Raw genomic sequence first — 284350 nt, 5'->3', positions numbered from 1 at the left:
TAAAATTATTCTTCCTTTTGTTCAATAAATAATAATAATTATCAGACTACAATGACAGTAACTGTGTGCTTTAGAGGATTTAGAGATAAATAAGTTTCATCTTTTGAGTGTGTTCTTTCTAACATACATTCTATGTTTTTTGACGTATACAACGTTAAGTGCAAAGAAAATGCACAACATTTAATAAACTGGCCTATATTTTAGTATTGTGAGTACCCACATTTTTTGACATTTTGTATTTAAAAAAAGAATTATGTTATCCCCAAATTCAATATTATTCATGACTAAAATTAATTTGGCAACAAATATGAAAATATAGTTTTTTTGAACAAAAACAAAGTTTTGAAAATAAATTTCAACAAACTTAAATGCCAAACACATGTTTTTACTTGGCCTCTGGTTCGGCATCTATCCCTCTAGGCAGTGGCGGATTTACTAGCAGTTTTTGATATTTGCCTGGGGCGGTAAATTGTCTCGGGCCGGCCCTGTACTTGCATTTCTTAATAAAAAGTCTAACAACTTTCTACCAAGTCTTAAGGCCAACATGACATTGGGCGTTTTCTAGTTATTTTGATTTATTCGTTTTGAAAAATGTTGATTAACCATATAATGGCATTATATAATATAACCATTATACCATAGTTTAATTACTGACAACACTCGCAACTTAAGCTTATCTTGAGGTTGATATGTAGATATGATAGTACTGACTTCCTCCGGGGCCAACAAACATGTGTACCAAGTTTCATCAAGTACTCAAAGTATCGCTTACACGGACGGACGGACAGACTGTCAGTCGGTATTCGACTTCTCTCGTCCTCTTGATCACTTATACAAGTATATACATGTATATAAGTTAATCTCTAACTCAGAAAACTTTAGGTATTACAAACAACCGTTAGGTGAACAAAACTATTACACTTTGTAGCAACCTGCTGCAAGAATACAAAAATACGAACGCAAGTATAATTTATTTCATGTTAATATTGTATATAGTACATTTCGAAAATTTCAACTTAATATATGTATAATAAAAAGGACAGTCTTTAAAAGACAATGAATGACTAGATACAAATAAATGGATTCAAACAGTATATTTGGTAAGTTAATATGATTGCATGGAGCTTTTATCTGTCTAAAACCGAGTTATTTTACTGCTCTCTGGTGAACCGGGCAAGGAAGAGCACTCTGAACGTGTAGGGCTGCCCCTCTGTGGTCGAGGTGGTTGCCGTTGTGGATTGATATTGGCATTGGCCTGACGTAAGTTTGCGAAAAATTGTTGTCTGCGTGGTCCACCGCCGCGTAATGGAAGTGTTGGAATTTCACTTGGCGACTGAGCTATATCAACTTGTGAACAACTTCGCATAGCTGGATTGACACACTCGTAAACGCTCTATGAAATAAGTACATTATGTAATTGTTTAGTCACTAATACAACGAAATAATCAATTACCTGTTCTGAAGAGTACTGATTATTTTGCGCAAAAGCTAGTGAAGTAAGCGAAGGCAATGCTTGGGCAATATCCGAACGTTCAATGCCACGTACTATAAGAAATGTCCGCGGTATAAGCACACCTATCAAAATAGCCCAACCTGTGGCTTGTAGGCCTAAAGATATTGCTGCATCTCGCATCTCATCGCCTAAGAGTGACATTCCAATCCAAACGATCCAAATTGCGAAAGTTAGCACAGCGCCAATAACAATGAGAATACCTTCGCGATAATTTCGTTGCGAGCGATATATAAATGGAACCAAGCCTACAATGCCCATAAGTAACATGAAATCGTATCCAATCAAAACCCATAACCAATGGCCATAGTACATATTTTCACATGATATACTCTCCGTTGCGACATGCATAAGGACTAATAATTGAACTGACATACCCAACTGTACGAGTACACTAAACAAACAGATAACAGCCTGAATATAGCCATTAACATGTGACAAAAAACCCCCCTCGGAACCTATCGATGCGAGCATAACAGCCCGACAAAGTAATAGTGAAAAAGTCAAGCAATAGGCGAATGTCATAATAAAAACGCGTACAGCGCAAAGCGTGTTTAGTGTGGCGGCATCTTCGAAAGTCACATGGGAATTTTTATGTTCACCGATATACTCCAAAGCGAAAGGTACAAAAGAAGTGAATAACAAAATCATAGAGAGCAGCAATAAGATCGATGTGACGGGATTGCCTTCGAATACGTCACCCAAAGATATGCGCACAACAATAAATACTAATATGGCCAAGGTAATTATTAGGCCAAGAATAGCGGCAGTCATTCCCGTGGCTACCCATGCATCCGGTTTAATTCTCCAAAACATCACCGACTCTCCATCAAATAGAAATGGATATCGCCGATTCTCTCCCGCGCTGTACTGACAGTTGAAAATCTGACCAAATTTAGGTTTTAACTCTATGCTACTGCTATTAGCTTGATTGTAATGATAGAACGTAGTTATGTTAGTAATAAAGTTTTGTGATGCGATCTCTTGAAGTTCGGTGTTATCTTGACTAGACGTTGTTCTATCATTAGGGTTTTTGTTGTGTTTTTGAAACATTTTAAAGTTCATAAACGAAGTAAATCGTTGCATGTGTAATAACTCCAAAATTTTACCCGGTTCGTAATATTGACGATATTCCGGTGTTTGCCAATCACCAATAAAATTTAGAAAGTTTAAGCATGACTCAAGTACAAAAATGTTTTGCTCTCGCTTGCAGTTACGCATTAATGAACCCTTTAGCCAACGAACGATTTCCAGCATGGGCCGGGCAAAAGCTAAAACCCTCGACGGTTGAATCAAATTACCCCTCAAAGTCTCCTCCATTGCAGGCGTTGTGGAATTTTCCTCAATTTTATCAGGATCTACACGGCTTTCCATAAGTATATACGACTTATGCGGGAGATCTTAAATTGAATTGTAATACATGTATTCATAAATGTTTAGGTGTGTTTTTTGTTTTTACTACACATACCTGTTAGAAAAGTACGATCTGTGTGATCAGTGGTTATTGCAAAAATAGTGCTATTATCTTCAAAATGCCTCGTCAACTTGTTTCCAAAGAGAATGTAAATGTTACTGTCGCTCTTAAAATGCATAAGACACATATGTTCATGACGCACAGCCTCAATAAACTCATTATATGTGTCTAAATTTTCAGTGACAATTTCCACAGATGCTATACTTCCCGCCCAAGGCATTTGATGTAACAGATGCGCTACTTTTGGCAGTATATACATACGGGATGGAAGTATTGGCCAAATGTTGTACTCTAGATCTTTAATAAATTGCTCGGAATTTTTGTATAAATCATAATCGACAAAGATACCAATGGCATGAGCGATGCACTGCTGTAGATATTGTACCTCTTGCATAAGTAAGTTTTCAGCAACAGATTCATCTTCAATCAATATAGCGCGAACTCCTGTAAAGTTAAATGAATAACGTAAACATTTTATACATATATTTATCTAGCTATATATTGTAGATAAAGGCAATTATTCATTTTACTTTCCAATTTCAAAGTCTGCATCCAAGAGGTTTGCTCTGTTTATTCGGTCGATTACAAAAAGGGTTGAAGCAACATCTGTCGTCAATATGCTGAGCATAGCATCACCTTCAAGGACTTGCACGAAATCTCGTTCGTATTGTATATTCTGGGTTTCAAGCTTGTCGGTTAAGTCAATTTTTACACCATGTATGCAAATCTCAGGTATTACAGTTGCCACTGCGCTTGCCTCTGTAGTAGATGAAACAGTCGTTTGTAAATTACTTGGTGCTATTGTTCTTACTGATGAATCTTTTGAAATAACTCTCGGCGTTGGTTTTGTAATTTTGAGCAAATCAGTAGCACCTTGCGCGGAAACACATACTGAATAAAAAATGTATATATTGGCCAAAGGTAGGGTTAACATTAAAACTGAAAATAAAATGTATAAATTACAACAGACGTTAATTAGCGATAAGCATTTGATGACACTTACCGCTTATTCTGCAAAGCATATCTTTTTATTTCGCCAATTTCAGTTCATTTATTTCACTTCTTTATTCAAATGCCGTCTACTAGTAATATAAGATAGTAGTAAGAAAATACTGAACAAATTAATTTTACTAACAGTAATGTGTAAAATTTTATGTAGGCCACTACTAACTAAATTATACAAATACTTCTGACTGTTTTACATTTTTACTACCATCTTTTCTTTCGCCATATTGTTTTTCTTATGGTAAATCTGACTGAATACTCTTTATGAATTCATACATACATTTTTAGAAACATACATACATACATATGTGCATATATATATAAGGCGTTCTGTAGGTTATTTATTTCCTATTCTATTTTGCAAATTTACTTTTCACTATAATCGCATTAGACTTGCAGCAATTGAAGACCAGTACCTACAGGAAATGTACATCGCAACATATCGACCTAATTTCCGCGAAGTATTGTACAATTGAAAACTCTGCTCAAAGACCTACTCTTCTTTGTCATGCATACTTACATAAATGTAAAACAAGTATACATAGTTAGACTGATTTTTGAAAATATGTTTGCTCAGCTAGTATTTAAAAGCAGTCTTATATTTCCTACGGGGTACATAGTTGGTATATTTGTGCTAGTTTTTAAAGTAAATGAAAATTAGTTTTGAATGACATTATTTAAGGTGCATGTGTAAAAATTATACATTATCGATGTTCTTATATAAGTTTGTTTTTTCATATAATACTGTATCTGCCTAGCATAATTCTGTATCTGCCTTTAGCATTTTAACAACATGTAATATTCCCTTTTTGTGGTTCAGAGCAATTGTAAATAGCACCAGTTTTGGGGTATTTCGTTTTGTATCCACAAAAAGTTTATAAGCAATGCCAGTAACTGATGGTAACAGCAATTAAATTTATGTCCCTGTATATATGTTTATCATTTTTATTTTTTTTCATTTTTCCTTAGCTTAAAAATTTAATAACCAATTCTTTCTGTTAACGACATAGCTATTTTACATAATCCTTGTTTGTCACTAATTTTAATATGTTTTAAGGATAAGACACCTATCACCTATTTTTGCACATGATCAATGTCTTTTTTTATACAGTTTTTACTGCAACCAAACCACCGTGTAAAAATAGAATTAGGTGTATACGTGTGAACATACATACATTCGTATACAGTGAAAGTGAGACTTTTTTTGTAATTTTGTCTTATGTATTATTGTGGGATAAGGCTTCTTGTAATTTTTTCTTATTGCAGAATCTCTTATATATTTTGGATTTCCAGAAGTTTTTTCAACTAATTGCTGATTGCAGCAAAACTACAATTTTTCTGAATTCCGCCCAATATAATAGTAAGAAACCATAATTTACTTTTATATACATATGTATGCATGATATTAGCAACGTAAAAATTAAAAAAATTCATAAACATTTTGACAAAGTCGTTTATGACCTACAGTACTTTTTTTTGCACTCATCAATTTGCATATGGTATTGAATAACCAACCATCAGAACCAACATTTACCGTTTATAGTTCAAATTAGTCCTTTTAACATTATTTAACCACCCGAAATAATTAGTTGTTATAACCAAAAGTAATGTAAATGCTCATTTCCGTAAATTTGTAAAGAGATATTTATGTATGTATATACATACGTTAAGTGTGCGCACTTAGACCTGTTCAATCATGCACAGAATTGATATTACCTTCTAAGGGTAGATTTCTGATCACTTAACTGCAAGTTTTAAAAATACGTATATTTACAGGTACATATACTTATGTATGTATATATTATACACGCTTCTGAGCTGCAAATTTACATAACTGTATGGCAGAACTTTTGTTTTTTATTCATATTTGTAATATTTCGGCTTACACCTGCTATATCATTGCTTAGCGAACATATTAAGAGAGCAATACTTTGTTGTTGTAAATGCACATTTAGTAACAAGTTTGCGCGTATGCACATATATTAGTAGTAAAAAACCAAATATGAAATAATGCACCCGCCGAGGAAATGTGAAAATCTCTTTATATTTTTTACAAATCTCGTTTAAAAATGTTTATATACTACTTGTTCATACAAATATCACAGCACATTTGTAGTTATTTGATCAATTTTGAGAATAAATTTTTGTTACTTTTAATTAACATTGTAAATAATTTGTATGCCTTATTAAGCCTTGCAGATGCACGTACATATTATAAGTGTAACCAAAATGTGTGTGTATGCGAAACTAAAATGGTTTACGTACAAACCCACTATTTTTCATTCAAATCATTTTTCTTTTATGCATATATGTATTTACATATGTATGTATTTGATTTATTTTAGGCCACACATCTATGCTTCTATTTAAAAATCAATAGGTAATACTTGTCTTAATAAGTTTACTGAATGTTGGTGTTGGTGGCTCACTACAAATATTTAGATTAATGCAAATCAGTAAATTTACTAGATCTATATTTGCATTTGTGAAGAATATTAACATTTATATGTATATAATTTGACCGGTCAATGTAAACACCAGCAATTACCTTCACTATTTTCGCGACAAGCAAACGGTTCCGCTTTTTGGTACCTTTTAACCGGGAGTGGAATTTTAACTGTTGTACGGCTTGTTTTCATTGTTACATTGCCCTGCGTTCACCAGTTAATTTGTAGTATTTGAGTGAGACAGACTTAACGCTTCAACAAATTTAAGCTCAACTAAAAAGAGTGAATATGGCAAACAGCGCATGCTCCCTTATCGTTAAGGTCGGTTTTAATTGTTTTACAAAACCAATAAATACTTGTAGCAATAATAGTTATATGCGCACAGTTAGATTATTGCATAAGCAGTAAGCCTATTGAGACAAAATTTGTCGTTATGATTTTGTGATTATATGTATTACCACCATACATATGGTACATACATATGTCTTCAAAATTACATTTCTGTATTCACTATGTTGAAGTGCAACATAGCAATGTTTGGCATCGCTTTATGTTGTCACGGTGATATCGCTTAGATTGTAAATACATACATATGTACATAGTTACATTGTCTATAGCACAAAAGTGCACTGGCCTCTGTACTATAAAAGTGTTGGCTACTATATGTACGATATTGTGGTAAGGGTGGAATTTCTATGTAAATAATACAATGACTTAGTATAAAAGATTTTAAAAAATGATATGGCTACTTTCAAAGCGAGTATTTCTTTACTTTACACTTTGTAGAAAAATAACAAGAATAAAAATTATTAATAAGTAAGGTTCAACTAATTTTTGTTAATGCTGCAACTAATTTGATCATTACTCTATTTGCCAAAGGTAAGCTGCATTGTTGTCATGCAATGCGTTTGAAGTTTGCTTTCATAGCTTATTGCTTTTTTGCAAGTTTTAGTTTTTAGGTAATGTTTCTGTTTTGCGTTAGTGTTATCTCGTTTGCATTGCAGTATCGAAAAGCTGAAAATACAAAGCAAGGTTATGATCAGCTTGTGCTTAACCTTAACAGATGAGTAGTATAAACGTACGTATGTAGGTATATGTCCTTATGCGATGAACTGATAGATTCAAGGCTTCGGCAAGCAGCATCATAAGCAAAACACACTGCAAAGCCTTAAGAAAATGAAACTGTTGTAATCCATATCATTTTTAATCAACTTAGAAAGTTTCGTGAAAAACTGAAATGTATTTATTTTGGTATTTATGCCACATAATACTAGCAAAAAGTTAATCTACAATATAGGACATTGTTAACCATTGAATTGTTTTAATATTATTGTATAAAAGATGTTTAAAGAATCGCTATTTTCGTTGACTATAATTATCATCATTGATTTTTATACTCTTGCAACATGTAGCTACAGAGTATAAAAGACGTGTTCACCTAACGGTTTAACGGGACGAGTTGAAATCCGCTTGACTGTCGGTCCGTCAATATCGGACAATTGCCACACTCACAAAACGCCTATATATTGCCATAACTAAGCGGCAAATTTAAATATAAAAGTGTAATTTGGTACTACGAATTAAAAAGTGGAACCCGTGGTTTGAAAAACATCCAAAAGCGATCGTGTCCCCGCCTACTAATAAGTTTAATGTATATATCTCCCAAACCATTCAAGCTATATCACCAAAATTGGCACAGAACAAATCTCTTCAACACCTCTTACGACATTGTGAAAATAGTTGCAATCGAATGATAACCCCACCCACTCTCAATATAACGGTTTCAATGAAAATTACTAAAAGTACAATAACTCATTAACTAAACATGTCAGAGACGTTAAATTTTATACATAAGATATCACAATTAAGTGTTTTAGGCGCCTTATAAAAATGAGACAATGGGTGTGGCACCGTCCACCTTTAAGTCTCAACCAAATTAAGTAAGTAATATTATCCTGATATGCCAGTGTTACAGTGCGAAAATCGGACTATAACAACGCTTACTTTCCGTATAACACAAATTCCTATTCCATCTGATTATTTCACTGTCGAATATATCAATAAAGCACCAATGAACATATCGGTATGAAACTTTGCACAAATAGTGACCTTAAGGTATGCCAACTCAAGTCGAAGTGTGACGTCTTGTCAAAATCGGACCATAACTATTCAAACCCCCTGATACCGAGTATGTAGATCTCAGTGCCTATAGTTGAATGTGAAATATGTAAGATTTGTTTATACTTTATATAATTATTTTAATTTTTCTTACAAACCTTATATCGCATATCATTCAGTGTGTGAGTTATTTATTTATAAAATTGCTTGAAAATACCATATGTTGTTGCATATAACTGTGCAATGTCAAAGGTAAATGCAAAAAGCCCAGCTCTTTCACTGCCCCCCATATACTTGTGTAGTGATTTTCGACTTTCCAGCTGACTTGAAACCATTTAGGTTGGTCAAAATGTGTGAAATTTTAATGAAATTAAGTGAATAGGTTTTCTTAAAAAGTATGAAATTATATTAATGGTTTAGTGATGAATATGAATGGAGTTAGTCTAAACCTTTAACTAAACCTCATATGCCTAATATTAGATGTAGTAAAAAAGAAATCCATTATTTTTCCAATAGATGACGTTATTTATGAAAGATGACATTTCGTACTAAAAAGCTTCTCTGACAGTTTTGTGATTGATTGATTCAGTTTTGTTTGATCGTCAAAGATGGACATTAGCAAATAGAAAATCGTCCAGGACCTAAACACTGCACAAAAAGAAGTTTTAAACCATTTGACTAAGGCTAGATACGGAAAGTAATAATTAAAGCATTCAATTTTATGCAAAAATAATGGATGTCCTTTTACTACACCTAATAAGTATAATGAATTTCGATCTTTTGGTTGACGTTTTCCACATCAACTCGATATATTAAATTTAGCTTCTTCGGTTGAGTTTATATCAAGTTGGTTTTAATATATTATAATTTGGCTTACGCGAAATAAAATAAAGCAGTAAAACTAAGTGAGTATATAACTTACCATATAATACGTACATATAACTTAATAAAATACCAAATTTGATTGTAATCCATTCATGATTTCATCGAATAATGAATGTTGAATGCTTTAGCAACTTTTTTTTTATATAAAGTTTTGCCAACACCTAAAGTTATTTCTCCGCTTGATCCTAAAAAATTGCGAGAGTAAAAAAGTTTCAGTTACACCCTATTTTAGCCCTTCCTTACTTGTTAACATATAGTTTTATAAATGTGCTTTATATATCTACTTATAAAGACTTACCTAGCGCTATCTGGTGTATACTTTGTATTCTCTACTTCAGTTTATTTTTTACATTTAAAGGAAACGCAAATTGATATTTTCGTCAAAAAAAAAAAAAACTTTTGTCAAAAAGTCTCAGAGAAATAATTTGCCACTAACATTTATCTCCTTCTTTGTTACACACCATATCCTTGTAATAAGTAATCAGGTAAGCTACTAAATCATCTTGGCATCGTACAATTCTATGGTCTTTCCCTAGCTGAACAATTTATTCGAACTCCTTCAATAAAATGGTACGACAACGGCCACGAAAATCTGTCGAAGAACTGTATGCGTCAAAATTTGAAACAAACCCAATTAAATCTCAAGCAAACAATAACATGACAAAGAATGCACGCGAACGCGATCGCGGAGAGTATGGTGGATACATTATCACATCCAATACACCATACAATACCAGCTGTCAAGCAACATCTGGCAACTCGGCAAGCGTTAATGGTAACGGCAATACAATGGGAGTTAGCTGTATGACCACAGGTCGTCGCAAAAGTGCACGTCCGGTAACTAATAGCATTAAACAAGACAAGTATTTTGGTAAGGATGAGAAAGTTCTGAATCTGGATGATGGTAAAAAAGACCATAGTAGCAGTGTCAAAGCTAAGACTGCCCGTACAGAAAAAAACAGTTATGGTCCACCAGCGGCGCTATATAATGCGCCTAATATATACGATAATAAAAACTACACAAGCTTTGCAGATAATACGGCACAAAAAGATCTACGCGTTCAGGAGCATACTAATCACCATCGTCATCATCACGCCAACCATGATGATGATAAGGATGACGATACCGAAGAGTTTTTTGAACTCATACGTCAAACTGTTGAAAACGCTATTGGAGTAAGTTTTGACAAAGTCAAACGCCGCACAAATTTTTTCTCACAATTCGCTTCTTTTTTCATAGAAATCCATCTCTGATTTACTCAACCGTAATTTTCGTGAATTATCAGCAAAAGTTGATCGATTTTCAGCCGAACTTAAGTCCACAAACTCAATGTTAAATAAACTTCAGGCTGATTTGAATAACAGTAAGTTTGTGTCAAAATAATTTCGAAAAAATATGTATTATATTATTAACTCGATAGAGGTTGTGCACTATGGAGAGGAGAATTCACGCCATTTTCGCTACCTCTGCATGAAATCAGAGTATGACAAAATGTTTTACCAACACCATACGATGTTGGCATCTACTTCAAACACCCAGTCAACTGCTGCACCAACTCCACCATCGAATCATGCCGAGAAGCGAGGTAGCGGGTCAAAACAAAGTACATCGGTCAATGAATGTGAAAAGGGGCAAAACTCATGTTCATGCCGTAGCACAATTAAAACGCCACCTTCCGAACCACACAAAACCTCTTCAGAGGAGCGTAGCATGAGTCAAAAATCCTCCGATATGGGTATGCGTGAGGTTTTAGAGCATATTCAACGCTTTTGTACCCAAATTCAAATGAGTGAACTAAAATGTGACGATCAACCGTTGCCCAAAAGTAACAGTTATCGTTTGGAAGACGCTATGAAAATTAGCAAGCCCGTTTTCGAAGAGGATGATGATGATTTTCAAATGAGCTCCGATGGCATGACACCTCGCAGCGACGAACACTTGCACCACAATAAATATGGTGGTACAACGATGCGTAGTTGCAGCACAACGCGTGGCGGAAACGGAGGTGGAGATGCTTAATAAAAGATTATAAGAATGGGTATTTATATGCTGTTCCTTAGTATATAACAATAAGAACAGCGAAGGAAAACGCAAAGCAGAGAAAGAAGGAAATTATAATGAAATCAAACAATTAATATACATAAAATTGTATGTGAATAGTGAACGCTGTGGCATAGGTGATCGTTAAAAATCCCTAAATACTGGAATTTCAAATGTATGTTATTCTTATTCTAAATTGTGCTCGTTCTCGATTATTTATTTCATAAAGAATTTAAAATTTGTATCATACATACATATATATATACACATATATTTATATAAGTATATATATTTCATATTACAATCTTGATACCTCCCGTTCTACTTGGAATAAACTAAAATTGTAGCATTATTTCGACTAAAAAGTTTTGAACTTATATGGTATACTAATGACATAGCCATAATTATCACTGGCTAATTAATCTTACTTGATAAAATGAACCAGCTATTTATTATTAAAGCGGAAAACCAATTACAATTAATAACTGTGATAAGATGAAGTTTCCCAAACTGTTACAAATATTTGAGAGCAGATTAAAGAATTGTAAATTTGAGCTTAACACTGGGTGTAAGTGACTCCACTGTACTCGAAATATATAACCGCATAATTTTTCATCATATTATCACTATTATATCAATGGAGTGGTATACGTACATACATATACGCATAGTGAATTCAACGCTTATCTCCGGCTGTAGATTAGTGGTCTTTACAAAGCTGGAACAGCGAAAAGTTTGACTATAATTATGTAATATATTGTAATATTGGTTATTTAATTAGAATTTAGTGTAAAATTCAAAATACAGTCAATAATATCCAATCAAATATTTATTGATTAATGGAATGTAACATCTGACATAGTGCATTAGGGGATTATATACAGTTAGAAGACCGAAAAAAATTTTCCAGAAGTTTTTCTGAGAAAACTTGAATTGAGAAAAAAAATCTTCAATGAATTACTAAAAAATATATTTAAGAAGCTGGTGTTAAAATTTGAGACTAATCGGTTCAGCCGTTTTCGAGTAATGTTGGGCACCGACTTTGAAAACACCATTCTAAGAAAAACGCGTTTAAAGTTTGGAATACACTTTACATGGGTGTAACTTCGAAAATATTCACCGCAACGATATGAAATTTTCTGTGTGTATTCTTAAATATATGTACATTAAGAAAAATAAGTTTAAAAAAAACCGATATTTTGAAAATTCTACTGTATGTAACCCCTTAGATTAGACTCTAATCTGCATTCAAATTTATGACAGTTTACTTTATTCATGTGACTCTCAACTCTTGGCACTAAATCTTGCTATTGTAGTTACTTGAAATAAAGGAGTAAAGCGCTTACAAAGCTAGCTAATGTTTGTTACTTAAAGGAAAACCATTTGCCAGGTATAAAAGCTAAATGCGCATCACATTTAACGAGAAGTTGGATCAACTGTTTTAGCCTATTCGATGTCAATAAATGTCCTTTAACAGAAAAACACATATACATAATAGTCTGATTAGCAATCGCGTTTAAGAAGAAGCTTTCTGTTAATGTTAAAACTGAAGTTGGCAGATATATAAAATAAAATATAAAAAGCTTTCATTTTCTGTTTAAATCGTTATATTAATGCATACATATGTTTAAATTTACATAGTAGAACATGTATATTAACTGACGCCTGCTACTTCGTACTAGTTTACATCTTATTTCTATGTGTAAGTATGTATGTATGCATAAGCATTTAGTAATAATCAGAAATGGTGTTAGCTTTAACCAATGAAATTTGTGCTTTTAGATACCAAAATTAAAGATGACGCTTGTGTGGACCATTCGTCTTCCACAAAGGCCATTTGTGGATTTCTCACATGAATTTCGTGCTGCTGATATGTATATTTATGTTGCTATTTTAACAAAGCTTTCTCTTTGAAAGGACAGCAGCATGGTACAAAAAGCAAAGTCAAAAAAGTTGTCTGCTACATTGGCAGTAGCATCAGATGCGACCAATTGATTTGTTAGTATGTCGTCGCCTTCCGTAAGAGCAACACGTTCGATTGTTAGTGTTAAGTGATGTAAGCAAAAAAAAACGTATGGACGAAATATAAGCACATATAGACTTACGTTTGTCGTGGCAATTGGCTTTTCGTGTCCCGTGAAGTGTTTTCTATATATGAGATTAGATATGTATATACTGTCTATAGTGCAAGCAAGCTTAACCAACTAAACTCATATATTGGAAATGTATACATATGCATAAATACATAACTATGTATGACTTTATATCTACATATGTACTTATGTACATATATGAAATGCGTATTCAAAAGCGTGCACCAAAATTGCATTGAAGAATCGGTAAATCATAACTTCCCTTATTATAGTCTAAAAGGTATTGGTTAAAATTAATTGTTTGGTGATAAATAACAGTTAGTTTTTTAAAGCAGAATGTTTGTAGTAATGACATTTACAGCGTGTTGAACTATTGTACATACATATGTATATTTACAAACAAGTTTTGTAGCGAAACTAAATTTAAAAGTTTTACGCCGCATCATAATGAGTACATGTCTATCTGTACTTATGCACTTATTTACATGTGTGTATGTGTAACTAGCGATATCTGCGACAATAAATGGAAACCAGCATTTTAAGATTTTAAAACGGGGTATACCAGTTTACATAGGACCAGTGATAAGGAAAGTGGTGATAATATTATATGTATATATAGATACATATGATATCTACTAATATGGCACTTCATTTCAGAGATTTTTGCTTTGCTTTATCATTTGCAAAATTACCTGCAATTATAGGAGATCCATTGATATATATGTATATACATATATAATATGAATTTAACTAGATATATTTACAACCAAGTGTCTTCGGGTGTGTTTAATATTAATATATTTTTAAATTGAAAAATATTTTAACACTTTTGAAAACTTAAAAAAGTGCTTTGTCAGCGCACTCGTTTCATCTTCGATAATTTTTAAAAGCAATATGGTAACGTGTACAAGCAATGTATATATGTATGAATGTGTGAAAAATTATCTGTTGCACGAACAGATAAATAAGATTGCGAAACACTAAATATATCTACTATATAATATGTATCTACATGCATACATACATATATGTATATTTAGTGTTTCGCAATCTTATTTATCTGTTCGTGCAACAGATAATTATATATAATATATATTTTATTGTTTATACATACATATCAACGATACAAATATATTAATCCCAAGGATGACATGCTGTGAAGCCCTTTGTTTCATGTGAGTGCGGTGAAGCTCCACATATGTATTTATAATATTTACCTAGCATTCTACTATTAAAAAAATCAGATTAGGCATTTTAAAAATAGATTTTAAATATTTTGTAATTTCAACATTTCGGTTTCCCAGTGGCCCCACATCACTCATATACAACCTTTAATACATATTTATGTACATAATTTCAATAAGTACTAAATAAGTACATAGATAATACGTCAACATTTTCAGAATTTTTGAAACAAAATGTAATATACTATGTATATATGGTGGGTCAAAAAAACAAATGTTTTTTTCGCTTGGTACTCAAACAAATTGGTTGATAGGTACCTCTAAGAAAGTCTCTTCAAATATGAGCTCTTAATTGTACCGGAAAGGTCCTCCGCCTTACGATTTTCTCTTTTTTTCTTATTATCAAATAGAAAAATTCATATATCGGTTCCAACTACTTGAAAAATATATATCGTTTCATATCTTTTGTAGGCAAATCAATGCTCTACAAAAAAGATATCTACGATTTTTTCGTAAACCTAACCGTTTAAAATTTAAATTTTATAACTCATTGAAAAAAAAAAAATTATTTAAAATTGTAAAGCTCATCGTTTTGTAGGAAAATTACTGCTCTACAAAAATGATATGAATCATTTTTCGTTTAAAATAACCGCTTACGAGATATTCATCGTCAAAGATCAATGGAAAATAAAAAAAAGATACCATATTTGTGCAAAGTTTTACCCAGATACATTGATTGCTTCTTGTTTTGTGTACTAGAAAGTGAAAGAATCAGATGTAATTTAAAATAGTGTTATATGGGAAGTAGGAGTGGTTTTTGTGTGATTTCGCAAATCATCCAAATTTTTAACAACGGCTCCTCTAAAGCCCTTTCGAGACATCTCTCCCCCCCATTTTGTGCTGCATTTCGTCGAATGCTTTGGTTCTAACAGACCGCTTTCGTTCAATTTTCTTTTTATTTCAAAACTATAGTTATATAAAAGAAGCTTTTCCCAATATTGAGCGGTTTAATCTTTTTAATAATTTCAGACATTTTTTAATTTTTTAAATACAAATTTACCACTAGCTCTCGTTTAGCTTCCATCGCTATTTGAATTTTTGGAATTTCATTTGAAAAATCATGGCATACTTAGAAAATTTCTAAATTCAAATTTGCAAGGCATTACAATACATTTTTGTACTATCTAATATATATACGTTTCACCTAAGCATAAACTCTTTTAAGTAGAAGATATAATATTATATATGTAGGTAGTTGAATTTGTGGATATACCAGAACCAAAGAATAACCAAAGAATAACGAAAATATTTATGTATTTTAATCACAAACTGAATTATGACTTTACAGAAATATGAAAAATGGAATTACGGAAAAACAGGACCTAAGAAGACGAACTGTTCGCTAGTTCCTGTGAAATAGCCATCATGTTTGCTCCGCCACGCTATGCTTGCTGCCTGCCACAAAAAAGCAGAATAAAATAAATACATATTTCTATTATTAAGGGAATGTATAGACCTATTTTCGCCATCACGCAAAGCTGTGCAAAATATATCACCTAACTTTGCTTAGGTGCTGCTTGTACATATGACCAATATTTACGGTATGAAGTCATCAGAAAATCAATACTAAAAAAAAATATTGACCTATTTCTTCCATTTCTTAAATAAAGATTGATATAGTAATCAGATGCATGCAAGTAATGGTGTGTTCAAAGGAAATTGATATTTTTCTTATACTTTATTTTCAAACCATCAAAAGCAAATAAAATCGTATTCCCGATAAGAGATATTATAACATATGCTCATCTTTGACTTAATTTTATTTTTGGTTAATTTACCTTTAAATATTATGATTAAATAATTACAAAAAATATTTTTTATATACTTACATATATAATATATCTGGAAAAAGCGTTGAGTTTTATGGTTGAATTTCATGCATAGTATCTTTATATGTATACCATACAATATACTTGATAAAGGGCAGCTAATTAAAAACGAAGGTACTTAGACCGTCGCTATATCAGAAGTGGATGTAGCAATGAATTAAGAGCTGAATATATTTCGAATAAAAACTGGCGGATAATTTGAATTTGTTACGTACAAGACGTAGTAAAATTAAATTATTTTGATTTTATGCAGTAATCTATAAAATTTATACTACGTAGTTGTTGGCAGGCTTACATTATTTATTTATCGAATGTTTGTACAATATAAACAAATTATATATAAAAAAAAGAAAAACTTTTTTTACTACTTACAGGTTTCCTAATTATGTACCAATCTGGAACGTCAACATTGTCTTCAATCCCGCACATCCCATGAAAAATTAAAACAGATGTGTATGAATCAAAAAAAAAATTTAGTGATAAGTTCAAATTTAGAATATTAACTAAATTTGCAGTGGGGACTGCTAGTACTTTAATTTTATTCGCAGAAAAACATTGAATTAAACTCGCAGTTCTTCAAAGAATTCGCAAGTCAAATACACAATGGCGATATAACAATGATTACTACTAATACATGTATTAGGTTATGTGATGGATGGTATTAATGTTCGTTTGTATAAAGTGGAGCCTCCAGTTGTGCTGGCCTACGAGCATATTCCCCCGCCTTTCATTCCTAATAATTCAGCAACGACAAATTCGAATGTAAGTGCCGCTGTTATTGCTGCGATTGACAGCCCAAATAGCACTGCTAATGACTTCATTTACGTAAAAGTAAGCAATAGCAGCACTCCTACAACAAGCACTTTGGTTTCACTAAGCAACTCTACCTACTCTTACTTCATTTCGGCTGTATCTCATGCTGTCCTTACGCCGACACCACCAACAACGACTTTATCAATGGCATCATTCGATCTTCATCCAGTTTTGATTGAGCAAGACATTTCTTCACCATTTAACGGTGGCAATAAACTGTCGGAGGATGTATTGGGAAATATTTTGGGACCATCAACAGAGACGACAGAGGGTGTAGGAAATGATAAACTAAATTCGTTCTATTTTTACGAGGTGAGTAACGCACATACATATTTACCATTATACCAATTTGCAACAGTTACGCGTTCCCAAGTATTTATGTGCATTAATAAAATTACAGCTATATTATATGTAACAAATAATGTTTTTCGAACAATTAATATTATATATGCACTTAAATGCGGTAAAAGCAAATTGCAATTTTTAATTTTTTTATTGTTGCATTATTAACAAAATTACAAAAAAGTATTAATCAAAAATAAAAAAAGAGGTAATAATCATAATTTGAATTTTTTGCACAACCCTCAATTTTTTATGAACTCGTTGGAACATTTTCATTTCTATCAAATTCACTTAGCTACACGACTGGATATACGGATCCGTTATTACGAATGATCCCTAAAATTGTCAAATATTTGAATGTATCTATAGCCATATCCAACAGTGTTTGAAAATAATTGTATTAGGCATATGTGCGTTAAATAATATTGTCTTTTGACACTAACTTATTACATCATTACATCGTGCTCACACAGCCACCAATTCACAAACAACGACAATGCTTTCCACTTCTTCTACTATAGATGTCAATTCCTTTCAAACTAAGTGTCTGGAGTATGAATGGCATACATTTACGAATACGTACATTTAACATACTAAGAATCATAGAATGGCACTGACGTCATAGCTGAAACACCACGAGCAGGATTTTATATTTTACAATATATAAAATTAATACGAGACATACATATGGTGTACATACAGACAAGTATATATATATATATATACAAATATATCCGGCCACGCGCATTCGGCATAAGATTTGTTAGAATAACGAAAATCATTATATGTAGTATAATACAATAGTATAATATATAATATAAATATAATTTCACACATCATCCCCTTGTTGTTATCGTATATGCCATATTTTTACAAAATTGAGTTTTTGGTGCAAAGTTGTTCTAAATTTAGACTTCTTTTAATTATACTATTTGTATTACGTTTATGAATTTGGATACAGTGAAATGTGGGGATTATCTGAAATAAGTAGAAAAGCATGGCTATTGTCGTGCATTAAACCGAAGCCAATAGGTCGTAGAAATACTCCTAGCTACTAGCTTAGTACATGAAGAAACCACTTTTAAAGTGTGCAAAATTTTATATTTTTGCAAATGTTGATTAGATATGCGCTTGAACAGCAAACTTTGGTTAATCGAAAGAAAATTCCTCATAATAAAGTAGATGCTAAGAAAACTGGACTGCTTCAAGCTCAAATACATGCATACATATGTTATGTAGAAATTCTGCCAGCATATATACCATTATTGTAGAGCCGAAAGCAACGAAGTTTACACATTTACCTATACAAATGTTGTGTTAAGTACATGACAGATAAAAATCTTCGCGACTCTATTATGTTAAATTCTGTTTTAGGAAAACTTTGAAAGAAGTATTAAATATCGGTTTTCATTCACCTAATAAAGATAAGTGCACAACGTGGGAGTATATACAAGACAACTTAGATGAAAATGAAATTGAAGAATTTAAGTCAACGGAAAAGTTTCAACTGCATATCAGAAATAAAAAAACAGAGCAAAGCTTTTTTCATTAAGGGGGTATGCTAGTGTAGAATTTCAAAAAAAAAAAATCAGTTTTTTTTTCTTATTTTCAAAGTTGAACTATTTAAAAATATGTATACGAGAGGATTTTTGAAAGTTTTCAATTATTTTCGGGGATATAGACATTTTACTGACGCGGTCTCCAAACTGGTTCGGCTGAGTCTAATCGAACAAAAGACTTTACGCGAAACTTTAAATGCGTTTTTCTCAGACCGGACTTTTTCAATACGATACCCACGATTTCTCGAGTTCTACTAGACCGATTTACTTTAAATTTTCAAAGAATCTTCTTTATAGACCACTCTCGAGTATAAACTAGCCTCATCTCTGAATTAAAAAAATGGTAAAAAATCGTTTTTTTTTCAAACAGTCGCCATTTTGTCCAATTTTTCTTTTACTTATCGCTAGTTCATACAATTGCGACATCATTGCAGATTGATAATCTTTTTTTATATTTCAGATGATAATCAATATTAGGGTTGATATCATGAGTATGCTCATGTGCCAATTTTTTGAAACCCCCACTTCATCAGCCGCCAGTTTTTTAATTTTTTAAGTTTCTTCTGTACTCTTGTAACATTAATAAATAGCTGATAAAAAAATCTATAATACAAATATTTATTGGCTTTTTTACGAAACTTTAAAAATTACCTAAAATTCATGTCTCTAGACTTAAATTTAACATTAGCACTACTAATTAATTTTATTATTTAAAAAAATTATTATTGCTATCTTATAAATATCTTTTTTTTATTAGTCAAAATCAATCTTATTCGCATTTTATCTGGTTTTGTAAGTGCCAGAGTTAATCACTACATGTTCAAAACTTGAACAATTATAGTCCAATTTTGACAATTTTTTTACTTTATATGGCATGTCTTAAAGGCACTATTTGTGCAAAGTCTTATACGGATACATTCATTGTTGCTTTATTTGTTACTGGAAAATGAAAGAATCGGTTGGAATATAATTTTGTGTGATATGGGAGGTAGGCGTTGTTGTTGTCTGATTTTTCCCATTTCCGCACTGTAACATATTTCCTTCTCCGATAGCACTCATCTACAATACCAAACAGCCTATGTTGTCGAGGAACCTGTGTATCATTTTAACTCGTATTGTCATTCTGATCATTTATAAATATATTCATTTCTCTATATCTATCTCAGATTAGTTTTAGATGTTACAAACAACCGTTAGGTGAATAAAACTATTATATCCTGTAGCAACATGTTGCTAGCATATAAAAATGTGAATAAACCTTTGGCAAAATCATTCTTGGAAAACTCTCCCTGGTGTGCCCATCGTTTGTACTTCAGAAATCTTTATTTAATCAGTGGCTACTGTTCTATGATTTTTTTCAACAACATGCGAAATGTCTCAATGAATTATGTAGAATAAAAAATTAATTAATTGTGTTAATGACATAATTGTCATTCGATTTCTATTTTGTCATTCCTTCTCATATTCGCAGGGTATTGAGTTTTAAATCGCAAGCATTTCTTAACAGAATATGATTGCGTAAATTCAGAAACAAACGTATATACATACAATATATAAGTATTTATACATACAAGTGAAAGTAAATTCTACCCCATACGAATTATTTTTTTATTCTCTTTATTTTCTCTTTAGGGACTCTTTGCTTTAGGATAGACAGACAGATTTCACTTTACTTTTGCTTTATTTTTTAGGCTGACAAAGTAGCAGACTTGAGTAGACTTGAGAAGATGTCACTACGCCTTAGTTGCCATGACTAAAATTATTCAAATCGTGCGTATATATGTGCGACTCAGTATTTAAATACATGTGTATTTGTGCACGTAACTGCTGTCGAGACATATTTACATCTTTAAACTTAACGGCTAGCTTTGCCTTTCATATTGTATCCAAATAAAGCTTTTTGCAGCGCATTACTTATTAAATCTCTAAAAATGGGCCTGCGGGACGTTAAACAATATAATGATTTTTAACCATTTATTATGCGCTAATTTTATTAAAGATACTTAAAGTATTATAGAAAATTCAGTAATTATAAATATTATATGTTGGCATTTGTTGCTTAATCCCATTCGTACATTCTCATTCTATACACAAGATAATTTTGAAGGTTAACAACCACATTGGGAAATATTTGCCCCATTTCGTTGCGATTTCAATCTACTTGTGGAGCATAATGTTTTAAATTTGCTGGGCTTTATAATATGTATATATATAGTCGTGCAAATATAAAAGCGATTACTGGAATTATGTTTCTACTATAGATCAATAAATTAATTCATTTTATATAATAGTTTACAAATATATACTTACATACCTATAAAAGAAATAAGCACATCCACGCTTGATAATATATTTGCTCCTTTCTTCCTAGTGGGTACAGCGACAGTATTTATACATTTTAAACGTTAATAAAAGTCAAAAAAAAATTCCATACCTTATAAACTACTTTGCCGATTGGAGAAGTTTCGGTTCATTCAGGCATTTCTCTGCATTCGGACCACAATTACGCCTATTTAAAATATGATGACATTTTACGCGCCGCCGTCGCATTTAATGAACAAATTTTATTTCGATTACATACACATGTATATATATACTGTAATTGCCGAAATACGAGAACAACGCTGTTTGGATAGTACAGTAAAACACATGAATTCGATTCTTTCAATTTTAAAGACCAGTTACCATACAAGTCATCCTTTCAAGTTTAAGCGAATTTTCTGCAAAAATGTTATCAAACTTCGATGATGTTTGGATAGCTCCAATTGAAAATTTCTGTAGGTTATGCACATTATTTTTCAGTTATACAGTACTGTCTGCTAAAACGTAGATAAAAAATGGCTGAACCGACATTCATTTCGCATTTCGTAAACCCCTCTCATCTAACCATGGCAGATTGATGAGACTACATATTAAACAAAGACATTTCTGAAAAGTTCGCTATGCATTTACCTCTTTTAGAATGTTTTTCTTTGTTTTATTAATAATATTCAAATTATATTTTCTACATACTTATCATCTTTCAGATGGAACAGTTTGCAGTACTGTGGATACTCTTCACTGTTATAGTGCTCGGTAACTCTGCGGTGCTTTTTGTGCTGTTTGTAAATAAAAATCGAAAATCAAGAATGAATTACTTTATTAAGCAGCTGGCACTCGCAGGTAAGAGTCTAGATATTCTACCAAATAAACATGGGTTTTCAACTATAAACATTATCTTTATTAAATTTATATATATAATTTGCAATAAGATCTTTCTGTCGGCTTACTTCATGTGCTTACTGACATAATATGGCGAATAACAATTTCATGGAGAGCCGGTAATATTGCTTGTAAGCTCATACGCTTTTCCCAAGTTTGCGTAACATATTCATCTACATATGTGCTAGTAGCTATGAGTATCGATCGCTATGACGCCATAACACACCCCATGAACTTCTCGAAATCATGTGAGTCTTAACTACTTGTAAACAATTGATAAATTTATTTGTACAGTAGATGCGCTTTGATTTACATTGACTTCTCGTAAAGGGCGCAGGGCAAAACATCTTGTTACAGCAGCATGGATGGTTTCAGTACTTTTCTCGTTACCCATTTTGTTTCTTTACGAAGAAAAGCTAATCCAGGGCCAGCTGCAATGCTGGATAGAACTTGGTTCGCCGGAAGCATGGCAAACATATATGTGCCTAGTGGCGACAACACTATTCATTGTGCCCGCGCTGATCATCTCAGCTTGTTATGCGATTATCGTCAAAACTATTTGGGCGAAGGGCTCCATATTTATATCCGCAGGTAAAGTATGCATATACTTATATAATTCATGAATTTACATTTTCGACCGCAGAACGTTGTAATAATAATGTAGCTACTAGAAGAGCCAGCTCTCGCGGTATAATACCACGAGCCAAAGTAAAAACTGTCAAAATGACATTTGTCATTGTCATCGTATTCATACTGTGTTGGTCTCCATACATTATCTTCGATTTACTGCAAGTATTTGGACGTATTCCGAAAACTCAAACCAATATTGCTATAGCAACGTTTATACAGAGTTTAGCACCACTAAATTCAGCAGCGAATCCACTCATTTATTGTGTATTTTCATCGCAAGTATTTCGCACACTCAGGTTAGTAACACATTTGTGAAATAAAAATTATAACGCTCGTAACGGTGTTTTAGACTTATTAACACACACATTTTTGGTTTTTGTTACTTTCCCAGCCGTTTTCCCCCTTTCAAATGGTTCAAATGCTGTTGCCGTTCTTATTTAAACAATTCAACACAAAGTCGTTGCAGCAGCGTGAGCCGTCGACTTCACTACAGCTGCGATTCAGTACGAACATTGACCACTTCGCTCGCCGTATCACGACGCTCTAATAAAGCGTCAGCACATGTGGTCATATGTGAAAAAGAAAAAGAGCCATTAGCCGTTTCGGAAGTATGATGTCGTGCACTATTTACATATATCGCGTCTAAGCCCACAATCCTAATAACTTAGGTTCTTTTTAAATTAAAATTAAATTGCTTATGGTACAACAATTATAAATTCGTGAATTATTGGCACCAAAAGAAGCAAAAAACACAAATGCTATAGTATATCCTAATCCTTATAGCTGATTTGGGTAAACCTTTGCTCGCTTTTGCTTTGCTAAGTAAACATAAAAGGCCATGCCATAATGAACGCTTTGCTTTCCATGTTTCTCGCAGATAACTATTTTATAATTTCCTGTATTTATTTTCAACTTAACAGATTTGAAAAAACTAGAGTTGCATATGTACACATGTATGTATTGTATTTATTTCGAAGCATAAAAAGTTTGATTGTCAACATTTTGCTTCGCTTTGCTTTACTTCGCCGCGATTTTAACGAACTCATACAAAAGCATACATCGAACTTATCTGACAAAGCAATAATCCGAAGCAAACATTGTATGTGAATCGGTCATTAAAGAGCTCTTTTCAGTCATTAACATTTATGCTAACATGTCGTATAGATGCTGATATACTTAAATCATGGATATGTAAGGAGATACATGCAGAACATTTAATTATTGTAATATGGCCAATATGTATTTTTTATTTATTTATATACATATATATATATGTATGTATGTAGAGAATGTTAAACTAAAACAGAATGCATAGACGATAAGAATAAGGTCAGTCAATATCTTAAAAAATTACAAATGAGTTTTTTTTTAAATAAAAGAAAATTTATATACATTCAAACAAACCTCTGATTTTTATTGCGTGGCTGCTTCATCCGCTCTACCCTTCCCGCGAAAATAACGTAAGTGGCATATTGTCGATTTTTGGTTTTTTTTTTGCAATTATATTGACATCTAAACCAAAAGCCAAATCAATACAAAAACTAAAATATCGGAAGTAAAATTATAACGCAAGAGACGAGCAAGCTTCTTCCAGCCTGCGAAAATAACGTAAACGATATGAAATGATATAACTGGAAGTATGAAATATAAATAAATCAATATAGTAAAAATAAACAACTAAAGAACACGCCTTTAAAGCACTTCAAACTAAAAAGTGAAAAATAATTCTTAATCAATAATAAAATAAATAAACTGACAGTAATATTGAACGAAAAAGACTTGTATTATTGTGAGAAGAGTGTGGTATTTTCGATATACGAAAAATATGGCACAAATCATCCCACGCGCAAAAAAAAAGGCAATTCTAAATTCAATTAAATAAAAAATTATTTGACAAACATAAATATAAATATGACATTCATTCAATATAAGCGACAGCATTTGTAGAATATATGTCCTTGCGACTATCCGCGAAAATAACGTAATCGCCAAAAAGAAGAGTTTATGCCCAAAGTAAGCCTTAAGACGGATATATATATTACGTATATAGCATTTCAAGTATACGCTATGTTGGGTTTCATTGAAATCCGCCAATCAACATTGATTCATTATTCTATAAAACTATAAACATATAAAACTAAATTATAAAATATATATAAAACTTTTGTAAAATTTGATTTTTGATATTAAGTTATTTTGCTGGAAGTCATAAAAATCAGAAGTTTATTATTTATTTTTTTTATGAAAGAGTGAGGAGAGCATTGTTTTGAGTTCATTACCAATACCATGGGAAATATATCGATTTTTGGCAGTTTAATATATCTTTAAAGACTAGGAGGACAACCTGCACTACAAGTTTTCTAAATAAAAACTTGTGAATTGCAACTTTTCGGAATGTACTTTTCCATTAATACAGAACCATATTCCATCATATGAATATGGATCATTGAACTCTTGTGAAAATTTAGATTTTTTAAACAAGGGATAATTTATGTTTATGGAAAACATCTTTAAAAATAGTCAATATTGATTTTGTCAACCTTTTTTTTTGTGAAAATTTGTATAATTTATATTAGCCAAATTAGGTTAGGATAAACAATCATTGTTGAATATTTTGTTGAAATTCTAATATATATATTATATATGTATACAAAAATATATTTTTAAACTGTGTTTATGACACACCATTACAACCGCTATTGTAGACAATACTTACCAAAATGATTCAAGAAATGTATTATTTATATTTTTTTTCTATTTTTTAGGTGGAAATTGCATTTAAGATTATTAACGCATGAATGAATAGACATGTTTAGACCTTAGAAAAGTTGGTATATGATTCAAATATTTATAACCAGATATATCGACGTTTGTTATACCAGTAAACAATTGTGCATGCGTTGTTGTAAAACACTTTGGTTCATTGCGATTTGGCTTTGTATACTTTACCAAGAAAATAAATATTTTTTATTTCGGGCTCGATATTTGAATAAAATATATTAGAGGATTTAAACTTTCGTTAAATTTGGAAAAATCAAAATTATGATAAGTTAAAAAGCCAAAACTTCTGCTCCAACAAGTAAATCGATATCCAAATTGGAGGAGAAGTCTGTGCCTTTTACACTGCGACAACAGCTGGAGAATGATTTAAATATACTCGTCTGTATATGTACATACTCGTACAAAGCTCATCGAAATAGTCAAGTTAGCCACTTTTAATGCACAGTTAAATATTATTGATCACGAAACACGGCAAAAGATAGATTAGCTGCCATTACAGTTTTACTTCCGACATGTTTGTTATACTTGGCCCTGTTTTCACACTAACATATTTGCCACCTTCTATTCGATTCTCATATTGTTCCATTGTAAAATTGTCATCGACCCTGGGCAGCTCAGGTACTCTGCGATTATTAGATATCTCAAAGTGGCCAGATTCACTCAATCGCCTAATATTTCGCCGAATCGCCTCATTACCCAGGCTGCTGATATTACTTGGTGGCTTTTCAAGTAGTTTAGGTTTAGATTGTGATAAATTTATACAGCTCGTCAGAGAGGGGTTAGGTTTTACCTCGTTGTCGGAATCACGATAGCTTCTTGTATTTAACTCACTCTTATACGCATTGAAGTTAATGTTACTATTGCCACTTCCAGATAGGCGGCGTCCTTTCGATAAAGCCCTTTCCTTAGCCAGCGATATAAAAGATTCTTCCGTTGCTGTACAATTAGGACAATTGCATTTCTGATTCTGTGTACGATCCTCGCTAACTTCTCTCTGAGTCTCGGCAATGAATTGACACAAACATTTAAACTGTCGTAGACTTTTCTCGCTTTGCTGTGATATTTCTGCAATAAACAAATGTTAAGAGCATTAACTTCACAGTTCAAAGTTCAAGTTCAAGCCTCACTATCTAAAATATCCAAGTACATTTTGCTTAGTAAACATTCGTTCCTCATCATCTGCGAACACAGCGTGTCGACCTTTTCCATTGTATGGACAAAATAATTTCGCATCATACATTCAACCGAACTCTAATAAAAAACATTAATTATGTTTATTTCATACATTTGAAAGGTTAAGTATAGTCGTATAATTCGTATACATAACATTATACTGACCTGCACCGTTTCCAATACCGTGTCATGTACAATACTGAGAAAGTCGGCACATGAATTCTGAATATTTTTGCTACTGAATGGTTCTTCATCGGAATCTTGTTCCGCTTCCTCACTAATTACCTCCATACGCTTTTTGAGGTCCTGGTATTGAAAGTTTTGCTTGTTCTTGGTCTGCTTAGGATTTTTAGATTCCATACTGGGTTCACTCTCGGCAGGTACACTTAAACGTTTACCGTTTTTAGTTTGTGATGTACGTTTACTATTATTATTTTTAGTCATGGACGGCTTATTTGAAGAATATCTCGACTTAGTTTTTTTGGGAGGAACTTGTACATCAGGAACCATTCGCGTTGGAAAACAATCAAGACAGGACCGATTTCGACGGATATTGCAGCAATCACCCATATAATTGCAACAGGGCGAACAAGACGAACAGCAGCAACATTCCGATTGACGCGGGCAGCAACTCATTACGTGTTCAATTTTCAACACTTATTTTATTTCGTTTAGACGGTATGCAATTTTGGTAGATAGCGGAGAAATAGATTCACTTACTGAGTGGGAGTCGAAAACAAAGCAACGAAATGTTTGATATATTTTCACAAGTTTAAATATTCCAAATCTAATTTAGACATTTTGTTTTGGCAGCAAGATTCGAAGATTGTATGTATTACATATGTATGTATGTATAACAATTTTTATTTAAAAAAATACTGACAAAAATATCTAATGGGAAAAGATCGATTTAAGCGTAAGCAAAATTACAGCAAAAGCAGGTAAATAGCATGACGCTTAAGCATAGGAAAATGTGTATCTTTCATTGAAGTTATAAAGATGGCAAATTAACATCTCACTAAATATGTCAAACCAGATCAAAATTAAATATTTTAATCAAACTTTTTATTATTCCAAAGATACATATTTGATAAAGATTTTGTGAAATTTTCAAAAAAAAAATATTCAAAACTCGGTCATTACAACACGGAAATGACAGTACCACGGAAAAGAGTTGCTTTCGCGTTGAGAGCAGATTTTCTGACAGGATCATCAAAAGTAAAAAGAAAAAAATACGCGCTTCAACTAAAATCATAAACTAGGTATTGAATGAAGGAAAAACAAAATAAGTGAAAATTATATTTTTGGCAGACGTTTTTACAAAGAAACTGCAAATTTTGTGAAAATTTCTCGACCGTTTTCTGTTTTTTAAATAGTTTTAATTGAACAAAAAAATAATCCTTCATTGAAGACGTTATAAATTATATTTCGAAGATCTGTGTAAAATTTCATTAATATCGGTTGAGTAGTTCGTGAGAAATCTTGCCAACCGACTTTGAAAACAATTTTTCGGGAAAAACGCATTTAAAGTTTTAAGTTACTATATAGCTGCCCTCGAGTGAGCAACTTTTTAAAACTGTACTTCCAAAACTATTACTGAGATCTACTTGAGGATTTAGGACAATATTCTAAAGATGTTATAGAATTAAATAAGACAATACATTTCTTTTGTTTTTGTTTTTTTTATTTCCATGTCTCAAAATTTTCTTATTAAATATCTGCACTTTGAACATCTGCACTTATTAACATTATAGTTTTAGTAGCAATTTTTTAACAAACAAACCTTAATGACCCTGCACAGGTACCTAGATTATAATTTTATAGAGTTGTACTACTTTATACGATGTAAGCATGTGGATAGAACACTTCCGATTTTGGGTTGTAATGATGGCAATATTCTATTCATGAAATACGTACACATACATATACACTTCGTATATATCTTTATTTGAGAAATGTAAAGCATTTTTAGTAAAAAAAACAAAAAAAAACACTTCAAAAAAGAATAGACACACATTGAGGCATTTATAATTATCACCATTAATTTACGTTAGCACGTCATTGAAGACCCTCATTCGGAGATTTAGTGTTAGAAAATTCCTCTAAACTAACACTAAAGTACGTTTTGCGTTGTTTTAATGGTAAGAAGCGCCGTACAAAGGGCGAAAGTAATGCTGGATCTAATTTTTCTAAATTCGTTGTACCAAATATTCCAGTTGACAGGCATGCGACGACAATCGAAATAATTGCACCAAAAGCGGAATACCACAAAAACGAAAGATGGTATAAATTGCGCTGCTCGAAAGTTGTTGGCCTACAAAATATACTTAGTTAAGCAGAGTTTTAATTGGTTCATAAAAAAACTCACTTGTAGTTGTAGATGGTATCCCAAGCTGTCGCATTATCAAATACATATTCACAGCCATTAATGGATACTGGCATTTTTGGATAAGCAATTTCCCCCTTCATTTGAGCGATTTGTGCATTAGCACATATCCAACTCAAAACTAAAAAACCTGTCACACAACCCATAAGTGCACTCTTGCCATTGATCCATGGCATTGTAACGCCCATTGTATAAACAGCTAAGAGTGGACCCATTGTGACTGCCCCTGTCATTGTGGCTAATTGTAAAACCATACCAAGTTTCTCGACGACATAAACCAAACCGATGCAGGCTATACCAAAAACAAAAACGATTAAACGCAATAAAATAGCTGTATGTCGTTCCTTTAGCGGTGACTTCAAGAAAGATGCAATAATATCTTGAGATATAACACAAGCCAAGGAATTCAACCCAGTAGATAATGAGCTCAACGCTGCGCTGAATACACCAGCAACAAATAGGCCTGCCAAACCAGGTATATCACCGACCGTCTTCATTACGAATAAAGTTGGCAACTGATCACTAGCCGCAGCAAGCTGCAAATAAACGATATTACCCTATATTATTATATTATATATATATATTAACTTTGTACCTACCTTTGTGCTAATTGGATCGCAGTCGTAGTAACTGGCATATGCTAATAATCCCATATAACAACAACACAACAACAGAAAGATTAACAGAATATTAAATAAAACGACTGTCTGTTTGGCTTTTTGGAAAGAAGGCAATGAAAGGTAACGTTGGATGCAAATTTGATTGACAGCAGACGATTGTATCTTATGAAGGGATCCTCCCACAAATACAGCTAACATAGACAAACGTACAGTAGGATCCCAAGTCCATCTATAGCAAAAAAGCGAACATTAAATTTTTACGCCTATATAAAACCAGTTAGTAGTTTTCGCTTACTCTGGTGTGTTCAAACGACCACTTTCACTATTTCGTTGCAGAACCACCTCTAAACCCCCCACATCAAGAGTTCCTTTAATGCAAATAGTCACTATTGTTCCATACATAATGATGCTCTGCACAACATCTGTCCAAATCACTGCCTTTATGCCGCCCTATTTATAATAATAATGAAATGCGATAGAAAATTCCTTCAGTATCATACTTATATAAGCTTACCACGCAAGTATAGAAGGTGCAAATCAGACACACTATTGGAGTTACAATATGCGTATCGATGCCAGATACTGAAAGAGTAAAGAAAGATGTGTGTTCAAAATGTTTAGCTATCGTAGTGCTAACCAACCGCCAATTTGCTCTCACCTTGGTTAAAGGTCAAAGCTGGTACATATACTGCAACGGGCAGCCAAAGAATCTTTATTTGGCAAAATAATTTCAAAAATATTATAATTATAAATTAAAATAATTGTAGTTAAACTGCATAGCTCACCATGCCCACGATAAATAAAACGGATCCAAAATAGCGTACTTCACGACCAAATCGCATTTCAAAGTACTAATCAGGGAATAAAATGAAATCATAAAAAATATATATGTTGTATTTTATTAAGTTATTCTATAAGTCATGTAACCAACTAGGTCAATCTGTACACTTTTTTATATACAAAACGTTTACTTAAAATAAACCTACTTCACAGAAATCGCTTTATTCGTCAGATTCATATATACCTACATCTTAAATACACCGTTACACATAATAACATAATGCTTATCGGATATATTGGATATACTAGTAAAAGCAGAATGAATGAACAGCTTTATCTATTTTTTGGCATCAAACCACTTTATACTAATTGTAAATATGCTCATCTAATTTCAATACTTCCATGACTAACCTATTAATATTTCCACTAGAGCAATGAAAACTATTATATTGCGTATCTGACGGTTAGAGCAACTTATCAGCCAATAAAAACCAATTTTTAACTAGAACAGATAATGACTAATTGAGATTGTTGGAAGGAAAATAACATATTTAATAATATTAAGCTAACTCACAAATTGACGAATATACCTGCATATATATATGGTATAAAGTCACTGGAAAGCATTCAAATGTATCAGTTATTATTTAGAATTATTGGTCCCATTAATAGATCCGATGGTATTCAGATTGCGCTCATTTTCAAAATATGTTATACAGTAGTATTGCAAATGTTATAATCTTCTTTTGCATTTTCCTTTATATTGCGATCCATTGAACTAAATTTAAGTTCGGTTCTGCCCATCCGTAATACATACCCAACATTTCAGTGTGCCAAGAAACATGTGGTAAATTTCAATATCTCATTGTTTACTCAAATTGTCGTCTGCGCAGGCAAACGGACACACATACAACCGGAAATACACATCTCTTGTCACTCGTTCATTTAAATACATGGCATACTACTGTGATCAAAAAGTAAGGTTCCGGGCATCAGAAATGTACGTAATTTTTCTCTATGTTGGTGAGAATGTCTGTAACATTTGCCAAGCAACGTCAAAAGATTTAATTATCTCCGAGTTACACGTATTTTTGTAAGCAACCAAAAATGAGTTTTTCGATTTTTACAATTGTTGATTTTGTTGACACCCAAGGGAAGTGATATTGCAGATGGGCATAATCGGACCACTGCCACGCCCACAAAACGCCATTAAAAACTAACATGTAAAGTGCTATAACTAAACACTTAATTAATATACCGAACTGTAATTTTGTACAGGGGATCGTGGCAACAAGGGACACCCTTAGGATGAAATTTTTATGGAGGTTACCCAGCCTTACACACCACACACTGTAAAAATGGGCGCAATCGTACAACGACTATTAAACTATGCCGCCAAAAGCATGAACTATCCATCATGCAAAAAAAATGCCCCTAAAACTATGCAGCTAAAAACATCAACTATCCATGGTGTCATTTGTATAAAAGAAAGTGAAAATATCATGTGTGGCTAAATAACAAGTATAGTTTAAAATAAAAAACACGCCTTTAAATTTTGACAGAAATATTAACCGAAAAATACTTGTATCATTGTACATATCAAAACGTGTGATGGTTTTTGCCATATTTTTCGTATATCGAGCACATCACACTTTTCTCACAATAATACAAGTATTATTAATTTATTCAACTGACTAAAGACTGATATAAGAATAAAGCGAGATCTGTACCTAAAATATATTCATCCTTTAAATAAATTCTGACTTACCTCATATGTTGAAGTTAACTGAAGATTGCAAAAAACAGGAAGAAAAACATACCACGATATTATTCCAGATATAACTAACGTAATGAGAATGAAAACATATTGCGTACCGTAAACATAAATTTCGGTAGATGTACCAAGTAGAGATATTCCCGAAACAAAACTAAAAGTGGGAAAGGCATATTGATTAAATAACATATATTGACTAAAAATCTGTTGTCATACTGTTTGATTTAAATGAAATGATAAAGCAATTTTTAACACTGAAACAAAAACCAAAACCATGACCTTGAAAAAACAAGGTGTATAATCCAAAAGGAAAATAAATCCCAAATATTCAATGTACCCCTGCTCACTTGGCACAATCGACATTAACGTTAAACGTACTATGCTATTCGATATTTTTGAAATATTCGAGTTGGAAATTAATATTGTAAAAACGTGAGCACGCACATTTACTCCGCTAAATAAATTACGGTCTTCTGCCACTCCTTCTTCTTCTAATTTACACAACAGAAACCACCGAATTGACACGACGTGTTATGAATCAGTGATTTCAATTGTCCACAATTGTCATCAATTATATTTTATGTTACACAATTTTACGAAATAAAATAAAGTTCACAACAATCGTGATTAATCATGAATTTAAGCAGAATTAGCAATTTGACTACTACCACTATTTATTATTCATATGTAGAAGGAATGAATTAGACTGATTTGCGCCAGTCATGAATTTAGAACAATACCTGGCGACTAAAGACAAAGCCACAGGAAACACTTTCATTTTTCTTCCGCCCACCAAGTATTCTAATGCTGCTGAACCACGACGCTGCTCATTGTCACTTTGCTTTTTCCACTTCTCAATGAATCCAAAATATAAACCAATTATTGCACACACCGACAGCATGAGCACAAAAACGAAATAGTCAAGAGCACCGAAATGTTGTAGAGAAGAGCTAAATTCAGTCACATTCATTGCTTTTATTGTTTTTGTAGCGACAATGGTTGTTACAGTAGAGCCCGTCGGATTCATATTTTCAATTAGGGTGTTATATTTGCTGAATATGTTTGGTATGTGCTCGTACTTGAAACTAGCACAGTATTTGAATCTTGCTTTTCAAACTTTCCGGCTGGACTGGATTAAATGACGCGTTGCGTTACTCGTTTAGATGCACCCATGCCAATTGAATTCAACGGTCGAACTAAATCACAAACAGCGTTGCAATTTGCGAAGAAGTTACTGTATGTATATTTTATTACTGATTAAATATACGATAGCATACGTAGATCATAAGACCCATGTAAATCAATTAAGAATAAGTAAACTACAAAAGCTTATACGCATTTGATCGCGATAAGCCGTTATGTCGCTTACATTGGAGTTAAACGTTTGCGTAAAATTACACCCACATACTAATATTATATCTCGAAACATATTATACTCAGTGGACTTTTTCATCATCTTTGTAAAAATTATCACATATTTGTTTAGAACATTGCCATGAAGGTCTAATTAAGGACTCGGTTCTTCTTCGAGCTTAAGAAAATTAAAGGTTAAATTTCCAAACAATTAGCCAATCTATAGTTGATACCAAAGTTTAGCTAGGCGTTACATCGTTTGCCATATTATTGTTTGTTTATATTTTGCAGCTTTTTCATCGAATACTTTTTTGAAGCATTCCATACTCCAAAGTATGAGTTGCATGGAAACTGTGCGTCAATGAGTGATAAGGACCTCCTCCCACTTGTAAATAACTAAGAATAGTAAAAAAAAAATATATTATCCCTAAAGTTGGTACCCGAGCTAATGTGGCATAGCAGATAGCACAGTCCAACAAAAATTTAAATATTTAGTTTGATTTGAAAACAAATTGGGAAAATACCATTGTAAAACCAAATGCACATTTTGGAAAATAAATATTTGATATATGTTTTTATTAAATGTCAACTATAGTCATTCTGCTTCAAAGGGTTCTTTGTATTAAATTTATTTCATAGAGCGAAATATTGTAAATATTTAAATTAATTTTAGTCTGAGATGATGTGCTAAAGAATTATATTTAGTTAAAAAATTTTTATTTCTATTTTAATCTGAGCAAATCAGTTGATGCTTTTATTTATAAAGGAATTTTTTAATTCCCTGTTTAGTGGCATTTCTCTTCCATCAATTTTGATGCAATGATTAAGACAAACAAAATATTTAACATATTTCTACTTCTGTATAGATATTATCTATATCATTACTGTATCATAGTCAAGACCAGAATATGTCATTCGTTTATGGTTTGCTTAGTGCGGACTAAGTTTTCTTTACGATTTCTTCAACTTGGTGACATATGGTAATAGTTTTGCATACGAAAATGCTTAAGTTGCTTATTTAAATAGAAACTCCTTTTAGGCTGCAGGAAATATATCCATTTAAGAAATATAATATCTGCCAAATATGTTTAACATTTCCGTATGAATTATATGAATTTAGAACACTCATTATTATTTTTAAAATTTTGTATTTAACACGCAAATATATATCCCTTAAACCAGTTAAGATGGGTTTAAAAACCAGACCCTCAGACACAGGCTAAAAAGCCCTTTTCTGAGGAATTAGTAGCCAAAATTATGTCAGTGTATATAAATAAAATTGTGCTTATGCCACTACAGTACACTAGTAAAACTTACCTTTGTAGCAAGTGAAAATATGTAAGCAGAGAATGTTAACGAAAGTTGCGCCAGAGAATGTTAATAAATTTTCTAGTTGCGCATACCGCTCTCTGTTATACCAGAGAATGTTAATAAGCTTTCTCGCTGTTACCTTTATATATAACTACCTATAAAAAGCTTTTTGTGTGCATATATGTATGTATGTATGTGATGCAAATTCACCCTTTAAAAGAAAACTTTCACTGAACTCCTGTCTGCAAATGCATTACGTAAATTACATAGAACTTTGTTAGAAAAAAAAGGTGCTAACCTGTGAAATCACCAAATTTGTCCATCAAACCAATTATATACGAGAGTCTGTTCTATAATATTTTCATCAAAAATCGTTAAAATTATATACATGTCGTTATTACTATCTGCTTAGAATATCGAAAGTTTATTTTTTGCGACTTTATGTACAGCCAATAAATTAGAAACGATAGAAAATGCAATTGTAGCATATAGGTAAACAACCGTTGTTTAACCATTATTCTTTCCACTTATGTTTGATAATAACTTCCACTGATTAGTGTTTTTTTTTGTGTTTTTTTTTGTTTAGCTCGCACCAAACACTCAATAATTATGGATAATCATAATATAATATAATAATATTCTCGATTTCTTTGATGTTATCGACTGCAACAGTCTCTTTTGCACGGGCCCTGTTAATTCACGTAACGCATAGTCCGAAAGACACTATTTAAGCCACGTTTCGGTATTACTCGAACTTTTTAAACCCAAAACAAGAAAAAATGTTAACTTCGGTTGCACCGAAGCTATAATACCCTTCACAAATAAAAAGGTTCCTTACAAGAACTTGATTCCGACCTAAATTCGTGAAGATACCTCGTCAAGTGAAAGAGTTTTCCATACAAGCACTTGATTCCGATCGTTCAGTTGTATGGCAGCTATATGCTATAGTGGTCCGATATCGGCCGTTCCGACAAATGAGCTGCTTAAGAACTGAGGGACTAGTTCGCGTATATACAGACAGACTGACAGGATATAATTATATTTTCTTAACACAAAAAGTTATTATTATTTTTTCTTTTTTATGTTAGACTAGCTGCGTTGTCCCCGTGGAATTTAACAAAAATGTTTTAATTCAGTTCGCTAAGTTTACGATAATTTATTAATTATGTATTTCGTGTATAAAAATAAATATGCTAATTTTAATGAAATTCTACTATTTTGAAAGTTAATCATTGGTCTTTCACTATTTAATATACAAATTTTGTTTTATTTTTGCATTTTTTATTTAATTATTATTTACTTTCAGTTTATCATCTTAGCTTTATTGAAAAATTTCTTTATACGCAACATTTGATGTACGCTGCTTTTCACGGACTAAAAAAAAACAACAATATTGGAATCCCACGCTCGTGAACATGCTAAATATAGTTTTCCATGGGTAAAGCAACCCTTAATTAAATCTATACCAGCTTTGCTTAACGTTTACCCTTGTAACTTTTTGATTGTCATCACAAAACTGGCATTGGTAGGAGATTGCAATCTTTTGAAATCAAGTGGAAAATTTTACGGTATTATAGGAATCCATGGCGAAAAATTAAAAATTGTTTTTATTTTATTTTAATATCGCTATGACATCTACTATCGGCCACTGAAAGTCCCATAAAAATCAGTCCAACCGTTTCAGAGATTACACGGGACAAACAAACAGACAGGCAGATTTACCAGTAAAGATCAGAAACTATGGCAATCGGCGGTGAAATTTATACACTTTGTAATCATAAAAAATGTTGCAAGGTACCCTTTATATATGAGAAATTTATGCGTTTAGATGAAAAGTTGTGACGAGGTTCCCAACATTAAAATAATGAAGAAGTTTAGAAGCACGTCTATATACATCCAGAATAGTCAACATATACATGTATATGTATATGTATGTATATGGTATATGTATACCAGCGAAGCAGGATGATTATTGGTTACAAATAGGTTACGATCGCATATTAAAGTATGCGTATATGTAAAAATTTTAAAGCTGATCTCTATAACGACATTGTCGTATTAGTCAATTGATATTTTCGAATAGATCGGTACAATCGTATTAGTCAATTGATATTTTCGAATAGATCGGTACAAAATTTCGTTAATCATCATATAAAATAATATGTTAATTATTAAACGTAAAATATTTTTTTATTGCCGCGACCGCTTTTATATTGGGATTAGTTGTTTTGGTTTTTGGCTGTAAAGCAATGTATCCCTACTTACACAGTTCTCTGAGCGGCTATGTTGCATGTCAACGGCAGCGTTTATATACATATATACGCACGTACAAGAGTGCATAGAGTTATCATACACTATGTTGTAATTAACTGAATCAATCAGCATGAAAACTATGTCGATGCCACCGTGATCATTTAACGCTACTAGATATTTCTGTTGAATCAGTTATTTGACGGCATTTTGTTACTCTGGTTGTTGATATATTGAAAATTGACGGAAAAATTATATTTTTGTGTCACAATAACATTCGCGAAATGAAATATACAATTTGCCTACTTTTGCAAGCATTTATTTTATTCGCAGCTTTTATTAGAATCAATGTGGTTTGGTGCAGCCAAACAATAGACGGCCGAGCACTCACTAAAGCGAATGAGCCGCCATCCAAAAAGCAGCTTACCGATGTGGTAAAAGTTGTGTCTGGTACTAACGTTAAACGCTTAGAGCGAATGACTGTTCCTTTAAGTGGACAATTCACGCAATATCCGATATATTTGGGTTATAATTATATCGGAGTGAGTACAAGTAGCTTTCTTTCGTAAAATAAAATACAAAAGTAATTTTAATTTTCTTGCAGGCCGTACCTCATTGGCAAGCATTCGCAAGTATTGTAGGAGAAGGAGAGTCTGCCATTAACGGAGTCGTTACCTTTCAGCAATTGCCCTACAATGGTGACATTAGAGTGACCATTAATATAACTGGACTACCAACAGGAAAACACGCTATCCATATACACACATACGGAGATTTACGCGACGGTTGCAAATCCACTGGTGGGCAATTCCCTAACAATTTCGTAAGTATACTGAAATGTATTAGAATTTATTGTTCAACCGTTTGAAGGTAGTTATGTATGCATATCATATATGTTATTTGTCTAAGGTTCAGTGTTAACGTTGTAAAAACATTTATTTATAAATATTATCAAAAGACATTGTAATAGTATATTTAATTTGAACAGATAGGCAATGTAGACACCAAAGAAGATGGAAGTATCTCATCAGCCTTTCGCAGTTCGTATCTAAATTTGTTTGGCTTCAATGGAATTGTGGGGCGTTCAATCGTTATTCATGAAAAACCCATCGATGTAAATATAGCTCTCAATGCTGAAGTCTTTTCTAGCTCACTTCAATCAATGTCCGATGCGCTGGCCTATCAAAATGAAGAAAACTCTGTGGGACCCGCTATTGCTTGTGGGATTATCAGTATAACAAGCACAACGCCGGTCACTATTCCAACATAGAAATAAAAATATATGTATATACGTACATACGTACATACATATGTAAGTAAATCTATTTCAGTATATACTTCATCATAGTATTATAGTATACAGTATTCAAAGGTTAAAAATATGACTTGTTAAAATATATGAGCATTTATGCTAAGCGCTGGAAAAGTACTTTAAGAAGCATCGTTGTATCGAGCAACAAATTTATTTTCATTCTTTATTTCATAACTTAATAAATTTTTTTTTTTCATATGCACATTATGTATTTTCATGAAATGCATATGTAGTATGCTACTTTCTATTCTACGTCCAAATTACAAGTAATAAATACATATATTACATGAACAAATGTGTGTTATTGATTTAAAATATGTTGTTGTAAAATATCGTTACATGATTATTTTACCTACATTTTTACATGTATAGTATAGATACATGCATACTTACCACATACTTGTACATATGTACTCTGTGGTCAAAGAACATTGTTGAAAACAATGTACGAATCTTCTGCCTAGTTGAACTTCAGACAGAATTTTTTATTAGTTGTTGTACATTTACTGACTAGTTTGAATTTTTTGAGCAATTTACAGTCAGTCAGTGAAAGTGAGTAATTATTTAAACAATATTTGGAATATAAAGAGAAAAATATTCACTCTTTTATGTCTATACAATCTTCAGTTATTTGACTTCACTTCTGATTTTAAAAGGTAGAACCCAAGCGACAATAAGCCAATTTGTTATTATATTGCGATATTTTTCTGTATTAACAATCTTTAGGCGCCTATTTTATTATACTCTGAACAGGGTTTATTACGTTTGCCACAAAGTTTGTAACGCCCAAACGGAACGTCGGCGACCCTTTGAAATACTATATAAATAAATGATCAGCGTTACGACATGAGTTGATGCATATCTGTCGGTTTATATATACAGGAACTAGTCCTTAAGTTTTTGTGATATCATTCTGAAGACACCTTTTTCTCCCCAGGAAGTTGCTCATAAGTCGGAACCGCCGATATCAGACCACTACAGCATATATGTAGCTGTCATACAAACCGACCGATCAAAATCAACCACCAAAGCTATATCAACCAAACTTGCTCAGGACAGATCTTTTCGGCACCTCCTCATACAGTAAGAAAATAATTCAAAACGAATGATAACTCCGCCCACGTCCCGTTAGAAATATAAAATTTCACATCCTGCATGTCACAGAAAAGTCTCTTAGAAGCCGTTGCCAAAATTGAATGATGGGCGTGGAACGGATTGAAATATCTAATAGACTAGACTGCTAAGATACCAATTATATGTGCTCGTGAACCGTTTATATCGATTATTAGGTATGTTTGTTATTTTAACGCGGAGGATGAGTAGATTTCTACTTTTTTCTACAAATGTATTTTTTGGAAAAACAATATTTCATATTTTAAGACTTAAATAATTGTTGCAGAAGATTTATTTTCCAATTCAATAATTAAATATGAGCAATGAAATTTACATAGTGCATATGCTAACAATTATCATTAAAATATTAACCACACATATACATATGTACAAACATAAGTATGTATTTAATTACTATTTTTTTGATTACTTTGCTAAATTGCAGTTTACGCAACAAAACATAAAATATCGGCATTTCAGCTGTGCTGGCATAATGCGACCGCAGCTATGCATGTATATATATATATATGTGTGTGCAAATGAAAACAGCGCTGACAAACCACCAAAATGACAGTTCATTGCTAGCAATGATGGCATGAAATATATTTAGACAACAATTGCTAAACATTAGCAATTCTCCATTGGCAATATTGCTAGCAATACAGATTTTTAGCAATCTTGAATTTCCAGTTGAGATGCCCCGTAATAAAATTGAGCGGATAAGTTTACATAACTATAACGTGGTTAGACGTTGAATATGAATAAAATCGCTCCATATTAAATGAAATTTCTTTGGTTGAGTTTATATCACACATACCTCATTTAAATATAGCAAAATATAGTAATTAAATTTTGTATAAAAGCTACATACATATATAAGTTAATAAAATACCAAATCCGATTGTATGGATTACGATTTTGTCGGATAAAGCATTTTAAATTTTTACGCAACACTTTTTATTATTATTAATTAAGGTTTAATTAAATCCTTAAAGTACCTCCCCCAGCTTTGTTTCTTACGTTTTTGCGAGAGACGGTACAAAAGCCTACCATAATTTATCTACAACAAAAAGTGAGTGACCCTATCAACCTACGACTATCTACATGTATATAAAAATTAAATTGGGAATCTGAATTTAAAACATTATTGGCATCGTAACATGTGGATTCAAAGTTTGAACTGTAAAATCAGTAAATATATTAGCGGCTCAATAGAAAAAAGCTCAGGCATTCATTGCAAAATGTTTAGAGACGGAATACCGGAGCAAAGCTCTTAAACTTGACATAACTAGGAAGAGTTAACTTAACTAGAATCTTTCAAAAATACCTATTATTATGCATATAAGAGCGCTTTTCTTTTGTTTTTGGAGTTTGTGAATCTATTACCATTTAATTGGTGGAAGTGTTAACTCTATATCAAAGAAAACAATTTTACCGAGTTTTAACTTTCCATCTTAATCATATAAACGACAAACTTTTAGGTCAATCGGCCTCACCATGTGGCTGATGCATTTTCGTAGAGAAATAACGAGAGCATTTGAGAGCGTTAAATTTGTTTTACGACTGCGCAGATTGTTACGCATTGTAAACTTTCAATATCTACATTTGTAAGTAGTATTCTGCATATAGGACACACGAGAGTAAAATAAACAAGTCATATCGAACACTGTACAAGAGACGTCTCTTCGAATGACAATGATTCCAGCATTGGAATATGTGATACACAACTCACATTCCTTTATTACGAAGCAGTAGGTCTTGTTTTCTGGAAAGCTCAAGCTCTGCGTTTCCTCAAGCACAGCCCAACTGAACTTGCGTGCTTTTAACATACTAGTATTTCAAATTTTGAGAATCAATTGCAATTGCAAAACAATGTTCGAACTCATTGGACTGTCTGCAAGCAGCTCATTAACGTTCATGTTAACCAAACTGCAAATAGTTTCTCATTAAGAAATAAATATATAAACAATATTTAAAGTTAAAAAAAATATATATATATTTTTAAATATTATTTTTTAATTTTAAAACTACACATAAAATAAAGCATTATTAAGCTTTAAGTTACAAAAACAATTGTAGCACTCTGACGACATAAACATTACATAATATGTAAGTGAAATATGGAATTGTTATAGCAAACAGTTCTTTCACATGCCATACTCGTATTATCGAGTGCTAAATCGTTCCATTTAATCTGTGGAGCTGAAAACTAATACCGTGTTTTTGAATAAAATTTAAAAAATGTTTGTTGAAAACGGCCATGTATGAGTATACACACATAAATTGATTCCTCATATTACGGAGTTCACCCATTCTTAAAACACTATGGCAATTCGCAAAGCGAATCTAACAATTACGTTTGCTTCATTGGGCTGATAGGTATGATGTATATTATTTACATATAAGGGATATTATTTGACCAAGTTTTGTTATTATAATGTTCAAACCTAATATTACGTCGTTACATAATTTATTGGAAAATTCTGTTGGCCCATTTACACACATCTGTATGTAAACATGGTTGGCATTTTGCCTTAAAACAATAATTGCTTTTTCATACACGCCACTTAAACATTTTGACCTTGGAAAGTGCTGATAGGGTATTAAGGCGATGGTATCAGTCATCAATGGTCCTCGTGGTTTCATAACTTTCAAAACACTTAGGAGAGCACTAACGACATACAGAAGTACATACATATACACACATACAGTATGTGTGCACACACTAAGCCGATTACATATAACCAACCAAATTGTATAACTTTTTTGCCATTTCTGCAAATATTATGGTTCTGGTTTTCTTCGATCCTAATTTAGCTGATCTCAAGTATAAAACATAAGTTTTATAAAAATTACCGAAATTACCAAAACTAAATGTAGTACATTGAAACAACATACCTAAACTTTCTTACTACATTACTTCATACAATATGTGAATGTATTAATACTAAAGTACATACTAGCAAATATTGATTTTGAAGCTAACGTGAAGTAATGTGTGCATGTGTGGTTATGTAATTAAAATAGATCTCAAATACAAAAGTGACTCCTTTTCCTACCCCTTTATACATACAAATGTACACATACTTACCATATACAAATTGACTAAAAATGGTAAATCATCACGAAATATTATATAAAACTGAATAAATGTACATACATACCCATACCCATACCCATAGTACGTACCGCTGACTACGATCACATATCCCCTTCACTTCATAACTGTTAAAATGTTAAATCGAAAAGGGAATCCTTTACACTTATATACACCCAAAGAGGGTTGGTATTGCAAATGGGCGGAATGGGGCCATTGCCATGCCCACAAAATTCCATTAGTCGAAATCCACTAAATTGCCATAACTAAGCTCCTCAATAAGATACAAAGCTGTTATTTTCAACGATATGCAGTAGGTAAGTGCATCTATGATTGAAATAAGTTTAATTTTAAAGTGGACGTGGCCCCACCTCTTAATAAGTTTAATGTAATCTCCTAAACTCCATTCGAGCTATATTAACCAAATTTACTCTGGACGACTTAGACTTAAATCTTTTTGCCATCCCTATTCGAATTATAGCAACGCCCACTGCCCATATAACTACTAAAAGTGCGTTAAACCTATAACTAAATAGGGATGGAATGTGAGGATTTCATAGGACCGCTATCAAATTTAGACGAAATGCGAACACCGCCCATATTTAAGTGAAAACCAATATCTCGAGACCTACTCTACCGATTTTAACCGAATTCGGTACGTAATATTATTCAAACATTTCTACATTGCAGTTCTTTTGAGATGTGCCACGTTATGAATTTTTCAAGCTCCCAGATACCGAATATGTGCAGCCCAGTTCTTATAGCGACCTTTTTATTGAAAATATCGGTCAGTCTGTGAGATATGTTATAGAAATGCGGAAAGAATACTTTTTTGATAATAATAAGTCTGTACGTCAAAAATAGGTTGAATCGAATCAGTAATTCCCTTAGCCCCCATATATCTAATAGAGAGATTTCCGAACTTCCGGCTGACTTCATACCGCCATATAGAAATTGAAATTGCGTATTTTTCTAATAAGAATGTATCGTTGTGCATAAGGTGTTTCCCCACCTTTGATTGTGGTAAGTTGCAAGAGTATAAAATGTTCGGTTGCACCCGAACTTGGCCCTCCCTTAATTGGTATCAGTAAATTTAATATTTAAACAGAATTATGGGCATATGGCAATCGCAACAGCGTTTTATTAAAGCCTTACAGGTGACCTATGTGGTCAATTGACAGGCCGCTTCTTTCATTCGTTTCTGTCACTAAAAGCTCGTTCCCATAAAGTATTGCCTTAACGAGTTACGATAATTTCCATTCACATAGAAGTCGTTCTTTGTTCTAATTGTAAATAAAGTACATACCTATTTCCTCTAATTGTTAAGTTGTGATTTTCACCGTCATAGTACCAAAGATACTTCGGAATAATAAAATTACACCAGATACAATATTATTCGAACCCGTGTTTACTTTACTATGTAACCATTTCTTTACCAACATGTGTGGTAAAAATAATGCAGATATATTTTTTTTATCTGGTATTACCTCGAAGGACTTTAACTTTTGTACGTAGATTTATACTCCGATATATCAAATGTCTCTAAGGTGATTAACTTAGCTATTTTCTATTAAAACTTTAATAAAATCTTAAAATTAAATGTATTGCGAAAAACTCTGTAAACTCACTTAACTCTTACTTGTCCTAGGATTTGGCAATGCTTAATGAACCACAATTATTTATATACTTATGTATGTAAAAATTACGTGTTACGATGTTTGTGCGGGGTAAGCTCTTAAGCTACTGAACCGACTTAAGTAAAATTTAGCACACTGTGTCCACTTTGATCCAACTTAACAGATAGCATAATTTATATCTCAATTATACTATAAGTCAACACAATGCATATACAAAAAATATTTTTCGAAACAGATGCCTAGGTTCAAAATTCAAAAAAGCTTAAATTATTATTATTAGCTTGACTAAAATGCCGAGAAAAAATGTTCAAACCTTAACAATCAACGTAGCAGAGATGCACAAACGCAAACGTCATAGAAGAGATTAACAAAGGAAGAACAAATAAAATGCGGCAGACTAATGGACAAACAAGAGCGCCGCGTGAACAACACATCTGATGATTTACGACAGACCTTGCCGCTCATTTTTCGCTCTACTTTCGTCGATAAGATAAATGTCTGTTTAAAACTGTAATTCTTATGGCGAAGTGTGAAAGACTTTCAAAATTAGGTATTTTTTGAAAAACACACCATTTTACAGATTCATAAGCATATGTACATATGTATACTACTGTATCTTTATATGTATTTGTTAATTTAAATTCATTTAAATGTGATTATATGTGGATAAATTGTAGTGTGAATATGGTGGTCATCATATGTTAAATGCCACAGATCCAGATAAAAACTTTTGCCATTAGCAAACCAGCGTTATTAATGCCAATGCTGTATACTTGCAAATTTACATAAATACATTTTGTATATAAACATACATACACACATGTAGATTTAGACATTCTGAAGAAACGGAAAACCAACTAAATGTGTATTAAATTACTAAAATAACTTAGTTACGCATTTAATTTAGTACTATGTAAATATGTATGTTTGTAGATGTAAATATTTATTTACGTATATTTGAAGTAAATGATTCCTTAGAAACTATGAAGTATTTCAGTTCTGATGCAGTATCTAATTTACTATTTATAAACCAATTTGAGAGCATAATTAAATGGAAACCTAAAATAACGTTCACAATTAGTTTCGAAACTATTTTTACGTACTCTTTTTCGCTGCCAGCATTATGATAATGCAAAGCACAGAAAATAAAAAGTGGTATAATAATCCTTCCGTTCTACAAATTTTTACCTTTTCAAACCGTGCTAATAGAGAGCAATGTGAAAAATTCATTGTCGGTTCCTGATCCATTTGGAATTCGCATTTGGATCTACCCACCCAAGTCTTGCTTTATTTATTTAAAGTTATTCTTGGCTGAAATGACTTCCCACCGCACAGTATTCAGAATAGTTCTATAATCGATAGCCACGTAGTAGCTGGTAATAGCATGGGAAACATCAATGTTTGGAATTGGTTTTAATTTATTAATTTTATGAATAATATAACAAGTACGGCATATTAATTAAAATTAAATTGTTGAGAAATAAATTTGCAGACACTTTTTAATAATAAATATACAAATATTTAATAATAAATTAGAGATTTTGTAAAGTACAAATTCTGATACCTTATATTTAATTTTGTTTCTAAACCTCTTTATTGATAATTGAACTTGAATTAAAACGCAAGAAAAAGTTGCAATCCGCTTTGTTATTTTTTATTACATAAACTCACAAGTCTACAATATACATACATACATGTATAAACTCATTTGTGCAGCCCACTGTATTACGCGGTGAGTTGGAATCAGATATGCAAACACACAATAGAGAAAAACAAAGAAAAATAGTTCGCCCAAAGCAAATTTGTCAACATCTTGAAGTGTATTTGCTAAGTCTGTTAACTATTTTTGAGTTTTAATTAGAGGAATTAATTCTACATAACTATACTTGCAATGACTTGCTTGTACAGCACAGCCTACAGCCTAGAGTTAATTAAAAGTTATTAGACTAATAATAAATTATTCTGTATTACGAAATGCGGTTTGCCCAGCAAAACCCGAAGATAATAGTTAAAATGAGATATGACAAATGAATAATAATATGTGCCGTTCATAACAAAAGGATCAGATTGTTTTAAACTTTATGTCCATATTTCAGCAGCTTTTCTACTGTACATTTTTTATATCCTCTTTATGGTAAAGTAGAATTTATGAAAAATTTGCGCAGCTATTAATATTAATAATTTCTATTGTCGTTTCAGAAGGAAATCCCACGAATCGAAACAAAACAAAAAGTTTTGTAAGAGCACTTAGCTAAATGTAGACGGGTTTTGAGAGACATATGAACTCTACTAAATGAAAGCATAACTAGACCAAAAGATAAAAAACTAAGCGAGTAAATGTTATGTGCATACTAACAAAAATGAATAATTAATGCCATGCTCTGAACCCTAAATAATGGAAATTGCACGTAGATGTAGATATTTTGGCAAAGGTATCATAAAACTTAATTATATAAATTGTATAATTTCGTGTCCAGAATGCCTCTTTAACAGTAATAAAAATAATTAAAATGGCCATTTGAGCCAATTTCGTAGGTACAAGTTTTTAAGGGTTCAGATGGGTTTCGTTGAGCAAAAAACGCCCTATTTTCAATAATTTTTTTTTCATATAAAAAATTAAATATTTTATTCAAACTTTCTATTACACCGGAGATACATATTTGATTAAGATGTTGTGAAATTATCAATGGAAAATATTCAAAACTCGGTCATTACGACGTCATTTCCGGCAGTCGCTCGGAAAAAAGGTGCTTCCGCGTTAACAGCAGAACTTCTGACAAGGTTATCAAAAGTAAAATGAAAAAAATATGTGTTTGAACTGAGAGCATTAACAAGGTATTGAGATGAAAAAAAACAAATTGTATTTTTGGCAAACGTTTAAAAAAACTGTAACTGAATTCAATACCTTGTAAAGCATATCTTAAAGACCTGTGTAAATTTCATTAAGATCGGTTCGGTTCGAGAGAAATCTTGACAAGCGAATTTGAAAACACAGTTACGAGAAAAACACGTTTAAAGTTTTAAGTGATTATATAGCTAACCTCGAGCACGCAACTTTTCACAACTGTACCTCCAAAACTATTTTTGGGATCAACTTGAGAATTCTGGACAATATTCTAGAGATGTTATAGAATTAAATAAGATAATAAAACAATTTTTTGTTTTTTTAAGCCGTGAAACCCATGTAACCCCTTAAAAGAACAAAGGATGTCATACAACTATAAATACCTTATGCTTACATAAATGAACTTTATGGCACTGATCGTAGATATTACTTGAAGATTTTCGCAGAACTCTTCACCCTTGGAAGGATCGGGACTTACAACTTCCGAAGATTGTTGAGATAGAATTTTGTCGAGACCTAAAAAATTACACCGTCTTTCTTACTTGTATATTTCTACATTCTGTATAATATTATACTACATATATATGTATATGTTCTTGAAGGAATGAGTCTCCATTTCTAAGCGCCAAGAAATGCTACTGCGATTAATGCCTTAGATGAGGCGACAGCGTTTTCCATTGCTTATGTTTACACATGTGAATTTAACCCTTCTGCTTTAAATTATAGCACACAAAAACATAACAATACGGACCGTGGCTTTAGATGGTATAATCTAAACGTGCAAACACAGGTGTGAAAGTATTAGAAACAAATTATTACCTTGCCTTTGGGAGTTCCGGGAACCGTCACTTTTTTGTCATACATAAGTCGCCCTCATTATAAACATTTTTGCACATGCATACAAGACACCGATGTTACAGAGTTTTAATTACCGCTTTGTGTTTTTTTTTTTATAAATAGGAATGGTACTTGCAATTCACTTGTAGCCCGACGGCAAGATTCAATAGGAACACACTGACAATGGCCAACATATACAATACCATACACTAAAACATAAAATATATGTAAATTCACTGACTGCATGACATCTGTGCGTACACAGACTGCAATTAAATTGTATGAAAGGTTCAACCATATCTTGATAAATAGGTATTTGCATATACAAGTATACTTATATGTATGTTCGAATAATAATCAAGCTTCAAGGTGCATTTTTTATAGCAACTATACATATGTATAACCAAATCTGAAAACGTAACGGATCAACGGTTTGCATTCAATGGAAAACGGTTTGTTTTTTCTTTCTAGCGGCGTTGTTTGATTTCAAGAACCTGCAAGTCAAAATACGGCTATTTAGTGATGAAAAAACGATTTTTTATAAGGATCTTGATTTTGATCGGTCTCTTTGAAAGGCAGCAGACACTGAAGCATATGACCCGATCTTAACAAATTGTTCGGAGATTGCAGCATTGGCTTGGACTGTAATAATGTATGCCAAACTTCGTCGAGGTATCTTCTCAAATAAAAACGTTTAATAATTTTCGCTGTACACCAGAGAAATTCAAAATCGTCTCTTATCAAGCGTTTTTCAACCACAAAAGCTTCTTTCTTGAAAGAAAAACCTAGAACGATAAAATGTTAGCTGAAGAGCATGGACAGGTATTTAAATATCCGAATACGCGGGGATGTTTCGGAAATGCAGGAGAAAAAATTGAATAAATCAGTTGCAAACATTGAATTGTACAAACTTGTGGTTTGAGTCGAAAATAACCAAGCCACAATGCTGTAACGCGATAGAAAGAAAGAAAATGTCTGAAGTTAACATGCACAATATTGCTAGGAAATACCTACTACTAAGATATAGTCCACGTTAGAAGTTGCTTAACACAAGATAAGTTATAAATTACATCATTTAAGCAATTTTCACATTTGACATGATAGCGTCATGAATGTAAGTGTTGCATTTGCATATTTATGTAGTACATATGTAGGTAGATATAAATACGTTGAATATACCATAATGTAATCATGTTTACACGCAAGTAGAAGATTTTTGTTAATTTAAGCTCACTTACGAATTACAAGTCAACAAAGTTGGTTGAATTGCAACATTATTTTCCATGTATGTTGTTGACACTGTGCGTACTTATTCTGCACTTAGAAACCAAGCTCACGGCTTGATGAAGCTATTACCAAAATGTGCAGTAGGCCGTAATTATATCGAATATTTTCTGTAGTACTAGTCACTCCTCGTCCTACTACATTCAGTTGTTGTGGTTCACTCACCAGCGATGCCAAATACATGAACAATACTCTACACTTCATTTCGCTTTCGCCACTGTTTATTCTTACAGTATATGTAAGTAGGCACATAGCAATAGCACATCAGTAAACCGACCCACTCAGTATGAAACACCAATTAAGGAACTCTTGTCTACTGGTGACGTCGCTTTTCGTATACAGCGACTTGTTTCCACTTTTTGCATATTATACTCATGTGTTGGAAGTACCACTTATGTACTCCGGGTATCACTCTTATTATACTCATTCATAAGGGCTTCAAACTATGACATCATATTTACACTTAAGGTAACACATAACGTAAAATGTCAATGTGTACACAGAAACCCATATAACATTTTATAACTATTTGTGGCTGTTTATGTCTTTTAAAAGTAGTTCTATATTATTGCAATATATATGTCGCACTCCAAATACGAGACGTACGAAAAGTAGGTACTGCTTCATTGTTACAAAATTTTGTTTTAAACAACGAGTTTTAGTATTATGTATGACTCATATTACAACGCAAAGTCTAACTTTATCAATTATGTGAACTTAAGACTTGAATTAAAATATAATTGTATATAGAAGACTCTCTATCTTAAATCAATTGTATGGCGCAGAAAGAACAATTTTTCAACCAAAAGAAGTAGCGCAGCAATCATCTAATTATCAGAAGTTAGCAGTTTGTTGCACTTTTTAAGTATATTATTACATTTCCACTTTACTCAACTTACAAATTTTACATTGGAAAAAATTTAAAAGAAACATTTCCAAGTAAATTATAGTAATATGCAGCAGGTTTTATACATCAGCAGACGTTCTTCGACTCGCGTTTATAATAAGTCAAGCCGTTTTTCTAACTGGGATATATTGAAGTTGTATTCCAACTACTATATAACATACATGTATGTACATATACACATACACACTCCGCAGTTGGTTTTAGATTATGTTACTTCACGTTTCTAAATATAAGCTTCAGTGTCGATGTTACGTCTCCTTCAGTTGGCTTATGCTATGAAACATTGTAGACAGTTGAAACTCGTAAAACGTAAGACAGTTTTAATAAATAAATAAATATAAGACAACTGTAGATTTTAAAATTTATCTACTACGCGCTTTCTTAAATGGCTTATATTGAACACATATTTTGCTATTTATCCGAATGATGAATTTCTAACACAATTTCCCGATAACTCTTATATTTTTATAATAGCCATCCTAATAGTAATCAAAGTTCGCAGCACGATCTTATTGTATTCGTTCATTTGTGATGTAATGAGCAACGGTATCATGCGGGCATATCTAACATAGACAGTTTAGCAAAGTTGCTATACCATTTTCTATATGAAAAAATACCTGCAAATCGTTTCAATAATATTTCTTAAAATTTTATTGTTAAAAAACCGTTTCATTGATTTTCACTATATTTCGCATCTATTTTAAGCTATGACACCTGCAATGATCACGATAAAAATTAATATTATTAATATTAAGGTTACTAAGTTTACAAATATGTTTTTCGCTTAATTTATTTAAAATAAGATACACATAATATTGTATTATTAGCGCCGCATTACATTCAAACCTGCAATGGGTCTCAGGACACAGTGATATCCCTGGCAACTGTGTAGCAGATGAACTAGCCAGAACAAGCACCACCCTACAACTAGATTTCGGTAAACAGGTGGACATAGGCTCTGGCTACTTAAAGATATTTAATCGAAAAACATGTCATAAAAATAGCAGAGTCTCAGTGGAATCAGTCCTTACTTGCTCAACAAGCAGGCAAACGTAAGAACCCTAGTAGGAGAACTAACAGGCCAATGTCTAACAGGCAGATATGCAAATAGACTTGAAACGCCTTATAACGACTATTGTAGAAGCTGTCAGGAGGTTGATGGGCCTCCTAAAGGCCTAGGTGTGTCGAAAGACAGCCACTCTACTTATATACATTCAAATGTCTGCATTTCCAACTGAACTAATCGAAGCTAATTAAATATATATTATAAAGTTAAGTAAACATAACTTCGTATTAAGAAACTTTTTAAAAGGGAATCAACCATACTAAAATTTAACGGTACGGATGTTCTGAATGCAACTAACCACTTAATCCAATAAGCGTCTCTAGCTTATTGTTAATCTTGCATGCACAATAAACAAACGTCACCCGCATCTTTGGAAATTTTTGGAGTAAATTTTTCGAAGTTTTCCGTGCCGTGTTGTAATTATTCTTTTTAAAGTTTTGTTTTAATTTTAAGAAAATAAAATTAGTAACATTATTAAAAGTATTCATTAAAATACGATATATTGTATAATAAGCTATAATTTTTTTGGTATGCACACCAAATACTTTTATGGTTAACATACAAGTCCTCGACTTATTAACGCTTCCAACGCCACATTTAACTGCTTTAAATATATATATTTACACACTTGTACATACATATTTACATATATAAGGCTTTACCCAATTGCAGCCTGACAGTGTGTAGTAACAGTCTGTTCAACTATAAACACATACCTTCTCGCATCTAGCCATGCATATATACTAGGTATTTATAACAGCAAAATGTGGAAAGAACGTTTTAATTATGTATACCTTTCGCGAATTTTCACTTTGTTTTTACTTAATTCAACTCGCAGTTGCACTTGACACAATTAAGCGAAACGTACTAGATATGTATGTATGTACATGAGAAGCGCTCTGATGTGATTTGATGCAAGATATGCTTTTTATTATACACGGCACATCCATTATACCACCAATTCATGACGAGCTGTGATACTGAATACCACTGCTTCAAACCAACCAAAGCCTAAAGAACCACGGACTCGTATGAATATACATATATATGTATGTACATATGTACTATATTCACGGAACGAAGATATATGTATGTATATATGAAGAACTAACACTCCGCCTTTATATAATGGTAGAGCTGTGAAGTTAGTAACAAACAAACTCATATTGCCTCTAACTTGAATTGATGCGAAGCTAGTTGGAGGACGGGTGCTAAACATATATGGTATATACTACCTCCCAAATTAAAGTACTGATCACCGCAGGATGCTGAAGTGGTCAATTGGTAATTATGGTCATTCAATTGAACCAGGACAAATAGAGCCTACTATGTCAATAAAACTGGTGACTACCATATTTTAAGAATCGAAATATTAAAGAATTAATCCTTAAGAATATACACATCCAATTATAGCAAATCATAATATTGTACTACAAGCTATAGCCTATGCATATGTACATATTTATGTACGTAAATGCGTTAGATAATTCACATCTCTACATCATTCTTAGGAGAAATCGATGACATGGCTGGTATACCATAAACAAACCCTTATTTGGCTCTCAGTTTGATTATATTTTGTTTGTACTCAGCTTAACATCTACTTATCCTGTAGGACTCCCTTTCACACTAAAAATAATCATTAAAAGCTAGAATGATGATTATGTGGCAACATATTATCGACATCTATTTGTTTTAGTGGTCAGAAAAGGAAATGACAAGGCTAAACCCTACAAAAAAAAACAATGAAATAATGAAGTTTTTTTTGATTTGCCTTTAGGAACCATAAATCGCCACAGCTCTTACATATAATTAACTTAATGAAACAAACGTTCAATTTGGGAAATATGCACTTAATTGCTTTAGTTTCATGAAAAAACAAGAAAAAAAAGTTAACTTCGCTTACACCGAAGCTATAATACCCTTCACAAATACAAAAGGTTTCTTAGAAGAACTTGATTCCGATTTTTCAGTTTGTATGGCAGCTATATGCTATAGTGGTCCGATATCGAACATTCCGACAAATGAGCAACTTCTTGATGAGAAACGATCATATACTAAATTTAAGATCGATATCTCAAAAACTGTGAGACTAGTTCTCATAAATTCAGATGGACAGTTGGACAGAGAGACGGACATGGCTAAATCAGCTCAGCTCATCATGATGATCATTAACGTATATTTTTTATAAGGTCTCCGACGTTTCCTTCTGGCTGTTCTTCTTCGTGGCAAACTTAATATACCCTGTTCAGGGTATAAATATATTTTTAGCGAAGCTTATTCGTAAGCTGAGTACGTGAAAAGTAATGGTATATATATATTTTTTTTTAAATTGCAAATTTAATAAAAGATTATTAAGCGTGTTGATTTTTAGAATTGCATTATTATTAAAAGCAACTGTTCAATATTAATAAATGTTCACTTCGAACTGTCTTTGCTTTATTATTAAGGCTATGCCTAGAGGATTATACAATAGAAATTTGTTGTGAAGATGATGGGTATCATTATACGTAAAAGTGTACGCTTGGAATTAGTTAAAAAACACTCACGAACTATATTTATTTAATTTGTGTGTACGTATATGTATATTGAAATATTCTTAGATTTTTTCCAGCTGAAAGTAATTTATTTGGAGTTTTAAAATTTTCATTTCTGTGTCCGTAAAAGAAGTGAAAAATATTCGTATTGCTTCCTCTAAATCAACAATCAATGATTTGACAATAAACCCTTTCTAACTTCGTCCCATTCCAAAACTTTTACATTTACAGCGCTTATGTTTATAACAAATGTTTACCAATATATTTCGACATTTGTTCGTTTAGCCTGTAGGCCAAAGCGTTGGGTAGCGTGTGCGTGTGCCATTTTATTCTTGAACCGCTTAAATGAAAGCGCTATTTTAGAAGTGCCAATTGACGAATAGCTTCAAACGACCCTAAATCATACGATGTTCACAATTATGTTAACATTTCGGACGAAAGATATAATAAACAGGTAAGAAAGTGCTAAATTCGGGTGTAACCAAACATTTTATACTCTCGGTATTTCAGACTTCAATGTCTGGGAAATGCTTTCAGATGTTGGCCAAACTATACCAATATTGCGTAAGAATTGAACATGTTTTATTACTCAAAAAAAACCGAATGGATTATCATATTTGGTACCTAATTTCATTATATTATTGGTCATAGACGCACTTAGTTTCATTTCTACATTTTGCTTGTCCAAAATATTAATACTAAAGTCAAGCTAATACTCTAATGTGATATACTTGTATATGAAATACACTCAATCAAAGGGGATAAATTCAATATATGGGGTATATAAGGATTCCAGATCGTCGGAAATAAGTATATTAGGGATACAAGGTTTACGTTAAAGTGCTAATTTACACACTGACCAATATATTAAGTATAGAGCAAGCTGGAATAACAAAAATTATTATATGTAGTACATGGAAGCTAGAGTAATTCTTGGACTGATTTCAAACATTTTCGACTTTAAATTATAGTAAATCCAATATTATACGACCCGATTTTATCAAGTTGTTGCGATTTCATGTGCTAAGTACAAAAACTTTTTATACTCACGCCACATGTTGCACAGTAATAATTGTGGTTTGTAACACATAAGACTAATAAAGATTAATATGAAGTGGTTGTGACTATTATCACATAAGTATACATGAACGCTCAAATTATGGTGTTATTTCTTTATTTATTTAATTTTTGATTTATTCCACAGATTAAAAATAATTTTTTGCAACGTTTTCAGTACATTTCACTTTTTTTCATCTCCAAGTATAATGTTTTAGTTTACACTAATACATACTTCCCAAATCACACACTCAAAACCAGGACTTTTATAAACCATCAGGACTGGTCGAGTAATGTTACCATATATAAGGTTGTCAAATATCCGCTTTTTTGTCTTTTGAATTTTTCGAGTTAGACCGGCATATGGCATCTCGTGACATCGCCCAGGAGATGGGAGTTAGTCACCAAACCATTTTGAACCATCTGCAGAAGGCTGGATACAAAAAAAAGTTTGATGTTTGGGTGCCGCATAATTTGACGCAAAAAAACCTTCTGGACCGAATCAACGCCTGCGATATGCTGCTGAAACGGAACAAACTCGTCCCATTCTTGAAGCGGATGGTGACTGGCGACGAAAAATGGATCACATACGACAATATCAAGCGAAAACGGTCGTGGTCGAAGGCCGGTGAATCGTCCCAAACAGTGGCCAAGCCGGGATTGACTGCCAGGAAGGTTTTGCTGTGTGTTTGGTGGGATTGGAAGGGAATCATCCACTATGAGCTGCTCCCATATGGCCAGACGCTTAATTCTACCATCTACTGCGAACAACTGGACCGCTTGAAGCAGGCGATCGACCAGAATCGTCCAGAATTGGCCAACAGAAAGGGTGTAGTGTTCCACCAGGACAACGCCAGACCACACACTTCGTTGATGACTCGTCAGAAGCTACGGGAGCTCGCATGCGAGGTTTTAACGCATCCACCATATAGCCCGGACGTAGCGCCAAGTGATTACCACCTGTTCCTGTCCATAGCGAATGCCCTTGGTGGTGTGAAGTTGAACTCAAAAGAGGCTTGTGAAAAGTGGCTGTCCGAATTCTTCGCAAATAAGGAGGGGGGTTTCTACGAGGAAGGTATACAAGCTTATATAAGCTCTTAGCTCTGTGTTTTGTTCGTCAATATACTTTTTCTAAAAGTTGCATGTACATTGTTAAAAAATTTACGGCTTAAAATAAAAGTCAAATACCGAGGATGCCTTTTTATTATAATTTTTGTTTCATGGAGAATTCTTACATATTAACCGATAGTTGCGGTATAAAGTCAGCTGGACTTAGGAAAGCGATTACAGCGATTTTCGAGAATATATCAATGATGTCATCCCATAGTTAAATCTAAAGATATGCATAAGTACCAAACGATCCCATAGCACTATTATGATGAACATAGTGTTTTCTTAGTTGGGCTGAATTTAAGCCAAAACAAGAAAGGATGGGCGAAGTTCGCGACTTTTTTACTCTCGAAATTTACGAGAATCAAAGCGGAACTACTTGTGTAAAGTTTAAAATTTATGATCAGATAAAAACTTAGAACTTCTTTACTTATGTACAATAATTAAGTATGTGTATAGTATGTTCTCAACACCTGAAAATATTTCTCTACCTTTAATACTAGCCAATTGCGTAAGTTTAAGTTGCTATAAAAACTTAAGAGACTTTTTCTTACGTCGCGGACTTGGAGAAACTTGGAAAAACTAGGAGATGAAATGTTATTATTTCGAAAAGAATTCTCAATAAAATTTACTACTGGGGGTTTCAAATTTAGGTCACCATGTCGTATTAAAATTTTTTTTAGCGAGCATTGCTGATATAGATAGTTAGTACTTCAGTTATATAAACCACTCAGATGTGAATAATTATTATCATTATAACAATTGGGTAATTTTAAATATAGATCCATTCACATTCTTAGTTATAATTTATAAATAAACAGTGTTGCAATCTGGCTTTGTCAAATCGTAAACGATCTATGAATTTACACCGAACTCATTATGATTTCTTCTGCCGGAAATGCACAATGTTAAAAACCCATTTATTTCTGTTAGCAATTATATCGAAGCACCTAATACACAGAGCCGTTAGCATTTAATGCATCACAATGTCTAAGAATTGTATTCAATATTCTTATATTTCTTATTAGTATATACCTCGTTTAATGCAATAATCGAATTCTCTCCGTAGCTCAATATTTCTATGATGTGAACCTTAAACTATACTAACATTTGTTGTAATTAGTAAAGTTTTGACCAATGCACTTGAACAAAGTTTCAGTTTCATCTTCAACAGCTTTAGCAGTCAATTATATTTTTATTGATAAAGTTTGCCCTTGTTAAACCAGCTTGACTATAGATGAGAAAAAAGAATTGTCTGTCTTTCCTGCCGTTTATGTATAAGATAAATATGTGTAACGATCACACACATATGTATGTATCATTGAAATCAGAAAGCCACATAATACTTTTAACATGTACCACGAAAACTTAGCTATCACGAAAATGATAAGCAGAAATTACTGTTGAGAAATTAGAATACAAAAAGCTAGAAAATTAAAAATATAGAGTTTGTAATGATTAAATACTTGGACAGATGTATGTATGTATAATATAGTTCAACAAGTTAAATTGGCTACAAACATAACACCTAACAGAGGCAGTGTCCAGGCTGATTTCATTTCTTTTGTTGTCCCTCTCTGCTAAGATAGGATATTAACGTAATACTTAATACTTAAATTCTTACTCAGCGTGTTTCCCAACTCAAAGTTTTAGTAAGTCAATTAATTTTTTTATAGAAACATCTTAAAAACAAGAAAAATCGTTAACTTCGGTTGCACCGAAGCTATAATACCCTTCACCAATACAAGGCTACTTACAAGAACTTGATTGCGATCGTTCAAATTGTATAGCAGCTATATGATATAGTGATCTGATCTGAACAGAGCGAAGAATACATTGTTGCGTTAAACAACAACTCGTGTCAAATTTCGTAAAGATATTATGTCCAATAAAAAAGTTTCCTATACAACCACTTGATTCCGATTATACAATTTGTATGGCAGCTATATGCTCTAGTGGTCCAATATCGGCCGTTCCGACAAATGAGCAGGTTCTTGGTGAGAAAAAGTTAGATGCAGAATTTCATGGCTAAATCAACTCAGCTCATCACGCTGAACATTTATGTATATATTTTATAGGGTCTCCGACGTTTCCTTCTGGGTGTTACAAACTTCGTTGCAAACTTAATACACCCTGTTCAGGGTATAATAAGCTCTTGGCAAATGCAGCTGTTACGCGAGTCGCTCATATCTCTTTAAGATATATATGAACTGAGATTGTCATTACCTCATTTGATTTGTGTCAAAACGAAAAAAATATACGCAATAATTTCTTTTTTAGATAATAATTAAATAGTTTAGCTTTTATTTAACATTTTTAAATTAGTACATAATAATTATGCATTTATTTCAATTAAATTAATACATAAATTCACACTCATATGCATATTTTAATACTTGTATTAAATTTGTTGGACATTCAATATAAAATACTGCGCTAAATTTTAATTTCGAAAAAAAAATCAAAAACCAGACAATACAAGAGGCACAAAAGATATCAGGAAAATACTGTTTCCATATAATATATATATCACAAAATATTATATATTAAAGATTCATTTAATGTTTCTTTTAACTAAGTTAGTTTTGCGAAAACATAAAATACGAGAATTCATAAAATTTATTTAATTAAACATTTTGCAGCTTTTTTACTGTATTTTCTTATGAAACTGATGAGTTCTAATCATAGCGTTCATTTAACTTCCCATTGTTTACCATATATGACTACGAGTTTCGGTTTTATCTCACTTTAACTAATGGTAGTTTTTTATTTGTTTCAAGAATTTATGTGATTTGTTTATATAACTTTATTTTTATTAATAGCTTTTTTAATTTTAACATTCAACTTTGTTTTTTGTAACGCGCCATTTTCTTTTTATTTTCAGCTCATTCAGTATATTACTTGTAGATTTATTTATTATATTACCTATGGTATATGGTATATCTTTCTGATGGGCGAATGCTTAAATTTCAAAAATAAAAGGAATAACAGTGATTAATTTATTTTATGTGTCTTTGGTTTATTTTTATTTTTTCTCTTTGTAATGCAGTCCACGCGATAAATTTGAACAAACAACTTCATACATAATATACATATATATATATATATATACATATATATGTATAACAGCATGTGCGAGATAAATTAACTTAAGCTTACTCCTTCTCTCGGTAGGCTACACTCACAAATGTACCTTGAGAACACTTTGCTTTAATCTAATTGGTTTTATTATATTTAACTTATGGGTGTGAATGACTGGTAGTTTAATGACTGTAACATTATTTAATACATATTTATTTACATATACCTACATTAATTTTTTAAGGTACCTTATTCCAAATGTACAAAGAGCTGAAATTAGTACTTTATTCAACTATGTATGTACTTATATGTCTATATGTACATATTTACATGTACATATGTATATAAGTAATTCATAGTTAAAATAATATAACGTTACGCACTTTGCGAAACCAATGAACCGCTCGCGGAACTGTTTTTCAGACGTTGCACTGACAATTAGTTCTACAGGCATTTGCTGTTTCCCATTATCCGTAAATAGTGTATAGCCAAAAATAACCGAACTCTTTTAATATAGAAAAAAAATGCACCTTATATTATCTTTGAAATAGGTTACACTAGACTTAGGTGACCACATTTGTCTCGGCTAAATCCATTTTCCATATTATAATTCACTGAAAATCGCGACTTATAATAGGTGAGAGAGCAACACAATTTTATTCAACTCATTCTTCAATTTCAAAGCCCGTTTGGCCGGTACGAATGGTCAGCTAACATATGCATATAATAATACAACGTTTCGACCGATCAACCAGCGCATGCGCATGAATTTTTTACGTAAATTTTAGAAATATTGTTCAGCACCTTAGTTACGGCTGCTTGAATGGCAGGTGCATCATTATAAAATGCTCCTTACATATTGATTTTCAGTTTTGGAAAGGGAAATAGTCTCATAGTGATAGATCAGGCGAACCCGGAGGATGGTTGATGAGAGCAATCCGTTTTTCCATCAAAAACTTGACACCCAAAAGTCTTCATTTAATGCATGTGAAAGAAAACGTGCAGAGAGCTTTCTTATATCCAAATGTTCAGTTAAAATTCTCCAAATAGTTCTCCAAAACAATTTCACGCACTTTTTCACGAATTTAGCACAATTAGCAGAACAATCTTGCCTTTGGTCGTCATTTAAATCCTCACAACCATTTTGAATTCATGTAAACCACGTAAAAACTTGAGTACCAGTCATACAATCAACTTTTTCCATCAATTCGTATGTCTAGACAATTTTTTTTTTTTTAAGTTTAACACAAAACTTTATATTTGCTCTTTGTAAAAATTGAACAATTGCACCCTTCTTTTATTAAAATGGCTGTAACTTAAACATCTGTCATCCGATTTAGAAATTAGGTGCGTTTGATGGATGGGTGTATATTTGTAATGCTGCAAATTAAATATAAAGTTCGGTTACTTTCGGACACAACTTGTATTTGCAGACTTTTTGTGTGTATGTTTTTCATCACTATGAAATTGATTGTACATAATTAACTTAAAATTTAAGGGTTTTCAAATTCATTGGCGAAATTTATGTAAAACAAGAACAAACTTAACATGAAATATGTGAAATTATATTTGGACCTACATATATTATACATATGTTTGCATATAACCGAAAGCTAATTAAAAAAATGCGTAAATAGTTAAAAGCTTAGAGTGATTTTTAATTCTATGATATTGTATGAGTTTTAATATAATATAATAATATTACATATTTTAACTCTGAAGCATACATATGTACATGTGAATGTATAGCTATTAATGTATGTATATTTATCTTTATATCGAACAATAACCGCCGATATTGCGACAAATGGATGGTATTTTTTACGATTCGATGGCACCGTTTTTCGAAACTCCACAATAATTGAAACCCCTTACCCATTTTTCATAAAAGCATAAATATATGTGCCTAAGACATTTTATGTGATTTATTAAGGTGAGCGTTTAGTTATAAATGAATAATTCTGAGTGAATTACGTTGAAATCCAAATGAATGACAATGAAGATTTAGTCGTTGCTGAATCTGGGAGAGAAAACTTGACGCAAATGTCACAAAATAAATATCTGAATACTTTTTGCAACTCAAATTAAGGCCGATAATACGGTTCTCAACCCATCTGCGTTTTGGTTGAAGTTTTCAAATTCGGTATTGTCGATATCGATTGTCAAAAAAAAATTTCGGTTGAAGTGTTGTCAAACTGCAACTTTTTTATGATACTACGGTTTTCAATTCTGTGTCAGTAGTTAAATATGGGTAAAAAAACAAACTATTTTATTCAGAATTTTAATTTTTGAACTCATGGAGTGAAATTCCGAAGCTGGATGCAGCAAGCTACAATTTAGAAACAGTAAAAATCAAATGAAGGGACCGTGGGAAGCGTTTCGAACATAAATAGTCGTTACAATCTTCTACTCCTAGGAATATACTTTTTTGAGTAAAATTCATTTTTTTAAGTGTCTTATTCCTCTTTAGTCATTTATGTGCCACTACGCACAAATGTGGTTTTCATAATATTTAAAAGCAGATTTTGTAACAACCATAAATATCGCAGATTGTTTCAGACCTAAGTTAAAATCATTTAAAAATGCATTCTTAATAACTAACGGCAGCAAGAAAACAGAGTTTGTGGTAATCTTCCTTCATTTTACTTAGTAAAAAACAAAATTAATCCTCATTTTAACGAAAAAAACTTATGAATCTGCAACAGACTTTATTTTAAAGCTTTGGCTTACTTAGTGTTAGGAAGTTCCAATGGATTTGGGTCATCACGAAGGTTTTTTCTTATGCGCAGCACATCATTGCAATATAAGTCAAAATGTCCACTTTAATAATTATTAACCTTTTCATGTGCAATAACTAAAATAAATTGTTTTAATTTTTCGTTTAAAAATTTTAAATTGTTTAATTCTTAGTCAAATCTTCTATATGTATATTTCTATATTTTTATGTTGCAAACACCAATGAAACTTCGACTGAAAACAGTTGTATTGTAGTTCGTAGTACTAATAACACAGTTGAGTTGCTCTGAAGTTGAACTGCTTCATTTTTAATTCAACTGGGTGGAGTTCAAAACCGTAATGGGGTATAATTCTAACATATTTCATTCAATTTCATTAAACACAAAATTTCCTGAAAAATTTTAATTGTTTGCCTAAATCAGTTTGGCGGTTATGGCTCGATATGTATATAAATCTTTAACTGCTTTAATTTTTGATAAAACTTTTATAGGTTCTGGCAATCAGTCATATTTTTTTCTCTTTTTAATAATGTTAATTCATTTTCTTTTTATTTTTTAAACGTTTTCAGAGCAGTACTCTGCAGACAAAAGAAATAATGCAAATAGAAGCACTAATCCAGATGGATGTACTCTGAACTTGTCTTGACTACAATATAGAACTTACAGTGAAATATCAAACTAGACGGGTATTATTTAAAATATTTAAACAAAAATCAACAGTGGTTAATTTATTATAAATTCTAGTGATTTTCGACTAATATTGATGTTATATACATACAAGTATGTGAAATTAGACATTTCTATGAAATAAATTGCGTTAGGGAAAAATAGCGAAGAACCATTAAAATCCCGTAATATATGTATATATATACAGATACATAGTTTAAGAAAAATATAAAAGTTAAACATATAATATCAAAATATTCAAATATAAGTGATTTTATAATCTCGAAATTAGACAATTCTCACACGCAAATTTATATATAATTTAATTATAAAACGATTTTTTAATGACAAAAGAACACTCGTGTAATTATTTGTGTTTGTGGTTCATACTAATTACAAAGTAATTACACACATGTTATTCAACTGTCGTCGAAAAGCGTTTCTTTGTTGTTACTAACTGCATGGATTTTATACATATACATATGTACTTATGTTTTAAGCCAAGCTAGGAAATACTCTCAATCCGGTGAAAACTAATTTTATCTGCAAAAACTGTTAATTGTTGAAACAATTCTTTAAAGTTGCCTATATCATGAAATAACTTCTTGTTAGTATTTTTAAAATACACTTGGAGGTACAAGGGCTTCGATAATTCGACGAAAATTGTCACGCAAATATTTCTGAATCCCAGTATAATATATGAAGAATGAAAATATACAATTCGATTTAACTATTATAATATATCATATGCCAGTAAAAATATAATAAAATTAAATGTAATGTTGAATAATGTCGTTACAACAGCGATTATAAATTTATAATTTAAGAATAAAAAAGTACTGTCATATTGGTAATTGCATTGCGCGTTAGGTACATTTGGAATGAGAATACGTACTGTATGATCTGTTGCCGTATAGAAAAACCTTCGGTGAAGCAACCGGTTTTATTCGGTCTAACAAGTTAATTTACCAAGACGGTAAATTATTTTATATCTCATACACTTCTACGCTATTATATAACTATGGAACATGCTTAAACAAATAGAGAGCATATGTGTAATTTTGTTTCAATTATCTATTCCAGAGATTGATTAACTGTAGAATGTACCGTTTATAAAATCAATTTTTTGATTAGAATTTAAAAATATAATAGAAAAAATAAGCATCTACCGATTATAAAAACGGTAAACGGACTTTAAAAATTGTTAATAATAACTAAAAATAAAAAAAATAAAAAAATATTTTAAAGCAAATTAGTATGTTACTTAGGCAAATATATATTTGGTGTACCAAGCAAATTTGAGCTTTCTCTTAACGATAATTGTATATGTTTACTTAGCATACAATAATTATGTTTACTTTTTTAGTTTATAATTTTTTCTAACTTTATTAGTTCATAGTTTTTAGCAATTTAGAATTTTTTTCTTTCATAATCTATCTTGAAACAATATCTGTTCGCTTAATTTTTTTATCCGTTTTTTTTTCTTTTTGGATTTCATTATTGTTTATTGTATTATATAATTTTTATTTACAATATTTCTTATAAGTAACTTTACAAATACCCAAATTCACCTAATACTTTTGTTCGATTACAAAAAAGTCCAGTTTCGCTTTTAGTTCGAAACCCAACAGAAGTAAATACTCAAAATATACAATACACATAATACAAAAAAATGCGATGGATATTATTATCATTATAAAACTCACGTTAGTTAAGTTTAGTACGGATTGTTTGAGCTTGCTTTGCCCTCTCGCTCGTTAACATGGCTAGGACCAGTAAAAGGCATTAAATCGAAACGCACTCACCTGATGTCTGGTTCGAATATAGGTCTGTTAAACAATATACAGTTATGTACATCGTTAAAGTGTTTCATCGACTTAAAAATAGTAGTATTATAAAATAAATTTCGTAAGTTGACCTCTCCATTACGGCTATGGTTTTCTGTTTTCGACTTTTGTAGCTGTAAATTGTTTTTAAGTTGTATATCGTTGAAGTAGCAGCCGCAGGTATTAAACATTCCAAATTTTCTTCGTTTAACTTGCTTTCCAAGCATCTCGGTTGCCAGCAACACGAGTATGTTTAGAAGCCACGCAACCAGATGCTTCAAATGCTTGCTATCTTGATCCCAACTGCTGCCAATGTTTGCATATACCACTTGACATATGCTAAGGTGCATAAGTACATTGACAGGTACACTAGGAGATAACGACTTTGGGACATTCGAAGATATACTGGTCCCGCGCGCTGCATTGCTGCTGGGAACTCCCCTGGAAACGGAATGAGAAACACCTATTTAATTTACATCTTTTTTCTGTCCTTTAACACCATCACAAAATGAAATAATGACAAGTAAATATATGTACATATATGTATATGATTAGCTCCCAAAATATGTTAACATTATTATTATCTTTAAATAAATAATAATCGCTGAAATAGCCATTTAAAATATTGAAGGAATTAGAGCTGCCTACGCTGCCATATAAAGTGCTGTTATAAACTCTGCGAACTAATACTTCTTGAAAGTATGTTGAACGCAACGACGTCCTAAAGCATAAAGATACATTCCACTAAACTTAACTTACTAAAATAAATAACTTTTGAAGTACTTGGTAACTTACAACCAATTCATGTGTGCTCATGAAAAAGGGAGAAATCTTATCTAATATTTTATGACTTGTTGTGAATATGTTTATGCTACACGCTTACATGTTTATTTGAGATTTTTTTAATTTTCAATTCATTAATATTATTAAAGTACGTTGCCATATATGCACATCAATATTTATACTTACCATTCAGCACATGAACCGTTACGCTTTTAGGTTTTGCATTTGATGGATTGCACTGATAGTGTCCGGAATCTGAAGGCCGAGCAGATTTTATAAGCAGAAAAGAAGTAGTAGTTTCTCCTTTATTTGTTACTACCGAGACACCACCACGAGGAGAGTCGTAGTTGATAATCTGGAATTAATAATTGTAATATTGCATTTAAGTGCGTATTCAAGTTCTTCAGCCAGACGCCATAAATAAATAACTACTATAATACCTATTTATAAGAGAAAAGGCTTTGGAGTACCCCTAGTGGATTGCAAAAAACGGCAACGGTGCGAAATGTCACAATCAGTATTTTTATTACTCTGTAAATGGAAACCTTGAAATGCTCGAAGGGGAAGGGCAAAGAACTCAAAAATCTTCTTTTAAAAATAGTGGAATGTACCGCTAATATTAGCTGCCTTCGATTCGCCAAGCGTTACTCTACAGCGAATCGAACAAACAAAACCAGCAGCACTTGTGGTGCAACCCTGCGCTAACATGTCTTCTAACGCATGTATAATAGTGCTATGATACTGCGTTAGCAAAGTGTTAATTTATTTATTTATATATCAGCAGTTTATTTTATACAAGGACATGTCATTTATATACATAGTGATGTATATAGTATACATTTACTTACAGCGTTGTTATGATTCCAAAATATGTACGCAGGAGGTTCAGGAGAATTCAATATTACACAAGTCAGATTTATTGTAGAACCGCTCTCTATATAAAGATCCGGCGCGCCAATGATTTCCGTAGAAGGTTCTGAAAATGCAAATTTAAAAAAGCATTGCACATAAAAAGTGAAACATTATTTTAAAACTGGATTTAGCTTATAAATCAAATAACAAATTCTGAATGTTTCCATAGCTACAATACTTTTAAAAATATTTTTATACATTTCGATATGTACGATTATATTATATTTGCATATGTATTAGTCTTTTACTCACCAACAACATTCAAGTGAATATAATGGCTCATATGTGGCGTGGTCGATACTTGGCACTCATATATACCGGAATCTCGATGTTGAGGATACTTAATTTGCAAAATCCAGTCTTCGGTTTGTGGCTGATGAATAGCACGAAAGCGCTGATCCGATGTGTATGTATACCGTCCAACAGTTAGTAGATGGATGTCTCGATGCCGCACCCAAGAAACTTGCAAGAGCATCTGAAATAAGATTTTTGTTTGAAGTCGCAGACTAAATAAAAGTATCCACTAATTACTTATTAAATTAAATTTTTTTTTTTAATTTACTACTCCGATGCATTTCGGTTAAAATTTTAAAAATCGTTATTATCGATAACCACTCAATCCGTAAACAAAATCCGTAACAAAGACTTAGCAGAGGTGTAACCACTCCCACTCCCCATATAACTATTAAAGGTGCGATAACTCATTAAGTAAATATGACAATTAATTTCATATTCCAGATGGGACGAAACTGCTTCATATGAGCCGGAATCAAAATGAGACAATAGGCGCAGCGCCAACCTTTAGGTGAAATCGCATATATGAAAGTGTTTACCTTACAGTATACAAATCAAATATCAATGAAATTATCGGAATAAAACATTGCACATATAGAGCACTTAAGATATGACATCTCGAAATCGGACCATAACTAAAATCGGAGCAGATACCGAACATGTGGACTATGCTGACTGACTGGACTTATGATGACATTTTACCGAAAATTGCGGTCACTCTGCAAGATATAACAATGAAACTTAGAGTATGTCTTTTCCTGGTGCTAAAATCGGATCAATGCTTTCCATAGCTCCCATATACTTAATATAAAATATCAGATTGACCTTATACCATATACCATATGTGTACCGGTCAATATGTGATTTACCTAAATGAAACTCATAGAGCATCTTTTTTTAAGAATAAATATACAGACTTTCCGCAAATGGTTCAAAAATGGTAGAATGCACTCTCACTTTCCATTTGTGGTAAGAAGTAGACGTTGGACTGAATAAATATTTTAATGCAATCACTGATCAGATCAATGAAACTCACCGTTTTATTTCCTAGATTTTTCACACGACAATTTAAATATGCCGTTTTTCCGAGGAGTGCTGTTATATTTTTCGATGCAGCTTTGTCAAAGTATGGGCCATTACGATTATCTTCTGTTACTTCAATCACATTACGATTGCCGATGGATGTCCCCGAATAATGTGCGGTACTGTTCTTCTGCACACCGCCATAATATACCGAATTGCTCACTGTACTAAATACTCCTACAGTTACGAAAGCGGTACTTGAAGTGACGATCGGTGACAGTGTGACATAATTGGACTTATTACGTATATCAGCCGCTGCTAGTGAAACATTGACAACAGGGCTACCGTTGCTCGCATTGTTCCTAGATCTAATGGTGTTGTCATCGCTAATGCTATCAAAGTTACCATTGGCATCGATCCCGCTTGCCGTAGGCATGTTACTATTCAGGTTGTTGGAATTTTTTTGTTTAACTGAGTCCCGTTGTGATGCTAAAACTACAGATTAATTTAGTACAAAATATTATAATATATGTTTCGATGTTTTTTTTAAATTACTAAGATCTAACTAACTTTTTAAATAAAATAAAATTACTTATATAATCACTTATCACTTACATATTATATATATTTTAAATAATTTATTAAACTAAGATCAGAACTTTATTAAATTTGAAAAAGTATATTGGAACTTACCAGTGCTTTCCGATATTACAACAGCCATCATAACAGCAAACAATAACATTATCGTATGTATTGAATCTGTCATTATGCTGTAATTAACGCCCAATCTCCAGAAAGTCAGTCTATGTTTCGGTGTTAGCCCCTTCGCTTCACCAAGACTGCTAACAGTCATATTTGCCGATTTCCTGGTAACACAATTCCACTTTTGTAGCCTCCGGCAATACTTGTAAATAGTACATGTTCCCAATCTTTCATTCAAGGTCAACTGCATTCGATTTTGCCTGCTATACCCTTTATCATTTAACAATTTACCGAATACACGCCGTTGAAATTGTTGAATATGTTGAGAACGTTGTATCTTTGGGACAGTTGGAGAAGTTGTAGAGCTCATGGTTTATTTATATGTATATGGTATATGTTACTCTTCTGGGTGTTAGATTTGAATACAGATCTATTTACTTTTTAAGTTTATTTAGTCGCTTTGGGGGGGAGTGGCCAGTGTGGCTTTTTTGAGTCGAACAGCTGTTAAAACAGCTCCTTAACATTACAAAGTGCATATCTATTTTGAGTGGAACAAGTAAGCATGCGAAGGGAAAATCTTTTGATTTTTTGGATCACTTAAAATTTCCGTTTGGTAATGTGTTTATTTCGCTCACTGTAAAGTAGGATTATTGACCATAAAATAATCTGCAAGTACTCGTGATATTTGGTATTCTACCATTTTGTGTCATTATTATTCGTAGTAAATGCTTGATTGTCATTTAAATCTGTAACTGAGGTAAAAAAAATTGTGTATAAGTTACAATAATAATAAAATCTCGTTATTCCCATTTTTCAAGCCCATAGGACTATTTTAATATATTATATTTGCTTTAAATTTGATTATACTTGTAATCTTGAACTGGAAGTACCATTGCGCCATAATTCTAACACGGACGTTACACGATCAAGAAATTGCTATCAAGCTGAATGCACTCAGACTTTTCGAACGTGAACGTTGTCTCAATATCAATATTTCCTATTCAAGGTTTGAGGCAACCTGACGATCAAGTTATAAGAGCTGATCACATCGTTTTGCAAACAAATGCCAAGGAAATTGTCGGGAATATGAATATTTCGTTTTATTAATGGATTGATATCAATATATAAATATTATATTATATATCAATCGTTCAAATATATCGATGAAATTAAAATGTCTGTGTTTCTCGAGTAGCTTATAGGGCAAAGCAAGTAAAGTTGAAAAAAACTAGATTTTGAATATTTCGTTATATTAATGGATTGATATCAAAATATAAATATATCAATCAATTTTCGCTGAAATTAAAATTTCTGTGTTTCTCGAATAGCGTATAGTGCAAAACAAGTAATGTTAATAACTAAGGTAAGGGCTAAATTCGGGTATAATCAAACATTTCAAGCATCAAAGCCGGGAAAATTCTTTCATGTATTGGCAAAACTTTATATCAAACTAAAGAAAGTATTGCCGTGATTTCATCCATTTAAGGAAAGAGGATACACTGGTATAAGAAAGAGATTTCATTAAGATTTCTTACATATTAACCGATAGATGCAGTATAAAATGAACCGGAGGTTCAAAAATATTTATGTTAGGTATATGGAGGCTAAGAGAAGTGTTGATTTGCTTTTACCCATTTTCGGCACAAATTATGGTTCGATTTCGACAACCCACACCCACTTTTAAAATATTTTTAGCCCACAGGTACAGTTTTTTGTTTAATTTGCGGTTTATTTATGGCGCTTTAAGGGTTTTCGTTTAATGGCGTTTTATGGGCATGACAATGGACCGATTCCGTCCATCTGCAATATCAACCTCCCTTGGGTGGCAAGAAAGATTTGCACCAAGTTTTATCAGGATATCTCAATATTTACTCAAGTTATCGCTTGCACGGGTAGACTGTCTCTAGGAATTCAACACTTCGCATCATCCTGATCATTTATATATATATATAAGTCCATATCTATCTTGATTAGTTTTAGGTAATACAAGCAACCGTTTGGTGAACAAAACTATTATACTCTGTAGAGACATGTTGCAAGAGTATAAAAAAAGCAACAAAATCTGGATTTTGAATATATCCTAAATACCACGAGATTGCTTTTTTTGACTCATCTCTTCCTTCCTATTCCTTCTTTCTATTATATTATTAGTTTCATGCAAAACTTTCAAGAATTTTAAGCGTTTTTCATGACGACAGTATCTTGAAACTAGTATTGATTATCAACTTCCTCGCAGCCTACGTCACGGCTGTCAATTTAAATCAATTTTGACAATTAGTTTGTGTGATTAACTTGAAAGTAAGTTCTCGAACGTGTAACTGTAGCGGAAGGTGCAGATGATAAACTACATTAAAAAAAGGAAATATTCAACAAAATATCCCACCCTTACGATTTGGATGGAGAAGGAAGGCAATCTTTGTCTCTTAGTAAATAGCTCGTATTTCAATTAATATTGTAATATAAATATAAATATGTTTGTACCACGCTTTAAAAAAATAAGACAAGCTGATTAACTGATTGCTTTTGAAAAATTAGCCCAACTAGTATTTAGTCATTAACAACTTGTGTTAATTGAAAAAATTCAAAATAACTCTCTTTTCGATAACCAAAAAAAAACTTGTACAATTTGCATAAATTGACATTTTAACACTCTTGAGTGAACATTAATACAGTATTATAATCCCAAAATTCGTTATCACGATGGATCGATAAGCGTAGCTTGTTTCGAACAGTTTGAGGGTGGACTTTTGCAATTTTAGCTTCCTCCAACTCCTTGACGTTAGCGACAGCGCATATTTTGAGGTGTTCCTTGACACTTTACTTTCAGCCTGGGACGTAGAAATGTTTTTGAGCGTTCCACTAGCTTCAAGTCTTCCAAGTACCAGTCTTTTTAAATTCAATAATAATGTATGCAATAGTATGTGGTTTTTTGAAAATATTGCCTATTTCGCGAGTAATTTTGTTCTCCTGCCAATATTTAACTACCTGAGCTTTTATTAATTCACCATTTTTTCTGCAAAAACTACAACCGCACAGAATTAATTACTTACCGAAAAATAAATTTTAACCATACTCAAAAACATTTAAAAGATTGCCAATATATGGTAAGTATACAAGTTTTTTTTTGGCTGCTCAAAAGTGAGATATTTTAATGATGTTAAATGAAATGAAATGAAAATGATTTAATGTAAATTTTTTTATAAAAATACATAAGATTCTCGTATTGTTACGCTTGGTTGCAGTTTAAAAGTTGAAATAGTATAAGAGAAAAGTCCCTTCAAAGTCAAAGCATCGTCCTTTTTTTTTTTGATCCTTTAAAATTGCGAAGATAAATCAACTTGAGAACTTTGCACTTTCTCCTCTATTGTTCGGCTTTTACCAGACTCGGAAATATTTCGATAGACACACCTTCGGCGAACCTACCGTAGTGGCCGGGTTTGATGGTTAATAACTCCTTAACAAATTTATGGTAAGCTCAAAACGCTTAGTCGATCTATGAGGATCAGGTGTTCCAATTTTAGGAGCTTTTGGGTATTCAAGTCTACTAAACATAGTGATTTTTATACAATTACTTTTAAAGGTGCTACAAACCACTGTTACTACCGAAAAACTAAAATTTGACGAATTCTAACCAGTAGAGAGCATCAGACCAACCAAAAACTATTGCAAGAATATCGTCATTACTTGTTTAAAATGTATTTGATTTTAATATGCATGTAAGACATGTAAAGGCACTTAAGAGCTTACAAGTTATGGTCAATAATGAGTACTTAAACCTAATTGTGAATCTATTCCGACAATTTTTTTAATAATCATGACTACTTCTCTTTTGTCTGTGTTATATAAAAGCTTAAGACTTCATGCGATAGTTCTAAGTTTTCAAATTGTTGCCATTTAAATAAAAATGCTGCAAAATCGCAACGAATGCTTGCCGAGGCATATGGTGAAAGATCGTTGCAACGGCTCAAAATATAATGATAATGATGTGAAAAATGAATAACGTGGAAGAACACCAAAAAAGTTTGTAGACGCCGAGCTGCAAGCAATATTGGATGAAGATGATACTTTGAGTCAAAAGCAAATGGCAGCCACGTTAAATGTTGCACAACAAACTATTTCAGAGCATTTGGAAGCTATGGGAAAGATGCAAAAGTGTAGAAAATGGGTGCCACATGTATTGAATGAAAAACAAATGGAAAACCGAAAAAACACTTCTTTCAAAGACAGGAAAGAAAATCAGTTTTGCATCGAATGGTCACTGGCGATGAAAAATGGAAAACGGAAAAAATCATGGGTTAATCCGGGACAATTATAAACATCGACTGCAAAAACAGATCGATTCGGTAAGAAGGAAATGCTCTGTATTTGGTGGGATCAGAAGGGTGTGGTATATCATGCGTTGCTAAAACCTGGTGAAACTGTTAATACTAAACGCTACAGACAACAAATTTTCAATTTGAACCATGCATTGCTCGGAAAACGACCAAAATGTGCCAGAAGACACGGCAAAGTAATTTTGTTACACGACAATGCACTTGCACACAAAGCAAAATCGATTCAGGATACAAACAAAGTATTTGGCTGGGAGCTGCTACGCCACCCGCCGTATTCACCGTAGACATGGTCCGTTTACTATTTGTTTTCAGCGGTGGAACACGCGTTCGCTGAGCAGCACTCGATTCCTACGCAGAAGTCGAAAATTAAGTGTCTGATTGGTTTGTTTCAAAAGACGAACATTTCTATCTCTGGTCCTCTGGCAAAAAGCTGGTCAAAATGTGTAAAAAGCAATGGTGTATAATTTTAATAATTTTTTTTTACTTAGTTATTTAGAAAATGTTGCCAATATATCTCTTCTCTTGCGAAGGAGTAGACTTTAAATCACTACAAGAATTAACAGAGTTTTAATATTTATAAAACTTTCTTCGCGCTAGTGCATTCACATTAAGCATGTACATACATACATATACATATGTGTACATACTAGAAAGCACAGACAATTAAGTAAAAAAAAAAAGCCAGCTAAACTTCTATTTGCACTTAATATACTTTGTACGCATACATCCATAGGTACTTTAATCTACCAATACATTACATACATGTTTATTTACCGTACAAATATTCATTTACATACAAGTATGTTTGCCTACATGTACGCATTAAGTTAATTAAGCGAACGCTGCGCACATATGATGCGCCTTAAAAAAGTTGTAATACATAAAGACTACAAAGTTTTGATGTTTGGTATAAATTAAAACATATCCACACCTTAAGTTCATATTTTGAAATGAAAATTAATTTGTTGAAATGTTTGCACAACGGATGCTACTATGTGTCAATTTGAATGTATGCGGGATAATCGTTGAAGTTAAATCGATTACTTCGCATTCAGAAAATTAGTGTGAAGAGTGAAATTTTACGAGTGCGTTGGAAACTAAAAGATTGTTTTTAACTAATTTAAAAATAATACTTAAGTAACTTAGATATATGTCAGCACATACGCATACATATACATATGCTTTGAAAACAGTTAAATGAAAAAAATCGTACATATCGTCAACTAAAATTTAAAAAAAAAACGTATAATCAAAAAAGCGAAATTTATTTTTATTTTTAATTACCATTCACAATAACATATTATAATGCATACGTATAAGTAAAAAGTTTTAAACTTATGAGATAAAACTAAGTTATAAGCAACATTCAAAATAATATATCTTTAATTGCATGGTTTTCCATTGTTCATTTTTTATTTCTCCTGTAAACACGTGAAAAGTGATGTTACCTTATTTTATATTTTTATATTTTATATTTTAGGTGACGATATACATATCTATACATTTTCATGCTACATACATACATATATATGTACATACATATATAAATTTTATATGATTTGCCGACGGTTTAAATTGATCACAATAAACACATTTTTTACGTTAATATGAGTACTAAGTTATTAATTAATGACTCGCTTAAATTATCGTTTAGTTTTTGTCTTTCGTTTCAAACTTTAACCAAATGCGTAAATTGAAAAAATTAGAGTGATTATCGCATTGATTTCACTTTTTTTCTCTTTCAGATAGAATGAGAAACCATTATAACATAGACATCATTATATTAGAATTTAGTTCAACGGAAATTCGACTATCTTTCACCCACAGTAATTTTTAAATATTATATTTGTGATGCGTATATTTATTTTGGTATCCTAAGTATGTTTTTTTTCGATTTTTTTATTTTATGTATTGTATGTATGTACGAACAAGTAAAATTTTCTTCTGTACTCGCTGAATCACTGAGGACGGAGAGAAAGAAATACGAAAACGAATGAACCGTCCTTGACTCATGTAAATATCTCGGCACTTGGCACAACCACTTCACAATTTTATTCTCCTTCGCATGTGGAGGAGAGGACTGGATACGGGGTGTGGCGGAAGCTTTAACTAGTACCAACTGAAAATGGAGGCATAAAGCACAATTTCACATATTCTTTCTGAATTATTTATTAACATTCTTACTTATACAGTTTTTGTAATAAGTCGCACTTTTTCATTTCCTTAAAAAATATTCAAAATTTTTCGCTGTACATCCACTCTTGCAAAAGTAATTTATTATTATTCCTAACCGATCACGGAGTCTCTCCTGTTATTTTCAAATATATGTATAAGCACATATAGGGAATCTAGGCGTTTGCAATGTACAAATATATTTTAGTGGGAATATTTTTAGTACCGATAGTAATTTTCATTTAGTGCAAAATAAAGTGAATAAAGTAACCAACACAGACACAAACACTTACACTAAACATTATGGCAGCAATTATAATATTACTCCATAAATTTTAATTCCGAAACCGCCGTTTTGGTCGTTTTCCTCGATAGAACGTCTTTACAACTCGATTGCACAGAGAGCACTGCCGAAAGGGATGAAAAAAGTGCCGACTTTGTGGCTCACAAACGTGAATTTGCTAAAGCCGATGCGTTCACATGTATTATCGTACAGTTTCGTGTTGTAGAAAATTGAGAATTGAGAGAGCATAACCCTCATAAATATGTACATTCCAGTTAAAACTCAAAAAATTCCAACAGAGATTACGTGGGTCTTGTAATCCTTGAGAGATATCCTTAGTAGAACTGCAAATATCTTCTGCAATGAGTGCTTAATAAAAGCTTTTACACTTCGTAATAGTCTCAGCTACCCATTCGCTGTTACTTACGTTTGCATTTATTGCTCCTCGCGTATTTTTCACTGAAAGCTACTGGTTTTACATATGGAAAATATCAACCCACTTTCTCTGTACCATTGTACCTACTTAGAATAACGTCAAATGTGTGCAGTTGTTATATACACAGAGCTTTTATGAAGTAAAATACAATTTTTTTTTTAATATTATAAATAAATTCGACATTAAATTGCTGCAGGCAAATGTACTATAAGTATATGTACTATATTGTTACAGCAGGTACTTATATGCGAAACTCATGGCGTATACGGTGACCGACAATGGTTTATATACGACTCACCAATAACTAATTATTCAGGTTGTTACAACTTTCTTTTAATTTTGGAAAAACTGAAGTCTAAACGAACAACAAAATGCTGCTGGAAGCTTTCTTAAGGGTTGTCGCGCTAGTTACCCCATCGGTCCTCTCGCTCTAAAAGCTCCCAGGTGTACTCAATAATATTCAAATTCGGACTTGGCAGTAAAGTGTTTAATTCCGCGCTGCACTTTAGAGCAAAAACCATTACAATGTGAGCCGTGTGTTTAGGGTCGTTGTCCTCTTGTAAAATGCAGCTTTCATCAATTGTAACTTTCCGAACACTATTTTTAAATTATTCCCAAATGTATTCATATAGCCATTAATAAAATATATAAAACCAAATTGCTATTACTAGATAACTAACTTGCTATTTCAGACGCAGCTAAAGATTTCCAAAATAATGACGTTTCCTTCATTCTTTTTATTAGAAAAGTGTTTCAAATCAAGCGCAGTTTTTGTGGCCTGATCACTTCAATATATAATATTAAACATCGAATCAGTGGTAAACAAGTCGTTCTTCCATAAATCAAAGCTCTTGTATTTATGCTTATAAGGAAATTCTAATATATTTTCATACGATAACTTCACTTATGTACAATTCAATACTTTAAATGATAATTGTGCATAAAATAGCTTAAAGTCTTAATATCTATAACTCTCAAATAAAATTATAATTGTATATTCTCGCAACATCTTACAATTGAGTGTAATACTGGTACCTAATACCTAGAGGTCAGAATAGCGAGACGAGTAGAATTCCAATATGTAAGATGCAATTAACTAAACAACAAATCAGTACGCGAATTACCCCAGTTGCTATTTATTACATATAATAATTTTCGTTATTTGGGAAAATTTATGTCTACTATAACGAACAGTGTGTGACTTCGTCATAGAATTACGTGGAAACATGTTTTCGGGTATATTTGATTATTACAAAAAGTTAAAACAATTGGACCAAACCTTGCCGTGGCCTCAATATACCCAATATAGTAATATCCGACTTTCGACCGGACGTTAAATGTTTATGTTTGTGTTGGTAAAAATTTAGGATATTTTATTGAAATTAAGTAGGTCTTAATAAAAATAGTGTTGTTCAGCGCTGAATATGAATGAAATGTGTCTAAGCCTCATATCCCATGCTTTATATTTTCGATTCTCTGATGGCTGTGTCTTCATATACCATATTACATATGTATAAGTATTTCATTTAATTTAATTAGGTTGATTTTAATTTAAAACAAGAAATAACGTTAACTTCGGTTGCACCGAAGCTATAAATACAAAAGATTCCTTACACGAACTTGATTTCGATCGGTCAGTTTGTTTGGCAGCTATATGCTTTAGCGCTTTATTTCACCACAGCCTTAGACAATGATCCATGTTAAATTTCAAGACGATATCTCGTCAAATTATAAAGTTTTCGGTACAAGATTCCGTTCCTTCGATCGATCTTATCGATCTGAAATTTTGCTATATGCTATAGTGATCCGATCTAAAAAATTTCCTTGGAGATTGCACTATTGCCTTAGGCAATAACCCGAGCAAAATTTCGTGAAGATATCTCGTCAAATGAAAAAATTTCCCTACAAGCACTTGATTCCGTTCGTTCCCTTAGTTTTTGTGCTATCGATCTGAAATTTCTTTCGATCTTAAGTTCTTGCGCACCCAATGTATACTACCGCTTTTGTTCATCTAACGGTTGTTTGTAAGAGTTAAAACTAATCGAAATAGATATAGTTTATATATATGAAAATGTTCAGAGCAACGAGACGAGTTGAATACCGGGTGACTGTCTGTCCGTTCGTCCATGCATTTGTGCAAGCGAAAACTTAAGAAATAATTAAGATCACAATATAAATCTTGGTAAACCTTGGCAGGTTGAGATTAGCCAAAACAAAAAAACATTTTTTTTAACATCTAGAGGCCCACTCACTTTTAAAGTAAATTTCGAGTTAAAATTTTTTTTGGTTTAAACTCTTCACATTTATATAAAAACTACCGAATTTGACGGTTTTTGACTCAAAATTTATTTTAACGCTTAAGGAAAGTATGTTGGCGTTTAAGACTTTTTTTAAAAACTCCAATAATGACCACACAATTTTTTTTAAGTTGACAACTTTTAATTGGCCAGAAAGAGGACTCTCCACAGCTTCTAGAACACTTATGCAAAATTTTTTTTGAGAAATAAAAATTTTAACTCGAAATTTTATAATCACAAATTTTACCCTCAGGCTAAGCAAAAAAAAATTTTTTTTGCTCCATACATATCCAATAAGGCAAAAAGTATAAAATTTTTTTATTTATTTTTAATTTTGTCAAATATGATTAGATTTCTGTTATTTACCTATCCTCTAATGTCAGTAGTGAGTGAGAAAACATTTAGCAGAAACAGTATTGATTACTGTGTAAGGAATTATAAGAATATTACTGTAATGGAAAGGTTCTATTGTCATGAAACACATATTAAAAGTTGAAAATTAGAAAAATTAGAGTTAATAAAAATCAAAGTTACGAAGAATATAGGTATTATAAATAAAACCTTTACATTTTATTTAATATTGTAGATTCATACAAATATTATTTGCGTCAAAACGTTATCGCATAACTGAACGGTGTATAATATTTTTTTTATTTACATACATATGCATTTATGTCAATATGTATATTTATATATGACAAACTTACAAGATTCTAAAAAGCCAAGAAAATTACGCTTTTGTGCATTACCAAAAAGGTATTTTCTTGCTGCTCAAAAACTAAAACTTTTATTCATGTATGCTTATAGCAGGAACAAAAAACGCTAATATTTACTTTTCAATTCAATTCATAATTTAACAAATGCGTCATTTTCTTATTTTAATGGTTTACATTTGTACATGATATTAATTTTTTTCAAATCTCCTTCCGATGGACCAACTATCTGCCCCATTTTACGATCTGTTACCGAATTGCCACTTCTTGCGCGCATTGATGGTTTCGTAGGATCCTTTGAGAAAGCAAACTCCGAATAATGCATCAGACTTTCATAGTCGTACAATACATTGTAGGTATTGGTGTATATTTCGGGGTAGGCGATAAACTGCGACCAATACTTTTGAGGAATATTGGAATACTCAATTTTTACATATTTATTGCGATCTGAACGACTCTGTTCGTGGTAGAGACCAAGAGCATGCAAAGTTTCATGTTGTATAACACCACGTTCACTTAAACAGTAGGGATTTAGGATCACATCGTGAGGTCCTGTTGGTGTTAAAGGGTTAAAACCAACTCTTGTACCACACAAGTCCGAAGATTTTTTATAGTTAATGTACTTTAACATTCCATCTTGCCGTACATCATACTCTCTAAATTTCAGGCATGTACTTTCATTAAATACCAATAATGCCGCGTGAACATTATCAACTTCATCCTTGCTGTAATCAGTGGAGATTGTGTAGTATAGCAAGTTGCTTGGCCAGCGTTGTAACGGCGAATTCACAGCGTTACGCGTCTTATCTTCAGCCGCTTCGTCATCAACATGGATTTCATTTAAGTAATTTTCAAAATCTTCAATGTTGAATTTTCCAGCAGTGTTTGGTTTCGCAGAAGTTAATTGCACAACTAGTAACATAATATGGCAGCTAACCAAAACATAAACACTATTTCGATTCATGATAGTGAATTGGATATAGTACTGAACACACTTTACAATTAGATTTTCTTTTATATACCTACATTGTCAACATATACGTGCAATATGTGCAATTTATTTACATATCGCAAAGCCTATTTAATATGCTAATAGCCAAAGATAGATCGCTACGTTACCTGCAGTTTTGTAAAAGACGACACCATTGCAAATTATGCAAAAGAAATTGCTGCATACAATTTGTGTTTGTATTACTGTTTTTGGTTTATATGAGATTATGATTTCCTTTACTGTAGGTTAATGTATTCGAATAAGTTCAGAGATAAACTCATATAAATTGACGATGCAACTATACATTGAAAATAGCGGTTTGCAAATTATGAAGTTTATTTTGTTATACTTATTTGCCTAGTCGTTTGATTTCTCTTCTTTCTATGAATATATTTATATGAATGTAGTATATACTTAATCCTAGACACAAAATTGATTAAGTAATCCATAAGAGTTTTACAATTTTGCCTTTTCGACATTATTTTTGGTCAAACACTTTCGTATAAAACTTAATATGTTTATCAATGCCCTTAGTTTGTCACTTGCACAGACTTTTTCTGTTTGTCATTAAATGATCCTACAATATTTTATTCCGTGGCAATGATTTAAAAACAATTTAACATTGAACCCGCTCAAGTCTATTGTATTTTGTTACATTATATTTATCAGTGCAAATATTAAAGAAAACGAAAATAAACATGAACGTTAGTATAATTAACTTAAATGTTTCCTTATATGTGACTCGATAAGCAATATACACGTAAAATATTATTGAATCAAATATGAAAAAAACGATCACAAATTATTCATAACCGCGATCATTTGTCACATGGTTAATAGTCATCCACACTGTAAGCGTTCTATGTACCATTATTCATCGCGGTTTTGACGCACTACAGCAATTAATGAATTTCAATAAATGTGTAAAGCGATGGAGGCACAATGTTTGTATATTTAATTCGATGTTTCTGTATCGTTCGTGCGGCCAAACAAGCTAGTGTGGTATATTTCAATGGATTAACGACTTCATGTATTTTTCGGGGTTTCAACAATGATTCGAAGGTTTCACCGGCATCATTTTTGGCATCCTATATTAAACAATATTATTAGCACACTTCAAAAATAAATAGTTTAAACTTACCAAATGTGCACCATGTTTTAAAAGAACTTTTGAAAGCGAACGTGGACATTGTTGCGCTGTTGCAGCTAAATGCAAAGGAGAGTTGCCTGCATCATCCCTAGCATTTGGATCAGCTCCAACTTCAAGTAGAGCTTTAGCTAATGCTGGCGAAGGAAACTGACAAGCTGGATAACGACCGACAAGTGTACCTTCTCGGTAACAAGCGTAGTGTAAAGCTGTTCGGCCTGATCGAACAGACACTTTAAGCCGATTCAACTTGTACAAAGAATATAAAATTTGTTTGCGCATATTTGGACAGAAACTTTCATCTTCTTCAAGTGAAGCCAATAAACAACCAATATGTAAAGCGCTTACTAAGGCGCGGCTCAACGCGTTCGGATCGTGATTACAATCATGTATTGATGGTACTGCAATAGGAGTTTTTTCCTGTTCTATAGTCCATTTAAGGCCTACAAAGGCAAAACTAACTGTGTTTCACCCAAAACATGACGAATGTATTAAACTTGCTTATATTACCTCGCTCCACTTCTAGAACAGCCTTATTAAATATCAGCAACATGTCTCTGGCTTCAATTGGAGGAACAATTCGACCGCGTGGCAACAAACGACCTGCTTCAACAAGCATAAAACTAAACAGTTCCGCAAATGATAACAAAGATGATTGGGTCATTGGGCTGAGAGGTTGTAAAATTTTCTGCTGCATCGTCAAAGCATACGTCCATAACTCAATACAACGATCGAAACGTCCAGCATCTGCATAATGCGCTCCTCTAAAAAAAAAAAAAAAAAAAAGAAATGAATAATCTGCTTTTAAGTGGTCGTTTGTAGTTACCTGAAACGTATGTAGTAGCTTGTATCAGGATGCGTAGGGCCTAAAATACGCTGTCGTATAACTAAAGCTTGCATTCGCATTTCATCGGGATCTAGCACTAACTCTTCGAGTCCTTCTATTGTTTTCACTTCCGATACATATTCGTATGCAGCAATTGGCTCGCTAATAGTTTTTGGTATTTTAGGTTCTTGATTTCGATCCTCCATTGCCCTTCGCCACAAGGACAAAGCGCTGATCATATCACGTTTTTTGTCTACATAAGTAGCACCCAATAGTTCTAAAGCATCGATGCGACTTTTTCTACTAACGCAGGCCAAGGTAATAAGATGTTCTACAATTGGTAAATGCCCCGTCACGCTCGCAGCCAAAAGCGGCGTCATACCGTAATAATCGACATCCATTGTTGCGCCATGCTTTAACAACAATTGCAAAATCTCCAATGAACCAGATTCTGCACAATCATGCAAAGCTGTATTTCCTTTTATACTACACCGATTCACATCTGCGTTTAATGTTAATAGATACTGAGCGATCTTATAATGACCTTTGTAGCATGCGATCATTAAGCATGTATGTCCATGACGATTTGCCACTTCAAAATCTAAAACAAATATTTGGAACAACTTTAAATAATTTGTATTAAGCATTTAAGCATTGACATATAGCACACCTGCACCATTGGTCACCAGAAACTTGACAATATCAAAATGTCCATCAAAACAAGCAGCGCGGAGTGGTGTAGAGTTAGTGCGGGTTGTACTATTTACGTTTGCCCCATGATGAACAAGAAGCTTCACAATACCATAATGACCAGCTGCTGCGGCGCACCATAACGGTGGCGCATCCTCAATGGGTTCACCATCAAAACTCACAGAACCTACTTGCTCAACATTGGCGTGTCGTTTTAGCAAATACTCCACAATGTTATAGTGACCATTTCGGCAGGCAATTACTAATGGTGTAGCTCCGTTAACTCTCGCTGATATAAGCATTTTTGTTTCTGACTCTGATCTGTTGGAGAGGGTATGCTGTAAATAGATTATTTCAATTATTGACAATTTTTATTTTATATATACATACATACATGAAAAATACGATCAATATTAATATAGTGAACAATTTAAATTAAATGTAAAATTAAACATTTCTTCTACAAAAATATTACATAAAATGCGCGCAAACATGTAAGTAAATTTAAGTGCTAAAATTATGTGGAAAAAATATTTAAAATAGTATATTTTGATAATATATGTAAGTTAATTATTAAAGGGGAAAACATAAGAAGCAGTGTGTTTTTTTCGACATGTTGTTTTCAAAATGAAATAAAACGTATATAATTTAATGTTATAGCCAAGAATTCCGCTTTATTATTTAGATAAAGGTTTTCCATTATGTTTTAAAAATGATTTCGTGCAAGTGACCGCCGCGGCTGGCTTGAATAAATTCAAGCCGAGAGGTCCAATTTTCGAACACTTTTTGCAGCGATTCGGGTGATGATCATTCGTTTTCTTTTCTTGCACGAATTGCATTTTTTAAGTACGCAAACCAAGATCATTGTGCAAAATCGACCATTAAGTGAATGGGCAGAGCTCCAATTGTTGCGCGCGGATGGCGGATGCACTCATTCGGGTCTTCTTAGACACTCTACTCCACAGTACCAATAGCGTTTTCGGTGCGCACTGTGCGGCGTCTCTGAGGATGCATATTCTCCACTAGAGTAAACGAAGTGACAAACCGTTCAAGGGTTGCTTCAATTACCGACCGACTCTGCTGGACGCTTATGTCGACCGAATGTTCGACGTCGCGCGAACCGAACCATTATTTTGGTAACAAATTTGAACGATTTTCAAACGTTGTTTCTGAGTAAATTTGTTGTTCATTATAAAATAGCAAACCAAACTAAGTATAAATCAAGTAACAGCTGTTAAAAAGATCAATTCTGAAAACAGTATTGAATCATTGAAAAATACAAGTCTAAAACAACGCCCGTTACATGGTCCAACAAAAAAATATATTTCTATATAAACCCTTTAATAGAAAAAAAAGTTAAACATATTAACAGCTTGAATAACATATTGAGCTTATGAAAAAAATGACAAAAATGGACGAGGCTAGACGACATTTCCAAGCAATAATAATAAAACTAAGTGATCGTGTGGTAAGTGAATTATTCAAATGCAATACACTTCCGTCGTCGTTGTATAAAAAAAAGGAATGAATGTTTATTCAATCTGCGGGAATAAAACAGAAATTGTATTGGTTTAATTTTTCATATCAAATTTATCATTATTTTAATTATCTGCTAAAGTGTCATTGCTTTGGTTGGGGACATTATTAAAAATTCGTCTGAAATTAGTTATCTTTCGTCGTGTTAAAGAGATAAGTTTTTTTTTTACGTTGAGTTGCTTTAATTGCAATTCAACTGAGTCGAGTTGTAAGCCGTATGCGTGGTATACATTTCTCCATATTACACATACATCCATAGATCGAGTGCTTAGACTTCAGCTGTCACCAATTACAAGCTTATTATTGATTCAAATTTTGTTAAAGCAAATTTGTTAATAAACTTTTGACGTTGACTGTGTTTATCTCGTCATGTACTCGAATCAATGATGCATACATGCAAACTATTTATTAATGACGACTTCGTTTTAGCGCACTAAGTGCACATATACATATGCATATTATATGTATGTATGTATATGCATAAATTTATATTTATATGCATTCGATTAACAAAGCTACTTGAGGAACTGGTGTTTATTTTGTGTTGATATCGAATTCGTAATGCATTGACATTGCGAATTCAATGTCAAAACAAAAATAGCTTACTCATAGAAACCAAAGAAAGTTCCCACATTATGCACACGGAAGTGATCATGAATTAAGGTACACTGTCAGAGATTTTGTAAATACGAAATTTCAGTCGCGTTCACGATGTGATGTATTTGACATCATATTTTGTATACAAGAGATTTTTCATATTTTTTTGTAAAACTACGAAACTTAATTATTTGAGATAAAATAATCTAGGGATAAGCAAAACATATTGTACTGTTGCGTAATATTTGTTTTGCACCATCACCGCACATTTCTAATCTATCTTTCTCATTATTGAAAATTAAAAATTGTCACTATAATCGCTCACAATTTAGAGCGTTTGTAAGAAAAATTTATCACAATACAATGTACATACATATGTATACTAGGTGGGAGAAGATATGGACAGATTTCATCAATTCTTATCACCAAAACATATTATGTCCAAAGCAACTTGTACAGGTATAAGGTCAAGCCGAAGTTATAAAATCATTATAGTAATATTAGGTATACGGGAGCTAGGGAAAGCACGGCTTTTCCATGGACTAGTTTATTTTCTCCATATAAGTATGAGAATAAAAATAGATAAATAGAACAAAATTAGAATGTTTTCCATATTATTAAATAGTATCATCAAGCATTTCCTATCAACTAGTCAGTCGATTACAAATCGTATACTGATTTCGATCGTTCAAACGTGAATAACGAGCTGGTGTAGACATAAGGTGATGAATTATTTCGGACCAATATAGGATATAACTGTTAAACATATTGATCGATCAAAACCAAATTCTTGTATGGAAAACTTTTTATATGAAAAGATATTTTGGTTTTTGATACAATCTCCGAACATATTGTTCAGATCGTACTACTACAGCATATACAGTTGTCCACAAAAAAAAAAAGAGTTCACATCATTAACAAAACGAATCTTTCAATTTTTAATTTAAAAAAAAAAACATGTTTTAAGAGGTTAGGGGTAGTCAGATTTTTTTTGCATTTTCGTTAAGTGTAATATCTAAAAAGTATTCTCGGAAAATTTCAAGTTGATCCGATAATTACTTTTTTAGTTATTCGACAAATAACAAAGCGCGCTCGGGCACTTCATAGCGCTCGGGAACAGGTAGGTGAAACTTTAAATGCGTTTTTCTCAAAACTATGTTTTTTGAACTGGTGACAACTGTAACTCGAAAACCGCTTAGTAGATTTTAATGAAATTTATATAGGTTTTAGAATACATAATAAACTCGGGCCTGATCGAAGGATTTTTTTTATCAAATATTTCGACTTTTTAAGACCAAATTGATTTTTTACCAAAAATGTAGAAAAAAAATTTCCTAAGGCCATTGTAAATTAAAAAAAAAAACCACAAAAAAGCTTCGATCAAGCCCAGGATTATCTATTTATAAAACAAATTTTTTTATCCGATTGATTTTAGATGAATCTCCAAGGACTTATGATTGTCACCGCAAGGACCTTTTTTTGGAACTGGGTTATTGTTGTTGTTGTTGTAACGGTTATCTTGGAAATGGGTCAACACAGACAGCTATAACTTTGGAAACTAAAATTTTTGTTTTTGAAATTTTCTTGACTTCAAGTCAAAACATTGTATAAAAAAGCCATATTACTACTTTTGTAAAATAACATGATTTAATAGCAAAAAAAAATGCTGAAAATTCTCATTTTTTCGTGCCTCTGACTACCCCTAACCCCTTAAGTCTCAAACCTTTTACGCATGACATTCACTGATGATATATTAATATTTCCATAGTTCATATGTTTCAATTAAACGAAAGAAAATTTGATATCACAATTTATGTTAAATAAATTAAAAATTGGTTCCACAAAAAATAGAAGTATTCTATGTGGTATTTTTAAAGTTTTAAATTAAAATGATTTCAAACCTTTTATTACAATAATTCATATTTCTTTGAATGGCTTTGGTTTTTTAATAGACTTCCTGGAAATAGAATCCGGGCTACAAAAGCGCCTTCTTCCCATATAACACAATATTAAATTCCATCAAATTCTTTCACTGTATATAATTTATGCTATAAAGATATTGGAAAAACTTTGAAAAATGGTCGAAAACGGATTTTTTCTGAAAACAGTAGTGCTCTTTCTAAAATTTTAATTTTTGAAGAGACTTAAAACATAACCATAAATCAGCATTTGGTTACACATCTGCTGCAGAACTGACTTTGCTTATTGTTTCCAAATAATTTGCTCTCAATTTCGCGTTACTTAGATGCTTGTGTCATTGTCCGTTTGCTTTTCGAAAATATGTTCTATGTGTGATATAATTAAAAAGAAGGTTTTCTTCGGGGTCTTGCAAACTTTGTGGCAAAATTAATATACATTGTTATTACACCGAAACTCCATAAAAGTTAATATAACTAAAATCTAATTACTATTATATTTATTCATTTCCATATTTATATGAATACAAAGCCCGAATTTTGAGTACTAATGCACGTCATGATGAAATTGAGTCTCAACAAAATGCCGACACCGTTTCAATGTATTAGCTCTTATGGATCATATGCATTTGAGCCATTGCTTCTTTATTTTGATTTACTTGCGTATACTGAGAACGAGAAAAGAACACGCAAATTTGACAGCCAGGGCATAAGGCAGAATATATAATACATTTTTGTGAGAAAAGAAAACGCTATTAGTAAAGAGCGTGGTATAATAAAAAGTAAAGAGTGACAACTATGTTGAACAATGAAGAATTTACCCCGACCGCGAAACAATTGCTTAAACGAAATATCTTTATACCCTGAACAGCGTATATTAAGTTTGCAACGATGTTTGTAACACCCAGAAGGAAATGTCAGAAATCCTACATGGGCACATACAAACTTTCTGATTAAAATCAAGTTCTTCTAAGGAATATTTTGTATTTGTGAAGGGTATTAAAGCTTCAGTTCAACCGAAGTTAACGTGTCTTTTTATACCCTGAACAGGGTATATTAAGTTTGCCACGAAGTTTGTAACACCCAGAAGGAAACGGTGGAGACCATATAAATTATCACCGTGACGAGCTGAGTTGATTTAGCCATGTCCGTCCGTCCGTCTGTATATACGCGAACTAGTCCCTCAGTTTTTTAAATAACGATCTGAAATTTTGAACAAGTCTTTTTCTTACCAAGAAACTGCTCATTTGTCGGAACAGCCGATATCGGTCCACCATAGCATATAGCTGCCATACAAACTGAACAATCGAAATCAAGTGTTTGTATGGAAAACTCTTTCATTTGACGAGGTATCTTCACGAAATTTGGCATGTATTATTATTTAAAGCATTAATCTAATCTCCAAAGAAATTGTATAGATCGGATGACTATAGCATATAGCTGCCATATTAACTGAACGATCGGAGTAAAGTGCTTGCATGGAATTTTTTTTTTTTTTGACGAGGTATCTTCACGAATTTAAGGCAACAAATTATTCTCCACAGAAATTGGTCAGATCAGATCACTATATCATATAGCTGCCATACAAATTGAACGTTCGGAATCAAGTTCTTGTAAGGGGCATTTGTATTTGTGAAGGGTATTATAGCTTCGGCGCAACCGAAGTTAACGCTTTTCTTGTTTTTTTGTTTTATTTACATTTTGAGGGTCACAAAGTGGTCCGTAAATATTATTAAAATAATATGAAACGATGACGAAATGAAAGAGAGACGAAACGAAACACAAAATTTTAACATCTAAAGTTATTGACCATGAGTTCATTGCTTTCAATAGTAGATTCGTTCAATATTCAAACTGACAGTAGTTGTTGTTTTTTTAACAGTTACTTGTCCTTCCTCATTCACGTACTTCACAAAAACTCACATTTATTCATGTATGCATCTACATATATTCATGAAGAATTGGAGTCAAAGTAAACTAGATACGAAAACACATGCTGACCTTTTGCAAATGGAAACACATACAGAATCTCTTAAAAAATATCAGTTACGGAAAAACTAACGAAGAAGAAAAATATTGTTATATACTAATAAAGATGTTTTATAACCTATCAGATGCTGCTAAACGGTCAGATTTACTATTTTGCTTCACATTGTTTACATAAGTTCCAGTAATCGCTAGTTTCCTTGTCCTTCTAAGAACTGGTTTCACCAATAAAAAAATTATAATAATATAATCGAAGTTAGTTTCATATAAAAAAAAAACATATGTACACTTGCTCAGCTTTGTTCAAAATAACGAAAGTGCAAACGAGAAGGCAAATAGCTAAATTTTGTAATAAAGATCTGAATTTATTCAGAATAATAAGTCGATACATTAGTTGCCTTTTAAGATTTTGTTTAGCAAACAAAAATAAAAAATATATTAAACAACAAAATTATACAGTTAACATTTTAATTGCTTTTTGACCGGTGCATGGTCTTGATGAGATAAAACATTTTTGATGGTACACCACATACTTTCAAAAGAGCCTGTAACGCTATATAATGGGCCCGGCTCATCTGGATGACCATAGATTGGGCTCTAGAGTAAAATGATGCATCTATGTTTCATAAAGAGCCTCATATCGATACAAAAATTAGGGGTTATTACTATTGAATAGCTTCAAGCACTTGTCACACAGAAATTCATGTACCCGCTTTGCAAAGAGCTTTGCTTGAATATTTTTAGGGTGTCGGCTATATAAATCAAAATCATTTTTTAAACTTTTTCTTTTTTCGTTCGTAGCAGTCTCTTCTACCTCTTCATCGTTTTCTATGCGGAATATAGCAAACCAAATACAAGTGGTTTGCTTCGCCGGGCATATAGCACAGATAACATTAACTAACCACGCTACTTAGTTAGATTTATGATGCTTCGAGTACCGAGGATCCGTTATATGAATAAATTTGGAGGTTTCAAATTAATACGTTTATCACACCATACAAATGAAAAAGTAATTTATTATGAAATGTATAAATCGATAAACCATTAAATTATTCAATTACATATATAAGGTAAGTGACATAAGCAAAATGTAACAAAATAAGGGATTTGATACCCTATCCTAAATATAAGACAGATGAAACCATATCAAACATTGTTATATCGCCGAAAAAAATTGCCTCTAAAACCATACATTAACATTATTGATCGTTTAGTAGATTAAACTCCTTCTTATCCAGACTTCATCATGGCATGGCATTTCCTACATACAAAGTATCCCCGCACGACTCTACCCACATCTTTACTCACTCAAGACTGCAAGGCGTGTTCTAACAGATTGCTTGCAACCGCGTAGAAACTACGATTTCATCTTCTAATTTAGAGTTTTAGGGACTGTGCCCTTTAGATGTTTTGCAGCCAAGAGGTGCATTCAGCTGAATTCATATTGATGATGAAACTGAGTGAGAGTATCAACTAAACATCATCATGCTGACAGCAGTTTACTATGACTATGTAAAAAAACGAGGAACTTAAAAGAAGAATGAAGGTTTGTTTTCGGTACCTAGTTTGTGACACAAGTTTTGATGATTTATTTATAAATAATATCTTGCATTGACTTACCTTCAACTGCGATAAGTTGTTGTCTCGAGCCGCATTATAAACAACAAATTTACAATCCATAGCCAAGGCAGAACTTCGACATAAAATTATTTTTTCTTGCAAATCAATATCACAATTTTTATTTTATTTTATTTTATTGTTGTTGTTTTTGCGACAGCCAAACAGAAAAACAACCCGTAGGCCACACAAACAGGAAGACAGTTCTTTCTTTAGCACTTCTTGTGTTTGCCTTATTCACCGATTTTTACTTCTATTATTTCTTGTTATATTATTTTGGCACTTTTACGCGTTAAAATTTACTTCTTTGTTCTCGAATGAAAAACTTAGCCAGAAATAGAATAAGTGACACTAAAAATTCGGTTGATACATTTGGTTCTCTTCAGCATGCTTTAACGAATGAATACCAAAGCAAAATGCGTAAAAAAAATTCCACGGATGAGCCAGAGAACATACAAGAATTTTTTGTTTAAGATTCTCTGGATGAACTAGGCTTAAACATCGAACATCAACAACAAACAATCTTATTGGATACCAAAATTTTAAGCAATAATTAATAAAAAACGCGTGTCCAAAAAAACTCGATGAAACTGGGTCCAATATCAAATAAAATATTTATTATTGTTGTTGTACTGGGCATCCACAAGCCAAAAAATAGTTCGATATATATTTTCTCTGCTTTTTTTAACTCAACATCAACAATACTAAAAAACACGTTCGAACTCGACGTACAGCAAAATTCGACTATATTTTGCTTCCGGACAGGGCTGCCGTTTCAATAGCTTAATCTAATTTATATTTCGTATAATATGGCAGCACCAGATACCACCATGCCATTTTCGAAGATTAAAACAAGGCATCCCTAAGTTACCTTGCCATATTGGATGCTTAGGAACATTCAAAAGCATACTAAAATAGATCAACTTATCCTGCTAACTGCCGTCCCTAAATAAAAGAGGCATCAGCAAATTATGTTGGAAAACGTAGATCGAATCAGCTGATACGGTCTATCTATGAGAGCGCAATGTAAATAAGCACCCACCACCAGGGTTATTGTCTCGATTTTTTGTAGTAATTAAAAAATAAATTTGAATATATTAAAATATTCTTAAACTAACTCAAAATCGCAGTTAATACATTTATTTATAAAGAAATAAACTTTTTATTAACAGTTCGATTTTAGTTTAGAGCTTATACATTATGAAAAATTAAAACTAAAAAACAAAATGGGTGAAAAATCGTGTATACAAATTGAACAATGGCAACATTAGTCAAATGAAAACAAAAGAGAACACCTGATTTCTACGTTGCCACTACGGGCATAACTTTTGGAATATTTGTATTGATACGGTCAGAAAGTACGAAAGAGCGGAATGTCGGAGACAGTTTCCAGCACTTGGTGGAGGGCAGTGTAACGAACATGAATGATATACAAAATCGAACGGACGATAAATTCGCAGAATCAACTAGACAGCGAATTCGTAGTTGCCAGAAAGTTCTCGTGGCGAAGTTTTGTAAAATCTACTATATAAGGGCTGCTGGATTTTGCAGCAGGGATAGGTCTAAGTAGGAAATTGTGAATTCGAATAATGAGTAGTAAAGCGTTAAACTGTTTGAATTAGAAGTAAAAATATGATAAATTGGGTCTTTTATTTAACAATCCAGTGTTCGAACTCAAGAGTGAGAAACGAGATAGACGATTTATCAAGAAATCCGCTACAATACTTTATGATTGGATTGAAAATGTGATTCTATAATATAAACAAGGATATAAGATTATGTCGTTAGCACAAAAAAAAAAAAACAATTTTAAATTAATGCTTATACCCCAAATATGTATTATTCTTAAAGTAATCTAATATCATTCTCGGACGTTATTACATATTTTATGTTGAATCTCGTTTACAAAAAGCGGCAAAGGGCACCTATTGTCTAAAAATTTTGAAAAAAATGGGAGTAGAGCCACGCCTACTTCCCTACCTTCTACTAACACAATTTTAAATTATCAAAAATGGTTTGAAATGAGTCTATACTTCCCTAAGCCCTCAACTTCCAGTTGACTTCATACCACCAATGTGCTAGTTGATTTAATGAAATTTATAAAGCTTATTTTTCTAATAACAGTTATCTTTGTGCCTAAAATTAATAAAATCAAGCGAAAATTTGTCTTAGCCCCCATAAAACTCTTATTCTGAACTTGGAAACATCCGGCAGACTTTACCTCATATATATGTTTATATTTACATACACACCATATTTATAAAATTGCTTGAAAATATGTTGTCAAGTATACCTGAACAATGTCAAAAATCAATGCAATCAGCCCTTCTTTTCTCTGCCACCAATATACCTTTAAACCATTTAGGTTGGTCAAAAAGTGATAAATGAAATTTAGTGTACACGTTTTCTTAAAAGTTATAAAATTATATTAATGATTTGGCGCTCAACACAAATGAAATTGGTCTTGGTCTAAACCTCATATCCCTAATAAATATCCCGAACGTAACCCTTCCTTACTTGTTTAATTTAAAATTAATTTTCTGTTATTAAGAGATATACACTAAATACCTGATTTTCTTTATCAACTGTGAATGTGTGTTTCTTCTGCCCATTTTACTTTTGAATGCTGAGCTGTGTTATATTATATTACATATATTTACATTCATATGTACATCATACGCATACAATTTATGTAGATTTGAAGTTTAAAATGTAGCCCAAGAAAGAGAGAAAACATAATTATTTAATATATTAAACACTTTGTTTACAAGAATTAAATTAAAATAATTAATAGAATGGGGAAGAGGATACTTAAAAGTTTTATTATAAAACACCACTAGCTAGCAAAGTTTCTTAACCCAAAAATCTAACAGAAACTGGCAGAAGAGAGTGTAAAAAGCCGAGAGAGCTGCTAGTTTCTGCTAATGAAATAAACTAGCGGGATTTGACAAATTTGCTTTGATTTTGTTTATTTTCATGGTTTCGAATTGTGAAAATAAAAATTCTATTGATTAGTTTCCAAGTGTGGATATGATGTAATTATTATAAACATTTTAATATTTTCTTGTTAAGTTCTGGTAGTTTTCCGTTTCTTTACTTTTACGTTATTTCGCTCTTTGTGAGAGTATCTTCTTAATTCGCTCAGTGTTGTTCGTCCTGACTAGCAGCAATTGCAATTAAGAAACAAAATAAATGGGTAATTAACCAGATTTAAAGATAATCCCTGATTCTCGCGTATTTATACAGACTGCGGGTTGTCATGCGAGTATGAAAGGCATGCTTATATATGTACATAGTATAGTATAACATTTTGAAAAACTTAATGCTTATATTATGAATGAAAATTAATAATATCATTGAGACAAAAGTACGTTTTACATATGTATGTATGTATATTTGAAAGTAATTTTCACAATTCCTTGTAACATAATATTTTTACTTACCCGTTAATATAAATTTCTTGATTTCCGATAGTTGTAACGTGTATAAATTTTTATTGTTTTTAAAGTCTTCTAACCACATGTGAATTGATGTATGTTCTTGAAGAACATAACGGTAATATCTTTTGAGTTTATGTGTTTTAGATCTCCTGCTGTATGTATGTGCATTCATATGACAATAAATATGTATGCGTTTTTATTACAATTGTTTAGTTTATTATTATATATAGTAAATACAACACCATATTACATGTTGGTGTGTAAAGTTATTTATGTGAATTGCGTTTAACGCCAACTCATTCCCACAATATCGTTAATAAGCTCGCATGAAATAGTTTAATCATAATAGGGAGTACAATAATAGATTTATTAATAATCCATATGTATATATAATATTTTTAATAGTTTAATTATGCAGTAATAATTTCTTATTAAAAACTAATCTTTTTAGGTATTATCTAAAACGAATCAACAAACTTATATTAAAAAAAAACTAGCTTATTTTATATGTTTTCGTTTACATATATAATATATTTGTATGTCACATACATATGTATGTATGTAAATACGTTTGTAGGTATGCATGTACTTAATATGGTCTTACTTAAGGATAAATCCAATCGTACGCTGCTCAAAGAATTTCTTTAAACCGTTTAAACTCTTAATTATCATGAATTTAAATCACAAATTCTAATAAATTCACAAAAATTAAATATCACAAGTTATTTTTTTGATTATTGTTTGGTCATGAATATTCAAGCTAGAAGCTACTACATTAAATCTTAATGCAATTGAAATATGCATATAATCACTTATTATGTTATTATACACATATATGTAAAACTACAGATAAAGTACATGGATGTAGATACGTATGTATATGTTTACAATATAAACAAATACACGTACATATGAATTCTGCAGCATTTGTTTTTAATTTTGGTGGAATGTGCGCTTAATATATAAACCCATTGAAGTTTGTACTACTGATTGACCGAAGCATTAAAAATCTTTCATAAAATTCTTTGGTATACTAAGAATTGAAAAAAAAACATATTTTTTAAGTTTTGGAAAATAAAAATGTATATTCGCAAAATTCGAAACGGTATATTGATATGTAATAGCACACACATGGTACATATACATTGATCTACAAGTATACTGATGGTGAATTTTGATGGCAATAATATATGGAAGTCATAACAACAAATCAACTTTTTGGTGTTGTGTTAGTTTATATTAACTTTATGGAAGACATTTCTAAAATTCAAAGATTTTCGCAAATATTTTATGTAAATTAATTTAAAACAATTCAGTATTCGAGAATCATGGGACTACAAATTTTTGACCGAATATAAATCTCCCAAAAACTTAAACCAATACAAATTTCCCATTAATAAAGGCATTTAACGATATTAATATACGAAGTTATTATTTTAATATGTATTCAACAGGAAACGTTGTTGTAAGTAGGTACGTATTGCTCAATTGAAGTCGTTTGTTTAAAATTTTGAGCATAACTGTTTTAGTCCTTATCAGACGACACGAGAATATCAATTTAGTAAGTTTAGGGGTAATGGCGTATTGTACACGCATAATGCATTTCAAAAAGATTTATATTTTGTAAAAAAGAAAATATAAAGGTATATACATATATACATACATGTATACATTTAAATATAGTAGACATGTATGCAGATATCGTTTGGATTTAATAAATCTGGTCATATAAATATTTAGATATGTATAAGTTATACGAATTTTTTAATACTTGCAAATTTTTTAAATTGATACATGCATATATACCGTATGTATTATTATATTTATGAAAATTATTTCATTAGACCGCGCTGTATTACTTATTTCTGAAAGACATTGCTTATGAAATAATTTTTGACTCTCTTGGCAAATTTATTGTATTTACCAGTATATATCTTTGACATACATAATATTATATAATTATCATACATATGTATGTATGTAAATACGTTTGTAGGTATTCATTTATATAATATTATAATATTTGGTTACATTGAGTTTAAAAGTTTAATATACGCATAAATTATTTCACAAAAAAGTAACATATTTACACAAGATACTCATTCTCGATATATGTATGCATATGTTCATGGCGAGAATACCCGTAAACTTCGGAGTAAAGTTGCTAACACATTGGCTAAACATTCAGCTTGTAACGCAAGTTGTCCAGCGCCTAATGGACCGATTTGCACCCCTACTAATTCCCTGAAACTGGATCCCACATCATGAACTTTAAGCACAATGTTTCGAGTTTGTAATGGTGACGAGGTATGGAGCGTCATATCTTGTGTGAGCTCAGTAATACGACGAATCGCTGTGAGACAGGAAGTGAGATGTTCTGGCAGAGTCGATAAAGTCATATCCGACATTGCTACTACTAAAAATTTAGACGCAGTCACTAGCATCAATGTTTGTTCAGTTAGCTCATTCCGGGCTCGCTGAAATTTATCCTCGTCAATATTGGAGCCCCCGCCTGCGAGTTGCGCTGCTGAACACTTGGCGGCTACCTGATCAAGTTTCACCAAGAGTCCTGCCATTGCTATGTCGGTTTTGGTCAACAATGCTTCGCTGTCAATAACATGCCCATTCTTTATAATATATTTTTCCCCAAATTTTTGTGATAAAACAGATTTTAGTGGTATGGACACTGAACCAGGACTTTCAATCTTTTGTGACATTTGGGGAGAACTGAATGAAGAGAGAGGAGGAAGTTTATCGATTGGTGAATTCTTAATATAAGTCTGGGGGTAATAATTTTTCAATAGATGATTCTCATTCGATGTAAGAGTAATAGGGTGATTTTCATGTTGTATGTTGCAGGCATAATTAGAGCTGGGGTTAGGATGAGATACCGGGAAAACGCATGAAGGCATCATTGGTGAAACAGGTGAAAAGCTTTTACTGCTTAAATTTTTCACATTTACTGATATATTTCGCTGAGTGGAACGGTTGGTTATTGGCGGCAAAGGTGGTTTTAGTGGAGCTTCACTCACCGATGGAGTGGAAGTATTTTCCTCGGAAAGGTTGAAATTTTTAATTCTTGGTGGTAATAATGGTGGTCGCTCATCGTGGGCTTCTTGTTCTTGTTTTTTACCCTTTTCATTGTGATTTTTTAAGCCAGTAGCTGTGCCTTGTGGTTTTTTTGGAGAATAACGTTGAATCAATTCTACACTTTTAGGCGGTCGCTCTGGAGGAGTTGGTTTGTCAATGGATTGTAAACGTGGTGGCACCTGAAGACCGATTTTGATTGATTCTGAAATATTTTCAGCATTACCTTTTAAAGATTTTGGACAACAAGAAAACTTTCCCTTGCGTTCGACTGTGGAGTACTCGATCACATGTTCCCCTTCACGTCTACTTAACTTGTTGAATTGGTTTCGGTTTGGAGGCGATTTTCCAGAAATCGAATCGTCAGATTTATTAAAGTACTCTCGTGTTTCTGCAATGGAATTGCTGTATAGATTTTCTGTTTGTTCCTTTGAATTATTTTTATTCTCTTCTGGATCAGGTGGTGGAGGAATAATAAATGACATTATTTCCTCTGGCGTTAGTTCTTTTGCTGGAGTTGTCCTTTGTGTCGGCGGTGCCACAATTATGTTTGCTAGGAATGTATCCAGATCACTTTCAGCATTAGTATTTGAAATATTCTTCGACCCATCACCAAAACCCTGTGGAGCAGCATTCAGTAGGGATATTGCGTCTAGTTCATCAGGAGTGCGTGGAGGTGGTATTGAACGCAAATCAATTAAATCAGTATCAGTTGCAATAAATGTGTCACCATGAATTTCAAAACCATAAATTTCAGAAAGTTTTCTTGCAGCTACATCGGTATCCTGACTTCCATCATGCACATTGCTTATTTCTTTAAGTTGTTTTAAGTATTCTTTTAAATTATAGTCCCGATTATCTGAACCAAAATTATTGCCATCGGGACTATGAAGTCCAAAACTGCTACGATAAGCCAAATTCTGTTTATGGTTATTGTCATTAGAACATAGAATTAGTGGTCGGCGAGCTACGGGAGAGCTCGTTGGAGAATTAACTGATTCAGAATCGCTTTCACTTTGAGAAAAATCTGCGCTCGTTTGCAGATTGGACAGTATTTGTCCAATGTTGTTAAATTTTCTATCTGGCTGCGGACTACACGTCGTACTAATATTAGAAATGGTTATCGACAAATCTGACGGTTTCCTCCCGATAGAATTCAAACTCTGTGTTATGCCATTTAAATCTTGGTTTATGGCTTCTGCTAAAAGAACTAAGGAATCACTATGCTTAAGCGCTCCTAGATGAGGGGCATCCTCCGTTGAGGATATCTTGCTGCTGTTCAGACTTTCGCAGTCACTATCGAACTCCAGCGAATTGCCTATTTTATTTAGATTTTGTTCCTTATTTATAGATTCATTCTGCCATGTATTTAAATTACTATTAAATTTGATATTAGTATCATACGAAAGCTCATCAGACTCAGGAACCATCTCCCCCTGCTCATTTAAATATTGTTCGGAGTTTTCCACCATTTTTTGCATTTCGTGAACACGCCGTAGGACTTCAACATTTTTAGCCTCTATAAAAGCGTTTGTTTCCATAGTGATTGACCGGTCACATTTATTGCTACCACCACCGATACTGTCGCTTATACCGGAATCCTTTGCTTCTTCCAATAATTCCGTGGCCATAACACTGTGAATATCTAGACTTGTAGAACCGTTGTTAAAAAGTGGTATATTCTTAGGGTTGTGGTTACTATCCGCCTTATTTGAAGAATTCAAGTCCGTATAATTCTTTTCGGATCCACTTAAAATATAATTTCTTTCATTTTTGCTTTCAATTGATACAGTTTTGTCTTTTTTTGGATGATAGGGGGGCAACAATAGGAATGTTATGCCGTGAGTTCGATCGTGAAAAGGCAATAAATAACTCCACACAGCCGGTATGACGGTGTGTTGGGTTAAATAAGATGGTGCATTGTCATCATGGTGTTGATCTCGTTCCCGTTCAACAGCGAGTGTTTTTCCTAATACATATATATATATTTTATAAAATAAATTGGCAATTAAGAAAAGCATACCTGTTAATAAGCAATGATAACCGGCTAAAACTAGTGAAAATTCACATGCATCACGATCCTCCATCGAAAATTTGACTGCTTTGCCTCCTTGCATATAAATGGTGACACTGCAAGACACGTCATCTTCACGGTTGACAGTGACATGACTAAAGTCTTCAATAGCTGATATAGGTTGAGGCTGTGTAAAATACAATATTAATCTAAGACTATTGCTAAAGTCGGTTTTATAATATATGGTATGTACTAAATTTATAACTATTTAGTAAATATATTGATCGGACCCATGAAAAATTAAAAAGTAAAATTTGAAATTGTTAATCTATGATTTTTTTATACTCTCGTAGACCGCATATTGCCTATTAATATTTCTGGCAATAAATTCACTTTAGTAGTTTGACAAGTCCGTTTTTAATTCTCCAAGAAAATATAGAGCGGCAATATATAAAAAGTTTCTATCGGCTGCTGGTCAGTGGACATTCTGTAAAAATTAATTAATTATTTCAATCTGTAAATTATATTTGTCTTTCGACCGTTTCCAATTTTCTCCAATTAAAGAAAACATTTTTTGTGTATGAATCTCTTAAAATAATTGAGATGTCTGAAAAAAGCCGTTCAGAAGTAATCTATTTTTTTCAATACGACTAAGGTATGGATGTGAAAATAACAATTACCAGGTAATAACAACGCCCACTTCCCATACAACGATAACTCTATAAATAATAATAATAAACATGTAAAGTCAAAAAATAAGGATGACATTTAGACGATTTGTGCTAAAGCACACAAAGGTCTAAGATTGTTCAATGCATTGCCAATGGAATTAAAATCTGAAACTAGGAATATAGCATTTAAGCAAAACTGTATTGATTTTATATTTATTATGATTTTTATTTTGATGCTAAAAAAATAAAATTAATAATAATAAAATAATAAAGAAAAATTTTGGTACCTATTATGCTATTCACGTCCTCTTTGTACTGTTTTAAATAAGTAAACTTGCCCCTAACTGCGCCTACTTTTACTGACTTAATTGACTTCACAATAGATAACTTCGCCATTAACAAAGACATTGAGCAAATCTAAACTAAAGAATTACTCTATAAATACATACCACCGAATTTCTTACACTTGGAATTTGACTCAAGCCATAGCGTGGGCTAATAAGTAAAACGCGTTCAACACCTTCCCTTTGGTTTGTACTGAAACATTTAGCGCCATAACTGGGTAAATTTGAGATAATATCCAAATAGTGTAATTTTGCCTAAAAATAGATATTTTATATATGTATATTAATATAATTGTTATGCAGTTAGAGTATTATGTATGTATAAATAATTTATTTGATGTACTTGTAAACTTAATGTATGTATGTATAATAAAAGTTTATAAAAAAATATGGTTAATCAAGTATTTTTTACCTGCAACTGTGTCAAAACTTTACCGGTTGAGCCAGTCATTTCTGCATTTAATTTTAGAAAGTGCGATATCAAACGTCTAAGTTCCTTCCGTTTCATTCCCTCGAATAAAGATATCGGTACAAATCTTTCTAAACCAAATTCTCGTCTAAAAGTAAATAGAATATTTAAATTCGTGCATATTATAAATATACTAGTATTTGAAACTTACTCAACAGCTTTAACTGTTAATTTTGTTGGTGAAATGTTATTGGCCAATGCATGCTGATGCATATGTAATGCGGCTAGTCTTAATGCTACCTCTGGCTGAAGTTCGGGTGCAAAGCGTTCCTGTGTCACATCATTACAGCATTGCATATATAAATAATCTAATGCATTCAGATCTTTCTGAGCCAAATCACCAGCAGACTTCGGTACAAAAGTCACGCGAAATAAACATCGCAATTTATGAGCACCAGGCCGCGCAGCGATCTGCAATGTTGTATGATATCATTAATTTACTTTAAAAGAGTACAAATGGGAGAGAAAAAGTTTACTCGCGCCAAAGATTCCTCAGGATCTAGTAATGTCAGCTTATTCCGTTTTAAACTTTTCACATGCTCCAATACGAGGCTAAAGATTTCCCCTGTAGAAAGACACAACTTGTCTAGAAGTGAACGCACCACATCCTTTCAATAAACGATTTTGATTAATTTACTCATAAATACTATCATTGTTCTATATAACATTACTATAGTTATAAAAACTATGTGTATATACTTGTAATTCATAAATATTGTAATACCTGCACAGTGGTTGAGGAATCGTATTTGAACGACTTTGTTTGCCCATTTTCAAGGAATACTTTGAGCACATTTGCCATTGGCGGTACACAGATGTCGCCCAATGAAAATGCAGATGCCTGTTTAATAATACAAATGAAACGAAATATTTTATAAATTTCTAAGAAACAATAATTAAATTTCGTTGTAAACATAAAGAAATTGTTTAATAATAGAAAAAATGGAAGTGAAATTAGAAAAATGGCTCGGGAAAATCCTATCTCCACATCATAAAACATTAGTATTATTGCTTTCTCACCGGAAATAACGGTGATCCATTAACGCAAACACTCTCAGCAAAGCGTACCCGACTAGGTCGCGTCCGTAATTTTGCACGCTTACCCGCTGAGAGGAGTGTAGATTTACGACCAGGTGCAAAGATATGCGTTGGTTGACACACCATTATTGTTACTTCGTTTTCACAAGCTCGTACCAATTGAATAACATGATCACGAGGAGCCTCTTTTACATCTTCTCCGTTTACTGCAAGAATCTGGTCACCAGGTTGAAGCTAATTTAAACATATATAATTTAGATTATTATTCTTAAAAATAACCTAAAGTGAGTTACTTTATTCATACTGGGTCCACCATCTGTAACGAAACGTACTATAACTGGTCTTTCGCTGCCAGCAACGAAACCGAAACCTAGGGTAGGGCTGCGCTGAAGAGTTACCATTCTTGGTTCGGGTAAATTGCCATCACACTGTACATTTTCAGGTGCCTCATATGTGGATGTTTTATTTATGTGACTTCATAAAATAGGAAAAACATATATATTAACATTAATGATGTCTAATTTTTATTTCGACTACTTACTTTATGTAATATGATCTTCCTTTTGAATCTATAGCCCTTTCCCATCCATAAGGCAATACTTCATATTTACTCCAGTCTTCGCTAGATGGTAACCAACTGGAAATCTTAGCAACATGGCTAGTAAGAAGAAGATATATTTTAATTATGATTTTCCTACGATGTGAACAATTGTAAATGCTTTGTTAAAAATTTCGAGGCTAATGAAGTGAACAACTGGATATCATGATCATATCTGCAGCAATCCATTTGGCTACAAATGAGCTCATCCGTGTGCATCCATTCATGAAATTAGTTAATGCATATTATCCCAACTAATAATAATTTGCATATACTATTAATGGCAGTGGTAGAACCTCTACGATTAATTGCAAATTAATGGACAAGTTTAGGATAACTTCCCTTTTTATCTCCTACAGCTAGTTATTGTTCCTTAGTTATATTTAGGAAAATTACGTGTCTATTGATAAAATTAATGCAGTCTGAATGCAGTAAGTTGTCTATTTTAAAACTATCACCCTTGATACTGGTAACTTGTAGCTAATATGTTCGCTATCATTTAATACATGACTTTCAAATACGAGTATATATGTATGTTTGTATATTTAATATTATGATATCTATCATAATTTGTTAACATATTAAAGTGTTTGTATAATTATTACAGTGCAAGCCACACCTCCTTACTTACTTGCAATAATATAGCCGGCCCTCTTTACCCATATGAACAGTCCACTCATCCTTCAGAGTTTCCTGTAGCGCTTGTAATTGTTGACCAATTTCCTTCCAACTTTCAGTATTACTCAATACAGAATAGTCTTCTGTCGTAGTACCAATCAAAGCTGGAAATTTTGAGGTAAGAATGGAATGAGCGCTACAACAGATTCCGTTTTCACTCTGATTACCAGGTGATAGAGAATTAGTGTCCATTGTGGACACAGGTCCATTATTTTTTGATATTATTGACGCTGTTGTTTGTACATTTTTCAATTTATTTGTGCTTTTGTCTACCAATTGAGGAGTTGTTATTCTATCACTGTTTGATCGCCCCGAAGGCAGTAACATCATCGAAAAGCATTCGTAGCTATCGGGAAGTAATAATTTAACATGTAAAATACATGCGTATATTTTCTAAAGGTACTTGATTCCAATAATTGCCAAAGATATTCCGAATTTTTCAATAATTGCAATATAATCGGTTGAGATTCTAGAAAACGTAAATACGTTACAAAAAGTTAAGTAATAGTCTTAATTTAGGTTTATAATTTAGTTAATAAGCATAGTTTTAGGTAGCCGAACATTGTGGACTCAGTTCGTTGTTTCACATATACTCTTCACTTGACACATATATTTTTATAATTTGAATTGCTAACCTTTTTATTAAATGAAAATGGAAAAACGAAGATAAAATGATAAAAAATAGTGCTATAAATAAGCTTAATGCTATACATAAATTAACGCTGTTGGGTTAGTTTAATGTAAACATAACTAGATTAATGTGTATTGGGTATTAATGTAAATTGGCGTTGTTCGTACCACTGAGCAAAAAGGGAGTCAATAGTTAGTCAGTATAGGTGCCATTTTCATTTCAAACAACCTTCTTTATACTAACAATATCCAACCGCGATGGGCACAAGTAGTATTCTATATTACTGAAATTATGGCTTAATCGGCTACAGTTTTTCAATGCGACAAGCAGTGGCTGTTATTACCACCATTTGCTTACAAAGCAATAAACATACTATGTTCCAATAACTACATACTTATATGCACACTCGTAAGATGTGTATGCCTACAATGGCAATATACTAAAGCTATTTGAAATTCTGGTAAAATATACCCTAATTTTACAGTAATTTTGAAGCTTCGAATTTAAGGTGTTTTTTAACATGGAACACAACAACGAAAAGATTTAACTGAATAACGCGAATTGTCCGCGTTAAGTGTTAGCGACTAACATATTGCCAAATATATGTAGTATGTATGTATGTTTGTATGTATACACGCCAAGTGAATAAGTTTGTAAGCGTAAACTGAAAATATAATAGAATGAAAACTTCAATTTACCATCAAAATAAGTATTTACAAATATGCTTTACCCGTTGGCCTTAATTCTTTACAACAAGTACTGTACACTGTATACAATTTACAATACTGTGGTAATAAGAATTGATAACAAAACATTATAAAGGGTTTAATGTCAATTTATTGACTTTTTTATAGTAATTAGTTCGAATAAACAATTTCAGAAGCGATTCATATCATATGTATTAATAGTGGGCTGGCGAATTCATGCAGCCAGATGCTCGTATTTCTTTGTCACATACAGTATATTTGGGAGCAAAATCAGAACAAAGCCATACAAATCAGCAAATTTTATAACATATTTTTATACTTTCGCAACATGGTGCTACAGAGTATTCAAATTTTCTTCACTTAACGGTTGTTTGTTATACATACCTACAGTGCGTTCAAAAAAGAACTATTTTTTGTCAATTTCGATCACTGACGCGTACAATTCGGTCAGTTTTTTTGATATTTTTAATGCGTCACGTCGTACCGTGAAATAAGAAAAATTAGTGCTATACTGAGCAAACTTTTTGTAGCAGCCTTTCAAACGATGCATACTAAAGATCCCTAATGGACTATTAACCAAAACTGCAAAGCATTTAAATACGAGTTGTACATTTGTGACCATTATAAAGGAACTAAAAAATTTTGTTTAAAAAGGGATTCGAACTATCTCTAAATACAATACGGAAAAGACTTCAGAGATCTGGCAACAAACGCAGCAATACTGTAATCAAACCCCTACTTTCAAAACACAATTTGAAAAAAGCTTGCATTGAGCCCAGGAAAACATCAACCGTGATTGGAGCAATGTAATATTTTCAGATAAATCACCTTTTGTATTCTTCAACGTCTTGAGACGTGTTTGGCTAAGAAAAGTGCAAACATTAATTCACAGGAGTATTAAGCAGCCACAAAAGTTGCATGTTAAATGGATGCTTCTCTGTTCAAAGATTTGGGGTTTAGAATTGCTTCACAGAAAACCGAAATGCCCTTGAAACGATAAAATTGTGTAAAAAGGGTTTACTGAAGTCAGCTGAAATGCTTTACAACAAAAATTATCATGGATAATTGGATCCTGCACTACTACTAAACACTATTTCCCATAAACGCGACCTACACTGTGGAAAACGAAAACATTATTTTTTGAACACGCTATAAAACTAAACGAGATAGTTATAGAGTTATACAAGTATGTGTGTATATACATATAATATATTCACGTATATATATAATATTTGTATATAGTCAGAGTTTAATTAATTCCAATATGAATATATGTTATAAAAAAAGAAAGTGTTCAAATATGTATACACACTATTTTTGGGACGACTAGACGTTATTTTTGGAGTGTCATGCGCATACAGAAGCAACGTATTTAGACTTGATAATCATATTTGGTAAATGGAATATTACTGACATCCTAACTTTTAAACTGTCAAACATTAATAGAAAGCCATACCGGCTATCATTGAATAAGATATCCATTGTTTGATATATAGTGGGTATAGTGGGTACCAGCACTCTAAATCTTTTTTAATTGTTAACAATTTTAAATAGTTTTACGTCCGGTTGCTTTGCAAATGCAAAACTCCCTTTCCGTACTACATTTATAACGGGTGAGTAGAGGTCATTTTTTCAATAGCCTTTTTTTGACAGATCACGTGTGAGTCGTGTCAAGCTGTCATGATATTTTTGTTCAGTATTGTTTGGCATTTCATCATAAAAAGACTTACGCTTGAACAATGTTTACAAATCGTTTAACTTTATTACGAAAATTCACGTTCTGTAAAGAATGTGTTTCGGGCGCTTCGCTCAACTCGACATAATCGACCTACTGAGCGTACTATTCGCAACACTATCACTCAGCATCCATTAGAAGAGCAAGCTGTGGAAATTCAAGAGCTGCCATTTTAGGGGCATGTCATTTTGCAGTATATTCACATATGTATGTCTGCTGATCCATGATGCCTTCAATTCAATAGATTGGACCAACTGTACGAGAATTTTATTGTTTACTTGACCCACCATGTTTTAAAGTTTTTGTGCTGAATCGTGGCTCATACTAGGTATTAGGGGGACGTGGCACTTCTCTAGATCTTTTCCCCACATAAAGAATAATTAAAATCTAAGGATTTAAGGATTATCGGACGCAAGGGAACTTTTTATTCTTTCGTAATTAGCAAAGATCACAGGTAGCAAGTTTTCTAGGTGTTGGGAATCAATTTCTTGTTGCGAATCTTTTATATATGTGAAGGGTATTATAGCTTCTCCGCAAGGTTTTTTATAACAACATAACATATATTTTTTATATCAACATATTAAAATAATAAAAAAATATTCAACACACCTCGAACATTTAGAAATAAAATATCAAAATTTTTTAAATCAATAACTCACACAGTTTTTGAGCTTTTTTAACATGTGGCAGCTTCAATCAACTCCTTTAGTTGGTGAAAAAATATGACAAACGAATCGATCACTGTCAAAGCCAAAATAATTAAATTAGATTTATTCAAAGAATTGTGCGTACATAAGTATATGGAGTTTCGGTTACCGAATACGCACTGTATTTTAAAATAGTTTTTACATATTTTGTTTATTGTACATAACTATGTACGCTAGATTTGTATGTTAAACATTTTTAATGATAAAAATATTCTACGTACAGATCCGATTGTTAGCAATATAATTTTCGAATGATATTTATTGGGACTAATTTGTCAGATTTGAGTTTTTGATATTGTATTTGGTATAAAATTTACACTGTTTGAAAAAAGTCGCACTTAAAGATTCAATTGAAGTTGTCATAGTAATAATCATGTTATGTCGATCCAACCAATCTTATGGGCAGCACAGTTTTCGGTTAATGATACCATACCATAATGACATTACCATAGCCATAACTACAGCTATCAGTTTTAGAATTTTGGTTTTCCGCGACAGTTATAAAAAGCTGTTAGCATTGTAGTATTGTGCTTTAAAAACTAAAATGGCATATGCTCGTTGTAAAATCAAAATGCATTCCAAACACTTACACAGCTCTACAAATTTTTTTTAGTGGCCCTGGATATGTTAGAAAATTTTGATGTTTTCAAATGCCCAGACAACGAATTTATTCATGAAAGTTTATATGAATAATATAAGATACATAATTTGCTCAATTATCGGCTTGTTAACAATAATATTTTTTTTCCCAGCCATGATTAGGGTTTTGCGAACCTTTTTAGCGTATACAAAGGGATCAGTGAGATATCTACTTTCAGGCTCCTTAACGAAAATATGCAAAAAAGGATGCAGAAGGTTTTAAGATTGTAATCATGATGGCCTGTTTTACTAAATGAAAATCTCGCTTTCGTTTCAAGAGTAATTCGCATGCTCTCAGAAACAAAGATGTCGCCAAATTCTCAGAAATGGGTGAATGGGACATACATATGTGCTTACATACGTCAAAGTTATTTTTTTTAAATGAAATCAGTGATTTAATTCGTGATCTAGTTAGGAATGCTAAAGCAATTTGCCAAAGCACTGGACGTGGAAGGATATTGATTTAATTACATTTGTAAAAAATTTGCGAAGCTTAGTAGGAAAAGTGGAAAGGTAGAATATTTGATGGTCCTTAAATACGGCAATTAATTCAAAATACACTTTATCAAAGTTATAATGGTTTTGGAAAGAGAATCTTTCCTAGGTAACCATAAAGTAAAAAATTAGTAAGAAATTGTGCAAAATTTGCAGGTTTACTTTCACATCCTAGAAGAAAATATGTTTGTCAGGTTAGATTATCTCCGAAATCATCTGGATAAAATTCGAATAATTTTGGAGATTATAGTGATTAACTAGAAGAGCGGTTCCACCATGATGTGACATGATAGAAAAAATGTATCGAGGTTGATAGTCAACTTCTTTTTCTTAAAATGAGATTTTCAACTCAAAAATTATAAAATAAAAGCTGATAAAAGTTGTTTTATTGAAATTTAACATTTTGAAATTTGTCTTTCTTTTTACTTCCATATGCTCATTTTTCTAATTCATTTTTTTTTTTTGTAATGTAAAATAAAAAAAAAATTAAATAACGAAAATGTATGGTAGTTTTGTTGAGAAATTAAATTAAATTGTAAGCTGAAGTTTTCGATATAATTTTACTTTTTAATTTTCAGTAATTATAACTCTTTGTAATACAATCTTCCGGCAGTCAAGAGTAGTAGAGATGCCGTTCCTACGACAATCGGGTCTACGTAACACGAAACGGTCCCGAATTTTTATTCGGCCAAGGAATGTAAACTCGGCAGTATTCTTCAAAATTATTTCAGGAATGTTTTTGCCGCTACTACAACAACAACAGTAGTAGAGGTGTTCATGTCAACATGTTTAATTTTGTTCATTAGCATGAGCTGTTGCAAAGCATGTTGACACATCATCTAACTAAGGTAGTTTAAATGGTTAATAAAAAATATGTGATTTTAAAGGTTTCAAAAAAACGACCATATTTTAAAAAATTGCTTAGAGTATATGCCCTTACGTTAAGTTATACATCTAGTATTAATAAGTTCATTGAAATAACTTGATCAATTCATCTCCTAAATCTTAGGTACAATAAAAACTATTTTTATCAATGGTGTTAGGAACAACCAATAAGGGAAAAACTACTAATCCGTGCAACATGTAGAGAGTGCATGCAAATAAATATTCTCTCAAAATACATATGAGAGACTTAACGTAATTTTTCTCAGTTAAAACACATGTGCACATACACTACAAATCCATGCATACGTATCTTTTGAATACATATGTGAGTATACCTTAGTGACGGTTCGCACATAAAGACTCTTGTTGCCCAAACTTGTAGTTCACTTGAAAGACGAAGGCGCTTGCATTATATGTAAATATTATATAAACAATTGTTAATGTTAAAAGTTCCCATAACCGCTAGGGATAACAGCTTTCAGACTAAATAAACATTTTTCGTGCAAAAGCATTCATGTTTCGTAAAGTATGACATTGTAAATTTTATATAAAAATTTCATGGAAAACGATTTAAAAATCGTCTCGAAAAAAGTAGGTTTGCGATGATCCTCAGAACTTAGTGCTGATTCATCCGAAATGAATGAAAAACTGTGCAACATGTTGCTCTCAAAATTCACACGTTTACTACATGAAACCATACACATTCTGAGCCGAGATAGTGTCTCTTTGCGACCTATAATTGAAAATCATTGCATGAAATATTATGAAATTTTGAGAGTACCCAAGCTCTAGTACTCTTAAACGAAGATACAGATTCTTTGTTTGTGACACGATTACTCGGTCCAAAACCAAAGATTTTTCAAACCATGTAGTAAACATTTTTGTACAAATACACATACATTACTCATCTTCACGTAAAATCTTAATAACTTTGTATGTGAATGTAAACATACATACATATCTATGTATACCTATACAAAAACATATTACAAAGTTATGGTAGATTCGCAGTCAGCATACATAAAGCAGTCAGTGCCACACTCTTTAATTTAATTATTCTTGGTTGCTGATTTTTGTATTGTTCTTAGTTTGTATCTGTTTTACTTAAATTCGTAAATACAAAACATATGTAAGTATCTGAATATGCGATGAAAAGTAACATTTAGTTCACGCATATGTATTAAACAGCTCAGTCATACAGTATATACAGAAACAGTTACGGACAATAAAATAGAATCAAAGTCTTATTTCCAACTATTTGCAAAAAAAAAACGTGTTACCACAGTTCTTATGAATCTTAATGAGGAAACAATTATTTTTTATAGTTAATGAAAGCAAACCTAACTTATTATAAATTTAAGTGTTATTAGCAGAAAACTTTAAAAGGAACTGTCAGGAATTTCAATTGACAATAAAAGGGTATCACGAGACCGAAACTCGTAAAAAGACTTTTATTATTAAAAAATGCATATAAGTTAGAATTTCGTTGTCGACATAGATTCCCCTAGAGCTTTACAGATTGAGTTCGGTATTGAATACCACGCCTCTTGGACTTTTTGCCACAGTTGCTCCTTATATCGTGGTTTAATGGATCCCAATCTTCCAAACCTTCTACAGGTTTTTTATAGAATTAACATCGGAATAATAAAATTGCGCCGGCCTAGTCATAACATCGATCCCTTGATGTTATAGCCAAGTCTTAAACACACCCGAGGAATGTTTCGGGTCATTATCATGCTGGAACTGCCAAACTAAAGCCATATTCCATTCAGCATAAGGAAGCATTACATCTTTTAAAATTCTAAGGTTCAACTCCGTACCACGAAATTCATCCCCATATTACCACCTTCGTGTTTCAAATTTTTTGTCGTGTATTGGGGATTTTTTTAGCATTCTTCGTACGTTGAACCCAATTTTTTCCATGGCTACCTACCATATTAATTGTAAATTCATCGGACCAAGGGAACTTATGCTACTTTATTGCACTATTTTCACCGATTCAATTGATATGCGCTGAAGCAAATGCAATATGATCGTTCCGCTTTTTTTTTGTCAACATTGGAACTTTTCGGGACAAATTTCGGAAGAGATTATTTTCGAAGAAATTTCTACACCCAATTCTGTTTGGATACATACAGAGTACTTCAAAGGATTGCGTTTTGACAAAAACTCTATACACATAATTGTCATCCTGTTACGTCGTTTCGTGGGCGTCCCCTTAATTCACATTTTTTGGAGGTTTCAAAGCAGTAAACACAAATTTTTGGGAACTTTTTATAATTTTTGAAGATAAATATTGCAGGAATCGATTACAGGCAAAATGTATCCGAAATTTAGCGGTCAATTAATTTAGATTGTTAATTATTTCGAAATCATCTATTTGTTCTATTTTATTGTCAGTAACTGCACATATACCAAAGCAGTGTGGAGACGATGCACACCCACGCATAAAATCTGACATAAAGAAGAGTGGGTAAAAGCCAAAAAAAAAATTGAGTATTTTCTAAATAAGTATGTGTTGTTGTATATACAATATTAAATATACTTATGTATGTATTAGGGTACACAATTTAAAATATATAATTTATAATTCATAAAACATTCTTAATAATTGGGTTTACGTAGTCATAACGAAATTTCATTGACATGGAATATTATGTGGGTAGCTATTAAACTACTTATAATAATTTAGCATTTCAAATACATATGTATGTACATACTTATGTACTTTACGTTATTCATGTTTTACTGTCTTCAGTGCAGTACCGCTTTACAATTACATTCTGACCTCTTAAAATCTTCAGGTATCCGATGTCGATAAGCAATAGTGAAGAACGTGGATACATACATAAGTACGTACATGTACGGTATCAATCATATTCAAGTTCATATATGTTCAGTCATAATGATGAAACAGTACATTAATCCAAATTTAATAAACGTTGTCGATTAATTGTTGTCAACCACTATACAAAATTATATATATCTATGTATATACAAGTGTATGTATAACTAACTTGGGCGTTTTCCGTCAAATATAAATTTGAAGTAATATCAATATTACAACTGTTTGTATTTAATAGCACTAGAACTTTTGTATTATCAACGTATACAATGTTACAAAATAAAATAAATTCAACAATTGCAACATCAATAAACTAAATCCAAAATACGGCATCAATAAGACGACGCTGACGTCCCACGCTGCCAAATCTTATACATGCATACATACATATGTATGTTTGTATGTGTGTCGGTTTAGTCGTTGTCACACTTTTTCCATTTCAATGGTGTTTAATCAAATTGCATACACAAATGTTAAGAGTAAACAATTAATAATGATTTTCTCGTTTATTTCCACTTGTACAGTTCATTTAAAGGTTACCCCAACTGACATCGTTACACGGACATGTAAGTATGTAAGTTGTGTTCATCTACACATACTCTTGCATACTGTATGAAATATGTTTTGTTATGTTTGCAATTTTAAACCGATTTTTTTTTGCCTACGATGAATTGAGGGAGGCAAAGGCGCGTCAAGTTTCCATATTTAGTGGACACGTCGTATGTACTGTACGAACGAATTCGAAAACTCATACGCATACACAGACCCACACCCAAATGAAAATATTTTATTTTTATTTTTTGTAAAATTGTGTATTTACTTAAGTTCTTCTAAATTACCCGTTGACTGCCGAGATTCATGTCCGCACGAAATCACTCTCGCGTATAAACTGTTTATGGTTCCAACACGCTTGCAAGTATTCAGCGCCGTGTTCGGTTTTGTGGACATGCTCCAAAGAATGAATGAGTTCCTATATACTATATAATATATATATATATTTGTACGTTGCATAAGCTTTTATATTCATTAATGTCTCTTGTTATATAATAAAGCTCTAAAATCTAAGCTTTTAAGTATGTTGTGAATTTTTAAGGTTGTGATCTCCTCTAACGTAGCAAAACTGGAGAACTTACAACCAATTAACCAACTTTAGTGTATATTTCGATTATTACAATTTAAGTTGTTTGAATTTACAAAATACGACTTTTCTACGTCTGTCCGTGCAAGACTTAACTTGTAACTTGAGTAAAAATTGAGATATCGTAATGAAATTTTCTACCCATATTCCTTGGCAAAAAAGTAAAGACGAGTTCGTTGATGGGCGTAATTGGACCAGTGCCACGCCCATAAAACTCCATTAACCGAAAACCTATAAAGATAGATAAATTCACAGTGGAGCTTTTAACACCTTCATAGGCTCCCTTCCAGTGAACAGCGTACTTGAAGTTCAAAAACTACCTATTTCATAACAAGAGCTCGAGTTGCCGCGTGAAATAAGAGTGACCTTAGCGCAACTTCGCTCTAGATATTGTAGCAGGTTAAACTCTTACTTATTTAGACTAGACCCTGGCAAACAAAATCTATGTCCCGCATGCAAAGAGTCCTCGCATAACACTTATCACCTCTTTGTATGCCCAAGAAAGCCTACTCATTAAACTCTCCTCTATCTATGTCCCGAACCCGTCGAAACAGCTCGTTTCCTGTGCCTAACGTTAAGTGACTTCGAAGACAGCCAACTTATTGCTTTCCCCTAAACATTATCTAGATAATCACAACAACAGCGCCTACTTCCCATATAACAAAACATTAAAAAAATTGATTATTTTACTTTCCAGTATACAAATCAATAAAGATCGTAAAATTACTTGAAAATAAGTTCTCAAGTATACCTGAGCAATGTCAAAAATGAATGCAGTCAGCCCTTCCGTTTCCCAATATATACTAAATTTAGCCTCTTCGGTTGAGTTTATATCACATATGATTTTGTATTTTTTTCGCTGTAGGGAAATAAAATATAGTTATAAAACTGAGCTTCATAATAAGTGAATATGATACCAAATATGATTGTATTCCATTCACGATTTCGTTGAACACTAATCGAAAGTACTAATAAATCGACCGTTCGAACTCAAGGGCACAACACACAATAAAAACACATCGTTTTAAACTCTTTTCAACACAATTTTATGCATCACGTATTCAACACAAACAAGAAGTTGTCAGAAAATTTAACTGTAAATAACTGACCTACGAAAAGCGACATATATTTCCTAGTATTCGAGAATCCTGTTTAACATAACATAACGTTATTTAAATCAGTTTAAAATTTACATTTGTTTGTCTGTACGTTCTACTATAAAATAAATGAGAAAAAAATATAAACGATTAAAAAAAATACGAAAAAATCAATACTCTTGAAAAAAAAATATGCAATTTAGAACGATAACATTTGTATTTCTTGCCGAAGATTTTGGAATTTATGAAGCCTCTGTAGGGCAGCAAATACAGTTTGAGCATAATTACTTTTCAAACACAGCATATGTTTCTTGTGGCTAATGTGGTTTTACGGATTGTTAAGTATTATTTCAATGAAATAACTTAAAACTCTAATATAATTTAAATCTCTATTTTATACATAACATTCAATATTAACTGCATTTAAAAAAAAAACTTTTTAAATTTGTTAATATGAATTAGCCAAGAAGGTTAGTCTACAGTTGAAAGTGTTTTTACTTAATTCCCAATTCCTTTAATTCTTTTTCATCATCTACGGAATCTTCATCGTCAGAGCCATGCACTGATGGAGCAGGTGTTGTGTGTCCTAGAGAAAAAAAGTTTAAACAAAAATTATTACGTATTAAATTAGAAAGTTACTGGAGGATGTAGGGCTTGGTGGTTCACTGAAGGGCCTAGAAAAGTTCAATGTACTCCGTGAACTGTAGAGAGATCCTTCATCAACATAATCAGGGTATACAGCTTGTAGTGCCTTAACTCTAGCTTGGCGGTAGTACTTTAAAAAAAATTTTAAAATTATGTTTTATAAAATAAATTTACTTAAATACACTCATTACTTACAATTCCTAAAGTTCTCCAATCTAAAAGATCACTAAGACGTTCCGTACGATTTCTCTGAATTATGCGTTGTCGCCGATTTAATCTTGAAAACTCCATCATAAATCCGGAAAGTTGTTGAACACTGTTTTCCAAACCAATGTATCGACGGTCAACAATATATATACCATAAGACTTCGGTTCGCAAATATGCTCATTCATAAAACAACCAAAGCCAGACAAGTTTGTAGTTATGCTTGGTATTCCCATAACTGTGCACTCCGCTGGGGTGTATCCCCAAGGTTCATAGTACGACGGAAATACTCCTAAATGGCAGCCACGTACAAATTCTTCATAATCAATGCCAAAAAGTGGATTTGTAGACGTTAAAAACTCAGGATGGAAGACCATTTTCACCCTATCATGCACCGAGTTGAACAAATTGCAGCGCCGAATAGCACTCAAAACAGGGTCATTCCAGTCATCAACCTGAGTAACAATGAGTAAAATGTTTGTATAATATAGTCCATTCATAATGTCTATGCGATATATGTATGTATCTTACTATATTGTGTGTAGTTACTGGAGGCATTGAATCTCTCTGCATAGCGAACATGCAACGTTTAATTTTAACCAAATCATCTTTTGTAAGGAGTTCATCTGGGCTAGGTATATGTCCTTTCACGCAAGAGTCAAACATACGTTTGCCAATTGAATTTTGCACGTTGTTAATGGTGTCGCGCAATTGTTTAATAACTGCGTGCCCACGTAGGGAATCTACATTAAAATTATTTACTTTGGTGGGAAATATAAGGAACGCGACAACAGTTGTATCAGGCTTTTCATGTTTTAACATGGCATTGAGTCGAGCCAATGATTCTATGAATATATCAGCACCTTTATTTCCAAATTCATAGCGTCCAGCAATAAAAAAATAAAGCGTCTTATCTAAATCAAAATCCATATGTCTATAAATAAGTAAATGATTAAAATCTCTTTTTGCACATCAGCAATTGATAATAGAACCTACCCATAAAAATGTCCCCGAACGAATTCATTGATTTTTTCTTTAGCAACTGCATGCAAGTTTTGGAATTCGTGTATGGCGGAAAATTTTTTCACATTGAGCCCATTTGGCGTTATGATATCAGGTTTTCGCTTGAGTAAATGTTCTGCTTCATATCCGGTAATTTCAGATACTGTTGTGAACACATGACATAAATGAGTGGCAGCTCTTTCAATACAATATCGGTGGTAAATTTGTCGTTTTCCCGCTTCTTCATCTACAGCAAACTTGTCCAAATTATTATAGAAATCTGTGTTACCAGCACACAGGTAACGGCCCAAGAGTGTAGCGTGCGTTGTGAAAACTGTAGCAATTTCTATATGTCGTGTCCGTAGCGCGATCAGGCCAACACCCGCTTGCCATTCGTGAAAATGAGCGACTATTCTAGGGGTTTGCAGTTCATGGTTGCTAGAATAATCTAAAGCACGATTTTGAAACTAAAATTATAGTAATCAAATCATTGATTATTTACTTTATACGTGTACTTATTTACCGTTGCCTTAGAAATAATATCCTAATCTCACATTCATTTGTGAACCAAATTTAGCTGGTTCAGCTTACAATTCCTTTAATTAAATAAGCATAATGGTTTTGATAAAAATCACTATAGCAAGACATACATATTTTCAGACTACTTGAAACCTGAATATACACATATGTGAGGTTAGAATCGTGCTATACTAAGGTAACAAATTAATATGTATGTATATACAAACCTCTTCAAGAAATTCAGTAATCATAAAGCCTAATATAATCGCATCGTTTGTTTCAACATCTAAATGTGGTACGCCTAAGATTTATTATAAAATGACAAATATACATATATATATATATATATATATTAACTCGTTTATAAATCTCTTACCAACATGACATTTTTCCCATAACTCTGATTTGAATTGATCTAATTTCCATGCACCTGAGCCGATATCAAAAAGTATGAGTTGTGGGTTACCATCAACTAACCAACGCCCTGTATGTATTTTATAACCTCGCGTTCTCATTGTATTCACTGCATCTAGGAGTGGATTACCGCGTGGAAATTCTATCTCCTCCATTTCTGTGCGTGCACAATGCTCCTTATAAGGGCCCATGAGACACAGCTGCTCACCCATCTCCTCTGTTGAAACATATGCTTTCGAACGAATGACTGTGTAGATGCCTCCAACTTTATTAGCCACCTCCCATGCTATTTCAAAATTCCATCGATTTTCTCGCGACGCAACATCACCGCGATCAAAGAAATCTTTTAAGTCAGCACCGGACTCTACTCGAGAAAATCGCCGATTCATCTATAATGAATAGAAAATGAATTAATGTAATATAAATATTTTGAGAACTTTCTAAACTTTCCTGGTCCTCCATTCGAAAGGAAAGTTGTCTTCGCAACATTTTGTTCCGATTTACAATACTACTGGCTACTGAATGGATTGGATTTTAAATGTAAAATCGTCGCGAACTATTATCATATCAATCGATGTATTCCAGTTTCTTATCGCCTATTAATATGTGTTTGTTTTAAATAATGAGTTGTAATCAACATAAATTATGCAATATTTTTTACCTATATACATACATACAGATATTAAATACACTTGTGCTGACGCAAACATCTAAACTCCTAAATGTTCTGGGATTCCGTAATTTCTTCGTGAAAATTTAACATTCAATATATACACATTTTATATCTTAGAAGAGAGTATCCTTAATCTCTTGCTCCTCGGTACAAATTCATCGTAATTATATCCTTTTGAAAGCCATTGTTTTTTGATTTGTACTAACAGATTTTATATATACTTTACTGAACAATTGGCAAGGTTTAAGAAGCACCTTGTTTTCCATTAAATTGTAATATTTTAGATTTTATCTCTAGATTGCAGATTAGCACGTTCAAAAATTATGTATGTATGTATATTCATTAAATTGAAAGACTAATATAAGAAATAATAGTGGAAAGTGTAGCGATCCAAACACTTGAATAAAACTTATGATGCCCTTCAGTATAGAAAGCACAATAGCACTGTAATGCTCTGCTAGGTGCACAGGTCACTATGTTATCGATGGAATTTAAATTATATAGATAACACGTTCCACTACTGCATGTCTCACTTACTGAATTGGAGAAGAGCTCTTGTGTAGATTAACTGATCTCATTCATGCATTTTAAAAATAGAATAATACTAGTGAGATCCGACGGCGCGTTGCTGCTGGTTCATATACATTATTTACTATTATATTGAACTATTAAATACAATAAAAAATGTTATTTACGAATAAAGGACAAAAATAATCCATGAGATTGTACTTGAATTTAAATTTTAAACTGAAATCTATAATTATTTAAATTTTTTTTTTTTATCTTTAACACATTTTTTTATTTCTGAATTGTTTTACTTTTAACATAAACTGTTCTTTCTTTTAAGGTGGAACAAAATGGACACAGTGCGCTAAATTTTACTAAAAATCAGTTCAGTTCAGTAAAAGTGGCGTGAGATCCTTTCTTCTGACGAATTTAAAATAAATATGGTAGGTAGTGATGGAAAAGATTGGGTTCGACGTCCGAAAGCGCTGAAATGAATCCCTGATATACGACAAAAACTTTCAAACACGGAGGTGGTAAATCATAATATAAGAATGTTTTTCGTGGTACGGAGTTGAACCACGGTAGAAATGTGATTACTATGTACTTATCTTTATATTCTCGCCTTGTTGTTTAAGAATGTATTAGTTTTATGTTCGCCTAAAGTATATTTGCAACACCTACGACTAAACAAAATATATATAATATATGTATGTACATATAATATTATAAATACCACAGGATATGAGACAACAAAAATTTCGAAAAATAGGCTTAGAAGAAATTTTCACAACAATGTTTTTAAATTCATTACTTTTCTATGGCTAATCATTTAAATTGTCCTTATAATGGTATTATGTTAAAGATATTGTAATAATATTATATATCTCATATATATGGCAAATGAACTTTCACATGGATAACAAAACCAAAGAAACCAACCGAAGATGTTGAGTTTCTATAACTGTTCTCGACTCGCCAAACATTGCAATCGATGACATGTTAAAATCGTAGTAGTGCTAACAAAGATTAACATGACTAAGTACATTAGAAAAAGCAAGTGGTTATACCACTATAAAAAGATATCCACATACTCTGGTATATCAAATTCAAAATAACTTTATTGTTTATATTTACTGTTATTCACTTCCAGAGATATTTTTAAAAATGTGTTTTGACTGTATTTATTATTGCCTCTGGTTCGCATTCAAACAAACAGATGAATAAAGCTAGATCATCAAATTTCAAATTTATTAACGTTGAAAATTATAACACGCTATTAAATAATGCATAAAATGAAGAGAAGATTGGTCCAGAACTCAAAATTAATTCCGTTTTTTTCGAATATCGGAAAGAACTTGAACAAGCAAGAAAGGTCAGAACCAAACATTATATTATCTGACTCAATATTTTTAGAAAATGAGTAATCTTGGAAGTAAGCACATTTTAACGCGTAAAATTTTCTCAAATCAAATATTTTTTCGAAACCACTTATGTTTGTTTTTATATTAGGTTAAATCAGCTTAAAAAATGCCTGTTGTCTTAATATTACCCTAATATTTTAGCAGGGCAGGTGTAAATCAGAACAATCTTCAATTAGGTTGGACGAAGATATTTTTTTCTTTTTTTTTCTCATCCCTTTTTGGCAGCAAATCTCTGCATGTTTATTTTTATTAAAATATCTCACATATGACCCGGAATATATGAAAACAAAAATTTTAGCATTTGTTACAAAATAGTAAGATTTCACATTTAGAAAAAAAATCATAATATATATATAAATACACCTATATATATTTAATATAAAAGTATACAAATGTATAAACCACAAGTACACCGTAACATTTTAATACGACCTATTCTAATTAAGTATATTTGTACACAATTCTCTTATTTTTTATCACTTCCTCATATTATGGTTAATCCAAAATAAAATCTTACCTTGCAGATAGTTTAAAAGTGACTGCTTCCAACTTTCCGTATGCACCTTTATGAATTTATGGTCGGTCGAAAACGGCTGACAAACTAGCCTTTCTGCAAAACGTTCTGCTACCGCTCTTATTTATAAATGTCAAATAAAGGTCAACAACAAGAACTTGCTTCACTAAAAATTTCGCCGGCCTGGACGTACTGTCAAACTTGCTTAACTTAAGAATGGTTTAGATTTGCACCCTTTAAGAAAGATTTTTATTAATAGGGTTATTACTGAGAGACTAATGTAAAAATGTTTTCCTTTAGTATACAATTGTTATCAAAAACGCCAAATTGTCTACAGAAACAAACTGAATTTGATGATACCCTGAGTATTTGTTGCTGTAGTATTCCTTATTTAAATTATCTGCAAAGAGCTGTAGATAATTACGATATCTATATATCGAATCGAAGGCTGCATTAAACAGCGTTGCCACAGCCAATTGTAATTTTTAACCAAAATTTTCAAAAAGATTACCAATATTACCATTTTTACTGTACAGATTTATTTGCGACTCAATTCAATTTCAGTTTAATAGAATCACTGCACAATTGCCCTTGATGTTAGAAACGCGGAAACATTTAATCTAATACATTTCCTTTATATACATTTTATTTCATAAAACCACAAAACACAATTATAACGTCATATGGCAAAACTTCCGAAGAAAAATAAATCTAATAAGCAGATAACATATTTTTAGACTTGCTTATAGGTTGTACCATCTTGACAAAAGAGGGCACCCTCTTATGTTCGAAAGACAGAGTTCACACAAGTAATCTTTTGTCACGTCGGCAAATACTATTATGGTGTCACTCATTGCGTTCACACAATGAGGGGGGCCAACAATTGAGTCGAACAAATTTCTGCATTTCCTTTAATATCACATTTTCAAATTCTTATATGCTTCATTTACGCGATACACAAAAATATTTTTGATTAGTTAACTTTTTCCCTTATTCATTCTTTTGAAAAAAAATTCTGTTATAATATGCATACTTGCATACATATTTGCCTTTTTTAAAAAAACAAAAAAAATATTATATAATTCAAATTTCCGAACATAATGAAAATATCCACTTGAGTCAAGCGTTATTGCAAACATGAAAATTATTTCAATTATCGAAGGTATGCCAAATTGGGTAGCAGCGAACTCTTATGAACAAGAACGAAAGCGTGCACCCGAGCACGAGCGACACAAAATCTGGTTTGGGCGACAGAGGCGCCCTTGTGTGAACACGTCTTAGGGAATTTTGAAAAACACCAATTCTAAAAGAATAATACATCTCGTAATGAGCGTAACAGGGAATATGGCTATATATACTCAAAGAATCATTGTCATTGTATTATATAATCCTGCAATGATCATTGTATAAATGATAAAAAAATAAATCATATTTGTTTCATTGTATAATCCTACAAGTAAGAAATGCAACAGCTGTTTGCCTATGTGTGTTCCACAACTAAGATCACCTGACCAAAATCTGCCTTTTTTGACACAGAGATGTAAATAAAAGCACTGTATTTTCATTATTTATTTTTAAAACTTTCAAAAATATTTTCGAAACAAAAGTTTATTGCATATATATTGCTTTTCCTCACCACCTCTAAGGGTGCAATTAAGGCGCGATACCGGTTTTTTTTTGGGTGTTTGGTTCACCAGAAGACCTATATTCACCCATATAATATATACAATTCTAAATCAATCTATTTTTCATAACAAATATAACAAGAAAAAAGAAAAATATATAGAATCAGGTGCTCTTTAGGAGTAGTAATTGCATTAAAAATATAAGTCAATATATTAACCTTAAACAAAAACCAAAATGAACATATAAAAAAGGTACAATTCAATTATATTCATTAACAAATACACGACAAAACAATATTCTTGTATTAATTTCAACAAAAACAAAAATATATATAAAACAAGTAAGGAAGGGCTAAGTTCGGATGTAACCGAACATTTTATACTCTCGCAAAGTCAAATGGTATACTCGTTTGAGATTTCTTTGTGGATTGACTGATATTTTCGGTAGAAGGTCAACTATAGGCACTGGGGTCCACATATTTAGTACTTAGGGGTTTGAACAGTTTTGGTTCGATTTAAACAATTTTTGGACGCAAGGTGGCATACTTTAATTGCATTATTCACGCAAAGTTTTACCACGATATAATCATTGTTACCTGATTTGCATAGTGGAAAGTGAAAGAATCAGATGCAATTGAAAATGGTGTTACATGGGAAGTAAGCGTGGTTGTAGTCCGATTGCGCCCATTTTCGCACTATGACATTAAAACATAAAAAGAACGTTACGCACCGAATTTGGTTGAAATCGGTTAAGCAGATCTCAAGATATGGGTTTTCACCTAAAAGTGGGCTGTGCCACGCCCACTGACTAATTTTGAACACGGTTCCTATAAAGCCAATTTATACCATCTCAGAGATAAAATTTAATGTCTCTGGCGTGTTTAAAGCTTGATTTATCGCGCTTTTAGTAGTTTTTAACAGTACCGTTATATGGGGAGTGGGCGGAGTTGCCACCTGATTTCAACTATTTTCACACCGTCAATAGAAGTGCTAAAAACATTTGCTTCTAGTGAATTTTGTTATTATAGCATTAGCGGTTTAGGAGATATGCACATTAAACCTATTAGAGGCGGGACCACGCCCACTTTTAAAAAAAAAGTTTTAACTGCAGATGCCCCTCCCTAATGTGATCCTGTGTACCAAATAACAGTCTTGTATCTTATTGCGGAGCTTAGTTATGGCAAGTTATTTGTTTTTGATTAATGGCGTTTTGTGGCGGGGGAGTGGTCCGATTACGACCATCTGCAATACCAACCGTCTCACGGTACCAAGAAACATGTCTACCAAGTTTCATAAAGATATCTCAATTTTTACTCAAGTTAGAGCTTGCACGGACGGACGGACGGACGGACGGACAGACAGTCACCCGGATTTCAACTCGTCTCTTCATCCTGATTATTTATATATATATAACCCTATATCTAACTCGATTAGTTTTAGGTGATACAAACAACCGTTAGGTGAACAAAACTATTATACTCTGTAGCAACAGGTTGCGAGAGTATAAAAATGGGTACAATTCATGAACATCAATAATAATACTAAACACAATGTACTAATTAGTAAATAATATTTTCAAAATATTATAAATCACTCACAGCGATATACTTATTAAATGTAAGTTTAATCTTTAGGAGTTTTTATAACCGCAAAATATTTGAATATGTAATAAACGCATTCTTAAAGTAATACATTTAAAAACATAACACGCCAACAGGCATTTGGGCGTTTTGTAGTAGAATATTAGTAGGCAACCCGTATTAAGTGTGACTTTAGTAGTAGTATATTTGGGATAACCCGTACCTATTTGCGACTACTATTTCAATGATATTACAAAATTTATGTAACCCAATAATTTTTTTAATCAAACAACAATAATAATATTCGAAAAAATTCTTTAACACTTTTATTTGCGTTGCATAAACAATATCTAATAGGCAAGGGATAACAATAAAACAGTACCTTAAAAGAAAATGTTGAAACTTTCAACTTAGCATGGTTCGTAAGCACGTAGGGGTTAAACTTAATGCGATCCTGGGAACATATGTTCGATCCATGGAATTTAAGGTTTATTTTTCCTTTTATTTGATTAATTAGAACCTTAGAAGATCACAATTGAGTTACCTTAATAGCATATTTTACTTACTGAAAAATTTAAAATTTTAAGAATTTTAAAATGTATATGAAATCGGGCTATATCAATATTTCTCAATTCAAATGAATCGATATACATGTATGTGTGTAATTTAAACTATAGACTCAGTTGAAATGCCTCTATGTATGAAAGCATGCCGCAGTCCAGTTCACACACGGACTTTTTGGGGACTGGGATTAGTATTGCAGATGGGCATAATCGGACCACTGCCACGCATTAAAACGGAAACCTATGAAGTGTCATAACTAAGCAATAAATTAAGACAAGGGATCGCAGTGGTGAGGGGCACTTGTGAGCTAAAATTGTTTAAAAGTGGGTAACCCAGCCCTCTAAATGGTTAAATGTATACATATTCCAAGCCACTGAAGCTATCGCAACCAAATTTGCTGAAAAGCATTTTTTATACGCTGTGAAAATGGAGAAGATCAGATAATAACCACGCCCACTCATCATATAACGGTTATGTTGAAAATTACTAAAAGTGTGGGAAATTTGCAAAATTTTTAGTTTTATAACTTTGCTAACACTTGAAAATATTTAATTTCTGGCGGAAAGAAGGGAATTTCAAATTTACAGTATTGTATATAAGCGGATTATTGTGGCTACTTTTTAATACACAATATATTGTATGTATAAATGTTCTCCAAGTTAAGTACATAATAGTAGTACATAAAATAAAAAGAAGCTGCACAACAAATGAGTGATCAGACACATAAAACTACAGAATAAATATCATTTACAATTATACATGTTTATTAAATTAAATTAAATAAGTTAAAAAGAAAAGCAAATTAATTATTCTTAAATTGTGCATTTTATGCGAACAAGTGGTTATATAAAATACTTACATATGTACGTATTGAGCCTACAGTGGCTCATTAAATAAACGCATTTACTTGGTAGCGTATTATCATTCCGATTGCAATTGCATTAAAAACCTGTGAATAAAAGAAAATTATTTTCATTAATATTCGAATCTAAATAATTAGTTTTTAGGTATATTATATGTAAAATACCGATTAATAAACTCGTTTTGCGATACAAATTATTTCGTAAAAAGTGCACTATCAGAAAAAAACTATTATAATCAATTTAACAACTACCAACTACTGAGCTTATGCCTGTTATAATAATTATTTTAAATTGGATATTTAATTTTCGTTTCGTTAATAATCATGCCGCCCGTACTTTTTTATTCACGTAGGTATATACATATGTGTATTGAAGTGGTGTATGCCTTGAATAGGCATTCTCACATAATTGTTTCAGTAATTTACGTTCGATATTATAGTCATTTGTTTAGTATTCATGAATGTTACTAAAAACAAGAAAAAAACTTACAAATACAATGATTCCTTACAAGAACTTGATTCCGATTGATTCCCAGGGTAGATTGCTGTCTAATTTCGTGATATATACTTAGTCAAATAAAAAATTTTTCCATGCAAGCACTTTATTCCGATCGTTCAGTTAATATGACAACTATATGCTATAGTCATCCGATCTATACCATTTCTATGGAGATTGCATTATTGCCGTAAATAATAAGCCATGAAAAATTTCGTGAATATACCTCGTCAAATGAAAGAGTTTTCCATACAAGCACTTGATTCCGATCGTTCAGTTTGTATGGCAGCTATATGCTATAGTGATCCGAAATCGGCCATTTCGACAAATGAGCATATGCTAAATTTTCTCAAAAACTGAGAGACTAGTTCGCGTATATACGGACAGACAGACGGACATGGCTATATCAACTCAGCTTATCATGCTGATCATTTATGTATATATTTTATAGGGTCTCCGACGTTTCCTTCTGGGTGTTACAAACTTCGTGGCAAACTTTATATACTGTATTCAGGGTATAATTATCTATACATATGTATACATTTACAACCACTCAAAACAACTTTTAGAGCCCGAAATAATCGCGTGCATTTAATGCCTGACAACTACTCAACGGTTCTTGGGTTGAAAACACAGTCAAGTCAAAAAAACGCAAAAATTTTTATTTTTTTTATTTCTAATAACGGTCAACCTTCGACAGACGATGCCACATATGCATTAGTGGTTTGGAGACGCCAAAAATTCGAAAATTGTAAAATAACATAAAAAGCCACACTTCAAATAACAAGGAAAACTCGGCCAAAAATCGAGAAAAACAGTTGCAGGCACCTGTATTTATGCTTTGCTTTCATCATTCAATAACAACGCTTCAAATACACATGTACATATATATGTATGTAAGTAGGAAATACAATGTATTTCTACTAAACAGGCATGGTTTTTCGGAAAACTAGTTGTGCATCACATATCAAGCAGTTCAGGTCTTGTAATAATTGTCAAATTATTGAGAGGCAAATAAAAGTGCGCATTGAATTTTTGAAATATTTAAGGTGAATAGGATGACAACCACTTTCAATATCAACGGTTGTAATCACAACGGTAATTATAAAGCCTATAGTTTTGTATTTTTGGGCTTGATGATTTTTATATTAACTAATCTTCGTTATTTCAGTAAATCTTATCAATTTTCCACCTGATATAACCCTTAATACTTTTATACGAGAATATGTGCAGTTAACGGCCACCAAATACATGTGTTTAGAAGGAGGGTGTGGCGCTTGTGTGTGTGTCATTAAAGGTAAACAACCCGGCAGTGGGGAAACACGTACATGGGCCGTTAACTCAGTAAGTAAACTTTTGGGCACAAACAATTTTTTTAACAACGAATAATGTTTATTAATTTCTTAAAGTGTTTGACTTTACTAAATACATGCATGGATTGGGAGATTATAACAGCTGAGGGTATTGGCAACAAAAACATTGGCTATCATCCAATACAAAAACGATTAGCCAAGATGAATGGCACTCAATGTGGTTTTTGCTCTCCTGGTTTTGTTATGAATATGTTCGGTCTACTTGAATCGAAAGGAGGAAATGTTAAAATGACGGAGGTCGAAAATTCTTTTGGTGGCAACATTTGTCGATGCACTGGATACCGTCCGATATTGGACGCTATGAAATCATTTGCCGCGGATAGTGCTATACAGATTCCCAAAGAATGTATAGATATTGAGGATATCAAGCTTACCGAATGTCCTAAAATCGGTTCGCAGCTTAAGGGCACTTGTCAAAAGCCGTTAAGTTATATGATTTATCCCGACGGTACGCAATGGTATTGGCCGCAAACATTTGCTGAACTATTTGAAGCACTGTCCAAAATACAGAATGAAAAATTCATGCTTGTCGCAGGAAATACAGGACATGGCGTCTACAGGCGATCATCAGATATAAAACACTTTTTTGATATTCATGCGGTGCCTGAGTTAAAGCAGCACTCTATAACTAATGAAAAGATAAAACTTGGTGCAAATATAAGCTTGACAGAAGCAATGGAAATTTTTGAGCAAGCTGCACTGAAACCTGGCTTCGAGTACTGCCAGCAATTGAGGGAACATTTTGATCTTATCGCGAATGTGCCAGTTCGTAACGTGAGTATTGAGTCAACTGTATTGTAGAAACTATTTCATTTGGTTTGGTTTGGTTCTTTATTAGAGTAAAAAATTATACAAGTTAATTGGGTTGTAATGGTACACATACATACATACATGTCACAATAACTTATTTCTTCATTCGAAACATCCCTCTTCCAACAAGCTGCATAAAAATATACTATTTTATTACAATCTATTTAAATAAATGTATATATGTATGTATATCTAAACACGCAACGAAGTGGAACAATGATCACCGTAATTGCTGAGAGTGTTAGCAAATAGCTAGTACACAATGAGCTCATGATTTTAATAAAAGCTGTTGCAGAATTTATCATAAGTACTATGTACATATTATAGAGGCTACTAATGAACTTTTCGTACAATAATAAGTATTTTACTATAAACACTTAAATGAAAAATAATAACTTAGAGATGAAATAAAAACGTTATTATGTATTTCTTAGACTGGAACACTGGCAGGCAATATCAACTTAAAAAAATACTATCCAGAATTTCCTTCAGATGTATTCATTACATTCGAAGCTCTTGATGTTCAGATTATTGTTGCAGAAGATGCGTCTACCTGGAAGACCATATCACTAAAGGAATATCTAGCTTTGACGAATGACAAAATTATTATTATTGCATTCGAATTAAAAGCTTATCCAAAAGACAAATTTGTGTTCGATTCTTACAAAGTAAGTAAAGAAAGTTATAGCACCTTACAATAACAATTAGTTCTACACATATATTAAAAAAATTTTAGATAATGCCTAGGGCTCAAAATGCGCACGCCTATGTAAATGCTGCATTTTTATTACATATGGATATGCCAGAAGGCAAAGTTTTACATGCTCGTATATGCTTTGGCGGTATAGCACCCGATTTTGTACATGCCAAAGCAATAGAATCTGCATTAGTTGGTCAGAGCTTATTTGAAAATGACACTATTTCGAATATATTCCAAAATTTGATTATCGATCTACAACCGAATGCTGTTCTTCCTGACGCTTCGCCTGAATACCGAAAAAGTCTTGCTGCTGGTCTACTTTACAAAAGCCTTTTAAAAATCGCACCTGAAGACAAAGTAAAGGATGAATACAAAAGTGGTGGCAATTTACTTCTACGACCCCTTTCATCCGGTACTCAATCCTTTGAAACTATAGAAAAATATTACCCAGTTACTGAAGCTGTGCAAAAACTTGAAGGTGAGTCACATAATATTCATACTTATCAATGGAAATCTAAAAACAAGTATAATAAAAAATGAATGTAGAAAGTTTTGAAATTTATCTAAGCACGAATAAAATCATTTATTATGAAAGTGTACTAAATAATATTATTGAGAAAAGACACCACAAGATTGGTTCAAAAGTAAAAAATAAAAACATAAATAATTAACGTAATGAAATGCAATAATCTTATCATATTCACCTAATTCTCATAGCAGACTATCACTTGGTTGGTTAAAAAAAAACATATAAATAACCGAAATTACTTTTTTAAATTTTAACTTTCTAATTTATAAGTGATGATATATTTATTTCGAATTAATTATATTGTTTATGTTTAGCCATGATTCAATGTTCTGGAGAAGCAACTTACATGAATGACGTACTAACTTCAACCAACTCGGTTTATTGTGCTTTTGCTATTGCAACAAAAGTTGGCGCAAACATCGAAAAGATTGATGCTTCTGAGGTTTTACAAACTCCAGGTGTGATAGCCTTTTATACCGCAAAAGATATACCGGGTACGAATTCATCATGCGATTCAATATTCGGCTATGAAGCTGAAGAGATTTTTTGTAGTGACATTGTTAAATATTACGGCCAACCTTTAGGTGTAGTGGTTGCACAAACAAATGATATTGCGAACCGCATTGCACCTAAAGTAAAAGTGACATATTCAAATAATGTACGAGTACATAATGTTTTAACCACCACCGCTGACGTGCTTGAAGCAGATGAAATGAAACGAATCACTATGATAAAAACTTCGAAAATCGATGAAATTAAACTTGTACAGAAACCCGATATTAATTCCAAAGGCGTTTTTGAAATAGGCGGGCAATATCACTTTACAATGGAGCCGCAAACTACTATAGTTGTTCCTTTTGAAGAAGGACTAAACGTTTGGACAGCAACACAGTGGATGGATCATACTCAAAGTGTAATAGCAAAAATGTTGAAACTTCAGGTAAACAAGGTACAGTTGAAGGTTCGCCGCCTTGGTGGTGCATTTGGATGTAAGATTTCACGTGGAAATCAAGTTGCCTGTGCTGCATCATTAGTCGCATACAAATTAAATCGACCATCTCGTTTCGTACAGACCATCGAATCGATGATGACCTCGAACGGTAAACGTTGGGGTTGTCGGAGCGATTATGAATTTCACATAAAAGCCAATGGAAAAATTCTCGGACTTAAAAATACATTCTATCAGGATGCAGGATATACACTCAATGAAAATCCTATTAACGGACATTCTGTTGTTTGCTCCAAAAATTGCTATGAACTTGCTGACTTGAGCACTAAAATTGTGGCCGAAGCTGTCATAACCGATGCACCCAGTTCAACTTGGTGCCGTGCACCAGGTTCTGTAGAAGGAATAGCAATGATTGAAAATATATTGGAACATATTGCATTTGAAGCAAATATAGATCCTGCTGATGCACGATTAGCTAACTTAAAATCTGGAAACAAATTGGAGGAGCTACTACCGCGATTTATTAATACAACAGATTATCGTAATCGACGAAAGGAAATTGACGGCTTCAACGAAAAAAATCGTTGGACTAAACGTGGTTTAGGAATAGCTATTATGGAATATCCAGTTTTTTATTTTGGTCAATATTCAGCAACAGTTTCTATTTATCACGTAGATGGTACTGTAGTTATATCTCACGGAGGAATCGAAATGGGTCAAGGTTAGTAATTAAGTTTATAATTTATATTATTATTATATGTAATTGTATAAAACTATCTGTTATTTTTTTCTTAAGGCATTAACACGAAAGTTGCTCAAGTGGCAGCACAAACACTCGGTGTACCATTAACTTATATTAAGATTGAGTCTAGTGACACTATCAATGGTGCTAATTCTATAGTTACTGGAGGTGCTGTAGGAAGTGAAAGCCTTTGCTTTGCCATTCGAAAAGCTTGCGAAACACTTAATGAACGTCTTAAACCAATTAAAGACTCGCTTGGAAAGGAAGCTAGCTGGCAGAATGTTGTGCAACAAGCGTGGGGGAAAGCAATCAATATGATAGTTAGTGATCATTATAAAGAAGGAGACATGCAGAATTACAGCGTATATGGTTTAGCCCTAACCGAAATTGAAGTAGACATATTGACGGGAAATAATCAAATAAAACGTGTTGATATATTGGAAGACGCTGGTGAAAGTCTTAGTCCATACATTGATATTGGTCAAGTGGAAGGATCGTTTGTTATGTTGCTCGGGTACTGGCTAACGGAGCAGTTGATATATGACCGAATAACAGGAGAACTTTTAACTAATCGCACGTGGAATTATAAACCTCCGGGTGCAAAGGATATCCCGATTGACTTTCGCATAGAATTACTACAGAAAAATCCAAATTCAGCAGGATTCATGCGTTCAAAAGCAACAGGTGAACCACCATGTTGCCTAGCAGTCAGTGTGATTTTTGCTATTCAGCATGCTTTGCAATCTGCTCGTAAAGATGCTGGACTAAAACGTGAATGGATTCGTTTAGGTGCTCCAACAACACCTGAGACTATCGCACTGAATGCTGGAACAGATGTGTCGAAATTCTCTCTAGCATAAGTTTTCACTCGTTGCAATTAGTAACAAAGAGGTTCGAACAATATTTAATATTTAAAACTTTTTGGTGACTGGGTATTTGGAAGGTATTATTACATAAATATGTATATGTGTAACTTTCTTTGCTGTTACGTTTTGCTAAAATAAAAATATTGCAATTGAATCGATTTGTTTTAAATCTTATAATTTTAATTGTGAAATTAAATGCAAAGTATGGCATACTCTTATCATTAGCACCTATCAGAGTACCCAAAATTATATATAATTTGATGCATACATACATCATATTATCACAATGTACATACATATGAAGCCTAATAACAATACCTAACAGTACATCTCCACAAGCAAGTGTTTACGAGTATTTTGCAGGAAGGTAATATTCTAGTGCAGCGCATAGCTTTGTTATATTATCGCCATTGTTAAAAGGTCTTGAAAGAAGATAGTACGCAATATATCAACTTGTCTCGAATAGCAATTTGCTTGAAATAAAATAATAAGCCAAACACTTTGTAGTTTTTCTTTTTAGAATAAATGTAATGTGTGGGAATTAATTCAATTGAGCTATCAGCTATATACATATGTATTTATCAACACGCAATTGTCAATACGATGTAGTTGTTATCGTCATAATTTATTAATCTTTGCTTATATAAAATGGCCCCAGCAGGAAACTCCATCCACTTCTGGTATACGAATTTGCGATAAAGATTTAACTTAAAATTAATTTAAATTTAATTATAAATTATTTTATTATCGAATTTATAACATGTCAATTTGTCATGTTTAATTTTTTAATATTTGAAAAAATCTAATAACTATTTCAAAATGTATATTGAATATTTTATAAAGTTTTATTTAATTAGTGATGTAGTTTTCCGGCACACTAGTTAAGTGTATAAACAAATACACTTAAATATCTTCTTACATACACACGTATGTATATGATATTGTACAATAGAAATATTTGCCAACTCTAAACAAAAGTATTCAAAATGGTTAATAAATAGACAGTAGATGACCAACAGTCATGTAAAACGGATGTGTCTTTTAAAACAAGTGGAAAATAATTGAGCATTTAAATACATATGAAAATAAGAGTAGCAAAATGTCAACGAGTTTTTCAATTAATGGCAAAATTTACAACAGTGAGTACATTTATATCAGAATAGTGTGTAGAATTTGAACTAGCGATGCAGTTAATCATAAATTTATGCAGTTACATTGTCAAGCCTACCAGCGGATATAACTTTAAATACTTTTATTCGTGAGCATGTGGGACTCTCAGGTACAAAATTTATGTGCCAAGAGGGCGGTTGCGGCGTATGTGTTTGCGTTGTTACGGGAAAACATCCAATTACTGGAAATGTGCGAACATGGACCGTCAACTCTGTAAGTTGAATTTATTTAAATATAGTCCTTTAGTCATATCAGCTATTTAGCGCATAAAAATATACCTTATTATAATGATAGTGTTTGACATTGCTGAATACGTGCGCAGATTGGGACATAACAACAACGGAAGGTATTGGTAATAAGAGTGTTGGCTATCATCCAATTCAGAAACGTTTGGCCAAAATGAATGGCACTCAATGTGGTTTCTGTTCGCCTGGATTCGTAATGAATATGTATGGTTTACTGAAATCTAAGGGTGGCAATGTTACAATGGAAGAGGTGGAAAATTCTTTTGGTGGCAATATTTGTCGCTGTACTGGTTACCGACCTATATTAGACACTATGAAATCTTTTGCAGTCGATAGTACAATTGAAGTTCCTGAAGAGTGTCAGGATATTGAAGATATCAACAATATAATATGTACTAAAACTTCCAATTTGTGCAAAAGCTCTTGTACCATCCTCTCAAAACGTTCGCCTATAAATTATAAAGACGGTAGTTATTGGTCTTGGCCCAAGTCAATTGGTGAAATATTCTCAATTATCGAAAAATTAAAAGTTAAAAAATATTTTTTGGTTGCTGGTAACACTGCTACTGGTGTCTTTCAGCGCGATCCCTTTATTAAAACGTTTATTGATGTAAATAATGTGTCTGAACTCAGACAACACAGTATTACTCCGAAGGCCCTAACTTTAGGCGCTAACTTAAGTTTAACAGATACAATGGCAATATTTGAAGAAGCAGCTAAAATGAAAGGATTTGAATACTGTCAACAACTTTGGAATCATTTCGATTTGATTGCAAATCTACCAGTCCGAAATGTAAGTACATAATTTTAATAGTTAATCTATTTATGGCTCTAATTATACCCTGAATAGGGCATATAAAGTTTGCCACGTAGTGCCACTCTAAAGTATGTTTATATATGATTAACTGACAAGCCTTATCGATATAGCAATGTACATCTATCTGTCAGTCTGTCGGAGATATTGATTTGAAATTTTGCATACGCTCTTTTCTCCCCAAAAGCCATACAAACTGATCGATGAAAATCAAAATCTTGTATGAAATTTTTTTTTATTTGACAAATTATCTTTATGAAATTTGGCACAGTTTATTGTCCAATTCCAACTCCCAATGGTTCAGATCGAACCACTATAGCATATAGCTGTTATACAAATTGAACGTTAAAAATCAATATAAAGAACTTTATAAAAGGTAATTTTTTCTTATTAAGTAACCTGACACTTTCAAATTTAGTTATACATATAGTTGCTATAAGAAATGCACCTGTGAACGGCATTATAACTTCGGTGCAGCCGAAGTTAAAGTTTTTTGTTTGTTTCTTTAATATGCAATTGTCGCTATATAACTCGTTTTTTAGATGGGTACCTTGGCAGGTAATCTAATCATGAAGCACAATCATAATGACTTTCCCTCCGATGTGTACATCGTTTTTGAAGCACTTAACGCTCAAGTGGTACTTCAAGAAAGTGTCGTAAAAGAGAAAGCAGTGACAATGGCAAAGTTTCTGAAAACTGAAATGAACGGTAAAATTATTAGAGCAATTATTCTTCGGCCTTACTTACGTGAGCAATATATCTTTGATTCTTACAAGGTAAATATTTAACCATTACATTATATTATATTTATTTATAATCAATCACTTTATAATCTCATATCTGATAGATTATGATAAGAGCACAAAATGCACATGCCTACGTTAACGCTGCATTTCTAATAAATGTTGAAAGACCAAGCCTTAAAATACAAAATGCTCGTATTTGTTTTGGAGGTATAAACCCTGGCTTTGTTCATGCGACGGAAATAGAAGACATGTTGAAAGGAAAACAGCTATACGATTCACAAGTTATAGCGAAAGTTTTCTCAATAGCCAGTAATACTTTCATTGCTGATTCAGTCATATCTAATGGTTCGCCTGAATATAGACAGAAACTTGCCTGTGGTCTGCTCTATAAGACCATATTGAAAAATACTCCAGAAAGCTTAATATCAGAGAAATTACGAAGCGGTGCAGAAATCCTCAAGCGTCCACTATCCTCAGGCAAACAAGTGTACGAAAGTATACCAGAAGATTTTCCTGTGCACCAACCTATTGAAAAATATGAAGGTTTAAAGCAAACAGCAGGGGAAGCAACTTATGCAAATGACATTCCCGTAACAGTAAATCAACTGTGGGCTGCTTTTGTTACTGCTAAACTTGTTGGAGCTACAGTAGCAAGTATTGACACTTCTGCCGCATTCAAATTACCAGGTGTCGTTGCATTTTTTACATCCAAAGATATACCGGGAAAAAATACAACTAGCGGCAATGAACCCATGTTTTTTTTGGAAAACGAAGAATTATTTGTTAGCGGTGCAATTAAATTTTACAATCAGCCTATCGGGGTAATAGTAGCGGAGTCAAATGCTACTGCTAATGTAGCTGCCGAACTAGTAAAGATCACATATGATGGCAAAGGAGGTGAAATTTTTCCTACTCTTCATGATGTCCTCAACAGCAGACGCTCAGATAGAATCAATCATACGATTAAGTCACTTATAGAAAATCTAAATGTTGAAGATAATTATGATATACGTGGCTCAGGAAAATTGGATTTGGGTCTGCAATATCATTTTTTCATGGAACCGCATACCGCTGCAGTTATACCATTCGAAGGTGGATTAGAGATATATGCAACTACTCAGTGGATGGACCTTCTACAAGGCGTATTGACAGAATTACTTGATATGAAAAATAACGAAATTCAAGTGAAAGTACGACGTTTGGGTGGCGCATTTGGCGGTAAAGCAACTAGAAGTGCCTTTGCTGCTTGTGCTGCATCTTTAGCTGCCCACAAGCTTAACCGTCCGGTGCGTTTTGTTCAATCTATAGAATCGATGATGAATGTTCTAGGAAAGCGGTGGGCTTTTCATTGCGAGTACGAATTTTACGTTAAACAGACAGGAAAAATAGTTGCTTTGCGTAGTGAGTTTTATGAGGATGCAGGATATCAATCCAATGAATCACCAATGGGTCACACTGTTTTAGTATCTAAAAATTGCTATGAATTTACTGACAATTACAAATTGGATGGTTATATGATTTTAACTAATTCACCCAGTAACACACCCTGCCGAGCGCCTGGTTCAGTGGAGGGAATTGCAATGATTGAGAACATTATCGAACATATTTCTTTTGAAACCGGGCTGGACCCAGTCGACGTACGAAAAGCTAATTTAATTCCAGGCCATAAAATGGAACAAATGTTGGTATATTTTATACAATCGACTGATTACAAAATGCGAAAGCAGAAAGTTAAAACCTTTAACGAAAATAATCGCTGGCGAAAGAAAGGTCTGGGGATAGCCATCATGGAGTACCCAATTGGATACTTTGGACAATTTCCAGCTTCGTTAGCAATTTATCATCGTGATGGCACTGTCATCATTTCACATGGTGGTATCGAAATGGGTCAAGGTATGAACACGAAAATTGCACAGTTAGCGTCTCTTGAGTTAGGCATACCAGTGGATATGATTCGATTCGAAGGGAGCAACACTGTTAATGGTGCTAATAGCATGGTGACTGGAGGATCCATTGGCAGCGAAACACTCTGCTACGTAAATATTTTCTGTTTATTGCATATGTGTTTCACCAAAATTTATATGTACATATGTATGTATGTGTTTTAGGCGGTGCGTAAATGTTGCAACACAATTAACGAACGCCTGAAAAATGTACGACAATCCCTTAAAAACCCATCATGGTTAGAAATAATACAAACAGCTTACAATCAACACATTAGTTTAATTGTAAGCGAAGATTGTAAACCCAACGACATGGACCCGTATACTGTTTGTGCTCTAGGCCTTGTTGAAGTGGAAGTCGACATACTTACCGGAAATTATCATCTTCCTCGTGTGGATATCTTGGAAGATGCAGGTCAGAGTCTGAATCCAAATGTAGATATTGGACAAATTGAAGGAGCGTTCATGATGGGTCTCGGCTATTGGACGTCTGAGGAAATAGTTGTTGATAAAAATACTGGCGAACTGATGACTAATCGTACATGGAACTATAAACCACCCGGAGCTAAGGACATACCAATAGATTTTCGCATTGAGATGTTAAGCGGCAGTCCAAACGTAGCTGGCTTTATGCGATCTAAGGGTATTACTTGTTTATTTATACCTAAACATACACATATATATGTAGTTTTAATCTAATATATATTTCTTACTTTTAGCAACTGGCGAGCCAGCAATTTGTTTGACAATAGCTGTAGGTTTTGCTCTACAAGAAGCATTACAGTCTTCCCGTTCGGATGCTGGTTTAGTGAAAAAGTGGATTCCGTTAACTGCGCCTATGACGCCGGAGCGAGTTTTGCTACATTCAGGCACCGATTATAGCATGCTGCATCTGAATTATACTTAATTGTACTACTTAATAAGAGAATTGATGAATTCTGAAATTTACTTAGTGGTTTATACAGCATACATATGTATATGTACATAAGTATGTATACCATATAATACAGTAATTAATTTCTTTGAACCCACAACACATAAAAATGAATTTTTATATTATTTTGAAAGTGCCGATTCAAAAGCTACAAGCTTTACTCGCAGCTTTGCTCGCATCGAATCCCTTAAATAGTTACATGGGTCTTGTAACTTAAAATGAAGCCGTTTTTCAGGTTTTTTTTTTTTAATCTACAACATTAGTATATCTTTTTTTTATTACACGTATGTTTATTTAATGTCAACATCATGTACAAACGTTGACATTAAAAAATATTGTAAATTCAGCGCCTTAACTTACGTCACCGTCAGAAATGTCCTCACGGTGGTTACTGTATGTTAGGTAATTTTTATCTGAAACAAAAAAAACATCTATGTTTTATGCTAAGATTCCAATTATTAAAAAAAAAAATTAAGTTTCAAGAGCTGCAGAATTCGAACGTATATGCTCGTATTCGGATTGACCTTAACTCCTTCACGCTTACGACCTAAGCCAACAAAAAAGCGGGAACATGGCATCTATAGCCACTAGTTTATTATTATCTTTTGCTCAATAAGCAATTGCTCACGCAACGCACATACATAAGTTGGTAAAATTGCCTATTAAATTTTTATTTTATTATAAATTCTGCGGTTTTTACCGGTAATACAGCTTTTTAATTCAGAAGGCTTTTCATAATTTTAAATTTTGTCATACTATCATAGAAATTGAAAACATAAATCTAAATAAGTATGGGCATCGATAATTCACTTAAGAACATTCGATGTGTCTATTTATAGCCTTTACCCCGTTCCGCACAACGGGCGGTGTATTTCTCTTTGTCGATGTTATCTCATCTGAAATTACAAATTAGCACTCAAAAAGATTTAATTTAACATTTGCGTCTTCTCTATGCATTAACATTCTCTGTTAGTATTTTTCAACATTCGCTATTTATTAACATTCTTTGCTTTGGATTCAATTTTTTTTCATGGTATGGATATTTTTGAATTTTTTAAAATTATTTTTTAAATTCATATTTGAGATTAATTTTTTATTTTAGTTTTCAATCCGGTATTTGAAATAAAAAATGTTTACATTAATTTTTATTAATATTTTTGGGATTACAAAATTAATAATTTATATGTTAACTCAATTAATTTTTCAATGTATTACTTGTAACTCTGGATATAACTCATTTAAGTATGATACGATATTTCCAATTCCAGGCGAAATAAGAAAACTTTTTTTATGTACTCTCAGAGCATGTTAATAATTTACTTAATTACTTAATTAACATTCTTAGGTACTATTTTGCATTTCCTAAACACTTTACGCTTAGTCACAACAAGTAGTCCACGGTAATATAATTCAATTGAATTACAAAATAAAATAACAATGAAAAAGAATTCCACCAAACAATTTCAAAAAAACCTTTCAAATTTAATTTCAACTATGACAAACAATGGCTGACGTTTATTGCTCACTTGCTCACTTGAAGATTATTAAAAACTATTTTTAGTTTATTTCTAAATTTAAAAATATTTAAATATGTGAAATATTCAAGGTTGTGGTACAAATCATCATTTAAATATTTTTTAATAAAATATAAAAGTGCACGGGGCAGCATACATACTTATATGCGTATTATATACTACTACAATATAATGCTGAACGGGCATATGATAAGATTATTGACATAGGTCAGGCAATCAAGGTGGAAATTGAAAATGACAATTCCAAATCGTTAATTAATTTGGTAAACAGCGAGTGTGCTCTTCTATTCTATTGTTGGTTTCTCTATGCTCTACTATCTCAAATATGCTGTTGAGAACTCATGTATAGTGGAAGAATTTGAATTATTTTAGGGCTGAGAAATAAAGCATTTTACTGCAATGACATATGCTTGGAAAACCCCGATATAAAATAGTTTTGTATCAATAAAGTAAACTAATGCATGAAATAACAAAACGACGGGTATGGATACTTAAAAAAAAAATTTGGCAAAAATGTGTAATCTTTAATGTATGTACATATGTATGTACTAAAGATTGTTACCACTCATTTGAAGTCGATAAAGAAAGTTATTTTAACATACAGTAATTATTAAACATTCAATTCAAGTTCAATCACAGAAACCCCGTTTAATGGAGCATTTTTCAAATTAAATATTACATTTCAACCTATGACAGGCGCCTGCACCAAATCTACTTTGCTCTACTTGTCCATCTATTTGATAAGAGAGCCAAGAGCAAATTTGTACCTCAACATTTGTTAGCATTGCTGGTGGATGCCGCTTTCAGTAACCGAATTTTATTTCTCAGTACTTAACTAAATTCGAGCGGGTTAGGTTTAAAGTGACGGTTGAGAAGTGAAATTCTGCTGCCAGGCGGAAATCTTACACGCGCTGTGGGAAATACAACGAAGGCGGATACTCGAGTACACGAAACAAAACCGAAACGTACACATACATATTTATAAGCGTCACTCAACAAATATTTATATTCTTCCACTGTGATGTAATGGTTCTTTTTAGTATTAGTTGAAGAAATCAAAAATTGTTTAATATTTTTAAAGCCGGTTTCCGTGCTGAAGTTTTCCAGTGTACGTTTGCCAGTTGAGGCGAATAGTCAATTATCACGCGTTATATTTACCATACTTTCATAGTGTGCACGACATCCGACGTAGCCAAATCATTTCTTAGTGCGCGTAATAAATATCTAATTTTCACGAAGTGTGCTTAATGACCAACGTCATTAATTGTCATACGGATCAAGCATAGCAACGCTGCAAACCACAACAAACCAAAAAACTGTAAATGTTCATTTATTAATTAATCACGCTTTATTTACAAAAGGACTAAAGCGGTGACAAAAACGTAATAAATTTGGAATTTAAGTAAAGTTCAATAATACAGATTGCTAGCTTGTTGGTATTTAAAAGAAATAAACCAAAATCAATATGAAGTTCATTGCTATTCTGCCTCAACCTACAGAACCAGGTCATAAAATTCAAATCAGTGGAAGAATTAGCAACAATGCAGAAGAGTAAGTAGAGCAAGAATTGTTGAAAATTTGCTTATTCAAATATTTAACACATCGAATGTCTATATTCTGCATATAAATCGATTTTTATGTTTTTTCTTTTAAAGTGATATTTTGAATAAAAAATGTTTAGCTTTCTATAAGAATTATTTTCGAAATGTGAAAAAAAAATTTCGTGAGAAACATATCTACATTTTAAAATATCTTGACAAAATTGAGTGCTAAATTACGATTATGGTATATGGAAAACAAAAATGTTATCAACTTAACCATATGTATGTACATGTATTTAAAGCAGTTATTTTTGTTATTAAAATATTTTTATCATCAATTCCCATATATTTGCACACCTGCCTGTTTACATGTACATACATGAGTATGCATGAATATGTGCACAGAGTTATTGCATTATTTCCGGTTTTTGTACATTTTTATTATTTTACAATAATTTGAAATTGAAGGGCATTTCGACCGTTTAATTCGAAACGACAAATGAGTAAAATTTGCTTTTATATTATTATTAACAATTATTTGTAGAGGACATATTATTTAATTAAGTGATATACTTTTTAAAAAGTGTGGGACTGAACATATTTCGAGAATTGATATTTTGTACACTGAAAATTTGAAAAAAGGCAAACAGGCAGCACTTTTGCTGCGAAAAATATTAAACCTTCAATATAGTTTAACAAAATTCAAGTGAGAATTTAAATATTCATATATGTATATTACATACATAGCTACAATAGTACAAACAATTGTTATTTATTATTTTGACTATACAACATGAGTTGATAAAAACATTATATAAGTATGTGTTTTGCCCTTATATTTATGTATGTGTTCCCCACCACATATATGAGATGTTTACCATACACATACATACATTTATGTATAAATATATCTACATCCTACAGTATATTAACATTGCTCTACTTTAACTGACTTTGCCTTTCATCATTTGGCTAGTCACGTTCTCTTATTTCTTTAGTAGCGATTTATGTTTTTCACTACCTAAATATATTATATTGGTTTTATATACAAGAGCTAATGCTCTGAAATTGAAGCTTAAAGAATGCGGCGTAAAGTTTTTAGTTTAGCTCATAGTCCTTTTCAACACAACCATACATAAGTAACAATATATTTTGAGAGCATTGAACTATGTCAAAGCCTTTTCTTATAGCTTAATATGTCCATACGTATGTTGTAATAAAATATGAACATTCGACAGATAGGGAAAATGAATACACGAAACACCTCTTAGTAGTAGCAGAGAATGTTAATGAATATTTATATATAATATTTATTAACATTCTCTGGTAGTAGTGTGAATCATACAGCTATTAATACAAATATATTTTTTCATTCTGATAAGGTGCTGTTAGCACAAGTATTTTATAGGCATTTCCAATCATAGGCCCTCATTTGATAAATGTAAATTACTTTAAAATACTTGTATTTTCATACATATGACTTATTCATCTACCTAAATTGTTCGTAAGTGTCGTTTTGCACCCACACCTACATACATATACATATGTATATGTGCGTATTTTTGCATAATTCCAAAAAAATAAACTCTAAAATATGTCGAAAGCATACACATATGTAGCCAGTCATCATTTCAATTGGTTTGGTGAATGAAATTTATGAATGGTTTGGTTAAATACTTGGTCATTTGTTAAAGTCATTACACATATATTGTATATATGTATGTATGTAAAAAGAATTCAACAACCGCTGATGAACAAAATCTTTAAGATGGTTATTGCCACGCTGAATTCATCGAATTTAAAGCTGTAATTTCATTATCCATTAAACTAAAAAAAATTTAAAGACTTGGAATGTGATGATTGCTGAGTGTTTGAGTGATTAATTTGGCAATGATGTCATGGGTAAAAAACGCCGATAGATACATTTTGATTTTGTTCCATTTTTTTCTTTTTTGACTAAATAAAAGTGGAAAAAATGCTGCGTTGCTTCTAATTTCGGCGGCGCAACTAATCGTTTCGTAATAAGACGATAGGTACGAAAAGTCCTACAGCTGCCATTTAGGCACTATGAGAGTAGGTAATATGTATGTATGTATGCATAAGGGCTGCATTTTGTTGAATATTCGGCACGAACTTTAGCTTTTTATTTTATGATGGTTTCATTATTTTAGCTAGTTAATACGATAATTGGCTGCAATAGTTTCTTTATTTATAAAAGCAAATCAGGGTTATTTATAAATCGAAATCGCTATGATTGGTGTAATAAATTTGTCTTCTCTACATCTTCCATACGTATATGTGTGTATAAATTTATAAAAGTGTTGACTAGCACGTGCCGGTAAAGATATAACAAAACCAACAACGCGCTCAAGAAATCTAGACTGTAGAATCTGTGGTTGCTATATGTAAATATGTTTTCCATTTGTATGCATAAGTTTGTATAGAGCGCACGCACTTTAGCCGACAGTGTCGTGTTTATGACTAATGGCTCGTGCGTCTGAGTCACAAAAGCCGAAAATTCGTTATTTTTGGAAACTACTTTTCTAAAAATAGTCGCCTGTATTTTTGTAGATTCTTATCATAAGTGGCCTTTCGAGTGCACTGTTAGCTTTATATATGGTTTTAACTGTCGCATCAGCAATCAGGTTATATTCAAATATATTATATGTCAAGTTGTGAAAGTTTGCATTAGTTTTTAGAAACCCCATAAAATATATTACATATAAAAATAATCAACATGACGAGCTGAGTCGATTTAGCCATTTTTTTTAATATCCTGAAAAGTTATGATTGCTAAAGAAGAACAAAATTTAAAGTGACTATGATTATCGACGACGACCAGCTCCTGCGCGACTGCGCGATCCTTCTGGCCGAGAGTGGATCGCAGGAGGTCGGGGGATCTTCTCGCCTTGAACAAAGTTCACCTCGCCGCCATGGGCACTGTCCAATGGGAACTCATGCGGTGCGGCTTAAAATACTACCCGTCAAAGCTGTATGGAGGAGGGTGAAGTGGAAACATCCCGGCACTTTCTCCTCCACTGTCCGGCTTTTGCTAGGTTGAGATTGAAACATGTCAGCAATCACACTTTTGGCGGACCAGAAGATTTGGCCGAAACAGATATTGGCCGTCTCAAAAAGTTTGTCATAGGCACAAAGCGCTTTGTCGACATGTAAGGGTCTATTGATCCGGCTCATAGGAGTTTTGGGTACCACAACGGACCGGCGTTTAAGCTGTCCAAGTGTGATTCTTCTTAGGATCGACCCTCTAACCTAACCTAAACTATGATTATCGGGATGTTTCTGGTTTTTAATTATAATATAAGGCTATTTAACAAAAATATTGCTTGGAAGCAAGATCGGACATATAAAATATAGACATATGTATGTATGTAAGTATAATATTTGCTTATGTTGCGTGCGAACGTGTCAAAAGTGGGGCATATATTATTATTATTATTTTTTTTTTTTAAATGTTCTTGCTCTGTGCTAAATACTTTAATACTACATTTTTTGCGCGTCTTTCCTAGATATAATGTTCATGTACTTATTTTATTTATTTATATGTTTTTTAACGTTTCGCCAAGCAAATCAACTCAAGCCACCTGTTGTCAGACGTCAATCTGACGTCAATCTTTGTGTGCTTATTAAAACTTTTGAAACAATGTGAGTTTTGGTTAGAGTTGACCAGAGTGCTATTTAGCAAAAACTCAAACGGAAACTATGTGTCAACCTATATTGTTTTGTTATTACTTAAAAAACTATTTATCTATATTTTTAAAGTAACCAGTCATTATTTGCCTGATATTTAATACCCAACTGTTTGTAATATTTTAGGTTTTCCATAAACTTTGCGAATGAGACCAATGACCATCCACAATCGATCGCGTATCACTTCAAATGGGACGTGGCTAAAAAAATGCTTATTGAGGACTATAAAGAGGACAACGAATGGAAGAAAAGAAATGCAACTGCATTTGATATATTTGATGGTCGGTTCAAAAATAAAGCTATTAACGATAGTATAAGCAACCGCTTTATCGACAATAACACAATTGTAGACACTACTGACACATTTCCACATTCGTATTCTCTTTTAGGGCTGGAATTCGCCCTAGAATTCGCATTCCAAGACGACGGCATCTATGTGTACATGGTCTGCGAAGATGCCCGAAATTATGTCACACATTTTCAACCCGAGATCGATATTCAATTCATTGAATCGGTACAAGTGTGGGGCGATGTGGAAAAAATCACACAGTTATCATTCTCTTACAATTAGGCGTCAATTACAGTTTTCACAATTGCAAAACTGCCAAAAGCAATAAATTTGTTCTTTGTGTTCTAGTTGTTGAATGAACAATAACAACTGCAATGGAACAACGATCTGAACCGCTCTTGGTTGGAAAAAATGCTCGTAAGCGTAGTTTTGAATTGTTTGATAATATAAATAATTTCCTTATTTAAGCTTGAACTCATGCAAAAGCAAAAAGTATTATGAATTGTGTTGATTTTGCTTTCACGTCTTATAATTCATCTACTATTTTACTTAAACTTGTTTATTTATGAATCTCATTTTGATAACTAATTGAGTAGTTTTAGTTGTTAATATGTTGCATATTTTTAGTTATAATGAAACGAAAAGTATTAAACATTGGCACTTATGTATTTACCTTAACCTCAGGCGCATCTCACCGTTTCATGGCACGAATTGCAGGCATTGCAAGATCTCTCGTGGCAAGTCAATTACATCGCCCCCCGCAACTACAACTTGCAGTATGAAGTTTGTTTGTGTTTTTAAGCATACAAAATATGCACAAAATACATGCTTATGTACATATACATACGTATATTTACATATATGTACATATGTATGTGTGTAACCATGTACCTGGCCTTTGATTACCACTCCTCCTACCCGTTTCCATACAAGTGGGATTGATATAACTTTTGCATGATCGCATTAAGCCTCGCTGCCAACTAAGTTCTTAAGTCTTGATTAAGCTAGCGCTAAGCATGAGCCGCAAGTATTCTATTTCAAATAACCTATAACTGTACTAACAATTTTGCAATTGAATGTTGTTTAAATACCAAAGATCAAATGTCAAAACACTGAAAATATTACATATACCTAATCAAATAAACATAAAAATTACTTAATAAAGTTTTTGTAGTTTTATAAAAATACCGTTGATGCCTTGTAACTGCTCGCATCTTTTTATAAGCAATAATAATGAAAAAGTTGAAATTTAAAGCAATAGTGCACAAAAAAAGTTTTCTATAAAGTATGAACATTAAAAATCTGCAACTTGATATTTTTTACTTACATAAAAACTATAAAATATTACAAATATGTGCATAAAAGCACATTCGTTGAAATTGTTTGTAGATTATATATAAAAGTGCTTTTTATTACATCATCTATTGTTTCAAGAGTTTTCTATTAAATATATTTACATAGAATGTATCCAGAAAAACCCAAATTTTTAAAAAGTAAAATTTCCGAAATTTCCTAACGATATTTTTCCTAGATATTAAAAAGGTTACATATTTTATTAATCTAAAATTGTAAACAAAACCTATAACTATTGAAATGTTTCAGAAAGCTAAAGAAATTCTGCGAATATAATTGTTTGCAGTGTATACATATGTATGTTATTAAAAAATGTTGCAAAGTTGTAATAAACTTTTTCCTATATATTTAAATTATTATATAAGAACTATTGCCATATTGTTTTTTTAATTCCATTTCGATATTTGGGAATAATTTTATCAAATAATTTGCAAAAATTTTACAATTATAATTATGAGGCAATCGTATAGTTCTAATATGCTATTTTCACCATGCATTCAGAAGAAGCCATTTAATGCAATAAAATTATTAAAGTATTCATATGTATGTAAGTAAGTATTTATTCGTGAAATTGTATTTTATGATTTAAAAATAAAAATGATAACTAAATTGTAACTTAGTTTCTCTATATAATTACATATAGCAAAATAATAAGAATATAATCACGCTCAAATGTTTTAAAACCCTCACACTGGTTAATAACATAGAATATAAACTGCTCATAAAAATCTAGTGCATTTAAATTAAAAAATTGTGTAATAATCCATCATAATTAATTTATGCAGAATAATAGAATATTTATTTAACGTAATATACTCAATATATTCAAAATTATTTTGTGAACTTAAGCAAGTGGATTGTCTTTCAGTATATGCTATTTTATTTTATATATTCGTATGTAATATTTCAAAAAATAAATAAAATGTTTTGTTAACAAAATAATTAGTTATAGAAAAAATCAAAATAAAACTTGCCTTATAAATGTTTTTAAGCATATGAAATTAATCTTATTTTGATTTTATTTTGTGTGTACATATTCATATGTTTATCAACAAATCGGTTTGTATTATAATTTTTTATTTCATGCAATAGTATTCTATTATGGTTTATACTATATTCCGTGGAGGTACCCCTCACCGGTTATAGCCAAATGTAATTTATAAGAAAACAAAAAGTTATCATCTTTTGAAAAATCAATAAAAAACCGAACGAACTTATTACTTGACCTAATATTTTATTACTGTTTGCTCCATACCTACCGTTTACCTAGCCATCATTCGAACGTCATGACTTTTTAGAGATTAGATTTCTTATTTGGCAATCATTTGTTATTTTATTTTCCAAACACTTTGCTTTTGATTAAAACTTTTGGTTTGGCAATATTTATTATTGAATTTTTTTTGTTTTTTGTTTTTGAATTTTTATAACTAAAAATGTAAAATTTTCTTAAAAACGGAGAACACAAAATTGAAAATAAAACTAAAAACATTCAATCACATTTTCTGAAAATATACAATATTTTAAAATTTACGGCTATATTTTAAATTGCATTGTAGTATTTTTATTATATTATAATATTACACAACATATTAACTATTAAAATTATTGTAAACATTTCTTAAAACTTTTATTAAGGTTTCTGAATATAACTATACATTTTAATCGAATTTTCATAACATTCCCTAAATCGACGAAATTAAACATTTCAATTACACATACATATGTATTTATTAAGTTATAAATATATAGGTATATACACAAGATTCTATAAGAAATTGTCTGTTTTAAATCTTAAATTGTTTACAACAGAGTTTGTGATGTTTATACTCCATTTTTAACGCCAAATGGAATCAATAAATTCATAGCCAAACTGCCGCACGCAAATCTATGGTATGTGTATGTATGAAAATTTGAAAATCTGTATATGCACATATATACTTATTTATTCACAAGTCGGCAAGGTTTTGTTTATAGTATTTGCTAAAATATTAGCATTCCATGCTGCAGAAATACTTAGTAATAAACATACAGATTTAACCATACAAACATATGTACAATACATGGCTACAAGTAAGGAATTTACACATCGGTATCGGTGTAACGCATACAATAATAAACGATAACTAACTTTTATCGAAATTTGCAGATTTTGCATAATCTTTTTTCGAAAATGCATAGTCTCAAGAACTTCAACTGGAACGTCGAATTATCTGCTCCCAAACATGTAGCCTTAGATGACTTAACTGCTGGCTCGACGATGCCCAACCTGAAGCCTCAAACGATTAGCTTAACTGCTGACTTGAGAGGCTTAGTGTGTACCTATTACTCAGCAGTGTTTTGTCTGCTGCATAAAATCTTATTGTTGCAAATAATAATAGAGAAAATTCGCGTATATATTGTACAAACGAAAGCACATTACTAAATCAGCTCAACTCATCACGCTGCTCATTACTATATACATACATATGTTTTAAAGTGTGTCCGACGTTTCCTTCTTTTTATTACAAACTTAATATACCCTGTTCAAGGTTTAATAAACCACACAAATTAAGTCCAACTTTAACATTTTTATGTACATAACGGCAAAAACCAATGGTCTCCTGCTAAAATTTTATAAAACTTACGTTAAATGTTTGAAAAAGCAATAAAAGCTCCTGTTGAATCAAAGTTTTATATCCAATAAACTTCAGTGCCATAGTCACGCAGATTACCTCAAATACCACCTGAAGCAAAAGTTTATATTAAAAAATTTAGCATGTAACTTTTTTCTGGTGTCCACTTAGAAATTTGAGAAAATATTAAAAACTCAATAGCAACGACGCCTACATTCCATGTAACGGTATTTTTGAATTTATGTATGAATGGACCTACTGACAATTGGTACTGCGGCGTATCGAAAACTAAAAAAAAATGTATACTTGAAGAACAAACCATAATTTTGAAGCGCTCCAGACCCGTCGACGAATAGTAGATACACTGATAACACATATGCACATAATCTCAAAATCTTGTCATTTAGTAGATCTGCCCGCATATTTTGTAATCTTCTACGTTTTTTGAGCATGGAAATAATAGCATTGCTTATTTCTTTTGCTTTCCCTATCTATAATAATAAAGTGTAGTTACCAAGTCTTTTCTAATACACATATACATACATACGTTTGTACATATGTATATGAATTTATTGCTTACATTCATATATTATGAATATGACAGAGATTTACAAAATTAATCATTTTAAATGTTCTTAAATACTAGAATATGTTATGGCATTTCATTTCAACGTATCTATAATAGTATTAATACATGAAATTAAACAAATGTATTGAGATTTACATTTAGTTTATGAAATTCATAAATCTGGAATATGTATATAATTATGAGTATCTGTTGTTTTATAGCAATTAAATTTAGTTCAGTTCATTACACGTTTATGTAAAAATATATTTTAAATGAATTTGATTAATTGCTTATGATTAATAGCGAAGAAACGTACTCAAATTGCATTTATGCTAAAAAAATTATATTCATATGACTAGCGAAATTGGAAAATTTTAACATAAGAGTAATTTGAGCGCTAAGAATTTCACAAATGAATAATAATATTCATACGTATATTCAATTAGTACTAATAATATATTAAAAAATTAAAATAAATTAATAAAATTAAGACGAAGTGAAAGGAAAAGTGTGATTAAAAACCGTGTCTTAATAAATAATACCGTCGATATTCCACAAATGTTTTAAACAATTGGTTAAAATAAATGTATTTAAATAAAAAAAAAAAACATGTTTTCCTTTGAAACTCTATGTACATATGCTTTTAAGTATTTCATGTGCGCACATTTTAAATGTGATGTAAGTAGCAATTAATTCATTAAAATAATTTGTAAGTTTACGTATGACATGTGAATGTCTTTTAAAATTCTTGTAATTGTAATCATTTCTCGATTTTTATATGACCCATTATTTGACCAGTGGCTGTGTTTACAAATTGTGCATGGCTAAGTTGCATGAGGTTGGCCAGTGATGTCGGCAGATTCAGCACCGTCCCATCATGACTACCGATTGTAGCTTTCAGTGTCGGATCATGAGATTGTGTTATAGTAATAGTATTGCCAGCCAAATCCTGTGCACCTACAACTGCTGGCAATTGTAGTTGCATGATGTGTTGTTGCTGCTGCTGAAATTGTGTGTTGCCCGCTTGATGTTGAACTATTTGTATTTGTTGCGTTTGAGGTTGATTCGTTGACATTAATGACGGTGGTATAGCTGTCAAATCAGGTTGTTGTTGTTGTTGCTGTTGAGAATGTTGCAACAAATGCGTTTGTTGCTGTTGAGATTGTTGCTGCACATGTGTTTGTTGTTGGTTTTGTTGTGATTGTTGTAGCAATTGTGTTTGTTGTTGCTGCGCCTGCTGTAAAAGTTGCGTTTGCTGTTGCTGAGTCTGTTGTAGCAATTGCGTCTGTTGTTGCTGTCTATTGGTATCTTGTGAATGTTGCACAGCCACTTCCGCGGTGTTGGTGTCATGCCCATTTGTTCTTTTCTCATCCTATTGCAATGTCAAATAAAAATTAAAAACTATTTTAAATTGTTAAAAATGTGCAAAAAAAAAAAAAATTACGTTTTGATTTGAACTCTCGATGCCAGCGGGATTTTCATGCATCTGCTTATGCTCTTCGTAATATGCTCTCACAGCGAACTGCTTGTTGCATATTTCACAGTTATAGATATTTGCGCCAGTAGTGTGAATTCTGAATGAAATATGTTATATATTTATTGTTTCTGACTAACTTTAACGTATCTAATTTTACCCACCTTCTATGCTTATTGAGATTATCTTTACGTGAGAATGGTTTATGGCACACGTCGCAACTGAATAGTTTTCGACCTGAATGTGAGATTTCATGACGCATTAGGTGCTCCTTTCGACTGAATGCCTTTCCGCATTGCTCCTCCTTGCACTTGAAAGGCCGTAAGCCGGCGTGCAGTTTAACGTGTTGAGTTAGATGCTCTTTCTTCTTGAAGACGCGCCCACATTGGCTACACTCCAGACCATTTGGGCCAATACCGTACGCAGCCACACTTTCAGTTTTCACTTTCGTATCGTCTTTTTCGGTGGAATTCGCTGAAAACTGCTGCTCCTGCTGTTGAAGTCTTGCTGTTGTTGCTCTATTGTTAGCTGTATTAAAAAGTTGTTGTTGCTGTGTGTGCAAGTGCGACTGAGATTGTATTGATAAAACCTTTTCTGTTTGTCGCATTATTTTTTGCGCGGACAGTGCATTTGGTGTTTGATTTTGTTGTGATTGAGTATCTTGCTGTTTGGATTGTAATTGCATTTGAGGTTGTTGTTGTTGTATTTGTGTGCCGGTGCCGCTGGCGTTTTTGGTTTTTACATCCACTGTGGTTGGAGGCAAAAGCTTCAATAATGCTTGTTGCTGCTCTTGTTGTTGCTGTTGAGTTTGTGCGGTACTGCTAATTCGGCTAATTGTCACATCCTTTTTTTGCAACATAGGGATTTTCGTTTGCATTGCCGCGCTCGGTGGCGCTTTTTGTTGTTGTGACTTCATTGTTGATTTGTTTGTTAAGCGCTGCACCGTTACGCCGTTATGTGTCTGTGTCTTTATTAATGTTACCACATCCTGTAGTTGCTTCTGTGTCTGCATCTGTTGCTCCTCGTTTTGCGGCTCTTGTGTTTGCTGCTGCTGCGGACATGGTTTTTGCTGATTTTGTTGTTGTTGCTGTTGGTTTTGCTTTGGCACTTGTTGCACTATTTCTTGGCTGAAGTTTGTTGTTGGTGTTATTTCAATGGTGCCAGTGCCAACTTGCTGTGAAAGCCTATATTTCTGTTGTTTTATTACCTTTTCAATCTGCTTTGGAAACTGTTTATTATTATCTATTTTATTCGGCACAAAGTCTTCTATTTGTTCATTTGTAGAAGTAGCGACGTCGTTGGTGAACTGTGTTGCCGGCCGAATTATTTGTTGGGAAGTTACCTGGGCCGCTAGATGCTTCATCGAAAGTTGCTGCACCTGTGGCTGTTGCTGATGTTGGTGTTGGTGTGGTGGCGATGACTGTATAGTTGTCGGAATTGTTTGCAGCATACTACCTGTTATCGCTTGAAAAGATTGATTCGTTAAAGCTGACGCCGCCAACTGCAGGGTTGCCGGTATGGATGTGGGTGTCAATTGCATAATTGGCTGTCCATCCACTGTAGCGATCTGTGGCTGTACTTTCATTTGTAATTGATATGTTGTAGGTAGCATAAAGTTCTTTGCATCTATATGGGCCACAATTTGCTGATCCGAATTTTCATCCTTGATAGTAATAGGAAGATAACACTTATTTGGCGATGTCACTAGGGTTGTTGGTGTTGTTGATGACGCTGACGGTTGCAGTATGTTTGACGAATTATGCGTTTGTGCTGATTGCTGTTGCAAAAATGGTGCCAAGTTTGACAGCAGTGTCGCCGTAGTAGCCGGAGATTGTGTATGAGGTGCTTGAAATTGCAATTGAATTTGTGGTTGTGTTCCAGCGTTCATAGATAGTTGAGGTAAGGAAGCCGTTAGTGTCTGCGACGTAGGTGAAGTCAATACGAAATTCAGTTTAGGCTTTTTGCTTTTGCTTGGGCTTGTTTCCACCACAGGGGTAGATGGAGCACCAAGTGTTATTGTAGACTGTGGTTGTAGTTGAGATGTGATTTGTTGTAACTGTTGCTGCAACTGTTGTTGCAATTGAAATTGTTGCAATTGCTGTTGAAGTTGTTGTAATTGCAGACTGGCAGCAGCTGTTGTGGATTGCGATAAGGGTGGATGCTGTTGAATTTGGATGTGCTGGTGGTTATTGCTGTTATTTGGGTGATCTTGTTGCTGGATGATTTGAGATGACTGGGGTTGCAACTGTGGTTGTTGTGGTTGCTCTTCTATTTTCCTATTATTGTTTTTTCCTAAAGGAGTTAATTTTATGTTTGGTTTCATTTTAAGAAACTCAGTTATTGCTCTGAAAATATTAACATTTTAAAGAAGTGTTTTAGTTAAAATTTTTAATCTTTCTATATACTTGTGATCACAATCCATAGCCAGATTCTGTCTTTGCTGTTGAACCGGCTGAGGGTTTTGCAAACTGGTTGCCACACTGGCTGTATCCGATTTATACTGTATAGGTTCAGTCTTCAATGCTTCCTTACTATCCACTGTTATCGTATATTCCTGTATGAGTGGCTTTTCTGCCTGATTAGCGATCGTTGATTGCTAAAAATATATGTAATTTTTTATTGTATATATGTATGTATAGTTGTATAATTATTGAAAAGTATTACTTGTATTCCAATTGACTGCATAATCGAGTTAAGGACGTCATTGTTGGTCGAATTTGCGCCCAAGTTAGAAAAATTTTGCTGGGGTGTTATTGCCGTATATTGTGTGGGGTTGTTTACGTCTATTGAGGATTGTGTACAACCATTCAGTCGAATATTTGATGCGCTATTGCACATAACACTAAAACTCTTGCCAGTATTCGCTCCTTTAGCATCTTTTATGTAGACTTTCTCGCTACTATGTTGCGTAGCTTGTTTCAAACAGTCGCTCAACACATTTTGTGAATTTTTGCAAATATTTCGAAATTTATAAATCTCCTCTACCTGTTCCAAACATGTTACACATATCACCTTTGGGAGACGATCTTTTTCATCAACCTATAATTAATTTAAACTCATTGTATTCTTCAGTTCTCAAATAATTAGAACAAACTTACCGTCAATGACAGGCAATCGGCTACTTTAGCGCAAAGATTTTTACTCTTTCCATCAGCCGAAAATATACTGATATTTTGTTCTGTATGGGACGTACAGACCCTACACAAGTCGTGAAAGTTTACACCACGGTAAGTTGACATATTGAGCAATTTTGATATCTACTGTTCCTTAAAGTATAATTATATGTGTATTTCGAACCAGACAGAAACTGATTCCTGTATCAACTTAAGTCATTCCTGGCATAGTTTGTATTATTTGACACTGTTACCGCATCGGACAACATTTAAAGGAAACATCTACTGAATGTGCTTAATTTGCATATTGGAATACACTCATTCATCAATTTCATGTAAGAAATTAATTTAGTCAAGTTTCGAAAAAATCTATTTGGAAACAAACACAAATATTTAGCTTAAAATTGAAGACGCTGTAATTTTTGGAAACTTTTGTTGTACATTTATTGTTGCCGTACTTTCAATTTATGTGACATTTTTAAAATAATGAATTTCGAAAATCAATAAAAATGGTGCCAGACACAAATAAATGTCTGTATTTAGTTTGCCTGAGGTTTTTTTTAACAAAAACACAGGCGGAGAAAAACTTTCTCTGGAAAAGTTCAAAAGAAAGCATTCAATGTTGTACAAAAATGCATGTAAAAGCTTAGAACATATATTCCTAAATTTAATGTTAAATTTCTAATTGGGATGCATATGGAATAAGATCTGGTAACTGTATTGGCTCATTTAACTGAAGCTAACTTCACGTGAAATCTTGTAGTTTTTCTCTTCAATCGGTCAAGTGGCGTTCTTTCTTTTCATATTGCTGTGTTTTTATGGAACAAAACTGACATTAAAATATTACACCATTTGATTTGATTCCAACTGAGAAATTGATATAAATAATAACTTGATCTTTCAGTGCACAAAGTAAAAATTAGTTCTTACTGCTATGAATTACAACTTAGTGGAATTGTGAATGACCAGGTCGCGATCGAAATTGGACAGCGCTGCACGAAGACGTGCGAAAAGGAAAACAAAAGAAAAGCAAAGACGACTTGCGTGAAATGTGTTTGAAAATATGGAAAATTTGAAAATAAGTGGAAATTTATTTGCGAATATACGATATTTCGTTGATGGAAATTTAGATGAAGAGGTAGGTAAATGCATAAGGTGCTATATTCCCACTTTGTCATGTTATCTGTCGGATAGCGAGTTAGTTATATTTTTTCATTTGGAGCGCCAAGTTACCACAGGGTGTTTCTAATACTTTATTATTTTTAAGCGATATGACAATAGTTAAAATATAATTAAACTCATTAATAAATATTGCAGATTGAAAACTTGCTTAAAAATGGTGGGGCACAATCGAAACGTTTTTTATCGGATCTGGTTACACATCTGGTGTGTGCGCCTAACTACACCGAAGAAGAATTGGCAATGAATTTGGATCTCTATAATGTTATACCAGTTACAGATCAATGGATAGTACACAGTGCCAAATTGGGGCGTTTGGCTTCTACAAAAGCATTTGATCCAAGCACACAACGGCTTTTCAAATCACTTAAATTCGCAATAACAAATTTGTCAAGTGAAGACTTTAAATGTTTGTACGCCATTCTTACATTTCATGGGGCACAAGTTACTACCGCAGCCGATGCGAGTTATTCACACTTAATATGCGGTAGTATAGGAGGAAATAATTATAATCGTGCAACAAAAAGATCTGTAAATATTGTTAGCCCTGACTGGATATTTGATTGTTTAAAGCAGGGTAAAATTTTGAGTTGTGATGGTTACCACCCTCGATTGCTCAAGATTGTCGACCAGCCTAAAGGTGTACCTAAATTAACAAACATTTCTACATCATACAATAACGCTTCTGCCACAAAACCAATACCACAAATGCCAATCTCCGTTCCTACTGCGTCAACTACAACTACGAACACATCTGATTGTAACATGGTTGACTCCGTGGAGCAAACACTATCGACAATATTAGGTTTTGATGATGATGATATGGGTGGTATTGTAAGTAGCATTGATAATACAATCGGTGGGAGTGTAGATGATGCCGATGCTGCGGAAAGCATTGCTAATATTAAATCGCAACTGCAAGCTTCTTTACCTCCATTACCACCCATTCCAGCGACCGCATCTTCAACCAGTACAAATACAGTAGAAAATTTAAATAAGCCCCCAACAACCCAATTACAGGACAACGCGACATATGAGACCAATCAATTGCCAGAAGTTTTATTAAATAGTGTTTCTGTTGTTCCCCAAATACAACCTGAAGTGCAGTCTCAACCTCAACATACTCAATTACAAAGTCAATTAAATCCTCAACAACAAATTGTGTTTGTACGTCCGCGTAATATTCAACAGCAACAACAACACCAACAACAAATAATCTTAGGTGGTGCACAACAGCCCTCTTTACAACCTCAACAAATAATAGTTCAACAAAAAATAGTACCTAATGTTGTGGCCCAGCAGCAAATTCAAATGCAACAGCAGAGTCAAGCTAAAATAGGATCAGGAAATGTTTTGCAACAACAGAGAACTCTCAAGAGTCCCCAACATCATATTCAAATAATACAACATCAACAACTGCCCCAAGCACCACGAACTCCCCAGCCACAGCCACCTAGTCATCCTAATCTTCCCCCTCAACCGCGTACCGCCCCATCGACACCCACTTCAAATGGACCACCGCCGTTGCCCATCCCACGTACTTCGACTCCAACACCAACAGCTATTGGTGTTAACATATCACAACCGCGGACACCCCAACCTCCCAGTGGTAGGCAAACTCCGGCATCTAGAACACCTTGTACTACTCCTCAGCCAGCCAATCAGTCCCCCCAGCATGTCACTATACCTATGTCGCCACAATCTCAACAGCCTCATCAACAACAAACAGTGCAAATGTCGCCGCAAATGTTACATCAACACATATTACACCAGCAAAATATTCTTCAGCAACAACAGCAGCAGCTTCAGCAACATATTCAAAATGGGCAGAGTTTGACACCACAGCAGCAGGCTTTACAGCGCCAAATACAACATCAACAACAACAATTAATACAACAACAACAGAAATTTCAACAACAAATACAGCAACATCAGCAGCAGCAGCAGCAACAACAACAGCAACAAATGCAACAGTCGCCCCGCTTAAATCAAAATCCACAATCGCAATCACCTTCCTTGCAACAACAACAAAATCACGGTCCTAGTGGTGGTAGTATGATGCCGCCACAATCGCCACGGCAATCACCTGCTCTTCAAATGACGCCACCGCCGCACTCGCCTCAACCACAGCAACAACAACAACAACATCAGCAAATGCGTCAGCAAATGCAAAATCGACAGCAGCGTCAGCCGCAATGTTTGGGTGGTGCGATGGGTTCACCCCAACATCAGTCAATGATGTCACCGCAGCAACAACAAACTCTGCAACCTTTTCAACAACCGCAGCGTATTTCTCAAGCACAGCAACAACAAAGTCCACAACATATTTCTGCTCCGCAGTCGCCGCAAACACAGCAATCGACAACAACGACGCAACAAACAAAGCAACAGATGTTACAACAAATGAAACCAATCGATCCAACAGATCCCGTACAGGTGGCGCAAGTTCTCAGTCGATCAGCACCAAGTCCAAATCACGAATCATTAATAATGAGACAACAGCATTTGAAACAACAGCAAGCACTACAGCAACAACAGGCATTACAACAGCAACATGCATTGCAACAACAACAACAACAAAGTATGCAAATTCAGCAGCAACAGCCCCAATCAGCCAGACAATCACCTTTACAGCAATCACAGGTTCAGCAACAGATTGTCGTCAATCCGAGCAATCAGCAACAGCAAATTATTGCTCAGCGGCATGTCATCAACACATCCACTGTGCAGGGTCAACAGCTAATACAAAGTCATATGATGAATATACAACATCAACAACAACAAACACAACACAAACAACAACAGCTGATAAATATACAGCAACAACAACAACAACAGTTAATTGTTCAGCAACAACAGCAACAACAACAGAAGCCTTCTGGCATGATAATCGGCGGAATGTCACCGCAGCCACAGCCGCAGCAATTGCAGCAAGCACAACAACAACAGCCGGGGTCTATACAGTTTAGTCAACCACAACAAATGACCATGTCAGGGGGTCAAGTCTGCATCATACAGCAAACGTTGCAACCACAACCACAGTCACAGCCGCAGCAACAACAACAACAGCAACAGCAAATTATTCAACAGCAGCAGGTGACTGGTATTTCCACAAATTATCAACAACAAATAATGAGTCCGAACATACAGCAATCTAACACACCACAGCAACAACACCAACAGCATCAAGTAATAAGCCAACAAATTCAAATTCCACCACAATCTCCGCAACATCAGCAACAACAACAGCAACAGCAACAAATTAATATTGGTGGTACCCCTACGCAAATAACAACAATTCCAAACAAATCGAAAATTATAATCAGTCAACAGCAGTTTCAACAGCTCAGTGTGCAACAACAACAACAGATATTACAACAAAATCAACAGAATCAGAACGTCGTTATAGTTAATCAGACAAATTTGACATCTCAGCAGCAACAACAACAACCACAAACACACCCGCAAATTGTGCAACAAATAATACAGCATCCTATGCAGCAATCGCCACAGCAACAGCAACAAACAATCCAAATGCAGCAATCCCCACAGAATCAGCAGCAGCAATTGCAGCAAATTCCCCAAAGTCCAACGCAAGTCCTTAAAACTCCGCAACAACCTCCGCCCATTTATACGCATCGTCAACAATCCGTTGAATTGACGGATGGGTCTAATAGTATGTTACAACAACAACAGCAACAACTTCAACATACCCAGCAATCCCCGCAAATGATAACACAAACTCAAGTCATACTTAATCCGCAACAGCAGCGTATGCCACTACAACAGCAACATCAACAGGGCAATATGCCTCAGCAGCCACAACAAATTGTAATTAATCAGCAAGTTATCAATAATCCTCAACGTCTACAGTACATACAACAACAGCAACAACAGATACAATTACAGCAACGTAAACCACAACAAAATGCAATAATTGTGGGTCAACAACAATTGCAACAGCCATCATCTCAACAACAGATTATAATACAGCAGCAAACTGTGCCGACGCAAGCATCGCAAGCACAACAACAACAACATCCGCAACAATCGCCACAGCAACAAATGATGACAATACCTGGTAACAGTAATATGCAGAATCAAATAATATTGCAGCAGCAGAAGCCAACATTACAACAACAGCATTCAGTGGAGGGGGCAGCGTCACAACAGCAACAGCAGCAACAACAAATTATACTACAACAGCCACCCATACAACAGACTGTAGTTATTCAGCAACAACAGTTGTCACAACAACAATTAATTGCTGCTGGTCAATCGCCACAACAACAACAACAAACCCAACAGCAACATCAGCAATTAATTATTCAGCAAAGTTCACCTCAGCAACAACAACCACATTGGTCGCCACAGCAGCAGCAGCAACAACAACAACAATCGAGCCCCGCTGGAATGCCACAACAACCAACACAGTCTCCAGTAGTGGTTAGCGGTACACAAGTGATCGCAACGAACTCTTCATTGGGGAACTTACAAGCCCCTCAACAATTCATACGTGCTGTACGTCCCGGACAATGGCAACAGCCGGGCATATCACCTGGCACTGCCGCATTGCAGGGACAACCCCAGCGCCAAGTCATACAAGTTGATGACAAGACTCATGCACATCTTATGACCCTGGACCCAGTTAAGAAAATGGAATATATCGCCAAGTTACAACAACAAAAACAAAAGCTCCTGATGATTCGTCAGCAAGTGCCATATCAACCGCGTCCAGGTGCACCAAATGTTGTGTCAACTGCAATGGGTAACGCATTGCAACGTCCCGCAGGCGCACCCACACCCGGTACACATATTATTGTGCAGAGTCAAATGCCTGCTGGTCTCACGCAGCAGCAACAAATGCAATGGTTGCAACAACAAGGTGCGCGGCAAGTTGTTGTACGTGCCGGAGCAGCACCTGGCTTAAGTCCGATTTCGCAGCAACAACAACAACAAATTGTTGCTGGTAGTCCACAAACACAGCAGCCTGTTCAAACGGCAAATGCGCCTCAATTCAATCCCACCGACCCCAATCAGCAAATGCTGCTACAGCGTCAGCTACGAGTACAGCAAGTACAATTGCAACAGCAACAACAACAATTGACACCACAAAAGCAACCGCAACAACAACAACAACATACCGGTGTCCAAGTCCAAGTAGTTACCGGTGGTCAGTCTACAATGGGCAACGATCAACAGCCGACTGCACCTAGTACACCAACAACGCCTGGCGGAAATATAATAAGTACGCTTGCAACGAGGCCGATTGTTATGGGCTCAGCCGAAACGCAGCAGCAAATAGGTGGAAATCCACAGCAACAGCAGCAGCAGGTTTTGCAACAGACGCAACAACAGCAAATGAATATGAAAACAAAAACGGCATTAGCGAACATGTTGAACAGTCGTTTGAGCAACAGCAATGGTGGAGCTATACAAATGCAGCAGCAGCAACAGACAATGATTGTGTCGGCGAGTGGTGCTCCCGTTACTGATCAACCGTTACAACAACATCCGCAGCAAATAATACAACATCAAGTGGTAGTCGCCGGCAACGCGTCGCAAACCGGTGTCATGCTACAACAGCAGCAACCTCAGCAATCACCACAACAACAAATTGGACCAGGTGGGGTTGTGCTGGAACAGCAGGACACGGCTGCAGGGCGTTTGCGACTAATGACGCAACAACATAATGCAGCTTTGCAACAGCCAGGCGTACCGCCAGGTACACAACTATTGCAGAGTGTGGTTGGTGCAGCTCCACCGCGCACACCGCAAGAGCTTATGATGCTTCAGCAACAACAATTGCAATTGCGACGTTCCGGAGTTGTTTTGCAGTCTCAGCTTTCGTCAGGTGGACATGTTGGGACTGCGAGTGCCGGTCAACAACAAATTGTTGTAGCGGGTTCTCAGCAACATCCACAACATTTGGGCATTGCGGGCGGGGTGCAGCAGCAAATTGCGGTAGCTCAAATTTCCCAAACACAGCCAGTGCAGACGCCGCAAGGCGTGATGACACCAGCTGGTTTTATACAGGGCCGCCCTAATATGCCGCCGCCAGCTCGACCGCAATTTTACGGACATAATCCAAATCTAAAGTTGCCGCCAGACCTCTTTCTCGTTGGCTGTACCTTTTATATAGTGGAATATGACGAGACCGACGCCGATGAACTACCCATCTGGATGGAGACCATACGCCAATTTGGTGGTGACATTGAACGCGTCTATTGTCAACGCGTCACACATGTACTCTGTCGCACGCAACGTCATGGCGTTGTTATGCAGGCTTTGCGCGACTCCAAACGTTGCATTACCGCTTACTGGCTAAGTGATATCTGTTTTAAGAAACAGTTGCTGCCGCCATGGCAGGCACTGCATCTACCTTTCCCCAGCCAATTCGGTTATCAAAAGCCGCTGGAAAGGCATATTATATCGACGTATGGCTTCGAAGGTGAAGAGAGTTTTCGCATTAAACAAATGGTAGAAGAGTGTGGTGCCATATACACATCATATTTGTCGAAACATAACACAGTGTTAATTTGTAAGAAGCCCGAAGGTGACAAATACATCGCTGCTAAGGAATGGAATATACCGATTGTAAATGCCATTTGGCTGGCAGATATTTGCATTGGAAATCTGAGCGGAATGTCTCAGTATGAAAATCAAAAATATCAGCAATATTCGCTAATGGCGCCCTTCAGAATCGACTATCCGCTAGTGCCACAATTGATGTGTGAGTAAAGCCATACTGAGTGACATAAAGTTGTAATAATGTATATAAGAGAGTTGTTATTGCCAAATTTCTACTATTTTAATTTCATTCTTATTTCTTTTTTTTTTTAATTATTAGCTGCTTGGAAGGCGCCCATTAATCTGACACAGGAAGCACATGAGCGTGTCAAACGTTCATTGGCCGATCCATTTTCGGAGCAAAAGGCAAAACGTCAAAAAATTTCGCCATATCAGGAAGAAATACCTGAAAACATAGTTTGTATTGAATACCCACAAAATGACAAGCCACCGAAGGTGATATTTTCGCAGGTTGCCGACCCAGAATCGCTGAAAAAAGCTGTGCTGTAAGTAGAAATATATCAAACCGTTAATCAGCACACTAATAATATCAAAAATTATTGATTAAGGTCATTACCATCAAATATTATTTGGTATTGAAGTAATTGATTTTCAATAATTTTTCAAAATTATAAACAATCATGCTTATTAAACTTATTTAAATATTGCAGTTCTCTTGGTGGAATTGTTGTGGAAAATCCAGAAGACGCCACCTTCTTGGTTATGACACGCGAAAGTCGCACTTGTAAACTAATTCAAGCCGTTTGTCATGTGAATTATGTATTGAAGTCGACTTGGTTGGTGGATAGTGCCAAAGCGGGTCGCTTTCTTTCGCCAGAACCGTATAAGATACAATACATACCTGTGGATGAGAATCTAAAATTCCATCTAGATACCGTGTTGCAATCAAGTGTGCGAAATACGCTCTTTGCTGGGAAGCATTTCTTTGTAACACCCGATGTTTTTCCGTCGCGCACTGAAATCGTTCGCATGATTGAGGCGTCCGGTGGCAAAGTTGAAGCAAAACGACGCACATCACAGGCAATCGCTGATACGCATACACAATCGCCAGAGTCATATATAATTGTAACGTGCCCCAATGATATGCATTTATGTGTGGACTTGACTCGCCAGGGCATTCCAAAGTGTCCAATTGTTTCGACAGAGTTTGTGATGAGTTCGATACTAAAGCAAAAATTGGAGATCGAACCAAATCTAATCAACTATTTGTATAATAATAACTACGCTAGCACGAAGTCGAAATAGTTTAGAATCATATACGATTAAAATTGGCATATTTACACAATTAAATTTAGTACGTAGTAAGAAAAAAAAATACTAATTAAGTTGTAGATATAAAATTGTAGATATTTGTAAGAAAGAAGTTATGATTTTTTTATATATATATATCATATTTTCGTAATACAACCATTTTGTACATGTTTATACATTACACGTATTGCGAAAATAAAGATTTTTATAGAAATGGCAAGGCAACATCCAGTAATTTATACATACACGCTTATGTAAATAATTTCTTTGAAAAATAATCAAAATAAATTAATATAAAAAATATGAAAATGTTAAGAAATTATTTGATATTTTGAAAAAAGTAACCATAAGATTGCGTTCAAAACACTTGTAATGTATACGATTATACTTGGGATAATACGATCACGATCAGCAAATGGCGTAAATGTATACATATTATTCTGTACTTTATTTCTTTTTGGTTTTATTTAACATGTAAAACAAACCCGAAACTAAGTATGTAGTAACTGGTTGGTTGAACTGTCACAATAAAAAATATTTTGCAATATATAAGTACTTAAGTGATTATTATTTATGGTGTGTTGTGTCTTTTGTTAGAAGCAATCATTACTTAGGTACAATTTCTTGATGAAGGTGAAATGAATTACCTGAATGCCTGATTATGGAACGCCATGTCCCTCACAATGTGCTTAGTTATAAATTATATTGGGTCGCGACGGTGGAGTATCAGTTCAGACTGTGTGGGTTGATTCTTTTCATAAAATTATTAATGCGAATAAATCTATTTACCAATCAAATTGAATACGTCAAATCGGCAGTTGGATTGTGCAATTTATTTGACACATGTGTAATACTTATTTATGGTTGCATTCATTTTTTCATTATTAATAGTTACTAAAATGCATAATTGATTAGCTGCAACTGTCGTGTACAATAATGAATATGTTGCGGCTGGCCTATTTATATTGGTACGATAAAGTAGGATTTCATATACAGATCTTGTCTCTTGTTAACCACGAAGTCTGGTTTTTGGCAGATGGATAAGCAAGCAAAAAATAAAGGTGAACTCACTGAAAATAAAAATATATTTCTCATACTTTCCTTCAATAGGCGAGCATCTTTCCTTTTGCCGAAGAATTAATTTTTTTGCTGTCATGCTGATCTACACATACGTTTATGGCTATTTAGTACCAAGTATCGTTTACGAAACAGTAAAAAGCGCTATTTGTTGTTGTGAATAAGTGTTTTTTTTTATTTATGAAATTATTTAAAAATATATTTTAACTATATTTGGTAATTCTATAAAAGAAAAATTACTTTGTATGGTACATAATTAAAAAGTTTTGTACTTCTTGTTATTAAAAATAAATTTGCATTAAAGGTTTGCATCAAGCTGCCCTCAAAGGAAATAAAATCTGTTAATTCAAAGGATGTAAAAAATTTATGTAGGAGACGCATAGGGTAATACCCAACACGTTAAGGTGTGAATTCATAAAACTTAAGAATGTAATAGGAAACACAATAGAGTTAGCGTGTATGCAAAACGCTGCAGATTAATGTGTGGGGTGTAGAGATTATTAAGTTTTTTGCTTATTAAAATCAGCATTAATATAATGGGTAAGAACAAAAACAAAATATTTGGTTAAGCAGTTGGGCAATATATTTACCAGTCAGACAAATCCGAAGTCCTAAGAAATTTTATGTTCGAAGCCTTTTAAAACTAGGGTGTGCATGATGACACAAAAACAAAATACCTTGACCCTTCCTTTTCTTCTAAAATCCATTTAACCCCGCAGATGATGGTGAAATCCAAATGACGTGGTGGTTAAGTGTAGGCTAAATAGGGACATTTCAAGTTATACTTCAATCCTTTATAGCAAGATGTGTTTCCTAATGTTTTCCAATGTATTGAACTGTTGAAACAAAAAGGTCCATACCAATTCCAAGGTATTGTTAATTCAACTCAATACGGGAGATAATACTAATGAATTCCATTCACAATATTTATAAGCGTATATAAAATTTCCTTGAGTTTAGTCCAAATTTTCATTCAAGGGTTTAAAGGCATTGTGGCAGACTTTACATTGTTGAGTTGAAAGCTAAGTATAATTTTTAAGGTTGAATTAATAATCCTCCCTCGCAGTCCTATAAATTGTACTATACAATAAGTATTATCAATTTTATGTGCCTTCTCCATTGAATTATATGAAATATAAGCGAAGCGAAAATAGTGGAAGAGACAAAATATGTAACGCAGGAAGCTGCTACATTCAGAAGGGACTTCTCTTACAGCATATTACAGAAGAAATTTATTAAATATAGCAGCAATCCAGTACGTTGGATTAAAAGAAGAAATGAAATTCCGCGCGAAAATATCACTTAAGGTAGATGTTCAGCAGCAAATATTTTCACATCCTTATATAAAAATCCAAATCCTCACAATCCTGTTATCCATATTTTCATTATAGTTACTCCCAATAATCCATATTTCCATTCCATCCATAACATTTTTCGTGAATAGAGCGGAAAGAAGAAAAATATATTAATATTATAACATAATTCGAATGCTGTATTTTATTAGTTAAATAATTCTAAAAAAAATCATAAAGGTATAATTATTAGAATTTTTCGTTTTATGTGTTATCTACAATATCTCAATATTTCTTGGTACTTTTATAGGAAAGTTTATTAATATTAGTTATTTCAATTTGTTCTGAAAATGGTATTGAGTGTAATATGTAAGATTTTGAATTTATAATAGAGGCTTTATAAAATGTGAAATAATTAGAACTTTGGATCGAGTACGTTATTGTGATAAATTTCAACAAAAATCACAAAATATACTTGAGGATTTAAAGGATAGTTGTATACAAACATCAATACATAAATCATCAATTTTCAGCTGTTATTCTACAAATTATTATATTTGGCTGTGTTTGGTTTGAATGATATTTAAAAACTTGTAATGATATTAAATTAAAAATTTGAACGTGAACGAGATCTTGACCTGGAATATGAGCGGCGTAGAGGAGAATAAGTAGGAGTACCTCGACGGCGTGGACGTGGAGAATATGACCGGGATCTATGAAAGCAAATAATTTACAAACATAACAATAACAAAATTATATTTTTATTCGTTCTGCATACCTATCGCGATTATCTCGTCCACCACGATCGCCTTCAGTATTATTATCCTCTCGAACACGTATATATGAAACCTCGCCCTATGGAAGAATTTTGAGTTATTCGAATGAATCATTAATATCTTTAGTAATACATTCTTAATACTTGATTATTTTAAAAATAATTTGAAATACGGCGCATACTAACCTCATGCGACCTAAAGCGTGAATCATCTAATTTTTTGATAGCATATCTCATGTCTTCATGACGCAAAAATTCCACAACACCAGTTCCATCTTTGTAAGCATCAGCAAAGCAAACATCACCCGCTTCTCTCATATGATCTTTTAAATCTTGCCATGAACCAGAAGATGGTAAGCCAGTTACCATGACTCGATATTGCGAACGCTTGGTAGGTGGACCACGTCCGCCACCGCCACCGCCTCCACCACGACCTCCATCATTTCGGTTTCGGTCATTTCGATTTCCCCGAAAACTACCTGGTCCACCACCACGGGGAAATTCCACTCGTAATCTGTATCCATCATAATCGTAGCCATCGCGAGCTTTTACTGCGTCTTCAGCATCTCGCGCATCATCGAATTCAACAAATGCAAATGGCGGACCACGCCTATTTTTCAAATCTACGAATGATACTTTACCGAATTTGTGAAATAGATCTTGAATATCCTTTGTTCGGATGTCTGGAGGTAAATTCCCAACATAAATGCGACTTTCACTGCGAGACATATTTTAATAGATTTTAATTTACACAAATAAAATAATAATATTTATATTAACTCAGTAGAAACAACTCTTTTATCAAGAACAAAATTCAATCACAAAACTGTATGAAGCACTAAAATCACACAATTACAACAATCAATGCGAACAATGGTGAACATGTATACTTTTTAAAAATTGAGGAACAAAGCGAAATGAATTCCTAATGTAACAGTATAAGCAAACACGTATGAATAATTTTCCGACTTTGGAATATCCGAAACAAAGTACTTAGATAATACATTAAGTTTGTTTCCTAACAGCTAACATTCACCAAGCTAGCCAAGTTGTTGCCAGAAAAGCGTTTATTAATCCAAAAACTAGCAGAATATAGCACATGTAGAAAGTGTGAGGAGCAGAGAGAACTGCGAGTTTCTGACTTCTTCCAGCTGAAAATACCTGCTATTATGTGAATAAACAGCTGCTAAAACAGATGTTTCTACAAGCAATATTTGAACCATTTGCTTTGATTTTCATTGTTTTGAATTGTGATAATATAAATTCTATTGACTAATTTTCGAGTGTTCATGAAAAGTGATTTTGGAAAACAACATTTTGAAATTTTCTCTTCGTTTTTTCGCTCTTTGTGAGAGTAACTTGCAATATCCTTCTTCCTGATAGCATCTACCAGCAGTTAACATACAAACATTTTGTATTGAACATTGAAAATAAGAATTTTATTGATTAATTTTCAAGTGGTGATATGATGTGATTAATAAAAGGAACATTTAGATATAATATTTTATTGCTAATTTCTGTCATACTACAATTCAATAATAGTTGTTTTCGATTCGCCATTTTTCTTTTTGTTGTCTTTGCGCTTTGCTCTTATGTTAAAAAATTGAAATGTAAGTCGATAACAAATGTAATGCAACACCAAAGTTTAGGAGTTGAATTAGTATAAGAGATTTTAAAAATAATTTCGTAAGAACTAGGACGTTTTCCAGCTGCACGATTTTATATAATTGAATAGTGAACCATACTTAAAATATGTATACGAGTATATTGAGGTATAATATATGATATTTACATTTTTAAAGTTTTGATATCATCTGTCTCACCTTGTTCTGTACTTTTCTAAAATGAAACTGAACTTTGTACATGTTGTATATATTTTCAGTTGTACCTTATTCTTTGGAAACTACTTGAATAAAGTGTAGTATTATCTCGTGTCTGGGAAAATAAAGTAAATATTTTTACTGTAAGAAACTAAGGAGAAAAAACTTCATAAAAGGACCTAAAATGTCTCGCACTGAAAGTCGGATTTATATTGGGAACTTGCCTCCAGATATTCGTACAAAGGATATCCAGGATTTATTTCATAAATTTGGCAAAGTAACATTTGTCGACTTAAAAAACAGGCGTGGTCCGCCATTTGCATTTGTGGAGTTTGAAGATGCTCGGGATGCGGAGGATGCAGTAAAGGCCCGTGATGGTTATGACTATGATGGTTACAGGTTGCGTGTAGAGTTTCCTCGAGGAGGCGGACCAGGTAGTTTCCGTGGCAATCGTAATGACCGTAATCGCAATGATGGTGGTCGTGGTGGTGGTGGTGGCGGTGGCGGTGGTGGCCGTGGTCCGCCTACCAAGCGTTCGCAATATCGCGTTATGGTAACTGGCTTACCATCTTCTGGCTCATGGCAAGACTTAAAAGATCATATGAGAGAAGCGGGTGATGTGTGCTTTGCTGATGCGTATAAGGATGGAACTGGTGTTGTTGAATTTTTGCGTCATGAAGATATGAAATATGCTATAAAAAAATTGGACGACTCTCGCTTTAGATCTCACGAGGTAAGTAAGTCATTCACATACAAAAAAAGTAATACATCGGTCGTAGCTAAATGATAATATGAATGTAGTTAAGTTTGCAATAGTTTAAATATTTAAATTAGCAGCGATTTATTGTGGCTTTCAATTTCAGACTTTTTGTTTTAAATAAGCTCTGATATTCTTTGGTTTCATATTTCTTGATATAATTAGTCCATTCATATGGTAGATGATACAAATTACAATTTATTTAAAGGGAGAGGTCTCATATATACGAGTACGTGAAGATTCCGGTGAAGGCGATCGTGGCGGTCGGGGGCAACGAGGTGACCGGTATGTACATTAGATATTTTATTTAAAAGTATCTATAAACAAATAAATAATGTTTACTATTTACTTACATGAAGTTCCCGCTCTTTTTCACCACGTGGTCGTCGCCGTGGGTCGCCAACTTATTCTCCTGTTCGACGTTCATATTCCAGATCAAGATCTCGCTCCCGCTCGAACTTATAAATTGCATACATAAATATGGCGGAATACGATACCATTCATCGAATAAACATACGGATTGTCATAAGTATACTCACTGCAAAATTAATGTTTCCGCATACATAAGCTTTCTAATAATGGAGTTTACAAATTTTGAGGCAAGCATGACTTGTTAAAATACATTCTATTTTAAACATTTATAATATTACTTTTTAAATTTCCTAACTGAATTCAGTAACATTTTTTGAATTTTAATTGCATCTGCTTTGGACGTAAGTAACTTTTACCGGTATCGAAGAAGATGCAAATTATTGTAATTTTCCATAAGCGATAAACTAACTGAATTAAATTTAATAAAAAAAGTAAAATTAATATCTGTACTAATCAAATATTATAATTTTCTCCCCTCTATTCACGTTTATTGGAATGGATGGAATGGAATGGAGTTATGGGATTATTAATGATTTGGATGAAATCAGGATTTAATGGATTTTTTGGATTATAAATGGACATTTTAAAAGGATTACGTGGGAGATATATAGGAAAGGATTTATAAATATAAATGGCACCACGAACAAAAGCATATTAAGTGGGGAGAGTGGTCATAAAAAAAATGGATAGGACAGTTTAAGGCAGACACACAAATAAAAAAAAAATTGTCCTGTCAGGGAGACTTTACTAAACATTCGTTAATCAAGCATATTTGAATTTGATCAGCACCGCGTTTTTAATTTATTGTTTGGAGTAAACATTTGGTCAAGTTAAAAATGTTGAGATTGCCAAGGAGGATTATTAGATTATTTTGATTGACACAAACTTTCAACTCTTCCCGAGTACCAACTATATTAAATTTCAAGGACATCTCTAATTTTTCTGGATTTTAATAAAACTACAGCTATGCTATCCTTGTGTGAGATTATTTAGTATTTGCCAGTTGTAAAGGATTTCAATACGACTTTTCATCAGGAATATAACGGTAAATACCAATTTAAAACTCACATATATATTACATAAATGGCGTTCAGTTTAATTATAATTAATAAACTCATATAATAAAATACTATTCCGTGGATATATTGATAACTATCATTATTGAAGATAATTTTTTTTTTATGTCAAATGAAACGATCGCTTTTTGTATATGAAAGCTTAACATTAGAACTCGTCTCTTGTGGGTTTTAAAATCGAGATCACGTAATTTTTAGGTAAAACTGTAAGTAAAGAATTTTTTGCATCGCAATAGGAATTCGATATTCTTGCTTTATACATATGTAATAGGATTTTGGATGGATTTCAAACTTCTTTCCAATTATTAAAACTTTTTTATTTGGTAAAATACAATTTGAATACAATCTAAAAAGGAACCGTAGCTTTTCTGAGTATCGCAGTTATAAAAAAATTGCTGGATTTTTCAAGTCACCCGATTACTGCTTGAAAAATAAAATTGTAGATGAATAGTTAATTATTTGTTATGAAATGGATAACTGGCAAATTAAGACATTTATAGAGGGTAAAAAAATTGTGAAAATAGTACTGTTGTTGTTGTAGCGGCGGAATTCTACCGAGTTGACAGTCCTTGGGCGGATAAAATCCGGGTCCGTTCCGGTTACGTAGACCCGACTGTTAATTACAATTTAAATAAATTTTAAACTTCCTATCGAAATGGTTATAATAGTTGGGCTTCGATTTTCACTTAGGGGCCGTCCATAAATTACGTCATCGATTTTTTCAGATTTTAGACCCCCCCTATAATCATCCTATCGTCATTTCTTAAAGACACCGTCTTTACCGACTTTGACTTTACCGTCATCCGCAGACCAACCCCCCCCCCCCCTAATTTAGAAAGACGTAATATATGGACGGCCCCTTACTGGCAATTACACTTGGTTATTTATTCAACTCAAAACTCTTACTTTAGAGCATTTAATTTGCTTGTTGTAATTATTTAATTCGGAAAGTGTTTCATAAACGCTAAAAAAAAGAGTGTTGATAACTAATTTTTCCATCGATAAAAATTGAGTCTTTTTTTAATCTTGTTTTTAAACAACTTATTCGGTTTCACTTTGTACATACACACAATCGGTCCTCCGGCAACCCTGGTCGGAAGTTCAGCTGTCGTATGAAGTTGGCAACGCGTTTGGTGGAAAGCACACACACATACATACATCAAGATTTTGTATAATTTATATGTATATTGCTTAACTGTATAGTCCTACTCAAAATATTCCAAATAATAAGTTATTTTCGATATAATGTTTACTAATATAGTTGGCGTATCATACATTAAAACAAAACAAATAATGACCAGACGGGTCAAGGGCTTGTATATTTTTCGATTGGATTACACAATCCAGCGATTGGTGGTTAAGATTCATAACGCCTTCTTCTGCAAATACTAGTTTTGAAATCGAGGATTCTACTAAAGAAATGAAAAAAAGCATAATATTCCTTAAATCAATTTACCATTTGCAAATTATTCACACTTAATAAAAATGTATTAAATTTTATAAATTGCTAATAATTAAAGTGGAAATCCTATTTACAATAAAACGGAAGGATATAAACCCTAACTGTTTACATTTGCAATACAATAACTACAAAATACAATCAAAACCGTTCGCCGGTATACCATATACTCACATGTGTTACGCAGACTTTGATGTGTGTGAGTGAGAGAGAGTATTCAGCAAGGTAGCGAGAGTACGAAATCGTACAACCCAGGTGAGATATTTTAAACATTAAAAACATTTAATTAAGTTTCTAATTTATGAGAAACAAGTTACATAGTTTGTGTTGTCGATCCATAAAAATTTCGTTAGAACTGTACGGATAGGTAATATACATATATGTATATAGCATGTGGTCTACATTTATTTATTTAAACGCCAATCGGCAATATACATAGATATAATAAAGAATTAAACATATACATCGTATTTTGAAGTAGATTCGAAACTTTTAAGCGTTACTATTGTTTTCTGAATCACTTTGCTGCTCGTACATGCAATTAGCCCGTCGAATTTTTATGGGATTAAAATAAGTAATATCCAAATATCGAGCATACTTTTAGGACGAAGTCACAACCATCTTGTTTTTTCAAAGCACAATGTAGTTAAACCAGAGAACTTAAATGAACTCTGGTTAAACCAGAGAACTTAAATGAACTTAAATGAATGAATGTTGTTCTAAGATCTCTGGTTAAACACTGGAATAATAACAGCACAGTAAAACGCTAACAGCGAAGCAATAAATTGTTGGATATATATATTTAATGCATGGATAACTGTTTTTTATAATATACATAGAATTGTTAATTGTATTGCAGTGAATGGAAAAAAAAACTCATAGTGATTGATGCAACTCTTTAGCAAATCTCAAATTTTCTGCTGGGTTATGTTGTATCCATGAGAAGCCTCATGCATGCTCACTCTGGCTACTATAATACGAATATGTAACTGTATAAGTGCTTGTGAGCGAACAGCTGGCCTCCGTCTTCGTTTCGGTATTGGTGTCTGCCCATTTTGTTTGTGCCGCTGTATAGATGCATGTGTATTCTAAACTTCACTTCAACTGTGGCGGCCTCTGTAGTTCACTTTCTGCTACAGCCTGCAGCAAGTCAATGTTCAGTCGTGTTTCGTTGTTGAATATTATCGGTTGCGTTTGACGCTTCGATATTTCAATAAAGTGGTAAATAAAACGTGTGTAAAGTGACTGGCTGGTGGTTTAGCGTAAGAGCAATAACAATAACAACAATCATAATTAAATTTAAATTATTATTTTTTGTTGCTTTAACGAAAAGTGTATGCTACAGTAACGAGTTATTAATTTGATTGTTTGGTCTCGTGTTGTTTCTTTTGCCGGCAAATTCGATGTGCATTCAATTGTTCCAATTTTGATGCTGTGTTTGGCGGATGGCGATTTGATTGCGTCTACCGATTTCCGCTGACTGTGTGAAAGCAGCAGCGCGGCATACAAAAAAAAATAAAAATAATAATAAGAGACTGATACATACAAATATAGCATTTGTAACGTAAAATATGCAATTTTATATATAAAAAAGTAAGCAAGCAAGATAAGAATGTGAGCGGTGAGTGTGGTTGTAGTGGCAACATTCTGCCGAATTGACAGTTCTTGGCCGGATAAAAATCCGGGTCCGTTCCGGTTACGTTGACCCGACTGTCATGGAAACGATGTGAGCGGTGCATCTAATGCCTTGGCTGTATCACTGACAGTCTACCGTCTGCGTATACTTTTTTAAGATAATAACCGGCAAAGAGTTATATGTGTCCCTATTTACGTTAGCTGTTCACGTTTTGTCTTAACATTGCTTTCTCTTTTTTGATAAACCGCGAGTCAACACGCCGGTGGACAGGATAAAATTAGGCATTATAATAATTTACAAGTACATATGTATGTGTGTAGAAGGAAATGCGTTTTAATGCATTTAGAAGAAGTACTTATGCACGCGCCAATTGTCGAATAACTTATACATCCATTTATACGAGTATGTACATATGTATACGTGTTCTTTATTTATATACTGGACGCATGTTCTTCTGGCCTTTCACAATGCATGCTTTAGTTGCCTTAAAGTTGCTTGGTGTTACATATGTATGTACATAAGCATGCCACGATTTCAAAGTCATTACTGCTTGAGTCAGTTGGTGTCATTGCGATAGTGAGTATAGACTACAATGTCATGTGCTCTATTTACGTATGTGTATTGTTGATCGATTCGAAAATTATCATTTCATTATCAGCTCAAATGATTGTAAGGCTTCAAAAACAACAAATATATCAAACGCGTCATCACCCCTTCGAAAATTTCGCCATTCTGAATGAAAGTCGTGCATCATTTGCCACCACCTTTTGACCAGTATTTGCCTGAAGTTTTTTATTGCTGTATTTGCTGCGAGACAGCTAAAATTAAGTTTTTCTTACACCATATGTATGTATAATTAATAGCAATAAATGAAATATTTTAATGTTCGCGTAGATATTACTCTTGCAAAGCGCATGCGCACGTGTCTTATTGTATTTAAGTGCACAAGCACAGTAGTATATTAATCAACATGGTAGGCCAAGCCCATAAAACTTTCAATTCGCGACGCATTTCAGCTGGCAGTAATAAATTTCTTTGTGATTCTATTATGAACTCTTAAAATCGGTATATGAATATCCATAATTGTTATTGTTTATTCGAATTGATTTCAGTTTAGTTTAATATGCACGTAAAATTGACATTTACGAATATATAATTGTCATTATTGTTTATGCAATGTACCTAAGTATGTGCTATAAAAACCGAAGTTTATATCTATGTAAATTTTTCCATCTTTATGGCTTCAGTCTACAGACGTATTTATGCATATTTTCTGATCTGAATGAGACCTAGTTTATGGTGACTTGACATGAAGAGCTTCAATGCTTTTAACAGCAACAGACACTCTCATTATTCTTTCTAATGCTAAATGCTGTAACTGTCTAAGTTCATCAAAGCTAGGCAGTGGTGTTCGGGAGGCATACCATTTCATCTGATACATCTAGCTAAATCCGTTTCGAATTCAGAGCTTTTCACTACATCCATTCTAGTGATTTGCACCATATATTAAGGACATTTCGAAAAAATTATGGAATTGGAATTTAAGGCAGCTATTCTCAATTATTCATCGGACATAGTGACGTCAGAACCGTAGCGCGAGTGAGCTAACTAATAATAAGTGAAGATATTTCGTCAAATCCTATTTCATACCTGAACTCATATCATACTCGTATTTGTCATAAATATAGGACCTTATAATATGATAACAAGCAAAAACGTAGCACCGAAGCTAGAATACCCTTCACAAATAAAAAAGTTTCCATACAAGAACTTCATTTTGATCGTTCAGTTTGTATGGCAGCTATATGCTTTAGTCGTACGATTTAAAAACTTTGTTCAGATATTATAGTAATGTTTTAGATAATGCGAAATTTCGCGTAGATATCTTATCAGCTCAAAAATTGTTTCATACAAGAATTTGGCTCCGAACGTTCAGGTTTTGTGGCAGTTATATGTTAAGTGGTCCGATCTCGGTGGTTCCGAAAAATGTGCAGCTTCTTAGTGAAAAAAGGACGGGTGCAAAATTTCGGTTCGATATTTAAAAATTGAGGCACTAGTTCGCGTATATGCAGACAGTCAAACGGACCTGACTAAATCAACTCAGCTCGTAACGGTGATCATTTATATATTATATATATTTTATAAGGTCTACGTCGTTTCATTCTGGCAAACATAGTATACCATGTTCATGTATAAAAAGAATCTGGCTAATGCTTCCAGATATCTAACTAAATACTTAAAACTCAGTGTGCGACAGGTGTTGTACTACTGTTAAAACATATTATATGTGTTATATGTACATACATACATTCTGAAAAACGGCAGCGATGCATATTTGATCGTGAATGTGTTTTATAAATAAATTTCAAGAAATATATTAGAAAGATTCATTAAAACATAAACAGTCTGTGTGTGATTAAATAATTTAATAAAGAGCAAGAGGTGATTGATGTCAGTGTTGCTTATTTAACTACTTATTACTAATACATACATATGTATAAAAAGCTTACATTCGAGATTTCCAAGAAAAATTAATTAAATAGTAAAACAAATTATGAAAATTATACAAATACGATCGAGTCATTTAATAAAGTGAATTAAAACTGATTTAACCTAGAAGTGTCGGCAGTAACTCAACATCAACAGCAGTCATCAAGCTTTCGGTAAGTGGTTATAATATACTTCAACATAATATATCAAACATATCAATATATACATATATTTCATGTTATAAATATTAATATTTACTGACGTTTTATTTTAAATTACAAAAAATGTAGTCACTTTTAAAAATAGACCTTATACAAATCACAAAATGATATCCATAAGGGTGACTCTTTCTATAAATTTAGGACATAACATTTTCTAAACAGCATACGATTTGAGAAATATGATTGAAGCTATCGAATATATGTACATAAGTTTTGGTTCCTATGTAGTATGATATGTTTAAGGCTTAGCGCTTTAGAAAAATCGAAACTTCTCCCCATTGCGACACGCTTTCGGCCGAGAAGAGCATGCTAATAATTTATTCAATTGTCATTTAATGAGCACCCTAATATGCACATACATATATATTAATTTACAAATGTTTTGTGTACAAACATTTTTGCCGTTAACAGCTCGTGTAACTATTGTGTTAATTAGTTTTCAGCTGAATGAGTACACAGAAAACTGTGGTTAAATCATTTGATTATTTTTAGAAGCTATGACCAAAGCCGTTCAACTTGACATCGGTTGATCAAGTACCGATGTTCTTTTACGTATACATACATATGTATGTATGTACGTATGATACAAACGGATATCTCTACTATTTAATGAAATTCTGTTATTTTTAACTTTCAATAGAGTAATCGGGAATTATGAATGTTGTTCCCTAGACGATGGTACTAACATTTTCACGCCGTTTTTAATAATTTATCATATCAGCCATTAAATGTTTAAATAAATCGCTGGTTATGTCTTTGAGTTAAAATTAATTATGGTTACTTTTATATTTATATTCTGACACTAGGTAGGGAACCTCTGTAAATATTTCTGCCATGCTAAAACTTATCAGAAAATTTAGTACAAGTTCGAGCTCTCTAACACTATGTTCATTGCAACATTTTATTATATTGATAAATCTCTAATATATTCAATATAAATCAAAGATTTTCTTATTATTGAGATGCAATAAATCTTTAATATATGCACATATGTACATATATACATCACATATTTATAGAAGGTTTGCTTAAATCTAGTGCCATCCAAGACTTTCTACTTTAGCTTTAGGACATTTGGTTTTGCAATGGAGAACCTAATTATAATATAAATAACTTCATCAAGCTTCTAAGTCAAATTTAAATGAAACAAAGCGACTCAAAATTAAAAATCACATATTCATTCGATATATACATAGTTGCGCTGACGGCAAGGTCATAATATAAAACTATAAACGCCATATTATGCCAACAACCCTGCATAATTTTTATGCTGCTTGTTATTACGTTTTCGCGAAGTAAAGCGCTGTCCAACGTCGTTCTGCATAATCTTTTTACATTAAGGCCATTTGTTTGGTCTCATTAAACGTTTTGTTTGTAGTAATACAAGCGTTAGTGTGCATTGGCAGCATAACCACAATGGCGGTTAATTCTCTTTGACACAATAACCGACATTTTAAATATCTCCCTACACAGTTACCCTTGTCTCCAGCGACACTCTCAATCAATTGTTATGAGTATGTAATGTGTGTGTGTAAACGCTTATAATTACGTTTACGTTATGCGGCAAATGTGTAATACGGTGCTTATTTCCAGCATTTTACGCCTGACATTACCAATTAATTAAATCGCATGGCATCACTTTTCCGTGGCACGGCTGCTTGTCGCTTACTATGCTTCCCTTTCAATCACTGCTTGCCTCATGCGGCGAGGGAATGCCTGCTGACTGTTGACTTTAGTTTGAGGTAAGCATTGTCATTGTAAGATGGTTTCTCACGCAGCCGAAATGCTGTGGTGCTTGAGTAAATCGCACTAGTTCAATCGTGCTGACTGTAATATGCAATGTGGGATAGACTTGAGGGTCCTCTTGATTGTATTGTTGATCGGCTGAGTTAGTTTTTTCGAAGTTTGGTTTTGCAGTTTTTCGTGTAGTTATTACTCTCATGTCAACTGGTTCATATTTTGTGAGAAATGATACTACTGAACAAAAAGAGGACATTTTTAAAATCACCAATGATTCGAATACGAAATCTCTGAACCTAAGTTCTCAAAGATTTCTATGAGCATAGGCGTGTGTGTTAAAGCATTTAAAGTTTTACACATGACATGCTCGAAATAAATTTGAGAATGAGTTTTAGAGGTTAAGCTGAGATCTGCATCAACAGTGGTGGTTGCACTACTCCAGTTAGCGGCTGGAGGTTGCAGCAAAGTGTGCTGTGCGGTGCAGTCAACGTGTCGACTCGAAGGCTCAGTTACATATGGTAATATGAGACTGAAACGAGTAATAAAAAATTTGGCAGCATAAAAGAAGACGTGCATCCGTGACAGCGTTGACTGCAGCCTCCCAAGCAGTGACTGCCATGTCCCATGCCGCTGCTACTCGACATACTTCTGCACTACTTATTCACTTATTTATGCACTCTTAAACGCCACTTGTGTACCTGAAGTGTGTGGCATGCAGCAACAAGCAAAGAGTGGCTCATCAAAACGCGACATTGTGAGGCAAGCAAAGCCTTGTTTGTTGTTTGTTTTTTGTTGTAGGTTTTTGTGTTTATTGTTGTCGTGTGTCGCTGACTGGGTGGTGTGTGGTATCTTTTCTTTTTTTCATTTTGCAATTTTGCCGTTGCTTGCCTTTTATTGTATTGGCATCTGGCAGACGTGTTGTTGTGCGTTGGTTTGTAGTGCTGATTTGGCTTAAGCGTATAATGTTACAATGTGCCAATGGGCTTGTGGTCGTTGTGTTTGCAACTATTGCTTTTACATTCCAATTTATGTACATACCTATGCACATCTGCCGATCGCAAAAGGCAGCTAATTTGGGACACTGTTATTGCAGCCGTTGCCATTGTTGTTGGCTTTGTCTTCGCTTGCCTGCTTTTCGGCTCTTCACCTGTCGACTTTCCACTGCACGACATGTGCGTTTGCGTAGCACCAGTCGAGTAGCAACCTTGTACAAGAACAACTATTACTCCTACTAATGCAGTAGCTGAGACCTTCATGCTCCGTGTGGCATTTGGCTGTTTGAATTACTGCGACACAAAAGTCACAAGGACTCGCCGAAGTGACTGGTGACGCTTTGCATTTGGAACCGTGTCAACACTATATACATATATACATATGTATGTACATATAACCAGATAAATATAAATACAAATAACTGTATAATTTTTCACATGTAACTTAAGCCTCAATTAACACACGCTGCTTAAAGTTGATTGCATAAATGATTCATTTCAAAAGACACAGAAACTAGATGGATCGACTGAAGTGAAACCTGAAACTAAAGAAAAACTTTTGCTCTACTAACAGTTCAATATCAGTAGATATGTTCACGCCTACGAATATGTTCAAACATTTTCTCATCAAATATCACAGATCAGCAGTTGGAAGGCACCTTTAATTTGTAGAATGCTTTCTAAGTCGTTTAACAACAAGAAGAACATTCCAAATAAAGATTGTTCAAAAGTGTCTGTATTGCGTGTTTGATTATGCAAAAAGGACGCACAAGTGTCAGTAACAGCTGATAAGTGGCATAATTTTGGAGAAAGACAATAATGGTACTATCAATGGTATTGTCCAACATTTTATACTTTTGTAACTTGGGAGAATTAAAGTCGGTTAAACACCTTCAGGTGTTGGTAATATTGAAAAATGTAGTGAATTCAACTTCATTGTTTAACGAAATCGTGAGTGAAATACAATATATTTATTTTGGTATCATATTAATTAGTTTATTTTGAAGTTCATAGCCTCACTTAGTTTTATTACTATATTTTACTTTCCGTTAGCAAAAAGTATACTAAAATAATTCTCAAAAGAAATGTGATATACATTTGACCCGAAGAGGCTAATTTCACTACTCAACAAACCAGAAGGAAAAAATTTGCGACTGATGTGCTAGGTCTATGGGGGTATTTGAGGAGTCCTGATTACAAATTTGAGTTTAAAAATTTTCTATCACTTACAGCTATTTTTTGTCATTTTAGTAAATGGAGTTGGTTTGACCTCTGCACCCCTTGACTACAACATTAAACCCAATTTTTGACCTACAGCTTGCACAGACAGACGGACGGTCAAACAGACAGTCAATCGGATTTCATGTCGTCTCGTCACCCTGATCATTTATATACATCATCCTATATCTAACTATTATTTTTGGGTGATACAAATAACCGTTAGGTGAACACAACTATTATAATATGTAGCAACATGTTTCAAGAATATAAAAATAAATAACAAATTTTGGCGGTTTTATTTCCTGTTAAATTTTTACTACAAAATTTTCAATTCGATATAAATTATAAAATATTCGTATACATACATATATTTACATACAGAATTGTTGCAAGAAACGAATCAAAGAATTTGTTCGTGAATTCTTTGCCAAAAACATTATTATAACGATGACCCCCATTTTCGAGGGAACCTTATAGAGTAGTTGTTTTACAAATATTGATGACATTAAAAGCGTATCACTAAAAGAGCTAAAGGCTATCTCAAAAGGCGAGTTTGAGCGGTGTTTCGACGATTGGAAGACGCGCTGGTATACGTGCATAATATCGAATGGGCACTATTTTGAAGGCAACAGCATTAATGTATACAAAATTAATAAATTTTATTTTCATAAACCGAAAATTCCCGTTATTTTTTGAACACACCTCGTATCTATCATGTGTGATGTGTGTATGAAATGTCTGCAAGTCCTTAAAATAAGTCATACTAATAAATTATGCAACAGTGAAAACTTGTTTTCGTTCTACGCGATCTATAACTAGATACATGCACGTATGTATGTGTATATGTACATACATATCAATAAAGGTTAATAACGGTAAAAAGGCGTATAATGGAATTCGAAAAGGTGTATATGTCAGTTAGCTGGAATTTTTGGTTCAAATAATAACACATGTCGGTGCAATAAAGGTAACAGAAGGTAGTGTTCTACCGCCGAATCCTGCCAGCTTGAATGAGTTTTATGTGTTTTCATTTTGGAAAATATCTTTTTTATATTATTCTTAAAAGAACTGATAGAAAAATGACAGGTTTTTTGTTACGTAAATAGCGTTGAGGGCAATGGGCTTCGTAAACCAATTATAATAGACCGTTAAAAGAGCAAAAATGTTAAAGAGTTGTAGAATAATAAAATATTTCTTATTGCATAGTCGCGTTTAAAAGGCATATTTTTAAACAATTCTTTGGGGTTTCTTTAGATTCATTTGACGTTAATATCTCAAATTTATTAGTAATATTTTTGACTCTATCATGTAGAATCTGTTCTTATCGTCGAAACATTTTTACAATTATAGATTCTGACTTCACTACGCTTTGTTGCACCAAATAGTCGCGAATTCACAGTCTTTGTTGTTGTAGCAGAAAATTGCTTTCTGTGCGCTGACGAGACGTCCTTAGTCAGATGTAAATTCAGATCGGTTCCTACTTAGATTCACACAAGGCCACGGCGGCCGGCATAGATTAAAGTTCACAGTTATGGCTGAAGTTTAAAGCTTTTTACTCGTATTCCAAATCAAATATAATTGAAAATTTCAAAGGAAATCGTCCACAAGTTAATCAACATTTTCTCTAAATTCTCAACAAGAACTGACGCTATGCATAAAGTTGCATGCATTAATTAACTTCCTTCCGTTTCTAAATTTGCTGCGCATTGCAAAAGTGGAAAATAAAAATAAATAAAATTTCATTTAAATACTGCTTTACAAGCTGTAATCGAATCTAAATCGCTATTAAGCTTTCACTAAAACCATTAAATGCTTACAGGTCTTCACAATTTACGGGTATCTGCATAAATACTCCACAAAGCTGGATTACCAATAAGACTTATACGTGTAGAGGTATGTGTGTGTGTGCGAGTTTAACACTCTGCTTTTACCTGACATTTCTGTTATAGCCTTTTCTTTATTATAGTAGCGCTGAACGACAGATATCAAACAGCGTAGCCCGCTCGCATTTGTAATTCATTCCTTAATGCTCGCGCCACTCGCTTGCTCCCATTATTCTTTGTTTGTTGTCAGTACTTTATTCTATTTGTTGCCGTTGAGTATGCTATTTGCCGTTTTGTTTGGGTTTTAGTCACATTGTCCATTGCGTGTCGCTGTGCCGCTGTCAGAATGGCAATTTATTGAGGCATACCTTCGCTCGCACACACACTCGTACATATACACACAGTTCTATACTTGCTATTTATGTACTTAGAATTTGGCATTTTGTTGTAAGTTTGTAATGTGATTGACATTGATGGAGCGTTACTAGTGAGCGATACGAGCGTGTAGTGCTTCTCCTGCTGCTGCTCCAAAGTGCTGCTTCACAACAAAGTCACATTCGTTATAAATTTGGTTTTCCACTATTTTATTTATATTGTTCGTTTTATTTTATGTGATCGTTTTGTGCGTTCCGGCAACTAAAAATAGAAGTTCAGTTTTGCCACATGTTACATAAGCATACATATAGCTGCTAATAAAATCGATTTTGGTTTTGGCAGCGAGTACAAGTCGGTAAATATTTACTGTCTGTTGTGATAAATTGATTGACAAATCTAAGGTTAGGATACATTTTTGCTTCAATTACTAAAAACGTGCATTTAGTAATTAGATAGTTACTTAGTTTGAGCGTGGTATTTCTAAAGAGAGTATGCTAAAAAATAATCACTCAAAATAAAATGAGTAGATTTATAGACCTCGAACGTGCTAAAAGTGCATACAATGAAGTCCGTAAGTAATTAACATTAAGGTTCTCAAAATACTCATCATCTTTTGACACAACAACTCTTTGTGCGCTTTGGCCTGCTGCACATGTCATCTCTAGACATCTCGATCATTTGCGGTTACTTTCCAATTTTGTATGCCAAGCTTCCTCAGTTCGTCAATCCATCATGATCGTGTTCTTCCCCCTTGCTTTGGTCTCTTGTTGTCCATTGTCGTTACATGGCCGAGCCATCTTAGTCGCAGCGCTTTGATAAAACGTATAACAGTTTTAACTTTTATGAGTTGGTCTAGCTCATGGTTCCACCTTATACACCACTCGTCATTATCTTTTATTGCTTCAAAGATTTTTCTTTGGATCTTCCTTCGAAGATTTTGCAGTTTGTTATTTGGTCCTTTTCGAGTAGCGTCCATGATTCTGCTCCGTAGCATAATACTGGTCGAATGATAATCAATTTCCTTCCGTTTTCAAAATACGAAGCTACATTAAAAAACAACTGGACAATAAGACTTTGAGCTAAAATGAATGATGAGCTGCTCAGGAACAGAGATTTCCAAATAAGTAATTCACTTTTGAAACACTTTTTCATTATAGAAATATGTTCGAAAATTTTGCTTTTTCTTTTCGTGTGTTATTAAAAACATTTTCTTTATGTCTATTGAAATTTTGATCGAACCCTGTTCCTGATTGCCACTAACACTTTGATCTTTAAATAATAAGCAGCACACTCATAAATAATAGGATTGAATAAACATATATTTAATTTTACATATGCCACAAAAATACTATGTATTGTATTGTTCACACCAAATACTGCTAGTAATTAGTTTAATAAAATTTACTTCAAAATATGTATTACTGATAACATAAAATGGCTTCTAATTTAAATCGAATTTTCCTAATATCTTAAATTGTTTATATATACATATAAGAAGACACAAGCATTCATACGACTCACGGCACGTGAATAACACAACAAAATTGAACAAGCACACATTTTCATGCTCAACGATTATTTTATATAACATGGGAAAACAAGCAACTAGTAGCGACAACAGCAATTTCAAGAGTCTTGCGTTACGCTGATCGCGTTTGCCTGTACACATACATATATATTCATGTACATATACATATGTACGTTATAGATATATATATTTTTTTGTAAAATTCAGATAGCTAGTATTAACTGTTTTGAATTTTTATCGCTTATTTTACCTAATGTTGACGCAATATACCAAAAAATTATGCAAAGTTACAGCAGAGAACAAACAATATAATATAAAAAAAGTGTAAATTTTATGGAAAAAGCTAATTAAGTTGATATTAGTTTTGAAACAAAGTTAACAAATTTTGTCAGAAATAAAAAGTAGATAGAGCTGTCGCGTCCATTTTGTTTTAATGCTACAAAATGCCAATTTTTTTACACCAAATGTCGCTCATACGCCCCAACAAACAGGCAGTGTAACACAGTATACCTAGTTTCAAGAGTGGTAATAACAATAATGGTAGTTTAAAAATTAAACGACAGTTATGCAGTGGAAATTAGCAATATTTGTTTTGCTGAACAATTAAATTTTTAAACCGGTTTTTGTGATATACATTTTTATTCAATCTCGTATTTGGAATTAAAATTTTATTTTATTTTACAATGCAGCATTTACGATATTATTTTTAATTAAGATTTTCGGAATTACAAAAAAACAAAAAAAAAATGTAAATGTTAATTTAATTATTTTTTGAAAGCATTATTTGCAATCCGTTACAGCATTCTAAAGTGTAACCGCTCAGTTCAATTAGCTCTTTCAGTTTATCTTTAATTGTGTTTATCTCAAAACTACATTTTTCAAATTGGCTGCAGTTGCCACTCGAAGATAAATCAGCCGAGCGCTTTGATTTTTTTCCGCATATTTTGTATATGTTTGTTCTCTATACATTGACTCTTCCATTTTTGAAAAATATAAAATAAAATCAACTCATTTTTGGGTAAAATATATTTTCAAAGTCTACCTGTTTGTTAAATTTCAAATTTTTTAGGTCATAGGTAATACCTTACAGATTTATACGAGTAGTTCTTTTTTTTAAACACGCTGAAGGTTACAACCACTACTGTAGTTTAGAGCCTTGGTTTGTTTTTTGTAACTTGGGGAAATAGCAAATAACTCGCTAAAAATTAAATTAAGTTCTTTTAAATTATTTGTGTGTATTCACTAATTGTGTATAAATATATACTCAAAAATTTAAAACATTTCATGCAGTAATTTTCTTGAGAAAAATTCGCCAAAAATCAACTTTTTTTACATATGATTCACCAGTTATTTTAAGAAATACTAACAATCGTTAAGCTAATTCATGCATTTTAGACTATAGCTTTCGAATCGTTGACAAGCCTGCTGTTTTGCGCTCAAAAGTAAAGCGTGCGGTAATATTTCGTTTCTCGGTTGTTCGAAGTTAAAATTAAAAATTAAACTATCAATATGCGGCTAATTAAGTTAATAAATCCTATATAAACTAATTTAAAGTGTATAAACAAAAAACCTGAAAAGCACATATTATATATTAGTATGTAAATTACTATGCAAATCACATGCTACACACGAATAATTTCAACAACATTCAAACGTAACAGCGCTGATGGTCACAGCTGATTGCAAGTTGCTGTCTGCGAGCACATATTAAACACCTTTTTCAACTATCAATATCCAATAACCAATACAAACATCCAAGAGCCGTAGATGCTATACATAAATCAATTAAGAATATGCTAATTTTCGAGTTAAGACAAAAATCATTGCAGGTATATACATACGTACATGCAAACATGTGTTGTTCTTTCCGCAACTGTCCACGCTGCTGTTTATGTCACAGAAGGTGTCAAATTTTACTTCGGCATTTGTGATGCTTCGATTATAAGCATACAGCTATTTTTATAAGATGCTATCCTCAAGCAAATACACATACGGGACTATGTACGTCTCTGTTTACAAATTACTTTCACAAATCCTCTGCTTCTGTTTTGATTTTATGCGCAATTAAATTAGTAAAACCGGTACTGTTAGCATTTTAATATTTAAAATTTCTGGCTTGCAAATTAATTTTAGCGCTTAGCTGGCGCCTATCGTAAAATACTAATTGCTTTAGCTATAAAGCTGGTAAAATGCATTTGTTTCTTTTATATCTCAACAGTAAAGAACTTGTTGCCGGATGAATCTTGTGCTTGAAAGTATGCCGTTGTATAACTAAATAGATATCGCGCAATTCAAAAGTGTTAAATACTTGTTATAAAACTAAAAAGCAGTTAAACTAACTAAAGCTACTAAAAATCCAATATCGTTGTAAGAAGTAGAAATTTAAGTTCGAACATAAAAAAAATATGAATCATTATTATCATTTCCAGTATCTCCCACTGGCGCATAGGGCCTCAATAAAGTATTTCCATCTGCTACTGTTTTTTGCTAGCAGCTTTAGTTCGCTCCACGATTTTCCTTATTCAGCAATTTTTTTTCAATCTCCTCCACGTGGACTTGGGGTGGCCTCTCTTACGATTTCCTTGTGTATTACAATTCAGCGCTTCTCCGCAAACTTCTGTAGCATTTGTTCAGAGTGTGTGACATATCCATCATAAATGGTCTGATTTTTGTTTGGCAGTTTATTAGCGTCGAATTTCAGATTTTACGTAACTGTCCATATACCCCTGCTAAATTTATTTTGGCCAAAATGTTTTAATTCTAATTCAAAATATGTATACGCGATGATGTTTTCAAGTTCTTCGCTTTTTCTTTTGGTTTCCTTTTCCTAAAACTATTTTACTTGAGAAATTAATACTTGAGAACATAATAAATCTTGGTTTTCTACGTACTTTGTCGTTCAGCATTTATATTTAACCGTATTTACAAGCAGTAAATCAACTCATTGCGACTGGAAAAAAAATCGATTTAATAGTTCTACTCTGCCATTCGATCAACTTATAAAAACAAGCAGACAGAAAAAATATTGGCATGAAACCCATTACTTATCGTTTGCGCAAATGCAAAAACACTGCAATCGATGCATTTTCAACACACTAATAATGAATCTGCATATGAGAATTTTTAACACCCTATCATCCACACCCATATTTGCTTTATAAATCCGATCAAGTCATTTATACGCATAATGGTGTGTGTTAATCAAAAGTAAAAGTTTTAATTAATGTGGCAACCTTGAAATGGAAGAAAAGATAATGGGTAAGTGCATATCGCTGTTTCATAAATGAAACAAAACTGAAGTGAAAACTGAGAATTGCAGTAAAACCAATTATATCGCGGAAAGAAATACAGATAACAAGCGGCGCATTTCAGTTGACATAAGTAAATCTTAATTAATGGATTAAAAATACAATAATTTATGTGAAATAATAAAATAAGTATTGCAATCACGAGCAAACAATTAATAGCAAAGAATAATAAATTATATACGGGTGTGCTGAGTTTGATAAATGAAACGTTAGGATATATAATGATGTATGTATGATTTTCGCACAATTAGCGAACTACAGCAGTGGGGAGGAGTACGTACTGTGTATTAGTCTAATGATTTCTATAAATTAAATATTGGATTGTTTCAAGTCTACATTTACTCTTATCGAGAATATTCATCAACTGTGCGAAGAAGCCTTAACATTTGGCCGCGGAGCGCCGTGCTCCCTTGCATCAAAAATACATTCTGATATAATTTGGATGCATACAAATTCTACTCCTCTATAAAAGCTACGCTTTAATTTTGCCTTCTAATTGGCGCTTAAATTGCGCGTAGATGCCTTTCTGGTTCGACAAATTTATTAAATCGTCGATGCCTCCCTGAGTCTCTCCTCCGTTTAAAGTGTGCTTCTTGTTCGCTCTTAAGCTACCAACTTCAAAGGGCCAAGGGTTGTACGAGCTTTTTCAATATATATATACGCGTGCATATACGAGTATTTATTGCAAAACTTTACAAAATAGAAATCATTAGTTTATCAAACTGCGTATACATAGCAAAATTTGCGCAAATGATGCGAACGAGCACTAGTTGGTTGCCCAAACCCATGATAGTTAATAAGCTCCAACCAAACTTGGACCTTTGTCCTTGCTGTGTATTATGTAATTTTTTGCTATAATGCTGAAATGAAGTTACAATAAATTACATTAATTGCAGTGCTTCGAATTATTTTCTAGAAAATAGATGTATCCAAAATTTTCGTTTAAATTACTGTTGTTTGTGATACAAACATTATCCGAGGAATACGCATCTGCATTACCACGTCACCCAAAAAGTAGAAAGCTCGCATTTGAATCGCACACTGCTAGACAACGGCTAACAGGCAATTTGCAACAGAATTGCATTTCCAGCATTGTCGCACTCAATTTGATAACAAAGCAGTTAATGCGCAAGCGCCGTGTCTATCATAAGGTATAATATAGATTTGCGGGCGAAAAGCGTAAACAACCAGCAACGATAAAAATGAAAAGCAGCCAAAAACAGCAACAACAACAACAACATGGAGTCAGACAGCCATGGCACAGCGGATCGGATCACTTTGGCTTTGTGCGGCTAATTATGAAATAAACATCTTGTGAAAGCTGTCATCTATGTGCAGCTGCATCAAGTGACTGCCAAGCCGCGCCGCGGTCAAACAGTCTGGCATACAATAAAAGTGCATTATATGTGGCCATGCTGCTAACGAACAAAGTAGCCAATAAAACTGGTCAGCACGCTGGGTAAGCACACATGCGGAGGGGCCGAGTGGCTTATGTGCGGATGTCTTTTCATTGCTGATGCTTTTGACTGCATTCAAAAAAGTATTCGCGACTAAAGTGCGCTACACAATAAAGACAATGTGGCTGCATAGCCGTCGCTATCTGCGCGAATGAATGGATGGCGTGCGCTGGTGGGATATATGTGGTGGCAGAAAAGCAGAAAAGCCTGTCTGACAACATTTGGACAACGGCAATCGGAAGAAAATAAATAATGAAATTATGGCGTTTTTTTTTTGCTGCAGCATTACAAACATGAAATAAACGCTTCAAAAAAATAGAATATAACTAACGTAAATGCATACAAAACTGGCAGAGAGGTAATCGCCACATAGTCGTGCGCACAAAATGGGTATTGAGCTTGTAGACCGGCAGCACTAGCGACAAATGCGCCACAAGCAGCAGCATTGGGAATGCGAGTGTGTGTCTCTTAGCTGAACCGTCATGCAACACGATAAGATAATAATCCACATCCTTCGTTGCTAACATTATCAATTTGACGCGCTCCAAAAAGACAAGTGAGAGGGTGGCAATGCAGAGAGCACTCATAAAAATGCATCGAAAGTTTTATATCGATTGCAATATTTTGCACTTGTGCTGCGCGTATACCAAACGAAAGCGACGTTGCTTTGAAAAGTGTTGCACGCGACAAAAAAAGTGAATATAAAATGAAATTATATTAAAATAATGCAAGTAGAGTAACACGAGAAGCGTAGTAATTTACTTTTTCCATTTTATCTTTCATTTCACTTCAACACTTTTTTTTGTTATTACAGTAATATTTGTAAGTAAGTGCATATGTGAGCGTATAAGTTAAAGCATTAATGTTAATATGTATCAGTTTATACTTAATTTATCGCAAACAAGTTCACATATTTTGGACTAATAAGTGAAACCACAACCTCAACTCTCGTATTAAGTTTGCTCAGAATTGGACGCGGCAATTGCTGTCGTAAATTCAACTAAATGTTAAATTGAAATCTCCTTGACATATTCCGATTTTATGTCGCTTGCTTTACATATTACTTACGGCGTGAGCACGCCGGAAGCCTTAATCCTTTTTGAGGCAACTGTGACAAGCGCAATGCGAAGCCAAATAAATCACCAAAGGATTTGAAAATTTCACAGAAGCAAAAAAAAAAGCCACATACTCATAGCTACAAATATAAAGTTGCCAACTTACTTATTAACTGGCGGGTTAATATTATATGATTCAGTAAAATAAGGATAGATAAAATTTTAACAAGTATTTAAAACTTCTAAAATAAAGTTATAATCGGGTAAATAACTTTTATTGGGAAAATAATCCTTTCATTAACATTTTTATTTTTTTAATTTTAGAAAAAAGAAAGAAAATATAAAAAAATATTCCTTACAAGAGCTTTGTTCGTTCAGTTTGTACGGCAGCTTTATGCTAAAGTGACCCGATCTGAAGAATTTCTTTAGATAGTACACCATTACCTTAGAATAATCAATGCAAAATTTCTTGAAGATATCTCGTCAAATTAAAAAGTTTTCCATACAAGCACTTTATTCCGTTCGTTCAGTTTTAATGACAGCTATATGCTATAGTGGTCCGATTTCGGCCATTCCGACAAATGAGAAGCTGCTTGTTGAGAAAAGGACGGGTGCAAAATTTCCGATCGTTATCTGAAAAACTGATGGACTAGTTTGCATAGATATGGATAGCGTGGCAAACTTAATATGCCTTGATCAGCGTATAATTATGCAAGTCATCCTTTTTATTTTCATAAAAATAAAATTTCTACATTATAGATTCATAATTAAGAAAGTGCAGTGTACAAATATTATTATATATAAAAGGAATATGCAAGTAAACTGATGAAATTTGCCCGATTATAAGATTATAAAGGATATTGGATTAAATAAGGAATTCCAAAAAAAAAAGTGGCGCTTGTTTTTTTCCTTAAATTTGCGTTATTAAAATATTAATGAAATACAGAAAATGTGCTTTAAGTAAGTCTATAAAAGAAACGATAAAGAGACCACATAAATTTTTCACAGCTGTTCGCCTCATAACTCTCTCTGGACCCTTACAACTACATACATACTTGTATATGTGTGCCTACAAAAGCTACCTAACAATCCTTTAATAACCCCATACCGGCGGCCTAACTGGAATTTAGGGAATATCTAGTAAGTACAGCACCAACCCCTTTCATGCGCATCTTTTGCGTCAATATTACATTTTTTTGGAAAGTTAAGCGGAAGAAAACAATTGCGGAAGGCGATGTCTTTGCGGTTCAAGGCCAATTTGCGCGCGCTTAAGGTGCATTCGCTTTACGAATTGGAAAGGGAGGGATTGAAAAGCAACGCTACATTTGCGGTGTTGGTAGATAGCATAGAATGCCGTTTTCACACATTGTATTTCGTATATTTTATTTTTGGTTGTTTGGGTTTTCGGCTTTGCCGCCTGCTGCTTGCCCAAACGTATGGCCCACAAGGGTGCCGAAGGGCATAATAAAGCACTGTGCGTTAGTCATATTACCATCATGCCACCGACGCATCATTGCCAATTTTTGCTCACATTAATCCTTTTGCTGCATGCAGATGCTCTAAATCACTGTGCCAGTTCTTATAATCCTGTGAGTATTGTGTATTTTGTAGAGGTATAAAAATAGAGCTTATCGCGCATTTACACACTGCATCAGGGAATTTAAATGCTAACATTTACATTTAAGTCTGCAGGCGCGTAGACACAAATTGGTGGTAAGCTAGATGAAAGTAAGAAAATATTTCACTTTCTATTTAGTATTTAAACAGCCGAAATAAATCTCAAGAAATTTCTGCTCAGAAAGATTAGCCTGCAATTATACTTGCTTCAGGTTAAATTACCATGTTGCAATATAAGTACTTGTAGTTGCATATATTAATTTTTGTTGACATTTAGATTGATTTATATACCCATTTATTGCTTTTATTATTTAAACAATTTGAAATGTACTTTATTAGTATATCTTATTTTATTAAGGAGGTTATCTAGTGTAGAATTTCGAAAAAACTATTTTTTTTTCATATTTTGAAAATTTAACTATTTAAGAATATGTCCACGTGATGATTTTTGAAAATTTAAATTATTTTCGCAGATATAAACATTTTACTAACCCGGCTTCCTAACTGGTTCGGCTGGGTCTAATCCAACAAAAGACTTTACGCGAAACTTTAAATGCGTTTTTTTCAGACCAGACTTTTTATTGCACCGATTTACTTGAAATTTTCAGAGAATCTTCTCTAATGACCTCTCTCGAGTATGATCACATCCGCAATTTAAAATTTTTACTATTTTAAAAAAATACGAAAAAATTTAAGAACAATCGTTTTTTTTCAGTCGCCATTTTGTCAACAAATTTTTTTTAATTATCGCTAGTTTATACAATTGCGACATCATTAAAGATTGATAATCTTTTTTTTCATTTCACATGACTAGAAGATGCTCATGTGTAAATTTTTTGAGACCTCCCACTTCATCAGCTGCCAGTTTTTTTTTTAATTTTTAACTTTATTTTAATTTTTTTCTGTACTCTTGTAACATTAATAAATAATTGATAAAAAAATCGATAGTAAAAATATTGATTGCCTTTTTTTTTACGACACTTTAAAAATTACCTAAAATTCATGTCTCTAGACTAGAATACCCCCTTAGCAATTAGTGGCTTCGCTATATATCAAAGATCATTATATTTTAATAAAAAATATAATTTGATTACTACAATTTCGAAAACTGAAAACCTGCTTTATTGAAATTATTTTCTACAGCAAAAGTTAAAATAGTACATATATATATTTTAACCTAGTATTAATCTAGGATATTTTTTTAAACTACATTCTTAGTTTTTCTGTTGAATTTTCATATTATTTCCAGTTTAACACATACATATCGATGGACAAATGGAATTGTGCCAATGTATATTTTTTCCATCTCTATTTGCTCTGGTATAATCTTTACTTTTAAATAAATGTAAAGCTTCACATAAAATGCTCGCTCGATGTACAAAGATATACATATAGTAGACTAGGATATGTCGAAGACAGACTCTAAATATATCAATACACATATTCATGTGTTGTGCCTTGTAGGAAAATTGAAAATGAAATGCAAAATAACAAGAAGAAAAATATTTTGCTTCCGTATTACAGTAACTAGTATAAAAGGTTGTTTTTGAATACAAGGATCCATATGCAATTAAATAACAGTGCATGCTATTTTTTGCTTGATTTAAAGTAGTTTCGATGATTATTCTGGAAATTCAATTGGAGTTGGCGCAAGGCATAATTGAACCTGATCATTAATTAAACAATGAAATCAAAATACACTTTAATATATGTAATATATGTATGTATGTATATATCCTACCGGAAAATGTATTAGTTGTAAACTACCTAATAACTAGTATGAAAGACAACGTACAACGTCAAGTCTAGTTTTTTTTGAACTAGTTAATTTGCAATCCGGAACTTGTGAAACCTTTTATATACATACCGACATATGTATGTATCGATTAGTCTGACATATACAAATAGGCGTCATTATCAGTGAAAGCATCATACGTTTCACTTACATGCCCAACAAGTGGCTGAGAGGCCTAATCTTTCATTGAGCATCTCCGTCCTTTGTGCGACTTGGAATGTGCATAATACGGGTGTTTGATGTTCCATTGTTGCGCAGTGCCAAAACCACAAACATGTGTGTGTGCCTACTTATATGAATCAATGGTCCACGTACATAGTATGTAGTCTATAAATATGTAGAGGAATGAGTGAAAATAAATACTCACTTATGTATCTGCTTGTGGTGTCGAATTGAAAGCATCACTTGGACAAAATATTCGGTAAATATATGCACATGTACCATATTTGGTTTGGTTCTTTTTCATGCAGTTTATCAACTTTTTTATTGTAAGCTACACTAAAACTGTCACAGTATTTATTCAGGTTGCTGAATGACGAATGTCACAATACAAATGAACATTCCTCATTTCTCATTTCCTCTCTATTTTACTACCATAAAACGCCATGGGCGAAAGAATCGTTTTTATAGCATACGTGATAGTCCACCTTAGACTAACTTTCTAAAAATTCAATAGAATACAGTTTTTCATTTGTCAGAGCAAACATTGTTATTATTGTACCAACACGATTTCATTTTGGTGCTGTCAGAATGGCTACAGAATACTCTCCATTCAGGTTTCCTAGACTTTAGCGATTTTGTTTCGAAAATCAAACCAAGTATTCTGCAAATGCATGTTTTCCATTTTCAGTCGTAAAATCAAATATCACGACACTGACCAAGTAGCATTAGAGTAGCATTTTTGAAGTAAAATTGCTAAATGAACAGCCTCAAAGTGGAATCAAACTGTCATCGTCAGTAAATCTATCGAGTGAGTGACGGCTTTTTTAACTAGAAGTTTTTGTTTGAGTTAAGCAATATTGTAAATACCTAGGAGCATAATTCTCTCACTATATGCTTATTTAGTACTGCCGACCATCCATTAGTTAAATATCTATTTAAAAAAAAAGAAAAAACAGTTTTTAGAGGAACAAAGTAAGAAAGGATTGCAACTGTTCAAGTAAATATTTAGTTTAACCAAGTACAATACTTCTTATTGATTCCAAAATTTTTAATTTTACACATTACAGTGACACATACAGAACATTCATATTTTCCCATAGATATGAATTTTTTTTTTAAATATTTATAATTACATATGTATTTAAATGCATGGAAAAAAATTATTACAGCGCATCTTTTTGCTGACAAGTACCTTGGACTATTGAGTGAAGTCAAAAAAATTTTCGCCTGTTTCAGTTCTCATTTTGTACCTGCAACATGTGCACTCCAAGCAATCACGTACATATATTGTCATATATAGAGTTACAGTTATTGGTTAACAATTTGTAATCTGCACTTCAGTCATGCCAAGTCCTTTGTGCGTCAAATCTGTGTGATTGCATACCTTTACTGCTTTTGTTACTTCTATTTCATTGTGTACCTTGATTTTCTGGAGCGTTGGCAACAACAGTGAGCACAATGCAAACATACAATTGTGTGTGTGCACTATTTTATGAGCCTACGGTTCATAGGTAAGAATTTTCCGTTTTACGTGTGTGAAGATACATATGTATGTATGTGTATTTCTGTTTGTGTATGTTGATTAATTTGCTAAAATGTGCGTCATTTTGAGGTGCTATCAAGGTGGGGCAGAAGGAAAGCTGACGATAGGACTAACTGTAGTTTTATTGTTTGCCCCGTTTGTATTTGAATTATTTGTTTATCATACTAATGGATTGTATTTTGTTCTCTAAGTATACATATGTACATACAAACAGTTTTGAGAATAAAAGGCAACTATCTCAAATAAAGTAAGTTTTTAAATTTTACTCACTGAACCTGGCTATTTTGATATCAGACATCAACACCTATAGGTCTTCTTTCTGTTGTTTTGAATAGCAAGTTTATAGAGTTGATGTATGTCTCACAAAGTATGACCGTCAGCTCCTTATAGTAAACTGCTCTTCCAACTTAACCATTCTGCTAAGAACTGCTAGTTTATAAGATATTGAAGTGTTTCATATGTTATGCTTAACTCATTCTTCTTTATCACATCTGTCTATAAGTATTTACCAAGGCATTTTTTCACATAATCTGATTGCGACTCAAGCACCCAGTTTCAAACAGAAGACAAAACTAGTTAGATGAATTAACATTCCAATAGCTAAAAAACTCTAAAATATGTATTACATGTCTCTGACCTCTCTCTTGATCTTCACAGAGCTAAACAACTTGTAAAACATTCTTGTAAATTGCGTATCGTCGTAAATTACACAATTCCAGCTGTCTTCGCTATCTGAACGCCTTGACTTAAAAATTCAATGAATTATTATACTTTGATTTATGCAATTTTCAACTTGTTAAGCAACACATTGTACAAAGCGAAACCTCATAATAATAAAACAATTAATAGTTTTGCATTTCCTCATATAGTTCGCGTATAGTAATATGATATTCAAATGTGGTTATTTTCAAATCTTGTTGGTTGTTCTCGTAAATGACTTCAATGCCTGCGTAAATTTTCACTCACACACTTACATATGTACATGCATTGTACATGCCACATACCATAAATCATAAGTTTAGCGCCTGAAACTTTTCTATGCAAATTACCATAATATTCCACAGCGGTAGTAATATCAATTGAATGAAAACTTAAAAAAAAATACGACAACAAGAACGAATAATAATTGTGTTACAATAAAAGCGCACTCAAACCACCAACGTACGCTAGACAATAAATAGTGCGGGCGGCACTTGTCTGTATGTCACTTACACCATGGCACACACACGCACCCATCCACATTTATACTCGTATAACGATTTTTGTAGTCAAATGTGTCTACTATTTGTATATAAATTACGAATATGACGAAAAAAGCTATAAAGTGTCGCTTTGAGCTGAATTATTTTATATTTGTTTATGACTCGCGCTTAGGACTTCATTTAGCGCTAGTGTCGGTTAGCAAGCTCAGCTGAGTATGTATATGAAGCGGGAAGGAATCAACTAATTGTAAATTATAAAATTGTAAATTATGAGTGGTTTTAGACAGAATTAACGAGCAAATATATGTAAATGCGTACATGTGTAAGTTTTTATGAGCGTTCGCCCACATTCCCCACCAGGCCTTCCTTTGTAGCCACATTCATATATGGACATATGTTTATGTATAATTGGATATGTGTAAGTGGATATGTGGCGCATATTTAAAATTTTAAGTGTCAAATGTTAACTAATCTGCACTTTATCACAGTCTAGCTCGTATCAATTGTGAGGCGTCAACAGGCCATCTTCACATCCTTACAAGTGGGAATGAAAATTGTGTTATCGTATTTACATGCATACATATGTACATATATACGTACATACATATATATATATATCCATATATGCATACTCGCCTAACTTATGACTTAATGAAAGCATACATTTCGTACGCGTTCACTGGCAATCAAATGGCAATTTTTCATTGTACAAATATAGAAATAATAAACACATATGTATGTACATATATTATATATGAACATGCACTGTGTGTGTCTCCATTTGTTTGCGGCATACACTTGTAGCACCACATTTTGATTGGCAATCAAGCTGTCAACTTGACAATTAATTTCTATTATCCATAACACAATCCATTCACACATACATACGCTATTTATTATTTAGTGGTTTTATGCAAATGTAACAGTAAAGTAGCGCCTCTGATGTGAATACTGCAAGCATAGTTGTGCGTTGACAAAATGCAATTACAGAAATATATAAATAAATTTTGAAGCCATGTAAAGAAATTAATTTTTCAGGGCTGAGCATATAAACTCAGATTTGGCGAAACAAAATTTCCGATTTGAACACATAAATTGCTTCTTCAGGCCACGAAAAACATTGCCACCAACCTTTATTCCATCTGCACCAAATCAGTATGTACTGCAGATTATCCAAACATATGACATTTTCAATATATAAAAATTTGCAGTTTGTAGCCAGTGATGATATTATGGAAAATTACATAAAACATGTCACTTGAATATCTTGAAAATTTCTCTTTATGACATGAGCTGTATTGGTATTGATTGACATTTAATCGTGTCATATACTCTGTGCCTTATGCATTTTTAATGCACGCTACTGTGCTATCTGTACACTAATAGAAAAATTATCATATCGATGGATTTAATGATTGTTGATGAGCCGCCGATGTAATTGCAAAAATGCAACAATACCATAAATACAAGAAATTCGTTCCGACTGCACCTCGCGCTTTTTTTTTTAAATCTGGTAGCCATATTGAAACTATACTTGACGAACAAAAAATTGACCATCTTTCACCCAAACTTTAGAGGCGATTAGCCGATAGAGAGATTTTCAAGTATGTATCTCATTCAAGGCTATGAAATATATGCGATTCTAAAGATTTTATTTTTTCCAATTTTAGTAAAATTAGTAGTAATTGTATTAGTATTAATAAATAAAAATAATCTTGATTATTCCTCGAACACAAAGTGAAAGATTTGTTTTGAGAAAAGTACTCATGTAAACTTACAAGAATTTTGAAATTAGTTGAAAAATATATTTTAACCGATTCACCTCAAATTCGTAAATTTTATTTATAGGCTAAACGCATATTAATAAATTTCTGATGAGTGGAACCAAATAGATAAGAAAGAATAAAATTACGTATCAGTAGACACTATCAACATCATATGTGTGTGTCAGGCATTATTTTGTAAGTTGGGCTTTTTATGATGAGAACTTCAATATCCGAAACGATGTGTTAAGTCAATGGAATAAAATTAGTGTTTGATAGTTATAATGCACTAAATGTACATATTTACGTAGTAAGTTTATAATTGAACAAACCAATTTGTTTCTAGTTTCACAGCATATGTATGACATAAGATCGCAAGAATTTCAACAAGTGGCTATACAAATCGATTACAATTTGCATTAATATCTAGCTCATCCCTTCTCAACGGCAATGAAGATGATGATACAAAGAATCAATTGATAAGTAAAGTAAGAAAATAGGTGAAAAGAGAAAAAAAAACAGTTATAATTCCGCAAATCAAGTGACAGGCATTCACTTGCCATTTGTTTTTTATTTGTGTCTGTCAATCAGCTGACTTGGCTTTCCGCCTTGTCTTGCTGCCGCGTTGCCCATAGCGTTGATGGACTCTTCATTAGAGTAATGATGAGCCACTGTCCGCCTCAATTGATAAACAATAAACAGTGTGAAGACTTCTGAGTGTTTACTTTACTCATTACTACATATTTGCAACGCGCCACATGATGCCCGTAAACACATTTGCCCGCTCTCGGTCGGCGTTTTTTCCACTTCGTATACGCTTTGTAGGTCCAAATAAGTACAATTCATTGATGCGTAACTTTGAATGGTAATTTAAACTGTGGAACCGAATGCCGTACTCTGGGGTGCAGTGCGAATGGATGCGATCAAGCGTAGAACCGTACAATGTTTGGAATTCATTTATTTCATCAATAACGCTCTCAGAGTAGCCGCGCAGAAATAGTTCTGATGCAACGATTGTGCAATGCGGGTTATTAGCAATTGCAGCGCTGATTTGGTGTAAACTCTGTAGGCGTTTTTGTTTGAAAACTTATAATGCACATAGGCGTGCAGTTTTGAATAGAGATTTGGGTTAGAGCGAACCGTTCATAAGCTAATTGAATTAAAAAAGTTGCTCATTTGAAATAATTTTAAATTTTTTGAAATAAATTCTAAATTGCTTTGGAGCTATGAAAAAGCTAAAAATAACTTAGCGAGCCATATAAGTATGAATACTTTTTTCCCCATTATGACCATTTAAGCCAGTTGGTTTCGGCTGTGGCGTTGATAAAAATCGTTTTTGGCCAAGCGGCACAAATATTTTCGCCTATTTTTGGTGCCAATTCGTTTTTAGCTGCAAAATACGCTTGCTTATTATATATACAAACCGATATGTATAACCCTTCTTATATTTATATATACATATATACACGTATTTTGTTATTAAATGAGCGCTAATATTTTGGTTTGCTGCTCTAAACACCCAAGAGTATTAGTCAACTAGAAAAATGTTTCGCAATTGTTTGGCAATGCTTTTATAAAACATATTTAATGGAGGAAAAATAAAAAGTTATAAAAATACGAGAGTATTGAGTATTGTTTTACTTGAGTAAAATTTAGCAAACATTGCGTTGATAAAACGCGCGTATACTAATCTTAAGTTATGTAATTTTTGTCAACAAACTAAAAGTTCTCGCTCACTTCGTAATGTCAAATTAAAGTAAATAGCTAAATTTGCCAAATTTCTGTGTACATGTGTTTCCGCTGCTATTAAAATCAGGACTGTAAACCGGTCTCTTTTTACTGGCCTTGAACCGAACCACGAACCAACCACTTTTATTTTAAAATGCTAAAACTGCACCAGAAACGACTCAAAAAAATGGTTGGTCAGGTTCAAAATGAAAATCCCCAATAAGCATTTTTAAGTTAAATAATACACGACGTGCTTAAAAATGAAATTCTTATGATAAACTGCCACAAATTTGATTCAATGTAACGCTATGAGAATTAATTTTTCACTGTAATTTCAAATAATCGCGTTTGTGTTCTCAGAAGGTTGGCATACTTTTAAAGTGATTTTTTTTTTGTAAATATTTTTGAAATTTGTGTGAATTCAGTACGCAAAAGCTTTTATTTTGACAAAAAGTATTATAAAAATGAGTTAATACATTGCAAATTTAAAATTAAAGGCAAACATACAGCAAATTTGGCGAGACACATACAAAGAAAGCATGCCGACGTTTCAGAGAAGAGCTTTGGAGAAATTTCGAAGCAGAAATTCCAGAAGCACTCTACATTAAAATTTCTTTCCTCTAAAAGCCTCTATTCATAAGTATGTAAATCAATTTATATTCTTTTATTCTTACGCGAGCATTTATAATCTCCACTATTATTAACAGTTAGTTACGAATCGATAAAACTTGCTTCCACATTCAGTTCAACTAAGAATGTCTGCTCAACTGAGCTGCTACCCTTCTAGTTACCAACATTTTAACAACATTAGTGACAAGAGGCCGATATTAAGATTAATTTTTATTGTTATTTATTTATTTATGAAGTCTTGGCACGCGTTCACTAATCCACCTCACAGAGTAACAGCACCCAGTGGGAACCAAAGCGTCTCAATATTAGTTAAATGAAGTGTTAAGCTTAACTATGTGCGTATGTTTGTATTTGCATTTGTATTTGTATTTGTGTTTGTAGATCACAAACAGTGCCATTGAGACTGGTAATGATTGCGCTGTTACAGACGCTTAAGCATGTGCCGACGGTGTCAAAAGGCATCCACACATGCAACAAGCATACATTACACACACTAAGGCAAAATGCTCTGGAAATATAGATACAAAAATACAAATGGTGTGTGAATGTTTATTTTAATGCGTGCGGGTATTCTCAGTGTTGTGGTTTTAAGTGTGCGAGTGTGCGGTGTGATCGAGTGATTATAATTGTGTGATTAGAAAGCAGCTGCGCACGTGTGGTTTTATGCCGTACATGCTGCGATTGACGTGGGAAAATTGTAATACACACATGCATACATACATAAAGTTGTTGATACATAAGTTGGTTGAAAAGAAAAAAAGGTAAATAGCAATTATTTATTTGACAAAATATATACATATGTATTTCATTCAATTAGTTTGTGGAAATTATGCTTAGTTGATTATGTGTGGCTATATACTTACGTATGTAGATTAAAACAATACTGCAATTATTCTCGAAAGCATGTTGCATCAATACTTAGACTCTATTTTCCGATCATTAGCAGTAGTCCAGTTTTTTTTTGGCTTGAAATACGCTAAAATCAGGGGTGTTGTAGAATCTGATAGTTGTCGGCATCAGAATTGAAATCGATAAAAAAAATGTAGTAGATGTCATGAATTCAGATATTATTGGTTTGACGTTCGAAACAGAAATTCTATCGATTTTGGCTGTCACGGAAATCAATTTTTGGTTATCAGAAAAAAAGCAAGTGGATAGTCGCTGACAGATTTGAAATGTAAGTTAAGAAAATTATTTATATGCATGTTGCGATATAATTTAATTTTATTTCTATAGCGGAAAACATAAGAATAAAACACAAAATGACAATGACACAAATTTGTATTGGATTTTATAACACCCTTGAATAAGATAAATTTTCTTGATAATTTATTACTAAAATTGCATGCACATTGCTTAAATAATTCCCGAAAATCATATTTTATGTAGTACATACATAAATGTATAAATAAATCTGCAGCAATAATATTTGCGCAATTAATTTTATGACTTTGAAATTCTCACAAATTCAGTGGAATTCGTGTTCATACGGTGAATTATTGTTTACACAAGATTTTATTCAATTAAGAACATTTTCATGTTGCATGTGTTTTTTTTTGTACAAATGTAAATAAATGTATGTACATACATATATTTATATGTACTTGCACTGCAATAACAACGGTTACAATGAAAATGAGGTATGCACCGCGACCTAGGGCCTATTGTTAACAACAGTTAGTCCTACTGTATTCCAACTGTATCAATGATTTTCGTCTATCGCTGTTCAACCAAAATCTGAAAATTATTAGCGTTTGATTCACAATCGCTTTATTTATATGCTAAACAAAAAAAGATATTTTTAAAATAAACAAAAATACAGTTTATTGCATAGAAAACCAATTAATGCTAAACTACTAAATTTATTTATAAAAGCACTTACATATTCTGGTTCATCGATTAGACAGTCATAAATGTAAACGATTAGGAAATGTTCTTAATGCATTCAAATAATTGTAGAAATGCTTAGTGATTACATTTTGATCACAAATATCACTTAAAATGAAAAATATTTATCTCTTCCTAGTTTAGCTGCAATTATCCATATGTCAATTAGTGTGGTTGGCAGCTGTTTGTTTACGACGCGAAAAGTTTAACTGGTGATTTTTACCATGGAAACAAAAATTGAACAAAGAGTTTGCTTGAAGTTTCGTGTTTCCAATGGAATCACGGCTACGAAGTCATTAAAAATATTGCAGAAGTTTTTTTGTGGAGCATACTTTATTACGAACACAAGTATTTGGCTGGAGCAAAGCATTCAGAGAAAGTCGTGAAAAAACCAAAATTCGCTGAAGGCACTGAAGGCCAACTCAGCTGCGGCTTATAACAAGTGTATTGAAAACTGTATTAAACGTTTTAATGCTTGTATTGGCTAAGTAGCCTATTTTGAAGGCGATAATAAAGGTTTGTATTAAAATACGTGAAATTTTATTTTTTTTCAGTCTAGGTCAATTTGATCAGATGTTCAAAATCAAATCATAACTACGAATACCCAAGCGTTTTTTAAAAAATGTTAAATAACAATTAATTCAGGCTAACCAACTAAGCGGGTAGCTTACGCCATGTTACGGAGGATATTAGATATATCATTGGCAAGGTAAAGCGCTGAAGCATATAAAATCTGTCTTCGATTCGCCATTTCTCTGCTAGCTTCTGCTCACTTGTCAAAAAATTCACATGTGAAAGCAACAATAAAGTTATCGAGTTGAATTGAAGCAAGAGAGCATGCGGATACTTCATTAATGTGGTCTATCTTCAATGCTGCCAAGTTTTGTGGCAATGCAATTCTCAGTTTATTGGTGAGCAAGTTTTGTGTTCGAATGAATTTACTTACAATTTATATTAAACAAGATTTTATATATTTACAAGCTGTTTCACGCGAATAAAGAATTGCTTACTAAAATTTGTTTTTTTTGGAAATTTTGACAAAAAAATTAATTGTAAGAATAGCAATTAAATTAAAAGCGTATTTTTATTTCACTTTCGTTACAAAAATACTCCCCTCAAACAAAGAAAAAATCACTAATCATTTTCATACACCACTTTCGAATGAAAATCGTGAGAATAAAACTTGCATGTCATGACGATACAGTTAAACAAAATATGAGCATGATCAACACAAGAACAAAAAGTGCCTTTTAAAAACTAATGAATGTAGATATAGCATACTAACATAAATATTTAAAATACTTATATTATGTGTTGCAGCAAAAGTGAAAGGATAACTGTATGCATAAAGCTTTTATTATTAAAGACTACGACAACAAATACCATGCCTAGCACCTTAATACAAAATGACAAGAAACCGACAATCAAAAGTCGAGTGCCACATCTCCAAAAAATCATCGTGACTAGTTGACTGACTGATTTTTCCAGTGAATTGTGTTGCCCAACATACCTACACACACAAAGAGTGCTTAGCAAACTGTTAAACGACCCGTGGGCTATCGTTAGACGAGCGAGGTTTGTAGGTCTGCATGTACGAGTATGTACGTGTAGCCTTTGGCATTTTATAGATTTTTAATGTGCTATGCTGGTTGACAGCTCGTTAAAGTGACTGAAGCGCAGCCAAGCGCAAGTGGAATGGGCGTGTGAACGGCATGGTGGCGAGTGACTGACGAGCGGCTTGACATCGTTGTTTCGGGTCAAGCATGCAAAAATAAAGTGGAATGTGCTTTTAGCCAGGATTAAGCAAGTACAAGTGTGGACTGTAGCGGAGCGCGGCAAAAAGATGCGGTTTTGCGCGCAATCCATTTTGAAAAATGATATATTTAACGTTGCTACGTTTTAGGGTTATGCCACTGTGACACCTTTATAGCGCGGTTAGCGTGCGCTCTACTGCCCGGAACCGGAAATGAAGGAAATGTGATTTACCGTTGCTGCCATTTTGCAACATTCCATTAATGTCGCTTGAACAAATGAAGCATTGTTTGTTTGTTTGTTTTAAACATATCTATATACATACATATGTAGTATGCAAGTGTGTGTTTGTGTGCGCTTTCGTTTTCTGGTTCGCTGCCTAAGCTATGCAACAAATGGTGGCAGGTGCGTTGTGTCGGTCAAATTACCGCTTTGTGCCACTAGTAGTTAAATGTTGGCTGACTCTGTCGCAACAACAGCCATTAAAGTTACATGGACACACACTATTATCGCTACCATACTGGTATACTGGCGGGTTTGGGTTTTTGCTGAAAAGTGCGCAGCTTAAATCCAGTCGGACGGTTACAAAGCGTTAACCTGTAAACAATAATGAAAACAATGCAAAGTATGTAAACAACAACACCGTTTACAAACTTACCATACTTTCCTGTATTTTTTGGTGTTTGTTACTTTTGTTTTATTTAATTTAGCCAGATGACCAGCGGGTGCAAACGTCGGCCATTATTTCTTTGATTACCTTGCAAAAAATGATCTTCTTTTAAAAATCTAAAATTGGCAAAATGGCGGCATTTGAAAAAAAAGCTGAATTGTATCACAAATTTAGTATGTTGAATTATGGCAGAAAAAAATTTCATGATAGTCGGATCATTTGTCTTCGTGATCACTTCAACAAATTCGAAAAATGCCGGTTCGAGCAAAACGCGTTTAAAGATAAACCGATTGAACTGGGCGCCTAGCCTATAAATGGCTGTAACTCAAAAAGTATCGATTTGAAATTTTAGCATGTCATTTTTAAAGGTATAAAATATGGAAATATGAAAAAATTTAGTTTGCAAAATTTCACACTAGTTGAATTGCCCCTTAATCGGCAATCGAGCAAAAGTTCCAGTGGAAATGTACGATTACGCCTGTCGCACTAAATTGTGCACCAAACTGTCAATATTCTGGACCTGATACACTCCAGACTTTACAGATGCTGTGACTGCAAAGATGGAATTTTTCAATATACTAATTGTTGTAGTTTTCCTATTAAAACAGATTCTGAGCATAAATTTGATCAATGAATTTGCACTTTGAACTACGTAAAGTATTTTTTGCAATGCAATTTTGTGTATTCGCTTCTTACCCAAAAGCCACTGTACAATGTTTTTCGAAACGAGTGTGTTTTAGTTGCTTGCGGTGCGCCATAAAAATGTGGCAACATCGTGTATTCACTATTTAATGAGGATTTTTACGAGTATATCTCTTTGTATTTGTATGTGTGCACTTTTGTTTATTTACTACACATGTTGTTGTTGCTTCTGATGTTTTTTACTGCAATTGTTAATGTTTGTCTTTATTTTGCTTTTGTGTTGCCACTGTGCTTAATTAATTGTTTGTGTATGCTTGTTGCTACTTTAGCTTTTGTTTTAGTTGACTAGGTGAGGTTTAGTTTTTGCTTTTATTGAACAAACAATTCAGTTGAGCGTGTTGCTGTTGTTTTCGGCCGGTACACGGCTCATACTGCCTGCCACGGTAATTGTGGACCTACAGCCATTATTATGCATTATTGTTGCTGTTGCTGTTGCTATTGCCACACTTTTATGGGCATTAGAAATGCACCCACCGTTTGGGTAATAAGACGTTACTGCAATGCGTCAACGAATGATGATGATACTCATATAACCATAGCGACAATGTTGTGCTAAATTATTTAGAGGTATGTAATGTCCTCAATACATTACGTTTAGTCGCCTCTAGTTTTCTGCTTTTAGATATAATTTAACTTTCAAATTATATATTTATGGACATATATACATATGCAACTTTTAAAAAAGGTTGTTATAACACTAATTCGCAAATAGCGAGAGTTTTTGAATTTTCAAATAACAATTTCGCTTTTATTGTTCACTCGCAGTTCTAGTATTGCTATTCTAAGACACGTTGACAGCAATGTGTAAAGTTACAACGCGTATTGTACTTAATTAACAAAGATATTCAATGCTAAGCAAAACGATCGTACGATAATCCAGTATTCTGTGTAAAGATTAACGGTGTTGTAATTATTAAAAGTAAGTTGTTATAAGGTGAACATTACGATTCAAAGGATCAATAAATTTGTTCGTGAATTTTTGGCCCGAAACAATTTCGTAATGATGTTCAGCTCCGTGTGACTTTTTCGCATTTCCAAAAATACCATAAAGAGAAGCTTAAAGGCCGTCGTTTTATAGGCATTTAGAAGGCATTAAAAGCGCAACGCTGAAACAGGTAAAAGCTATTGCAAAAATCGAGTTTCAGAAGTGTTTAAACGATTGTAAGAAGCGCCGGCATAAGTGCATAATATTGAATGAGGACTTTTTTGAAAAACATTATTGTAGACAAATGAATAAGTATTTTTTTCAATAAACGAAACATCCGTTATTTTTGGAACACTCCTCGTATGTACATACATGTATGTATACCTTATCGAATCATAATAACGGCCAATCACGCCACTTACGAATACCTAGAATTGATTGTAGTAGGATTCGAACAATACAATCCATAACAAGCTTCGCTGCTTTGTTTGAGCTACAAGAACTTAATTATTGTATTTGCAAAGGTTGTTGAAGTGAAAATCGGTTAATTGCATTCTGCGATTAAGTGACACTCACAGTTTACCAATGTGGTTGATAAGAATAAAGTATAGATTTTTATACTTTTATATTTATATTTTATACTAAAACATCAATCAATGTTCGGTGATTGCCCTCAAGCTTATATAAAGTAAAAATGGCAAATACAAAAGTAATAGAGCACTCTCAGACGACAACACTCTCTGTCTCGCATTAGTACGTATCTACAAAGCGGTTTTAAAAGTTTACTAAGCACACTCCAAACATTAAAAATTAAAATATATATGTATATAACGTCAAAAAATATGCAGCTAGAATTTAGAACTTTTTCGTAAGTTCGAAACAAAGTTTGAGCCATTCAAGTGCAACCTTCACGGCAAAGGAGTAAAATATGACGAAACGGGAGTAGCGCAAATGTGAAAAACACACATGCATACATGGTGGTGAAAGTAATGAATGCAGAAAGCCATTTCGCTATAACAAAGCTGAATGTCGGCATGTACCTTTAATTGGCCAAACTTCTTATAGTACGCATAACCAGTCGCCATTTCTCATCGTTATGCGCAGTGATGCTGTAGCAAGACTGCAAATCTAATGGGCCCGAGGGGTGTTTGGGTGGCGTGCGAAACTTTTTCAAGTGCAAATTGCAGTTGCACAACCACTTCGACACAGCCACTCCATTCGTTTTCTGCTCTTTCCCGAAAAGTGAGCTATGCTGCACAAAAGTACTGCACTTCAACTTCCACTGAAATGTGCAACGCAGAGCTTGAAAAGTTTGCTTAAACAACGGCGTGTCTTTGGAGTTTGGGAAATTGTTATGGATGAACTGCAGCTAACAGCAGACTTGAGAAAATCATAAACTATTCGCACAAAGATTCTTGCATTGCTCAAAGTACTCGTTGCACGCAACTTATGCAAGTGGAAGTGTCGAATGTGTATGCTGCATGCAGCAAGGCAGTAACAAACACTTTTCGTTCTAGCAAGTAGTCAAACGGGTTTTACACTCGATTTGCTGGAAATTGCGTAGAAAATATTGATTCGAAAGTGTTTGAGGGAAACAAAATTTTATGAAGACTTCAATTTTAAGCTATTACATATACATATATAGGTATCTTACACATTAAAATTGTGAATTAAAGTATAAAAGTCGAATATTTACTTGCTTCGAAAACAAAATATTGTTCTAAAACTTACATGATTAGTAGCAGGCTAAGTTTTTGGACTTTATAAAAAAGTTTAAAGTAATACAGTGGCAAAAAAAGCAATTGAAGGTGAATAAAAAATGTAATGAAAAAACTTTATTTTATTTGGGTGCTTAACCAAGTTCACATGCACTCTTCACTGAGCGAGTTTGAACTAAAAACCTACAAACACAAATTATTCTCGTATGCGAGTACATACATACTCTAGACCAGCACGAAAGCGCATGCAACAAGCAGGAATACTGAAAATCGCTCTGTATTTTTTTGGAAAAGCATGATTTGTTAGTCATAGCTTATGTATGTACATATATATGTATGTATAGGTAATTACAAACTTCAAAAACTTTATTTATACATGCTGTAATATCAGTGGGAGCATTTGTGTGAGCCTAATTATACAAGCACTTGCAAATATATGTATGTACTTCATATATTACATATAGAATTACATATGAAAAAGCTGTCTGGAAAGACACGTTAATAATTCAACAAAAACTGGAACGAAAATAAATTTTTTAACATACTTTGGAGCGTTTTAAACAGAATGAAACCGGTTTATTCGTTTTATAGCTATATATGAGACTTGGATCTACCACAATGATCCTAAATTGACACCAGAACGTTTACAGTAGACTGAAGCTGTTTGTTCAGCTACAAATCAGTTTTTTGGTATGCAAAAGAAATTTGGTTAATTAATTATCTGTTGAAAGATAAAACAATCAACTCTGAATATTATTGCTCTCTTTTGGATCAGCTAGATGAAAAAATTCGTGAGAAAAGATCTGAAACAATTCCTTCGTGGAAAACGTTTTTCATCGAATAAGCAAGCTATTACAGCCGTAGCCGTGTATTTTCCAGAGCTTCCGGAAAGTCATTATAGCGATGGCGTGAAACTATTGGAGGATCATTGGAATAAGTGTATTGAAGTTAAGGGAGTTTATATTGAATAAAAAAATATATTACATACCAAAAATAGTATTTTTTCATTTCGTGCGTAGAAACTTTTCAACCAACCTGTATGTTAGATAATTTTCTGATCTTCAATTTTGTCTGAACTAATTTTACGATAAAACTTACTGCTTCTAGCTGCAATACCAAAACTATAAATTTTAGTTTGTTTTTTCTTAAATGTTTGACAACTCTCATTGTTCAAGGTTCAGTATTAGTTTTAAAGATTTACAAGCTAATTGTGACCTCTGATCAGAGTTATTTAAACTATTCACAAAGCAAATAAACGAAAATGTTTAAGAGCTTGTATATTGAACTACAATTATGTACATACATATACGTAAGCAATAGAATGTGCAACTATGTATATTTGTATCGGTCGATGCATCGTAAATTTTTACCAAAGGATGCTGCAATTTTGCAATATTCGCGCGTTGCGCACAATGCGAAATCTTAAGTAGAATTTTAATGCGTTGCTTAAGGCGCGTGCAAATTTTCACATCCATCTCATTCGGTCAGCTAGGCGGATAGCTGGGCAGACCGACGTCACGCCAAGCGGCGAATGGACTATTATTCCGTCTTGCACACAGCCATTCTTCCGGCATTGTTATAAAACAAGCAAATGCGAAATACTCAGAAAGTATTCTTCACTTTACCGCACGTCTTACCGACCTGTGCCAAAGGGCGCCAAATGTACTGAACTGCATTAATATAAAGAAAAAGTAAGTAAGTTTGGCTATGTGTATGCAACTTCTCCTTTAGATTTGTTTGTACGAGTACATACGTATGTCTGTCGCTGTGAGACGTCTCTCGCAACGGATTGCTTCGTCCATTATTTACAAGATCTGTCGCTCCGTCGGTGTTTGGTATACATACGTTTTACTTTACTTTCTGTCAGCATTTCATTCGGTTAACTGCAAGTGGCTGGGTCTTCTGTTGCTATCGGTGTGATTATTCGATTGTCAGAAGATTTGGTTTTTAATGCAGCAATTGCAGCTTGCAAGCAACAAATCGGCAGCCCTATCCATCTACTTGCTGCGAAGGCGTCTGTTGTTGTTGCCATTGCCATTTGCCATTTTCATTGCCTTCCATTTGACGTCTTTTCTTCTCCACATTGTGTGGCCCGTTTTGTCTACGATTGCCTTATTTTCAAGTGCTTGTACTTGATGTCATTCACTGTTATTTATTGTTATTTCATTCGTCCGCGACTATCCTCCACAATTGTTGTGCAGTTTTCTGCAATTTTAATTGAAATTCAAAATAACTCCAATCTTAGTTTTTATTGCCACTGTTGCTGCATTTCTTAGTTGATTGTTAGTAAACTGGTCTCCACTGTCTTTGATCAAGTTCTGTATATAGCAATTGTTGTGATTGCCTCTCGTTTTGTTTGACTTCTCACGCTATTTACGGTTTGTTTATGTCTGGCGGCACCGTTTGCTTGGTGGCTTGCTGTCGCTGTTGCCAATTGCCTTGTATTGGTCCCGCATCGCATTTGCCTTATTGGATGCTGAGTTGCTGGAAAAGTTGAAAGTAATTAGAATTGCAATTACTTCCAAATGGGTTTACATTATTTCCGATGTTATCCTTAATTTCAAGTAATCGCATTTCTAGACTAATACATATTTTGTCGCGAGTTTTTCAGAATAATATTCGCACATACACATGTATTATGTGGAGAGTGGTGTTTTCTGCTCATATTAATACATTCTTTCAAAGACATTGCCATATTATTTCGTATATGGAGATAGTTGCAGAACTTTGGTATTGAAATTATTGTCTGAGCAATTGAAATTTTATAATTTTATTTCCGCCTTGCCCTAATCTATATCTAAATCTAATATATAATATCTAAATAATGGACGTCTCTTATGGGGTCGGTTATAGCAATACCTGTTAAAGGCTATACGCTAGCAAATTAATAAATCAAATCTATGAAATTTATCTCTTATGGCGTAAGTCCAAATATTAAAGTTTGTGATGTGTTTCTGGAAACTATGCTTGAGACTCCTGAATTTCCGTCTTTAGGCTGTAAAAGAGTATATACATGTTTATGTATGTATGAAGAAATTTTTCGTTGAAGTATTCACTGTAGTTTTTTTTTTGCAATTCTTTATATCTAATCTATCTTACTTGTACAAAACAAAAAACGTTACGTTATGCCAAGCTTTCAATCTTCCTTTCATTTTTTTTTTATATTTGTACGTCAAATTTTAAAATTTTTCCATATTTTTGTTTTCAGGTTATCTACATAATACATAAACAATCACAGTTGAAAATTGGTAAGTGCACAAGCATTCTTCATATTTATTTTATGTCAAAATATACGAATATACATTTTCGATGATGCACAAATAACTGATAGCGTTTTCGTTTCTCACAAAAATATTGCATTTATTCAGCGCTATACCCGAGCTGTTAAAGTTGCGTGTTACTTTCACAGAATGTTGCCAGCTAACCAGAAAAAAGTGCAACATTTTACAACTCAAGAGTGAGAGTTGCCCAAATGATTTTTATTTATCAGCTGGAATTTATTGTTATTTATTTTAAAATCAACTTTTTCTACTAATTATAATGAATTTTTAAATTTTGTTAAGCTCAATAATGGCTATTGCGAATGAGTTGGTTAGTTACTTTTGCTAATGGAAGAGGGTATTTTTCTTACTGTTTTGAGTTTTGGCTTTTATGGCCAAGAACGTAAAAATACAATAAGTACCTTAATCAAAAAGAAAAGAAAAACTTTTTTTGAAGAAAAACTTTTTTAAAATCTATCTTATTTTGTGTCACTCCGTCGCTTAATAGCAGCAGCAGTTTGTTTTCATTTACAACGTCATTAAAGTTGACTTCCTGATTTTCTTGGCTGCTTGAAGTGCGACCATTGCAAATTGAAAGCGTTGATGAGCAAGCAACAACTGCAAATATTTATTTTCAAATTGAAATAAGTCATTATTTTTATTAAAATACGAGTCTCTGCCTAATTTTGCAAATTAAACTTCATTCCGGCTGCCAAGCGACTAAAAAATATGAAAAATTAGCAGTGAAGTGGTGAGGCAATAACATAGTCTGACAGGAACGATCGCTGTGTGGCATACATACATGCAGACGAACAAAGCTAATATATATACATATGTTATATATGCGTATGTATAATGCATATGCATGTGTTTAAGTATGTGCGGCTACAAAAAATAACTGAAAAAGGAACTTGAAAGTTACGAATTGAAGATAATGTCAGTGTTGTCATGAAATAGGAGACTATTTTCATTCGAAGGAATTATACATACACATGTATATGTACATATGTTTGTAAGAGAAATCTAAGAGAAGTTCAACCAATAGATGGTTTCGTTACTCGCCTGCGTTTGTGCAGACGTCGCGTATTTTTAGTGTTAATGATAATTACGAGCTCACTCACTCGCCAATGATAAAAATGTCTTCTGATAATGAAGACGCTGCTATTGCGCTGTGCTCATGGGTTCCGCTATTTGACTTTCTTGCTCCGTATATTTTATGGCGTCAAGTGCGTGCTGCTGCTTGCCGCCTGCTGTCATTACTCAAGTTGACATTATTTTTACGCCATTTGACACAAGAACTCATTAACAACACTTGGTGGAGTTTTTCTTGCGCAAGCAGACAAAGTGACAACAACAATAAAAGCAACATTCAGTTTATGATGTGACGGTCTCACTGCCGGGTTAAACAGATTTATGCCCCATAATACATTCACATGCACATACATAACTATGCACCACATACATACACATGATGTGGTAAGCGACATACAATTGCAGACGCCACAGTTAGTTAGTGGTAGAAGGAATGTGCTACCCTAATCTAAGTTCATATTAGTATATTTATCTAGAATGCTCCTAAAACAAGAAAACACACTAACTTCGGTTGCACTGAAGCTATAATACCCTTCACAAATCCAAAGGTTCCTTACAAGAACCTATTTCCGATCTAATATCTCGCCAAATAAAAACGTTTCCCATACAAACACTTGATTCCGATTGTTTTGTTTGTATGGCAGCTATATGCTATAGTAGTCCGATATCGGCCGTTCCAACAAATGAGCAGCTTCTTAGTGAGAAAAGGACAGGTGCAAAATTTCAGATCGATATCTCATAAACTGAGAGCCAAGTTGGCATATACCTATACAGACGGACGGACATGGCTAAATCAACTCAGCGCATCATGACGATCATTTATGTATATATTTTATAGGGTCGGTCCGACGTTTCCTTCTGTGTGTTACAAACTTCGTGGTAAACTTAAGATACGCTGTTCAGGGTATAATTAGAAAAACAAATTAAGCAAAAGTGAGGTTATATTTGACTACAAAATAGTTTTGTGCTCACTTTAAACACTACGAAGACATGCCGTTGAGACTTTCCTGCTGCAATGTACCATGAACCAAAAAAAAAATCTTGTACAGAGAGATGTTTTTTGATGTTTTGAAGGGACTTTTTACTTAAACTATTTTAGCTTTTAAGCTCCAACCAAGAGTAACAAGATGAGAATCTTATATACTTTTCATATGTTCATAAAAATTCTAACAATACATTAATTTTGATGTTAATCATTGCAAAAAACTAAAATATGTCACCTTTCAACAGCAAAAAAAACAAAATATTTATACGGTTACAGCAATCGAGTAGTTACCGTTATTTTTGTCTGGTATTATTTGTGTATGGTCAAAATTTATTCTTTGGTAAGCGAATTTCATTTGTGCAGTTGTAGTTTTTGCAGAAAAGGTGGTGAATAAACAGACATAAACATAAAGGACCTGAAGCATTCTGCTTGAGTGGTTAAGGAATGGTTGTTGTATAATTTGAAAAAAGTGCTGCCAAATCCTACACAGAGTCCAGACCGCAATCTCATTGAACACCTGTGGGCTTATATGGAGACGAAGTTACGAGAGCGCAAAGTTAATAGCAAAACTGAGGTTAAAGCTGCTCTTCAGGAAATGTGGAAAAATATACCTTCTGAACTTACAGAAAATTTGGTGCATTAAAATACAACGATAGCGGGCAAAGGTGCACATAAAAAGTATTAATTAAATATTGTTTAAATGTCAATTTATGCAAACTATACAATTTTTTTTTTTGATCTTCGAAAATGGAGTTAATTTGTATTTTTAAACCATGGGATGGTCAAACCATTTCGCTGTACAGTTTTTTTTTTTATTTACTGTATGTTAGTTTTTTAATAACATTGCGAACATCCCAATGTTCAATGTCTAATTCTCAACCACTTTTTCTAGCATAGTCGTTCATGTGCGTACTTTGACAGTTATCCCACTAGAAAATTATATATAGTAGCTCTAGAAACCACTCTATATGATATAGTGCTAATTAGTGATACTTAGTACTAAGTAGTGATACTACTATATATCATATAGGCTAATTTTATTTTTTACCGGGTAAGATATTTTTACCCACGTAATATATATTTGTACCGCATAATCAGGGATTGGATTATTGTATGTATAGCCGTAAAAATAACTCTGTCAAATCGTGGTGCTGTTCTACACCACTAGCTGGCCGTCATGACAGCTGCTGCACACGCCAATGCTGCATAGTTTTAAACGCGTCTCTACTCGTAAAGACATTTTCGTATTTTTGTAAATACCTGCAAGTGAGCTTTCACTTGCTGCTCGCCGATATTTTCCGAAGCGTAATTCCTAAATTATATATTTTCTCCACACTAAAATTTCCTATTTTTCACGAATGCAGCACCACCGAATAATGCTATATTAGCTTGTAGCGGGTTTTCACCTACGCCGTACATATGTATGTACATATATACATATATACGTCATTAGACACGTCGCCAAAAAGCAACACAATTCTGCCGGCCACCAGTCGCCTTTAAACAATAATTGAGGCGTGTAATTATAAGTAAATTTATGTAGTCCATACTTAGGCGTTAACATATGAAAACGTGTGTATATATACTTGCATTATTTTATATACTTACATATATACAAACAGATCTATTTACTTAGTTTGCTTGCCGATAATTGAGTTCTGAAATATTTTTCTTCTTTCGTCTGAAGCTGCAAATGCGCTTTCGCCTTTTTGTAGTAGCTCATTAATTTTAGAATTGCTGCTTTGTGACAACGCCGATGCACTTAATTGTTTTTGTTTATGAAAATTACAAAATAAAATCCATATAAATAAATGGCGCATGTGGCACGTTTATGGCATTTATATTCTTTGTGGCCTTCCGAGCGCACCCGTTTCTCAGCAAACATCAAAAAAAAAAAAGTTTTAAATAAAAATAATTTCTATGTGCAACCGCACAAATTGCGCGCCGATGTCTGATTCCGCTGCAGGCTGCCCCGTGACGTTTGAGATATACAAATATACGCATACACAGCTGCATATATTCGGCTGTTCATTTGGAAAGTGCTGTACCCAGGCAATCAACAAGAATTAACTCATAGCATAAATCGCCTTTAATGTCGGCATTAAGTCCACATAAACATATAACATAAACTACTTTCCCCCTCCAATTTTGAGCTTTTTAATTGAAGATTTACGGCTTTAGGTGGAAAATATTTAAAAATGCTTTTTAACAAATCCACCGTAAATACTCGAACTTTAAAACATTCTCATTGTTTTTATACACATTTTTGTGTATTTAATTCCATATTAAACAAGTTTGTAGGAATTATGTTATGTATAGGAAAACGCCCTGAACAGGGTATATTAAGTATGTACATATATAGATGATCACTGTGACAAGCTGTGCCGATTTAGCTGCCTGTCCGTCCGTCTGTCTGTATATACGCGAACTTGTCCCTCAGATATTGATATATCTATATTTTGAACACTTGATTTTCTGCCGAGAAGCTGCTAAACAAACTAAGAGATCAAACTCAAGTCCTTGTATTGTATGAAAAACTTTTTTATTTGACAAGGTATCTTCAGGAAATTTAAAACAGATTATTATCCAGGACAACGCTACAAACTCCGAACATACCTATATATTGTCCAAGCCGGATCACTGCAGCTTATATGTAGCTGCCATACAAACTGGACGATCAAAAACAAGATAAACATCTTTTATAATTTTGTATGCTATAAAAATTTAGCTGTGACGGGTTTTATAGTTTCGGTGCAGTCGTTCGCGTTTTACTTATTTTTAGAAATTATTTAATTACATTTGAAACAAGTGGCAAGAAGAGTATATTAAGTATGTTTAGAAATACATCAAAACAAGTATATGATTACATTCCAATGCAAGAAAGTTTGAATCCCATTAGTTTACTTAAAAATACAATATACAAGTATAACTTCAAGTTTACAACGCTCGAGAATGACACTTGAACAATTGATAGAATCGATCCTTATTTTAGTTCTGACTTAAAAAAAGTCCCTCAACCGCTATCAACTATCAACGGTGTGTGTTTGCCCTGCAAAATTTTAACAATGACATTTCAAATAAATTAAATTAATATTGCAAAGCTTTCCATATATGACACAACAAGCGCGTGTGTTATATCTTAAAGTAAATTTGTCTTCACACGTCAGTAATTGCTTGTTTATCAATTTTTGTCTAATTCAATTGCTCTTTAACACCCACAACTGCGCTTTGCTTTCATCTCTTTTAAATCGCTTGTATAATTTGCATTTTGTATAATTTTATTATATACTTGTATGTATGTACATTGTGATTGTTAATGGTTAGTCTGCCTCCATAGTTCAAGAAACTCGTTAAACGAATAAATTACTCTTAAGTGGGTATACACGAGTAAAGGTGGATTTTCGCTTTATTGGCGCTAAATAGATCACGTCACTTAGTTATATTTAATTGTGCTCTTTAAGTATTTGATAATTGTAGATATAGACAATTACCATTAAACTAGTGGGCTGCAAGCGTTTTCCCATCAATTCCTCCGCATTCTTCGTTAAGCAGTATTATTTAATTGTGAAGTTTCTGTACAACAAGTACTTACATACAAGTATATAACACTTTCGGAATTCATTTGCATAGATCTAATATTATTAGTGTATTATAGCACCAGTGTGCTATTTTTTCACTTTTTCACGGACTGAAAGTTTTGTCTTAAATGGTCTTTTAAATTAGCATAATAAAACATGTTTCATTCTATTTGATGGCTTCTTGCTTGGGCAAAGTTTACTTGCTACCAATATTGATAATGCTCTATCAACATGACGAGACGCTACGTAAAACTGAAAATAAACTGTCAAACTTTGATACTAATTGTAAATAAAGCCTTCCCTTTCTTTCATTCATTCAATGTGACGAACTAATGCTCTCCCAAAAACGCAACGGGATGAAACCTTCGTAATTTCTTTTTCTATAATTCTTGACTTGTCCCAAGTTGCTTATTTTCTTTCAATATTTCTAGTTAAATTTAAGATTTGCATGCTAACTGTAAATATTAAATTTATCTTAACTGGGTTATATGGTAAAGTATTCTTACTTTACATTGTAACTTATAATTGATACTCACTTTTTTCACTTTTAAGTTGATTACCATATATGTTATTGTAATGCAATAATCTAAGTGGGGCTGGTAGATAAAGTATGCATATACATATCTATATATATGTATATCCATGCATACTTAGTAATGGAGCTTTTGAGTAGAATATTCAATATTGAATGATGACTTTTTCAAATCAGTAAAATGAATAAATAAAAAATATTTGATTTTCAAATTTTAAATTCTAACTCGCGGTAAAAATTGGTTGCGGTGAGCAGATTGATTGATACATAGATTGATTACTTCGACACTTTAGGATTCTGGCCACATTAATATAGGAGTTAGCGCTGCAACTTATTTCCATCTGATATCTGAGCAGCCGATATTCTGATTTCTGTCGCTATAACCACTATACATACTCGTATATGTACATATGTTTTGGCTGGGACTTCAGCGCCGGTTCCACAAATAGAACAACTGAAATGCAAATTTGACAGCATTTAATATTCCTCAAATGCGTTGCCACTTGCAAGAGATATGCATTATACCTTTCATGATTAGAATATCGGCATAGGACAATGAAGACCACATCTAATACTTTTTTATACGCCATGTGAAAATTGTATAACCTAACAATACTGGAAACTTTTCAGCTGCCACAATCACATACGCGCTTATGAATCCGTGTACTATGTTAATTTCATTTTCTGCTTGTCACCACTTCAAACTTTCACTGCAGATTTCCACAAATGGTTTTACATCGTTATGTTGATTTTTGGCACTTAGTCTCCCTAGATATGACGTACATAGCACCACAGCACATTAAAAACGTATGTACATATATGTCCCAGCTGTCCCCATATCGACATAAGAATTTTTAAGTTATGCACTTGGCTGAGGAAGGATACAGTGAGTGTGCTAAATTTGTAGTCGCATGCAGGATAGTTGTTGCATGTCCAACTACCGAAGCAACTATGTCCTCTATCAATATACGATTTATAAAACGAACATATGGGACATGTGAGTGTGGGAAAAGTATGACAGTGACAGTAAAAACAGCGATTCTGGTTTCCTGCTTCTGGGTCAACACTTTACAGAAGCAAAAAGCTTCAAATATAAATGTAATGATAACACTCCTACCACAAACAAAGAGACATTCAAAAGCAAGTTAAAGCAATTAACTTTTCACGTTCTCATTTTGCACTCGTCACACTGAAATGTGTGCGAATATGTATGTATGTGTTAGTATGTTAGAATTTCAAAACAACTGATGGTGGTTTCTAGTTATGATATGGCTTCCGCATGACGATGAATGCATATACTGGAGTGGTGTGAGACTTTAATAAATAAACATACCTTATGAGTCTGACTTACTAAGGAAAAATAGAAATTAAATTATGCATCAAGTCAAAATTTTTAATAACGAAATTTGCATGGTCGGTAATAATTCAGCAAATTTGTAAGATATGTATTCAGAAATTAAAAGCATTAAAGCTGGTGTAAAATTATTATACGAGTAAATTAGGAGTACTATAGATATTGAGTTTGAGGCTTTATTTTTCAGAAATCAAAAGTTTGTATTATAAAATTTATTAAAGAAAATAAGTTAGAAGGATTTTTCACACAACTTGTATACATTTCATGGGATGAGGCTGAGATGTGTATTAGGGAGCTGCCATTTTGGTAATTTTGGTAATAGCAAACATGATATTCTTATCTAGTGACCAAAATAAATATCGAGCATTTTTTCAAGTCAAACAAAGAAAAAGTAGCACCGGAAGCTAGCAATTATATCTGAAGCTTTAACTCTAACAGTTAAATAAATACACTGAATGCCTTAGCGCCTCTCACGCAGAGCTATTTGATACATCGAGAATAGCGGAATTGTGGATTGCAGCATTTAGACTATATGCCTATAAAATCGTGTTGTTTTGTTAGGAAGAAAGCTGGCACTGGAAATAAAAATGTATTATTTATTCACTTCGCAAATCAAAGGGCCAAAGTTGCAACAGTTATGAGCAGTATGAATAATTGGAGTTAGTCTCTAAAGGGAAATTGTATCACGTCATCTCATGAGTTTACACTAAAGCTGCAACCACTGTCGAAGTTCAAAAATTTGCTTGATTATCATTAATATACCTGAAATTGTCGTACCATCTACAAGTCAACCTGAAAAAGTATTTTTTTCTCCATGTGGATAACCTCCTCCATCGCCGACTCTAAGCCAAACCAACTTATGTCTGTCAAGGAGATGAAGTTAGTAACCAACAAAACGTGAAAATTCGTGCAAAAAAAGTGGATATAAATAAAGCGATTAATTGAGGACATTTGTAAATTTTTCACATTAAATTTTAAAATGCAATAAATTTAATCTCTCTTGTTGAATTTTACCGTTGACATAATTTGTATGTCATTTGGCGACACAAAATTTGCTCCACTTTGAAAGCACCACTAAACCATTCGCGTTTTCCTCTTTCATTTCTTTTTTAATACTTTTTCTATGTTTATACTATGCAAAGCTGCTACTAAAGAATGTTGAACTTTCGATTACCTTTGGTAACAGTGAGTAGCGAAACATTGCTCTGCGCTCGGCAGTAGCCGCACATAAATACATACATACGTATACTATGTACATATGTATATGTATGTATTTGTATATGTGCCTACATAAATACACAATGGTGCAATTAACAATTAACCTACAAAAGGAAATGTTGAAATATTTACATTTTGCTCATGCAATAGTCCTACCACCCGAATCACATTTTTTCTGCAGTTTAACACTTGCATATTAAAGAGTCATGGTCCACTTATAGTTTGAGCTCGTGCACAGTGAGTCACGTGCTCTGCTCGCACACCCCAACTAATTGAGGGCAATTTGTAAGCGGTAAATGGGCTACTTATACGTATGAGACCAGAGATTTGTTAGGGGACGTAAAAGGTGTACCTATCGCCCATGTTACGGTATTAGAAAACTTAGTTGCATGTTGCATGAACGCAAAAAAGATTAACTGAAACATATGTATATGCACGAATATTAGACAGCATATAAAGTTGTGTCTCTGTTGCTTTGTGCCTTTTTATTTTTGCTTTTAAATCTGATGGCGTGTGTCATTTTTGGTAAAACAAAAGACAGCAACAAAAATATAAGTCTCAAACAATGTTAATAAATACACTATTATATCTCGATATGCACAGTTTTCCGCAACCGCAATCACAGTGAAATGCAATAAAGCTAGCAGCTGCAGCTGTTGTCGCTGACTTCAGAGTAAGTGAATCTGGCATGTCTGTCAAGTTGGCATGCCACGCTGCGGGTGGGATCGACCAGCTCTAGCTAGTGAGTAAAGAGCAAAAGCGCGTTATGATTAAATTTGAATGCGACCATTTGTCGCTAAATCAATATTTTAGCCAGAGAACTAAAAAAGTTACTGAGGAAAAATGGTTCATGCTACAAACAGTCACTGTCACACCGCCCTGCCGTACTTACCGCCCGTCTTAAACAAAATTTGTCAAAAGTTACGCCCGTAGTGGCAACATAGAAATGAGTTATTCTCTTTTGTTTTCATTTAATCAATGTTGTCATTGTTCAATTTGTATACGCGATTTTTCACACTTTTAGTTTTTTAGTTATAATTTTTCATGATGTAAAAGCTCAAAACTCAAATCCAACTATTAAAAATAATCTATCTATTTATAAATTTGACTGTGATTTAAAGTAAGTTTAAGAATATTATAAATATATTCTAGTTTATTTTTTAATAACTACAAAATATCGAGACTAGCAACGCTGCTTTTTCACGGATATCCTGCCATAAGGTCTGTAGAAGCTGACAGTAGATAGCCAGAGATTTATCCGTGGTAGAAACTATAGCGGTAGTGAGTGTTCATTTACATTGCGCTCTCATAAGATAGGTCGTATGAGCTGATTTGGTCTACGGTTTTGCGTCGGTGACTGTTTCCAGCATCATTCAAATTTATAGGGAAAGTTGTAAATTATTTTGCAATTGTCTGTCTCGTTAAATTAAATTTCGCTAAATTAAATATAAACACACTTTTATGTATTTTTGTCAATATAAATTAAGTTTTATTTTCGTATAGGGATATATTATTAAAATGTATTTGCATACATCCAAGAATAGTGAACTCATGTACTCAAAAAATATAGAAAAATATATAGAAATTATCTTACATTACCAAAGACTCTGTTAATTTTTTTAAAATGCTTTATTTGGCAATAGGTATGTAGTAGATGTTACTGCGAAACATGGTTCTTTTTAGAATTTCCAATACTTCAAAAACTAACTCATAATTCAAAATTTTCAGAAAAGCAAGAAAATTCCTCACTTTTATAAAGTCGATTTAAGCTTCTTTGGTATATCGCAAATTGAAATAACGTAGACATATGATGAAAATATTCCTGTGCATAGGTAAATGCATATGCAAACGATATGTTTGCCCATCATGCTAACAATTATATACTTACTAACACGCTGAGTGCAATGTTATTTCGCTTTCATAATGGAGGCAACTCCTAAGGTGCTTGAATGAATATGCATACTTATATTCAAATACACTAATATTAATAGATATTCATCTATGAAGATATATTACACGTTGAACTCAACCAAATATACCACATTTCTAAAATGCAGACACATGCCAAAATAACAGTATTAAAGCACTTGCATTTTACTTTCCTCAATCAATGTGATACAATATTTACTTTATATTTTTTCGAAAATTCTGAAATTATTCGCATTGCACTATTACAATTTCCCTCTTTTCAAGCTTTAGCATTTATATATTCAAACTGATTGTGTTCGATTTTTTGAACAATGGTAATTCATGGAAAAAGTAATAAGCAAAAAATAGTTTCGACTATTCAATATTCATCAACTACGCATATCCCAATAAAAAGAGATAAATATTTCGAAGCGAAGCAACAAAAATGCAATATTTAAAGAGAATTGGATAAAATTTTTGCACAAAAAATCTGTGCAGTTTTGGCATTTTGCCAGCGCTCAGAAATCTTTATTTTCACCAATTTGTTACAGTGCTGCAAAAAAGTCATTCAGCGACTATTGATTACACTTTTAATTGAAGTAAAATCATATGGGAGCCTCATGAAAAGCCGTATTCTACTTTTTGCACTTTTTCACAACTCGCTTGTCATCCTCAGTTGCCAAAAAGATTACCGGCTGCAATTCGTTGGTTGGTTGGCAGCTGCAACAAAAGGTCAAGTTCGTTGAATTTCTCCAAAACCTCAATAAAATTGAATGGCCTAGCAACCCAGCGTCGAAATAAATAAGCCAAGTGCCAGTGATTGCATATGAAAACTATACAAAGATTGTGATTGAAGAGCAGAAAGCGTAGCAAATATAGGTATGTATGTATATAAGTAAAAGCAGCTGGTATTATTAAAGTACATGCTTGTAAGGGTAAATGCGTTTTATTCGGGTCGATTTGGCTATTGATTTTAAGTTTTAACCCCTTGAGGTAGTGCGTTGAAATTTTGGACTGAAACTGACTATATAATATTCATTGTTGTAATAGAATTTTGCTGTGCTGCGAAGAGATAACTGTTCTATAGTTATTAAGAGAAATCACTTTCTAATTCGAATCGAATCATTAGATGTCAACAACTTCTAAATTATTTACCTCTGAATATTATGGATCTTTTAGCTTGGGCTGATTTAAGACGAAATTCTTTTACAAATTAGATGTGGTTGATTTTAAGATCTAGCGTGGCGAATCCAACTCGGTAGTGAAGGAGTCATCTTTGACCAAGTTAAGAGAGACTTGGCTGCATTCGATATTTCTTATTAATGTTAAATTGCGATTAAAAAAATATCTGAGTTATTATATTTACTTCAATTCTAATTGTCGAAAATATTAGAGTATATTTTGATATACTTGTAGGTATTGCAATATTGGCTTAGAAGCGTTCAGTCATAGTTTTCATAGAGATGAGAAAGTTGTGCGTCGCGGGTTAAAAACTGCAAATACAAGGAACTGCTTCAGGCACTTATTCGTTTTTGCATCGGCCGTATTTTTGTCTTATTTTTATTGTTCGTTTATCGCGTTTTAGCGTGGCATCTTTGGCTCGCAATTTTCGAAATGTTTACCACGTAGCCGCATGCGTGCCGCAAGTGTTTCTATGGTGTCGTGCTGCTGCTTATCGATGTGCTTAGGTACGGGCATGTTTCGCATTCTTCTTCTAGTATTTTTGCGCGTATTATCATCGTTGTTGCATTGCACTGATGCTTTGTTGATACCGACAGCGCCTCCGTGCTCAACGACATGACCGAACGCAACAAGAGTCGCTCACCTTGGACTAAATCTTAAATTTTTTGCACATGTATAAGTATAAAGCGCATGCCCTGTAGGAAAATAGCACCGTTTTCAATATTCATATCATTAACGTCACAGCATTTTCCTGCTGTGTAACGTATACGTTGGGCTTGGTGAAGAGGGTTGCAGAACGGTCTGGGTGGGAATGGAAGCAATGAATGCATGGAAGTATGTGCTAGTAAGACTGCTGATGTGCTTTTTATATATTTTTAATTATTTTTTGCTGTTTTTGTTAATTTTCACATTCTTCTTTTTCCTCTTTTTGCACTTATAAATGTGGCACATGTTCACTGTTTCATTAAATGATAAGTAAACAGATGAGCATGCGCTTAAATGGCCGTAAAGTGGTGAAGAAATGGCAAAGGTTTGTAAAATAAATAAAATAAGTCTGAAGCAAAAAGAAAAAAAGGAGTTTGAATGAAGCTTTTCGTAAAAAAACAGCTGGAGACAGACGGACAGGGAGATAAATGTGAACTTTAAATTCGGCAGAATTTTGAGTAATAAAAGAAGCTACTACAACAAAAGCTACACAAAAGTGTAGACATTATATGTGCATATATAATTAATTTAAAAATACAGGGTCTTTCAATATGCACATCAATATATCACTAAACTTTTTATTTGCTTTTTTGTTATTATGATTTTGTTCATTTTTACATTATTGTTTGTAGATATATACAATATATCATATATATATATATATATATATATGAGCTATGCTGACATGTTTATTTACTCAACTTATTACATTTATGACTCGGATACACGAACGAATACTAAACATTAGCTCTTTATTTGGCTCACTTGCTCCTAGTTTTTGTACAATTCTTTTTCAAGTTTCCCTCGAGTGAAAAAATTCAAGTTACTATGGAGAATATATGTTACTTCGCTGTTATAACGTTCCTTGGCAGCAGATTTTTTTTAAAAGTCATCTAATACCGGGTTAAGAAACGATGTAAATTTTTTTTGAAAAATACAGTGACTAAATTAAATACTACCCATATCCGGTAGATTAATTTCTTAGTCGATTACGTTAATAAATATTTAAAAAAAGGTAACGCAAGTTTTTTTTAATTTTCATTATTAGTTGTGCTCTGTAGTGCTAACCTATCGTTGACCCTGTATTTTTACAATCAATCCGTGCCTGTAGGCAAAGTGTCAATTCATCAAACTGTAGGTGAATCAGGTGGAAGTCTCAACTGATATACAAATGACAAGCGAGTGATACGAACATACCTGTGATATTAAAAAAAAAAGAAGAGCTAACTGTTAAAACGGGCAAAAAAGTTTTTCTTATGTGAATCGCGTCAAATTACCGGACCGGTATAAATGCTGCTAGCGCTGTGTTCTTTTATATTTATATCTGTATTAAAGGTTGTACAAAGCTTCACCTGGATCTATAGTCAAACTGAAACTGCGAAGCTTTATCATGTAAAATCATCTATTTTGATATTCAAGGGATAATTATTTTATTATTAGTATTTTATGTTTATTTATGTCGTTTTAATTTGGTCATTTTAGCATAAATTTATTTTAAAATATATTTACGTTAGTTTAGTTCGTTAAAAAATTATTTCAAATTTTATTCGGTGAAGGGTATAAACGTTATTAGTTTCAATGTTTAGCTTAGCTGTGGTCAGTCAGCTTTTGCTACTCAATGGGCTGCTTTGCTGAAAAGGCATTTGTAGTGCGTAAAACGGAAGCCAGATTAGTTACACGATAAAATATCAGTTGACACTTATCTGTTATTTAGGTATTGCGACCACGATTACTTCGATCTCTTGCGAAATCTGTGTAGATTGCGGCTTAAGCTGAACATGAAGTGGCTTATGTTGCTTTTATACCATCATAAGCACACAAAAGCTTTTTATTTTTTTGCCCAATGTCGTTATTTGTTGTCGTTGCTGCAACACCGTTGTCACATTCCTGCAACTTTTTTGCTGTAAAACACCGCAGAATTGTTTGTATTTATCACTTTGTTGGTTGGTCGGTTGGTCAGCTTCTGATAGTCAAGTTTCAGCGTTTATTTGCATAAGAGTCTCATATGAAAATGCAAACTATTTTCTCACATATACATACATACTTATACATGTACCTGCATATACATACATATACGGAAAGAGTTGTGTAGCATATTTCGTAGAATTATGGAAATTGCAAAGTATTTACCTGTTGATTGTGCTTTTCGAATTTGAAAATTTTGGTAAATTACTGCAAAATTGTGTTTACTAATTTCATAAATAAACCGCTATGTCTACATTAAGAAGAATTTGTTTAAATGACACGAATAGTTTTCTGTGCTGTTTGTGGTAACTATTTTTTTTGAGAATGTCGTTTAAATGGTGGATGTACCAAATACCCCCGTTTCATGTGGGAAAGCGGGGCCAAGACTGAACACTGGTCTAAAAAAGTTTGGTCTTTGAGAGTAATTTAGCAGATGATTGTCCCTCTAGTAGCCAGAGATCGCATTATACAAAGTTAGGTCTATTAAAAAGTTTGTAAGCTTTCAAAATAAGGATGGGAAAGGTTTTAAATATATCCGTAAAATATTTTCGAAATTGAGCACAAAAAAAATTTAAGCTGGTATTTTTGACGGTCCTCAAATCAGGGAACTAATACAGGACCAACATTTTACTGATAATATGTCATTGACGTCATAATGTAAACAATAGTAGTTGACTTGGCTAAATATAGGCAAAGGTTGTGGACTTGGCTAAATGTAAACAAAAAGGTCATTGATCTACTTAAATGTATACTTTTTATGGAAAAAATACAAAGTGATCGGTCAAAATCGAGTGCTTGTATGTTTGAAAAAGAAACGCAAATATAATACCACCAAAATGATATGAGTATATGTAGTAACTGTAAGAAGATTAAAGGAAAGAAACGGGCTGACAGGGCGTATGAGTGATTTTTTAATAGAGATACCTGTTCATTCACAACTCTCACAGTACATACATACATATGTACATAAATATAATAATATATTATTAAACATGTGAAAAATTATATATGTTAAATTAACATATACCAGCTCAGTTGACTGTTAAAAGCATAGTAAATGTAATGATCATCTCCCGCTTTTAATTTGCAAAATTCTCTACATAAAACTAAATGCATCTCACAACAATAACAATAGAGTACAAGTTTCAACAGTACTTGAAAACCAAGGTCATATAAAAAAATTATTCCTTTACCAGAACCGAGTGTGACGGGTGACACATGTTAAGGTTTAGCTCTCAATCTGTTCTCACTGTTTCACAGCGAATACCAGTTCTTTCGAACTTGCCAAATACAAGTACATACAAGTATATCGCAGTATTCATAATGATTATTGAAGATTTCGAATTGTTTATTTTGTTAAGATGGCTGGATTTTAGAAATATGTATATCCTGTATGTCGCTTCAATGTCTGTAGAATAAGAATAAATTAATTTAATTTTAATAATTTTGATGTGAATGTCTGACACAGATTTTTGTTTATATTTTACGTGCTTCCTGGAAGTATACTACAATAAAAAAATACTGCAGAAATTCTTCAAAACTGTTATATGAGTGGAAGACTTCCGCAAATTTCAACTTGTGATTGATTTATACGTATTTGAACTTATCTACGTAATCTGAGTGATATCTAAATAACATCAAGGCAAAGTCACGATTATGTGGAGATTAGTATTATCTTTATGGGCTTACAAACGCGTATTATTATATGAATAACAACCATTTGTAAGTTGTGTTTGAAGATCAACTACTCATTTCATGGGTAAGTGTAATAAAAAATATGGTGCATGGATGACAGACGAATTATTTTCTGATTGGGTTCGCAAAATATAACTATCTATAGAAAGGCTGTTTAACCAATATTGTACTATTGTACATACATATATCATCCGTATGAATAAATATGTATTTAATGGTTACAGAATTTCAACATATGATTGAAAAAAATCCTTATGTTATATAATTTAATAAAAATGAGACTAAATATTATATATTATTATATTATATTATATATTTTTTAATACATATTTTTTGTAATTTAGGTTAAATTTTTTTTTCTTAAATTATTAAAATATGCAGATGAATTATCATTTGTATTTTTAAGATTTGAGTGTTGGCGTTCTTATTCGTTGTCAGCGCACAGCGAAGCACGCGCACGCCAGAGCTACCTACATGCGATGCTTCACTTCACACTTCACACGCTCAGCAGCATACAGCGACAGCTTGGCATTTAATTGACTTAGGCGCACCTGAAGTGCTCGCTTACTTACTGCTTAGACTTGTTCGAGTACCAACTGACTGAGCCGTTCACCCGTGTAACCTCACTTCCTCTTGAACTTCCATACATATAGTACATACATATATATGTTTAAAGCCTGCGCCTCATTGTTGTGAGTAGTTTTCGGCCAATTTTGCGGGCCACACCGTACGTCATTTGGCGGTAATAAAACATAGTAGCCGGCTCATTTGGACGTTGGCAAAAAACACACGAATACGCGCGTCTCGGCGTACCGCCTGCGCCAACTCACGCTCCTTTTGCCATATGGAGATTTATGGTGTGCATATTGGAAACACTTTGTAGCCGTTTACTTTATTTAGCCAATTCATTTTATTTTGTTTATTTTTTTTCTACAGCTTTTAGTTATTTCAACATACATTAAGTTATTGCGAATGTGTGTTCTTGTTGTTTCCGATTGCGCTGCCGTTTTCGCTAGCGGTGGCCACTCAATTATTTTAGCACGAAAATTTGTTAAAATTCGACATGTGTATGTATGTAGACATGTAGATAGGGGCAACTAAATTTTCGTTTTGTTTTTGCTCTAAAATTTAGCTTTGCTTGTGTGTTTGCTGTTGTTATTCTGCGCACATAATTCAAAGTCAGCGCCAGGGCTGCTGTTGTTGCTGTCATTTCGGGCGCTCTGATTTATTTTCCCTGCCTGGAATCGGCAAATATCCACTCCATGAGCAGTGTGCCCCCGTCTGCATTCCTCACCTCGCGTCATCTTACTGTATCTACAATACTTGTACATATGGACTTATGGGTGGAAATCATTTAAGTTTCATGGCATGATTAATTCTAATAAAGTTGCCAACGCTGTCGCCGGCACTGTGGCCAAATTTGCGTTGTTTTGTGGTTGCCACTTTGTATGTACAAATTTACCGTCTTTGCATATTCTTGTGTACTACTTGAGTGCAACGATCAAGACACCAGTTGAATGCGAAAGTGTCGTAATTTGACGGATTAATAATGATTTGTGCTTTTTGCGGCAACTCAACGGGCGGCTCCGTATTTTTTCACATTTTTTTTTTATTTGTCTAATTTTTGGTTTTTTTCTTTGGGTTTTAGGGCACTTTAAGCTTAGTGCGCATGGAAGATTTAGTGTTTGCGGCAAATAAATTGGCATTAGAGAAACCTACGACAATGTTTTACAGAAATCAAAAAATAACTTAAAAAAATTGAAAACGACGCCAAGTAAATTATGATTTTCAACTAGTATATTTTGGACTGGTATCAACCCCAAAGCAATAGATAGGCTGATCGCTATGATGTTATGCAATAATAAACTCATACAAGATTCAGATGGGAGTGTTTCGAATATGCAGCCAATGAAAATAATATTGTACCATTATGTATGTAGATACATATAAATATTATATTATATTATATACTCACAAAAACTGCAATCTTAAATAAAAATCTCTTCAAAATGCTTATAAAGACTAGTTAGTTGGATAATAGAATAGATAATAAAATAAGAATTAGAGAAATGTTACTGTTTTTTAGGTTAAGCAAATAATTTCCCCCGGGATATTTATATTTTATTCTAATAAATATAAAGATAAATTTCGTTCATTCAGCATATTTGACCAAATGACAATGAGATACTTTATTTTCTTTTATTTACAGCTTTGAATTGTATTTTGAGTGGTTTTTGTGAGAAAAAGAAAACACGGAAATATCTTAGAATTTAAGGCATATCTACATACGTATATACGGATGCAAAGAAGGCAGATGTTCTAGAAAAGCGTAAGTAGTTTTTTATGTAAACATATTAAAAAAAAATATAGATTAGAAATAAATTTCGAAATCGCTCCTAAATACAATTTATAAATATAAACTATAAAAAAGGATGTGTGGTAACGGCAATAAAACAATTCGGCTCGTGCTATTTCAGAATTAATAAAAAAGTACACAATATTTGTGTGCGAAATATTTTCGATTTTGTTCCCCCTTCCAAGGGTATCTAATCAATACTCATGTCACTTCAGGTTATGCATCCGATGACATCACAGCATTCTTTGCCTGAACATTCTTGATTATTATACTTTTGCAACATGTTGCTGCAGAGTATAATAGTTTTGTTCACCTAACGGTTGCTTATATAAACTAAAACTAATCGAGATTGATATGGTGTTATATATATATGGCGAGACGAGTTGAAATCCGGGTGACTGTCTGTCCGCCTCTCTATGCAAGCTGTAACTTGAGTAAAAATTGAGTTAACGTAATGAAACTTGATATACATATGTATTCATTGGCAAAAAAGTGAGAACGAGTTCGTAGATGGGCGTAATCGGACCACTGCCACGCCCACAAAACGACATTTAACGAAAACATATAAAATGCCATAACCAAGCACTAAATTAAGATATAAAACTGTAATTTGGTGAAGGGGTTTGCAGAGACACCTGCGGGCTAAACATTTTTTTTTTAAAGTGGGCGTGTCCCCGCACTATATAAGTTTAAAATACATATCTTCCAAACCATTCAAGCTATATCACCTAAATTCGCTTAGGATGGAATGCCTCAAGAACTTCTGCAGACAGTGTGAAAATGGTTGAAATCAGATTACTTGTATAACCCCGCACTCTCTCCATATAGCGGTTTAGTTAACAACTACTAAAAGCGCGATAAATCAGTCAGAGATGGTATGAAATAGCTTTATAGGAGCCGGTGTTAAATTGTTACAATGGGTGTGGCACCGCCCACATTTAGGGGGAAATCCATGTATCGGAACTTACTCGACCGATTTCAACCATATTCGGTATGTAATATTACCCTGACATTGCTACATTACAGTGATAAACTAGAGTGCAATCAGACAAAAACCACGCCTACTTCCCATATAACACAATTTTTAATTCCATCTGATTCTTTCACTTTCCAGTATACCATACAAATGAAGAACCAATTAATGTATCCAGATAAAACTTAACACAAACAGTGACTTCAAGATATTTGATCTTAAGTCCAAAAATTATCAAAATCGGACCATAACTTTTGAAGAACTCAGACAGCAAATATGTGGACCCCAGTGCGTATGGCTGCCTCTTTGCCGAAAATATCGGTCAATCTGTGAGATATGTTATTGAAATTCGGGGAAAGTGTTTCTTTCATAATATTATTGAGTCAAAAATGAGTTGAATTAGGTCAATACTTCCCTTAGACCCATATACCCATATATATTTATATTAAATTCGAACATCCAGTTGATTTTATATCACATATATCGGCCAATCTGGGAGCTATTTGAAAGAAATTGAGAGAGCGTGTTTTTATAACAACAGTATATCTTTATGCCCAAAATGGATAAAATTGGCTGGAAAGTTGGCTTAGTTCCCATATAACTGATATTCACGATTTTTAAACGTCCGGCTGACTTTACTCTATATATGTATATGCTTATATTAATATATTTATAAAATTGCTTGAAAATAAGTTCTCAAGCATACCTGAGTAATGTGAAAAATTAGTGCAATCAACCCTTCTATTTTTCTGCCGCCAATGATTTTAGTATAATTTTCGCTGACGGGAAGTAAAACATAGTAATAAAACTGAGTGAGGCTATAAACTTCAAAATAAGTTAATATATGACACCAAATTTGATTGTAATCCATTCACGATTTCGTCGAAGAATGAAGTTGCACCCTTTCTTTACATTTTTTAATATCACCAACACCTGAAGATATTTAACCGGCTTTGATCCTTGCAAATTGCAAGAGTATGAAATGTTCGGTTACACTAGAACTTAGCGCTTCCTTACTCTCTTTTCTCTTTTTAGAGAATTCGAAATGCTTCTTAGCTATGAAATGCTAGCGATTTTTCTTCAATCAGAGCCACGATTCATTAATTGAAAGTATTTTCTCTTGCATTTATTATTGCAAATATTTGAGACAATTTAAATTGTTGATGACAGTGCATTAACTTGCAACACTGCCCACGTAGTTACTCGTTCATAAGATTGCAACCGAGTATAATGCATTGCCAACTATTTGCATAATTAATATAGACACTCCAGTTAATGTATGAATTTATATGTATAGAAATGAGAAGTGAAAGGATGAGGCGAAGTGTAAAAATAATAGAAATTCCAAAAGCATTTAAAGTGGCATAAATTAAAAATTCTCACTTGATTAACAACGCAACAGAGGGTAATAACTGCTAAAGACATAGATGAAAGAATTTCTTTTGTTGTAGGTTGTTTTAAAAATATTTTAAGGCCTTAAAGTCTCGTAATGACGTTGACATGTGTGCTGAGTTAAATTGTAATAAAAACCGTCGAGACGTAAATCGTTGATATACCGTTATCTGCAGTATGATGCTCATTGTATTTTCCTTCCATCTACAAGTTCAAAAGCGATTGCTTATGGCGTGACATAACGCACCTTACACACTTCTCTACAAATATACTAAGACTTGCATATACAAACACATGATTTTACAAATAGTAGCATAATGGTTACCAACTGCCCACTGTGACCACTTGCAGTCCATGCGCAATTGAGAAATTTAATGAAGTGTATGCTGTCAGCGTTATTCCTCCTTCTTCGCGCTCTATAAGTGCTAAACGAGTCAGGACAATCGCAGACACGTCCCACGGTTTCCTGTGCATTGTACACCATATTCAAATGGTGTAAGCTTCTTTATTTCAGTTATAAAATATACCAACTAACTTTAGTATAATGCTTGTGGCTTTAGCGATGATATCGATGTTCCGTAAAATGAGACCGCGCCGGAGATTGAGATAAGCATTGCTGCTGGATAATGTTGCATATGACACAAGTAATGATTGCGAATCATTTCCAAAGCAGTATAACTAGCAATGCACAGTAAACATACAATTGTTTTATAGGGTGGTTTAAAAAGGTGTTATCATTTGAAACGGTGGCTAGGAGGAGACTGTTGTAGAACTTTCTTTTGTTTCAACGCAACAGAATTGTATACAAATATAAACCTATAAAATGTCTTAAGAAAATAGAAGAACTCTAAAAGTAATCTTTGATATTCGGCTTGAACACTTACTGCCTGTCAGTCAAGTCTGTCAAGTATAGTCTCTCGATTGAACTTTGAGTCAGCAATACGTCGATTGAATTCGAAATTTTTTGCTTGCTGTGTCAAAAGTGGCTGCTTAAGGCATTATCATCTCCACAGCCTACGCATTATCTGCAGTTATGAAATACAAACAATAAAATAAATAGAAATAAAAGGAAAAGATAAACGAATTAAACAGTAGAGTAATCTTCGAGGGAATTAAAAGTGTGCTTGTATTTATCACACACATAAACAAGCGATTACTACTGCAAACTTCCAACAGCATTGGTTCAGAAGTTTTACGTCAAGCTGTCTTTGACAAGTGATTAAAAGTAGTTTGTTAATCTATTATGTCGATTGTAATCTGTGGAAATACTTTGTATGCAGTTGGCGTTTGCAAAGCGTTTTTATTAGCTGCCAGTTTTTACACCTTAGCAATAATTAAAAATATAGACTTTTTTGCTTGGCTATAATTGACAATTACAGGTGTTATCGCCTATCTAATTTAAAGCGAAGCTGCCATTCTATTTGCTGTCACTTAAAATAAATATGTTTCTTCGTTCACGTAAACTGAGTACGTGCACTGTGTTACAAAGTTTTGAATTTAGCAAGTATTTATTGTTTAGTTTCAAGCCGATCGTGGGAAGCTGTTTATCTCTCTTTGTTATTTTTTGACATTTTGAGCACTCGTTTTTCGGTTATTTACTGGCTTTTATGGAAAGTTAAGTCTATAGCAGTTCGGAAGTACATATTTTTCGACAAGTCGCATTTTCATCTCAGCGGTTACACAATATATTTGTGTGCGCATTTCTTGACAAAATCCTTAGCGAAATGTCATTAGACAAGTATGTTCGAGCTAGTAGAATACATGTTTCAACTCTTAAACGTATAAAAATTTTATGATGAGAATAGAAAAAGTAAAAAAATATACTTTTTACTTTATAAATACATACGTTCAATTTCAGCAAAAATTTACTATTTTATATGGTGCAAGACTTCAATATTTTTGCATAATATACATTTACTCATTTGAGATGCTAAATTCACTAATAAAAGCGGTGCAGTTTGCTGAATTGCAATTTCCGCAACAAAACCTAAGAACATCAGACACTGGCATCAGGCGACGGAAGCTTCGCATATGTTGCCGTTAAAATTTTAGTAAATAAAAACTAATTTGTCAAACTAGTACCAAAATGACAGCTTATTGCCAGCAATAGTTATAATAAAAATGAATTAGACATCTATTGCCATTCATAGCAATATATAGTATCCATAGGCAATATTGCTAGCTATAAACTTATTAAGACAACATACATTGTCGGATCGGAAAAAGTATACAATTGTTCAGACGACATTATATGATCTGATAGCAGAAGTTTGGTATGATTTAGGAACAGTGACATACTTATACCATATTTATATACTAAAAGCATAACCCCAACTATGAACTTCGTTCTTATGCTATAATAGATCAAAGTGTTTCCCTCGATGTGTTAATGACGTGCTAAGTTGAAGGTAATGGGTGTGATAAGTCTATGGAGTGAGTAACTTCTGCAACAATCGGGTAGATAAGTGCAATTAAAAACAAAGACAATGATGATTGCGAAATGAAATATGCAAATTTTGCGAATTTTTGATTTGTGTGTAACCGGAAATCTTGCTAGAACTTGCGTTTTTACCAGCTGATAAATAAGCTATGCAAATTTATGCCACCTTATTAGTAGACTACTAGTTATAACATAAAGATTACATAACATTTTTCTTTCGTCCACACGGTGAAATTCATCATGTCTCATATATACATATGTCACGCAACAAAAAAATTGATTCGATATACTCTCGCATGCGTTAATTACATTTTTCACATTTAAAGCGCTTCTCTATATTTATTTTAACCTTCACTGAAATAGCAACGAGAAAAGCTCTCTACAAGTGTTCAAGGACTATGCTACTTACACACATTTAATTCACATTCTCGCTCTTGCTAGCCACTGCTTTGTGCCTGCAAAGAATCGTGGGTGCCCAAACTATCGATTAACTACAATTTAGTTCAAGTTTGACGCACGCAAAACCATGAACTTCTGTGACCTTTGGCGGTGTGTTGGTTTTCCTATTATTAATTTTTGTTCGCAGGCTTTTAGAAAATAGCTCCATCGAGGTCCATCAATTATCTACACACATATACTATATTTATATAGATTCCAAACGATATTAAAATAGTCAAGTGGTATTAAGCTGAAAAATAAAATAAGTAGTTGTAACAAGCCTTAATTAAATATAACATCAAGTCATTGTTTTATTGGTATGAGAACTTGAATTGGTCTTCTTCTTCAGACATAATGCTTGCTTTTAAATTTCCCCCGTTAGCTCATGACGATATGACGATATTTTGTTATTTGATGATATTGACTTCGGGAATCTATGACTTATAGGTAGGTAAGTAGTATAACGATGCTATTTAGTCATATCACTTGGGCGTTAGTTAGTGCTTGAGAGAATACACAGAAAGCCTTGAAAATAGCGAATTTCAAAAAAAAAAAACTATGGGTATATTTATACACATTTAAAATATAAACGGTAATATTTTTGTTTTTCGAGAAACTACCCATTGTCCTTATAACGACTAACGGTCGAAAAAAATTAAAAATTGACAAAATGGTGAAGTTTTTTTTTGGAAGTTGAAATTTACCCAAAATTTTGAAGATTTTTTGCCTGCTGAAATTCTATTTCTAAACAGATCAAAAACTGATAGGTCATTGCATCATAGCGCATTTAAAGATAAACTGATGGAGCTGCACATAAAAAAAACCCGTAATTCAAGAAATATTTTAAATTTTTTATTTAAGTTTTAGCATAGTGGTTTTGAAGTTACATACTACCGAAATATGCAAAAAAATAAAAAATTATTTAAATTAATGTCTACTATGTGTGTCCTTAGAAAAAGTAAAAGCAGCGCAAATAAACATATGTATGTATGCATGTATGTATGATAGAGACAGCTTTGGACCACGTTGAGCAAATACCAAACCTCAATGTAGACAACTGAAAATTGAAGGCACTACAAGTCATGAACAGCGGTTGATTTCAGTAGAATTCAAACAACACCAACATTGCATTCGTAAGCGAAGAACCAACATGCTTGCCTTCCTCAAACAAATGCAAATACATATATATACATATTCACATCCACAATCAGTGAAATATACGGATATCTTCTGTATGCAAGATGCGAAAAGGATATGTAGTTTTGTACAGTAAAAAAAGTGTATGAAAAAACTCATGAATGAAATCGGGGAATATTTGGAGATTTAGACGTTTTTTGCTAATACTTTTACCGGCTATCTCCAGAAATGACAAGTTGTCTTCTTGGGCAGAAGGAAGGCGTCAGAGTTTAGGCGGCAGTGACGCGCCGCGTCTGCACTAGAAATATACATACATGGATGCGTTGCAAACGGCAGAAAAAAGTAAAAGCTACATATGTATCATATGAGATGGTAGACATGTCTGTCCACTATACTGCACGCTCACACCTTTGCAAACTCGAATTCGCGCTCGGCCACTTATAAGCGGAAAGTTCGCCAAATCTGGTTTCACTTGATATTATTGATGCTGTTTTCTTTACACAATTCAGGTTCCCGTACTCACCGTTGTTGTTGCTACATGTACACACATATAATAGTACTCGCATATTGTTGGTTGCCTTTTGTGCGCATGCGCACCTATGCCTCTTGCCAGCAGTGCCTTTTACAGCTTTGCGACTGCACCTTCATTGTTATCGTAGGCTTCATGTCTTGTTTTTTACTTTTTGCGGTCTCCTTTTATAATCTCTCATTTTACTTTTTTGGCATACTACTTCCGAAAATGTAAGGAAAAACAAAATAAAAACATTTTACTGATACATTCAAATGATCACGTTTTTTGTTTTGCTCTGTTTGAGTTGCATAAAACTTGTTTTTGACGCTCACGTTGAACATTTGTACAAAAAGTCCTTACGGAACTGTAAAGCACTGGAAACTCGTTTTCGACTAAAGTGTGTATGTTTTATTATGCTTGCTTTTTGCAGCACACTACGCAAATGTGCATTATCCTTTTATTCATCCTAAGGCAGAACACATTGTGTGCATTTGCATATTAAATCCTTCAGATATTTTTTATGTTTGACTGCAATTCTTTCAACAATAAAATTGTATTTGAAATCTATTTGCTCGTCTCTGTCGAACTTTCGACACATGTCTTCCTCCAGTAGAGATAGTATTGACACCCATATAAAATATCGAAATTGGCAACTTCAAAATTAATTTTTTTTAGGTTTTCTAATATTAATACACAGGTATACAGGTACGTACATACATACATATGTGCATATCTATGTATATAAATAGGAGTCAGAGACTAGCTGAAGAAACAAAATAAATTTTTTTTTTTTTTTTTGAAGTCAACTAATGTGAGTGTATTATGTAACAATATCAATATTTGCATTGACTTCATTGAAAGTTATACTGCGTCTAGCAATTATATACAAAACGACATAATCCTTATATTTTTATAGCTGCAGTAGAATGGCAATAATTTTCAAGACAAATTGCTAGCTTGTCGCACTCAACAAATCATCACAAAGACGCTTAACTTTGCTGGTTCAAATACACAGTTATTTGTACGGTTCACAGAAAAGGCGAAATTTTATGAAATAAGAACCCACACAATGTTGACAATTTTTTGCTTGCAATTTATCACTTTGCTTAGTGCATACATATGCACATATGTATGTATGTGTGTATATATATAACCTATGGTAAAATTTGGCAGGACCTAACAAGAAAACTAGTTATATATTTGTCTTTTGTTGACGATTCTCCAACTTAGAGAAATGTAAGTTTTTTTCACTTTTTTTCTATTAAAAAATATTTTGTATGACTTAGCTTGCATAACGGCACAAATTTATTTCCTAGCACACTCCTGTTGAAGTAGCTGTATTTATTGCTGGGTGTGCGCTTTTACGAAAGTGCAAATTGCATTATATGAACACACATTTATAATATTTCCTATTCAATGTCACATGCGTGTTTTTTGTTAGTGTAAAAGGCGGGAAATAAATGTGAATTGCTTGACACTGCAACGCCTTCACCATAACGCATGTCTCCATGTGATAGAATGACTCTATAGCAGCTGCAGCAACAACCGCAAGCAAAGGCTTAACAGCAGGAAACGACAATGAGGGCGGACATTCTTGAAAAGCATTTCCACACTTCAGTTTGGCCTACAAAAGGAATGTTATGTAATAATGTGTAGAAGGAAAAGTTTATGCTGGACCAAAATGAAATGAAATTTATTGTGCGAACAGTACAAAATACAGTGGTAGTTCATTGAAATAGAAACACTTTAATTTATACTTTCAAGTTATAACGCTGAATGTCTTCCCATGTCATTAACCATTCGGAGGCCACTTAAAATTTAATGAATTTTACGGCTTCTATTTCATTGCTCACCAGCTGTAGGTGGTCATATAAAGACACTTTCACACTCACGTTAACGTAATAACATACTTAAACGAAGTGGCATGCGGCATCGGGTTGCATTTGAACGTCTATTCTATTGTTCAAGTACAATGCTGCTCGAGCTTTTGGCTTAAGCGCTCGTTCGCTTGCCAAAGTGAAAATATTTAATGAACAGGGCTTTATATGTAGATGGTATCAAGGTCACATGCCGACACTTAATATTTATGATAAAGGAGTGAACAATTTGGCATGGAATTCCTGAAATTGAAAGTGAAATGTAGAACAGTGAGCGGCTAAAAAAAAGTATACGCAAAAGCGTTTTCAATGTCGCCATTTCGGGTGTTATTAGCCCGACGAAAGTGTCAATATCAATTGACGGAGATTTGCAATTTTTTGAAATTGATTCAGTGATTTGAAAGGATCCAGGCACGTACATATATACGTACTATTACAATAAAATTTTATGTGTGCTGCTTTGTGAGCAAAATCTGCTAAAAGGCTTCAAATGTCTGTGGTCACTTTATTGTGCACACCCATTTCTAGTAATCGTCGTTGATTTTAATTTGTTTTCGGCTTATGGTAGTAATTGATAGTTCGGTCATGTTATAAATTCAGAAAGTGTGGTTCCAAACACAATGACATAATGCTTTGAGAAGATTTAAAAGGTTAAAACGTCTTCTGTAATCAAATTTAAGATTATTTTACTGCCAAGTTGTTTAAATTAAATTTCGTTATCTTAGGTCCTACCGAAAATGAATTGGATACCCAAGCGAAATTATTTCAAATGTGAGAAACTAAATCGCCACACTTTCACTAACTTATTACGACCAATTAACAGTAAACGGGCCTAATCGAAACTCTACTCTGCCAAAAATGTCTGAAAACTGCATCTCATGAGATAAATACGTCATTAGTAATATTTCTATTGATAAGTTGACTATTTTTATTTACTTTATATTTTTATTTACTCAGCGAGCGCGAGGCTTTGCCCTCATTTTTGCTTTCTTGAGTGAGCTTGAGCCACAGTCTACTTTTCATGGGAACTTATTTAATGTCTTTGTTTATATTTCAAATATCGGATACTCATTACTTTTGGCATACATTACATTCAGAAAGTTTCCGGAAATTGTTTTTTTTTTTTTTTTTTTGTTGATATTCGCGGTTTGGTCAGACGGTCAATAAAGTATATTATTTGAGCATTTTGAGGCGTGGGCCAACAATTCATGTATTTTTCATGACGATAATGCGCCATCGCACGGAGCTGTAGTTGTGAATGATTTGATTGAAATTTGATTTTGAAAATTTGAATTTTTGAAAATTAATTTCAATTTTATATATAAATTTTTCGTTTTATTTACAATATCCGGAAACATTCTGGCCTTAATAAGTGGTCTTATAAATTGAGAGAGTTTAAACTTTTAGATCCCGACATAATCTTCTAATTTTATCTGCTGTTAGGAAAAAAATAGCGCACAAATATTTTGGCAAAGAAATATTTTTTAGGCATTCTGTTCTCGTGTTATTGTATCAAATATTGTCTCATAAATACAAATCGTTTATTGTTTATATATCTTACCATTAATCTTTGCAGTTTAAACGGGTCATGAGACAAACTCAAATAAATACAAGTACTACACACATTTGTTCCATTATTAATTGCTCTAGCTAATGAAATTTCCATAAAGCTGTCAAAATGACGTAGTACTGTGTGTCCGATAAATAATCGTAAAATTATGCCAATTTGGATCGATTCTGAATAATAATAACTATACAATATTGTCCGAATGAGACTGTGATAGTGGTAATAAAATATACTTGAGACTGCAATTGCAAATAACAGCAGCAACAAAATGCAGTCGGAGCGAAAACAGCAAATTGCACTTGTTGCCTCCATTTCTCTGATATTTATGCTCAATTTGTTGCTGACGACAGCAGCGGCCAAAGAGAATATACCAACCGCGAGCATATACGCAAATGATGATTTGCGAGATGAATATAAAACATATGAGCAATATAGCCAACAAAATCGGAAACATCAGCACCATCAACAGCAGCGGAGACAGCAGCACAAGCATCGCCGACATGAGTTGCATGAACGCGAAAAACGTGAAGGTAGCCAGTTGGAGCAGACATATGATGGACCAGACAGGTCGAATCAGCATCGTACACATCAACACCAGCAGCAACAGCATACGCAGCCTCATCATCAACAACAGCAGCACTCTCGTCAACATCGTCAGCATCGCGGCCACACACAAAATCCCGCAGTTGGTGGATATGCTGCAAGTTACCTCAGCGGTAGCGGTAATTATCCTGCGTCGTTCTCATCCGATGCTTCGTCCTCTGCGTACTACAAACGCTACTCACGTGACTCACGTGATTCGTCGGCTTTTCCGGCACGTGAGCGTAAGCCAAATATTATTCTAATACTCACCGATGACCAGGACGTCGAGTTGGGTTCTTTGAATTTTATGCCGCGTACACTACGTTGGTTACGAGATGGCGGCACTGAGTTCCGGCACGCTTACACCACTACGCCAATGTGCTGTCCGGCGCGGTCATCATTGCTAACCGGCATGTACGTGCATAATCACATGGTCTTCACCAACAACGACAACTGCTCGAGCCCACAATGGCAGGCCACGCACGAAACTCGCTCCTTCGCCACATATCTCTCGAATGCGGGCTATCGCACTGGGTACTTTGGCAAGTATCTGAACAAGTACAACGGATCGTACATCCCACCAGGTTGGCGGGAATGGGGTGGTCTCATTATGAACTCGAAATATTATAATTACAGCATCAATATGAATGGGCAGAAGATCAAGCATGGATTCGAGTATTCAAAGGTATATTTAATTATTAAGTTAAACACGTGGTACACTTTCCATATGGTTCGGGTAACATTTGTACTTGTTAAACCGCTGACTTCAATATCTATTAATTGCCTCAGCCAAACTCTTCAAGTGTCGAGGATCGCAAGACCAATACAATAATTACTTGAAAATTGATATTGTCAAACGACTAAACCATTTTTATTAGTTTTCGTTACTTTATGAGGTTCTGTTAACAAAATTTTCATTTCTCACAGGACTATTATCCAGATTTGATAGCAAATGACTCAATCGCATTTTTACGATCATCGAAACAGCAAAACCAAAGAAAACCTGTGATGTTGACTATGAGTTTCCCAGCGCCGCATGGTCCCGAAGACTCAGCGCCACAGTATAGTCATCTCTTCTTCAATGTAACGACACATCAGTGAGTTCACTTATTCCTAATAGATATATGTATATACGTATTCCTGAAATTAATTAAGTATAATTATACAAATAGCACACCATCTTATGACCACGCGCCCAATCCAGACAAACAATGGATACTGCGCGTTACTCAACCGATGGAACCAGTTCATAAACGCTTCACGAATCTATTGATGACAAAGCGACTACAAACTTTACAGAGTGTAGATGTTGCTGTTGAACGTGTCTGCAATGAGCTTAAAGCTTTAGGTGAACTTGATAATACATATATTATCTATACATCCGACCATGGCTATCATTTGGGTCAGTTCGGATTGATAAAGGGCAAAAGCTTCCCATTCGAGTTTGACGTACGTGTACCTTTCCTAATACGAGGACCAGGTATACAGCCAGCAAGAGTGTAAGTTTTAATAAACGAACTTGCGGTTATTCATATACTTATCACACCTTTACGCAGTGTGGACGAAGTCGTCTTGAATGTCGACTTAGCCCCCACTTTCTTAGATATTGGTGGTGTTTCAACGCCCCAGCATATGGATGGACGCAGCATCTTACCACTATTATTCAGTCGGCAGCGTAATGTACGCGAACAGTGGCCAGATACATTTTTAATTGAGAGTTCCGGGCGGCGTGAGACACCCGAACAAATCGCAGAATCTCGTTTACGGCTGCAAGCCGATCGGCAAAATATGCGACTAGCGAATAGTACTTTTATAAACGAGTCACCGTTCAATGACAATACAACAGCAAGCTCGTTAATAGATCTTATAGATTTGGAATCACGTGAAGAGCCCGAATTCGAAGAAGACGTGGATTCAGAAACTGCAAGAGGTAATTAGAAATACCTAGCGTATATTTTATATTATTTGCAATTATTGATTATTACAGAAGGGAGAATGGGCACGGAAATAAAAGATGATGCTGAAGATGATTTGGACACAGATACTGAGGATGATGTTTCTTCAGGTGTTTTAGATGAAGATATAGAAGATGATGCAGAAGAGGAAACAACACAGGAAGAAGGTTTAGAGCAGGAACAGCAGGATCAGTTCGATAATAATCTACCAATGGCGCCATATATGACGAAAATGATGCGCTTGAATTCCGAATGCTCTGATCCGGCCTTGTTGGAAAATTGTCGCCCGGGACAGAAGTGGAAATGTGTAAATGAGGATGGTCGCTGGCGGAAACACAAGTGTAAATTTCATGTGAGTGACAATAATATTTTAGTTTTTGTACTTTATGGATTAACTGTCTACATAAATTTCTGTTCAGTCAATTATCTAATATTTTTGTAATCAACTTTAAATAGTTTATTATTATGAACTGATTTGTCATACTTTAGTTACAGCTTCAGCATCATCTCGAAGAAATATCTAAATTTTCAAAGAAGGACACTAAACGCAATTGTGCTTGCTTTACTCCCGAAGGTGTTGTTTATACGAAAATCAAAACGAACCGTAATTATTTCGAAGGCGATCGTATTCGAAAAAGGTAAAGTTTCATACGTACCTAAACTGACTACTTACTTTAATCCCTTACTTTTGAAAAAATAGTTGAGAAAATTATTTATGTACAGAATTTGGAAATTCTATAGTAGATATTTCGAATAACATAATTTTTATTCTTATCTGTACACAGAACTCAAAATCAGTCAAAATTTTCACGCCGTAACAAACGCTCATTAGATGTACACTCCGATTTGAATGAAGTGTTCCATACAGAGCTGCCATACGAGATGGAAGAATTGCTCGATTTACAAGACACACTTTCGACTGTGGAAGAGCATTTGACGAAATCGAAGCGTATCAAACGGGAGTTGATGTCCAGTTTCTTCGAAACACCTTCTTCGGTCAGTGGCGCCGTAAATGGTGGTGAAGGTGGAAAAGTGGGTCACAACTCATCGAACGATGCGATCTCCAAAGTTATACAGGAAATACAAAACACACTCGAAACACTGGAATTGAAATTTATCGCGCCGAATGACTCACAGCAACCTAATTCTACAACTACATTGTCGGCATCTGGCTTCGTACGCAGTGGTAAGTTTCCCAAGGTGGGGGGTCGTGTTGGCACACGTTGTTACATTGAGTCGCAAACGGGTAAGGTCAACTGCTCCGATGTTATTTACGATGACGAAAAGACGTGGCGTAAGTCTCGTAATCAAATTGATATGCTAATCAAAGTGCTCAAGGACAAAATAACACATCTGAAGGATATTAAGAAGCAGATGCGCGAGAACAAGCAACAACAACAGGGCCAGCAGCAACAGCAACAATTGCACTACAATTCAGGAAGGTATTGGGACAGAGACTATGTGCCACGCACAAGTGGTAGTAGTGTGAACAGACATAGAGTAGAAGATCAAGAGCATGGTGAGGAGCTGCCTTACAATATATCAGATTACTTGGGGCGAAGGCAGAAAGCACGTCGTCGCAATGGTGGCGGTGGTGGTGGTGGTGTTCACAATAACAATTTTGTGTATCAGCGTGGTGGCTTCAATCACCGTACATACCAGCGACAACATTTGCCTGTCGGCAGTAGCCGACGACGCTTCGATAAACCATTAGAAGGGCGCGAATTCGATATGAATTATTTTGCACAAGAACAAATTGGTGTGGCAAATACATACAGCAATGATATAAACAGTGATAATGGAAGTGGAGGTGGCACGAATGGCTATAGTAGTAAGAATCCTTTTGGCAAAAGTCGCTTTCAGGGTCGCAATAACAGTCAAAATGGCGGTCACACACAAACACAGCGACGACGTCGCCCTCAAACACCAAATGTAACGGTACCGCAAACAGTGCACACATCATCGACATCATCGTCGACCACGCGACCAACAACCATGCGAACAATGAACGGCATGCGAACTACAACCACCACCACTCGAATGTTGACAACCAAAGACCGAGATTCAATTGTGAACACTACAGCAATTAATTCCAAAACAGCCATAAATGATGTTGCCACAACAACATCCACTACAATGATACGCTTGCAGTGGTCCACAACAAATTCACCGTCAGATGTCAATGTCAATTCCAGTAGCAGTGAGGGTAAGTAAGCTCGTTGCATTTATAATCAATTTTGTTTGCTGTGGTTCCTTTGACTTATTTTACTTGTGCAGCTACCACTAAAGAACCACATGGCATCGAACAATCGCTTAGCAATGCTGGTCAAAAGGAAATGTTCACGGGCTTGGGCAACGCACATAATGCTGACCCATTTCAGCAACAAAAAGGCCAACCAGCTGAATGCTATTGCGAACCGGACACAGGGAGGTTCGTAAAATTCAGTTATAAATACATTTTAAAATAAACAATTTTATAGAATATCAATTCCTCATTATAGCTATGCGGATTCAAAGGAAATTGCTCGTGAGGCACGTCGTAAGCTAAAGGAAGAGCGTCAGCGCAAAAAGGAACGCAAGCGTATTAAGAAGGCACGTCTGGAGAAGGAATGTCTTTCGGAGAAAATGAACTGTTTCTCACATGATAATATGCATTGGCGTACGGCGCCGCTTTGGAATGATAGTCCTTTCTGCTTCTGTATGAATGCCAACAATAATACTTATTCATGTGTGCGCACTATAAATGCAACACACAATTATTTATACTGTGAATTCACGACTGGACTGATAACATTTTACAATTTAAAAATTGGTGAGTTATAAGTGTTGCATCACTTACATAACGAAATATTATGGTTGCCATAAAGCTTTACTTTAGTCGGGTGAGCAAATAGAGCATAAAAAAAAGTTTGAGATATAAGAAAATTCAAAATGTTTCAAATTATTTTACAGAATAATAAAACGATTTTTGTTAAAAGCATTTAAGTTGTCGGCGAAGCGCTCGGATTATTTAGAGTTTTGTAAATTGTAACTGTATCAAACTCACGAATCAATGCAATATCAAAGCAAAAAATGCGAATATTTCAAAAATGCATAGTTGCCTGCATAATGCACTATTTTGAACTATCGTACATTTTCTTAACAATATTAAAATATTATTTCATAATGTCATATTTGTTTTCACTACGCATCGTTTTAGATCCCTTTGAAACCCAAAATCGAGCATCAACCCTAACAAGCGAAGAGAAATCGTATATGCATGATACTTTGGAGAAGCTGAAGGGCTGTCGAGGAAAGGGCTGTACAATCAAACGGCATCAGATTCAGCATCATCAACAACAAAACGAAAGTGCAGTGCGCTCACTGCAAAGGGGCACCAAACGAAAACAAGGTTAGTACATGCTTAGATGTATATAGCTAAATGTCCATCTGTCCGTCTATTTGCGAACTAGTCTTTGAGTTTTTGAGATCGATCTTTCGAATTTAGCATATCACCGTTTCTCACCAAAATGCTGGTCGTTTGTCGGAGTGGCCGATATTGCCATACAAACTGAACAATCGGCATCAAGTTCTTGCATGGAACGAAGTTTGAAACGGATCATTATCTAAGGCAATAATGGCGCCTTCCAGGAAATTGTTCAGATCGGATGATTATAGCATATTGCTGTCATACAAGCTGAACGATCGGAATCAAGTTCTTCTAAGGAACCTTGTGTATTTGTGAAGGGTATTATAGCTTCGATGCAACTGAAGTTAACGTTTTTTTTTGTTGTTTAATAAGATGTAATCCCACCAACGCTTTGAGTTTCTAGTTTTTTAATTTATCTTGTAATTAATTCAAAACAATTTTAAATTACACACATTAATTTGTATTTCAGGTCTTGCACAAAGCGCTTCAGGTGTCAGTTCATTTATTTCCAGTCGCCTAGACTATGATGAGCCGCTGGCCAAGCGAAGAAAACTATCAAAGTGAGTACCGTAAACTCATATCTATTAATGAAAATGAGAAAAAATGCAATGAAATTGAATTAACTTCCTAAACAGGTGGTCGACGCATACAAATTTGAAGCGTAAACCATGGAAACAACAACATCACTACCATCGGCAACAACAACAGGAGCTCTACTATCGACAACAACATTTGCGACACCATAGCAGCAACGCTGAAGGCGAAGCAGAAGCCGGCACGAGCGAGGCGATTGATGCAATGGAGCAAGTGAAAAGTTTGCGGCGAAATCGTTTCCACCAAGAAGTAAATAGTTCAACTGTGCAACAACGACAACAGCAGCAAGAGCAGCAAGAGCAAAACGAAAAGAGTTTGCTAAGTAAAAGCAACAAAAGTGATGACTTGGAGCGAAAATTTATTGCAAACGAAAAAGCAACAACATCAGCCAATCCAGAGTTAGGGGAAGAGCAAACTTTTACCAAAGTTTTAGATGTAAATGATACTAACATGACAGCAACAGCAACAACGGTATCAACAGTGGCGACAACAACAACCACAACCATACTCACAGCAGCAATATAAATTATAAAAGCAAACATGCAGCATTTGAGCATATCTTTCGCATATCATTAAACAACACACACCAATATAATATGTTCATTTATTGAATTACTTATGTTGTGCGCTCAAAAGCAAATGAAGCTATTTTATATTATATTCGCAACTCCACACTTACATTTACATATGTTTATATATGGATGTAATTACACGCCAGCGAGTCACGGCTACCGAAATTCCAATATACTGAGAGAATTTGCGCGTTAACTAACACATACACAACGTGCAACTCATAAAGTGTTTGCGTAAGAAAGGGAAGAACGAACCCACGTACACTAGAGTTTCTGTTAGAATTGTCGATTGGGCCTTAAAAAACTCAAAGAAACTTTGGCAGAAATCTCTGGTAGCGCTGTCGGTGATTTAACCGCTATGTGGCTTGCAGGCTCATATTTGCAGACGCAATCAAACTTACACAAAAGTGATCAAAATATGCCGCATATAACTTTATTATTATGCATATACATTTAAACTAATGCAACATTCGCGGCTTTTTTCATTTTTCATGTATACCCAGTCCTTTTTTTTTGTATTTAAACCAATAAATAACAAAAAATTTGTAAATTTATACAAATATAAAAATATTTATAATATTCAGGCTTATAAGCAGGCTATTTAGATATTTATTTTCGAATAGTTATATAAAAGCAGTTGCGCTACACTTGAAATAGCCAATGCAGAAAATTAAAGTGATGTTAAGTGAATAATAAAAATTTCAAGTAATTATACAAATAAAAATTCATGAATTATATGTGCATGTGCATATACGTACGTATATCTGCAAATGTATAACTCATAGTTTTTGTTTTCTTAATAAGACTGTTTTAGTAGATTAACATTATAACTAAGCAACAGATATTGCCACAAACTAAACTAATTGTATGTTAAATGTTTGCAACTTATCTGCAGAAATACATACATATGTATTTATATGACTGGCTAGATGTTTGACATTGACTAATCGTATTGTTAATGTTAAAAATAGTAAACTTAAAAATATTTTAAGTTAAAAGCTAATAAAAAGAAGCAACAAATTTACCAAAAAACAAGTTAAATTGCAATATAATAAATATGTTAAAAGCATAAGCTTATGCGCATTTAGACACTCACTTGACACGTAACACACAAGCTTGTGCATTTACCCGAAGAAAATAATTCGATTTGAGCTTGTAAGTAACCTAGAAAAATAATGCATAAATTGTAAACTAACAACTATATAATGTACATATATACAATACATATTTATACATATATTTCCTTTTTGAAATTATCGTTTATGAATTTTTGTAAGCTAACATTATGATAATTGTTCACCTAAACTTGGTTTGTAAATTGTTAATGTTTTCTTAAAAGTTTAACGCAAAACTCTTTAATTAACATCAAATGCAAAATATAGGTCTTTAAGGGGATATTCTAGTGTATAATTTCAAATAAATCGATTTTTTTTTCATATTTTCAAAGTTTAACTGTTTAAAAATATGTGTACGAGAGGATTTTTGAAAATTTCAATTATTTTCGGAGATATAGACATTTTACTGACCTGGTCTCCAAACTGGTTCGGCTGGGTCTAATCGAACAAAAGACTTAACGTGCAACTTCAAATGCGTTTTTCGTAGTTTATACAATTGCGACATCATTGCAGATTGATAATCTTCTTGTTTTCATTTTAGCTAACTAGGAGGGTTGAAATAGTGGGTATGCTTATGTGCCAATTTTTTGAGACCCCCACTTCATCAGCTGCCAGTTTTTCAAATTTTTAAATTTTTTTCTGTACTCTTGTAACATTAATAAATAACTGATAAAAAAGTCGATATTAAAAAGATTGATTGCATTTTTTTTACGACACTTTAAAAATTAACTAAATTCATGAATACATATGTATTTAGACTAGAATACCTCCTTAAGATAGTCAATCAGTGAAAGTATTCTACTAACTTTGGCGAATTACGATGTTGTAACAAAATTTAAAAGTTGAGCAAGCAATTTTTTTTTTTTAAAACTTTTTGCGCAATGGAATCAGAAAGCTTAAATCATAAAAGAAAATTACGTTAACCGCTTGTTGTATAGGAATTTATTCGTTAATTTGTAAAAAGCACATCTAAAATCATCTTTCTTTAATCAGTTAATGTACCTAAAAAATAAATATATAATAAATATATAAATATATATTTAAAAAATAAATATACTTGTACAATGAAAGGTTGAATCGGTTACTTATTTTGCTCCAGCTATATTTGTTGTACTAAAATCAGTGATTAATATATACATATTAAATTTATTCAGTATGCTATTTGTATTCCTGCATGCCGGTTCTCAGCATAATTCAAAATTGTAATTTCTTTTTTTATACTCTCGTAACATGTTGCTACAGAGTATATTAGTTTTTTTATTACTGCGATTGCGCCTGACTTTTTATTTTATTCTTTTACATTAAATTTTATTTTATTTTTAAATTATAATTCACCTTTATTGCCACCTGCCTATTATTCTTATATTTAATCTATTCCTTTTATAAATACATAAAAAACAAAATAACAAAAAAAAATATATCACTAATTAATGTAATTGGAATTGTACTCATATAAATAGTCTGCCATAGTACAGCATTGATAAATTATTTATATAAGAGCTTATATATACATAAATATATTATTAAATGTAGCAAAATATTTATAGTAAACAAATCTAATACTAAATATGTGCGACACACAATATGAAATTAATAAAAGTTAAATAAATACAACAAATTAATTAACTTCATTGTTTTTCCTTGGTCAAACGAAAAAGTTTTGCTGTTTGGCATTTTTGCATTGTGTGTTAAATTTGCGTGAAAGTGCTTACAATTAATGTCTGTTTAGTTCTAACATTACCATAATGTAAAATATGTAAATTCACTTAAAATTTTGAAACTGATATTGAAATGTACGATCTAACGGCATACTAACCTAATTTTTTTAATTTTTCCAATTATGACAAATTTCTAGTAATATAATTGCCACTTTTATATATGTTGGTACTTAAATAAAGCAGTAAATCAAATTAAAAAAGGAAGTAAATTATAGCAAATACTATCGACTTGGCGCTCCAGAAGCAGTTTACAATTTTTTTCCGTATTTTTAAGGAGAATGGAGGTATACTATAGAATGAAACATTTTTTTTATTCTCTTCGCTTAAATACAGTGGTTCTTTACAAAAAACTAAGAAAGACAGCAGCAAAAAATGCTTCTCGTTAAATTTTATATTCATGGCTACTGATTCCGTATTTTTATATTTTTGATGTATTAATTTTGATTTTGTAAATTTACCAACTTATCAAGTTTAATAGTAATGGTAAAAACTATTAATTTGGCCATAAAAACTGCGGTTAAGCGTAATTCAAAAATACTTTCCTGTGGATAATTTACAACCCAGTCGCATGTCTACTAGCCTGATTGCAGTATCGCCTGAGCAACAGTGCACAAATATTTGCATTACATCACACATGACTGCTGGGCAAGATCTCAAGACGAGTGGCCTGGTGTATTATAAAACTTTTTGATTATGAATTCGTTGAATATTTTAAAACATAATATGTATACTTTATTTTTTATTTACAAACGATGTCTTACTAGGGCCAACAAAGTAAATAGGCTATAAATACAACAAATAAATATGTATATTATATCATCTAATTCATATTTTAATCACCGTGTCTGTGCAAACATTTTTATCAGCACTGTAATGTTGCCTCAAATATACATATGAATTGATGTGAAGTAGCTGATGTATGCTGAGAGCGTGTAACACTGAGTCGTCTGCTTATAAATAGTTGCAACGCGAGACAAATGTTTATGTGAGCTGCCAAAAGCTTACACGCATGCTCAGAGAGTGCTAGAGACAAAAACAAGTAACAACAAGTATAAAGTACATAAGTATATTTAGCTTTCGAGATAAGTTCGAGTAGTTTCACCAGTGAACATACAATAACTTAGTATGTGTTGTATGTTCTCTGGTTTCACAGTTAAAACAACGTGAATTGGAGCAGAGAACTCAAGTTGCATTAAGCGCATTCAATCGGAAAGCATATTCAATGCTCTAACAAAGAAAATGTTGATTTAATAATATTGTATAATTTACAATAAAAGTTGTTTTCATTTTGGCATATGAGTTTGACAGTTCATTACATGAAAAAATAAAAATTTTCTATACTAAAAGAGCAAAGCTAAGAAGAGTTCAATGAACAATTTTGATGACTTTAAATAGGCTTTTAACATAACGTGTTTGCTGAGTTTTCTGTGGCTGTGATTATACGAAAAAGCACCATCGATTTGAAGACTCTGTAAGATCTGGCTAATGTGCGTAAGTGTGTATGAATATTTTGTTGGCCAACAGCTGAGTGCCATCACACTTTCTCCAAGAGAATTCGTGCAGCTGACTCGAATGCAGTTGCGTCGCTATGTGCCAATTGAATTTGTTTAGCGCTTTTATCGAAATTTTGTACCTACAACTCCAGGCTTGTTCATGACAATACGTTTACCGGCAGGTGACTTGTAAACAAGGTGACTTGTTTACATACAACAGTGTTGTTTTTATATACATACATACATATATGTATATCTTTTTGTGTATTATCAATTAACATGTTCGCATGGCCAATGGCATAATTCGACATTTGAGCAACGATAGTAGTGTCTCAGTGCCCTTACTAGCTTCTAAGCACTCAACAATTAACTACATGCTTTTCGAGTGATTATGAATCAGTTTTCATGTGAACATTTCAAATCATTTTGATTTTTATAGCCAAAGTGGAAGCAATGATTGGTGCTAGCGTGAATAAATTTAGTGAATCTGTCAGTGGTGCTAAAACAGCTGAAAGTAGTGACTCAGAATATACCGAAGCACAGGCATATCTGGATCATTTGCTGCAGAATGGGGCACTCGAAGGAGATAGTGGCGCGCCAATGGAAATGCCAGCGTGGTACGATGAAGCTCTGTTCAGAAAGTAAGTAGATACGAATATGTAAACATACATACATACATATGTATGTAAATATGTTATACATGTAATTTTATGTGGGAATACATACATACATACAAAAACATTCAAATTTAATCATGTAATTATGCTGTTTTGAAAATTCCTATGTCTGAACATTTCATTGTGGTAGTTTTAAGCCAATAAATGATGAGTGATGTGTTTTTGAATTTATATCTTTATATAGACACATATGTGTATATACTGATGATTTCACTGTAACATTTTTCGCGCTTGACTTCATTTTTGAACAATCGGATTTTTCTGATATTTTTTAAATAATTCGTTTCGCCTTTTAAATGAAGTTAAAAATATATTTCGTGCTTTGGTGGCTCATTTTAATTACAAGACATCGCTCAAGCGCACAAAAAATAATTCTTCTTTTATTTTTTTTTCTGTAAAAAATTAAATATTTTATTCTATTATATTTTTTATTATTTCGAAGATACATATTTACAAAAGATTTTGTGAAATTTTCAAAAGAAAATAAACAAAACTCGGTCATTACGATGTCATTTCCGACAGTCCCTCGGAAAAAAGGTGCTTCCGCGTTGACAGCAGAACTTCTGACAGGAAAATCAAATGTAAAAAAAAAAAAGACGTGTTAGAACTAAGACCATTAACTAGGTATTGGATGGAGAAAAAAATAAATAAAGTGAAAATTGTATTTTTGGCAGACGTTTTTACAAAAACATGCAAATCTTGGTGAAAATTTCTCGACGTTTTTTTGTTTTTAATAATTGTAATTGAATTCAAGACCTTGTAAAGTTATCTTGAAGACCTGTGTAACATTTCATTAAGATCGGTTGAGTAGTTCGTGAGAAATCTTGACAATCGACTTTGAAACACAGTTTCGAGAAAAAAGAGTTTGAAGTTTTAAGGGACTATATAGCTGACATCGAGCGTGCAACTTTTCAAAGCTGTACCTTCAAAACTGTTACTGGGCTCAACTTGGGAATTTAGGACAATATTCTAGAGATATTATAGAATTAAATAAGTCAATAATTTTTTTTGTTTGTTTTTTTGTTTTTTGAAGACGTGAAACCCATGTAACCCCTTAAAACGCTTTACCGAGCGGCATGTTTGTAAAGTATCAGCTTTTCAGGAACAAAATAATATGCATACATATTTAGATATATTTATTAGTATACTTACAAATATAAGTATTAATAGTTGTTTGAAATTTTTCATAAAGTTAACTGTAACATGTTTTATTTGACTTTTGTTATATATGCGCCGATAAATACATAAGTAAAAAGCTTAGAAGTTTTGTTGCAATTTAGATAATAATTCATTTATGTTCGTTAATAACATTAAATGAAAATGACACGCAAATACTTATTCAATTGAGATCGAGTGTGTGCGAGTAAAAATTGCAATGCATTGGTCATCTAGTGATGTGGACCCCGAAATTAAATCCCGAAATTGATTTTGAAAATAATTTCCTAAAATTTAGAAGTTTACACAAGGCAATATAAGCAAATTTGAACCGGACTGACAAAAAACTACATATTCATCCATTTTAATACAAATCTTTATTAACGCCTTTCAATTTTATATACACTTGTTTTAAACTTCAGCTGTAACGTCGTTTTTGCAAAAGATTCAGGTCTTTTGGTATTAGTCTAGCATTAACACGCCTCATAACCAAAACATTAACCGAAATGTGTTGAGTCGTTCCAAAAGAGGTGTGGGGATGCTCTGCTATCTTTCTGATGCCAACATGACGGTTTTCAAGCACTGTTTCTTTAACTTTTTCGATGTTACTGTCATTAAGAGTTTCGGATGGACGACTCGTATTTCAAGCGTACTCGTTGCTCAGTTCATTTTCGCATAGTAAAAACCGCTAGACAAAGTTTTCGCTTCGCAAGCAGACAGCTGCCAAACACACACTAAATGACACAATCTAGGAAAAAAATGTATCCTTTCAGTTTGCGCGCGCAGTTTAAATGAACTAATCCGTATCAAATTGGATCGGCTGGTCTACATATATTTTATTTAAATATGTATTTCAATCTTCTAAAAAATTTTGGAGAAAAACCTAACAGCATATGCCGACTTAAAGTCTTACCGCATCGCTTTAACCATCTTAAACAAGGCGTTTTCATATGCCGTTCTACTTTTGAGAAGTAAAACAATTTTAAGCTGACAAATCAATATTAAGATTATATGATAAATTAATAATAATATACACTACTCATTCAACAGCGTTGTTCTTTCTTATACAGGGGTCAATCTTTTATGAAAAAATATCGTTTCCTCATCACCGCTGGCATGTTTTACGGTCTGGTGGCAGTTCTCGCAATACCGTCCATACTGCGCGTGCTCATGTGTACACGTCAATCGTCCACCTGTTTAACGGCTTTTCGACGCTATATGCGCACAATTTTGCACACGAATGCATGGTATGAACATCCAGTGTCAGCAAACTCAAAATTTTGGACTGGTTTACGCGCTGTACGCAAAGCGCATTCCAAGTCGAGTCGCGCGTGCAGTAAACTTGGCGCCGGACAAATTACGCAAAAGGATCTGGCATTAACACAGTTCGGTTTTATCGGTTATGCCACTTTAGGCGCACAACGCGTACAACTATACGATGAGGAGTATCTGGAAAGTACGACACATATGTGGCGTGTACTCGGTTATCTGCTTGGCATTAAGGATGAATATAACCTGTGTGGTTGTAATTGGGCGGAGACGAAGCGCCGTCTCGATATTGTGATGCGACGTGTATATCAACCGGCTTTAGAAAATACTAGTGAAGATTTTGAGAAAATGACAAAGGCGTTGGTGGAAGGATTGTGGCCATTTAACACAACATTGTCTACAGGATCAGTATTATATTTCACCAGGCGACTGACTTATGTAAAAGGGTATGAATACTATAGCTTTGACCATCTTCCTGGCGAGACCATTGATCCGAAGCAGAAACTCTATTACTACGATTTGGGCTGGTATGATCGTTTACTCGTCGCATATGGTCTCTTCATAGTGACTTACTTACACAAGTATAGCATTGTTCGTTGTTATCTCAATTTCCGTGTCTGGCTTAATGAACTGATATTCTACTACTTGCCATACGTAGCGATCTGGAAGTATGGTTTAAAAAACGCATACGTTCGTATTTTTACAAAGGATGGGCGAGACAATGAGTTCGAGTTTCATTTGAAAGCCGACTAAATAAGTATTTAGCGTTTTGTAACAAAAATGTGTATTGATTTTCATTATATAATAAATAGTTTTTAATTGTTTTTTACTTCTTAAATAATAATCGTGCAACGTAAATATAAAACAAGTCGCATTATTTTAGAAAATTCTTTAATCTCAGATATCTCAGTTTTATTTGAAAGTTCATGTTTAAAGTACAGAATATGATGTTGTACCATAGCCCAAAGAGAGCATTTGCTGGTCAATCCAGTCTCGCGCCGTCGACACGCTAGCGTAAACAGCGGGCACATCATCATTACAGCCAATACCCCAAGACACAATACCATCCTGTTCGTAACGATTCTCCGCTGACAAACCAATCGGACACACAAGCGGAGCACCACCATCACCTTGACATGTGTCAATACCGCGCTCACCGCCAGCACAAATGAACGAGCGATTCAAAACGAATTTCGGCCCCAAACGTGTACCGCGAAGACGTGTTTGGCAACTGCCGAAATCTACAATGGGTAGTGGTACCCGTTTCATTATAGCGCTAAAACGTCCAGCTTCACCGAAGACATCTTTACCCCAGCCATTGGCGAAACATTGGACGTTGGCTAGTGGCGCGGCGTTTTGGCCGGGTAAACATACCACATTAATGTGATCGGCCAATACAACTGCTTGAGTAAGTACAACCAATGCAAAATTATTGGCAACATTGCGATAATTATAATTAGGATGTGTAATGATCCGTTGCACGTTGCGTTCCTGATAGGGCAGACGTTCTTTGATTGTTTGTGAGTCCCACTCACCAGCACGTACGAGAATGCCTGATTCCTTTCGACCAACTACACAATGTACTGCCGTGAGTACAACTTGAGGATGTATGAGTGAACCACTGCAGAAGTAACTGTAATTATTGGCATGCAGCAAGGCCACCGTCCAAGGAAATTCACCAAAACCAGCCTCATTGTCGACAGCTCCAGTAATATTGAAGTCAATACCACCCACGTTGCGTATGCCACATCCTTTAGACCGATTAGGACGTTCTTCCTGCGGTTTCGGTGTGAGACTACCGCGATGCTGATTTTGACTGCCGCAACATACATCCAGGAAGTGTTCACACACAGGATCGTCGGCGCCGAAGCGCAAGTCGATCAAACCGAAACCATCAAATTCGCCATCTTCAACTGGTGTAGTTTCACTGCCCGTGGTTGGATCACACATGTGATAAGGTACGCAGTTACATGGTGCCTTGCCACTTATCGAATTGAATTCTATTTGCGGTTGTGAACCATCAACTGGTTCGGGCGTAACAACCCGGCCGAAACCTGTGCCGGTGCTTTGTACAGGTATAGCGGGATTTTGTGAAAAAATATCCTTTATAGTCTTATCCAAGTCAGCATTTGGTTGTTGCGGACTGGCGTAGCTGTGCAACAACACGCTTGCAATTATGCTCAATACAAATGGCAACCGTAACATATCTGCGAATGAAATCACAAAAGTGGGGAAAGTATGATTTCAGAAAAGTGCAGAAACAGAGTTTATGAAATGTTTATACAGTAATAGTTCTATTGAGAAACGAACGTTCTATCGCAAGCAAATATGGGTAGACATACAAATTTAATTGTTGCTGGATTAACAAGAAATTATATGCATTATTCGATTTACTATCACTATCTGAATTATATTTCAATATCCAAGACTCCTAAAAGACTTCCATCTAAATTAAATAAAAATGTAACGAAATAGCAGCGTGACGAGCTTAATCGATAGTTTTTCAGTTTTTGAGATATCGAATTGACATTTAACACACCCCCATTTCTCCCCAAGAAGCTGTTCATTTGTTAGAACCGGCAATATCGCTCAACTACAGCATACAGCTGCCATACAAACTGACCGATTAAACACTAGTGCTGTATGGAAAACTTTTTTAATTAACAAGATTTCTTCCAGAAATTTTACTTAGTTTATTGTCCAAGTCAATGAAACAATCTCTGTACAAATTGTTTAGATCAGACCACTATGGCATATAGCTGTCATACAAACTGACCGATTAAAATCAAGCTAAAGTTCTTTTTATATACTTTTATGTTATAAAAAATGCACCGGTGAAGGGTATTATAACCACGATTTATATTAATGTTAGAGTATCGTTATATATAATTATTATACATTCTGAAATATACATGTGTATATAAATATTTTAATTTAGGCATGCTCTTTAACTTTAGGTATTTTTTCTACTTTTCAACTAACCAATCAGATAAAGAATATTGTGTTCTAATCAATAGACACTTTTTAAATAATTACTTTCAGCCCTCTGTGAGGGTTATCAGTAAAAACAAATTCCTCACATTTTTAATGTATGAATAAATGTATACAAATAAATATATAATTTAATATATTTTTAACACGAAAAGAACGAAAATGAGTAAATGTTTAAATATTGGTTTCAAATTAACCTTAATTGATAAAAAAATCAACCGACAGAGAGATATCTCGTTATGCCAAAATAATTGTTTAACAAGCAAGTTGATTTAATTGGTAGCAAAAAACCGTAAAAAACCCCCAATTTCGCTGACGCATTTGTGAACCTGAAGATGATCTTAATGATGCTTTAACACACTCATTTTGCATTCATGTTAATTGCACCGAACATATTAGCGCCAAAAACTTGGATATTTTGATGAGAGCAAATGTAGTATCGAAAGTATCTACAATGAAGTCGGTTTCTCGCATTAAATTTTAATTGCAAAAGCGTGTATGTACATAAGCATGTGTGTATCTTCATTGTGTGCGTGTGAACAAGTGATTTGACAAACGATGTCATTGGATTAGTGGGTTATTCCCATATAACTGTAAATAGTTTATTTGCAATAACAATAACGAGCGAAAAAAAAAAATTATTTAATATATTTAACTCACGAAATTGATAAGGAAGCTCAAAATATTCACATTTTCGTCAAGGTCGAGCTTTAATAACCATTTAATACAAATATTGTGCGTTTTTATGTTTCAAAAAATTTCATCACTTTTTTTTAACAAATGCGGCATATGACTTATTGCTATAACAATAACTGTGGTGTTTTTTTCACTTTAATTGTTATAGAAATTACTGCATACCTGTATTAGTAAATACTAAATTTATATATTAATAACAAATCCTTTTATTAACAGTCGCTGGGCACACTCAACGTTTCAGTGGCTAAAATCAAACTGATTTCAATACTTTGCGTACATTTAGGAAGTTTAAAAATCAACAGCTCATCTATCTATCTATATACATACATGCATACATACGTGTACATATACATATACATATGTATGAAAACATGTTTACAAAAATCTCAGTCGCAGGCTACTTGCAATTCGCTCTAATGAGTAAAGTTTAAAACGTGTTTCTTGAACTTGAATATGTACACATTTGAAAGGGTGATATGTGTATAACTGTTAATCGGTTTTTATGTGCTTATTGACGTGCAGTTTTAAAGTTTTACAACGATTGTAGCTCATTAGTTTACGAGCACCCTGTATTTGTTGATTAAAATCAATTTCTCACACTGTGTTACTATTAAGAAAATACGCATTTTCGCTTTAGAAGCTTACATCGATTTTTGATATTTCCTCTACCATGAATTAAACCTACATTGCTCTTGCCGGATAGGCTCAATTCTCCTTACCGTACTCAATTTACATAATCTACTATAGTGTTGAAATAGCTTTGCGATATCAGTTCTATCACCTCATACACGCAACTAGTAAAGGTTAGAGAAGGGGAGTTCGGGGTTTACCCGGTGTTCTGCAACAACGTTTTGCAAATTTTTTTTCCAACAACCCACTACAACCACGGGAAGCCACGATTTTCTCTCCATGTTGCTGTATACAACTAAGCTTTAGGCGGTCTTTTACCATTTTCATTGCCTTGAATATGCTATTCTATTCCTTCCTACTTTCGTCACAAAGATAAAAATATTTTCAAAGAAAATGTATGAACTTCTCAAAAAAACTTAATATCTCGAGAATGTTCGTTCTCCCAAACGTCTTCAGTTGATGACAGCAAGAGTGGTTGCCCTCGTGTGGTTCGAACCAATTCAGTCATACAAACTATTCGCGAACGCATTCGCAAAAATCGCTTTAAAAAACAGAAAATTGTATCAAGGACAATGGATATATCGACCGGATCGATGTCAAGACTTATTTGAGACGATCTCCGCATGAAAGTCTTTCGTCGGCCAAATGGTCATCATTTCACAGTGCGCTTGAAGCAAATTAGGCTCAACAGATACAAGCGACTTCTTCAGTAGCACGAACTCAACGGCTATTAAATTATTCTTTGTCCAGATGTAGAATATGTAGAAGGAAAAGTTTGGTGGGGAGTCTCCTGTAAAAGCGTGTGTAATCTTCAATTCTTTATAAAAAAGCTTAAAACTGGGACAAAAACAGTGGTTTGAAAGCAATTTTCCTGGGTTCATAGTTTCTGATGACAAGCCTTCCGGAAGTTCAGATTTCCAATTCCATTGAATTACAGTTGGTGACTAAAGTTGAACAACATAGCCTGTCGAATACCACACACAAAATTGAGTCTCAAAAAATTGTTGGTTCGAGCAATGTCGTCAATACCTTGTGTGAAAGCAATACTATATATAACTATTTCGAATAAAATTTTGTACATCGCTCATTTAATATATTATATGTATTATTAAATAAAATTAACTTAATCAAAATCTATATTTAAGTTTAATTTTTATAGCGGTCTGAACTTATAACAGAACTTACGGCAGAACTAAGTATTTTAATATATCTGAAAATAGTTTGCATTGGTTTTTTAAATTGTTGCACAGTGTAAATAAATTATGAGTACGTGCCGGTTTAGCTCTTAATCTGTCAGTTCCAGTTCAGGCTCCGATAACTACTTTCTTGATTTAATTTCAAAATATTTTTTTTGTTATTGCTTTTTCTCATTGATTCAAGTTTCTACCGTATATTCATATGCACGTATGTAGGTATATTTATACATGCACACAAGTAAAAAGTCATGGGTCCACAGCAATTTTATTTGTGATGAAAAAAGAACAATTCCTTTATTTTTTATTGTTATTTTTCTCGTAAACATTTTAAATTATAAATATTAATTTTTATCTCAAGAAAACGATAAGTTTATTCATCAGAGATTTCACCATATGCACATCCAGTGGACGCTTTAGAATATCTTAAAGCCGAGCTAAGCTGTTATTCCCTCTGCCACACTTATTATAACGTAATTTACTAAGGCAGTACTAAAATTTATTTATTAGATAAATTCGTTTCCGCTGTTAATGAAATGCAACTCTGTTAGCAAGCGTACTTCAACTGTCACTTTTGACATTACACTGCAGTGAATTTCATGCCTCCGCTATTTACCATTTTCTGCTGAAATAAACAATTTTTCGGCTTATTAGCTCATTAGCAAAATATAGTGAATAAACTGAAGTACTGATCATAAATACAAAAGTAGCAGCTCATATATTAAAATGTTTTACCATGTAAGTAAACTGAATTATTTTATTATTGGTGTTATTTAAATGTTTTCTTTTAATTTTCTAGATCTCACTTGAACATGAAATTCTCTTACACCCGCGTTATTTTGGGCCACAGTTGCTGGAGACTGTAAAGCAGAAACTTTACACCGAAGTTGAAGGTACATGCACAGGAAAGTATGGTTTCGTGATAGCGGTGACAACAATCGACCAAATTGGCTCTGGTGTTATACAGCCGGGTCAGGGATTTGTGGTGTATCCTGTAAAATACAAAGCAATCGTTTTTCGGCCATTCAAAGGAGAAGTATTGGATGCCGTTGTGAAACAAATAAACAAAGTAATTTCATTTAAACGAAAATTGTGGGCAATATTAAATAATGTATTATGGTTTTATGCAGGTTGGCATGTTCGCAGAAATTGGACCACTCTCTTGCTTTATATCACATCATGTAAGTGTTAAATAAATAGTAGTTGAGTAGTGGAAAATGTATCCGCTTTTCTATTGCAGTCCATCCCAGCTGATATGCAGTTCTGCCCAAACGGCAATCCGCCGTGCTACAAATCAAAAGATGAAGATGTGGTAATTTCGGGTGAAGACAAAATACGTCTAAAGATTGTTGGTACACGTGTGGATGCGACCGGCATTGTAAGTACCAATTGAATAATGATAATGTTAAAATAAGTTGTAATAGTATTTCATTTCCAGTTCGCGATCGGTACACTTATGGACGATTACTTAGGCTTAGTATGCAGTTAATTTCTTCGTTTATTTCTATAGTAGTCGGAATATTCTTATTTTACGAATCTGTTTAACTGTGTCCATAATTATTATAGTAAGCAAATGCTTATGCATTTGTATGTACGAAATACATGTAAAATTAATTGAATTTAAAGAGAAAATAGCCGTTTAAATAGATATTTATATTTTAATATTGCGATTTTTTTTTGTAATATACAACATACATACCATATACATATAATAAGTTAAATATGAATTTCAAAAAAAATTAAATTAAATTATAAATATATCTGCAATTTAAAAAATTGGCATCTTAAAGAAGTAAACTTGATTGATACACATAGTATTTAAAGGAATTATATAACATACATATAGATATTTCAATATTATAATTATATACTATAAATGTACTGTTATTTTAATTTGACTAAAAAATGTTTGTAACAATTTTCGAGAGTCACTTTACTGATAAGAAGCGTTATTGAAAGCATACATAATTATGAATTATGCTATTTTAAGTACATCGATATTTAAAAGGGAATACGCATATTCAAATACTTTCTCGCAACTTTATAACTTAACAAAAACTTACTATTACGTTAATTAATTAAAGTTTGCTCACTACATTTTACTAAAAGAAATTAAACTCATATACAAATGCATTAGATGCCATTACGGCTTTGTTGTTATAAGACTCACAAATCCCACGAGAATAAATGGTGCTTTACTAGCATGTCGCGGACGCCATCTTTAAGTGGTTGTGACTCTTTGCCTCTTTTCGGCGGTAGTTCCCAGTCTGGATTCAAATTGAAAGCGAATTGTGAAAGTATCCGAAGCTCACATTTGATTTGCACCCAGCCCGGCGAATCAATATAACTCCAGGGATAATACCACTTTTGTACAACTTCCTGACATGAACACAACACTTCCAGCCACAAATGCAGCACCTGTTCATTCAGTCCAAGGCATATAAGTGAGCGTAATTTGACATCCATTTGCGCATGCGCTTCATCGTGTGATTGATTAACTGCCTGTACGCAGCGAAATAAAAGCTCTTCCGGAGTCAATACTTTACCATCTTCATCCAAGCGATACGTCTTACATAGCACTAAGCGACTGTAAACCGACTCGAAATCTTTTTCAACTTCACGAGTTGCTGCTTCTTCGATGAAGAGCCATGGATGTATTGGACCACCCAGAAACGATGGTCTTTTCATGCCATGTTCGAGGAAAGCTTTAATCGATGGCGCCAATGTACCACGCACCAAATCTGTCACAGTTTCAGAAATCGCATCGTCGCCAGCCGAAGTGTATAGTTTACTTCGCTCGTCTAGCAACTCGACGAATTTGGCTGGGAACCAGCCGCGGAGGCCATTCAATTCTCCCACCCAACAGTGTTCATCCTTTTGACTAATTATCGTGATGATGTCATTTTTACGGAAGCCCAGCTCATCATCATCATGACGTTCAAAATCATGTAACGCCTTGGCCCTTCTTTTCCGTCGACGCGCCACATTAATGAAATTTTCATGATCCTTCGCATGCGAATCAGTACTATAATTCGCTGTCAATTGTATGAGTGCTGACAATTTCGGTTCAATGGTAATGAAGTGGCGCGCTACCTTCAAAATTGCCTCACGTAAGTCTACCAGAATTTCTGTCTGTCGTATATTCTTATTTTTCAGTTCTACAGAGTCTGGCTCGCCACGAAATAGCAGAGTTTCTAATATAGATTTGCTTTTTCGCACCTGTCGCCGAGCTAAATGTTGCTTGGGTAGATTCGGGACTGCCTCAGGATTACCCACAAGTCCACCTTGGTCTGCCATAAGGTAGGCAAGATGTCGTCGGCGATGCGTGTCAATGACAGTTTGACTTAAAGAGCCACCCACCTCAAGGGCTTGATGAAAAAGTATCTACAAGTACGTTAACATTTTAAAACTTTCAGATTATTCTCAAACTGTGCAAACATACCTGCACGTCATCAACTTCGCCAGGTATATCAGATAATGAGTTGAATATTTGAGCGGAGTTCTCAAGATTTTGTAAACCCGTTTCTTTCAACTTCAGCATACCCAATGTGAGTTGAAAGAGAACAATGCTTCCATCATAAAAAAACCAATCCCAAATGCGCACCAATATCTTCATATGCACTACATTCGCGAATAGTGTCAGAAACCAATGTAAAGTTATTAGCGATAACTCGATGTCATGTTTCTTCAGTGTTTCATCAACTGATGTTAGATAATTAGCAATCAGCGTTTGCATCACACGTTGATCGGCTTGTATGCCCAATAACGTTGAGGAATAGTACGAAGCAGGTAACAAATCTTCCACTATGGTCGCCATCATCCAGAAAGCATTTTCTTCCTCCATGAAAAGCAGCAAGCAAGCGGCTATGACACCAGTACCTTGACAATAGCCAATATCTGGAAAAAGCCAAGCAATGCCGCGTAGTATTCGGCGCAGACGTGGTATTCCTGTGCCATGTGGGTTGCTGAAGCACGCATTTGTTGGTAATATACGCAAGAGATCTTTCTCAATTTGTTTTGAGGTCATAAGTTGATCGTTTCCTGAGGCTAATCAAAGAATGCGTTAAACAAATATTACTAAAAAAAAATACAAATAATTTCATTGCTGCATTTTTTCACCTTTAACAATATCGTGATAACTTGTTTCGCTTTTCTGCCTTTTAGCCAATGCGCCAGATAAGCGCATCCACATTTGCGCTCGTAATGAGTGTGGTATACCTTCACGCACCATACTTCGTAATTTTTCAGTACGCGGGAGCATAACATCAACATTTTCCCAAGTTAATTCAGTAGCCTCTTTGTTGTGTGAAAATTCTAGGTGCGCAATCCACTGTAAACGTTGTTGGGCATCTTCCACGAATGGTTGGGAAAGCAATTTGTTAGAACTTTGTTCTGGACCATCTTCCTCTTCCACACGGAAACCAAATTCGTCAAAACGATAATCTGGTTGATCGTTTGGACCAGTAGGCTCTGCCTCGGGTTGGCCCAGCTTTGCAAGTATCTCTTGCGGCCACATTGATGGCGTTAGAGCAGAGAATGGACCACCGGGACTTGGTCGTAAGCCATCTACCACACACAGTTCTTCCATCATCGGTGGCAGTTCATCTAAGTTGTCATCTTCCGAACAGTTGGTCTGCAACTTTTTCTAATCACGATTCATTTTAATTTTCAAAAAGATAAAGATGTAGATATGATAAGCAAAGTTGAATATGTGAGGGGAAGGAGCTGCAAATTGCTTACAATATGTTCCTCGCGTCCAACATAACCATCGTGGCCTCGACCAAAAAAACTTTCCATAGTTTTTTATTAATGCCTGGCGATGGCGCTATTATTTTACGAATTAGATTTTTCCTTCGCTTTTATCAATTATTGACGAATATTTTGCACAAACTAATGATTTCACTTTTCTCGATAATAATAGGACAGAGTTTTTGACACTTGTGGGTGCCTTGTTGACATGGGTTAATTGGTTAACAGTGTTGGAAAATAATCATTTAAATAATAATAACATAATAGGAAAATAACAGTAATTCTTTTTGGGGACTTTAAAATTTTCTCACTTATATCAATAGTAAGGATTAGTATAATCGTTAAATGCTTAATTATGTCTAAACATATTTGTATTTTGAATAACAAATGTTCAAAACTACTGTTTTGATTTTTTATCAAAAATATAAGCCATTCAGATTTATATAAATACTATAGGTTTTCGGGCAAAAAACTTTTTAAATTATTGAAAAGTGTTTACTAATTTTAGTCTTCGTTAATAAATTTAATTTCGTCGTGACATATAAATTTAATAAACAAGAACGGATTATGCCATCAATAACCCATCGTTTTCTAAATGTGTAATAAATGCAAAAGCCTGGTATTTTATACCACCCGCTCTCTGTTTATTTATTTATCTATTGTCAAACACAGCTGATAGAAAGGGGAGAAAGTTTTGTCTGCGTTTACAAATAAATTTGGATGGGTAGACATAACTTTTTAATTAATAAATTTTGTACTCGATAATAAAATAAAAGTGTGCATAAATATGAATGTTAAACCAATAATAACGTGTAAGTTTGTAAATGTAATAACATTTGTTATCCTAAGAATTTATATTTCTTATTAAAGATTCGGGAGCTGGGCCATTATTTCGTTCATTGGAAGCGCAAATTCTTAATGCTATACCATTAGATACTTGCGAATGGAGACGTACATTTCATCGTCCCACCAAACAAGTGCGTTTAGAAGCACAAACGCAGCCTTTCAACGTAAACGTATTGGAAAAGTATAAAAAAGGAGAATGGAGTATATTGGAGCACCCAATTTTACACATATTCGTTACTGAATGCAATGTATTGAAACCAATTAGTTTTGCACTTTCGCCCTTATATAAAATCCATTTTATTTTTGTATAGGATTTGGACACCTATAAGGCAAACGCACATGAAGAAATAAAAAATTGGTTAAAGCAGTTGACAGCATTTGGTATTTCTGATTGGATGATATTATTAGTGGAGACCTTGGATGTGCGTAAGGCAAAAAACTTATTACCACGTACTACAGTTTTGGATAAAATACGACAAGATTTTGCTACGAAGAATGATGATCGTTGCATCTCTGTTCTAAACCCTGCGAAATTCGAACAAAAATCTGCTGAATCTTTTCGTTGTTTAGTTCAACGCATCAGGTTAGTGAATTTTTTTTTATAGATTAGAAGTTTTCTTAAAATTTTTGACTTCACACTTTTGTCTATCAACAGGTTTTTAATGCTCGCTAGTTACAATCGTAATATTGCTAAATATGAGGAACTCATACGAAGTAGGCGAGAAAAACGAAATCATGAAGGTTGGGACTTTCGGCAATATTTCTTTATGCAAGAAGATTTAGCACTTACATTTGAGAAACTTGAATTACACACCGAAGCTTTAATACAATATGATGAATTGGACGCGATGTTCTCCCAATTTATAACTAACTCTGGTTTTGGCGAAAAACAAAAATGTTTGGAATACTTCAAGCAACCATTATGTTCTTTTCATGGTATTTGTTTAAATCGGCGAGATAAATTTGAAATACGCAAAAAAATTAAAGATAACCCCGTATCCATATTGGAATTTCGAAATTACCTTTTCGAAAGACAAGCGCATCTTTTGCAACAAAATAATGAAACACCTGAAATCGCTAGAAGACTGTTAAATTTCTTATTTTCTACATTACGTGAAATAGAACTTGTCAAATTAGATACTCCGGAGGGTGCTCTATCATGTTGGGAATTCGTATGTGCTTTGGAAGTTCTGCAAACTTGTGAGCAAGCAATGGAACCGACTGAAGTTGTTTGTTTTCAACATTGCGCACCAATCTGGAATCTGGCAAAGGATAAATTATACGAACTGGGAAAATTGTGCGGTCTACTGCCAGGCTTTACGCCTACTTCCCAACAGTTGCACATCGTTGTACAGTTATCAGCGGGTATTGGCGACTCGCCGTTAGAGCAGTCGCAGTTCTTGAATCCCACACCGCAGATTTCAGAACAAAAACGCGACCGCTCCCCTAATCGTCGGCCTAAGAAATCAGCAACAGATCAGTTGAAAGAAGCTTTAGGATCTAATCAAGCATTTGAAAAACTCTATCTAGAATTGGCGGAATTGGCGATTAGCACGTACAAACACGTTTCACGAACTCGTTCGGCCCGACTTGTGGGTTTGGACTTGGGTAACTTTTATTGCGCACTCAATGAGCCACACAAGGCGGTTGGTTTCTTTACTGATTTGTTGCGCGAATTAAAGGCTGAAAATTGGTACACATTAAGTTCGCAAACATTGTTGGAACTAGCTAACTGCTACCGCAAAATGGGCGACTCGTTGGCTTATACGAAAACATGTAGTTCAATTTCTTGTTGCCAAGAACTGGAAATGCTCGTACGTTCATTTTATTTCGATGAGTTTCTCAAATCGGTGAAGACAATGACTACTTCTTTATCTGCACAACCTTCAATGGAGAATGCCAATTACTGCGTGCTGGAAGATCATTTTCGCATTTGTGATATTAATGTACTGAATGCTGAACCCATAATACAGGATGACATAGTTTTAGTGCAGTTAAAACTGGAGAGCTTGTATCCGCGTGAAGTAGTGGCTGAAAGCATACAATTGTCCTACGAGATGCATGTCGCACCACTAACTGGTGAGGTCACAGCGCCACCTTCCATGGTGTTGGTTAGCGGTACAAAAGACGGAAGACTTACTAAAGCACCAACAGCATCGCCACTCAAGGAATCGCGTCTGAAAATGACACTACGTTTAGACTACAAACAAGATAATACTCTGGATTGCGCGTCGGTAGCATGTGAGCTGCTCAAAGTCAAACAACCGGTGCGTCGTACGAGTAGCACCAAACGCAAGCTATCACCCAGTGTCCAGTCGGATTTTACGAATTTCGTAGCAACTGAAAACATCGCTATACAACCTGGCACTAATATAATTGAACTGAAATCGAAAGCGACACGCGTAGGCACTTGGGATTTCAAGCAGGTATGTTAATTATTATATCTATTGGCGAATATCGTATCGTAGAAGTAATGTCTTTATGTTGATTTTAGATGCGCATCTCTATATCTCAATTGGAATTCTTCTCCGAGCACTTGCCCTTCAGAGTACCACCATTTGTAATCACTACTAAACCGGCTGCTGCGGTGCTCAACTTCAAGAACTTAATTGCAGGCATTGAGCAGCCGATTCGCCTAACGGTTTCAGGTGGCAGCTTCATTTTTCCAGCTGATGCCAAAATAACATTGAAATGCTCAAAAAATCTGCGCATACGCATGGCGCGTACAAAGGAAAACAGCCAGCCACTTACTGACAAGGGCGCTGTTCTTCAGGAAAACAGCACGGACACAATACCTAATACTACTGTGCAAGATGATTCTACATTTAACAGTATTCTGCAAGTGTCTTTACCCAATTTCAAGTCTTTTGAGGAACGTGAAATCCCATTAGAAGTGCTAACCGATTTGCCTGGTCGCAAAATATCTAAACATTTGGAGCATTACGTTACACTGACCTGCCCTTGGTCACGCAATGAGCTGCAGATTGCGATTGATTTTCAACCAGCGCTTGAGGCTCAATGTCGCCTACATACGTGTGGAACGCAAAAGTTTTTGCATGTCGTTATGAAGGGTCTAGAAGCGAATTTATACCTAACCGAAGCTAAGGTGAAGTGTGATGTGGCGGGCGTGCGTTTAATCGATCTGAATCCACCAACGCAGTCACGTGTTGTATGCGTCTTACTTATGTACATGTCTTGTTTATGTAATTAAAAATTAATACCTTCTTCTTCTTGTAGCAAATCTACAAAGGTCTGACGGTTTCTTATCTATATGAAATTCAAGTGGAGCCTCTAAAAGCAGAGGTAGAGCTACCTGCAGTCATCAAGGTGCATTTTTTAACAAAATACTCAACGGTCGAAAATCCCCAATTGTTACGCAACTACGGCTGCGCTTTCGATTTAGTGGATTATACAACACTTTTTAAAGTGCAAACACAACTTGAGCCGAACGAACTGTGTCGTTTACGTTCAGTGTGTAATTTAAATTTGAAAATTACCAAGGTGCATGAAAACCCCTACGTGGATCTTATGTACGAGGTGCTGAGTGATCAGAATTTATGGGCCGTTTGTGGGCGTTCCGCAGGTTGGTCATATTTGATATGTATTGGTTATATTTGCAGTATACTTTTTTAATGGCAGAAGTAAAGGAAATTGTTCAGTCAAAAATATAATCTGTGTTAAAAAAAAAAATGATAATCGCTTGAGAAAATCATCATAAGAAAGCCCATTTTGTGGTATCCATTTGCACTTGCATGAATCCGATTGCACCGATGTGTGCGTAGCATAAGTCATCGAATCCTTTACTTTGCCGTTGTATGTATATATGTATATATATGGTATGTGTGTACATTAATTTCTTTTATATTAATGTTTAGTAACAATTTTTCTTTATTTTAATTTAACTTTTACGAAAAGTATGCGGTAAGTAACTAATCGTTTAGTTTTATATTTAAAATACCCCATGTCAAATTTATACACGCTCTTATAAAATATAACGTGCTTTTATTTGTACCGTTACAGGCGTCGTTTCGATGAAAGATGTGAATAGTCATTCGATTTCCTTGGATGTGATGCCATTAAGCACGGGTTTTCTACCAATGCCAAATATACGTTTGTCCTGTTATACAGCTGGTGGCAAAAGCAAAACTGACACACATTCCAAGGTGACACCATTTCCACAAGGGCAAGTATACAATAGCACCAAAAGTATGCAGATACACGTTATAGCCAGCAGCAATGGTGAACAATAGAGTTAAATGGAAAAAGAAAACAAAACAATGAATATTTACAAATTACTATAATTTTATTCAAAGGCAATCTGTGAAAGTATTATTGTTGCAATATTTTGGAAAAAAATAGTGTTCGTATTCATAAAAAAAAGAGTTTGTTTAGTAAAACATAATTGCTAGAAAATGCTAATTTTTAGCTAAACTAAGTGATGTACTGAAATTGCATACTCTTACTGTAATTTAGAAAGTTCGCCCAGACACTTATATAATTTGATAGTATGTTGCTAAAACAGTTAAAAAGTCTGATTGTATTCACAAGTAAAGGGTAGCAACATTGGACTTATAGGTGACATTCCTTTTGGTGCTTTCTATATTTCAGTAAAGTGCTGCTTTTACAATTTAATATTATATTATTACTAATAAATACATTTTCGAAGAAACTAACGTTTTTCCCAACTTTTAGTTAAATAAATTTATAATTAGGAAACAGTGCGCATAAAAGTTGAATATTATTTTATTGTAAGAGCGCTATAATCCATTGGCCAATTTCTCGATTTTTTCACCATGCAACCGATAAAAATGCCATTCCTCACTCTCGGTCAAATCCACAGCACCCATTCTATTGTAGAATTTTCGCGCTGGATTCCAGCCAAGCACATGAAAATCCAAACGTTGACAGCCATATTCCTTCGCTTTTGCTGCAACAGAACTGAACAAATAAGCGCCGGCACCCATCTTACGATATGTGGGTCGTACATAAATATCTTCAAGAAAATATGATTTCCCTTGCCATGTTGAGTAGGAGTAGAAACAAATACTATAACCTATGGTCACGCTGTTAAGGCAGCATAAGAAAGAAAAATTAGAAAAAAATAAATAATTAAATCTGTGTTAAGAATATATTTCCAATTGAATTGGTATTGCTGTGAGTAAATTTTATTTGAGAATTGTTGAAATGTATGCAGAACTTATCAGTAAACAAACAGTGGTACATAAATGGAGAAAAATATGCTGAAATGTACAGACATACGAATATATACATATATTGGTGCATGTGTGCGTGAATTGCTTTTAAAATTGATACATTTTGTTTTAGCTTATCGGTGTCTAATGGCAAATATTTAAGGTGGACTATGTCATCGGGTATTTGTGCATGTCAACCTTTTTGATGGGTGCTTATGTGTAAACAATAAAAGCATGCACATACATAAATATTTCGGTGTCTACATATGTATATTCTTCGTGCAGGTGATTTATTTGAGTTGAGAACACAGTGGTTTTGGTACGGAAAAACTATTGGCTTATAGAAAATTGATATAATAACTATATATCATTAATAAAGGAATTAATGAGTTGTGCGTATTTTCTTTAAGACTACCGAAGCTACTAACACAAGTTTGCATATACATATATATTATTATAAAAAATTCCAGTAAGTCTTGTCTACAAATTACTTACGGTGTGGCTTGTTCTGCGCTTTGAAGCTCGAGCACATATATATGACAAAATTCTTGGCCACCATCGAGTCCGGCATCGCGTATTAAATCTAAAAAAGGAATATTTTACAGCATTTGTAAATGTGTATGTATGTATGCATATAGTCAGGCTTAAATGCATATAAGTAAAATACATTATACCTTTCTCTGTTAGTTTCGGACCATCGCTCATGTTTTCGAAATCAGCCAATTCCTAAAGGAAGAAGAGATGCATCACTAACTTGCCAAACCTACATGCAATTTAATATGAGCAACAAATCCGATTTACTTTCAAAAATATGTCATCGTATTATTCTATACCACCGCACCTGTATCATTTCACGTACAGCGCCGATATCATCAATTTTTGCACGTCTAAAGGTGAATATTGGTTTGGTCGCCATCGTTCTCTCTCTAAATTACTGTTTTTATTTAAGATTAAAAATAATGCACTTCTTTGCTTATTACCTCGAGGTTTCCTAAAGATTTGCTTATCAGAAAAGTTTAGTTAGACTGACATGTTATCATTGGGCCGGTAATTAAGTCCACTTCAGAGTTGCCATGTCAAAAGTTTTTTTTGTAATATTATATTAACATTAAAAATAAAAGTGGCTAACTCAAAAATTATTGTTTTTTTTATTAAATTGTTGGTAGCGGTATTTTATTCAATAAAATATACATAAACAAAATTATATGAATTAGCAACAAAATTCGATAAGCGACAATAATACTCTATAATATTGGTTTGAAACAGATTGGGCATAAAAAGCAGCAGAAACTGTTTCTACACATTGTGACTTTCTCACTTAGAAAAAAAGAGCTTGGTCGGTCTAACAACGATATGTACTTAGTCCTTTCGTGTATAACTCCTTACTGATACCCATTAAATTTTTCTGTGTTGGCGGCAATACGTGTGTAACAAAACGTTATTCTGCTGATCGTTCGTGCGTTTTTTAATTGCTGTGTTAAGTCCTTCCATTCTTTGACTTCACCTATACTTCAGCACATCTCATATTGAAAATCTTTTCAAAAACGGTTGTGTGTTCTCAATTTGGGCTTTACGTATAATTTTCAAAACGTATGTATGTATGTATATGATACAGAGACTGCGCTAGTATGACTTATGCATCAAATTGCAGTATCATCGCATTTAAATATGTACATGTTTGTAAGTTTATGTGTGTATGTATGTTTTTGAGCACTGATTTGTTATTTTAACTAAGTCATTATGGCAGCATAAATCAGATTTTTGGAATGGAAATTAAATCACTAAATGCAACAAAGTGAAATAAATAAATTTGTATATACTTGTATGTATGTATGTATGTATGTTTTCTTATTTTCTTATCGCTACCACCAAAGACGAAGGCAGAGGTGTAATAGGGTTGCGTTATAAATGCAAAAGCATGTAGCAAGTGTGTATGTGGATATACATATACCATACATATATATTATATGTACAATACAAGTGTACGTACTATGTATTTTATGTAGACATTGAGTATATTTTGTCGCTTATCGCATCAACCGCGTACTCGTTGGTTGGTTGTCAGTAAACATAAGTGACCTTTTCACCAGCAAGCCAAGTTATTTTCTGTTTTTGTTTTTATGGCAGAACATGTATGTCTCATTGTCAATAATAAGTGTATTAAACGCTACATGCAAACACATATATTTATTTATATACATATTTATTGCTATTTATGTATGTGTACAGACGCATGTGCCAATGACTTGTACAAAGCATTAAAAATAACTAAGAAATAACATAATTTTCCATTTTATGCCGTTAAAGTGTTCTTGCCTTATCTCTATAATTCAGTGTTCCGTTGTTGACGTGCTGACTATTGGCTTCGTATACGCACTTATATACATATATATATTTTTATATACATACATACATCAGAAATTGCAGAAAAACTCAGTTGTTTAACTAGACCAACAAATTGTTGTCGCGGTTGTTTTATAGCTAATCTTCAGTAACATGGCATAACTGACAAGATATATACCCATAGTGGCATGGCGATCCCTTGTACTCACAGTAAGGCTTTATTCTGCGGCAGGGCATTGTTAAGCGTGGGGTAATTTCTTCCGCGGAGTTGATTTTTCTAAATACAATACAAATACAAATAAATATTTTGCTAATGGAAAATTGTTGGAAGGAGAATGAAGTGAAATATATTAAGAACGGAAAGTTTCCGTAAATTGTAAATAAAATGAAAAATTTCAAATCTTCATCAATATTTATTTTGCCCCCTTCAAAATATGCTCCTTCTGTAGCGATACACATATGCCACCTCTTTTCCAATCATCGAAACGTGCCTTGTAGGTTCGGGTCCGGGATCGCCTTCAGTTCCCTCTGCAAATTTTCTTTTATGGCCTCAATCCAGTCGAAACGGGTTGCACGCAGTGATAACTTGAGTTTTGAAAACAAAAAAAGTCACATGGGGCCAAATCCGGTGAATACGGTGGTTGATGGATGGTATTGAATGAATTTTTGGTCTTAATTCAAATCGTTCATTATACTCTGTAGCGACATAATGTACCATGAAACCAGATAGTTTTCGGAAATTGTTTTTTGATATTCGCGATTTGGTTCATCATGAATTCGTTCCAACGGGACAAACGGTCAATAAAGTGTATTATTTGAGCGTTTTGAGGCGTTTGCGCGAAAACATCCGTCGTAAAGGGCCGGAATTGTGGGCCAATTATTTTTAAAGGATTAGCGGGATTAAAGTTATCAGGGTCTCCCAATAGTTATGGATTAAATAATAGGTTTTTAATTAATATAACAGTTTTATCTATTTTATTTTTATTTTTTATAATAATAAATTTATAAAATATTTAAATTATCTATAAATAAACTAATTTATTTATTTATATATTTATGCTTTATTAAAAATAAATAAACGATATACCAAGTTAAGATTAATAGCAGTCAGCCATTTTTGGTACCAAACTAATTTATGCCATGCAAACATTCTTACTAAGTGTTAGTATTATATTTGATATAATAATCATATGTGTACATACAAATCATTACTAGTTTTTGAGATATCGATCCGAAATTTTGCACACCTCATTTTTCCCATAAGAAGCTGCTCATTTGGCGGACCACTATAGCATACAGCAGCCATATAAACTGAACGATTAACATGAAGTCCTGGTATTTAAAATTTTTTTATTTCACAAGATAACTTCACGAAATTTGGCATAGAATTTTGGCTCGAGCAACGCCACAATCTTCGAATAAATTGTTCAGATCAGACCACTATAGCATATAGCTGCCATACAAATTAACCGTTCGAAATCAAGATAAAGACTTGCATTAATTTTTCGCTTCATTAAGTAATCTTAATTTGACTTGAAGGAGTTGTGTACCATATCAAACAATGTGGCTAAAAAACTAACAACACATTTTCGGTTGGATGTAAATCGTTGTTCGGTTACGTTTACAGCTTTAGTTATACATACGTACATATACTATGTAGTACATAGTTACTATAAGAAATGCAGCTGTGAAGGGTATTATTACTGCGGTGCAGTCGAAGTTAACGAACTTTTTCTTGTTTTTTTTTGCGCTAGTTAAATTTTAGTGAATTAAAATATTCAAACATTAACGCTGTGTATGCCAATACCTGTGTGATTCTCTGCCACAGGCATATGCAAGTACATCTTAATACGAGCATAGTGTTTCCATGTAACCTCCAAGTACAAGTGTGAACATACTTATGTATGTTAATCAGTATATTGTTGCACTTGTCGCCGCATCGAGAAATCTTTAAATATATTCCGCTAAGCATGCTGCAGTCAGTGGTTACAGTGTGAGTTTCGATGCTTACTTATCAACTTTAGTGCTTATTATTTTTTTCAGATTCGACATATACGTTGTTCAGTGCATGTGTATGTGCACATATGTATTTGTTTCTCCTTCTGTGCTTTTCATCAAATTGCAATTATTTTATTTTTCAATATACATTTTTGTACTGTATGTGTATATTTTAAACGCCTATTTATATTATTTATTGTTATCACTTGAACGCCTGGTCACAGTGTTATTTATTTGTATGTCGCGCCAGTCCGCCGCATGTAAGCCACAGGCCACCAACCACCAGTCACTAGCCGCACATGCAAATAAAAAAAAATGTTTACTGATAACAGCAACACATAACAGAGGCGACAATACTTGGTGCTCTGTATGTAGGTACAGTCCAAGTAACGGTACTGTGACTGCGACAGTAGCAGAAAATTCCTTAGGAACCCGTCGAACATCAACTGCTGGTCACCGTACGCCTCCTTCTTCTAGCCCAACTCACTTTCGTTCTACAGTCGGTAGCCACCGTATAATGGGGGGAGTTTATCTTAAAGATTACTTTATTTCTTCGAACCTTCTGCTTATGGTTGTTGTGGAGAGCATTTAGGAAATCCATCCTTTATACTCCAACAATGTAAATTGGGTGTATGCTTTTTAAAACGAATATATACTCGTACAAACATGCATAGTTAGGTGTACACATGCTTATGTAGATATATGTAAGTGTGTTATCGCTAACTGTTTCGACTACTTACTTACATGCATACTTACATACTTACAATTCAATGTGCAATGTCACATCGGTTGATTGCTTGTGACTCCTGTTTGTTATGCTGATGCTGTTACTTTTTTTCTAACTGGAGGCGTGTGTACTGATAGTACAAACTTTTTTGTAGTTAGGTATGTTTGTTAATCCTCTCTTGTTAATTCAATATTTTTCGCTGGCTAGCATTGTTTAGTCTATTTCTTTGGACAATACTATTTCGGCCATCGAAACCGAATGATATGCATACCTATTACATACATTGTATGTATGTATGTATATCAACTTTGTATCAATGGTCTCTCAAGACAAAATCAAATAATAATGGTAAGAGCTTTCACAGAGCTGCGTGCCAGTCAGTGTTTGCTGCCTAAAGCATACCTCTATATTCAGCCTCAATCACCTACACACTGAAAATTTTGAAATTTTTGTGGTAGGGTATTTAAACTTCATTGCAACCGAAACAATTTCATGCTAGTTTTTTTTAATATTTTTATCAAACGATTGCACTTTATCTCGCCGCATGACGTCACAAATAATCGCAAATTCATGCACACTTACGTGCATACATATGTACACATGCATGTATGGAAGAAATGTGTGACAACCGTTGATAGTAGACGGAATTTCATTAAGTAAACTGAAGCGATAAAAGCAGGAACAATAAGGCTTGTCGCCCCAACAACAACGCCACGGTTGTAGATTAGACAAGTTTATCGCTTTTTATTACGGTTATCATACGGGCTTGTATTTTCTTTACTTTTTATTATTATTGTTTTAGTGTTACAGTTGTTATTTCATGAAGTACTGTATTTATTTTTGTTTTTATTTTGTACATTTTTTGCACGACGCGACAGACATATTGGCATTTTTGTGAATGGTGGCGGATTGAGAGAAAAATACAAACAACCGTAAGAGTGAATGGAAAAAACTCGGTTGTAAGTATGTGTGGGACTCTCATATTTTTTTTATCAGTGACTGAAGGTCGTTACCGATATCCGATCAGTAAGTGGTTTTGTTTGCGTTGACGGCAGGGGATTCCTACCGGTGATGACTTATGTTTTGAAAAATTCTTGGAAACGGTTTATTTAGCTATTTATTTGAATTGTCTGTAGCTTCTGTTATCTAAAGTCGAATATTAGTATATATCATATTTTGAACTTATACAATTATTGTTTTTAACCAAACATAACTAGTATTCGGCTATTGTAAAGGGTTATTTTTTTTTAGAGATATTGCACTTTTATTTAAAATAAAATACAGAAAAAATATACAAATTTTATTACAACATTATTATTCCACAAACAGAGTTTGCACAGTATTTCGTATTTGGCATTAATTCGGTCGATCCATACATTAAAAGATATAAAATATAAGATAGAAATATAAAACAAGCTAAAAGGAAGGGAACATGTAAAAAATGTGCTCTAAAGTAGCATACTAAAACTCCTTATCGTTCCGGTATGTGGAAAAAATTCACGCGAGGTCCAAGGTCAAACAATGTTTTTTCTCGATTTTCAACGAAACGGTCAGTTTTATCGTAAAATTACCTCAGACAAAATTAAAGATCATAAAATTATCTAATATACAGGTTGGTTGAAAAGTTTCGGATGATTTTTCCAATGATCCTCCAATAATTTTATGCCATCACTATAACGACTTTCCCAAAGCTCGACAAAATACCTCTATCTACGGCTGTAATAGCTTCTTCATTCGGCGTAAAACGCTTTCCACGCAGGACTTGTTTCAGGTTTCTGAAGAGGTAGTAATCGCCGGGAGCCAAATCTGGTGAATACGGTGGATGCTCAAGCAATTTGTACTTTAATTCCTTGAATTTTATCATTATTAAAACACCTTTGTGAGCATGTGCATTGTGATGAAATGATTTTTTATGCTGCAAACCAGATCTTTTCTCACGAATTTTTTCAACCAGCTGATCCAAAAAGCTGCAATAATATTCAGAGTTGATTGCAGATAATCAATCAACAAAATTGCTTTTGCATACCAAAAAACTAATGCCATAACCTTCTTTGCTGATCGTTGTGACTTCACCTGCTTTAAAGCTGAACAACCAGCTTCAGTCCACTATAAACGGTCTGGTGTCAATTTAGAATCATGGTGGTAGATCCAAGTCTCTGCTTAAAATGCTCCAAATTATGCTGAGAGATTTGTTTTCGATTCAGTTTTTGTTGAATTGCTTACGTGTGCGGCACTAACTTTCTAAACAGCTTTTTCATATGTAATTCTCCGTTGCGTTTTGGAGTTGATGACTCCTTATACACTTCTAACAATTGTTCATAAATCTGCTTTGCTGTTAAACCTTTCAGAACAAAGAATTTAATCACTGCGCGGTATTCAATGTTTTCCACATTAAAAAAATACTCTGACACGTCAACTTGAAATGGCTTGTAAAGAAAGAATTAATTGCCAGAAAAACTTGTAACTTTGCATGTGTACTCCCGACAGTTGTAACAACTTGAGAAACAAAAATTTGGAGCTAGCAGTGCTTTTTCTTTTCAACCAACCTGTACATATGTATCAATACTTTTACTCTATAGTGCTATCGTTTCTGAGGTAATCTACGAGGCAGTGTACTTAGCGCTTAACTTTTTGAATCATTATAATTTTTACAAAATGCAAGCAGCAAGTTAGTAAAATCTGATCCAAATTATATGAACGGTATGACATCGTGTAAGGTGCACGAAAACAAATACGCATCAAAGCATCCAATAATTTATAACATCATATATGTATATAATAAAAACCCGGATCTCGCAAACTATTTCGCAAAAAAAAAATGTGTAAATGTGCTTTGAAGCATTTTTTGTTTTTAGTTTGAGGTTTTTGTGCTTACTGTATTCTGTTTTTTATGTTTGTTTTATATATTGTACTCAAAAACGAGCACATATTTCTGCTTGACTCCAACGCCCCAAATAAAATTGACAGCGACAAAAAAATAAATATAAAATGGATGCTGATTTTTAGTAGCTTTTTCTGTGGAAAAAACAAACAGCATTTTATGGCATAAATAAAAATTTAGCGCATGTGTAGCTATAAAAATAATGTCATGATCACATACTTGTAGACACAAATACGCATGCATACACGAAGCCGCTATATATATATATATATATATGTATGTATATACATACATATTTATAATTTAAATACGTAAAAATTGTTGAGGTAGTTTATAAGTCAATTAATATTGATAGTAATGTTGTATTTCAGGGCGCATTTGACGTTTGCTTGACAGGCGTACGCAAAGGATCTATCCAAAAATGTTCTGCAAATTTATTCAAGATGTCTATATATGCATACACACATAAGTACACGGTAGTCGGTTTAGATCCACCAAACAGCACTTTAAAAATATGAATGTACACATACATACTTGTATATATGTTATGTGTATAAGAGGACTAACAGCGAGAGTAACGCTAGGTTTCCATATCCAAAGACACTAACAAAAGAAGCGACGGCTTGTTAAGTTCAATAAATATAAGCGAACGAGTGAATTCTTCGTTTGTAAAATTGACATAGGAAGTGTCTTTAAAGCCTATTAAATGCATACGTATTCTATGCTATACAACATCTAGTAATACTTTATTTAGGCATCGACATCATTTGGTGTCCTGTTGGTATAACTAATAACAAGTGCGTCCTTCTGCTTTAAAGCGGATCAAAAAGAAATCTTACTAAATATAATTTTCGCTTTAATTGCCCTATGAGTCAAATTCGAATTGCAATAACGTTATCATTAATAAACTGTTACACTCACTACTATAAGTTAGGCTAGTAATTAAGGCTGTGCCCAGCACCGAGTCGCGGCATAAACAAGTTCTGATAGTGGTAATCAGGTTTGGCGTCAAGTATTACGTACCATACCTCCAACTTGAGTCACGCTTTGCTGGCAAGCACATACTACTTATGTGTGTAAGAGTGTAGCCAATATAAGCGCCACAGCTCTGATAAGGATACCGTGCAGATAGGGATAGTTGCGAAGTCAATTGATACGACATCGGCCAATAACGACAAACAAAGGCATCTAAAAGCATATATTATATTATAGTCTATTTTCGTTGATGTCAGCAGAAATTAGTGCAATCCCAGAGTCGTTTAAAGTGTTTATCGCTGCGCTTGGCGCGACTGCTTGTCTGGGCATGCGCACATATCAAGACGTTGAGCCGGCAATAGGGCTTCCGGTGACTGATATCTTCCATCAGTCAATAGGCCATCCACTATCGGCTCAATGGATGATATGGCTGTGGAATATCAGCCAATGTTAGATTGTCAGGCTTGTTGCTGTAGCATGGGTGGGTACATATGTATGTAAGTGTGCACAAATACATATGTTACATATATATTTGTATTTTAAAGGTGATATGAACTTTTGTGATAAGTTTTAATCAGGAATTGAATACTGTGGTTTTAGCTTTGGAATTTGTATTAGTTATTTTATTTCCATTCGTTATGTTGTGCGCGCTCTGTCGTCACTTATTTAGTTGTATGGATGATAAAAATGAAAACGCGCTTGTTTTTTTTATAGATCATTTTCTCGGGTGTGGTAGGCGGTCATAAACGTTTGCTGTTAGTCGTTGACGTACAGTAAGCAAAGTGGGTAGCCTCGCGCCATGCTAGCAATAGTTTAACGCATATGTACATATGTACTCGTATGTGTTAGTCGTTTATCGAAGGCAAGCGCGGGTGAGAAGATTTCATTTTTGTTTGTCTATTTTACTGCCTTATTCACATCCTCGTGCGGTTGGCATATGTGTTTCAGATTTCGAGTGGGAATTCGTGAGTGTTTAATCCCGGTTAGCCGCATGATTATCGAGCACAACGTGGTGTGGATACTGCTAATTGGGCGTGATGCTGTAAAACCGAACTTAATTTGGGGGTGTAACGCGGAGAACGCCTTTGAGCTCATGTTTGCATATCAATGCGTATATATTATTTCACTTACATATCTACACACATATGTTGTACGAGTAATACCTTGGTGATTCGAGCCGTTCCATACGTAACCAAATAGGTTATGACTATGGCCATATGTAGTTGTATGTGTGCGTAGTTATGTTTCAATTTGCGACGCAGGTAATGCGGTAAATTGGAATTTGGTGGTGGTTAGCTCTATCGCTAACCCTTTACCAGGCACACGTTCACGTGGCTAGGTTGTACCAACACAGCTGTAGGGAAATGCCAATACGGCAGACACGCCGAACATACTGACGATGCGTAACGCAGTCAGTTGACAATTATTGCCAATAAACACTGTGTACGCCTTCTAAATGCGAGTACATAAACGTCAAAATAAACAAGTTATGTGTGTGTATGCGTGTACATATGTATGTATGTCATTTACTATGTGTGCATATTTGAAATGCTTAGAATTTAAACTCATGAAAATGTGCGGATACTATATGTACGTGAAACTTTTTTTTTCTACTATGGTTGTTACCATATTCTTTCCGTTTTCTGCGTCGAGTGTCCAGATGCCCACTAAAATGCAATTACTTCGGAATTAATGTGTCGACATGTGTTTGCGCTCAAGTCACAAAATGACCCACAGACGCCCCCAATTATTATGAAGAACTAAGTATTCTGTATAAATGTTTTGATTTAATGTTGAAGTATATTATTTCACACATATATATTAAAGTATGCGGCTATATACATACATACATATATATATTGAAGTGTATATGTGGGCAGGGAATAAGTGTTTAAGAAGTGATTTCAGTTTTTCAAGCCTCTGAGCTTTATAAAAGAACGGATGTGTTGGTGTATATTTAGCAAGAGCGTTTAGAATTTTCGATTTCATACTCATGCAGTTGTTTACTTGATTTGTTCAATGATCAGAATACCATTTCAACAAATTTGATCCGGACTGACAAAATATACTACACATTAACTGTACTACATTTTAAGTATTTTAAGCAATTTTCCATAAACTTGCTATAAGCCTCAAATGGCATGGCCTTTAGTGCCTTCAGCAAATATTTTTTTTTTTCGTTTTCGGCTCATTTTCAGTGCGCCATTTGCTAGATTGTCGGCAGTTTCGACAACATATTCATGAACCCACGTCACGTCACTCACCATTATTGCTGCGTTTGATGAATGTAGGGTCGTCAGCAATGTTGTCAATAATCTCTTTTGCGATCAACACTCGACGTCGTTTTTGCAAAAGTTTCAGGTTTTTTGGCATGAGTCTTGCATTGACACGCTACATACGCAAAACATTAACTAAAATGTGTTGAGTCGATTCAAAAGAAATATTTTTATATAATACTACAAGTATAAATTTATATAATTAAAGACAAATTATTGTCGCTCGCATCTCGGCTAGATGTTTCACTAACTATTAGGTGTATTTTCTGACAACTTACATATATATGTATGTATAATATGTATAACATATAGTCATGAATAATTTTCGCTGGCTAGGAATTGATCTGGCTGTGTTATGTTTCCTGCTTTGTCAGTTCATTGAAATTGAATTAATTGTGTTTTGTGTTGTCTCTACGTATATATGTATGTTGTGTTTTTTTGAGTGACCTTGCACAACGGCAGAAATATAAAGTTTTACAGCAAAGAATTCCAAATTGTATTAAGGTAGAGTGTAATATGCTAAATGTAAGGGACAAAAAACAACGCAACAACAAAGAAGCTAGCATGAAAGTAAACCAACAAATTTTAAGACAAATAAATAAAACAAAAATGTTCTCGCCCGTATTTAGTAAACTAAAAGATGTGAAAATATTGTACTTATAACAATACAACAGAAACCAAAACATATACCGCAAATACAAAAATGTTTAAGTAAAACCGAAAATAAAGCTGAAAAATAGCACACAAACATCGGAGTAAAAGTAAATTAGTGAATCACAACATGAGGCAAGCACACTCCAACTCTTATGTGTGGATACAACTCGGGGGTGTTCGTCGAAGAAAAATGCAAATAAAGCAAATGTAAGGACAGCAGGACAAACAAGAGTAAACGAAACCAAATAAGCGAATTAATTGTAAGCGCAGTTCCACAAAAGAACAAACGTGCTCAGATGCATTTTAGAGCCTGTGCACACACGAAAACTTTTGTTGCTCATATGCCTTCACAAGGGCAACGCTATTCGTGCAAATTTCCTGCATACACTTTTATATCATACTCTCAAATTCTTGTACGTTTTACTTCATTACCTAATTTTTAGCCTTATTCACAATTTTCTAGCATACCTCAATTAGAGTACAACATACACTAAACAGAAATAGATGATGAAATTCAAATTACGCACATATTTTAAATATTGATTTGAAACTGAGCGCAATTGCAAACATGTAAAGAATTGAGAAATTAAAAGAAATACCGAATTACATTACGAATGGGAAGACAAAGCTCGGTGCTCTACGTCTTTCCATGTCGCCTACAAACTACTAGTTGTGCCAACAAAAGTTTCCTGGTATAAACAAGCATTTATGTGGGGTAGATTTATGTACCTATATGTTCATTTATACTCAAATATGGTATGTATAGGCATGTTTACTAATTTCGTATAGGTGTGTATCATATATTCGTTTTTCTCAGTCTGCATGCTTACACGCTAATATGTATCTAGTGTCATATGCACATGTACATACACATGTACATATGTATAACTAGGCATTTAAGCATTTTTTATAAAGAATTTTAAGAATATTACTGAAGTAACCCCAACAACCACAATAATTAGCACATTGAGTACGCACACACTCTCTGCACTCACGTACGCCTGCGCATTGGCTCGATGATCAACGAGTACGACGCCTACACGTGTCGCCTCTACCTGTGGTCATTAGCCATATTTATCGCTTATTTGCCAGGATATGTCAGGTTCGCTTTCCATTTCGTTTGTCCTCCTTCACTTGTGCCTATCTATTTGTCTGACCGCCACTCTGTTTGCTGACTGAATGCTCGCCTCGTCATAGTTAATTTACGTTTGTGTCTTTCAATGAGTTGTTTGTTGTTATTACTCAAATTAAACAACAAAAACATTGTCCTTAATATTTTGCATGTAAGTGACCTGTACGTGGCAAATGCAGGAAGCGTGTAATAAACTGCAGAAATTAAGTGACCTACCTGGTATTTTATCTTACTCAAAAGTCAGTAGCTAATAAAATTCCAAATTGTTGTTAATTACAATGGATTTGCCTTAAAGTCGTTGTTTTTGGAGCGGTAACACACTGTGGCTGGTTTGAAAGAAGCGTGTACATAGTTTCAATGCAAATCAGTGCCTGGAATTTGTGAGCTTCACTATTAATACACAGTTCTGATTTCCATGACTAATACGCAATAAATAACTACTTTTTAAGTGCGTATATATAATATAAGTATGTATATGAAAGTACATTTGTACTATTTGCTCGTATGAAACTTCAACTGTTTAATAAATATAAGAGCTCTTTAGTATATTTTTAAGGGGTTATATTCACTCGCAAGTCAAAAAGATGCGTTTTTTCTGATATTTTTTTAAGAGACATGCTTTTTAATAAATGAATAAATGTATTTGCAAAATGTATTGTTTTTTAATAATCATTGATTAATTTTGAAAAATTTTTAATTTCCTTGATCGCGTAGTCGATCTCCAAAAGGACCTCCGAAAAAAGGTGTTTGGCGTTGAGAAAGAGTTTTCTGCTTAAAATCAAAAAAAGATATTACAAAAGATGAAGACAGGTAATGTTTGAAAGACTAATAAAGTTTTAGATTTTTGACAAAATTTCAGCTCTCTGTTTCTCTTGTTTTTTGTTTTTTTTTTGTGCTTCCTTTGATAGGTATTGATGTTTGACGTTATATATCTCGTAAACGCTTAACTTAATTGAAAAATTATATGGAACATTTTTGTAAAGCAGCAAATTTCCTACTAAATAATGGGCTTTGCAATTTTAGGTGATTTATAGAATAAAAAGAAAAAAATAAGCTTAACTTAAAATAGTAAAACTTCAACAGTTAATATCTTTTAAACGGTTAGGTTTTCGAAAAACTCGTTGTGGATCTTTTTGGAAGAGCATTGCATTTTTTACAAGATCCACTACTTGACGAGATTTTCGTAGAGGTATGTAAGAACTAAATTTTCAAAATACAATGCGAAAAAAACGTTCGTTCTTTTTTTGAGCCAATGTATATATATAGGTATATATATGTGTATCCAAATCATGTTAATGGGTTTTGAATATAACTTTTGTTTTATCGTAAATATTTTTCCTTTTATTAGCATTGAAATAAAAAGTAAAACTATTTATTTGTGGGTTATCATAACAATATATATTTTTTTCCACCGAAATATTAATTTACATATAATATGGCATAAGTTATTCAGAATTCAGCCATTTCCTCGATTATACATTATGGTGCCGCCATTTTAATAATTGGATTATTGGTATTTCTTTATATATGTATATGATATTTTCAAGTGAATAATTGAAATAAATTCTTATTCGCGTTAAAAAAGTACCATATTATAAATCACTTTGTTTTCCACAGTCAGTCGACTATTGAGTGCCTCTGCTCAGCTCGGCTTATTAAAATGCTTACAGTTCAGTAGAGTTCATTTCAAGCGACGCTTGAAACGGGCATAAGCAACTAAATGCGAGTATTAAAATGAAATATAAAATACCTACATATTCATATATATATTTATTATAAATTAATATGTTTTTTTCTGTTAAGTAATTGTGTTTGCATGTGTATTTAAAAGCAATTGTTTTTGTTGAACTTTGACAGGAAATCGCCCGACAAATAAGCCAACTACGAAAGCAAGAACATTTATGTATATATACATATGTATATATATGAAGCTATGTACATGACTGTGTGTTTGCTTGCGGGTATGTACGGCTATATGTATTGACAAGTAAAACGTTACAATTTCTTTTGTTTCCCAAGCCCAAACAAAGCAAAAAGGCGAATCGCTCAAGCTTCACAAAAGCCGGGGCTGCTATGATTCTTTAAAAACACTGTATTTATACACTTTGTGGTGATAAGCTGAAACTTACGACCACCAATGCTTATATTGCGCTTACGTGCACACTTACATATACATATAGCACAAGTAAACATACATACATACATACAACTGATATGTACGGTGGCAGTGACGTAGACAAAAGGACTACTATTTTTTCGAAAATATTTTTAGGACATAATGGAATTATTCGCTTATATACGTCGCATATTTGTATATAAGTTATTAATAAATTAGTGTTTTTAGTAAAAAGTCAGCAATTTAATTAATCTGTACATAAGTTTCTACAAAATTTTCTAATGTTTAAACATTACATAAATATTATGTGTGGCATACAAAGGAAGCACGGAAAAGAAAACCTTAAACTGTTTTTAGTATTAAAAAATATAATCAAACTTTCGGACTAAGCAAAACTTTCCTGGGCCCGCCATTTA

At 33.5% G+C, this 284350-nt stretch overlaps 25 protein-coding genes and 5 long non-coding RNA genes across 64 annotated transcripts in view; 15 read left to right on the top strand and 15 right to left on the bottom strand.

Moving 5' to 3' along the window:
• Positions 1 to 952: 952 nt before the first annotated feature.
• Positions 953 to 6644, bottom strand: boss (bride of sevenless). 3 transcript variants are annotated; one of them, XM_070111908.1, is made up of 6 exons: positions 6538 to 6644; positions 3988 to 4066; positions 3516 to 3923; positions 2979 to 3425; positions 1454 to 2910; positions 953 to 1393 (listed from the first exon to the last, which is right to left on the bottom strand). In XM_070111908.1, the coding sequence occupies exons 2-6, from the start codon at positions 4004 to 4006 to the stop codon at positions 1136 to 1138; spliced, it is 2589 nt and encodes an 862-aa protein (XP_069968009.1). In that variant the 5' UTR covers positions 4007 to 4066; positions 6538 to 6644; the 3' UTR covers positions 953 to 1135. The 3 variants fall into 3 exon arrangements, with proteins under 3 accessions (XP_069968009.1, XP_069968008.1, XP_069968004.1); XM_070111907.1 differs by lacking the exons at positions 3988 to 4066; positions 6538 to 6644 and having other exon boundaries at positions 2979 to 3281; positions 3333 to 3428; positions 3515 to 3678; XM_070111903.1 differs by lacking the exons at positions 3988 to 4066; positions 6538 to 6644 and having other exon boundaries at positions 2979 to 3428; positions 3515 to 3678.
• A 3144-nt stretch (positions 6645 to 9788) lies between these two features.
• LOC106620862 (uncharacterized) lies at positions 9789 to 11845 on the top strand. Its single transcript, XM_014239505.3, has 4 exons — positions 9789 to 9924; positions 9976 to 10615; positions 10680 to 10803; positions 10861 to 11845. The coding sequence occupies exons 2-4, from the start codon at positions 10007 to 10009 to the stop codon at positions 11457 to 11459; spliced, it is 1332 nt and encodes a 443-aa protein (XP_014094980.1). The 5' UTR covers positions 9789 to 9924; positions 9976 to 10006; the 3' UTR covers positions 11460 to 11845.
• A 1512-nt stretch (positions 11846 to 13357) lies between these two features.
• On the top strand, positions 13358 to 24594 carry CCAP-R (Crustacean cardioactive peptide receptor). Of its 6 annotated transcripts, XM_036377603.2 has the most exons (8): positions 13448 to 13819; positions 17021 to 17408; positions 17479 to 17771; positions 22387 to 22522; positions 22612 to 22809; positions 22892 to 23152; positions 23205 to 23487; positions 23583 to 24594. In XM_036377603.2, exons 3-8 carry the CDS (start codon positions 17604 to 17606, stop codon positions 23803 to 23805), a joined length of 1269 nt encoding a protein of 422 aa, XP_036233496.2. In that variant the 5' UTR covers positions 13448 to 13819; positions 17021 to 17408; positions 17479 to 17603; the 3' UTR covers positions 23806 to 24594. The 6 variants fall into 6 exon arrangements, with proteins under 6 accessions (XP_036233492.2, XP_036233493.2, XP_036233488.2 ...); XM_036377599.2 differs by having other exon boundaries at positions 13358 to 13819; positions 17021 to 17771; positions 23226 to 23487; XM_036377595.2 differs by having other exon boundaries at positions 13440 to 13819; positions 17021 to 17771.
• On the bottom strand, positions 21348 to 22391 carry LOC118683718 (uncharacterized). Its single transcript, XR_011397103.1, has 3 exons — positions 21795 to 22391; positions 21675 to 21727; positions 21348 to 21615 (listed from the first exon to the last, which is right to left on the bottom strand). It is a non-coding gene; the product is annotated as an uncharacterized lncRNA (long non-coding RNA).
• A 1511-nt stretch (positions 24595 to 26105) lies between the features above and the next one.
• LOC106620864 (uncharacterized) lies at positions 26106 to 28006 on the bottom strand. Of its 2 annotated transcripts, XM_036377676.2 has the most exons (4): positions 27311 to 28006; positions 27100 to 27223; positions 26763 to 27037; positions 26106 to 26693 (listed from the first exon to the last, which is right to left on the bottom strand). In XM_036377676.2, exons 1-4 carry the CDS (start codon positions 27779 to 27781, stop codon positions 26466 to 26468), a joined length of 1098 nt encoding a protein of 365 aa, XP_036233569.1. In that variant the 5' UTR covers positions 27782 to 28006; the 3' UTR covers positions 26106 to 26465. The 2 variants fall into 2 exon arrangements, with proteins under 2 accessions (XP_036233569.1, XP_014094981.1); XM_014239506.3 differs by having other exon boundaries at positions 26106 to 27037; positions 27311 to 28005.
• A 1065-nt stretch (positions 28007 to 29071) lies between these two features.
• Positions 29072 to 33920, bottom strand: kumpel (kin of rumpel). Its single transcript, XM_014239504.3, has 9 exons — positions 33446 to 33920; positions 32700 to 32859; positions 30937 to 31002; positions 30810 to 30861; positions 30666 to 30733; positions 30447 to 30601; positions 30131 to 30380; positions 29514 to 30067; positions 29072 to 29459 (listed from the first exon to the last, which is right to left on the bottom strand). Exons 1-9 carry the CDS (start codon positions 33730 to 33732, stop codon positions 29204 to 29206), a joined length of 1848 nt encoding a protein of 615 aa, XP_014094979.2. The 5' UTR covers positions 33733 to 33920; the 3' UTR covers positions 29072 to 29203.
• Positions 33921 to 37791: 3871 nt separating this feature from the next.
• Sodq (Sodesque) lies at positions 37792 to 39226 on the top strand. Its single transcript, XM_014239496.3, has 3 exons — positions 37792 to 38161; positions 38224 to 38442; positions 38608 to 39226. Exons 1-3 carry the CDS (start codon positions 37904 to 37906, stop codon positions 38887 to 38889), a joined length of 759 nt encoding a protein of 252 aa, XP_014094971.1. The 5' UTR covers positions 37792 to 37903; the 3' UTR covers positions 38890 to 39226.
• Positions 39227 to 60169: 20943 nt separating this feature from the next.
• dpr9 (defective proboscis extension response 9) lies at positions 60170 to 75480 on the bottom strand. Of its 4 annotated transcripts, XM_036377583.2 has the most exons (9): positions 75242 to 75480; positions 74961 to 75124; positions 74378 to 74895; positions 68434 to 69194; positions 67754 to 68235; positions 66676 to 66898; positions 66360 to 66487; positions 65698 to 65866; positions 60170 to 65191 (listed from the first exon to the last, which is right to left on the bottom strand). In XM_036377583.2, the coding sequence occupies exons 4-9, from the start codon at positions 68810 to 68812 to the stop codon at positions 64704 to 64706; spliced, it is 1869 nt and encodes a 622-aa protein (XP_036233476.2). In that variant the 5' UTR covers positions 68813 to 69194; positions 74378 to 74895; positions 74961 to 75124; positions 75242 to 75480; the 3' UTR covers positions 60170 to 64703. The 4 variants fall into 4 exon arrangements, with proteins under 4 accessions (XP_036233476.2, XP_014094990.2, XP_014094992.2 ...); XM_014239515.3 differs by lacking the exons at positions 74378 to 74895; positions 74961 to 75124; XM_014239517.3 differs by lacking the exons at positions 74378 to 74895; positions 74961 to 75124; positions 75242 to 75480 and adding an exon at positions 69310 to 69504.
• Positions 75481 to 78494: 3014 nt separating this feature from the next.
• Positions 78495 to 79840, bottom strand: LOC106620853 (zinc metalloproteinase nas-13). Its single transcript, XM_014239495.3, has one exon. It carries the CDS (start codon positions 79639 to 79641, stop codon positions 78838 to 78840), a length of 804 nt encoding a protein of 267 aa, XP_014094970.2. The 5' UTR covers positions 79642 to 79840; the 3' UTR covers positions 78495 to 78837.
• Positions 79841 to 79986: 146 nt separating this feature from the next.
• Positions 79987 to 90734, bottom strand: LOC106620867 (protein fem-1 homolog CG6966). Its single transcript, XM_014239511.3, has 6 exons — positions 89987 to 90734; positions 82312 to 82669; positions 81642 to 82242; positions 81326 to 81579; positions 80810 to 81258; positions 79987 to 80756 (listed from the first exon to the last, which is right to left on the bottom strand). Exons 1-6 carry the CDS (start codon positions 90044 to 90046, stop codon positions 80571 to 80573), a joined length of 1908 nt encoding a protein of 635 aa, XP_014094986.1. The 5' UTR covers positions 90047 to 90734; the 3' UTR covers positions 79987 to 80570.
• Positions 84583 to 86400, top strand: LOC118683727 (uncharacterized). Its single transcript, XR_004979594.2, has 3 exons — positions 84583 to 84923; positions 85532 to 85584; positions 85900 to 86400. It is a non-coding gene; the product is annotated as an uncharacterized lncRNA (long non-coding RNA).
• Positions 89190 to 90505, top strand: LOC138857871 (uncharacterized). Its single transcript, XR_011397093.1, has 2 exons — positions 89190 to 89436; positions 89605 to 90505. It is a non-coding gene; the product is annotated as an uncharacterized lncRNA (long non-coding RNA).
• Positions 90735 to 93457: 2723 nt separating the features above from the next.
• LOC106620860 (uncharacterized) lies at positions 93458 to 111883 on the bottom strand. Of its 5 annotated transcripts, none has more exons than XM_036377467.2 (12): positions 111787 to 111883; positions 102276 to 102791; positions 101588 to 101704; positions 101340 to 101520; positions 101029 to 101280; positions 100733 to 100849; positions 100485 to 100616; positions 100160 to 100419; positions 99952 to 100096; positions 99645 to 99794; positions 98534 to 98711; positions 93458 to 98479 (listed from the first exon to the last, which is right to left on the bottom strand). In XM_036377467.2, exons 2-12 carry the CDS (start codon positions 102650 to 102652, stop codon positions 95550 to 95552), a joined length of 4839 nt encoding a protein of 1612 aa, XP_036233360.2. In that variant the 5' UTR covers positions 102653 to 102791; positions 111787 to 111883; the 3' UTR covers positions 93458 to 95549. The 5 variants fall into 5 exon arrangements, with proteins under 5 accessions (XP_036233360.2, XP_069967957.1, XP_036233359.2 ...); XM_070111856.1 differs by having other exon boundaries at positions 99660 to 99794; XM_036377466.2 differs by having other exon boundaries at positions 111806 to 111883.
• A 1243-nt stretch (positions 111884 to 113126) lies between these two features.
• Positions 113127 to 119773, bottom strand: Glys (glycogen [starch] synthase). 2 transcript variants are annotated; one of them, XM_036377566.2, is made up of 9 exons: positions 119622 to 119773; positions 119105 to 119335; positions 115949 to 116375; positions 115800 to 115873; positions 115048 to 115520; positions 114583 to 114985; positions 114042 to 114506; positions 113841 to 113976; positions 113127 to 113787 (listed from the first exon to the last, which is right to left on the bottom strand). In XM_036377566.2, the coding sequence occupies exons 3-9, from the start codon at positions 116373 to 116375 to the stop codon at positions 113696 to 113698; spliced, it is 2070 nt and encodes a 689-aa protein (XP_036233459.1). In that variant the 5' UTR covers positions 119105 to 119335; positions 119622 to 119773; the 3' UTR covers positions 113127 to 113695. The 2 variants fall into 2 exon arrangements, with proteins under 2 accessions (XP_036233459.1, XP_036233457.1); XM_036377564.2 differs by lacking the exon at positions 119622 to 119773 and having other exon boundaries at positions 119105 to 119494.
• Positions 119774 to 125163: 5390 nt separating this feature from the next.
• On the top strand, positions 125164 to 130351 carry LOC106623495 (uncharacterized). Its single transcript, XM_014243037.3, has 7 exons — positions 125164 to 125326; positions 125400 to 125572; positions 125638 to 126375; positions 126846 to 127079; positions 127148 to 127589; positions 127955 to 129310; positions 129386 to 130351. The coding sequence occupies exons 1-7, from the start codon at positions 125287 to 125289 to the stop codon at positions 130189 to 130191; spliced, it is 3789 nt and encodes a 1262-aa protein (XP_014098512.3). The 5' UTR covers positions 125164 to 125286; the 3' UTR covers positions 130192 to 130351.
• Positions 130352 to 131152: 801 nt separating this feature from the next.
• LOC106623490 (uncharacterized) lies at positions 131153 to 136159 on the top strand. The gene is made up of 7 exons (XM_014243030.3): positions 131153 to 131336; positions 131408 to 131580; positions 131662 to 132405; positions 132969 to 133202; positions 133274 to 135208; positions 135281 to 135758; positions 135835 to 136159. The coding sequence occupies exons 1-7, from the start codon at positions 131297 to 131299 to the stop codon at positions 136020 to 136022; spliced, it is 3792 nt and encodes a 1263-aa protein (XP_014098505.3). The 5' UTR covers positions 131153 to 131296; the 3' UTR covers positions 136023 to 136159.
• A 2246-nt stretch (positions 136160 to 138405) lies between these two features.
• Positions 138406 to 145688, top strand: LOC106623491 (uncharacterized). Of its 4 annotated transcripts, none has more exons than XR_011397073.1 (4): positions 138406 to 139135; positions 142960 to 143114; positions 143184 to 143539; positions 143807 to 145688. XR_011397073.1 is itself a non-coding variant. In XM_070111819.1 (2 exons), exons 1-2 carry the CDS (start codon positions 139050 to 139052, stop codon positions 143402 to 143404), a joined length of 531 nt encoding a protein of 176 aa, XP_069967920.1. In that variant the 5' UTR covers positions 138406 to 139049; the 3' UTR covers positions 143405 to 145688. The 4 variants fall into 4 exon arrangements, 1 of the variants encoding a protein (XP_069967920.1); XR_011397074.1 differs by having other exon boundaries at positions 138408 to 139135; positions 143223 to 143539; XR_011397070.1 differs by having other exon boundaries at positions 142960 to 143539.
• Positions 145689 to 148114: 2426 nt separating this feature from the next.
• On the bottom strand, positions 148115 to 152442 carry pad (poils au dos). Its single transcript, XM_014243038.3, has 6 exons — positions 152228 to 152442; positions 151794 to 152168; positions 151535 to 151725; positions 149294 to 151474; positions 149100 to 149229; positions 148115 to 149027 (listed from the first exon to the last, which is right to left on the bottom strand). The coding sequence occupies exons 1-6, from the start codon at positions 152366 to 152368 to the stop codon at positions 148416 to 148418; spliced, it is 3630 nt and encodes a 1209-aa protein (XP_014098513.3). The 5' UTR covers positions 152369 to 152442; the 3' UTR covers positions 148115 to 148415.
• A 562-nt stretch (positions 152443 to 153004) lies between these two features.
• Ptip (PAX transcription activation domain interacting protein) lies at positions 153005 to 161818 on the top strand. The gene is made up of 4 exons (XM_014243033.3): positions 153005 to 153380; positions 153560 to 160154; positions 160272 to 160497; positions 160663 to 161818. The coding sequence occupies exons 1-4, from the start codon at positions 153306 to 153308 to the stop codon at positions 161255 to 161257; spliced, it is 7491 nt and encodes a 2496-aa protein (XP_014098508.3). The 5' UTR covers positions 153005 to 153305; the 3' UTR covers positions 161258 to 161818.
• Positions 161819 to 163809: 1991 nt separating this feature from the next.
• On the bottom strand, positions 163810 to 165433 carry LOC106623494 (serine/arginine-rich splicing factor 1A). The gene is made up of 3 exons (XM_014243036.3): positions 164594 to 165433; positions 164411 to 164487; positions 163810 to 164345 (listed from the first exon to the last, which is right to left on the bottom strand). The coding sequence occupies exons 1-3, from the start codon at positions 165134 to 165136 to the stop codon at positions 164240 to 164242; spliced, it is 726 nt and encodes a 241-aa protein (XP_014098511.1). The 5' UTR covers positions 165137 to 165433; the 3' UTR covers positions 163810 to 164239.
• An 851-nt stretch (positions 165434 to 166284) lies between these two features.
• Positions 166285 to 167805, top strand: SF2 (splicing factor 2). The gene is made up of 3 exons (XM_014243035.3): positions 166285 to 166960; positions 167193 to 167269; positions 167344 to 167805. Exons 1-3 carry the CDS (start codon positions 166412 to 166414, stop codon positions 167447 to 167449), a joined length of 732 nt encoding a protein of 243 aa, XP_014098510.1. The 5' UTR covers positions 166285 to 166411; the 3' UTR covers positions 167450 to 167805.
• A 141-nt stretch (positions 167806 to 167946) lies between these two features.
• Positions 167947 to 247841, top strand: Sulf1 (Extracellular sulfatase Sulf1). Of its 10 annotated transcripts, none has more exons than XM_070111786.1 (16): positions 171029 to 171112; positions 174033 to 174190; positions 209040 to 209079; positions 227515 to 227634; positions 238006 to 239263; positions 239506 to 239675; positions 239751 to 240077; positions 240135 to 240508; positions 240566 to 240885; positions 241023 to 241171; positions 241319 to 242739; positions 242811 to 242964; positions 243035 to 243345; positions 243733 to 243924; positions 244412 to 244502; positions 244578 to 247841. In XM_070111786.1, exons 5-16 carry the CDS (start codon positions 238265 to 238267, stop codon positions 245059 to 245061), a joined length of 4992 nt encoding a protein of 1663 aa, XP_069967887.1. In that variant the 5' UTR covers positions 171029 to 171112; positions 174033 to 174190; positions 209040 to 209079; positions 227515 to 227634; positions 238006 to 238264; the 3' UTR covers positions 245062 to 247841. The 10 variants fall into 10 exon arrangements, with proteins under 10 accessions (XP_036233343.1, XP_036233348.1, XP_069967887.1 ...); XM_070111785.1 differs by having other exon boundaries at positions 171030 to 171153; XM_036377448.2 differs by having other exon boundaries at positions 171030 to 171153; positions 173748 to 174190.
• On the bottom strand, positions 211014 to 211261 carry LOC138857877 (uncharacterized). Its single transcript, XR_011397101.1, has 2 exons — positions 211156 to 211261; positions 211014 to 211078 (listed from the first exon to the last, which is right to left on the bottom strand). It is a non-coding gene; the product is annotated as an uncharacterized lncRNA (long non-coding RNA).
• A 1204-nt stretch (positions 247842 to 249045) lies between the features above and the next one.
• Positions 249046 to 253422, top strand: LOC106623351 (uncharacterized). 3 transcript variants are annotated; one of them, XM_014242825.3, is made up of 3 exons: positions 249046 to 249428; positions 249874 to 250075; positions 252337 to 253422. In XM_014242825.3, the coding sequence occupies exons 2-3, from the start codon at positions 249888 to 249890 to the stop codon at positions 253286 to 253288; spliced, it is 1140 nt and encodes a 379-aa protein (XP_014098300.2). In that variant the 5' UTR covers positions 249046 to 249428; positions 249874 to 249887; the 3' UTR covers positions 253289 to 253422. The 3 variants fall into 3 exon arrangements, with proteins under 3 accessions (XP_014098300.2, XP_014098298.2, XP_036233562.2); XM_014242823.3 differs by having other exon boundaries at positions 249046 to 249432; XM_036377669.2 differs by having other exon boundaries at positions 249046 to 249632.
• LOC106623350 (phenoloxidase-activating factor 2) lies at positions 253410 to 256495 on the bottom strand. 2 transcript variants are annotated; one of them, XM_014242821.3, is made up of 2 exons: positions 256385 to 256495; positions 253410 to 254742 (listed from the first exon to the last, which is right to left on the bottom strand). In XM_014242821.3, exon 2 carries the CDS (start codon positions 254738 to 254740, stop codon positions 253466 to 253468), a length of 1275 nt encoding a protein of 424 aa, XP_014098296.2. In that variant the 5' UTR covers positions 254741 to 254742; positions 256385 to 256495; the 3' UTR covers positions 253410 to 253465. The 2 variants fall into 2 exon arrangements, with proteins under 2 accessions (XP_014098296.2, XP_014098297.2); XM_014242822.3 differs by lacking the exon at positions 256385 to 256495 and adding an exon at positions 256187 to 256345.
• Positions 256496 to 258620: 2125 nt separating this feature from the next.
• On the top strand, positions 258621 to 259707 carry Polr2G (DNA-directed RNA polymerase II subunit Rpb7). 2 transcript variants are annotated; one of them, XM_014242817.3, is made up of 5 exons: positions 258621 to 258783; positions 258845 to 259114; positions 259176 to 259226; positions 259286 to 259423; positions 259484 to 259707. In XM_014242817.3, the coding sequence occupies exons 1-5, from the start codon at positions 258772 to 258774 to the stop codon at positions 259532 to 259534; spliced, it is 522 nt and encodes a 173-aa protein (XP_014098292.1). In that variant the 5' UTR covers positions 258621 to 258771; the 3' UTR covers positions 259535 to 259707. The 2 variants fall into 2 exon arrangements, with proteins under 2 accessions (XP_014098292.1, XP_036233616.1); XM_036377723.2 differs by having other exon boundaries at positions 259470 to 259707.
• A 416-nt stretch (positions 259708 to 260123) lies between these two features.
• On the bottom strand, positions 260124 to 263006 carry LOC106620313 (small G protein signaling modulator 3 homolog). Its single transcript, XM_036377550.2, has 4 exons — positions 262786 to 263006; positions 262165 to 262690; positions 261488 to 262092; positions 260124 to 261429 (listed from the first exon to the last, which is right to left on the bottom strand). Exons 1-4 carry the CDS (start codon positions 262840 to 262842, stop codon positions 260212 to 260214), a joined length of 2406 nt encoding a protein of 801 aa, XP_036233443.2. The 5' UTR covers positions 262843 to 263006; the 3' UTR covers positions 260124 to 260211.
• Positions 263007 to 263445: 439 nt separating this feature from the next.
• SIDL (SIDL trafficking protein particle complex subunit 10) lies at positions 263446 to 268309 on the top strand. Its single transcript, XM_036377515.2, has 7 exons — positions 263446 to 263606; positions 263665 to 263888; positions 263952 to 264223; positions 264296 to 266066; positions 266135 to 266809; positions 266878 to 267223; positions 267661 to 268309. Exons 1-7 carry the CDS (start codon positions 263582 to 263584, stop codon positions 267888 to 267890), a joined length of 3543 nt encoding a protein of 1180 aa, XP_036233408.2. The 5' UTR covers positions 263446 to 263581; the 3' UTR covers positions 267891 to 268309.
• Positions 267919 to 269917, bottom strand: LOC106620315 (thialysine N-epsilon-acetyltransferase). Of its 3 annotated transcripts, none has more exons than XM_014238774.3 (5): positions 269813 to 269917; positions 269674 to 269758; positions 269507 to 269558; positions 269328 to 269415; positions 267919 to 268704 (listed from the first exon to the last, which is right to left on the bottom strand). In XM_014238774.3, exons 2-5 carry the CDS (start codon positions 269746 to 269748, stop codon positions 268398 to 268400), a joined length of 522 nt encoding a protein of 173 aa, XP_014094249.2. In that variant the 5' UTR covers positions 269749 to 269758; positions 269813 to 269917; the 3' UTR covers positions 267919 to 268397. The 3 variants fall into 3 exon arrangements, with proteins under 3 accessions (XP_014094249.2, XP_014094250.2, XP_069967878.1); XM_014238775.3 differs by having other exon boundaries at positions 269674 to 269766; positions 269813 to 269901; XM_070111777.1 differs by having other exon boundaries at positions 269507 to 269595; positions 269674 to 269854.
• Positions 269918 to 278438: 8521 nt separating this feature from the next.
• The window catches only part of LOC138857843 (uncharacterized), a 15962-nt gene continuing 10050 nt past the window's right edge, over positions 278439 to 284350 (top strand). Inside the window, exon 1 of the long non-coding RNA XR_011397049.1 lies at positions 278439 to 278628. This is a non-coding gene — a long non-coding RNA (uncharacterized lncRNA). The remainder of the gene's footprint in view (positions 278629 to 284350) is intronic.

This window comes from Bactrocera oleae, chromosome 2 (assembly GCF_042242935.1).
Source record: "Bactrocera oleae isolate idBacOlea1 chromosome 2, idBacOlea1, whole genome shotgun sequence".
Taxonomy (NCBI): Eukaryota; Metazoa; Arthropoda; class Insecta; order Diptera; family Tephritidae; genus Bactrocera; species Bactrocera oleae.
Note: the sequence above shows the minus strand (reverse complement) of the source record. Positions and strands in the feature narration are given on the sequence as shown.

Bases quoted from the DNA above. Each gene is read 5' to 3' on its own strand.
- LOC106620867 (XM_014239511.3), bottom strand. From the start codon at position 90,046: ATGGATTGTAAATTTGTTGTTTATAATGCGGCTCGAGACAACAACTTA. The intron at 81,580-81,641 runs GTAACTACAAAC...TTTTTTTTTTAG, and splicing joins AGCTACTACATACGTTTCAG to AGGAGCGCATTATGCAGATG. The intron at 81,259-81,325 runs GTAATATAAGCA...TTGCCTTTGTAG, and splicing joins TGTTCTAGAAGTGGAGCGAG to GCCTTAAATGGACTATAGAA.
- boss (XM_070111908.1), bottom strand. The intron at 3,426-3,515 runs AGTAAAATGAAT...ACTTTACAGGAG, and splicing joins TGCAGACTTTGAAATTGGAA to TTCGCGCTATATTGATTGAA. The intron at 1,394-1,453 runs GTAATTGATTAT...CTTATTTCATAG, and splicing joins ATCAGTACTCTTCAGAACAG to AGCGTTTACGAGTGTGTCAA.
- CCAP-R (XM_036377595.2), top strand. From the start codon at position 17,298: ATGGATGGTATTAATGTTCGTTTGTATAAAGTGGAGCCTCCAGTTGTG. The intron at 22,523-22,611 runs GTAAGAGTCTAG...ATTTGCAATAAG, and splicing joins TAAGCAGCTGGCACTCGCAG to ATCTTTCTGTCGGCTTACTT. The intron at 23,153-23,204 runs GTAAAGTATGCA...TTTCGACCGCAG, and splicing joins CTCCATATTTATATCCGCAG to AACGTTGTAATAATAATGTA.
- Glys (XM_036377566.2), bottom strand. From the start codon at position 116,375: ATGAATCGGCGATTTTCTCGAGTAGAGTCCGGTGCTGACTTAAAAGAT. The intron at 114,986-115,047 runs GTAGGTTCTATT...ACTTATTTATAG, and splicing joins GTTCGGGGACATTTTTATGG to ACATATGGATTTTGATTTAG. The intron at 113,977-114,041 runs GTAAGTAATGAG...TTTTTTTTAAAG, and splicing joins ATTGGAGAACTTTAGGAATT to TACTACCGCCAAGCTAGAGT.
- LOC106623495 (XM_014243037.3), top strand. From the start codon at position 125,287: ATGACAACCACTTTCAATATCAACGGTTGTAATCACAACG. The intron at 127,080-127,147 runs GTAAGTAAAGAA...AAAAAATTTTAG, and splicing joins TTGTGTTCGATTCTTACAAA to ATAATGCCTAGGGCTCAAAA. The intron at 127,590-127,954 runs GTGAGTCACATA...GTTTATGTTTAG, and splicing joins AGCTGTGCAAAAACTTGAAG to CCATGATTCAATGTTCTGGA.
- Sodq (XM_014239496.3), top strand. From the start codon at position 37,904: ATGAAATATACAATTTGCCTACTTTTGCAAGCATTTATTTTATTCGCA. The intron at 38,162-38,223 runs GTGAGTACAAGT...ATTTTCTTGCAG, and splicing joins TGGGTTATAATTATATCGGA to GCCGTACCTCATTGGCAAGC. The intron at 38,443-38,607 runs GTAAGTATACTG...TAATTTGAACAG, and splicing joins GGCAATTCCCTAACAATTTC to ATAGGCAATGTAGACACCAA.
- Sulf1 (XM_036377455.2), top strand. From the start codon at position 238,265: ATGCAGTCGGAGCGAAAACAGCAAATTGCACTTGTTGCCTCCATTTCT. The intron at 241,172-241,318 runs GTAAAGTTTCAT...ATCTGTACACAG, and splicing joins GGCGATCGTATTCGAAAAAG to AACTCAAAATCAGTCAAAAT. The intron at 242,965-243,034 runs GTTCGTAAAATT...TCCTCATTATAG, and splicing joins TGCGAACCGGACACAGGGAG to CTATGCGGATTCAAAGGAAA.
- LOC106623351 (XM_014242825.3), top strand. From the start codon at position 249,888: ATGATTGGTGCTAGCGTGAATAAATTTAGTGAATCTGTCAGTGGTGCT. The intron at 250,076-252,336 runs GTAAGTAGATAC...TTTCTTATACAG, and splicing joins GATGAAGCTCTGTTCAGAAA to GGGTCAATCTTTTATGAAAA.
- LOC106623491 (XM_070111819.1), top strand. From the start codon at position 139,050: ATGAAGTTCATTGCTATTCTGCCTCAACCTACAGAACCAGGTCATAAA. The intron at 139,136-142,959 runs GTAAGTAGAGCA...GTAATATTTTAG, and splicing joins ATTAGCAACAATGCAGAAGA to GTTTTCCATAAACTTTGCGA.
- pad (XM_014243038.3), bottom strand. From the start codon at position 152,368: ATGTCAACTTACCGTGGTGTAAACTTTCACGACTTGTGTAGGGTCTGT. The intron at 151,726-151,793 runs GTAATACTTTTC...ATATATTTTTAG, and splicing joins TGCAGTCAATTGGAATACAA to CAATCAACGATCGCTAATCA. The intron at 151,475-151,534 runs GTATATAGAAAG...TAATATTTTCAG, and splicing joins GCTATGGATTGTGATCACAA to AGCAATAACTGAGTTTCTTA.
- LOC106620853 (XM_014239495.3), bottom strand. From the start codon at position 79,641: ATGAATCGAAATAGTGTTTATGTTTTGGTTAGCTGCCATATTATGTTA.
- dpr9 (XM_036377583.2), bottom strand. From the start codon at position 68,812: ATGAGCTCTACAACTTCTCCAACTGTCCCAAAGATACAACGTTCTCAA. The intron at 66,899-67,753 runs GTGAGTTTCATT...ATCTTATTTCAG, and splicing joins AAAATCTAGGAAATAAAACG to ATGCTCTTGCAAGTTTCTTG. The intron at 65,192-65,697 runs GTAAGTATAAAT...TAAATTAAATAG, and splicing joins AACGGTTCATGTGCTGAATG to GTGTTTCTCATTCCGTTTCC.
- kumpel (XM_014239504.3), bottom strand. From the start codon at position 33,732: ATGAATCCGACGGGCTCTACTGTAACAACCATTGTCGCTACAAAAACA. The intron at 31,003-32,699 runs GTAAGTCAGAAT...TTCCCTGATTAG, and splicing joins AGTTAACTTCAACATATGAG to TACTTTGAAATGCGATTTGG. The intron at 30,068-30,130 runs GTAGGTACAAAG...GTTTATTTGCAG, and splicing joins GCGATCCAATTAGCACAAAG to CTTGCTGCGGCTAGTGATCA.
- LOC106623490 (XM_014243030.3), top strand. From the start codon at position 131,297: ATGTCAACGAGTTTTTCAATTAATGGCAAAATTTACAACA. The intron at 131,337-131,407 runs GTGAGTACATTT...AAATTTATGCAG, and splicing joins TAATGGCAAAATTTACAACA to TTACATTGTCAAGCCTACCA. The intron at 131,581-131,661 runs GTAAGTTGAATT...TTATAATGATAG, and splicing joins GAACATGGACCGTCAACTCT to TGTTTGACATTGCTGAATAC.
- LOC106620313 (XM_036377550.2), bottom strand. From the start codon at position 262,842: ATGGAAAGTTTTTTTGGTCGAGGCCACGATGGTTATGTTGGACGCGAG. The intron at 262,093-262,164 runs GTGAAAAAATGC...TTCTTTGATTAG, and splicing joins TTATCACGATATTGTTAAAG to CCTCAGGAAACGATCAACTT. The intron at 261,430-261,487 runs GTATGTTTGCAC...ACGTACTTGTAG, and splicing joins GCGAAGTTGATGACGTGCAG to ATACTTTTTCATCAAGCCCT.
- SIDL (XM_036377515.2), top strand. From the start codon at position 263,582: ATGAATGTTAAACCAATAATAACGT. The intron at 263,607-263,664 runs GTAAGTTTGTAA...TTCTTATTAAAG, and splicing joins TGTTAAACCAATAATAACGT to ATTCGGGAGCTGGGCCATTA. The intron at 264,224-264,295 runs GTTAGTGAATTT...GTCTATCAACAG, and splicing joins TGTTTAGTTCAACGCATCAG to GTTTTTAATGCTCGCTAGTT.
- LOC106623350 (XM_014242821.3), bottom strand. From the start codon at position 254,740: ATGTTACGGTTGCCATTTGTATTGAGCATAATTGCAAGCGTGTTGTTG.
- LOC106620862 (XM_014239505.3), top strand. From the start codon at position 10,007: ATGGTACGACAACGGCCACGAAAATCTGTCGAAGAACTGTATGCGTCA. The intron at 10,616-10,679 runs GTAAGTTTTGAC...CTTTTTTCATAG, and splicing joins CTGTTGAAAACGCTATTGGA to AAATCCATCTCTGATTTACT. The intron at 10,804-10,860 runs GTAAGTTTGTGT...TTAACTCGATAG, and splicing joins TCAGGCTGATTTGAATAACA to AGGTTGTGCACTATGGAGAG.
- LOC106620860 (XM_036377467.2), bottom strand. From the start codon at position 102,652: ATGATGTTACTGCCTTCGGGGCGATCAAACAGTGATAGAATAACAACT. The intron at 100,850-101,028 runs GTGAGAAAGCAA...ATTATTAAACAG, and splicing joins ATGGATCACCGTTATTTCCG to GCATCTGCATTTTCATTGGG. The intron at 98,712-99,644 runs GTATGTATTTAT...TATTTTACACAG, and splicing joins CAAGTGTAAGAAATTCGGTG to CCTCAACCTATATCAGCTAT.
- Polr2G (XM_014242817.3), top strand. The intron at 259,227-259,285 runs GTAAGTGTTAAA...TTTCTATTGCAG, and splicing joins CTTGCTTTATATCACATCAT to TCCATCCCAGCTGATATGCA. The intron at 259,424-259,483 runs GTAAGTACCAAT...TTTCATTTCCAG, and splicing joins GTGTGGATGCGACCGGCATT to TTCGCGATCGGTACACTTAT.
- LOC106620864 (XM_014239506.3), bottom strand. From the start codon at position 27,781: ATGAGTTGCTGCCCGCGTCAATCGGAATGTTGCTGCTGTTCGTCTTGT. The intron at 27,224-27,310 runs GTCAGTATAATG...GTTTTTTATTAG, and splicing joins CGGTATTGGAAACGGTGCAG to AGTTCGGTTGAATGTATGAT. The intron at 27,038-27,099 runs GTGAGGCTTGAA...TGTTTATTGCAG, and splicing joins GTACTTGGATATTTTAGATA to AAATATCACAGCAAAGCGAG.
- Ptip (XM_014243033.3), top strand. From the start codon at position 153,306: ATGGAAAATTTGAAAATAAGTGGAAATTTATTTGCGAATATACGATAT. The intron at 153,381-153,559 runs GTAGGTAAATGC...TAAATATTGCAG, and splicing joins ATGGAAATTTAGATGAAGAG to ATTGAAAACTTGCTTAAAAA. The intron at 160,155-160,271 runs GTGAGTAAAGCC...TTTAATTATTAG, and splicing joins GCTAGTGCCACAATTGATGT to CTGCTTGGAAGGCGCCCATT.
- LOC106620315 (XM_014238774.3), bottom strand. From the start codon at position 269,748: ATGGCGACCAAACCAATATTCACCTTTAGACGTGCAAAAATTGATGAT. The intron at 269,559-269,673 runs GTGCGGTGGTAT...TTCTTCCTTTAG, and splicing joins CTGTACGTGAAATGATACAG to GAATTGGCTGATTTCGAAAA. The intron at 268,705-269,327 runs GTAAGTAATTTG...CTGCCTTAACAG, and splicing joins AGCGCAGAACAAGCCACACC to CGTGACCATAGGTTATAGTA.
- LOC106623494 (XM_014243036.3), bottom strand. From the start codon at position 165,136: ATGTCTCGCAGTGAAAGTCGCATTTATGTTGGGAATTTACCTCCAGAC. The intron at 164,488-164,593 runs GTTAGTATGCGC...ATTCTTCCATAG, and splicing joins CACGCTTTAGGTCGCATGAG to GGCGAGGTTTCATATATACG. The intron at 164,346-164,410 runs GTATGCAGAACG...TTGCTTTCATAG, and splicing joins GGACGAGATAATCGCGATAG to ATCCCGGTCATATTCTCCAC.
- SF2 (XM_014243035.3), top strand. From the start codon at position 166,412: ATGTCTCGCACTGAAAGTCGGATTTATATTGGGAACTTGCCTCCAGAT. The intron at 166,961-167,192 runs GTAAGTAAGTCA...ATTTATTTAAAG, and splicing joins CTCGCTTTAGATCTCACGAG to GGAGAGGTCTCATATATACG. The intron at 167,270-167,343 runs GTATGTACATTA...ACTTACATGAAG, and splicing joins CGGGGGCAACGAGGTGACCG to TTCCCGCTCTTTTTCACCAC.